The sequence below is a fragment of the Astatotilapia calliptera genome, chromosome 7 (genome assembly GCF_964374335.1).
Source record: "Astatotilapia calliptera chromosome 7, fAstCal68.1, whole genome shotgun sequence".
Classification (NCBI taxonomy): Eukaryota; Metazoa; Chordata; class Actinopteri; order Cichliformes; family Cichlidae; genus Astatotilapia; species Astatotilapia calliptera.
In genome coordinates this window covers 25,840,036-26,079,020 of record NC_137428.1, presented here as the reverse complement: position 1 = coordinate 26,079,020, position 238,985 = coordinate 25,840,036, and the positions used below count along the sequence as shown (strand labels likewise).

Here is a 238,985-nt window from a genome sequence, read left to right as displayed (position 1 = left end):
CTGATTCCCTGTATGTAACCACTGCCTGTTTTTGATTAAACTTCTGGATTTTTGGACTCTTATTCTGTCTTAGAACAATAAGTGGGTGCTCTTGCTCCCGCAACGCTTACAGAATAACAGACCCTCTTATTTAAATACTAAGTAAATTCTACTAAAATGATAAATGCATGAAAATTATTTTTAAGATGAAGGTATTAATTTTTTGCATTTGCCTTCTAATTAAATACATACTCAGCAGCATTAGAACTGCCTTAATTCTTCACAGAATAGATTCAACACGTTGCTGGAAACATCCCACACAGATTTCGATCCATGTTGACATGTTGCTGCAGATTTGTTGCTCAGTTTTGATGCAGTTTTTATCTGAAGTCGCATCCAGTGTGGTCTTCTGCTGTCGTCCATCTGCTTCAAGGTTCAATATGCTGTACATCCAAAAGTGCTCTTGTGCATACCCTGACTGTAATAAGTGGTTACAAGTGTTTTCCTGTTAGTCTGAAGCAGTCTGGACATTCTCCTCTGACATTACAAAAGGCATTTTCATTCAGAGAATGGGTGTTTTCTGTTTTTCAGTCCTGTATACCCTGGAGATGGTTGTTTGACAAAATCCCACAACCCAAAAAAATAAATGCAAATGCAGTGTGGTCTACACCCCTAAATGGAATAGTTTGCTGAAATTTGATTGGTTAGATTATTGTCTGTTGAAAAGGTGAGTGTATGTTTAAAGCTAGTCCTTTGTTTGTATTATTAGTATTACTATAATATACCACCAAAGTGACATATTATACACAAATAGATGCACATATTTGCATATATGCAAAATATTTCATTAAACATTAATTAATTATTTTGATTTATAGCTTTATTTTTCATAAGCTTATTAATCACTTCAGATTTTGACTAAAAATGACCTGAAGCAGGTTTTTAGTGTAATTAAACTGACATTTTAAAAAATTCCAGTAAAATGTGTGCATCACAGAGCCAGTGAAATCACAACAAACATTTTTATTTTTGCTTGCATTTCTTGGAACCTTTATTTAACACGTCAAAATGGTAAAATATTCAACTATTATTGTACGGACGATAATTTAAATAAATACCATGATTAATTATCATTAACAAATGCAATAAGCGGTATCATCAAAGAAAGAAAGACCTAAGACTTTTTGTCTTTTTTTTCTGTAGTATTTCAGTGTTTTTTCTTCTTCTATAGATTATAGGGGAGGTTACATTTAAATAAATGCATTAATAAGTAAATAAGCAAACAGCAAAGTTGATTATTTTCATTTGGCATCATCGCAGTTATCTGTGAAAACTTTCAATTTGTACAATCATTTCTGCAAAGTGCGTTGTGACAGCCTCACAAAAAAGGGTTGCAATGGTTTAATTTGTCTTTAAATTTACTGCCTAAAAGTATTTCTTTCATCACAAGGAGAAGAAATTTAAAAAACAAACAAACCCATTATTAGATATCGTCATAAAAAAACAACAACAACAAAAAAAAAATCTCTATGGCACTACATCAGGATGCTTGATATGGTTTTTAGACGCTGCTGTAACATCTGAAACTTTACGTTGCACTGTATTAACTGTTTAAATACCATGTTGTAAGTAATGCAAAAACCAGTTTACACAGCACAGTGTAAATGAAATATTTAAATCAAACCCAACTGGTGCGATGAGTAGTGCTGAGCAATGTTTCACCTACAAAACCCAAATAGCAGAACAAGGACTGCGAGCCTCTGTATACTCAGACGTCTGCTGGGTGCAGTAGTAAGGCAGTCAGCACAGCCGATAACATTTAAAAACTGTCGTGGTGAAAAACACTGCTACAAGAATGACTTTTAAATCAATTGTCTTGAAGGTTTGTTTATCACAGTGCGAATTGTTCCAACTTCCAGTAACCTTCCGAACTGTAAAGTCTGTTTCCAGTCATATCCGGTAATTCAGAGGTTTCAAAGCAAGCCGTCTTGCTCAAAAACGGAGGGCAGCAGGGAGAAGTCGAAGGGCACAAACTTGACACCGGTCCCGTGGTAGAATTTGTTCTGAAACTCCACCCTGAGATCAAACAGAAAAGTGAGAGAGATCACTTTAACAAAGGTGGACTAATTAACGATGAAGGCACACTTGATTTTCAACTCAGTATTATCATAACTGATGCTTTTACTTTATAGCTAAATAACAGGCATGATTATATCATTCAACTTATCTGCTGCTTTAATAGTGAAGACACGTGAGCTTCCAGTTTAGCTACATGAAAATAAAAGAACTGAAGAAAATAATATTTGCATGTTTTCATGGGTAAACAGGTGAATACATTCACATGTTTTTCTAGCAGTCATAGCATTGATTACTGGTTTGATATTATTATATTTGTAGTCTTCCCACTGTCTCCCTGTCTTGTTTGTATGCTCTATGTTATTACGTTTAGGGCTAGTCTTGTCTCCAATGTTTTCTTTTGTTTATTTCCTGTCTGAAGCTTTCTTTCACCTCTTGCACTAGTTTAACTTCCTGCTTCATGATTATCTGCCCTAACTGTCTTCAGCTGTGTGTAATTGCTTTCATTTGTGTCTCATTTCTCTTGTTTACCATCCCAAATGAATCCTCTGTGTACACTCAGCCCTGTCTTCCTTATTATTTTCACTGGATTTTCCTCCTGTGAGCCTTTTGACTCCAGAACTATCTCGATTCACAGCTGATTTTTGGCTTTTTGCTGTTTAGTTTATGGCTTGTACTTATTTTAAATTGTGTTTTTAGTTTGTATTTGGGACCAAAAATGAAAGGATGACAGTTACAGTCTACAGCATCATAGTAAACTCAGTCTTACACTCAACATTAAGGAAACTGTAAGTTTGCCTCTTCTTTAAGGCTCAATGACTCAACAAAACAAAACAAAAAACAACAACAACAACAATTAAAAAAAGTCCCTGCATTAAGACTTCTTAGAGGTTATTTCATGCCGGAAAAAGTTTCCTGACATCTTCACGTGTAAGTTAATGTTTCAGCTCTTGTTCAAAACCAAAAGCTACATCAACCAAGCCTCTTATAATGATTCACAAATGAAAAGGAGATTAAAAATGTTAGACAATCATTATTTCAAAAGATTGTTGATCATAAACTCATCACGAAGCTACAGTTACTGAGCTTTTGCCACAGAGGCCCACAGACTGGAACTTTCTCTAATCTGAAATCTGTGGACTCTGTACTTTCTTTAAAAATGCAGATAAAAATGCGTCTTTTAAAACTTGCCTGGTAACTTTTTATTTTTGTACGTTTTTGTTGTTCATCATTTTTTGCTGTGAAGCACTTTGTGATATTTGTCTTGATAGGTGCTACATAAATACAATTTTTTACTTCCTTACATAATCAGGCTTATATGAGTTTTTAGCTCAAGAACACAAACAAACAGTACCACTACCTCTGCGCTCTTATACGAGATATTTAAACTCATTTGGGAAAACAGCCTTTTCTGTTGATTTATGACTTTAAGCTTGTACTGTTTTTGCTAATTGTGTTAATATTTAAGTATTTTAAACGCCTAGGCTTTAGGGCAGGAGTGCCAATCTCATTTAACATTGCAGACCACATTGATCTTAAGTGGGTCAGACCAATGAAACTCCCCTTTCTGTCAGTGTGAGGAAGTTTAACTACATATTGGATTGCTCAGATATCTTGATATATGAAAAAGAAGTGCAATTTTTACAGTCTATCACTGTTTTTTCTACATGATAACAAATGTTCATGTAGTAAATGAAAGACATCTGTCAGCAGAACTCTTTGGGATATAAATTAGAAATAAATGTGTTAAGTTATAAAAAAAAGTTCTGGTAGCTTATTGGTAATTAAATTGTTTATCTATACTTCATTACTTTGGTGTAGCATAAATGGACATAGGGGAAGACTTTGTCAGGCTCACTGAGAGGTTTTGGAAAATGTGAAGGGTCAAAATTTTTAAAACATCGCTTTGAGTGAGGTTGGAGTCTTTCAGGCCAATTCTGGCCCCAGGGCCTTATGTTTGACACTGCAGCTCTAGGGACTGGCACTGAAATGTAGCTATATTATGTATAAATATCCCATCAATGCTTTGGTTTGTGGTGTTGCTCATGCTAGGTTCATCAACATAAGTAGGGGCCAACCTACACATTACACCTACAGGAGCTGCTCAGTTGCGCATGCCATGAAGCTCCCAGTGCACAGTTTTTGTGCTGATGTTAATATCAGACGAAGTTTGGAACTCTGCAGTTACTGAGTCAGAGAGTGTCGGTGGTTCCACCGTTCCACTGTGAAGTAACACATCTTTCAGTTGATCGTGAAATTCAGCGAGCTCTGTAGAACGACCCATTCTTTCACACGTTTGCAAAAACAGACTGCATGATCATGGGACATGAATTTATACACCTGTGGCAGTGCGACAAAAAACATCTAAATTCAAAGGTTAAGAAGTATGGTCCACTTTTGTTTATATAGTTTATCTGTCTGTATGAAGAAAACTCACATACAGATTAGCCAGTGCAATAAAGAGGAGCACACAGCCTCACCAGTGAAGTCGGAGAGCGTGGAGGAACGCTGATAAGCCTTCCATGACGAGCAGGATAGACACCGTAAGCGTGGCGAAGAGGCCGAACACAGGGACCAAAAGCACTACACCGACTTTTGTGGTGATCCTGAAACCCAGGCGCATTACCATGTCCCACAGCACCTCCGACAGCTCTGAAGCCGACAGAAACAGCGCACAACAAACGAGATTTACAAAAATGAAGGCGTACCAAATGTCGAGAATTGCATAGTAAGCAGAAAGAAAGAGGCACAGGCAGCTCGTGGGAAGACGGCTTGACCTGAATGCACTTACGGGCATGAGCCAGGCTGAGTGCCCAGAGACGCAGGTAGGACGCAGTGTTGGAAATGCAGCCCAGGCAGTACTCTATGGTGTGAATGACCTGGTGCAGCAGCACATCTGCAAAGTCAAACTGCAAAACAGTTCAGATTATGAATAAAATATTAAGCCTAATTCCTACTGTTAAAAAAGGTTAGGATTTATTAACGTATGCTGTAATGCTGGTACTGAATTAGCTCCACTGGTGGCCCTGTTCTGCTGCCCTACTTTGTCTTGTCTAATGCTGAATACCACAGGTACAATTAGCAAGGTGGATAGAAAAATGAAGACACACTGAATCACACTTAAACTGACAGATTCCTTAATGTAAGAGATCATTTTTCTCTGACCTCTTTGGGAAGAGCTTCTCTGTTGGTCACTTCATCAAGTCCCTCCTCTTCATCATCATCATCATCATAGGATGGTGCTGTGGAGCCGTCATCCTCGCTTACGCGCCTCACCCTCTCATAACCCTGAGGTGTGGTAACAAATACTATTTTTAGGTACTGAATAAAGATCCAAAATAACAGACTGCGGTATTTTGGACTAGACTCACTCTGCGTCTGCGCAGCCCTTTGCCTCCACGGTAGAGCCAATACAAGTAGAGAGGTTTTCCGAACAGCAGCACAGGAACTGACAGCATCGCTATGACAAGTAGAAAGATTTGCAGGCCAATCTGTGGAAGCAAGGCGGCATGCTTAAACTCATGCTATAATGAGTATCCACCCGAATAGAAGCCGATCGACAGATTATTATTACCAGGACACATACCTGCCCTGGGTATAGACGAGCGATATCCTTCCCCTGCATGACAAACATGTTGATGAAGTGGATGAGGATGCTGGGCGCCTGGCTGGAGTAACGTGCATCAAACATCAACCACTTGTATAAAATCATGAAAACCAAATAGCCAAAGAGACACAGCAGGAAGAGCAGCTCAGGAAGAAACAGCAGGTAGACGTTGAACTTCTGTCGGAAGTGCCTGAAGGGAGAAAAAGTGTACAGGGATAAAAGAAAAAGTGTTATGACTTAATGTAAACAAAAAAATAAAGTAGTTTGTGAGTAATAAGACCATAGCAGGAATGCTATGTGTGTGTCACTGCCTGCACACGTGTGCTGATGTAATGCAAAACGGCAATACTGCAGCTTTTTATTGTATTCTACAGCTTAGTAATATTCTTTGGTTTCTGAGTTGCCACCACTTTAAATCTCAAAGATCGTCACTGGAATTCTTTTCTTTCAGTGGAGGCACTGAAAGAAAAGAATTCCAGGTATGATTCCTAGCCATCATCTTCCAGCAGAACTGTGATCACCAAACTTCATTACTTCTTTGTCAACATAGCCTGGTAGCAGATGATGATGATGATGATGATGAGATAGCCTTTATTTTTCAGTTGCAGTTGCCCACAACCGAGATGACAGACCTTGCCAACCGTACATACAATACACAAACATCACATTGGGGAGACAGGTCAGGCTAGGGGGAAAAAAAACATTGAAATGTGTAACACAAAAGGATAATACAGGAATGCACAGATATCAACACACCATAGCACAATAAACACAGACAAGCAACATGGGAAAGTGTTCCAGTGTGTACAGCTGATCTGGGACCGCTGCAATCTTCGATTGCGCCTCCAGCTGATCCGGTGTCCACATTGGATGGGAGGTAAGCATGGGAGGAGGCGCTGGATTCGGGGTATGGAGGGTGATAGTGAGGGCGTATCAGTGTATGTGTTTCGTGCGTGTACATGTGTGTCTGTGTGTGTGTGTGTATCCTGTGTTCAGCTGAGAGAAAGTGTCACCACGCCCGGTTAAGCGTCAGTCAACAGTCTCCAGTGGACTCAGGTGGCCTTGAAGGAGGTACAAAGAGTTCTGACAACAATCCTGTTATCATGGGAAGAATTTGTTGTTCCAGTCAGCTTCAACCTTGGCAGGACTTCAGCTGGCACCAGGGGGGCCGCATGAGTGAAGATGGTGAATGTTTGGGTTTCGTGCGAACAACTGCATCCAATTTTTACAGTTGGTCTAGTGTCCATCACTGGTCACCAGTTCTCTCAATTCCCCTTGTTCTTCTCCAAGATCTTATCCATATTGCGTTCAAAACAGTCTGAGTACTCACAGCCCAATCGTCTATCATGTCGGCCAGCCTTATGGGATTTTGAACAGCTGTAGACGCTTCTTGTTCTTCGATAAGCCAGGTCCAAGCCAGCTCCAATTAGCCCGAACTCTGCAATCATGGTTCCAAATTGGTAGGTGTCGTTTATTGTCCTCCATCGAGAGTGTCACCAGACACACGACGCAACCGACCATCGAGTATCCGGCAGCAAACGTCTCCGCAGGACAATCGGGCTCTCCCAAGCCCAGCAGGGTGTCAATTCCATTACGGGACCAGTTGATCAAATCCATAATTCTTTAGGTTTTAGAGAACAAGACTGAGAAACTCTTTGAGGGTTAGAGTTAGACGAGACTAGACAAACACATAGAAGCAGCAGCAGGCAAGATAAGGGAGGGAGAGGGGAAAGATGCGAGAACCAAAGAGGGAGATATATGAAGTAAAAACAATTTTCTGAGTCACTTACAAATGGTTGAAGACACTCAGAACCACACCGAAGCTCATGTGAATGACTCCGATGACAACTGACATCTTCATCTTGTAAGAGTTGAGGAAGGACAGACGGTTCACTGCCAGGTTCCATATCTGATGGTGTATTAAAAAGCATTTCAGTGAAAATGACAGAAGGAGGTTGTATTTTGAGTATGATGCCTAAGTGCAGTTACTCACAGGATCGATGCCAAATGGGTACGGTCCATTAAAAACACCACTGACATTAGGGTCTAATGTGAGCAAAGCATTTGTTTGGAGCGTTTTGTTTCTACAGAGTAAAAAGACGAAAATAAATTAGAAACAAGTAAAAGGACTTCGTGCACTGATATGTTTAAGTGTGCGTTTGCACTGATAACTCACGTCCACTGACTATGAGTGAACATAGCCTTGACGCTCCAGCCAGAGCCAAATATATTAAGAGACTTGGAGAAACAGTCGTTGTAAATGAGGCCGGTGTAGATGGAAAAAAGCCCCATCATCAGGATGATGTAGCGACCGCTGAAAAACGTAGCCCATATCTGAGAGCAATGAAAATGATAAGCCTAAGCTGATTTACGATACTCCAGCTCTGCATTATAGATGATCATAACAGGTCATTCCCACCTCATTACTGGAGCGTTTCTTCTTCTGCTTTTTTTCCATCAGCACCATCCACAAGGCGAAGAGGCTCATCACCATCCCGTGGCCGAGGTCACCAAACATCACAGCAAACAGAAACGGGAATGTGATGATGGTGTAGGGAGCTGTTGATGATGGAAACATGATCAGCTTATTTATTCTGAGCTCCTTTCGAAAGAAAACAAAGAGATGCTTTTGCTGCTATTCACAAAAACACAGTATGACTACTTCTTCTTACCTGGGCTTACCTCGCGATAGTCCCCCACCCCATAGGCCTCCACAATGCTCTGAAAACCAGCAGTAAACTTGTTGGATCTTAAGAGGGTGGGCGGAGTGTCAGTGCTCGGGATGCGATTTACAAAAGACGGTACGGTGGCGTCACCTTTTCTCTGATGATAAAAGACGTACAACATCAACAGGGGCATTTTATAGACCTGTGATATTCTAAACCTTTCTGGCCCTTAACTTCATTATTATAGTCAGGTAATCACAGGAACATTTGTTCTTTTCTAGGTGAGAGATTTTATATTAAAGCAACCAAATAAGCTGAATAAAGCAGGAGGAATGGTACAAGAAGAGAAAAAAGTGCCTACTGAAGCAAAAACCTGGAAAAACAAATGCTGCAGATAATAATGCCAAGAGAAAAAAACAAGAAACATTTTGTTTTACAGTACAGTACGCAGAGTCCTCGGGGAAAACATTAGTGTGATTCAAACTATTCTAACTTATTAATTTAAATGCCAGACTAAGGATAAAATTGTAAAATCTTACAATTTGGGGAGCATTAAAATTATTTTGCTTGAATAATAGCAATAAATATTCAGCGTTTAAACTCAGAACGTTGTACTCACTGAGCCTTCTTCTAGCGCCCCCCTCAGGTTTGCGAGGTCACTGACGGGACACCACACCTCGGCAATCAGACACTTGTTGGTGACATCGAAGCTGCAGAGGTTGAGGATGTGATAGATGGCTTTCATCTTTTTCACCTGCACCACCCAGGTATAGACAGATTCTGAGGCCTTCTGCAGAACCTGCCTCAAGTAGTCTTCAGTGCGATGAAGCACCTGCAGGAAACAGCAGTTAACTACAAGCCAGCTCTGAACTTGCGATGATTAAAAAGGGCTTCAGTCCTACATTGTTAAGGTCTTGGATGCGCGTCCTTAAGCTGTCCAACACATCGGCTCGCTCCTCATCATTCTCAGGGTGTGGATAAAGGTGGCAGTGGTAACTGAGGGAAACAAAGGCAGATGTCCAGGCTGATAATGATGGAGAATATAGTGACTATTAAAGGGTAAAGCTGGCTAATTCTTACCAATCGCAGATTTTTTGCACTTTCTGTCCAATTTGGTCTCCCCAGAACGAGATGAGAAACACCACACTTTTGCTTATCTCACCCTGAAACAGCACAGTTCAGACCCGTTGACACTAAAGTGCTGAGCTCACGCTAACAGAACACGTCAGCTAATTCTTACCTGCAGTGTAATTATTAGATTTCCTCACAACATTAAGACGACATTCAAACGACTTACAGTGTCAAGATCGGCCAGGTTTTCGTCCACTTCTGCATAGCTGAGGATGGTGTAACCCTTACACACTCTCCACAACATCCGCTCAAAGGCCTCCACCTTCACCCGCTGGATCAGACCCGAAACAAACCTACACCCAGGACAGATCAGGTAAGGTTTTGCTTTTGTTTTTCTTTTTAAAAATGTCCGTGGAGGAACTTTACGACATCTGGTCGAGTGGCTGTGAATACATAAATAATACGGAGCTCACCCGAGCTTGGCGCCGAGCCTCTGCATGCCAGTGGATCCTGTGACCGAGTCTGTCTCCATGGTGGGGAACTCTTCATACTGGTTACCAAGAGCCTCGTGCTAATTATAAAAAGGAACATGTTTCATTTATGACGGCTTCCATCGAGTGCTCCTCGCACACTTCTAGCACACAAAGCTGATGTAATGTTCACACGCTGGACTGTAATGTTTACTCTCACAGCTGACTGTCTCACAGCCCGGGTGAGTCAGGTGGCGCTGGTAACAGCTGCACTGTGACCGTGTTATTAATTAAAGTCAGCATTAGTTCCAGCTCTGTCACTGAGGGAAATAAAACATGTCAGCGACAAGAAAACAAGATGCTGCCGGGGAGGCGAGGGTAGGCGCCTCGCCGAAGGAGCAAGGAGCAAGAAACTGATGCGAGAAAAGATCAAAGAGACGGAAACGCACTCACTCTGGAGCGGCTGTGGATGAAGGTCCGCGTGATCTTCAGCATGTGCGTGTATTCGGTGAGCTCGAGGAGGTTCCTCTGAAGCTTCTCTTTGTTCTTCGCCACCTCGCTCAGCTCCATCTCCAGCCTTTGAAGCTGCTCCTGAACATGACAAGGAACACGCCAAAAATCAATAAAAAATAAACGAATAAATCTACTCACAGTATTTTATTTCATTCAGGCAACCACGCCAGTGTGCAGGAAGCATGCGTGCAGCAGCGATGAGAGGCTTGTGCTTGTGACGCCGTGAAAGAGTGACCCATATTTGACTGTCTGTCATTTTAGACAATCAGATATGGGTCAGCTGTGATTCGCTCCCAACTGCAACAATCAACAGCAGGCTCGGTCTGCTGCTGAGGCAGGAGGATTCGATTAAAGGCTGCAAGCCTTGACAGCATTTTAGTAGCAAAAGAAGCAGTTCTCACATGAAACTGCTCACAACCCTTGTGGATTTCCAAGTAACCGGGTCATGATTTGTGAAATGGCACATTGCTGCTTTTTAAAAAATATTATGATCAATTTTGTCACGTTGTGCACCACAAAGCCAATGCTACCTAGTTTCTAGTTTATCTATGTGGAGAATATTTGCTTTTTGGGTGAGTGAACCTTTAGGTCTCAGTTCATCAGCTGAAAAACCTGTTCAGTTAAGTTGGTGAACCAGCAGATTCAAGTCAAAGTTTATTTCTAAGACTGCATTTGCATAATAAAAGAAAGGGTACTCTGCTCGACTGGACCCGAAAGGAAAATGAGAAAAGTAGGTTTTCAAAAGCGTTTTAAAATGACTGAGAAACTGGGCAGCTCACTGCAAAAAGGCAGGTTGTGCCAACACTGAAAAGACTCGATCGCCTCTGCTTTCAAAGCCTGGCTCTAAGAGGAGCTGGCTCGTACACCTCTGTGCTCTGGCAGGATTGTAGGGTTTCAAAAGTTTAAACCACTGAGACTATTAAAAACAAGAAATAAATTTTTAACTGGTTTTGGTAAATGGAGAGCCTAAACTGGAATATTGGGACCAATTTTCTACCATTTCGCCGCCGTGTATGCAGACGCAACCTTCACTTGAGTTATGTATAACACAAAACCCAACAACAAACGATGTCATAATGGGCTACAGGCTGAAAATAAATGAAAACACGTTTGTCATCAGCTGCAGTTAAGTTCAAGAAGTGAATTCTATTCACTTCTATTGGTGGGATCGCTGAGACAAACTCGTGCGGTGCAGACAAACTTTATAGACTAGCTTAAATATGTCTGAAATATATCTACATCATGATGAGATGAACAAATCGTTTATCCAGCAATTGATAAGCGACGAGAAAAAACAAATTGCTTTACTACAGTAGGATCTTTTAAACAGAGATATGAATGTTTTATTTCTTTAACCCTCTCATGAGGCTAAAATGGGCCAATGGGGTCATTTGTGATAATCCTATGAGTAGTTCATGCCAGGCCTGAAGCTCTGGATCACATACAAAAAAAACCCCATAGGCATGTGTGTTAATTTTATCTTCATCATATCAATGCATACAGTAAGATAGAAAAAAATGAACAATAAGTACATGTATTAATTATTTTTCTTTTTTTACAAGCTCAGTTTTCATCGTATGAGAGAAAGTAATTACTTCCAGATACTTTTAGTGTCACACATTGCAATCACTAAACTAAAAATTGTTTAGAAAAATGTATTTACAAACAACACCGTACAGGTAACATCACTGTTTGTTTTATCATTTATAATTTGTTCTAAATGCTATTTAGAGCTTGATAATCCCGTTACTCTAGCTAGTTTATATAGCAAGTCTCATCCAGGTTGATTAGGGCATCTACGAGGAGTTAGAGAATAGATATTATAGTAAGAAGATACAGGAATACTGTTTGTCCATGACTCTATATGTGCTTGTCATACCTATACAGTTTCCTTTATATACAACAGGTATTCCAGTGTAATTAATTAATAATAGTTTTCAATCAAAAAACAAGAGGAATTCTGGCTCCTCACCGTCACCTGAGCTATTTTCATCATCACCTCAAGTTTTATGCAGCTCTGTTAGCCACTGTTCACAACAAAACATCACAATGTAGCGTTTAGAGGCAGAAAGTTACAACCCAATCAAAGCCTCTGATTAAAAAAACAAATGTCTAAATGCACTAGAGGGTCAAGTTCTGGAAAATCACTGAGTAGGGTATTAAAATGAATGTAAATCCTGCATTACCCCCACTTCCCAATATATTGGCATATACTCACCATGATCTCCAGGACCTGTCTTGGGGGTGGAGCAAGTGGACTCTCATCCTCCTGTGGAATGGCTATTTTAGCCTTCTGGATCTCCCTCAGGAGGTAGCCTGTGCACACAGATTTGCTGATTGTTTGTTTTTCATATTAATTACTACTTAGCCATCAGAGGAAGCGGTGAAGCCTAAATCTCTGAGGGCAAACTTTTTACAAAGCACAGTCAACCACGACTTTCTTGCTAAATTAACTGTACAGGTGCGTGCTCAGGGTTTGGAGCACGCATCCCAGGTGCTCTCCGTTCTTACCCAGAATCCTCTCCATCTCCTCGCATCTCTTGATTTCGCTGACGAAGCGCCGCTGGAATGAGCTGACACTCGGGTTGAGCTGAAACAAGAGGAGCATCACAAGTCAGACGGATGCAGATTACTGCATGATGCATAATAACATCATGGTGAGGTTCAGCAAAGTGATGTGGTTTTTTTATATTATTAAAACTCTATCCTCCTCTTGCTGGCCAGGTATAGACACTGTATATCATCTAGATAGATGCCCCGTCTTGCTCCCCTCCCTTAAATATGCATGCATAATCAATTAAATCGGTTGACAAAATGCAAATACTCTTTAAACTGGTGACACACATCTTCCATTCACGCAGTGAAGTGTTTTGTCTACTTACATCTCGGAACTCGACCAGCCCCAGCTCTCCGAGCTCACTAATGCAGTCATATTCAGAGCCGGACTGCAGAAACAATTGCGCCAAGCACATCTCCTCACTCCTGAACACCATCTTTATCTGCCACACAGACAGATCCTCCTCCGCTGCCTCGTAATCTCCCCCCTGCCCCCCACGGTAGCCTACTGAACGCGGACGACGAGCCGTTCACTACAAGCGAAAACACGACATCGCAACAAATCAGCGAAATGAGCCCCTCAGCCAATTACCTCGCCCCCGGGATTAATTAATGCATCCATATTAATAATTACGAATAATTACGACAAGAGGGGGGGTGGGACTGTCCTCATACTGCGCCGGTTTGTTTTTCAGCGGGAGGGTCGCCGGGTATCTACTGAATAAAGAGCAGCAAAACAAAGGAAGAAAGCTCCCCGATGCACCTTTTACGCGGAGCGATCGCGGAGAAAGGCGTCATCCTGAGGAATCTTTACCTCTGACACCTGTCATCATCACAGCGCAAAAACACAGAAAGACAAAGAAAAAACCCGAAAAACGACACAACACAAATGGAAACGAGCAACAGGCAAGCTAGAGGATAAATTATCAACCCGTCACGCAGACAAACGGGGCTAAAGGCGGCCTCGCCGGTTAAAAATAAGCCACAGTCAGAAATAGGCTACGGCCTTTATTCGCGCTACGTCGCCCGGCAATTGACACAGATTGCGTCCCCCGGGTTGCCAGGTACGGTCGCATCCTCTGAAATAACCCGTCTTTCTCAGTTTATCTTTAAAAAAAAAGCTACCTCGGAGCTCAGTAGCAGCCGGGTGACCTCACTACATACCCACTGCAGTAGTTTACCAGGCACAGGTATGATTTAAAAAAAAACCTAATATCAAAAATACATAATCATGAAAATAAGCTTTAAATTAAAAAAAAAAGTCTCCTCCTCTTCTCTTTTGCTTAAACCAGGAAGGAGTGACACAGCATACACGTAGCAGAAGGAAACAGAAAAATAATTACTATATATAATATTTATTGATCGTTTTGAATATATGTAATGTCCTGATGTATTAAAACGAATAAGCAAATTAATTAAGCTAATTATTTGCTGTATAGTGACTGTAAACTAACAGTGGGGAAATCATGCTCTGTGTCTGATTTGAATGAATGTGAAATATGAAGGAATATTACTCGATCATTTTATCTGTGGTGATTGTGAACACCCCCATCACAATTAACGATTATATATATATATATATATATATATATATATATATATATATATATATATATATATATATAAACAAACCCCTTAATTCTTTCTTTTGTCTCTTGAATGGCAACTGTTTTTTTTTTTTTTTAAAGGGGGTTAGCTCACAAACCTGGCAACCAGCGCATCTTCTTATTCGGTTCCACCGCTGAAAACCGACCGACCATATGCTTTTCTTTGTATGTGAAAGTCTTTCTTTGGGCTGTTTTCGGGCGGTGATTTGAACGTTTTTAAAAATAGAGTTTTAGTTTTGATAACTTTTTCCAGAGGATTTGAATGCAGCCAATCACCTGCTGCAGCACATAATCGATGAGACACGCACAACGTGACTCAACACTAATGTCACCTGTGTGATGTTTTATAAGAAGTAAGAAATCATGGAGTTATCATCTTGCAAGCAGGGACTCACATATTACATTTACATGTCTTTGTTTTTGCACATTCTCATACAACCACTTTATAAACCAGAGGTCAGAGATTCATCCATTAGAACTTTCAGCATCGCACTCAAAATCTCAGAAATCCTCATAGATGGCGAGACAAGCCGTTTCCAGTAATTTGACAGATAGCTGTCAGATAGTGAGAAGAAAGGTGGTTTTGGCTGCTCCCTTAAACCCAAAAGATCACCATAGCGGATGGATCCGGGCGCTAAGCTTGTAACTGGGAGCAGCTAAGGTTGGATTTGTGTCTCCTGTTAGTGACAAACCAGGGACGTTCACAAATAACCACTATAATACAGATATAATACAATACAAAAGCTGTCATAACACAGTTCATCTGGTTGAGCGGAGCCACTGCTTACAAAACAGAGAACGCAGTGGTGTCGTAACAAGGTGTGGAGTGTTTTGTAAAGTAGATTGTGTCGGTCCATCCTCTGCAGCTATAACAGCTTCAGCTCTCTTGGAAGGCTTTCAACAAGGTTTAGGAGTGTGTTTATAGGAACTTTTGACCATTCTTCCAGAAGAGTATTTGTGAAATCAGACCCTAGGTCAGATTTATGGAAAAGAAAAGACAAGCTGCTTGGCTCTGATGACCCATATGACATGTTCTCATCAGTGGGGGAGGCAGAAAGACAAACAAGATCCAGGAAAACGTGCTAAACATTACGTGGCCGAGTGTGTCCATGTGTGTCTACTAAGGCACTCTATTGTACAGTAAAACAATATATTAAGTTTATTCTTTGATCAAATGGGCAGAAAAACAAACCAACCAACATGTCATGACTGTGCATCTTTTGATCTCCTCAGAGTCTTATGGACAGGTGTCTCCTGAGTCCTGGAGTTATGTTGTATGGAAAACTGAAAACTGGTAACTTAGTCTTTAGATACACATACAATTTACAATTACTGTATTTTTTTAGAGCTCCATTTTCCATATAGGATTGTTGCATCAGTCAATATGAATAAATGGCTCTTCTGAATGTTTGTAAATGCAGATATGAGCTCACAGCAGTTTTGCTTGTTTTCAGCAGAGCTCATTCACCTGCAAGATAAAAGCTGGTGCTTGCGTCCTCTGTTTGGTAGTGTTAGTACTACACAAATAGGTGACAGTGGTTCTTTTCACACATACAGGATTTCAAGAAGAGCACATATAACGTTCATGGTGTGATTTTCAAGTCTTCAAACTCTGAGCCAGTCTGTTGAGCTCCTGTGACAGAGCGGTGACTGTATCCAGGATCTTCTGTTTGTCCTTCTCCTCCAATCGAGCTTCACATCGCTGCGCGAATTTATCGGGGTGCCACAGCGCTTGCTGCTTTCGAAGCGCTTTGCGAAACGCCGGTACGTCCTTTCGGTCCACACCATGCAGCATGACCTCGATCATCTCCTGGACCGTACCTCTCGGAGCCGGCCAGGGGATGTCACCGAAGCTCAGCTTCGTGCTGCCTGCCGAGGCGCCACCCTGAAAGGTCGCCGCGCACCTCTCATCGTACTGCCGCTTCTTGCCACGCTGAGTCTCCTCCTCTTTGCGAGCTGCACGAGCCAGATATTCTTCGTGCTCCTTCTGCAGCCTTTTGTGCAGCTCCTTGCGGCTTCGCTCTTCTTCCTCCATCTCTCGTTTACTCTTGCTTCTTTTCCACCCAGAAGATGAGGCCGCGAGTCTCTGGGCCTGGGTGTGTTTTTTATCATAGTATTCCTTCCGGATGCGATCAGCCCAGTCCCCAAAGTCTTCCTCGTCATCATCAACGGGAAGAAAGTCATCAGCTGTGAAACAAATACAGCAGTGTTATCAAGCAGAGAGAGAGAGTTAAACTCAGATTCATCTGTGATGTTTAGGATTTACCATCATATACTCCAAAGGTTTCATAAAATTCATCCTCGCATTCGTCAAACAGCTTCTCCAGGAATTCCTTCTCAGGGTCTGCTTCACGTGGATGGCTCATGTTTTCTTCAGCCTGCGATAAATGTCAGGGGAAAAGTGTAAATATTACTGAAGACGCAGGAAATCAATGTGACATGGGTAATCCAACACAGCAGAGCTGAGCTCAGTTTATTCCAACTCATCACCAATTCATCAGTAATGAGGTCTGGCTGTGCTGAGCCAGAAACCCTCACACACTCACCCTGCATTTCCTCAAATCTAATCTTAGGGTAATGTTATGAACCATGTAGCTTTGAGCTATTTATAATCCCATGACTCAAACAAATTCCATGACAACACCTCCTCTGTGATCTTCTTTTCCTCCTGCATGGCAGCTCCATACTCAACATCTTTAGTCCAGTGTATCCACCATCTCTCCTCTGAACATGTCCAAAACAGCCATGCTTCTCTAACTTTGTCTCCAAATAGCTCAACCTGAGCTGTCCCTATGATGTTTCATGTCGACACTGGTTACTCTCAGTAAAAGCCTTCACATCCTCCACTCTGTCAGGCTTTGGATGTTTAAACACAGATATTTAAACTCATCCACTTTCACCACCTGTCCTCCTTGCATGTTACATGCTTCATATCTTTGCTGTCCCACCTCTGTGTCCCATGTTTAGTTTGATGGGATTTGGTTATTCCGGTTTCAGTTAATAGATTCAAAGACGCAGTGATAGACAAGTTTCAGTCATAGTTTCAGCTCACTTTTACCTCTGGATGTTTCATCCAGTTCAGCAGGTCTTGCGGTGTGACTCCGGCTCTGTTTTGGACGTTTAGGGCTTCAGGGCAGCGCTTTCTCAGAGGCACCACCAGGTCATCAAACGCTGAAAGAGCCCCCCAAAAAACACAAAGTTAACAATTAGCAGCGGATAAAGCTATTTATTTAATTATTAATGTTAATTCTCCAGGTCCTCCTCACCCGTTTTTCCGTGTTTAAGAGCTCTATTGGCCGCGACGTGTAGTGCCGTGTCCCCTTTGCGGTCCCTCTGGAGAACATCGGCTCCGTGTTTCAGCAGAAGCCGCAGAACAGCATCGTCCCCCTGACAGCAGGCCAGGTGCAGCGGGCTCCTCTGCCTCTTACCCTGGGAAAAGTTCACGTCCAGATCCGTGTGTTTCCGTAGGTATGATTTCAGTTTCATCAAACTGCCGTCGTTCACGTACTTCCACACCCGCGTCTGTTTGCGGGACACCATTACTACACACAAACAAAGGCGAAGCTAATGCTTAGCTTTCGCTAACAGGATTCGGTCCGTCTTTTTAATAGGTCCGTAGTTAGCAAGAGCACAGACACAGGTTCCGGGGACAGATAATGTCCTGTGTTACCACAAGATGGCAGCATTAACTATGAAAGTGAATGCCTGCCATTTAATGGGATTATTTTTAAATTATATTTATTATAACTTGCATTGCTGCTAAGAAGGTCGGATCGAGAATATGTTTGTCTGGGATTAAGGTAACGTAGTGTAACATGCAGATAAAAATAAATAAACTAAGCAGGTTACAGGTCTGCCCCTCATCATGTGAAGACAGATATATTGTATTGTATTTCAGTGCAATGTTTCCAGCTTCTTCACAGGGCAAATAATGAGCATTGTCATGCATTGGCCTTCATACATTTCTCTCCTTTTCCATTATCTGCTAGTCTGTCTGCCACAATCCTCTTTGCACTTGTGTTGAATAGGAACCAGACAGTCTCACGTGACACATAAGGAGGTCACCCCAATTACTGCCTTTTAAAAATGCGAAAAACAAATCTCAGGAGTCACTTTCAGGAACCACGTTGCAGGTTATATCAAGATGAACTAAGGCGCCACTCAGTATTCATCCCCCTTCTCTTTGGGTTTCTGTGCCTCAGCCTGCTTTCATCATGGCACCTGTCCGGAGGTACAGTGCTCAAACTCCACTGTGCCCTGATAAAAGCTTTGCCACATGACTTTGCACGTTGTTTTGAAGTTTGATTTTATGTCCATAACTATGACTAAACCTTGAACAGAGAAACAACTGTTCCAGCTGCCTGAAAGCTGCCCGACTGTATCTCGCTGTAGAGCAGGGCCTGAAGCATGAATGAAGATTCTTTATTCAGAAGCACCACTTCAGTTTGTCAGCTGCAGACAGGATCACAGGGAAGTCATTTTACTGAGAGACTACACTGTAAAAAGAAATCACTCACAGTTTGGCTGACGTCAATAATCTTTTCTAGTTTGCCTTAAGTACACAGATTTCAAAGTGAATTGAGCTAAGCAGAAGAAATCTTCCTCAAAATGTACAGTTGTAAGTTTGCACAACTCATGAAATGAAGTTCATAAGAAACAAAACTGTCAACCTATAGCACTAACATTCCTTCCTTTTCCAAAAATGAAAGAATTATAAGTCACTAATAGCAGCCTCACAGGCCAACTTCATATCTGCTCTTGCATAAAATGACCTCACAGGCAGCGAACTGAAGAACCAATGCAAAAAAACCCCCCAAATATATGTGGAACAATCGTCTTTATCACCCTTATTTCATTCAGTGTAACATCTTAAGTTGTTTTTATCAAATCTTAGTTGCAATCTTTCCAAAAGAAAGCATCTGCAACTGGCAGACAATGGGAAATGCCTGTGGGCACTTATTTTTGTAGTTATTTTGATGTTATACCCCCCACCCCCCAAATTATACTTTCTGCAGCAGATTTAAACTCAGGGCCATATCTTCATTTTCCTCTCTCATAACGTCTCTGATTCAGGTTATCTCAGCCAAATTTATGAAGACACAAATCAAAATTGACTTTTTGCTAATGAAGCCGCCATCACACTAACAATTTAAATTAAAACAGAAGTAGCAGCAGATCAATTAAACACTAAGAACATCAGGGGTTGATGCAATTTGATGCTTGTCCACAGACTAGATGCAGAGGCCCTTTATGCTCATATCAATCGCTTATCACAGAATCACAGCTTGACTCATAGAGTGTGATGAAATGAGGGAAACTTGTAACACAGGAAATGATCATTTATTTACAAAACATAATTAAATAAAGAGAACATGTTTGTCAGTAGGTCATTAGAGTAAAGCACGCATGGAAGTGTGGGAGTGTGCAGAGAGCAAAGGATATCCGAGAAATCACGTTGTAGCCAAGCTGGTCCGAGCCAAAATCTGGTGTGGGCTCCTCAGTGAGCCCCTGCAGAACAACAACCCAGAGACACCCAGTGCCTAAGGGGTCATCACACTTTGAAACGTATTACTAAGTTGCTGCATAGTTAAGTCAGAAGTGCCTTTTTAAAGACAGAACAGAGACTTCTGGCAAACTTCACCTACTATCGCCTCTGTCAGTGCGCCCCAGGGTGGCTGTGGCTACAATGTAGCTTGCCATCACCAGTGTGTGAATGTGTGCGTGAATGGGTGGATGACTGGATATGTAAAGCGCTTTGGGGTCCTTAGGGACTAGTAAAGCGCTATATAAATACAGGCCATTTACCATTTACCATATCCAAACTGCATGGAGACAAACAAGGTCTGAAGAGGTTGAAGCTCCAGTAACACTTGTAGTATAAAGAGTATAAAGAAGTAACAAAACTGTTCTTTATACTATAAGTGTCGCTGGAGCTTTGACCTTTGACCTCAGATGTTTAAGCCTTGCCGGGCAAAATGATGCATGTGCAGAATTTAACCCAGCAATTCATCTGAAAGGAGAAAGTTTCACTGTGCTCACCTTAAATTTAAGCTCAACAACTGGATATGAAAGAAGGTGGTTCAATGTAAAAGTGCTGTGTGGAATCTTCTGTTAAAAACACACAAAAATCACAATGTTCACTCAATATTACTCAAAGTAGAGTATTTATTTTAGCCTTAAGACATGTCTGCACCCCAGAATCAGCCCTTAACTTATTTTAAGCCTTAGCTTAACCTTAAACCAAGTCTTCAACCTAAAATCGAATGATTTACAATAATCGACTGGCTTTTTTTGTCTCCAAAAGGAAGCAGGGTCGCGTCAGTGTGACTGCGTAAACAAAAACCTGTTTGTATAAACAGATTTATGTCCACACAACATGTAAAATGAGTCAGAACACACAGAAGCACAAACATACTGTGTGTGGTAGTGGATTGTTGGGAAAGAGTCGCTCCAGTGTGTGGCTACAACAACATGCGACAGCTGGAAACTCTGATTTTGTTTTCGCTCTACAAATGAATTTGTTGGGAGTATTAAAGGTTTGTGATCTTCACCTCATTAATGAAACAAATTAAAGCTGCAGCACATAGCCTCTCTGGATGTTGCTCTGATGTAAGTTCTTTTTCGATTTGATGCTCATCAACCGTTACCTGTAGCGCTTGTAATGCTCAAGTCAGTGCAGCTGAGCCTCTGAACTGGCTCAGTGCTGCACTGTGGGCGACAGTGCCTCCATTTAGGCCCGAGAGAGGGAAGGATGCACAATGGAGAGGATAGAGGAGAGAATGAAGGGACACTTTGTGCTCGTTGAAGAGGATGATCTCCTCTGAGACTCACATAACCCAAGATCCGGAGTCTCCCAAAGCTTGGGCACTTCCGCTCTTTCGGAAAAGACGTGTCTCCACTAGCGATAGCTGTCTTGTGTGAATGCTTTTGAAATGCCATCTCAGGAGAGACAGAGAAGAGGGACACGTCAGATTTGCCACTTCAAGTCTCACATCTGCAGCTTACTCTATTGTAAACTATGTTGCCTTCAATGTAGTACTGCTTTATTGTCACACATGCTATCAGAGAAAGTAACTTTTCACATTATGTGTCTGCTTCCTTAAAAATAAACTGCAGGAGAGTGTGTAAAGCAGGCAGGCCTCAGGTGGAGCTTTCAGGTCTTGCACAGGGCACTGAATGCAGAGAGATGCTTCTGAATGACAGGATATCCCAGTGCAGGAACTCCTACCTTGCCTACCCTCCCTTTACTCTTCCTGCTAGGCCTGCTGACTCCTATCCTGTCCATGGGGTCTGTTAATCTCTCGGGACAGTACAGGGAGGAGATCTGGAATACCGGGTGGCAGGAAGCTGAGGGTCTTCCAAGACTCTCCAGGGGTCAGCATCTCATCCTACCACACTATGGCAAGACCAGGCTCAAGGTCCGGTTTAGTGGCTGGGCTGCTAAGATGCTATTGTTAGGCTCAAGGAGAAATGTGTGCACACTTCCTTTGACTATTTTCTGCTTGACCTGAATTATTGGGTTCTGATTTATGACACTTGGACACGTGTTTGTAGCACACAGACTGTCTGATTTTTAAAGCAACACAATAGCTGTTTGTCACCCATTTATATGACAATGAATCGGTTGAAAATCTTCTTACTTTTCCATTAAGGAAGCAATTTGCATTTACTTGATAAAGAGCTGACCCAGTGTGCTGATGGACCGGGGTTGGATATTTTCACAGGGTTGTGTTTTCTCTGCATTTAGAGGTCGCCTCTAAGGTCAATGATGGTAAGGAAGAAAGAAAAAACCGTGAAGTGAATATTTGAACTATTGTGAAAAAAAAGTGTTTATAATAATTATAAATTGTACACGCGGACACTATATAAGATACACCTTGCTAATAACAGCTTGGAGCCCTTTTTAGTAACAAAACTGATTTAATTCTTCATGGCACAGATTCAACAAGGTGATGGAAACATACCCTGATAGATTTTGGTCAACACTGACATGACAGGATCGCACAGTTCCTGCAAATTTGTCCGCTGCAGATCCATGATGGGAATCTCCAGTTCAATATCATTCCAAAGGTTCTCATTTGGATTGAGATCCGGTGACTGTGGAGGCCATTTGAGTAGAGTAAAATCATCGTCATGTTCAAGAAGCTAATTTGAGATTATTAGAACTTTGTAACATGGAATGTTACCCAGCTGGAAGCAGACATCCCAAGATGGGTGCAAGACACGATGGATCCATGCTTTAATTTTATTTATGCAAAATTTTGCTTATCATTCGAATATTGTAGCACAAATTGAGGTTCATGAGGCCAGGCAACATTTTTCTAACCTTTTGTTGTCCACTTTTGGTGACACACTGCAAACTGTAACCTCACTTTCCTGTTCTTAGGTGACAGGAGTGACACCCGGTGTGGTCTTGTACTTCATAGTTTGAGATGCTGTGTGTTTAGAGATGCTCTTCTGCATACCTTGGTTATAATGTACAGTTATTTGAGTTACTGTTGACTTCCTATCCGCATTGTAGCTCTCCTCTGATGTCTGACCTCACCCAAGTATTTTCAATCAGAGAATTGCCGTTTACTGGATAATTTCTCTTTTTTTTTGGACCATTTTCAGTAAACCCTAGAAATAGCTGTGTGGGGAAATTCCCAGTACATCAGCAGTTTCTGAAATACTCAGACCAGCCTATCTGACACCAAGAACTATGCCTCATTCAAAGTACTGAAATCATCTTTAGTCCCCATTTTGATGCTTGGTTGTCTTGACCAAGTACCAAAAGTACCGCCTACCTCTTATTCCTAACCTCATTTCCTTAACCTCAATGAAAATGCCATTGTAAAGAAAAGGAAAAGTGAGTAGGAGAATTGCTAAGGACTTAGGAAAAGAGAAGAGCCGTGTGCTAAGAATTGGAACAGCCATACTCTAGTCTCTCCTTAACAACATGAAGCCGGATGCTTTCCATGTTGAAACTAAAATATGCAGAACATGGACTACAAAACCTGCCAAAACGTGTTGACAGTATAGTTGTATGGAGGTCTTATAAACAAAAGCAGCCTTTAAAAAATATAATCATAACAAAGGCTGGCATTTTAAAGGAGGAGGGACATTTAGGACCAGATCTACTAACGTCAGCAGCTGCAAGCCTTCTTTCAACAAAAACGCTACTTAAGTTGATAAAGAGGAACAGCGTCTGTTTTGTGACTGACAGTTTTTAACAGTTTTTAACAGTCTTTAACTTCCACTTTCAGGGGAAGAATATTTAAAGATGCACACAAAATCCTGTGTTCATGCCTAATGTGGTTGTGATAGCTGCTGCTAGGAGAGTGTATTTTTAGAAGTGGGGAGATGATATCAGAACGAGTGTGTAATCAGCACTTTGCATGGGTGGCTCAAAGCTGTTGCGCAGTGCTAAAACTTTGGCTCTGTCATAAAACGCTTGACTGAGTCTTTACGTGGAGTGTTTAGAGCGAACCCCACTTATTGTTCCTCAATAACACTGTTTTCATAAAACAGCAGAAATGAATAAAATGAGCTTCTTTTTCTCAGCAGTGCATACGATGAGCAACTTCTTTCTGCTGAAGTTGTAACAAGTAAAAGTGTTACTGTGTTAGACTGATGCCTGAGTGTTGCAGTGTGCTATTAAAACTAAGTGATGCACACACTCATCCACAAGGAGCAGTAACATAGTAACTGGGACGGTAAATAATGTTTTGTCTTCTTCTGCACACCGTACAGATCAGCTGTTCCACACAGATTTCAGGTTTATAGGGTCGAACAATTTGTACTGATGCAGTACTGATTCCCTCCATCCACTGATCCCAACTGAAGTAAGGTACTGTGGGTGGAAATCAGAGTTCACCTGAATGACAGATTAGACTGGAGGACCAGCAGTGATGCTGTGCACAAGCTCTAAAGTAAGCAGGAGCAGCATCAGTGCCAGGGATGCCAAAAAGAAGAACAAATTAATCTGCAAGGTTAGAAGAAGCACTGGTGAGAATTTGGAGGCGTCTGAGTGAGTGAGGGTCAGAGGTCACTGAACAAACTGCTCTCCATCATGGACAACCCGTCACACCTGCTCCAATCCACCTTTGTGAAGCAGCAGAGCTCCTTCTCCCTCTAACTGATTCAACCACGAAGAACACTTAGAGAAACCTTTCTATGGTTCTCTCTGTAAAAGTGTATAATAACTTCATTATGTGACAGGATCAGTACAGTATCTGTCTATCTCTCTATGTATAATTTTCTGTGAAACCTTACAGTTCAGAGAGCTGTGAGCCGGAAGAGGAAGAGTGAGGGTGATCTAGAGTAAGAATCCAGTGAAATATTTGTGTCGCCTCTAACAGTTTCCTGTAATAACATTTTAAAAATGCACAATATCAGAAATGCAGTACTGCAATTTTCTTTTAGTTGGGGATAAGGTCAGGTTGAATAGAAATGTACAGGATAGTGTGAAGACAATGCTTCAGAAATATATTGTCAACTCTTACAGAATTTGTAATTTTTATTTTTATTTTCAATGTGTAGTGAAAGAATTCTAAATGTATGAATTGCTAATATTTCGTACCGTAATATCCGTTAAAAAAACGTGCAACAACATGATTGTCACTGCATGACCCCAGTTATGACAAGATCGTTGTGGTTAAAACCAAACTGTGTGTTTGCAATATGGCTTTCCCCCGATCTCGACGCTGAAACTCTGCGCTCCTATCTGACTGAGAAGCTAGGTAAGTCCGTGACATGTCGGAAAATTGACACAACCCACAAATGATTAGCATCATTTCATGTTACTGCTGAATGTGATGACGTAAAGGATATGTATTTATGTCCGCCGCTATTTTGAGGCTCGTAGGCCTAAGAAGAGCAGAGGCCGCGGAGTCACTGCCACAGGGAGGATTGGGGTGCAGCGGCAGCGCACTGAGTCAAACACTGATTCTGAAGCAGCACAGGGCGGCAGCTTTCAGTGGGGTGCACATGACACGGTGAGATAAATGAGTATTAATATTGTCTCTTTTAATGGATAAACTCTTAGCGTCCTGTAATAGATTGTGTGCCCAGGAAACGTTTCTATCTAAGCAAGATCTGGAAAAAACGAATTGTTTGCACAAAGACTTTCATGGCGTTGGTGAATCTACCGCTGATCTGAGCTCCAGGGTGGTTCGTGGGGGTATCTCTATGCCATACAAGATGTATGATCAGCTGGTGAAATTTGATTGGGCTATAGGAATTGAGATTATTGGCCGAGATAGAAAGTTTACTATTCTTAATGTATATGTGCCCTATGAGTGTCCCCAGAATGAGGTTAGGTGTCCTAATAGACTGTCCTATGTCCTGAATGTCTTTCATTCAGGACATTGACTCCACTTGTGTATCCATTGAATGCAGATGTCTGATGATAGATCTTAATTTGCAAATCATTTACTGCAGTGCTGCTTGGATACTGGCTTGATTCTCTCTAGGAAAGTATTTTTGCCTGATAATAGCTACACATACAGTGGCTTGCAAAAGTATTCGGCCTCCTTGAACTTTTCCACATTTTGTCACATTACAGCCACAAACGTGAATCAATTTTATTGGAATTCCACGTGAAAGACCAACACAAAGTGGTGTACACGTGAGAAGTGGAACGAAAATCATACATGATTCCAAACATTTTTACAAATAATAACTGCAAAGCGGGGTGTGCGTAATAAAGTCATGGAAAGCAATTTTATAAGTTATACAACAGAGGGGTTCCTAAATCTTTGGTAAGAATTCTGTCCTTCTGGTATGCCCATCAGTCCATGCACATAAAATGGGGTTACTGTGTGTCTGCCCCCTTTTATGTGAGGAACGGGCTTAGACAGGGGAGTATTCTGCCTACTCTCTTGTTTAATGTTTATATGGGTGATTTGTGAAAGCTGTTAGATGACTGTGTAACAGGTTGTGTAGTTGGTAATACCGTATAGTGCTGGCCTTCAACAATTATTGAGGGCATGCTATGAATGTGGTCTAGAGTTTGATATTCATTATAATGGCAAGAAGAGGAATATTTTTATTGACAAAAGTAAGGAGGACCAGAATTGAGCCATTCCTGAATTCTCTCTTAAAGTGTGTACTCCAATTAAATATTTAGGTCATTACATGTCTGATGATTTGTCTGATGATATAGTCTGAAGTGAAACTAAACTAAATTCAGACTGCTTTCAGGACTTAAGGGCAAAGAAATTCTTCTCATTAAAACCGCTGAATGACTCATTGGCTGGTTTTCATCTTCTTGGTAGCACATAGGCATGTATGGTTATGGACATACATAATTAGTGGTAATTTATTTTATACACCACAGCTTTGATTGTTTTTTTCCCAGATAGGACAGCTACTGTCCATCTTTGCGCAGGCTTGACTGCACCTTTCAGCTGCAGAAGTTACCAACAGAAAGCCGTGCTAATTGTCAGGTTTTCTCTTTAAAACCCCCCAAATAACTCCATGTTTGTGTTTATCCTAGAACATACTGTCCTAGTTGTATATGATTCATTTGAGTGGGAACTGAAGGCTGTTTCTGCTCTCGGGATTCCCTGCGGCAAGCCTGCTTCCAGTCTAGACATGCTTAACTCACACTCATTGTAATTACAGGAGAATGAAAACATTGGTGTAAGTCCTGAATAGTCATGTCAGTCACCCAATCAAAGGGAGTAATTCTCTTTTCTCTGGTGTAGTTTAGCAAATCTGTAACATGAACATGTGAGCTTCATAAATCCTGGAAACCCATGAAAATAATCTGAGCAGATTATGTTTCACTTTGATGCTGTGGAGGATAATGTGACTGGCCATCTTGTTAAAAAAAAAAAAAAGAAATAGCCATTGCATGGGATTTTGAAATTGTACGCCGTTTCACTTAGAAACATTTAGCTGCACTGGCTCGAGTACATAGTTTGTCCTTATTTAATTTGCACCTGAATGTTTGTCCCAGTTTGAAAATGTGAAAACTGAAAATTGACAAAAAGTTCAAGATGTTTATGTCCTCTAGACTAAATTCGGATAAAGATTTTTCTTGCATGTCTGTGTGTGTGTGTGTGTGTGTGTGTGTGTGTGTGTGTGTGTGTGTGTGTGTGTGTGTGTGTGTGTGTCGTGGCTCAGAAGAGATTAAAGAGAACTGAGACTGTGACTGAGAAGGCAGAGCGAGTGTGGCTGCAGCTGTTTAAGTTCCTTCTTTTTCATAACAAAGACTTTTTCGACTTTCCCAAACTGAATTCAAAGCTGAAGTTTTCCTCCTACAAGAAATTCAATTTGGTCACATTTAGCCAAAAAAAGAAAACAGTCACATGTTTGTGACCTGAGAATTTTTACAGTGTAATATGGTATTTTACTTGTGATGAGTGCCAAAACTCATGGGAATGTAAATGTTTAAGTTAAAATCATTAATTTAGTGGTTTTGTAGCTGTATTTTATTATTTAATGTTTAGATATTGACTGGTGTGAATGCATCTGCAACTAATATAGCAATTAAGATCTGTCTCAGTTCCTCTCCAAAGGTTTTGCTGCAACAAAGCTGCTATATTACCATAGTAAAGATTTTTAAAAAGGCAAGAAACTGAGTTTGGGGTTCATGCAGTTATATATGAGAGAAATATCACTACAAAGGTTGTACTGTGCTGTACTGTATGGGTTTCTGTGCTATATAGAAGAGTATAGTAGGTATATTTTGAAGTAAGAGCTCAAGGCTATAGGAAATCCTGCTCCCAGTTTTTACTATAATTTCCAACAGTGTCACCTTTAAATGTGGTGTTCAGTCTTAACTGATTTAGACAAAGCTCTGCTTCATCTAAGGTTTTACAAAGAGACGGCAAGTCCACTGCAAATTAGTAACCCAGGATTAATCCAATCCCCAAGTCTCCCCGCTGTCACTGAATTTATCCTGTAAAAAGCTCATTAGAGTCCGAATTGGTTATCTGAATTAAAGCTCAGTGTGCTATCACATTAATATTGATATCTACCAAAATAATTCAGATGCATTTGGGATACACAGCAGCGCGGATTACAAGTGAAGTTTTGGTAATTAACACTTACGACTCTGTCTGGGACAAAGCCGAATTCTGTGTGGTTGATCCCGTTTGTGCTCACTGATTAATTTGGGGGGAACTGTAAGAGAAGAAACAAACACGCCTGAAGAGGGAAACAGAAGTCCAACGTGCATTTCCTCCAGACATACTGTACGCTTTGATTTCGGCCCCCCGAAACACAATAGGAGGGAAGGCTGCCTCCTCTGAGCAACTCACCAAACAGGAAGACGCGTATTCACTGGATTGGAGAAAATACATTCCACAAGATATCACAGCAGGGTATAACAAAGTGAGAGAGATCGAGAGAGACTGGGTTTTTTTCCTCTTCAAAACACCGGCTTTTAATTACAAATCATAGACATGAATTCAAAAAATAGTGTATATTCAGAAAAATGGGTTTCATGTTGTTACCAGGGAACAAATTCATTCATATTCAAAGGCAGAAACATCAGAGGCTGTCGATACAGTCACCTTTTAATTGGGGCTTTCCGCAGCTAGAAAACATTTGTCAGCTGCCATCTGTCTGTCTGGTCTGTCCACCCCCCCAACCCACACACACACACACACACACACACACACACACACACACACACACACACACACACACCTCTTACGCTACTCTTATCAGACTCAAACACCTCTTACTGACTAACTTACACCCTTCTCACACACACACAGACGTAGTCCTGCTGGCTGTGGTGCAGATACTGATCAGTCAAGACAGATCTCAAGAGCACAGTTTCTAATATGTCACACCTCCACCTCAAGAGTTTATTAATAAAAAACAGTAATGAGAGAGGGAAATTGCATGATCATAATCAACCTAATAGTTTCCCATGACTTGAGGACATGATTTCAGACTTTATAGCTCAGTACTTTTGCAGAAAGTCCACAGGAGAAGACGAACTGATGAGTATATCAGTCTTAATAAAAGTACATTCCCCTTATTTTTAAATGAGTCTCTCTTATGTTTCCTTATGTAGCTCAGTTTCAGTGCCTGCTGAAAAAAAAAAAAGTCTGGGGTTTTGGTGCTGTCAGACACCAAAACCATAAGTCTTCAGTCAATAGTCCAGAGTGAAAAGCAAAGGTTACACCCCGAAACTGGCTGCTGCTGAACCATAAACAAGCACTCAGTACTGGAAACTTTTGATTCACCTACATTGTTCTGCAGTGTTCATTTTGACCCCAGTGTGCCTCTGGGTGTTAATCCATAGTCACACCTTTGTGGGTAGAGACTGAATCTCTGTCTTCTGCAAGGACAGGGAGCTGGCCGGGCTCGCATGCAGGAACTTCTTCAGATTAAGTAGGCACAAGCACTGGGATCTGAAGCGCAGGTCAAAGAAGGCGTAAAGGAAGGGGTTGAGGCAGCTGTTGACATAAGCGAGGCAGGTGGCGTAGGGATGAGCCAGCAGGAGGAAACGCAGGAAATCACAAGTGGCGGGAAACAAGTCCAGGTAGGAGAGTGCGTCAGCGCTCTTCAGGATGTGGAAGGGCATCCAGCAGGCAGCAAACACCACTACCAGTGTGGTGATGATCTTCAGCAGGCGTCTCTTGCGCTGGTCTTCTTTGCGCAGGGTGTTGAAGTGGCGGTTGATCGTGCAGCCGATGAAGCCGTAGCACACCATCATTGCCATGAAAGGTAGAAGAAAGCCCAGAGCGGAGGAGGAGATGCTGAGGCCGGCAATCCACAGGTTCTCCTGTTTCTGTGTCACCAAACTGAAGTCCATGGCACAGGATGTGCGGTTGGTTTCTGCATCGTACTTGGTGGTGCGGAAGACGAGAGTCGGAGCGGCCAGTATAACAGACAACAGCCAGATGGCTATCAGGGAGCCTTGCATCTGAGCCCGGCTGCGCAGCTGGTTGCTGGATAAGGAGTGGACGATGGCTAGGTAGCGATCAAAGCTCATGCAGGTGAGGCAGAAGACGCTGGCGTACATGTTGAGCAGCACCACGTAGCTGCTTATCTTGCACAGAGCCACTCCGAAGGGCCAGTGGTAACCCATGGCTGTGTAAACAGCCCAGAGAGGTAGCGAGACTACAAAGGTGAGGTCGGCCAGGGCCAGATTTCCGATGTAGACGTCGGCAGCTCGCCGTTTGCCTTGTGATCTCCACACGGTGAAGATGACCACTCCATTTCCAGAGAGGCCGAGGATGAAAATGAGCATGTAGAGTACTGGGATGACAGAGTACGATGGCGTCCACTCTGAGTAGTCACACATTGAGGAGTTGTCTGGCTCCTCGTAGTCCTCGTAGTACTCGTAGCCCACAGTTGTCTCCATATTCACCCTTTCCTCTTTTCTTATCCTTATGTTAAAAAAAATTTGAGAGCGGGGTGAAAAAAAAAAGGACTTGGTTCACAGCAGCTGACAGCACTCTCAAGTCTGTTGCTGTATGTGAATTCTGCTTCCATTTATATACCCCCACCCAACTCGCACCCTCCCACTGCCCTCCTCCTCTGCATACACCCCCTTCTTTCCACTGACTGCCACACTAGATAATGCACTGTGAAGTAACTTCATTAAAGCCTGTCAAAGTTTTAATATATTTACAAGCAATTTCTGACTTTTATGCACAAAATATTTGCAACATGAACAAAATTCTGGAGGCAAACGTAAACTGTACAGACTCTCAGAGAAGCTGCAAACAAAACCACCAGAAAACTACAAATTTGACTCCCCCTGTAGTTTAAAAGTGCAAAAAATGTCTTAGAAAATTCTATACAGGAATTAAAAATGAAGTAACTATGAGCAACGAAAAACAAAGACAAACAAAAAAACTTGTAACATTAGCTGTTTGTGTTTTTTGTGCGTCTTTTTTTTCTAAAAAAAAAAAAACATTTAATTTCCCATATTTAGTTTGTAAAAACTAAAAAAATAATCCTAAAATCTAACTTACAAATATAACAGATACAGATTATTGATGAAAGTTCATTAAAGAAACAGACATGTTTGGACAGCAGCTCAGAGTTACGCCTGGGCACAGCAAGTTCCTTAAAGTGGCCAATTTTCATATCAATAGAGTCGTTCTGGTAGTGGACGATCCTGATTACCCGAAACCCGAATAAGAAAATGAAGGTTTTTTTACCTGGATTTTTTTGTTTTGTTTTGTTTTTATCTTGCCAGTACATGTTCAGACATGTGGAGCCACAAATTGGTTTTGGTCTGTTGAATTAAAGGACACAAAAACCATTAAAACAGGCAAAGATTTCCATTACAAATATTAGCTTTGAAGACAAACTAAAGATACATTCTGCAATTTGTTTGAGATGAATTTTTATTTTGTTGGAGATCTATATTTATATATGAAAAACATAAACACAATGGCAATAATAATCATCTATTTTAAAAATAAATGCTAAAAAGTGCCTCTGTAAGCAGCAAAACTTACAACCAGTGTGACACAAAAGACACAGTAGCCACCGTAGGTGTTACAGGTGCTGCTAATGACATTAATCAAAGTCCTGTTAGGTGCAGAGCTTTAATCAACACCATTAGTAACACCTGGGTTTACCTACAGTTTCATGTCTGAACGTCTTTCAATCCTAAATTTTAGAAACTTGGATATATATTTTTATAGGGTGACCACATCCCAATGTGGGACAAACAGTGTTTGTGTGGGACAAAGTGGGACACGTTTATATGGGGAAGCAGTCAAATGACATTTTTAAATGAAACTTTTTGCCAACTTTACATTAAGAACGATAAAAAAGCTCTCATTTGAAAGTCTTTATATATATTCACAGTATTCTCTGTGATTTCATGGTTACTTCAGCTGCTGCTCTGTCTTTGGGTTTCAGTAGAAATGCAGCCAGAAAATTGCTGCATATGTGAGTGCCTATGTTGCAGATTTATGCAAGAAAACAAACTTCCAAAGAGCTTTGCGCGAACAGAGAGATGTAACAAGCTGACACAGAAGCTTGCTGCTGTCTTAAAGTGCAAAATCACACATTTCTAACCACTGAAAGGGAAACAAAGGGGGGGGGCTCTAAAAGCAAATTAAAGCCTTCATCTCTTCTTTGCTGTTTTGTTGGTCCAGGTGGAACATCTCAGTCTTCAGCCGGCTCCGTCTCTCAGCACAGTGGCAGCAGTGGCGCCAGGGCACAGACCTTTAGACACAACTACTGTATCACTCAACAATCTTCCTCCACTGATCCCTTCCTCCACCACTCCACCATGTTTCTCCTGTCCCCTCCTTAGTCATCCCCCTCTCCCTCTGATTATGAAGATGAGGATATATTCCCATCTCCTGTCCTTTCACCAACATCATTTACTGTCACAGAGCTGCTTGTTGTTGCCAATTATTGTGATGTGTTGTTAGCCTGCGGTACTCGGTAATCACATTGATGTGACTGCATTTGTGTTGCCTCCACATTGTGAGCCTTGATTGTCCATCCAGCTCTGAGTTCATTGGGCAGAACAGGAAAACAGCAAAGCAAAGTGAATCAAAGCAAGCTTCCTTCTCGTACTCTGGTGGGACTGAAGTCTGTTTTTAGCTGTGTGTTGACAGAAATGTGAACATATAGTTGAATAAAACACCAGACCTTGATAATCAGCCTGCCACCCACTCACTTTTCCCAAAAATAAAACCCTTGTTATGTTTTGTAGAGGAGTTTTGGGAAGAAGAAAATTAACAAAAAGTCTCCTTTAAAACAAATCAAGACAGAATCTGTGAATCTTGTGTGATGCATTTCTTGAGACCACAAAATAAGTATTTTTTCCTTCTATTTTTATTCTTGAAGGCTGGAAACTGAGCTGGTAACTCCTTGCAGACCATCGACTGCTTCACTTAATCAGACCAGAGCCTGTTTCCACAATGTTCAGCTCTTGTTTTTCCTCTTTAATTGGCCACCTGTGTGTGTCATACTGTTTGTTGTTGTAGTCCACTCTCATGTGTGGCCTAGTGCTGTAAACCACATGCCATGAATGCACAAAGATGCTCCTTGTGTTTTGCCTTTTCTTCAAGCACTTTAAGGCATTTCACTCTTAATCCCAGCCCTTCGCTCAGCTGTCATCCGTCACAAAGACATAAACACACGCTACAGTGGAAGTGTGTCTGCAGGGCTGCAGAACGCCTCTCTGATCTTTTATCGCAGCCTCGTGTGTTTGCGTGTTTATGGACCTCTTTCAGTGATACTTATAGCGCTAGAGGAGCATGAGGTGTGTGTTCTCTCTGTTTAGGTGTGTGTGAGAGCTGGTGGGGGTCTGACAGTTGTTTGATGTGTGTTAAGTTGTCAGACCACATGCACACCAGCACCCCCGCCCTCCCCCACTTTACCAAGGCAACTGTTTCCGCAAAGGTTTTATTTGTGTTCTGACGAACTCTGAGTCAGACTCGTGTGGAAAAGTTATGATGTTGCCGATGGTAAAATAACCCTCGAGGAGATACTGATCAGCACAGGTGATATTAGCAATTCAATTACAGCCTGATATCCACTTTTAATTATGAGAAACTCATTAAAGCTAACACTTGAGTTGCTCCTGGAGAGCGAGACCATTTGGGTGTCATTCTGGTCTTTTAAGCAGAGACGCTGGGGTGATTGACACCAAGTTGTTACCAACAGGGTGGAAGTTTATGCATAAATATTTCCGCAGAGACTACTGAGCTTTACAGCTTTACATTTGTTTGGCTGAACCAGCGTTGAGCTCATCTTTTAAGAAGTGATTACCTTGCATAGACTTGTGGCAGCTGGTGCCCAGTTGCCCTGCCAGACTGTGGGTGGGGAAAAAAGTTTTCATCTGTAGCTTTTCTCTTGCAGATGATACAGAGTAAAACGATCATACTCTTTTATTTGGGATGTTTCACTTGAGTTTTGGATAGCTCTACTTTAAGTTATTGTTATATTTTTGTTTTTTGTTTTTTTGTTTTTAAAAAGAGCAGCAGTTAACAGTTAACAGCAGGATGGCACAAAAGCTATGAGTACTGAATACATAGATTTCCTTATTTTCTCTTTGTCCTCCTCACATTTAGCACTGTTTCAGTTGTGTTTCACTTTCACAGCCATAATAAATAAATGACGTATAGTACTTCGAGAACAATTATATTAAATAAAAGGTCACAAAGGATCAGGAAATAGCCATGCCGCAGCAACCGAGCAGTGTAAATACTAATACTGCACTTTCTTGTTTCCTTGCAGCATACGTGCAAGAGGTCAGATAATTTTTTTCTTTGTGCACTTTTGACCTGATGACCCCACTGCACTGCGTGTCATTCAGATATCAAGAAGAACAGCAGCTAAGCTCAACAACAGGTCAACCCACTGCAGACTTGTTAGTGTTTTCTGTTTGTAGGTCATCTGGCCAGGACAGTCTGTTGATAGAAATCTTCCTGCTTTCCAAAGTGTTGCTGTCTTCTGAGCCAAGACAGAAATATTTATCAAATACAAATCCGAGGACAAGACAGGAAAATCCTGAATATTTTTTGTTTTTATAAATAACTCAGGCTTGGACTCCGGATCATTCGTGAAAATAGAATATTTACAGAGAGCGACTCCTCGTCTCTTAAGCTGAGTTGAGTTTTGATAATAAACAAAATGTGATGAGCTAATTCATGATTTATAGAAGCACTGTTGCATGGCAACAGCGGCTTGTTTACAGCCACAGAGCGCTGTATCAGTATGTTTTCATTTCCTGTCTGCTGCAGGATAATGACCTATAAGGAGGTTTGTTTGTTTGGTGATGGTAGGAAACAGATACAGCATATAATAGTGAGAGATGTACAGTAACTCGTACCGCCCTTGTTTACAAAGTCACAGCAGTATGAGATGCGACTGTGTCGTCTTCAGGTCACAGCCTTGGAGAGCAAACCTGCTTTGCTCAGACTATTTATTTATTTATTTATTTATTTAATAGAGTTGACTCTGTTTAGAAGATGTGAACGTGACGTATGTTTATTACTCAGTATTGGTTTGAGTGTTGCAGCCATTTGAAGCTGCAGACTGGAGCTGTATTATGCACGCTGCGGGATTTAGCCTGCTCAGGGGTTTGTTACTAATATGGGGGGGATGGGTGAGGACATGGGGGACTGGACTCCTTCTGAAAGTTTTTAAGGGATCACGTAGATAGGAATTACAGATTACAACTGCAGTTATTGAATATGCAGTGCTCAAATAGTAACAATACAGGAGTGATGAAAGATGAAGTAACTGATATTAGTTAGCGGCAGGTGCAAGCTGTATGTATACAACAAGTGTACATACAGCTATACTTGTTGTATACAAGGCTGTAGTTCATCTAGGAGGTGCAATGTACAGAAGTTTTCATGCAATCATCATTGGCACGAATGTCAATGGAAATTGTGAATGGTAATTTTACAGTTTATTAATTTCTTGTAATGTTCCTTTTTCCAGGGTAGAATGATTGTATAGCACACATCTGTTCTTAAGTTTGAAAGCCTCACCTTTACTCCTGTAAAGATACCTCTTGTCACTGTGAACAAAAAGTCTTTGTCTCACCAATCTTAAAAATACTTAAAAATTCTCAAAGTTGTTTCTTATCAACATCACCCAAGATTATTCATTTTGGCGCTACCATTGTGGTCTCAGTGAATAAAAAAATAGCTAATGGGCTTGCCTTCTGGACATAGGCAATGTTAGACATGTCAGATAATTTAAAGAACCCGTCTTCCACTTGTGTTGGGCGTGCAGAAAAAGAAAAACATAGTGGATTTACTGATAGCAGACTTAGTGGCAACTGAATCTGTAGCTGTGTCATTAACTGGCAGTTATGCGTGTGAATGTTATGTGTTGAGGGAGAGGATGCATGCCGATTTGACGATCCAAACCGTTTGGGAACAATAGAGATAGGACCAGTGGTTCCCTGCAGTAAAACCCACAGTAACACATCCTTCTTCCTGCAGGGATCATCCAGCAGGCAGGAAAACTTTATCGTCTGCATTCCTTTGCCTTCTTTTTCTTCTTCTTCGTCTTCTCGTTGGAAGACCAATGTTGTCTGCAAAAGCACTAGGTAGCCTAACAACTGTGTGAACTATTCCAAATGCACCTCAAGGGTTTAGTAAGTGTTTGAGTCTTTTATCCCTCACATGTAACATGAACATTTTTATAGATTTTTATGGCTGTCCAAACTTCACAGAGTTTTTGAAACACAAGCCTCTGGTTTAGTTTCAAGGTTGAGAAATGGACACACACACACACACACACACACACACACACACACACACACACACACACACACACAAAATCCTGCATGTTCATAAAATAACACCCATGACTGCACTGGATGCAATACAATAAGCTATTGTAACCTCAAACCAGAGGTCTTGATGGACATGTGCTTTTGCCATTAGTTCAAAATTATAAAATGAGGTCACTTGCTGCTGTGTGTTAACACGTACATCCCTTGCTCTCTCTCTCTCTCTCTCTCTCTCTTGAGTGGACACACGTATACACACACAAAGCAAATATTAAGAAAAGAATATAGTCTCTCCTGTTATTAGTTTATTTTTGACTTTTATTGAGAATTTCAGTATTTGAAGGTCGCTCCCATTAGTTCCCCACCACTGTATCCTATGTGCACAATGCACTTACTTGTGTAGCATGAATTTCTACAGATTACTGTGGCCCCAAAACATTGTGAGAGAAATGATAACCACAGCATTTAGCTGTCTGACACTTTTATACACATAAAATGAAAATGTAAAATCAATGCTCCTTAGCTAACTACTGGTTGATGATGTATCCTCTTCTTACGCTGTGGTCAAATTGTCCACTTGTTCGCTCACTCATCCACTAGTGTTTGCTACATAGTGGGGAACATGTGCAGACAGCTGTTTGTAGATTTCAGACCCTACTTGGACGTACTACAGTTGCATAATTATCCACCTGATATTTCTAATTATTTCTGTTTCTGAAACACTGACAGACGATCTGCACCACATTTGAAGCTACAGAAGCCTGAAGATTATTTTTGAAACTATACATATTGTAAGTGACTTAAATCTCTCCACATTTATATAAAAATAATAACATATATATATGTGCACAGACATTTGTTACACTATATTGAAAATAAAGATGGTAACTGCTTGGGGTTGCTACTTTTTTAGGCGATGTCTTACATATTACTTGTCATTTTAGAAAAGTGTGTTACATAAAGCATTACATTACTTATTAGCTTCCTTTTGTACAGTACTGTGCAAAACTCTTGATGATGTGCTTTTGTGACAGCCTGCGAGTGCAGAAAGTAGTGAACTTAAATTGAAAAAGAAACAAGAAATCCTCTGAAACTGGTTAAGTACAAGGACTGGACTGAAAATGGGTGAAAATGCAACCATTGTCCAACAGAAAACACATCACATAATTAAGAGTATAAATGTTGGGCTACAGTCGCTCATACTGGCCACAATCTCTGCGCCAATGAGGACACATAGAACACCTATTATTTGGTTTCTAAGCATTAACTCAAAGCTGCTTTAAAGTTTTAAAACAACACAAAGAACACTTCACGGAAAATCCTGTAGCCACTGTAGCTACTGTACTACTACAAAAGAAGGTACAAATAGAAATGGAGGGTACAATCCCACAAGTGTGACTGCTGGGTTCTTAGCTTTGTATTAGCATGCTGTTTTTGTAGAAGCTTGTACTGCTGTGTTACTTTCTGGGAGGGTGCTAATTGCATATAAAAACTGTGTACAAGTACAGCTACAACAAGTATACTGCACTGAAGCTGAGCCAGAATACTGCTTTGTGTCTGAAAATAAGATCCATCTATTCATGCAGTCATTTAAAAATATTATAACTGCTTATCCAGTTTAGGGTCACAAACCCAGCTGTAACCCAGGAAACCCAGTAAAACAAGATCCACTATAATAAATCGAATGATATACATTTCTGATAGGAACTTTGATTCTCTGTATCTCTGAGTTATTCTGAAGGCAGGCCTAACTCACTAACCTCAATATTTTTTACACTTCTGCATGTCTTTGTTGATGTAAGGATCCGGCTGATGTTTCTGTTGGTGTTATCAAATGCTGGCAAGTGCTTCTGCTCACCAGTGGCTACGTTATCAGGGTCAGAGCAGACTCTGTCCCTCACACACAGACACATGCACGCCACAACTAACATATCCCAAGGTTTGACCTTCATATAATTAACACAGCTTCATCTTAATTTTTTGAATCACAGCCCTTGGAATTTTTTCTTATTGTTCTTTTTGTCCCCCTCACGTGCCTGTAAACAGATTAATGGCCCTAAAACATCAGTAATGCTTAAACACTCGCCTACGGCACTACCCCCCCCATCCCCTTCTTTGTGTATCCTCTTCAAGCCCCCGGTTTCCTTGCCGGGGGAAAAGAGGACTAGATGGACAGGAAGAGAGGAGACAGTGGGGATGTGAAAAAACAATGGCAGGAAGTGGCTTTAGATCAATACAGATTAGTGGAAAACATCATCAACGCAGCAGAGCGGAGTCAACAAACATCCCCCGGTGAAGAGATAAACACGCCACACGAACAGTGCCAAAAACTCTTCACATGGGATGGGTCTTGTTATAGGATATTTTACACCATAAATCAGCAGAACATCTCCTACATAATACAAAATTAGCTGCTGAAACTTCACTCATGAGCTACGACATTTTCATTGTCACTGGCTTTTGATTTACAAAAAACAAAACAAAAAAAAAAGAGTAGTTGTTGCATGTTAGCACCCGTTATAGATTACAAGCAGCGCTGGATGACTTTAGCTAATTATAATAATCATATGTTAAAATTGGAATGGTTTAACCACAGTGAATTAGAGCTGTAGGCATTTTTAAGTTATGATGCATTCCTCTATGTTTTAAATATGCAAATAGATAAAGTATAATCATCCTCTGACAGCTTCAGTTGCAATGAATGTAATAAACATGCTGAGCAGTCCAGCCTGCAGGCTTCCATCAGCTTAAATGTACAGTGGGGCAAAAAAGTATTTAGTCAGCCACCGATTGTGCAAGTTCCCCCACCTAAAATGATGACAGAGGTCAGTAATTTGCACCAGAGGTACACTTCAACTGTGAGAGACAGAATGTGAAAAAAAAAATCCATGAATCCACATGGTAGGATTTGTAAAGAATTTATTCGTAAATCAGGGTGGAAAATAAGTATTTGGTCAATAACAAAAATACAACTCAATACTTTGTAACATAACCTTTGTTGGCAATAACAGAGGTCAAACGTTTACTATAGGTCTTTACCAGGTTTGCACACACAGTAGCTGGTATTTTGGCCCATTCCTCCATGCAGATCTTCTCGAGAGCAGTGATGTTTTGGGGCTGTCGCCGAGCAACACGGACTTTCAACTCCCGCCACAGATTTTCTATGGGGTTGAGGTCTGGAGACTGGCTAGGCCACTCCAGGACTTTCAAATGCTTCTTACGGAGCCACTCCTTTGTTGCCCGGGCGGTGTGTTTTGGATCACTGTCATGTTGGAAGACCCAGCCTCGTTTCATCTTCAAAGTTCTCACTGATAGAAGGAGGTTTTGGCTCAAAATCTCACGATACATGGCCCCATTCATTCTGTCCTTAACACGGATCAGTCGTCCTGTCCCCTTGGCAGAAAAACAGCCCCATAGCATGATGTTTCCACCCCCATGCTTCACAGTAGGTATGGTGTTCTTGGGATGCAACTCAGTATTCTTCTTCCTCCAAACACGACGAGTTGAGTTTATACCAAAAGGTTCTACTTTGGTTTCATCTGACCACATGACATTCTCCCAATCCTCTGCTGTATCATCCATGTGCTCTCTGGCAAACTTCAGACGGGCCTGGACATGCACTGGCTTCAGCAGCGGAACACGTCTGGCACTGCGGGATTTGATTCCCTGCCGTTGTAGTGTGTTACTGATGGTGACCTTTGTTACTTTGGTCCCAGCTCTCTGCAGGTCATTCACCAGGTCCCCCCGTGTGGTTCTGGGATCTTTGCTCACCGTTCTCATGATCATTTTGACCCCACGGGATGAGATCTTGCGTGGAGCCCCAGATCGAGGGAGATTATCAGTGGTCTTGTATGTCTTCCATTTTCTGATGATTGCTCCCACAGTTGATTTTTTCACACCAAGCTGCTTGCCTATTGTAGATTCACTCTTCCCAGTCTGGTGCAGGTCTACAATACTTTTCCTGGTGTCCTTCGAAAGCTCTTTGGTCTTGGCCATGGCGGAGTTTGGAGTCTGACTGTTTGAGGCTGTGGACAGGTGTCTTTATACAGATGATGAGTTCAAACAGGTGCCATTCATACAGGTAACGAGTGGGGGACGGAAAAGCTTCTTACAGAAGACGTTACAGGTCTGTGAGAGCCAGAGATTTTCCTTGTTTGAGGTGACCAAATACTTATTTTCCACCCCAATTTACGAATAAATTCTTTACAAATCCTACCATGTGGATTCATGGATTTTTTTTTCACATTCTGTCTCTCACAGTTGAAGTGTACCTCTGGTGCAAATTACTGACCTCTGTCATCATTTTAAGTGGGGGAACTTGCACAATCGGTGGCTGACTAAATACTTTTTTGCCCCACTGTATATTGTCATACAGTGTTTGATATAGGTAGGTGGGTAGAGCCAAATATCTATGATATCGATACCAACCTTGGTATTGGAAAGACACTAGTGTGGTGAGATAGATATTGATTATTGCAGAAAGTTTACATCACAGTGATTTAGTCGTCATTAAAATGTGTCCAGAATTTGCAAGTTGATGATGATTCATGTCATAAATCATGGCACACTGCTCTCTCCTGCATAAGCTGCCTAAAAGTGTCAGTATAGGTATTGGCAATACTGGCCTTGTATTCACTTGGTATCAGATTGATACAAGTACTGCACGGCGCTAGTGTTTGAGTGACATCCCAAAAAGAAAACGTGCAAATTGAAACACAAAGGCTAATCAGGAGATTGTGACTGCGATGAAACGAAAACAACTTGAAACAGAGTGGGAGGTTCAGCAGGTCAGAGGTCACATGGAGGTTACTAAAACAGAAAACCTGATAGGAGTAGAGGCTGTTTATTGTGTAACCAAGAGCCTAGCCAACTTCAAACATACTGAAATCTGGTGGAAAATTGGCAAATTAACTGTCAATGCTGGTGCACAGAGCTGCAGTAACCAAAGAATATTATCATTTCACTGTATGACGTCTTTTTTTCTGTTAATGTATAAAACTTGACATGACCCAATACATTTTAATTATATTTAGTCTATAAAGGGCAGCGATTTCTTTGCATCTTCTTGGATCTTTTGTATGAAGAGAATCTGTGGTCCTAGAACCTCAAGGCTTTGCTATCCTGCACTTCATGCTCTGCAGTACAGGCTACAAAGAGAGGAAATCATTCTTTCGGTGATTGCTTGCTTAGTTGTAACTTTTCTATAAAAGAGACTGGGGGGAACCCCGGGCTTAAACCAAACAGGTGTGTGCTATCATTTCCTATTACAAATCACAGAGTGTCAGAAAAAGCTGATGGAGCTGAGATCATCAGAGTTACATTCCCAACTACTGTTATCCTGAGGGAGAGTGATAAAGGGAACACACACACTTCCTGTTCACTGTCCATTCAATGAGCATCTGTCTGCCCCCCTGACACCTTCCACTCCTCTTCCTGTCCCACACGTGCTGCTCTGCTACTTGAAACTTCTCATCAAAGCCCCCCAAATACAGAGGGGTTACCAACTGGAATGTCCACAAGGTCTCAGACAACTAAGATGGATAATTTCCTAAATGCATGTTTCTCCCATAAAAAGTCAGCCTTCCTAAAGGAGTACTGGGTTGGATTAGTTTTACAAGAGCAGCTGTTTTGTCTGGCACTGTCCAGCAATAATTTGGTTTTGCACGCAAATGCAGACTTCAGAAAAATCATATCAGCAAATCATAATGGACCCACAAGAGCAGTGGAAGGCTCTTAATGAGATTGACGCAAGCGTGTGTGAGGAGATGACGTACGGCGAGGTGAAAGCCCCAGAAGAGTTTGCCCTGAGAGATGAAGATAAATAATAATACCACTACCCTGCTGAGGAATTCTACCAGGACCTTGTGGAGTGGGTGGTGCCAGTCATCATGGAGCTGGAGAGGCGAGAGAACATCGAGCGGCAGATAACCAGTATCTGCCTGGATAAGAGTCCAGATGAGATGACCTACCTGCTAAAATGCCCACTATGCACAGTTCTCAGAGATACACTCTTGTTGTATCTTGTCCTCACATGTTCCCTTCAGGGATTTTTATCAACCAGCTGGGCTGTGTTTATTGTCATTGCTATGCTGATGATACTCAGTTGTGTGTGTGTGTGTGTGTGTGTGTGTGTGTGTGTGTGTGTGTGTGTGTGTGTGTGTGTGTGTGTGTGTGCGCGCGCGCGCAACTTTGCAAACTGTTGCAGGGATCTCACATATTTCAGTGTAGTGATATCATAACCTCATCCCAAATGTAATCAGGAATAATTAAACAAATAATAATTCGTCTGACTTCAAGAGCACACGAGTCCATTGACTTATGAATCATCGACTTGCAGAAACTACATATTTCCCCCCACATCCTGGTATTTTCACTTTGGTAAACCATCCTTCCAACAGCTTGAACACATCACACTCTGTTTTATCTCATTGGGTATTGACAGCTGTAACACACTTAACTTTTTTTCTTTTTTTTAAGCCAAGATGCGATGTCGTTTCTACAGTTAGTCCAAAGAGTGACTTTCTGTTATCACTTTGGTGCTGGCTTTGGGACACTCGCCTTCTGTGAAATTTAAGATGGGTTCCTGCACATATCAGTAAGCTACTGATCCCCTTATAAGTACAGCAGGCCTCTCAGAATCTCCTGTTGGTGCTCAAAGTTCAAGACTTGACGGTAACAGTTGTGCTTTGAAGGCCACACCAGCAGACTCTGCTGAGTGTTTTAAATCCTGCAAGCTTTCTCTGTTGCAGGAATTTCATTTAAGCAATTGCTCTATCATAGTTAGCCACTGTAAAGCAGGTTTTTTTCAGAACGTTCCACAAATGTTCAGTTTACTTAAGGCTGCATTTCATTTTTGTTTGTTTTTTTAAAGTCACCCCTTCTAATTTGCCCATTGGGCAGGGATGGGGGGTGGCAGGTGGGGATAAAGCTTCAGACCCTCAGTCCTTGTTACCAAAAAGCTTTACAAGAGCTTTAGAGCTCACGAAGGCAGACTATAATCTCCCAGACGCTTCACACATATGGCATCGTGAGATCATCCACCTCACTCTGCTCACCCCCCCATAAACAGCTACAGTGTATAAACAGACATCACATGAGAGATATCTGCTTACATACACATATTGTATGTGCATGCTGTTGATGTGAATCTGCTGAAAGGAAAATGGTTAAATGACTGTGAGTAAATATTGTGGATTTCATCCTTATCCACCTCTGGGATGCTCCCTTTTGAAGAAATGTTGTTATACTGGTTTTTGTACATATTTTAACATATAAAATGAGCCACATAACATAAAAGTGCATAAGAAAGCGCTGGCCCTGTATTTATAAAGTTGCAAATGTTAGCGAGATTAAGTTTCAAAATATCAGAACAATTTCTGGTGTCCAGCTCATCAGCATCTATGCTCTCTGTATTGGGTTGGGTATCTTCATGGGTTGACTTAAATTAAATGTTGTGATAGAAATTAAATTGAACACGTCTGAATTATGGGCACTATTTAAACCAGGACATTGTGCTTCATATACACTGGGGACCTTTAGCAGGGGCATGGTGCAAAATGCAGTAGCCAAGAAAACTGTGCAAGAACACTGTGGATAGAAGGTGATTGTTGTTGCTTCCAGTGTAACAAAATACATGATTGTTTCACTTTCCCGGATCATCTTTTCTTCTCAGTGTGCGCACACACACCGCTATTAGCCTGCAAAAAGCTTCACCACTGGGAGAAATAGCATTTCCAATTTAGAGCACTTATTTTCTGAAGATGATTTCACTGTTATTAAAAGACTTGTTCAGGTCACTCTACTTTTAAAGCACTCAGGAGTAGGGGTGAAACATTTTAAAAGCTAAACAAAGTATAGTGATGTCCTTGCATGCAACTGAGGCCCAGCAACAGGCGATTACACTGCTAAAGCTCAAAATTCTCATCTGCACTTTACAGAGCGTGGTTATGGGATCACGTCTGGGTCACATCTCCTCCTCTGCAGATTAGCCATAAACACAAAGTCTCCCATTACACCCTCTCTGGTCTACGATCAGGTCTAACCAGTGTCACTGAGCACTAGCAGAGGGAGAAGGTCCACAGGTGGACGGCTGGGGGGCAGGGTGGGGTTAGATTGAGGTGAAGGGTGTCGCTGGATTGGAAATAGGCAGTTCAGCCTGCATTGTTACAGCTAGCAGAGACATACACAAAAATGCTCTAATGACAGGCATCCCCTTGACAAAAACACGCACAAAATCCTTCACATAAATAAAAGAAGCCACTGTGAAGGCTTCCTGTGCAGAATGTGACATGAGGAAGCTGGGCGTGCCAAATTAAATCCTAGTATCTCCTCTAATTCAAGAAGTGTACTATCAAATGACAGAAAATAAGAAAAACTGAGACCATACAACCATCTTTTACTTTTTAATGCAGTTTTGGCTTCTCACCAGTTTAGTAAATTAAAATGTAGCAGGAGAGATTCTTGGCTGTCATGTTCTTGGACTGCAGCTGAATCTTACTGAGGGAATGAGAAGAAGAAAAAGAAGGCCTGTGTGCACGCAGAAGACTCCATTCAGAGACCAAAGGCAAATGGCTGTGTGAGGCACTTTGGATGGTGGTGTGGGAATTCGCCCTATTTGACATGCAAATTCCTCCAAGAGCTGAAAGAGCCGGAGAAACAGGTGTCCAAGGAAGTGTGCTGCTGCGTGGGTGAGGGCGGGCGGGCGGACGGGTGGGTGTGAGGGCGTTGAACGATAACACAGGAGGCATTCAAATACTGCTCGTAACTTTGGTCCCGTCTGTGTGGCACTTTATCCCCTTGTGTTTGACAGTAAATGCAGACGTAAGAGAAAGTTATCATAAAACAAAAAACCCAGGAAATACCTGTTCAAGTTTTATTGATTTAAATGGAATTTGGTGGAAAAAAAATACACATTTTAAATCAAATGAGGCAAAATATCAGAAATCTACATGCCCCTATCAAAATAAATGCTCTGTTGTTTCAAAATATAACTGTTGCAACGATTAATAATAAGCAGCATCTTATCAACTTAGTGGAGTGTGCATTTTCCAGTGGATGGAAAGCAAACTAAACGTTCTTACTCTTTAAAACGACCGGTTAACTTATTCAAATTCCTTCCCTGGACCAAAATTAACTCTTCAGGACAGCTTTTTGCAGAAACCGTTGAAGTATTGGTTAAAAAACAAAACAAAAACAAAAAACCCCACAAAAATCAAAGTTTTAAAATCTCCAATGTGACTTTAAAAAGCTCCACAGGGCATCACAAGTAAACAGTGCCTCAGAACAAATTTTTTAAAATGAACCCGTAGCATATGCTTTACAACATTTGAGTGTTTAAAAGTCAACACATACCCACAACCATTTTCCATTATAGAAATCATCGACTGAAAATAATCTCCAAAGGTATGGTGGTAACTCCAAATAAAGCCACATCTTTTGCTGGTAATGTTAAACGTTGCCTGTTTTTCCAGTTCATTTCGAATTTTTCTTCACTTGCAGCATCTCGGTTTTATACAAGTATTTACACGTCACCGTCAAAGGTTTACAGCTCCATCGGCTTTAGCCGCAGAGAACAACCCTCTAGTGCGCTCCTTTTCTTTTATTGTAATAATTATACAAATTTAAAGCAGATGAAACCTTTAAAATGTAATTGTACAAAAACAGCTTATACTGTTTCATTTACAACATAAATAAAAACTCCACGCACTCCCAAACTGACAATACTGTCAGACACAACTGAATTACTTCCACGAATACATCTTAAAAAATAAACTTTACAAATCTTTGGCTTAGTGGCACAAAATGTCCCTGAACTATCGTCCTTCATTTGAGTGTCAAACAGCTTGCGTCGGTTTTTTCCTCTCCTTTTTCCCCTGTAAGACAAAGGCTGCTGCTCACTGACGGAGGCTGAGAGATAATCTCAGGACGCCCTCTAGTGTTCAGTGACAGCAGAGACTGACTCACTGAGGCAGCACCACAGACTCTGCAGAGTGCACGCGTAAAAACTGTGCGTCTGCGATTTAGTGCGAATAACTGAGACTAACGATACAAATCTATCCGATGGCAACGTAGTGACTGTAGGCAAAAAGGAAGTCTGGGGAAAAAAGCAAAGAGCTCCTGGCAAAAAACTCAATAATTAAGACTCAATGTTTTAAAAGATGGGAGATAATCAGAGTGCTGCTTTTAAGAGGTAACTAGCAGGAGGTGTTAACAGTTAGCTACAAGCTTTTTTTCTCCAAAGGGAGAGATCAGCAGCCTTTACCATCAAGAGAGCTGCTCTGAAGCAATTCTGTATGCAAATGTATGGAGCAACAAAACCTATTTGAGCTTTATAATTTTCTACTTATGGAACTTCCCAACTCTGTGATAAATAAGAGAACATATACTTTATATATAAAGAATACGTTCTTCTCTTTTCAAGAAGGTGCACAGCGTAATAAGCATTAGTGACCCTGTCAACATTACCGACGGGTGTCATTAAAATCTTTTGCCACATGTGACTATTCTCCAGTGGGCTATTTCTAATTATTTAGTACTTTAACATTGCATTGTGATTACACTCACAGAACTCCAGTAGTGGCTCAAGCATACTGGTGGCATTAGAGGTGAAAGCAGGCGAATTTGATCATGCACTCACTAATTCTTTTTTCTTCTTCATTGTTTATCTTTTAGAGTTTGAATTAAACTTGGGGGAATCAGGACTAGACATTTATGTGTTTACATGAGTGATTATGAGGTTCATCTTTTTTTGTTGTTAAAGCCCAATGGAGATGGGCAAAATAGCCCCAAGTTCAAACGCCTGCCTGCAGGAATAAAACCTAATTTATCGGCGTCACACATTGTCGTCATCTGCTGCTGGTCCCTGGAAATGACACCTCTGAGTTCCACTTTACAAATGTGGCTATAGGATGTAGTTAAAAAGCATAGCAACCTGTGTGAGTGAAATGACTTCAGCAGCTGCTTAGCCTAGCTGCTTAGCTGGCGTTCAGTTTTACAAACTTATGTAAAAATTCACAAACATCTCAGTTTTATTTTTGCCCCAGACACACTGAAAGGTGTCGTCATGTCACTGCTTGGTTAGGCCTGTATGGACTTACTGCTGCTTGTAAACTGTGATAAATCTTCTCCTGCTACAGGTAGGTGTCTTGCTCTACACTGCTCAGACTCTCTTTGGACCCTTTTAGGGTTATATGTTCGAAGAGAGGTGAGGGGTCAGAGGAAGGAGCGTAAGGATTAATCAGCTCCTGTGAAGGGAATGCTGTCTTCATCTCATCTTCATCCTTAGTCTTTCTACTTCTTGTGGCTGCATTTTCTTCATTCACATCCGTCTTGGGTGCCAAGGGAGACTCCACGGTGATGGCAGGTCTTTGTTTCAGGTGTTGTTTGCTGTGTGGCTCAGAGGTCATGATGGCTTTAGCCCCGTGCATCCTGGGAGGGGATTTACAGTGCAGATCTCCGTGACTCTCCTTCCAGCGCCGGAGCTGAGCATTGTGCTCCTTCTCAATCTTTGTCTCGGATATCGTTAACTCGATAATCTGAAACACACATAAATACAGGAGTGTGAGCCACACGTGATTTAATGTCTGAGCTTTTAGTTAAAGCATTTCCATTATTGGTGTTTTCACAATCTCAGCAGTTAAAGTCTCAGAAGGGTTTGCAGGGTCAAAATAAGAAAATGGATTGCAAAGACTTAATGGTCTGTGTAGGTGTACCTCATGCACCAGGAAACTTTCTTGCATGTACTCTGGATTTATTGCTCGGAGCAGCTCCATTGTCTCATAGAGACTTTGGCAGTCCTTCAGTTTCTGCTGGGATCCCAACGTGCATTTGAGGAGGACCAGGCCCACTTTGAAGAGGATCTTCACTCCTGAGAACATACACGTCACACAAGACAACATGAGGCCAGATCAACTAACTTTCACATTTTATATTAGTAATTCATTTCTCCATAATAACCATGAGAAGTACTTTGAGTTGGGTTGGGTGACACAATGATTCAGTGCGGTGACACATTTGTATTATTTCAAAATAAAACAACAGGGAGGCTTCATGTTTTTAGTCTGTGGGTTGTTACTTGGATATTCTGATCACAGCTCACTGATCACTCTTTATCTCCGTTTTACCCCGATTAGTACCAGAGAAACCCTCCATCAGCGCATATACACTTGCCAGCCACTTCATTAGACACATCTGTTAAACTGTTCATTAACACAAACACATAAACAACCAATTACACGGCACATAAATGCAATTAGGCCTGTAGACATGGCTAAGATGACATGCTTTAAGTTAAACTCAGAAGAAAAGGTGACTTCAGTGACTTTGAATGTGGCAGATGGGCTGATGTGAGTATTTCACAAATGGGTGCGATTTTTCTGAACAATCATCTCAAAGGTTGACAGAAAATGGTCAGGTATGCAAGGTATGCAGAAAAGCATCTCTTAATGCACAACACAATAAACCTTAAAGCAGAGTGGCAGAAAACCACAGCAGGAGCCGCTCCTGTCAGCTAAGAACAGGAAACTGAGGCTACAATTTATAAGGCTTCACAACAAGTAGACATCTAAAGATTTGAAAAATGTTGCTTAATCTGGTTAGTCTTGACTTCTGCTGCAGATTCTCACTCTCTTGCTCTCCCTCACACACAGCAAAAAAATTTTTTTGTGTACCTCCCTTTGTTTTGTCTTTCAGGTGATAATAATATAAATAAGATAAACAACAAAATAAAAAGATTAACAAGAGGAGCCTACAGAGTCCATAGTGCTCCTCTTGGAAAACAAGTTGTGTTTGGCACAACAAAGCAGAGTGCCCCTTTGTGCCAACTGACCATCATTTAAATACCACTCTCTACCTGAGTATTATTACTGACCAACCCTTTATAACCACAACGTCACAAAGCTAGAATCATCTCAATCATGAGATGACATGACAATGAGTTCACTGTGCTCAAAACACAGTCACCAGAGCTCAAGAGCACCTTAGGTATGTTGTAGAACGGGAGGTTGCCATCATGGATGTGCATGAGTCTGTGATGCTATCATGTTATCAGCACCCTGTTGACTTTGTGCAACAACAATTTAAGACAGCCAGTCATTAAAAAAAGAGTTCCTAGCAAAGTGTCCTGTGCATGTAAATGGTAAATGTATTTATATAGTGCTTTTCTAGTTTTATCAACCCACTTAGATTCACGCACAAAAATAAAGGAAGGTTTGGGGGTTCAGCATCTTGCCCAAGAGCACTGATGTGCAGACTGGAAGAAGCCTGAATCGAACCACCGACCTTTCAATGGCTGAAAAACCGCCTCCCTCTCTGGAACCATCAGACCCAGCTCTTCAGGTTTTGTACTTTCTACTTGGTTTTGTTACAGTTATCTACCTTAAACTGTTACTGATTCCTGACATTAAAGTAAAATCAAAGAGGAGGATGATGGTCATATGATGGGTATTGGCGGACCGTTAAATGCTACCATTTTGTATTCATTTAATTGCTGTCTAGAGACTGATAACTTAAGCAACGGAGGGATACGTTTAAATGAAAAACCAAAAAGCACACAACTTTCAGCCAGGCCACTAATACTTCATCCTGTCTATCTCAACACTTCTCTTATTTGTCTGCACCAACTAACTCAATGCAAAGACAGGAAGTTCTTCTTAGGTGTGCCCCCAAACTCAAGTGTGGCATTTTCCACTACTGCACTGTGAACTCTCCACTCAGTCAAACAAAAATCAACCACAAGCCACATCAAACAAATCTTCCATCTGTGAGCTTAAAGTAAAACACTTCTGTTTAATAGCATTTGAATACACTATCGTATCTATCCCATCATCTCTGTAAGAGTAGCAATTCAATGCAATGCAATTATAAAAAAGAAGAAAATCTATCAGTGTGGGGCACTTCACCTTCACACAGGAACATGTCCCAGACGCGCAGCACCGAGGCCCACGGCAGAGTCCGAGAGAAGATGCACATGAACCACTCGGTCATGCACAGGGTGGGCTCCAGCTTCTGCTTCTTTAAGTGACGGTAGGCCACAGAGGAAACCTGCTGCAGCAGAGCGTACAGAATCTCCCCGTCGAGCTGGATCGCCTCCTGTGGAGACAACATGCAAAAACAGTCAGCAGAGAAAGAACAGACTGCTTTGTCTTTGCTTAATCTGATTGTCTGATTATCTTATCCTTCTAGCCTGGTCACCACCTCAGGTAATTAGGCTGTTAGCATATCAGCATGAGTGACAGAGACAACGGCCTAAAGAGCTGTAACACTAGAGCAGCCACACGTACCATCGAGCTGAAAAAGCGAAGTTCTGGCTTTAGAAAATTAGGCCAACAGACAAGCTGTAAATATCAAACTAAACTTTGAATGACTTCAAACCTTGAAGCTGAATTTGTTTTTCTACAGGTAAAAGTCACCTTAATTCCTGGGAAAAATATCCATAAATATCAAAACTGTAAAACAAAATGATTTTTGCCCATTATGGGGTGTGTTTGGAGTCCTTAAATGACTCATTTATTTACTTGTTGGTACAAAACACATGTTCATTTTGTGTACATAGATATATACTCACCAACCACTTTATTTAGTATTAACTTGTTACAACTTTCACTGACACCTTGTTATTACCAGGTTAGCCCCCTTTCGTCTCAGCCCATATTAAATCTTTTCATCACAAAATCAAAAAGGTGGTGGAAACATTCTTCAGAGATTTTGGTGTATATTAAAATGACACCACTGCACAGTTTCTACAGGTTTGTCGGCTTCACATCCATGATGTGAACCTCCGGTACAGCCACATTCCAAGGGTGCTTATTAGATTGTGATCTGCTGAGTGTGGAAGCTATTTGAGTACAGTGAACTCAAATAACACAAAAACCCCAGTGTAAGATGACATGGGCTTTATGACATGGCACTTTCTTCTGCTGGAAGCGGCCACCAAACATGGGTACACAGACACAGCAACAATGTTCTGACATGCTGTGGCATTTAAACATGCCCAGTTTGTCTAAGGGACAAATTATGCCAAGAAAATATCCACCTAAGAAATTTCCTGTTCTTAGGTGACAGGAACAGCGTGTGATTAGATATTTAGTGGCTGGTGAGTGTACAGATTACAGGTAGATGAATAACAGGCGGAACAATGACACTGACAGCAACATACCAGCCCTGCACTGTAGTATCCAGGAAGGTATTTTTCACAAATCTGAACAAGAACCCAGAAAGCATCCTAGGACCAAAGAAAGAGGGAGAGAGAATTAGAGGAATCACAAATTAAAGTAATAAAAAAAGTACTTTTTACATAAAGTAAAACGATGATGCCGTTGATAGAAAAATATACATTTGAAAAACAAACTTAGAAATTAACATTTTCGATTAGAACAGATGGCATCCAGTATTTTAGATTAGAAAAAGTATTAAATATTCACCTCAGCTGGCATATGCATCAGAAGTACAGCAGCGACGGGAGCCTGAGCCTGGCAGTAACCCTCATCAGGCCGATACAGAGTGTAAGCCTTCAGCACACGAAACAGGTCCTGCTGCCTATACATCAAAACAGCTGGTTTAGAAACAACGTTTGGCCTCATTAGGCGAAAAGTGGGACACATAAAAGGATTCTGGAAGCGAGGAATGGAAACGCATACCCGTGACCTCCTCTCGCTGCAAACATTTCATGGAAAGGGAACTGTCGATGAAGGTCACGCTCAATGATATCAACCCATTTGGGATCTCCTTGCTCCTCGTCCAGTTTCTAAATAACACAATTTGGTTGGCATTTTTAACATTATGTTGTTTTGTAAAACATTCTAAGTATAGCTACAAGCCTTCTATTCCAAATAGCAACATCTGTTTGCAATTTAGTCTTTGCTAAACTATAGCAGTGTAGTTTTGGTTGCTGATCTTAACAATGCTTTTCGATGCAAAGTGCAACAGCACAGATAAAAATATTGTAACTAAAACTTTAAGTGTGTACCGTGTTTGGATGTTTACTGGCGTGCTATTGTTAAAACTGAAACAATAGACAATATCCTGGCATGCTGTCAGTGATGTGTACATATCAAGACTCTTCCTGCACAGTTCCACCCAAAGATATTTTAGCCAGAGCTAAAACTAAAACTCTTCCTTTAACTGCATTCTTGCTTTAAGGATTTATTTAGTCGATCATTAACGACAGTTTCACATCTAAAATTGTCACAAATATGGTAAAAAATGTACAGCTGAAACTTTTTCTGTCAAATACAGGAAGACAGACTCCCTAACTTATTTTACAAATGATTTTGCATCATATATCTTGTCCCAGGCCTGAAAAGAGTGCACTTTTTTCCCCAAATAGATAACTATATAATTACTCTAGGAAAACAATTCAGGGTGAATTTAAAGAAAAATTGATCCAAAGTGGAAAAACCCATCTCCATTCTTATGTTACAGAGCTTATGTTCTTCTCATCATACCTAGCATATACTCTGAACACATGCTAAGACTGCCTACCATGATTGGTACGTGCGACACATCTCATCACCTTCTTTTTGTAATATTTCTGTTTGTCTCTTCCTATGTTTAATGTGTAATTGTCTTTTTGTAATACGTCATCTAATATTGTCATATTATGTTTTATTTATTTGAGAATTTAAAAAAAAAAAGTCCACTTTTTAAACAACTTCCTATGACTGACCTGGAACTTGCCCTGGTTTAGCTCCCTTTTCACTTTGCCTCCAGAAAGGTAGAGCCAAGCTCGGCCTCTCAGGGATGGAGGGATCCCCTTCTGACAGCGCTCTTTCACCTGTTATACAACACATGGACAGTTCAAGAAGAAGCTGTATATAACAACTGGACATAATTAATACATCTGATGTCATTTACAGCTTATAAAGCGGACCTTCTTGTGTCTTTTGGCCATCCACTTGTCCCAGCTGTTGAGCATCTCCAACCATTTTGCCTCCCGCTGTCTCAACACCTCAGTTGGGACCTCTTCAGCACTGTGGAGGAGGAAACAATTAAACTGATAGAGGCAAACAAATTATTCTCAGCCCTGACTGACAATGGTTTCACTCTTCTGTGCCATGTCCAGTAATCCTGTCATCATAGAGGGCAGGAATCTCTTCCTTGTACGTGTAGGAAACCTAACCTCAGGCTAAGCAGTTAAACACTGGCAATCAGCAAAGAAGTGGATGGAAAACAGGAAGCTGTGGGAGAACTTTCCCTTTGTTCAGCTTACTACACCCTCCTACTCAAAACATTTACTAATCTCTCACCTCACTGCAGAGCTGCTGAAGACCTGAGCTGTCACATTTGACACACACAAAAACAACCAAAGAAACCTGGTCTATTTATTTATATGATTAACTTTACAACTTACTGCAGTGCCGTTATTAAAGCAAGCTCAAACAATGCCACTTACACCAATGTTATCTAATAACCCCAAAGAACAAGATAAGGACAGACTGCATTGTGTCTTCAAAACAGTAAAAAACACTAAAGATTTTGTTGTTGACAGGTCAGCCTGCTTGGCTGAATCTGTTTTTCTTCATTTATTTGAAAAATGAGTCATATTACTTGGTTTATAAGGAAAATTAAATTAAATGAATTAATTAAAGCAAACAAACAAACTTTCTGCCAAACTTTGCCTATGTTCAAGGCAAAGTCCAAGACTAGCTTTAAGAGCAAGGAAGATAGACAAACCAGGATGGTGTGCAGACCCAGAAGTGAAAGCTAGCTTTTGAGGAGGGCTTTATTAAAGGGGGCTTACAGCATTATACACAAACATGTACAGTAACAAAGGTAGATATTTGTATGTCAGCTAACAAGGTCAGCATATGTGCAAGCAATCCTTGTGATCCAAAATGTCAGGATTTATATTGCACCAAACACACTTTTTCAGACCCTTTTTTTACTCTTAGGTCTGTATGATGACCACACAAAGGTGAGTGTGACAAAGGGAAAAAAACAAAAAAGCTACCTCCTATTCCTACCTTCTGTTTACAAGGGTCAACCAATCAGAAGAAACTTGTCTTAAAAGAACTGTGTGTCCTTAAAAAGAGAGGAGCTACCATGACTTCTTTTGAGGTTGAATTGAGGGGCTGCACCAAGTCCCAGTATAAGAGAAATATAATGATTTTGAACTGTGGATGATGGAAATGTGGCTCCTTTGGCTCCACAGGGATGGATGGTGAAGGTATAGAGAGCAAATTTAGCAGTGGAAGAAACTTTTCTCCCACTCCCACTTGTTATTACCAAACAATTCACAATTGAAATTCCTGTCTGATGTCATTTCTTTTGGAATATCTCAAATATTGTTCACTAGAATACATTTGTTTCCCCATTTTCAAGCCTTAATATTTTTAATACCATTCATGTCATTTGGGTAAATTGATGGTATAGAGCACACCTCATATATGGGAATCTGTGTAACAAATTTCAACCCCCTCTTTAAAACTGTTCTGTCTACAGGGTTTCTAAAACACTAGTGCAGGCTGTACTATCAGATTTTCAAGCAAATGCAAGAATTTGATGTTGAACTTCAGCTACATTTTTGAAATTCCACATTCATTAAATCATAGTAGCAGATATTTGGCCTAAAAAATGTGATTGACATAATTTAAGCAGCTCCCTAGGTATACCCGTTTAAAAATGGCTCCACAGAAACCCATCTTCATCACAATATGTTAGTTTACTTATTGAAAAACAACAGTAATCTGGGAGTTCTTCTACTAAGAAGTATAGATATCATTACCCAAGATCCCGCTGCTCCCCCATGGAAAGGTGGTTAGGCTGAAGGAACTTGGTCCGTTCACATGAAATGACCCTTATCTAATTCAGGGTCATTTCCCAGAGCCATAATGGGATGAAATGTGTGATACACCTATGGCCAATTAACCTAACAGGCATGTCTTGACTCTGGGAGGAAGCCAGAGTAGAGTGAACCCACCCAGCTGCAGACAGAACATGGAAACTTTGAACCAAGAAATGTCTTCCTGTGAAGTGACAGTGCCAAGTTACTGAATATTAATGCCAGTGAGAAAAATACAACAAAGAAGGAATCCGGTCTCTCTCATTTTGGTGCCAGAGAGCTGTTGAGCAAGAAAAGTAGGAACACAGAATACAGACTAACACAAATAGCTTGGGATGAATGGAGAGTAGGGCTGCCACGATTTGTCGACTAGTCACGATTACGTCGACTATCAAAATCGTCGACGACTGATTTAATAGTCGACGCGTCGTTTGAAGCTTTGTAAGATCACAAAAGACGCAGGAATAAGTAGTAGGATTTAAGAGTGTAATAACGGACTGAAACAGAAGATGGCAGCATTGCATGTACAAGGATGTCAGCTACCGTTAAACCCCGAAGAAGAAGCAGCTCTGTCCCAGAATTCATAGCGCGGCCCAGCGCAGTTTCCAACAATGGCGGCAGCTAGTTAGTTTTAATGTTACTCTTATTATTCTTTCTGGGTCACAAAATAAACGTTTAACATATTTTCAGGCGAGAATGTAGCTGTGTAAACCTCAAATATCTGCTCAGTTTATCAGGACACCACATATTTTCAAAAGCGCTCCGACGTTTTCGGAGACGTCTGTTACCCACTAGCTCGTTAGCGAGCCGGGGGCTAGGCTCACTAGCGCCGTGAGAACACCGGACTCCCCGCAAATCGTTTTCAAACCCACCGCCGTCTTTCGCTACTCAGGTTAAATATATATGAGTCACTTGGATAACTTAAAATGTTATTGTTTGGCTTTTTTAGTATTTTTACTCAGTTGTATATAGTATTTGTATTTGTATTCTATTTTTATCTTATTGTATATTTATTTTATTTTATTCTACTGTATATAGTATTTTATTTTATTCTATTCTGTACAGTTGTGTACTGTATTTATTCTTATTGTATTCTAATTTTTGCCTCATAACTTTTGCACTGTCCACTTCCTGCTGTGACAAAACAAATTTCCCACGTGTGGGACTAATAAAGGTTATCTTATCTTTTATTTGTTCCTGAGTAAATCAGTTTGTCTGAGATTAAAGTTATAGTTTTTACACAGCTGAATAAACGTCAAGCAGACAGCTGATTATCAGAAGTGTGAGATGCTCCAGAATATACTCCAGTGTCCTGTTATATTTTAGATAGCAAGGAGTTTATTAAACTTCACCGAAACAATCTGCAAATTTCATTAAAATTTAATAAACTATCATCTTGTCTTTATTTTTAGTTAGCACAGACCTTAAACACTTAAAGCTGTAAGCTAATGATAGTTATATAAGAGCAGATGCTGCTGGTGCAATAAGCTGTAGTTTTACGTCCAATGGATGATGATCTGATTAGTCGACTAATCGCAAAAATAATCGGTGACTAGTCGACTATCAAAATAATCGTTTGTGGCAGCCCTAATGGAGAGCAGAGGCCCCAGTCCGCGAGATCTTCAACGCACACCTCCGGCAGAGCTTCAACAGCATTCCGAGGGAGACTGGGGACATTGAGTCTGAATGGACCATGTTCAGCGTCTCCATTGCCGAAGCTGCTGCATTGAGCTGCGGCCGCAAGGTGGTTGGTGCCTGCCGTGGTGGTAATCCCCGAACCAAATGGTGGACACCAGAGGTGAAGGGAGCCACTAGGCTGAAGAAGGAGTCCTATCGGGCTTGGTTAGCCTGTGGGACTCCGGAGGCAGCCGACAGGTATCGACAGGCCAAGCGGAATGCGGCTCGGGCAGTGGCTGAAGCAAAAACTCGGGTGTGGGATGAGTTCGGAGAGGCCATGGAAAAAGACTTTCGGACTGCCTCGAAGAGATTCTGGCAAACCGTCAGACGTCTCAGGAGGGGAAAGCGGTGCTCTACCTGCACTGTGTATAGTGCTGGTGGAGCGCTGCTGACGTCGACTGAGAAAATTGTCAGGCGGTGGAAGGAATACTTCGAGGACCTCCTTAATCCCACTGACACGTCTTCCGAGGAGGAAGCAGAGTCTGGGGATGAGGGGAATGACCCGCCAATTTCCGGGGGCAAGGTCACTGAGGCAGTTAAACAACTCCTTGGTGGCAGAGCCCCTGGTGTTGATGAGGTCCGCCCCGAGTTCCTGAAGGCTCTGGACGTTGTAGGGCTGTCCTGGTTGACACGCCTCTGCAATGTTGCGTGGAGATCAGGGGCAGTACCTGTGGACTGGCAGACCGGGGTGGTGGTCCCCATCTTTAAGAAAGGGGACCGGAGGGTGTGTTCCAACTACAGGGGGATCACACTCCTCAGCCTCCCTGGGAAAGTCTATGCCAGGGTGCTGGAAAGGAGAGTTCGTCCGTTAGTCGAACCTCGGATACAGGAGGAACAATGCGGTTTTCATCCTGGTCGCGGAACACTGGACCAGCTCTTTATCCTCTCCAGGATACTTGAGGGTGCATGGGAGTTTGCCCAACCAGTCTACATGTGTTTTGTGGACTTGGAGAAGGCATTCGACCGTGTCCCTCGGGGTGTCCTGTGGGAGGTGTTGCGGGAATATGGGGTGTCTGGCCCATTGCTACGGGCCATTCGATCCCTATACAACCGTTGCAAGAGCTTGGTTCGCATTGCCGGCAATAAGTCGGACTCGTTCCCGGTGGGTGATGGGCTCCGCCAGGGCTGCCCTTTGTCTCCGGTTCTGTTCATAATTTTTATGGACAGGATTTCTAGGCGCAGCCAAGTGGCGGAGGGCTTTCGCTTTGGTGGCCTCAGAATCTCATCTCTGATTTTTGCAGATGATGTGGTTCTGTTGGCTTCATCGGGTGAGGGCCTCCAGCTCGCACTGGAACGGTTCGCAGCCGAGTGTGAAGCAGCGGGAATGAGGATCAGCACCTCCAAATCTGAGGCCATGGTTCTCAGCCGGAAAAGGGTGGAGTGCCCACTCCGGGTCGGGGATGAGTTCCTGCCCCAAGTGGAGGAGTTCAAGTATCTCGGGGTCTTGTTCGCGAGTGATGGGAGAAGGGAGCTGGAGATCGACAGACGGATTGGGGCTGCAGCTGCAGTAATGCGGATGCTGCACCGGTCCGTCGTGGTGAAGAGGGAGCTGAGTGTAAAAGCGAAGCTCTCAATTTACCGGTCGATCTACGTCCCTACCCTCACCTATGGCCACGAGCTGTGGGTAGTGACCGAAAGAACGAGATCGCGGATACAAGCGGCAGAAATGAGCTTCCTCCGAAGGGTGGCTGGCCTCTCCCTTAGAGATAGGGTGAGAAGTTCGGCCATCCGGGAGGGGCTCAGAGTAGAGCAGCTGCTGCTCCACATCGAAAGGAGCCAGCTGAGGTGGTTCGGGCATCTGACAAGGATGCCCCCTGGGCGCCTCCTGGGTGAGGTGTTCCAGGCATGTCCCACCGGGAGGAGGCCCCGGGGCAGACCCAGGACACGCTGGAGAGATTATATCTCTCGGCTGGCCTGGGAACGCCTTGGTATTCCCCCGGATAAGCTGGAGGAGGTGGCTGGGGAGAGGGAGGTCTGGGCCTCTTTGCTTAGGCTGCTGCCCCCGCGACCCGGCCCCGGACAAAGCGGATGAAGATGGATGGATGGATGGGATGGATGAATGGAGAGCCAGTTCCATCAGAAACAAACTGACCAATCCACTGAATCGTAACCCTCCTTTTTAACAATGCGGCCATTTTTTTCCTGACAGTGATGCATTACAAAACAGTGACGTCAAACTCAGGGCAGTGTACACTATTGCACATACGGGCTTTATTTCTGCTGTTTCTACGCCGTGGTGTGAAATAGAGATGATACAGCAGCTGTGCTGATGCTGAAGAGCATGTAACAATGCACTGAAACCAAATCCAGTCTTATCACGGTGCATCTCAAAAGATTACAATGGTATAATATCCTTTTGCAACGAATAATTAAATACACTTTTTTTACTAAAAAACTTTCACCCTGATGCACAAGTCATAAGGTCAAGGGATCATCAGCGCACTCTGGTTCACTTTGAGGCAAACAACAGTAACAATAAAAAGCAGTGAACCATTAAACCAGGTGGGGTTGGGTTAAACTGTAAAGCAATGTGTTTACCGTGTACAGTTTGAAGCCATCCAACCTTAACTTTTCTTCTTTTGACTATAAACAAACTCATTATTGATAAATATTACAGCGTCAGTGGGGGAAAGAAGCCATCTGAGCCGCAGAGAAGACTGAGTTTTATTCGCGTTTATCCATCTCAGTCAAAGAAGAAAAGGGACAAGGAAACCTTTATGAATTACTCCATTGATTTCGAGGGCTAAATAAAATATCAGTTATGTTAAACGACACTTACGAGTCTCCAGCGTATTGCTGGGCTCCTCCTGTGAATCCGTACTTGTCCACCTGGGTCTCTCCGGGGACGACATTGCCGTTTACCTCTGGGTTTAATCCGTGCGAGGAGCCCGTTCCATTTTCTGTCAGCTTCTCTGGGTTGTCTCGCAAATTAAGTCCATTGCTCAGCTCCGTTCTGGCCATTGAGCCAACATTTATCTTAGCGTAAGCCGCCTACAGGGTCTTCAGAAGAAAAGCTGCCACTTTAATGCCGTCCATGGGAGCCGCCTGCTAGCTACGGTTGCTACTGAGATAGCTGCTAGCTCGCTAACGCTACAACAGCCACTTGAGGTTTTTTTTTTATGTACATCCCCCTCTCTTCCACATAATTAACGCTCCACTCACACTCTAAATCGCACCTCGATGACCGCTTAATTAGCAGCAAAGTATCTGTTTGCTAATCGCCCAAAGTTACTGTGCTAGCATCACACAACTGTCAGCTGACACACACCTAGTTTCTGTGCTGTCAGCAGGAATGTGAGTTAGCTGCTGGCTACAAGGAAGAGAAAAGCTGTCTTGCCCCGAAGAGCGTAGTAAACAAAACATCCATGGAATCTTGTGACTCCCTGTTGCCACCTAATGCTGGAAATCACACATGCAGGTACGGTTAGCAATTTCACTTCACTGACAATTACCACAGGAAGTTATTTTTCTGCAACCAGCATAAGAGTGCTCCATTAAATCGTTATATCTGATCTTAATTACAAGTGAGGTGACATTGTCTTTCAAATAGTTCAGACAGAACTTGTATTGTAATAACTGCATTGCACTGAAGCAGCAAAATCTTAGTTGATGCAGAATACGGAGTAAAATAGCCGACATGCAAAAACGCCCTGCATTCACATCTTTAATCATTCACTTCTGCAAAAGTCATGAGTCATCCCTCATTTCTTCATATTTTGCTTTCAAGGAGTCAGACTTGAGCAATAGTTCTCTGGGCTTTCTGAAAGTCTTCCAAAGATAGCGGCTCCTTTTTGATTCAATTCCAGAGTGAAAACGTTTGTTTGTTTGTCAAACCACTTTACTGTAACCTATGAATATTTCAAGAATAAAAGAGTTAGGTGTGTATTTTATGTTTGCACATAGAAAGGAATTTAACTCAAGGGATGAACAGGATAAGACAATATAAATTTTTTTTTAAATTGTATACTTATCTACTTTGTTATTAGGAAAATGTAATTTGTTCCAATTTCTAGAGATGAATTTATGAAAAATGAAAGAAATAACACAGTGTGACAGGCATAAAACAGTATTTTGGGATCGACAAGGTGATTCCTGAAGCGATATTAGTTGAAAACATGGCATGGTGCTTAAAGTGTTCTTAAACAATAGGGGCAAAAACAAAGATGCGTCAGGCCTAAAAACTATCTACAGCAGATGAATAGTAAAAGATGAAGATGAAAGATGAAATTAATATCCTTAAAAAACAGGAAAGAAATCCAGCAAAGACCTGACATAGGACCTGAGAAATGCATCTGAGCCCTTAGTTGAGCCATCTGCTGTTCACTGAAGCCTCTTCGGAAATGGTCTCAGTGGAAGGATGACTGTCAAGAAGCCAATTCTTAAGAAGAGAAACAGAGAAAGGGGAAGGTATGCCATATTACACAAGAACTGGACTGAATCTGTAGCAACAGGTCACTGTCAGTGTGTATGTGGGAGGTGACTGTCTATAGGTTTGGGACTGAATTTCAGTCAGTCAGAATCGATGGAATTAATAACCATCAGATTTTTATCCACCAGGCTGTACCATAGTGGATCAATCACACCACCAATGCAGTAAAATCATACCTGGCTAGAAAAACACACAAAGGACACCTATAAGTCACAAACAGATAAGCTGTGGCATTCAAATGACGCTCAGTTGGTACTAAGGAGCCCAAAGTGTGTCACTAAAATACCCCCCTGCACAATGTGTTATACATTCATATGTGTTCTCATACATAATACACTTGTTGACATGCAGTATCTTTTTTTTTTGCAGAACTGTATTTTATGTGTATTTATGCTACATTTAAAGTAAATCAAATCTCCTTCCCATTCTGGTGCTCAGTATGAACGTCTTGACCATGTCTACTTCCATTAACTTGCTGCCACGTGACTGGCCGATCAGGTATTTGGGTTTCAGGTTAAGTTATATTAGATTAGATGAAACTTTATTTATCCCTCAGGTGGGTTCCTCTGGGAAATTCTGTTTTTGTCCCTCTTGGGGACATAGGTAGGTTATTGTAATTGACTTATCCTGTTCATCCCTTGAGTTAAGTTACTACTTCAAACATGATATGCATAAAGAAGACACCTAAACAAGTTTAGTATAAATACTAGGTTCTTTATTTAAATATTGTACATATTTTAAAACATATTTACATAAATTAGACCTGCATTGTTTCACTGTAGACATAAGTTTATCTTTCATACGCTTGCTGGGAACAGGACAATCATACCATACAGACTGCAGAAGCACCTTTGAGAACGGCTTTATAAGAGAAAAAGACATGTCCACATTTCATTTACATCAAACACCGGGCAACACGGCAGGGACGACATAAGCTTGCAATGACAGGAAAGGCCTCTTGATTACAGGTCAAGCTATTGGTTAAGGCTGAAACTGTGCTCACCCTCATACTGCAAGTTCACACCCCCTCCTGCATAAGGTTTACGTCTCTCTGTCAAATATAGGTCTATATTTGAGAAACAGACATTTCCCCCCCCCTTTTTTTTTCTTACACAAACCCCTCAAAGACAAGAAGAGCCTAAAACAGTGAGAAATTACATTTTTTTTTGGGGGGGGGGGGGGGGGTAACTAAAATAGAAACTACATAAAAAACAAAAACAACGATGACAGCAGGACAGATATGCAAATCATTACCCCCATTATGTTTATGAGGAAGAAAAACCTGCCCAATTTGATGTGAAATGCAATCATTGTAGCACAAACTGCTGCTAAATTGCACATATGAACTGCTCTCTAGTAATAAAATGCATGGTGGATCAGTGGATTCAAGTATGGCAGCAACAGTACAACTTCTACCGTGATTGTTAGATAAGCACCACAGTGACTGTTACCATTACAGTGGTGCTTCCAGAGCAGTGCCCTAATTGTGAACTATGGCTTCCCTTCTTTGGTTTTTCTTTTAAAAACCTGTCTTTATAGTTACTTACAGATAACCAGTTACATATAACTTAAAACCAGGAATATGATACAACTTTAGGAATAGAAAATACACTTTAATGTAATTCTGAACATTTCCACACAGACCTCTGGCCATCACACACACATAGAACAAGAAAATTAGAGTATTGCTGTATGATGTTTGTGTCGAAAAAAAAAAAAGAGCATAATGAGATACACAAAGAAAATGTGTCTTTGGTGCACATGCTTTTAAATTGTAAAGAGTTTATCCACAACACTTAGGTGAAGTGTTAGACCCTCATAAGCAGAACGGTATCATCAGTGTCTTTGATTCGTGTAGTTTGGTGAAATCCAGAGCGCACGTTTACGCACTCGTCGCAATCACGGTCACAGCGTTTATGCAAATCAAGTCATACGTGACTAACAAAAGCAGCAGCAAACAAATGAAACAGGAAAATGAGGGACAGAGAAACAAAACATTTGAAGCAGACTCACACAATGCACATTTCTTCTTCTTTTTTTTAAGATACCTGGATCTTTTAGTCATCCACGGGACGTTTGTCACATCTGCATATGCTTCAGTCTGTAGCTTTTAAAACAAAATAAGGTTTAAAAAATACATCTTTCTCCTTTGAATTTGTTCCTGACCTATCACTGCAATTGTAAGCATTCCCAGATGCTAACTTGAGCTTTATAACAAATATAAACATTACATACAACAGCTTCTCAAATATGCCACACAAACCAGTCATATGTTTTAGCGGCCTTTCGGCAACACGACTGCTTCAGAGATCAATCTCAGGAAGCGACTTTCAACTTTCAAACGGAAGTGTGGTATTGATGAAAATCACCTGGAGATTAGTATCTGTACAAGAAAGTATACGAGAGCATGTGTAGATCTTCCATAAAGTAACGAAACAGCTCTTCGCTTTAACAACCAATTCAAAGACAACAGAAAGGCCAGAACAAGTTTCTCAAAAAACAAAAATATTTACAACTCATCAGGAGATGCGGTTCCCTCGGCCAAGCGACAAAACCTGATTAACCTTCATGTGAAAGCTTTAATAAGTGTTACAGTTTCTCATTACAGAGTTTTGATCTGAGGAAAGACACTTAATCCCAACTCGTACATTTCATACTCAAACAACATCCCAGCAGCAGCTTCCTCAGTCTAGTCTACATGCTTTGTTCAAACACATTTACCACATGGAACAGATTAACAACAGAGACCAATAGCCAGGTTTCGCCTGCTAAATCTGTTACTACGCTCTAAAGAATCCAAACCCATGGCTTACTCCTTAATCACATTTTTATTTTAGATTTTAAAGCCTACAGGCCGTCCATCTGTCCTGGGCTGTCACATCATTGAAAAAGATTTTGATGCTACAGGATGAGACGTTGAAGAATGAAAGGCATCTTCCCGCCCGTCTCTCTCTCTCTCTGCTCCTCCTGCATCACGATCAACATGAAAGAAAAAAACAAAATGTTCTAGCTGCCTGCCTTCCCTCAGCCGCTCAAGCACCAAAACAAAACCAGCGGAAGAAAACTAAATGTTAACACGGGCCGTGCTGTAAGGAGTGTGTGCCGTGGTGTTGGCGGGCCTCCCCTGTCAGCTCCACAGGATGCAGTGCATTTCGGGAGGGCCGCAGGTGGAAGACTCAGGCAGGCGGCGAAGAAGGAACACCCCCAGACGCGCACTCAAACACACGCACGCACACACACATTTTAGTCTGTGTATTCAGCCACGATAGAGAGCAGCACCGTGATGTCATCTGGCTTCCCTCCTGCAGGACAAGAAAACAAAGATAAAGTGAGGAAATGTAAGAACTAGTTCATGCAAAGTACTTTTTAATTATAAGACCTCCTGAATATATAGGAGAAGACTTTTCTATTTCATAATAGTGTTAAAGCCGCATATAACAATAATTGTAGTGATTTGTTTCGTATTAGCTGTAAAGCGGTGGTCAGCCATCATCAAGGTTAAACTTGCAAAAACTAAATGCTTGGGATTCCTACAGAGAAGAAAAACTGGTTGTGCCAGCAGGAGTTTCGTCTCATGTGTGTTATCATGACCACGCCAAGGACACAGCGGAGGAACTGCAGACGTCAGAGCCTCAATAGGTCTAGATAAACTGATTGAAAAAATGCTTTAACCAAGCTTATTACAAACGTGTCATGTAATGTGGCTTCAAATATAAAGTATAACTGCTGAAATCTTATTGTGTAAAGCAACTTTTAGTCAACACAAGGAGAATCACATTTAAAAGTCTGAGTGGTTTAAGGCCTGATTTGGACTTCTGTGAGCAATCTTTGTGGAGCCTATGACATACATCCCTTCAGATAGTTTCAGCAATCTCCCTCCAAAGATTTGCTGACATTTGTGAGAATTTCAATTCATGTTATGATTGTTATTTCTTAGATTGAGGTGATGAGTGTTATTCTCTCACTGACAAATTCAAAAACGCAGCTGGAAATGCACAGGAGGTATCGACTGTAGTGAACCGGCAACAGTTTTGTGCCGTGTGTAGTTAGGTTTCTATGGAGATTCACATCAGGTTGCGATGTAGAGTTTCAGATGGGTTTGCGGTTACGACATAGTTACAGTGTAGATTTACTGCTGAAGTATAAAGCCCCAGCGAGACATCCTTAACTTGTGTCTTTTGTGGCCAACTACTAATATTAACAGTGTACAGTTTTATTAAGGACATCAAAAGTACTTTGGAGTATGTATGTTTGTATGCTCCTCATTATGCATCTAATAACACACAAATTATGTTTATTTCAATGTTTATTAATTAATTATTCAAAACATGATAAATAATAGTGCCATCTCCAAAATTTGTACAACCAAAACTTATTATTAATATTAATCAGGAAAAGGGGCGTGCTGTAAAAACATTATACTGCAGTTATGTGTATGGTGCTTTTAAAGGGAGCTAACAGTAACCTTACCTCTTACATTCAGGCCATTGTCACAGGCAAACTGTGCAAAAGGGGACATATAATTAGGGTCGTAGGCAAGATCATGAGCTTGCTTTGCAATGCTCTGTGCAGTCTGCAGGATGCTGTCATAGTTGGTAGTCTGAAACGAGATGCAATAATAAAAAAAGCATTAAAATTTGAATTTGTTTCCAACACATATAAGCATAAGCTGACATGTTGAAGTGATACCTTGAGTTTTTTGAGCTCCTGAAGAATCATGTAGTCTGGCATGTTGTCAAAGAGACCGTCTGTTGCGGTTAAGATGATGTCACCAAGCTGCACGTCGAAAGAGGAGCTGTCAGCCGCTTCGGGACTACAGGAAACAAGGAAGCACGGGAAGATCATGAAGTGAAACTAGAGCGCGAAGCACCTGAGCTGCTGGCAACAGTTTTAAGTGTGGAATTAAGCAGGTCAGAAGCCACTCTGCTAAATTTTGAAGATGGAGTGTGAGCGTTTAATGTGACAGCTGACGTAAAACCTGACTTCTCCGTTTACTTCTCCGTCCGTGCCGAATGCCGGCATGGCCTGTCACTTCCTACCACCATACACAAGTCTCAGACTGAGGTTTTATCACCTGGGAGCCTTATATTTCTGCTTGGTCTTAATTTATGATGACATTTAAACAGGTCTATAAATGTACTTTAATGGGAACGTTAACCCATTAAACCTGCCAAACCAGTGAGAAAAGTCAAACAAAACATCTAGACTGCTCCAAATGGATTACAGAGTTTCCCTCTTGTTTATCAGTTGCCATTGCCATGGCTTGCTAGTACTGAAAGCCTGTGTCCATGGAGGAACGGGCAATTTGAAAGTAACATTCCTGATGTCTGCAGAGAGCTGAAAGCACTAAGGAAAACTTCTAAAGAAGGACACTTTTTGTTGTTGCTACCAACTCTAGCCAAATCCAGGTAATCACTGACATCATCTGGCAATTCAGACATAAAAACAGATCATGTTACAAAAGCTTTATTAGTTGATGCCAGTCATAACAGATGTAAATTGGTTTGGCCAGCAAACCTGTGAAGGCCTGCACACACTTTAGTGTGTGAGGTGAAAAGCAGGTTCTGTTTACATGGCAAACAACAACATAAAGGCCTTTATGCTATGATATTTGCTTCCCACATGAGAGATGAGTCATGTTTTTGATAAGTTGGGCTAATTAAGCTGTCCACAAATTAGCTTGGCAGTCAAAATGACAGAGATCATGACCTGCACTTCTATTTTAAATCCTGCTTTGCATTACAAAGTGGCACGCAAACCCAATGACTGCAAGTAGGGATGCTCAGAATGGAATGATATGCCTTTACCATTTTATCCAAGCCTGCTGTAAGCAGGACATGTACAGTGCTGTACAACTACCAGCCCAGCATCTATCTAATATAGAGTTTTATTTATTTACAAAGATATATCTAACACTGAGCAACTGACCTGTCACTGAGCACAACTCCCTCGGCTCCCGGAGGAGCGATGGACAGCTGGAAGGGTGTATTGAAATAGTGCTGTTGCTCGTCCGAGCGATGAACCACCTCTCCACCACGTACCACTAAAAAGCCAGAGTCGCCAAGGTTACACGTATGTAGCCTGTGACTCTGCCGATCCAGAACTACGATGCAGGCCGTGCTGCTTCCTGAAAATAAAGCGGAGTAAAACAACACTAAGGTTATGTATACAAACAGATAATTTGATCAGGGCAAAAGAAAAGAGTTATGTTGCCCAACCAGTACAAAGTAGTCTTTGTGAGTGTCCTCATTGTGAATCTAATATATCCATGGAGAGTGGAAGAAATATAATACAGACGAAAAAAAAAACAACCAAAAAGATTGCATTCCCAGTGACAGCTACTAGCAACAATTCAGGTAACCTTGAGCAGAGAAGGTCAAGAGCTGACCTTGCCATGACTTTCCAAAATAAAAGTATGCCAACTAAATTTAACGACAGCTAACCTGCGTCTGCACTAACTCTTGGCCAGGGACACTGAGCCAAGATATGAAACCTTGATCACGTGCTTGGTGTTAACCTACTTTTAAAATCTCACTGACCCTCCTGTAGTATCAGTTACAGACAGACTCATGACCTTTTGAAGCTCTGGCAGGGGGCAAAGTGTTTGGCCTGCGTAATAGGGTAAATTGTGGGGAGTCACAAGATCACTGAATTTCAACTGCCAAGTGTTAGCATAAGAAATCACTGCCCGATCAAAGATAGTTACCTCTCTGGTTTTAAATCACTCGGTGGGACAAAGGTTTGTGTCAAACAAAAGTCACATAATATATATACCTCGCCAACTAACACAATCGTTGAAGCAAAATTTGGTTCCCTCTTGATGAACTGATCACACACTTAAAGGCTGTATATTAGTAATTGCCAAGGTAGAAGAAGAGATTCCATATTAAACAGATAGTATAACTCAGGACAGAGCTTGTGTTCTGTGCTCGGTGAGCAGGGCCAATACTCACAGTGTGACTCATACTGCAGCTATGTTATTTATTTCTCTCAGCACGGCTGAGCTCGCTCCACCACTTGCTGTGTTTGTAACCAGGTGGATCATCTCTATGTACTCACCTAGCAAGGGAACTTTGTTCTGCAAGAGCTCGTAGTAGCCAGACGTCAGGATGCCCACTGGATTACTGGGTGTGAAGCGACCCTCCTTCACCAGTCGCTCACAGGTCTTCATTAAGGTTGCAGAGAACTGAGATGGGTCGACACCATAGTCCCGCCAACCACCTACGCCATCTGCTACGCCTGATGGGGAAAAAAAGGAATTAAAAACATTTGTTTTACTACTGAACCACTACCATACAATACCTTATTAACACCAGATTCGTGACAGAGGATTGATCAGGCATTTCAAAAGTGTAAATACCAAACATCTGCTGGTAGCAGTTTGGCTGATTTTAGTTGTTGAATTTTTATTAAGTTATCTTTATTTTTTACAGCAGACATGACTTTCTTTTCCTTCCAAGGTCAATGCATCATGTCTATATTTGCACAGCCACACTGCTCTTCTGATCTTTCTTTTCTAGGTGCTGATGCTTTATTGATTACTGAACTGCTTTTCTCTCTGGTGTCTGTATCCCTGCTAAACAGGAACACATTGGTTTATTATCTTTCCATTGTAACTTCTCATGTACTGCTTCATGTGTGCCTAATTTATCTAGTTTACCTGAAGTGTAAGAATTTTACCCCGGAAAATGTGTTACTTGCAGCTATGGAACAGAAATAATTGTATACTCTTTTAACATCTTGTGTGTAATTCATATTTATACACTGATACCTCATAATCTACTAGCTTCCTGTTTTATTTTACTTTTGATTCATTCTAGCTGCACACCATGAGTCAGAACAGCAAAGATACAAACTGACTTTAAAACCTCATCAGCAACCAAAGTCTCTTTAGCTCTAGACACCTTCAGCTTATACACACAAACAAACGTAATCTAATATCCTGTAATTTAGGTGCTACATGAATCATTCAAGTTTGTACTTGTAAGCACGCGGTTCCAAAATGCATATAATTTTTGTGGTATACCGGTAAGGTTACTTGCGTCCAAATGACTTCTAAATTCAGTTTAAATATATTTACACATTGTGGCTTCACATCAATCACCTCATAAATGCCTTCATTTGCACATTCATTTGAAAGCTGATGCAAAGCAATTTTTTTTCAAGACCAGATGATTTTACTTAAGTTCTGTTTAGTTCAATGGCCAAAGAGGACGGCAAGGGAATATCTGCACCAGTATTTTTTTTTGTCAGAAGACAGTTGTAAAAGAAATATGTACATAACAATGAGAATAATCTAATAATGATGTATAACTTTTCTCCCCACCCCATGCTCATAGTATTTGACTTCCAGAGAATCTATGGGTTTCCTCTTAGTTTTTTGAAAGTATTTCTTTCTACAGCACACAGACTACTGGGAATATTGCTTCCATAGTTTATAAGGCTGTGACTTTGGAATTATTTTCCCTTTCTCACAGAGGTGAAAGTAACCTTTAAAAAGAAAGTGAAAATATTATACATGCTGGAAAACCCCACGCATTTTCTTCTGCACTGCTTGATCATCACTGTCAGCTACGCCCTTCACTACGATTTCCATCAGCCTGAATTAAAGCAAGGGACGTTTTCAACACTCTGACTTGAAGTCTCACAGATTCCACTTCTCCTTGCCGTGTATACACGTGTTGCCATGTGTTCCTCGGAGATGTCAATTTTATTTCTCTAACCAACCTAAACGTTTAACACTAAACAGACCTTGTAAACTATGAAATACACCTTGTGTGTGTGTGTGTCTAACCAACCACGTGGTAGTTTAAGTCTTTGGCAGTAGCAAGGTGGCGAGGACAAAGCAAGCTTAGCCTGCTAGCTAAGCTAATAGGCTAATGATGCTATTAGCAACATGGCTGCCTCCATGCTCAACCATTCTGACCTTTGCAAGACATTGTAGTGTTAAGTCTGATACGTTTTAATGAGCTCTATTTTTTGCCACGTCCGAATTAAATAAGGCCGATTTACGTCTTCTAATGTTGTGATTGCAACAGCTTACGTCATCGCAGTGTATCCCACAGTGGGGACACATGTAGGTGAAAGGTCATTTAGCGTTTCACCTCAAAACTACCCCCTAACAGTAAAATAAATGTCATTTATTAAAGTAATGACGTGAGTGCAGGTGCTATGTGCGTACAGATATGCTTTAAGCGTCTATCCGGGTTGGAGTCTTGTTTTATCCGGGTTAAAGTGCTGTCTTTTTTTTTATGTGTGAGCGGGGAGGGGGGCTGGTGTGTTTTGATCCGACGGGTCGGCACACGTGCTGGCTAAACTCACTGAAGGTCACCCGAGCACAGAGGGCGTCTAACTTTCATGCAAGCCATTTGCAGAGCCCTGAATCCTTACCCAAGACATCAGCCGTCTTGTGCCGTGCAATGAAGCAAGCATCATCACCGTAGCACATCCCTTTCTTCAGGATCCCCTTGCGAAAGTCTTTACCGAAACCATAACTGGCGGTGATCAGACTGTAGTCCCGACCGTCCGTCTGAGAGAGTCCGCCCAGGACAGCCCTGGCTACCAGTCTGCCATAAGACAGTACGGATAACATCCCCTAGCAAGGAGAAACCCCGTTCTGATCCGAGACCGTACACGCTGCCCCCCCTCTCTCGCTCTTTCTCTCTAACCGGCTCGACCACCTGCCTGCGAGGCTAAGTCTTCAGATCAAGCCCCGGCTGTCTGTCTTTAGTCGTTCATCCGATCCCGACCGGCTCGCTTCTGTGACAGCGGAAGGCTGCAGTTGCTCCAAACTCGAACAAACACGCCGCCGTTTCCTTTCTGACTCTGTCGCTTTCGCTTTATGTCTCAGGTGAGCATTTGATAGACGAAGCAGTTCCTCCACTGGGCTCTCTCCTCCCCGACATGTTTCCACGGGACACAAAGATGTGAGTACATACGGGTGTTTACAACTGTGACGTCGCGTGCCGTAACGTGGCCCCGCCCACCAGGTTCACCGTGGGGGTGTCCAAATTCATCTTTTGTTGTTTTTAGCTAACTTATGTAATAAATATGGGCTTAACGTAGGTTGCACCCAATAATGCAGCCCTAGAACATTTAACATGTTCTAATTTTCTTTAAAATTTGGGGTCTATACATGATAACCTAAAACTAAAAGGGGAAATTTGGAGGTTTTATAGGGATTTAGAAGTATTATAAAGTGTAGGATAAATATTTTTAAGAAATGAGTACCTTCAAGTATTTTAAAATGAAACGGCCAACAAATATACTGTAAATAATTTTTAAGTAATTGAATTTTTTTTTTAGTATTTTAGATAAAGGAAATGCAAATTATACTTTTAATGCATGTGAAATTTCACTATAAGCTACTGCAGTGTTACAAAGTGCTAATGTAAAGACAAGAAAATTAAAAGAAGGGTTTGGTAAGCTCTCTAATATGTATCCCTCTTGTTTATAACGTAATTGAGTACTTGGACAATTGCCTCTGAAGTTTCTCCAACATGTGTGGGCTATTTCATTGTTTTTGTTTTTGTTAGCTAATTAACCGAATAAATGCCTGGAGTTAATTCTAAATGTGGCATTTACATCCCCAGGCTGCAAAATTCAAAACAAAATTACCAGAAAGAATGCAGAAATATGACTGGTCAAAATAACCTTCTGGTATATTCTGCAGGAAGGGGGTGCACTGGAAACCTGAGCAGCATGAAAAGACTTGAGTTGTACAAGAAACAACAGTGGGGGAGGGGGGGGGGGAGATAATTGCAGGACCCTTTCTATGGTAATGAAAATCCCCTTGACAATACTGAGCCAAGTGAAGAGTGCATTGTGTATGATAGACTTGAAAGCATTTTTCAAGTCAACCATAATAAGGTCATGTTATAAGAGTGAATACAGAGGGTTTACCACAAGGTGTTAACCATTTAAAATCTCAATAATTAAAAGGTTGCCTTAAATATGGCCAAAAATAAATAAACAAACAAATAGCATTCTGCAGATGGATAAAAATAAGCAAAACATGGGTATAAGCATTTGATGCTTTCATGCTTTCATGCATGGACGGATATGCAACATATATATATACACTGAACAAAAATATAAACGCAACACTTTTGTTTTTGCTCCCATTCCCCATGGGATGGACGTAGAGACCTAAAATTCATTCCAGATACACAATATAACCATCCCTCCCAAACAGTGGTCACAAATCAGTCCAAATGTGTGGTAGTGGGCACATCTGCTATATTGAGATAATCCATCCCACCTCACAGGTGTGCCACATCAGGATGCTGATCTGACATCATGAGTAGTGCACAGGTGTACCTCAGACTGCCCACAACAAAAGGCCACCCTGGAATGTGCAGTTTTTTGCGCTATTGGGGGTCTGGGGACCCAGAACCGGTCAGTATCTGGTGTGACCACCATTTGCCTCATGCAGTGCAACACATCGTCGCATGGAGTCTATCAGATTGTCAATTGTGGCCTGTGGAATGTTGGTCCACTCCACTTCAATGGCTGTGCGAGGTTGTTGGATATTCGTGGGAACTGGTACACGCTGTCGTATACGCCGGTCAAGCACATCCCGAACATGCTCAATGGGTGACATGTCCGGTGAGTATGCTGGCCATGCAAGAACTGGGACATTCTCAGCTGCCATCTGCCCTGAACAATGTGAACCATGATTCATCCGTGAAGCGCACACCTCTCCAACGTGCCAGACGCCATTGAATGTGAGCATTTGCCCACACAAGTCTGTTACGGCGACGAGCTGAAGTCAGGTCAAGACCCCGATGAGGACGACGGGCATGCAGTTGAGCATCCCTGAGACGGTTTCTGACAGTTTGTGCAGAAATTGTTTGGTTGTGCAAACCAATTGTTCCAGCAGCTGTCTGGGTGGCTGGTCTCAGACGATCTTGGAGGTGAACCTGCTGGATGTGGAGGTCCTGGGCTGGTGTGGTTACACGAGGTCTGCGGTTGTGAGGCCGGTTGGATGTGCTGCCATATTCTCTGAAACGCCTGTGGAGACGGCTTATGGTTGAGAAATGAACATTCAATGCACGGGCGACAGATCTGGTTGACATTCCTGCTGTCAGCATGCCAATTGCACGCTCCCTCATTGCTTGTGGCATCTGTGGCATTTTGCTGTGAGACAAAACTGCACATTCCAGGGTGGCCTTTTGTTGTGGGCAGTCTGAGGTACACCTGTGCACTACTCATGATGTCAGATCAGCATCCTGATGTGGCACACCTGTGAGGTGGGATGGATTATCTCAATATAGCAGATGTGCCCACTACCACACATTTGGACTGATTTGTGACCACTGTTTGGGAGGGATGGTTATATTGTGTATCTGGAATGAATTTTAGGTCTCTACGTCCATCCCATGGGGAATGGGAGCAAAAACAAAAGTGTTGCGTTTATATTTTTGTTCAGTGTATATATATATATATATATATATATATATATATATATATATATATATATATATATATATATAGATCCTGTGGGACTTCCAGATACAGACGGACAAAATGGTGGTGGCTAACCATTCCGAATGACAGCAATATCAGGAAGAAGGAACACGAGAAGCTGGAGAAATACCAAGGGCTCAGAGAAGAGCTCGAGAGGATGTGGAGGGTGAAGGTAACGGTGGTCCCCGTGGTAATCGGAGCACTAGGTGCGGTGACTCCCAAGCTAGGCGAGTGGCTCCAGCAGATCCCGGGAATAACATCGGAGATCTCTGTCCAGAAGAGCGCAGTCCTCGGAACAGCTAAGATACTGTGCAGGACCCTCAAGCTCCCAGGCCTCTGGTAGAGGACCCGAGCTTGAAGGATAAACCGCCCGCAGGGGCGTGCTGGGTGAGTATATATATATATATATATATATATATATACAACTTGCATAGTTCCCATTTCTGTATAGCTGTATATCTCAGATTTCTGTAAAGTTATTTATTTCATATTCTGTATAGTTTTTCAAATTTATATCCTGTTCATATCCTGTACATAGCTTGTACTCACTACAGCCTGTACATACTTATAGTTATAGAATATTCACAACATACTTCATACCGTGTACGTTATAACATGCCATAATAGACCCATTTCTGTAATATACTCACATATCTATATTATTGCTAATATATATTGTAATATATCTATATCACTAAAGCACTTCTGGATGGATGCAAACTGCATTTCGTTGCCCTGTACCTGTGCATGTGCAATGACAATAAAGTTGAATTCTATTCTATTCTATGCTATATGATGTCGCAAAACAAATGTATATTTATATGTGTGTATAAGCTGAAGTTGGCTCAAGCTAAAGGGACTTGGGTTGCTGATGAGTTTTCAAATTTGTTCTATGTCTCTTCTTGAAAACAGCCGAAATTCCCTGTAGTATGTTATCCCAATTTAAATAATGGTACTGTTTAATCCTGTATGACCAAAGCATAATTTGGATATGGTAATTTAATCCTTTTGTCCCGTTTTCCTCATTATGTCAATTTTCTTTGAATTTTATAGACCCACCTGCCAGTTCTTTCTTCTTACCACTGCTTCTTTCTGCCATCTTCCCTTGAGCTTTTATTTAATTACTGTTCCCTTTCAGTCGATCCACTCGGTACAACACATAAGTATGGGATATCATGCCCTCAAAGTTATCTATTTCAGCTGTTACTCATCATGTCAACCTCTATCATCAAAACTCCCAAAGCAAATGCATCCCTTTTAAAATTTAAAAGGGATTAATGGTTCACTGAAGCTGTAAATATTTTTGCATTTGCAGTGTTCCTTTTTTGTCATTTCAGATAAATACGCCTAAAAAATCCACTTAAATTGATAGTATCATTTATTTATTTTATTATTTAATTGCATTGAACTGTGGTTGGAGGAGGTCTTGTCATTTTTGTTCGGTTTCACCAAAAAACCCTAGGCTCGCCACTGAAACTGTTATCAGGCTGTTGGTAAAGAGGCCTGACCGGAAATACATTCTATGTAGGGTACATATGTGCGCTTGTCGTGAATAACGGGACGTAGCTGACAGTCGTAACGGACGGTGCGGATATATAATTAATACTGTTTAGCCTCCCTTATAGGACACTTTCTGATATGGTCGCCATTAGTTTTACACTAAAAACTGGTATTCTAAGTAAGAATACCAGTTTTGCAGTTAAAAATAGTTTTAGTATACATGCTGTTGTTTCGCATCGTTGGAACATTTAATCCGGTGCTTCGTATGATAAAAACGAGCGCACCGCATTTGGAAGAAACCACCCTGGTCCCTTTAGGGAGCGGAGAGAAGACGGAGAGAGAACAACAAACGCACTCGAATTATCGACGCTTACACACAAAACACCAATTCCTGGTAAGATATTAGCCTTCATCACATTTCATTTAATTGTGATGCTATTATAAAACGCTTTGCTGATTGGTTCGGCGAGATAAAAAGACGACACACACATCCGTTATAATATGGCTCCGTTATGTTTTTCTAATGGAAGGGGAAGGATGATGCAGTGATAACAGCCTCACGTTTATGAACCCTAAATTTGTTCATTAATTATTATTATCATTATCATTATTATTGTTATCATCAAATGATAAGATAATAATGCGATTGACACCATTTCTAAATTTTAAATAGGACAAGGATTCAATGAGGGTGTTCTAGCTATACGCGTTATATAAATATATAAATAGATGTAGCCAGAATGATACATTGTTTCTTATTGATCGTTATCGAAAAAAAGTGCAGCTGACTCTTTTTAATCTTATGCCTATACAACACACTTAAAATGAAGAGATGTTTGTTTATTATATATATATATATATATATATATGTATATATATACGGGTGTTTACAACCATGACTTTTCCTTTTAGGGCCATGATGGGGAGGTTGTGTGAGATGGTTCTTGTGTCTCTTCTTATCATGTCGCTTTTGACCACTGAGCTGGCATGTGCTAAAAGAGGTGGCACCAGCAGCAGCAGGGGAAAATCTTCATCCAGCAGCAACAAGGGTTGGACCAATTCAAAGACATCCAACTCTCAACCAGGAAACTACCCACGTCAGCCACAGAGTCCTAATCGAAACACCAATCCTTATCCTCCTGGTGGAAGTTACCCTTATCCCAAACAGAACCAGCCAAGTTATCCAGGTGCCGGTAGCAACCCAAATCAGTACCCTGGCAGAGGCAATCCTGGAGGTTATCCGAACCAGAACCCTGCAGGTGGATACCCAGCAGGAGGGTATCCTAATCAAAACCCAGCTCGAGGAAATTATCCAAATCAAAATCCAGCTGCCGGAGGCTACCCCAACCAATATCCAGGCAGAGCTGGTAGCAACCCCGGAGGTTATCCTAATCAGTACCCTGCTGGAGGTTATCCAAACCAGAATTATCCTAATCAGCATCCAGGTGGGGGTTTCCCAGCAGCGGGTGGTTATCCACAAAACCCAGGAAGGTATCCTTACCAGTATCCAGGTGGTTACCCCGTCCAAACTGGAAACACACGACCAGGTTGGAATGTGCCTGGTTCAAATCCAGGAGGTTATCCAGGAGGTTACCCTGGTGGAGCAGTTGGTGGCTACTCCAACTGGAACCCAAATAATAAGATTCTGAGTCCCCGCTTTGGTGGAGGAGGCTATGGCTATGGGATGGCAGGGTCACCTTTTTCTCGTTCTGTGCAGAACATGGGGTATGCGCCCAAGTCACCAAGTTTTGCCAAAAAAGCCATGGTGGCTGCAGGCGTCGGTGCTTTGGCTGGAATGGCAGTTGGATATGGATTAGGACGCTTCCCCCGACCACATTTCACTTTCCGTAACCCTGAAGAAGAGTACTACTACAATAATTACATGCAGCGTCGTTATGGCACCCAGTCAACAGATCAAAAAGACTATGGTCGTGATTACGTCTACAGCCCTCCTCCACGTGCTGAGACCTACGAAAGCTTCATGAGTCGCTGCATGAATTCGACTGATATGTTTAAGGATCAAGGCTCTTCCACATCCAAGAGTGCAGCTGAGGACGCAGATGACGACACCGTCAGCATTGAGGAGATTGGATACCCAGCCCTGATTGAGCAAGTGAAGTCGCGGCAGTGTGTAGAGAAGTACATGAAGTACTCTGAGCAATTTCTGAAGGAACGTAAAACTGAACAACAATATCAGCTAAGTCGCTCTAGCCCTCTGAGCCAAGGGCTCATTCATCTTCTCACTTCCTCCGTGATGCTATTGTCCAGCATGCTCCTGCTCCAGTGAGAAAACACCTTCCACTTCACTTCAAATGGCTTTCTACTGCCTCCATCATATGCACACATTCATTTCCTGCTTATATTATAGTAGCTCCACATTGCAAACCACAGCTGCATACTTCCAGAGAGTACAGTCTTTTAATATCTATTATATAAAAATATTGACATGTACATACTGACTAAAAATGTCTATTTCAAGTGTGGCACTCAGTTTCAAGTGTTACAGTTAGATCTGTCTTAGATGTTCACTATACTTTATATTAATTTATTTTGGATCCATATTTTGCACTTTTTATCTCCAGATTGTTGGACACTGAATGCAGAGATTCATGATTAAAGAAAGAAAACAGGACAGGACAATTACTTCAGCAGTTTTTTCTTAGGAAGACTATCAGGGCAGTTTCTTTCATAGTTTGGATAAGAATGAAAAAATAATGAAAGCTCATAGTCCACATTATGGCTTATGGGGTACAAGTGGGATTTGGCAAGTGGGGTAACTCAGAGATTTGTTTGTATTGGTGCAGCATGGGGACAAGAATTACGTAGAAATAAGTCACATGATGACTTGCAGGCCAGATTTGTGCATACAGGCTGTGATCAGCTGAGCTGTGCTGCTTCTCCTGTATTCAGTATTCACTGCTTTTTTGTGGATTTAACCACGCTGAATTCAACAAGTTATAAGCAGGTCTATCCAAAGCTGCATGGCTGATGCATTGTATAAAAGATAGAATTAGCTTAGTGAATGTAATAATATTTGCTACTCTTGATCTAATCTAACATTGACCATGAACAGCCTGCTCCATACCCCTCCAGCAGAGTGAATCACTGTGAACTTCACCACAGTACTGCAAACATAACCAGTGCAGCCTGCACTAACTTGCCTGGTATTTTCATGCAACCTTTGAAGAATGCAAAATTAATATGCTTCCATTTATTTTGGGATAATTTGGCAACACATCACGTGTAGATCCATTTAAGAGCTCTAAAACGAACGAGGATATTGGAAGTTTTACATTTTCAGCTTATCAAACCTTGCGTGTTGCCATCCTTACCCTTGAAAATAATCTTCTTCTTTGGTTTCCTGTCTTTCATACATCTTTTTCTACATCTCTGATAGTGTTGCACGTCAATGCTTCTTTTCCCCTCTCCCTTCGGCTGGCAGACACATTTGTCAGATGTTTTCTGTTGATTGACAGACTGCACAGACACAGTTTGTGTATTTGGTGATATTTTAATGTCCTCGAGAAGTTGCATTTGAAATTACCGCCACTTAGAAAAAAACTTTGCTGCCTTGATGCTCACTCTTCCTCTGTTATGTTCTAGATGCTGAAGTACAGTAACCAGGATTATTTACCTTTACACCATGAACACATCACAGGGATGAGAAGGAAAAAGTTCACTTCAGGTTATAAGTGGGCTGTGGGATGTCATTTTTTTTTTGGCTTATTACCGGGCAAATATTTGCATGTAATAACTGGCAGCAGGATTGTGGCACATGAAAAATAAAGGCATTCAGCGATAATACTGATCAGTAATAATAAATCCAGCTCACTTTAACCCCTGTTTATTATCCGGGGTAATGTTAGGAGAAATCTCTTTGGAGGATTTAAGTTTTATGTGTGTGTTTTGGATTCCACTCAGTCTCACTCCACAGAGCACATGCACAGACTGAAGCAAACCCTGGTCACTAATAGTTTTTACAGATTGCTTGATGGTGATAAAGGATTCCTTGTAAATAATTCAGCCAAACTTCCCACATGAACTTTAAGCCATCGAGGTTTGCTGAACAGCAGAGACAGAAATAAAAATAAAAGTAGAAAGAATCGCCCTGGTTCATATTTAATAATTGCTACTTATGTTATTGCATGTAATAGCTTTTCACAGAGAGTAGACAGTAATCATGATGGGTTCATAAATGAGCAGTGAAGTTGCACAAATAGCACTTGTTGCTTTAATCTGTGCAGTCTGTTGAACGGATGCGGTCTTTTATCTGTATTTCCTTGTAGTATGTAAACTGTCCTTAGTTAAAATGGGTGTGGTAGCACTCAAACTGCATTCCTTTATCCCGTTGAACTCTGCCATTATGTGTGTGAGTCATTAGAACATTTATTCCCATAAAAGCCTTGGTTTTACATCCATATCCCCAGGCACATTTTAACTTTCCATAGCCACTTATTTTCCAGTCGTCTGCCCTGAAGTTGGTCATCGTTTCCGTGCGTCTTCCTCTAATCTCCTACATGTTATTGTAGCGTGGGGAAACAGTCTCATAGGACAGTTTTTCTCAGATATGTAAATACTACTGTTTATTTTCTTGCGCCGGTTGTCATGGTACAGTCTCTGCGATTATGACTACTAAAATCTGTTCTCCTTTTTTTTCTTCAAGAGTAGGTGTTGTTATTATTTTTATTTTTGTGGGTGTTTCATGTGATCATTTCACTTTTCTTTTTACCGTACTTTTTATGATCCTGTTTTATTTTTTCTCCATGCCTGAGTTTTGTAAAGGATTCTGGAAAAATGCTGTGTAAGTTAGGTGTGAAAATCTCAAAGTGATGGAATTCTCCTTCCCATACTGATGTTGTTCTTTGTGACCAGGCTTTCAAATTTCTTTTATTCTCTCCTGTTAATAAGCTTTTATATTCGACTGTTCCTGTTTTGCTTTTTTGGTTGATTCTGGCAAAACGACTTAATTTGATGGGAAATTCCACCTAAATCAAGGATGTGGAATATCTGTAAAGTGCACTTATTTCTCCTCAGTTGTGGATATTCTGTAACTTTGTAATTGAGGTCATGTTACCATTAGAGACATCGCTTGTTTTTGACTCAGAATTGCAAACATTTCGTGATACTCCTCAGATGTTATGACTAACACGGTGTAATATAGTTTGTCTTGGATGTTCATGTGTTAAATAAAATAAATCATGAAATCTTTTCTGTGGCCTGTGACATCTTCACGTCTAAAATGTTGCTGTATCTCTTCAAGGGATATCAAGAGAGGGGTTATTAGAAAAATGCACAAGTGCACAACTTGTGTATTTTTTTAACCAAACTCTCAGAAAAATCCTCCATGAGGATGACATGATGACATTTAATTCCAATAAAATGACACAGTAGAGATCATTTGTTCAAGAAAGCTTTAATTTACTTTGATAAATGACAGCTTTTTCATTAATTAGATGGTGGATCACACGTCTCTTATCCAAGCTGCTGTAAGAAAAGGCACCACATGTCCCAGCCTGAGAAAGAGGTGAGTCGCAGGAGCAGGGGCAGCGCCTTTAACGAAGGCTCTCCAGAGAGACTGGTTGCAGCATCTTTGGTCTTGCTGGTAGTAAAGCTGTCGATCTTGCTCAGAGGCGACTGCTTTGTGGCCATAGTTATTTCCGGACCCATGCTTTGGCTTTCCAAGGAACCCCAGCCCGTACCCGGTGCCTGTGCCTCCCAGCATCCCCGCTGCTGCTGCACCTGCCCACTTTACACCCTGCTTGGAGAGGCCTCGATTCTGAGAGGGAGGCGCTTTGTTACCAGTACCGCGACCTCTGAAGCTGCCTGCTCGCTTGCTGTATGCATACTGTGCACCTGGGCACAAAGCTGCAATAAGCAGCATCCAAACCCACAGTGAGGGAAGCTTTTGCTGGCCCGCCATCAGAGCAGAGCTGCAAAAACAGATTAGGTTGAGTTGAACTTTAGAAAGAAAAAAATGTTATTAAAATGATACTGCGCTTCATTAATTGTCATTTAGGACACGTGCAGAGGAGTTTTTTGAAAGTCTGTCAGCAGTCAGTTCAGCTGGCGATAAAGCTTTTGATTTCCTGCGGCTCAGTAACAAAAGCTACATGCTCCCTAACCCTGACACAACAGACATCTAGAATGACCGATATGCTCTGTAAACACGAGGATTAGCTGGGCATTATGTGGCACATTTGTTCTTCCATTCACTAGGCATTTGCTTCTTTTATCTCTCATAAACAGTGCATATCATATCAATTGTTAAAAAACATATCAGTGATGTATTTGGAACAGTAACCACATGTACATTATTGCAAAATATTTGGTAAGGGGCCTTTTAAAAAAAAAGTTAGAAAGTTATTACATAAAACTGATTAAATGTGTACATTATCTATAAAAAATAAATTTTTTAAGGAAACAAAATGGAATTTATTTACCTTTCTTAGGAGTTACTTAAAGAGGCTGTGATCCTGGAGCGGTTGTTTATCAAACCACAACACAGCAGGGCTGCGAGGTGGTTTTCATCTTCATTTACAGACTATCAACCCAACCAACACAGTCAGCACCAAGACCCCTCCCCCCCCACCCCAACACACATGCCCACCCACCCACAAAAAAAAAAAAAAAAAAAAAAATCCTGCTTTGCTATTGGTTCTACATCAATAATACAGAACAGGTTCAATGTTTTTGCTGACAGTGGATTTTCACACATGCAGTGTGAGTTTCTCTCATTACTCAGCAAATGGACATGAGTGCAAACAAATCAAAACATTACTGTCTCAACTAACATTTCATTTAGTATTTATTTATGTTTATGTCTACATAAAGTGTCTGACCACTAAAAAATGTTCTGGGCTTATAACATTTTTCAGAATCCTGAGAAAAAAAATGTTCAGAAATAAAATTGTAGTCAAATTCTAGGAAAAAGTTTGTAATTAATATTGTAATTAAAATCAGAAAAAAACAAACAAACAAATAAAAAAAACACCAACAAAAACAAAAAGTAAGAAAAGAGTCAGATTTCAATTTAAGAAGTCATACCTTCTGAGTTGAAAAGTCAGAATTTGGAAATGAGAATTTTGAGAATAAAATCTGAATGTTTGTATGTGGAATAAGAAATCTAAATTAAATTCAGACTTCTGCCCCAAAAAAGTAAAATTTAAAAAGTCAGAATTCATTAAGTAATATAAGAACTGTGCAAAATACTTTTTTCAGTAACTCCAATCGTCTTTCATGGCGATTCTAATGTTCAGCCAATGTTTGTGCACAGACATGGCGCATGCGCACAACACCAATGCTAAATTAACTTCTTTTTCTCTCACCCATCCGGAATATTTCTTAAGGTTATGGTTATGGTTAGGTTTAGTCGCAAGTCACCGTCAAATTATAATACGGGTAGGACGTTTTGTCAGAGTAGGATGGTTTCTCAGAACACCGGCCCTTTGGATGGAAGCATGGCCTGCAGAATAAGGGGGCAGTCGAGCCAGTGACTGATTGTGTATGCATTTTTCTTTTTTAGTATTATTTTTTTAAGATTATAATTTAATGTCAGAACTCGAAAATGAAATTTCATTGTCAGACTTAGAGAATAAAACTATTTTTGCATGGAACAAAGAACAAACCAGTAATGGAGAGGATAAAGAGAACTCTGAGGATGAGCATGAGAGATGACTGTCTGCCAAAGGCTAAAAGATCAGGAATAATCCCTCTTGGGACCATGACCATGAAGCACTGGTTTGGATCAGGAATTTAAAGAAGCCCCCCGAGGCTTCATCTTGCACAACTGCAGTATTGTTTGTCTGACCTTATACAGTGACTTAAGACTGTGAATGACTTGTTTTATAGCATTTTAAGAGCTTTACTATTACAAAATGCCAGATTCAGTGCAACAAATTTGATACAATCACTTACTCTATACTCTATTTTCTATAAGGACTGTTAAACATATGGAAACTGATAAAATGCACATGTGGAATTTCTTTTGCCTGTTGCATTTTTTTTTTTTTTTATAAAAAGAAGGGATTCAGCAGGAGTATCAGTATGTGAGAGCAAATATTTATTTCAACTGGATTCTGGTAAGCACAACAATGTCTGGGTTTCATTTCTGCACAGTTGAATATAGTAACAGAGAATTCTCATTTGCACGTTTGTGGCAAAAAAATACAATAAAATGAATCATTTGTGTTTGAGGTGGTTTGCAGTACATGCTCTCTAATGTCAGGCGAACACTCATGCTCATCTGGTAATCACAGCACGTTGTTTCATGTGCAGAAATGAAAGTTGAAATATCATGCAAAGAAACATTGTTTTCTCAGGTGATTTTGGTGAATCCTGTACATTTCTCTGCATGAAACAGCTTGACTGGAAACTCAATAGTGTCCATCAGTTAGCAGTAGAAAGTGTCAAAACACCCAGTTTTTCCTTTTTAGGATAAATGAAATTGTTCAGGGACAGACGTTTGTAGTGGGAAGCTCTATACAGCATTATTGGTCCACCTTTCTCTGCAGAAACTAGATGACGTTCTCAAACAGCTGCATAGAAGCCATTATATTTTCATCCTGTTATGGAAACAATAGTTATACAAGTAATATAGTGTATAAATTTGGCCAATCATCATGTGGCAAAATCTTTAGATTTACATAAGGATTTACCTTTTGGCAGGTTTCTATGAATTCATCTATTGTCACCACTCCATCTCTGTTACGGTCCATTTTCTGATCCATATTAAAGAAACAAAGTGGATAACATGAGGTAAAATAACAGGTTCTTTCTTTCTTTCAGTTTATTTATCATTCATTTCTTTCATGAATGAGTAACTGAAAAAAAGTGTACACCCCTGTAGCCTGTCACAGTAACAAATAAAATGTGGCACTGGGTAGTAATTGGTAAATGGACTGGTTCTTATAGTACTTTTCTACTCTACTTGAGCACTCAGTGCTTCAATACAATATCTGGATGTACTAATGTACATTCACCGCATACTTTATTAGGTCCTCTGTTAAACTGCACACTAACACAAGGATCTGATCAGCCAGTTAAATGTCACAAACTCAATATAATTCAGTGACTTTGAGCATGGCAACTTTGTCGGTGCCAAATTTTAAAAACGGCTGATCAAACTGGGATTTTGCCCACACACTGATTTTTAGGGTTTACAGATAATGGTTGAAAAAAGTGAAACTATCCAGTGAGCAGCAGTTCTCTGGGAAAAAAGGACTTGTTGCTTTCAGAGGTCAGAAGAGAGTGGTTAGATACAAGGAAACAGCAACTGAAATAACTACTTATTACAACCAAGGTATGCAGAACAGCATCTCTGAATGGGCTGATGAGGCCTGATTTCTTCTCTAGGGTGAAAATTGACTGAAGTAAACAACATGAGAGCATGGATCCCCCATCCTCCTGTGAGCAGTGGCGGTGGGAGTGTGGGGGTTTCTGGATTAAGTACCTGGAAGAACTTCTCCACATGTTCACCTGGGGAATCGTCTCGTACGCTGGGTAAAGTATACCTGCCCATCATGTCATAAATGGAGGTCATGATAGCCATCATTTCCTGCAGGAAAAAAGACAGACATCATAAAAGTGCAACAGATTTGGATTTTATTTATTTATTTTTTATCATTGTACCTCTTTTGTAATGTAGCCATCCTTGTTGATGTCATATAGATTAAATGCCCAGCGAAGTTTCTCCGTAACTGAGCCTCGAAGTAACACAGACAGACCTAGAACAAAGTCCTGTAAATGCAATCCATTGTTTAATTTCTTTTAAGCTTTTTATAAATGAAAACCTTTAAAATTGCAGCCCCTGCTGTACTCACCTCAAACCGGATGGAGCCATTTCTGTCCATGTCAAAAGCATTAAACAAGAAATGTGCATATGTAGTTGCATCTGAGAGAAAATAATGAAAAGCAAGAAATGACCATTGTTAATTGCAATGCATGTTTAGCACGGAATATTAACTGTAATCAACTGTGGTCTTTTTAAAAAAATGAATCTAGAGGGAGTGAGAAAAATTTACTTAATTACTTAATGTTGCTATGGCAACTTTACAAAGAAACAGCATCTAGCAAATATAAACTGCACCTTTAAAATATCCAGTATCAAGTATCATGCTTATTATAATTTTTATTATCAAGTTGCATAATGTACCTCCTTGAGGGAAGAACTGTGAGTAAATGCTCTTGAATGTTTCTTCATCCACTAGCCCACTGGGACACTCCTATTGAAAGGTAAACAATAGAAAAACAAGTCAGTGAAAGAAAAGAGTGTTTAACTCTGCTAATGAACAGTTAGGAGTCATTAACACATATGGACTTAGTGTATACCAGTTAAGAAGTACAGAATATTAACAATATTAAAGGTGAGACACTAAAAGTGAATCAGGAAATTGCTGGGACATCCAATCCTGGAAAGATTGGGACTTGTCTTGAATACTTCCCACTTATAGAAAATAGTTCTTACAGCTGAATAATCGACTTCAAATTGACTGTAATTAGTGATACAAGCCTTCACAGATTGATGGGCAGCAACACGGTTGTTGTAGAGACCCACCCTTTGGCACATCCCAGCACACCCACTCACTTCACCAGATGCACCTTGTTTAGTTCTCTCACCTTTGATTGGGTGTGGTGCTTGTCCTCGATTGCAATCACCTGTCACACATTATATGTCACACATTATATAAGGACTGCATTCACTTTTGGCTCACTCTTTCTTCACTTCCACACGGGGCGGCAGCTGAGGTGAGGTTCTAGTTGGGTTTTATTTTTATGTATTGTTTAAGGGAATGAGTAACTTAAATCTGTTTCCCTGTTTTCTTTCAGCTGTGGCAGTCCATGTGTGTCTTTGTTTCCTTCCTTCTTTGCCTTATTTATTTGAGAATAAAAGGAGAACCCTGAGAATAATTCTGAATTAGATGGCTGCTTTTTCTTATTCTAACCGGATGAGCCCATGATGCTGATTGCTTCAGCCCTGAACCTTCCTTCCTTCAAAACAACGGTCCTTGGTCTAAGGAGCTTGGAAAGAACTGAAGAAACTTCTTCACTTCTAGAACTGAAGAAGTTTCTTGGTGAAACTTCTTTAAGCAACTTAAAGAAGTCCAGATGCTTTTTTTCCAAGCTCCTTAGACTATGATGACCTGGATAACAGAAAAACCTTCACAGACAACATGGCCCTTGCTTCTCTAAGATGATGATGTCATTCCTCATCGGCTTTGTGTCCCCTGTTGCATTGTCTTAAGGAAAAAACTTAAGGAAATCTTATTTGAGACCTTATAAGATCATCGTTTACTCAAAGAATTGATTTGTCATAAAACAACGCAACAATTGTAGTAACACTGATACATGTGTGGAGAATACCTTGCTTGTGCTGGGAAAAGAGAGTGCAATAAACTACACAGGAATGAAGCAAAAACTTTGATTTCATTTGGCAAAAAAAGTGTGGAAACCGGTTTTAGTGCGAAATGTAATAAAGCTGCAAAAACAACTAAAAAACTCAGATCGAACGATTAACTTTGGTGATTGCTCTGCTCGTTTAGTGTTACCTGGAATTCCAAAGCAAAGTGGAATACAGCACCGGGTATCAACTAATACTCTTGTACTTAATACTACTGTACTTATCCTGCTATGACAAGTCAGAACGTCTGCTGTGAAAACAAATCTGCTTGGTTAGTTAAAATCATCTTCTTGATATCATCATTAAAGATTTGTTTATGCTGGACATTTCTCTGCGCAACTCTTTATGTATCATTAATGCCTCTTTTTTTTTCTAAGTTTAAAGCTTCTTTGTTTACATCAGCTTGTGGTCTTCTCCTTCCCCTCTTTAATGGAGCTTTGCTTCCTATTACAACCACTTACTGTCGATATCTATTACCCCGTCCTGCAGTGGGTAAAAATGTGTTAAGTCACTCCCAAGTTTATGCGTGCATGCCGTGGTTGACCAATACGATTTGAGCAATACATGCAGCGGCTCATAAAAAAGAAATTTGCCATCAAAATAAAGATTTCTGCCCTTAGGCACTTGCATGCACACTTATTGTTTACACACACACACACACACACACACACTCATTTTCAATAATCTTCTTGTTCAATTGTACATTTGGAGAGAAACTATTTTACATGATTACACATTTTTTTTGTTTGAAAAAAGGGGAAAAATGGTAGTATCTGACTAGGATGCTTCCTGCATTCCTCATAGGTGAGTTGCTTTATAGCTGTCCTGCAGAGAGGAAACCCTACGCACACCCAGGAATCACTGGAGAGATTATGTTACTGGGCTGGGTTTCCCCCGTGAAGAGCCTGGGCGAGGGAGGTCTGAGCTTCTCTGCTTAGACAACCCAATAAGATGCAACAAATAGAATTAGGGCTGCCACGATTTGTCGACTAGTCACGATTACGTCGACTATCAAAATCGTCGACGACTGATTTAATAGTCGACGCGTCGTTTGAAGCTTTGTAAGATCACAAAAGACGCAGGAATAAGTGGCAGGATTTAAGAGTGTAATAACGGACTGAAACAGAAGATGGCAGCATTGCATGTACAAGGATGTCAGCTACCGCTAAACCCCGAAGAAGAAGAAGAAGCAGCTGTGTCCCAGAATTCATAGCGCGGGCCAGCGCAGTTGTCAACAATGGCGGCAGCTAGTTAGTTTTAATGTTACTCTTATTATTCTTTCTGGGTCACAAAATAAACGTTTAACATATTTTCAGGCGAGAATGTAGCTGTGTAAACCTCAAATATCGGCTCAGTTTATCAGGACACCACATATTTTCAAAAGCGCTCCGACGTTTTCGGAGACATCTGTTACCCACTAGCTCGTTAGCGAGCCGGGGGCAAGGTCACTAGCGCCGTGAGAACACCGGACTCCCCGCAAATCGTTTTCAAACCCACCGCCGTCTTTCGCTACTCAGGTTAAATATATATGAGTCACTTAGATAACTTAAAATGTTATTGTTTGGCTTTTTTTTTTAGTATTTTATTTGTTCCTGAGTAAATCAGTTTGTCTGAGATTAAAGTTATAGTTTTTACACAGCTGAATAAACGTCAAGCAGACAACTGATTATCAGAAGTGTGAGATGGTCCAGAATATACTCCAGTGTCCTGTTATATTTTAGATAGCAAGGAGTTTATTAAACTTCACCGAAACAATCTGCAAATTTCATTAAAATTTAATAAACTATCATCTTGTCTTTATTTTTAGTTAGCACAGACCTTAAACACTTAAAGCTGTAAGCTAATGATAGTTATATAAGAGCAGATGCTGCTGGTGCAATAAGCTGTAGTTTTACGTCCAATGGATGATGATCTGATTAGTCGACTAATCGCAAAAATAATCGGTGACTAGTCGACTATCAAAATAATCGTTTGTGGCAGCCCTAGATAGAATATAAAAGTAATTTCCTGTAAGCCTGGGATTTTTAAAGTACCAAATGCGGACATAAAACACTATAATTCCAATCATATGTTTACAGTAGGCTACCTGAAAAGTGGCCTCAGCAACACAGGAGAACTTCTTAAATCACAACTTCTTAAAATGACGCAGTAGTCCCATAATGTGTTAAAAATAGATTCAGTATTCAGTCAGTCTGTGAAGTTTTATGGTTTTATTTGGTTTATTAGTGATTGTCATATCTCTGTTTAAAAGATGCCGGTTTATATTGTAACGGTCATTTTTGTGCCAGTTTCGAGTGCTCTTGTGGTCCAATCCTTGAAGCCAGGATTCAAAACTTTCTGGAAGTCCATGTTGTTGACATTTGATGATTAATAATTACACACAGTTTAGACATAAAAACCTGGTTGTCTATATATGTTTACATGAACTTTTCTTGTACTTTTCATTGTATTGAATATTTTTTTGTAGCATTTATATTCATTTTAATAGAAGGAATGGTTAGAGAGTGCTCCACAGGAAATTAAGTTAAATGGTGTCACTGATGCTTCTTTTTATACAAAGTACATTGAGTTTATGTGTAATGAAGTGTGCTTATATTTTATAATTAAGTAATTACTCTATAATTAATCAATCAAACTGCAACTCGCAATGTCACAAATACATAAAGGATAATAGCAAAACACGTGGTTAGGGAAAGATGCTCCTTTGTGCTAAAATACTGCCAAATAATAAAGAGTAAAACTGATGAATTGCTTCTAAGTATGCTGAGTGTTTTCTTACATTCTTAAAGCCTCTGTAAAGCGACTGCAGCTCCTTCCTGGTGAACTGCGTCTGGGCTTGGAGCTGTTCGAGACCCTCAGGTTGGTGACGCACCATGGAGAGTTCAAGGTCACTGTCACTGCTGTCTGTCACACGAAAAGAGACAAAAAGGGGAAACGAGAGGGTGGAAGGAAAGGGGGAAGAAACAGCAGTAAGACTAGAAAGACAGAAAAAGGAAATCATAGAGGCAAAACATTTACATTTACATCCTATAACTCAAAATGCTCACCATCTTCACAGAAACAGCACAAACATGGAGAGGTTTAAGAGGGAGAGGGACGACAAATAAATGGGTGGAAGCAACGGCGTAAGAAGAATGTTCAACATCGTACAAGTAAAAAAATAAGAAGATGAAACAGAAAGAAAGACGTGGGAGTTGTTTTGAGAGAAAGAGAGAAACTTGTAGCATTGAAGTATTATGCTAAAGTAACACAGCGAGCTCTTCCAGTTCTAGTTGAGCTATTTGGTGCAGTGCTACATTTTTATGAACATTGCATGAAGAAATATTTTTTGCTAAAGGCGTAACAGAAATAATCTTGATAGAAAAAGCTTTTTCTTCTTCATAATTTTGTTTATGAAGAATAACCAGGCAGAAAGTACATGCTGCCATGCTTTTTTTTGGGGCATTTTCAAGGTCGCTGTTGGCATCCTGACGCTTAAATGAAAAGATATTAGACAAGGGTGATTTAAAGCACATTTTTAGGGTTGCAAAAGCAAAAGGAGTTGCACATTTTTAGACAGCCACTGGCATTTAATGCAGTTACACCTGTGTTTGACAAGCTTAAATGCCAACTGTGAGAAAAAAAGCTTGCTTCGTCAGCCTTAAGGACCAAAAAATGTACATACTGCGATTACCAAAAACCAAGAATTTCCAAGAACAGCTGGAATGCAATTACAGTCACATGTAATAATGTGCAGAGGAATACCATTGTAGGTACTCACCATCTTCATGAGAATGCCACAGATATAGCAAGTTGAAGAGGTTGAGAAACAGGGAAGGAGAAATTGATATGACTGTTAAAAAATATTTAGATAGACCAAAATTTTTACCGATACAGAAAATTAAAAGGTAGGTTCAGGGTCGCTGTAAAAACAACACTGTAAGAATTTGTTCATGAAGAGGCCTCATGGTGTCTTTCAAAGTTACTCTTTTTTCATGGATGGACTTCGAGTTTTGTTCAAAAGTCCATGAATTTGTCCCAATAAACACAACAAGTTTTGTCATGAAAAGAGTTACAAGGGGATTAATTAACTGTCAGTACAGGAAAATTCAACTTACTGCATGTGCATGACTATTGTTAACTTTTCCATTTCTATTACGTATATAAAGAAAACCCTGTGAGATATTAAAGGCTATCCTACAAAGATCAATGTTTAATTTCTCTCTTTCTCTGTCTTACCTTCCAGTGACAAAGGGTCGCAAATCCCAAACTGTTTGAGGACAACAATACATAGTCCAATAACAACAATGATAGCAATTATTTCCATGCCCTCCAAAGCCATCGTTGCAATTCATTAGATATAGCTTCTGCAAAAGCCCTTTAAAAAAAAACCCTTTAAAATAACAACTGACATATAACACTTGCTATGGTGCAAGCTCCGCTAGTTGTTAGTTTTCATATGCAAATGGCCAGTGAATGGGGGAAAGAAATAAAAGTGACTGCAGAGCCTTCTTCATTAAAGAAACGGGTTCAAAGTCCATTTTTGCTCCTGCAGGTAGATAAAAAATTCACTGAATCTGAGTTCCCCCAAATTATCCAAAGTTATCCCCAGTTGCAGATGATTCAGTTCTGCTGCGGCTCAGCAGCGTTTCGCATCCTGCTGGATCTTTCCAACTGTCCCATCAACTCAGGGCTCCACCTCCACTTACACTGTCTTGAGCTGTGTGTTTGAGGTTGTGGGCGGATGGGTGGATCACTGTTACTGAAGGGATTCCTCTGCTAATAGTTTCTGATTGGCAATCTGCAATGTCTAAATATGCCCGGTCATGATAAAGATGCAAAATGATATACCAAGCATTGATTCACATCTTCTGATGTTTGGGATATTAACAGCACTCATAAAGAAAACTATTGTGTCCTGTGTGGTGCTGCCTGTGTCTACAGGACTGCTCAGCGATGCACGCACTCAATAATACAGATGAATTCACTCTGATCTCAAAAGCAGTTAGACCACTGTGATTGTAAAAACCGTCTTTTATGACATTGCAAAAAACAAAACAAAAGCTGAAATGAACTATTGCTATCCTGCAAAGCTAAACTGACAACACAGATATATATATTTTATAAATAATGTATGTAACAGTATTTATATATACTTTTTGAGTTTTTTATGATTATGCTCTATTGTAAAGATCATTGGGATAGTTCACAACTGATGAGTCTGCACAACATAATGGACTCAATGTAAGTAGGAAAGAGGGGTGGAAAGCAAATCAATTGTGCAGAGGAACAATATTGGTCTGTGAGCAGGCAGAGGATGTATGCCAGATATGCATTTCGATGGTCAGGGAGGGTTTATGTAAGTTAGAGAGTTTAAATGGACCTAATGAACGGGGATAGTTCCCTGCCAAAAATACAAGAAATATCAATAGTAGAGCTGCCGAGCTCCTCAAATGTACATTTGGAGGATGTAATTTAGACTGAGACCTGATGTCGTTGTGCATTATGAAAATGTATGGGTTTTTTGTAAAAAGGTGTCTATCAGCTCATTTTCTGAAAAAAAGTCTTCTGTTTATTTGATTAGGACATTATATATGGCATAATCAAATACATTGTATTCATTTATTTTAGTAAATTTAGACCTACTTCATAATATGTGTCTACACTGAAACAAATTGCTGTAAAAATACAATATATTTTGTACAGCAATACACCACTTTTTGTAAATACAGCCATATACTGCAAATGCTGATGTAGAAAATATTAACAGCAGTCATTTCTATTATTGTAGCAGCTCAAGAAGATAGTCTATGAAGGCAAACTTTTATGAGTTCAAACTCTGATTCCAAATTGAGTTCACACATGATGATTCCTATATTGGTCACCAGCATGACCTGTATTTTTTCCATAATTTTTTGGCTTTTTGCAGTGAAGAGTAACTAGGAAAGTGGGTAAACATGCCCATCAAAGGGCCTCAGGTCAGAGTCAAACCTGCGCTGTTGCATTTAGCTTTGAAGCATATGGTTGCCTGCTTAAACTATTAGCTAGGTTTTGCATCTTTTTTTGTTTACATTATTATCATCAAAAATAATATCTATGTTTAGCACAACAGCTCATTAAAACTTTAATTCTGATTGCCAATTGGGGTCTGTGTGATCCTTGCTGTTATTATTTTTTATTTCATAATAAAAGTCTCATGGTTGTGACACCCTGACATTTGAGAAGATACAAATTTCTGGACATTGACAAAAAAATAGTACTTTAAAATACTCTGCAGTATACTAAAAAGTGTATATTTTATACATTATAGCACTGTTATAGTTACTGTTACTGTTTTTCACAGTAAGAAACTGTTATTGTAGAGTACAGATGTAAAATGACCGTTTAATCCTGTAAAATCTCAGTGATTGTAGTTTCCTGTCATTTAACAATGAAATTTACTACATTGTGAGCTCAACTTGGGCTTTTAGTCAGCACTGTAAACTGTAACGTAGAGCAGATGTACTGCCCAGCTAACAAAATGCAGGAACTTGTTATTTCTTTTATGTGGATTTTTTGCAACCTGTCTTTTTTGTGAGATGGACTCAGCCATTATATAAAACATGCAAGATGCATGAGCTCATGAGGGAACCTTCCATAAAAATAATGCATCATTACATTGTTTAATGCACCTTAAGTGCTGATGTATTCCTGTTCTTCTATTAAATACAGACAAGAGTGAGGTGGCTTAAGCTCGCAGAGATGCCGACAGTGCAGCCATCAGTCCCATCATCAGGCTTTAATGACTACACTGAAAGCTACATTACAGCCTGGAGTCTAAGCCATCAATCAAAACTTCTTGTCAAACAATTAAATTAGCTAGCTAGGACATTTTTCCTTGATGCAGGCATGGAGGTCTGGTTTAAGGCACAGGTCTTAATATCTACGCATTCAAATGGTACATTTGGGCTTTCCATTCAGGTTACAGTTGTGTTGCTTTTGAAACTTGAGAGGTCACTTCTATGAATCAGCGGTTCCCAACCCCCGGGCCATGGGCCGGTACCGGTCCGTGAGTCGTTTGGTACTGGGCCGTGAGAGTTGGGGCTTGGGTGTGAAATGTATGGTTTTCAGGGTTTTAATCGGTTGTTAACGTTAATTTTTTTTAATCGTTTTTAGCGTTAACTCGGTTTCCCTGGGTCTTTTCTAGCGTGTTATGAATGAATCTTCTTTTTCTACCGGTACTGGTTTTATTTTGTTGTATTTATCCATGACACCTTAAAGGCCAGTCTGTGAAAATATTGTGGGACATAAACCGGTCTGTGGTGCAAAAAAGGTTGGTGCTATGAATCACCAAAGAAAACATGAACTATAAAGCTATCATTGTTAGTTCTGTATTTCCATAGTAGGGTATTTTAAGATGTCCTTACCTCATCCTTTTAGAGATGCTATGATTTGGAAAAAGAATAAATGCGTTCACTATTTATCGAGTTATAATGAAATTTGCTAGTTGCCCAATTTAGTTATTAAGCAGAAACAGGGCCAGCAACAGCAACAACGTGAACTATTTTAACTGTATTTTAAGAGTTTCTTCAGATCTTGTGTTTTCATTTTCTTTATTAACATCAAATACAGCAACAAGGAAAGAAAACTCTATACAGATACAGAATATCTGTATTATAAAGTAATGATTTCCAAGATATAATTGAGGGCATTTTTTATTTTAGACTAACAGATTTGTCCCCTCTGGATGGGTGTGATGTACAAGCTGGCCAAGAGCAGGAACAGTGAGCTTGCTGTAGAGTCTTTTCTAAAGGAACTTTCAGCTACTCCCTTATTCTGCAAGTGGATCTACGTGTTTGATTTGGCACAGATCCGCTTCCTGACACAATCCTCCCATTTATCAGGGATTTACACCACTACTAGGCGTACACTAGCTTGGCTGTCGTTTGTATTTCCTCCCAGAATTGAACTGAGGATCTTTCACATGTTGGGGCAGGTGTGTAAAGCTTTATACCATGGAGCCACTAAACTGAGCCTTGTCTAAATGTGACAAGTTATGATTTCATATAGATTTTACCCTGAGCATCATCAAAGTGGAAGACCTTCCAAGTCAGTGTTGCATTTGAAGTGCTCCCACTATAGCACAACAACAACAACAAGACAAACAAAGTCACAATCTCCAGGTTTTTAGTTGCTTTAGAGTTTTTTTGAATTCTTATTTTGAGTTTTCTTTTCATTTCCAATGTTATCCTAACACATTGAACCCTTAAGTGTATCATTTTTGATTTATTTTGACATTTTTTCTGGCTGTTATTTCATCGTTTAGGCTTTAAAGAGTTAAGTCTTTAATTACTGTTGAGATTTTGAGTCCTGTTTAGAGTTGATTATCATATATAGTAATTACTGGTTTTTATATACCTTCAGTTTCTATTGTGAGTTTCTTTCTAATGTGTTTAGTTCCCAAAGGCTTTCCTAGTTGTTCCTTTGTCTGTCTCGCCTTCTGTGTTTTCCCTTGAGTAAGCTAATTTGTGTTTCATTGTTTTCAGTACATTCCCTGTTTTATTCCTATAGTTAGCTTCGTGAGGTGGGTTTTACTTCCTGAATGTCTGCACTGATGTCTCATTCCAACTTTTGTCTAATCAGCCCTTTAATATGTGCAAAAACAGTCCAGTCTTCCCTGTGTCCTTTGTTAAGAGGTCTGCTATCCTCTGTACTTGTCCTCTTTCCTTGTATCCATTTAGATTTTGTTTTTGTTTTTTTCCTTCTGTTGATGTTTCACTATTTGTTTTATCATCAACCTAAAGAAAGTGTCTCCCCTTTTGTAAGTCAGCTTGCCTCCCGTGTTTGGGTCCTAACTTTACACAATATGACAAACAGACAAATTATAGATAATGCAAACATTAATTAAACATTAATTTAATGAAATACTTAATGACAGAATGATATCGATAAGTCTGTTAACTCACAGTTTGCATTTTTTCCAGCTTTCTTTCCGGTCTTCAAATAGGCTCAGTTTCATTAATATAGCAGCTCTGTTCCAGTCTTACAGGAAAATGTTTAAAGTGGACACATTTTATACTAAAAGTGTTGTTGAAGTGTGCACACTGCTTTTCCTCTCACACATGCTGCTTTGTCAGCAGTAGCTGTATTGCTTTCAGTCTGTATAATGTTTTCAACCGCTTCATATTTTCCCGGTGCTCAGTTCTATTATCTTTTGTGAAATCAACCACACTGCTGCCAGTTCACTTATCCTTAATTGTGATTCATTGGATGCTGCCAGGGACACTCCTTTCATGTAAGCATGCAGGGAAAACCCTGGAATAGGCTGATAACCAGTGTCCTGTTACTGCTTATCCTGATCGTCAGTCTTAAGGTAAGTGAGTCCAGATTACAGAAAGATTCCCTGGGTGGTGAATTGGCTGTGTAGTACAGACCTACATCGCATCTGTTTTTTAGTTCATTTTAATGCATTTCATTTGATGCAGATGAATCTCCTCTTTCATAGACTCTTCCATTCACTGTACAACTGCACAGTATGAATGTCAGTGCAGCCCATCAGCTACTGTAGACAGAGAGTGGTGTGTGTGAAATTCAGGTGCTGTAATCTCCACACGCCAGTAGATGGTGATAGTGTTGTAATAAAGTGCAGAGATTGTGGAGGAGCTTTAACAAACCTTTAAATTTCTCTGTATAACCGTTCAAAAAGCTAAAAATAATCTAATTCTAATTTTTGCTGTTCTCTGCTTTAGGTGCAAAATAGTGCTACCAGAAATATACTGGATGAGTTAAGATTAGCACACACATTCCCTTTCTGGTGTTAAACATGAGATGGAATGCATTATTATAGATAAAAACAATATTTACACAATAATGGTACTCTTATAAGTGCAAAATATTGTGTTTGCCAAAAAGTATTTGCCCTCTTGTCTTCCTGTCCAAGACATATTGCCATCTGTCTGCTGGCAGAGAGACAAGTCAGCAGAAAATGAGTCTGGATGACAGGCGCGGGTCGTTTCTAGAAACCGCAGAGGACAATTTCCATTAACCTCATTCTATATTTCTTCCGCTAAAACAAGTGAAATGTGAGAAATGGAAAGAAAATCAAGACAGAATGTGAAATTGTTCGGATGGATTGGGAAAAAAAATGTCTGCACTGAAGGTATATGTCAATAATTTACATAAACCAAGAAAAGAGGGCAGATGCTGGAAGACTCTGTGGCATTCATTTTTAAAAACGTGCCACTTTTCACTTCTCAGGGAGTCAGACAAAGAATGGCAACAGTCTGTCTGTGTGTGTTTGAGAGAGAACGAATGACAAAGGAGGGTAAAAATATAAAAACTCAAGAGTGAAAGCCTCCACAATGCACTCATTGACTGGTTTTTAGCTGAAAAAAGGTTTACATAATAAAGAATGTAATACTTATAAGGTAAATCTATACTGCACATATGAATATGTTTAAAATCAATGTATTGTGTAATACATGACAGCGGACATGCACTCTTCCTATATTAATCCTGCGTTTCTCTTCCTCCACCCTGCTGTCACAGACAATCAACAATTTCCACTGAGGGTATTAGCGTGGTGCTGCAGCCTTCTTTGTGCTTCTACCTGGGCCCTGCTGTGTGGTGCTGGCAATTATCCACTTCACAAGGCAGCACTTCATCAGAGATTTACGCGAGAGCCGTGGTCTCTGCCACTTTGAGCCCTCCGTCTGACCGCCCGGGTTTGGCTCTTTCCCATTGGCATCCGGCAGCAGACCGCCATCGACCGCCTTCTCATCTGCCTGAAGACAGAAAGAAACTGTCCTCTGAGAGAGAAAAGAGAAGCAGACACACCTGATTTTAAAGAACTAGCCACGCTTTAAATCAGGGGAATAAAACAAAAGCCCCTCTCTGTAAGTGGATGTAAATATACCAGGTGTAATTATTTCAGGCTGTAAAACAGAGTCACTGCTAACTGTGGCGTGTCTCTTTACACTGAATTAATTCTTTAATATTTTGGTATTTTAGTCACAAATTAGATTTTAGAGAAGGTATTTCTCATTGTTAATAAAATTACAGTTCTGCAGATCTTTTTTTTTTTTTGATGTTGCATGGTTTAGCTCAGTAAGGCTGATTTAGTTCTCTTCAATGCCATTAACAGCTGAAAATGACTAAATCCATACAAACACAGTCAGCAATTAGCCAGTGAGAAATAGCTGAACATTTACCAGCTAACAAACCAGATTTTCCCCGTGGAGATGAACACCAAAGATTTTAAACAAAAATCAATATCTGACCCACATTTATCAAGTGGACACAAATGAATGTTAATGTGTTGCTTAAAGCAGGTTTAATGATTTTATCCACTTCACCAGAGCCTAAAAAACCTCACCAATATACTCAGAGCTCTTCTCTTTTGGAGTGTATTGTCTCGATGTCTAGGATGTTGTCTACAATGGTTAATATAGAAGCTGTAACCTAGAGAAATAACAAGCTGGGACTGGCACGTGGCTGAACAGACTTTGGCACACATAAGCAAAGAACTGCGCTGCAGAGAGTGAACAGTGTTAACGAGGAGTAGAACTGATGTGGATGTTTAATAGAATAATGGTGTAGAAATCACAAGCTGCATCCATATTTATATTGTGAAATGAGTCAAAGCAACATTTAGACATTGATTTAATTTGTAATTGATGATCATTTAGTCATTTTAGTCATCAATTAAAAAGACTATTAAAAAGTATTTCTTTATTTATCTGTCCTGTTGTGTGACCCATTTTCGGCCAAGCTTTAGCTATCAGACAGATTACCTCATTTGACTCTACAATGCTTTGGTATACAAAGGAGTTAATGGTCCACTCAATGTCTGCAAGGCGCCGAAATTCTTGTGGGTGCAAAGCAAGCCTGAATCATCATCCCTCCACCATCGTGCTTATAGCTGGTACGAGGTGTTTGTGCTGATGTGCATTATGGCCAAACATCGCCACTTGTTTCAGAAGTCTGGGGATTTGTTTTCAACTTCTCCTGGGAACCCTCTCAAACAAGCAAGACTTGTTCAGTCTTTTCCAAACTGTCAAGGTTAATATAGTAAGCAAAACTAAAACTAAATGTGAAAAAAAAAACTTTTGGTTAACTAAAATAAAAACTAGACTGTGAAAAAAAAAACTATTTTGTGAACTTGGAAAACCAACTAAAATAAAAATAGAGTGGAAATGCCCTCACTTTTAGTACCTGCTAATTTGACCAAAATGTTATTATAACTTGCCTGATGAGGCTTTAATGGACGTGGTTATTGAGATTTTGGTTATTGAGATGTCTTTAAAAGTGTTTTTATTCTAATACCTGCACTGATTTTTCCTAAATCTGACCTCTGACATGTGCCCGCCATACAATAATAATTAAAATGTAACACAGAAACCAATAAAAACTGAACTGAACTGAAAACAAAAAGTCAAAAAGAAATAAAAAAAGAACAATTATATAGAAATTATAACATTATAATAACTCTGTTATCTGCACTCTCATGAACTTTTCACATGCTAAGTCCTGTAGAATCTGGGCGTCATGTCCAGATTTGATTCTTTTTTGCAGTTTCTTTGAGCATTGCACAGTCTGACCTGTCATCTTGAATGTTTTTCACTTGTGAATAATCTTTTTCACTGTATAAAGTTGGAATTCTGTGTTAATGGCCCCATAAGTCTTCCCAGATTGATGAGCAGTGACAGTTGCTTCTCCAAGGTCATAGCTGATGCACTGACATTAACACACCTGAATGCTTCAGGCCAGCAAACTGCAGACAATTTCTATGTTTTTAGAAGTGACCTTAACTTTTTTTCACATGATGGATTTAGAAATGTGCTTTCTGAAAGAAATGAAAAAGGTCTCCGGTGACAGGAGCGCTTCTGGGAACAATAGCACAAAAGCTCTCATGTTACCACCACATTATATCATCACGACTCACATATTCAGTGTTTCTGTATCAGCAATGTAATTCACATCTCTGATTTTAAGCAGCACAAATGATGTACTGTGAAACAATATAAGAGTAGTGCTTTTTTTTGGCTTTGTCTCTTTTGTTGCTTTTTATTCTGAATGAGGTCTTTGGGCACAATCTCCCAACCTATCAGTGCTACTGTACCACGTGATGTTTAGAAGTTTCTTCTCCTTTCCTTTTAACTCTCTGCACACTGCATGAATAATGCAGCCATTAGATCTTATTGTTTAGAGGATATTTAGATGAAAGTATTAAGAGTGTTGTAGGAAACAACTGTCTGGGGAGTTCCTCTGTCCCCTATTTGAATATGGAAGGATGCTAAATCATCTTAGCATCAATGCTGTTGCTCAATAATTCACACTGCTTAAAACTTCATCAATAAAAGATCAGAGTGGACAGCCGTGGTGAGGTGAAGGATGACTAAGAATATAAGGAGTGATAGTAGAATACACACATAGCCTACATACACACAGGCATGTTGTATGCATCTGTGCCAGTCACACGCTCACATTTAAAAATGCATGACTACACATTTAGCAGTCTCATACATAAATGCAGCGTATAGCCTTCAGGCGCGTCTAAAACGGTCTCCTCTGACCTGAAATCTGATTTTACTTCACCCGAATCAAAATAAATTCAACAATCAAATACATGTCATTGGAATTTATACATTTATTTACCTTTAAAGGGTAAATAAAACAAAATTAGACAAAATGATGTGTAAAGAACTCACATGCTGCTCTAGCAGATCCAAAAGGAGGTTATTTTGGGTCTTCACATGCGGGGAGCTGCATTATTAAAAGAGAGATGCTCCGTGCGATCTACCTCGTCGTGAACTCTCTGGGCACCCGACCCCCACTGAGCGTCACATATGTTACCTTTTTGCATGCACACACACCTGCATGCAGGCATGAGCTCACACATAGTGTTGTGTCGTGTTTTTGGTATCTTCAAGACTGCCTTGCAGTTCTGCTGCATGCATATGTTTTTGCCCTGTGTTTGAGCTCAGTCATGAACAACAAAGGAGTATTCCTGTTAGCATTCTCCTTGAGGGCAGGATAGTAAGCTTCTAAGTTTTAAATAGCCAGTTGGTGGAAGGAAACAAATCTCATTTAGAATGTACTTAAATAATGAAAGGTACTCTTTTCTAGTAAATTTACAATTCTAGGTGAACTACTTCGGGTTTTGCTCCACCAGAGTACTCCAAATCTCTAGATATAAAAATGATTAATAAATAAACAATAAGGAGCAAAAAAATAACATATAATCAGCTGCAACATGTTTGAGGAAACATAAAACATCTATAACTGAAGAAAAAATTTACATCTGCATAGTCTTATAATGCAGATGTGTTATAAGTTATGGTCGGTTACAGTTTCAAAGGGCTTATTTCACCTTTAATACTTCATGTGTGGTTTTCAGATAATACCAAGGTATTAGTTACTCCATAAGTTGGAATATTGATTTTGGAGTACTGTAAAAGGAGCATTGATGGATCTCTGTATCGTTAAAATATCACAAAATCATATGGTCCAGTCCTCTTTCTTTCAAATGTTCAGTTGTGAGACTTTTTAGCGCTGATAAATAACCAGAAGGTCAGAGCATGTGCGCTAGGGCAGGTAAGACACTGCAGGAGCGTTATTGTGATTAATCGTCTGTATTCTGGGTAAATCGTATTCAGCAATGACAGAAAGTAACAGTCAAAGTGATAAATGCTCATCCTACCTGCATTGCGTCTGGATTTCACTTGCTGTTTTGAGGAAAAAAAATCGCTGCAACCTTCGTCTGCGCTCCTCAGATGAGACCCAGGGCGAGCTGCAGCCGCTTGCAGACACAGAGAGACATCAGCTATTTAGAGGAGGAGGAGCAGAGCTGCTCAGAGTCCTGCGCTCACAAGCTGAGCCGAACATAAACACTATACAGTTGTGATCATCACATCCAGCGTCGCAGGACAACACCTCTGAAGAAAAATGACAGAGTCATTGATCTAAGGGAAGAGTCGTGATCTTCAGCAGATACTGAAAAGTGCCAGTGCTCGTCTCAACAAGTGAACAATTTATAGAGCTGCAGAGGCAGGGAGGTGTGGATGAGCTGTTTACATTGTGACAAATGTTATTAGAAGTACCAGACACATTATAACCTGCAGCACTGGCGTGCGAGTCCCGGCCCAGTCTGCGTGCCTCTCTGAGGAAATTAAAAAAATATTGCTGTGTTGTCTGTAAGCTCCTGCTCAGATATCATAATGAAAAGATTATTATATACAGACATTCATCTATAAGGGCTTCTAAGGATTTCTCACTTGTAATTAGAGTTTGGTTTTGGGGGAAATGTCTGCTGTATGAGGAAAAATATTTCACATTCAGTTTCAGAGGATGAAAGGAATCATAATGCACTATGTAGAAAAGAGCATCTACATCTGACATTGAATAATTATAATTTTAGTTACTTGGAGGGATCATTTTGATCATTCTAGACCTGTAAATAGAAATATTATGATATTTGAGTGCTCATTGATTACATTTCTTCTTGTCAAATGATGTCAGGTCATAGAAAAAAAGGCTGCAGACATTAATGCTCAGTGTGCAGGTTTCTAGCTGAAAACACATTATGGTAAAACATTCCTTAATTTTGACATTGAAATGTAAAATGATAGCTCCGTTCCCTGCACGAGTTTCTATCTATGGCATGGTATGAACTTGAAAGGTAAATGAATACAAGTACAGGAAGCTTCCTAAAATATACTCTGATACCGCATCTGTTAAAGTACTTCATCTGAAATTCTCTGAAAGTCAGACTGATGAACACACACACACACACACACATACACACACACATGCACGCACGCACACACACACACACACACGCACGCACACATCTGCTGTTGTTTTTGGGGATTGCCTTATGCGCACCACCTTAAATTTTAAACTGAACAATTATTATGTGATTTAACTATGCGTGGAAATATATCATTGTCAAGGTCTACTATCAAGAAATGCCTTACATTTGCACAATGACGGGAACTAGCCCACTGAATCAATGAGCTTTGATTAGTGATTGTTGATCAGTGGTCATGACAATTTGCATGTTAATGATCAAGGAACTGACCTCCCAGCCCATTGTTCACTGGGCTTCATTGGACACATATGGCTGCCAGTGGAACTCGGTCACTAGTGTTTATTGATGACACAATTGCTGATAGAAGTAACAGGATGAAGTCTGAAGTGTACTCTGCTATAAGCGGCTCAGATTCAACCAAATGTTGCAACAGCGACCCAAAGCAACCCAAGAGTTTCTCAAGGCAATGATCAGGTGGCAACCACCTGATCTCAACATGGTTTAACCTACCTTTTAGTTACTGAAGACAAAACTGAGGGCAGCAAGACCCGCAAAGAAGCAGCGACTGAAAGTGGCCTGGCAGAAGGTGACAAGGCCAGAAACATGGCAGTTGGTGATGTCCATGAGTTCTGGGTAGAATTCTGGTATTCCCTACACCCTGGAGATAAAGGAAGGGAAAGGCGGAGAGAGCAAGAGCAAAAAAGAGAAGACAATGACAGATTAGCCGGTTAGCTTTACAAATAACTGTTCATTCAGAACTGGAAGGTATGTTGATTTTAATGACACATGTCTTTGTTGTTGCAATTGAAGATAGAGCTGGTCAGTAATATTACAAACTGGAAACCACTAGCATTTAGTGGCGAGTGGGCAGGCGGGTGAGGGAAGGGCCTTTTGTCTTACAGGAAAACATCCCAGCCTGCATCCACACAGTTCATCACTCTGCAGGTAAGGAAAAGGGGAGAGACAGTGAGAGTGGAGAGAGACAGAAAGACAAGGCTAAAAGACAAGGCGTCTGGCAGCACCATAACATTTTTATACAGAGAATTAATGTTTTTAGAAGTCGGAGATTGTTCTCATGGTATCCAAAAACAATAAAAAAGTAAGTATACACCATGCGTCAAAGAAACACAGTTTATCAACGCACAGTGGGAAAACTATCTCATAAATCGTTTTGAACGCAGTGATTCTGTGGCTGCTGTTTCACGTTTTACATGCACACGTAGTGATACGTCCAGTGAAGTAAACCCTGCAAAGAAAAACCCAGGTCGCATATGCTGCATGTGCTGCATTAGTTATGATGTTCAATGGCTGGAAAGAGAAGAAAGCCAGTATGATATGAAACTTTTATCTGCTCTATTCCACATTCATGATGAGGCTTTGGTGGAAAAAATAATAAAATGATGGCACTGAGTGTAATTAACCTTCAGGAGTCACTAATAAAAAAAATGTCCATGACAACATCTTTCAAGCTGCTCGGGGATGCCGGCACATAATTAACACAGGGGAGGGGTTAAGGGTTGTTGAGTTAATTAAGATGTTGAAATGCCTCAACGTTACGGTTCCTGGAAGACTCGTGGGTCAAAAAATTTGAGTGGGGTGAATGAAGAAGTTCTATACGGTGGCCCCTAGAGACAAAGCACGTACAAACTCCAAAACACTTGCAAACTTCAAAACACATGCAAATTCCAAAACACATGCAAACTCCAAAACACTTGCAAACTAAAAAACACATGCAAATTCCAAAACACGTACAAACTGCAAAACACGTACAAAACCCAAAACACTTGCAAACTAAAAAACACATGCAAATTCCAAAACACGTACAAACTGCAAAACACGTACAAAACCCAAAACACATGCAAACTAAAAAACACATGCAAATTCCAAGACACGTACAAATTCCAAAACACTTGCAAATTCCAAAACACAACGGACGCTAGGGGCAGTGTTGAGCTCGATTTGCAAAATAAACGGCAAGTTTGTCTGTATGGGACGGTCTAGTCTCCGTCGCCCTTCCCAGGTTGCCTAGCAACCATGATACTAACCGCTGGAAACGTGTCATACAACTTGGTTTGACAGAAATGAGGGAGAACATATTTTGTTCATTTGTTTGTTTGTTTCTACAAGAGCTTTGTGTGATTTGATAAGTATCTGAGGCTGAGACCACAGGACAGTAAAACATGATTTTTGGGCTTCATTTCTGTACTGAACAGTCATTTAAGATTAGTTAGTAAATAAGAATTAGCTGATGTTGTTCATGAGACTAAAGTCATATCACTTTGGTAATGTAAATATAATATGGCCAATATTATAGTTATTATATTAATCATTATTAGCTATTACAGCAGTGAACATGAACTCTGTGTCAAATACTGAGCTTCAGTACAGATTCAAGTTGCAGTTATTTATATGTCTTATCACCTTAAATCTTCACTCAAAGACAAGTATCTTTGACAGTGCATATATAGGTGTATCATATATAAGAGACAAATGTTGTTCCTTCAGTATGTTGGCATTACTAAATTTGGCTCATTGCTTACATATATTTATAAAAAGAAAATGTACAAGCTGTGATAACTGTTTCTGATAAAATGAAGAGTAGACTGATATATGAAATATTCCTTTATTGGGTGAGAAAATCAGACCATGTCATAACTGCTTTCAGTCATACAGAATAGATATCAGAGCCTTAAACAGGCTGGCTTCTACTAAATGGGTCAAACTGGGCAGAAAGTCTACAAACACGTAACATCCTTATAGAATATGATGTAACACTATAGATCAACTTACCTCAGAATATATAAAGCATATAAACAATTACAGCAATATGATGCAACAAACACAGCAGTGCTACTGATCCAAAATACTCAAAGCTTCATAGAACTGGAAAAAACATTTATTTTTAGGTCCATTCTGCTGCTGATACATACATTAGGTTTCTGAACATTAAACTTGTTGCTGCCTTTCATAGTGTGTAACTTGAAGGCCCTGAGTACTTTCTCCCACACTGAAAACACTGGAATGATAAAATTATTTGAACATTACCTAATAAGACTGATTCAGGACAGATAATTAGTTATTTTAAACTTTTCTAGCAGTCCTTCACAAACAGGGAACGGTCTGTCTATTCTCTCCATCTGTCAGCTGCTGCTGGCTCTTCCTCCTCCTCTTCCTCACACACTGCTGAGTTTGTCCTGGTGGATCATCAGATGATGTGCAGCAGTGGGTCCCTCAGTCTGTCCTCACTCTGGACACTTGCAGTTGTCACACATGGAAATCAAATGTGTGATAAGCTGCAGGATTCAAACACAAGTGTGACTTATAAACACATGTTCATACTTTTATTCCACAATCAGAGAGAAAGAAACAGAGAGCGAGTGCAGGACAGACAGACAGGTGAAAGTCTCAGGTGTATACACTGCTACACAACAGCACAAAAGAAGGAGGATTTAGTGTTTGTGTTATTACGAAACAAGAGGAGTTCCCAGATGGTACAGTGGACACATGTGTGACTCCTGCGATTAAAGCATCTTTCTTTCAGCTTCACGAGTGAACCGTCAGCTGTTCAAACACACGTTAAAGTCCGTTTGGCTCGACACCACCGAACAGAGGCAGCAATATAACATAGCTAACATTAACAGTGCAGTGAATCCTGCTTGTGCTGTGATATTCAGGACTGCAAACCGAGCAGCATCACTGACTTTCAGCTTGTTGTGTTTGTGGATATATGACTGACTTTAATTATCCATAAAATCATCACATTCTCTGTAAGATTAAGGTCGACTATATATATATTGTAACGACCGTGGGTTAGTGGAGCTAAACTGGCTAAACTGCTCACTAGCTAAAACGGCTAGCGGGGCGCTAGCGGCTATCGCTACACTTCACAGCGAGTGGAGAGCGCTCGTGCCTCATACACCGCACGACCCCGAGCGTCTCAGCAGCAGACTGATAATCCCCAAATGATCCAGCAGGAGGCAGTAGTGGTTCACACCAGTCATTTATTTGCCGTATTTTTTCACACCACGTAACACTGCTGACACCGAACCCCTATCACGCTCCCACCACATAGAGTCGCGGTGTCAGCCAACTATGCCAATTCACCCCCCTCCACAGAACACACATCAACTTCACTGTGGCTTACATTAACATAACACTAACACAACATGCAAATCAACACATATGAACTAGCAGAACGATAGAAAACACAGAGACAACACAATACCCAGAATGCACCTGGCTAACAACCCCAGCCAGGTCATTACACAGCCCCCTCCCAAAAAGGTTTAGTGTCCCCACAACCTTAACTGTCCACAATGTAGTCCAGCAAATGTCCGGGCCGGCGTCGAGTACGCTTCGGCCTCGACTGGGAATCCATGGCGCCCCCCTCCGGGCCGGGCGTAGGGGGCGAGGAGTCCCCAGGCTGCACACCAGCCTGCGGGTTGGGGGCAAGCGGATGGTATGGCGCCAGCCGGTCCTTGTGTAGCACCACCCGCCTTCCCCGCCCCGGCATCCGGACTCTGAAGACCACCTCCGACAGCTGCTCCAGGATTTCGCCCGGGCCTTGCCAGTGGCTCATGAGCTTGGGGGTCAGCCCCCGCTTCCTCTGGGGGCAGAACACCCAGACCCGATCTCCGGCCCCCAGCATAGGACCGTGCGCACGGGTATCATACGCCCGTTTCTGGCGGGCCCCGGCTCCCTCCAATGTCCGTCTTGCCAGTTGATGCACCGTGTGCAACCGCTCCCTGAGCCGCCGGAAGTAGTCCATCTCTGGTCCACCAGCAATCTCCGGCTCAGGGGGCGCTCCGAACACCAAGTCCACCGGGGTCCGGAGCTCCCTTCCGAACATCAACGCCGCAGGAGTACACTGACTTGACTCCTGCACTGCTGTTCGATATGCCCACAAAACAAGGGGCAGGTGTTGGTCCCAGTCCCTCTGATGTTGGCTGGTCAGGATGGCCAGCTGGGTGGCCAACGTGCGGTTGAACCGCTCAACCAGACCATCGCTCTGAGGATGGAGGGGGGTGGTCCTCGTTTTTCTCACCCCCAGCCTCCGACACACTTCTCCCAGCACCTGGCTCTCAAAGTTCCTCCCTTGGTCGCTATGGAGCTCCTCCGGTACACCAAACCGCGTGAACATCTCATCCACCAGAGTCCGCGCCGTCGTCACCGCACTCTGGTCCGGCACCGCGTACGCCTCTGGCCACTTTGAGAAATAATCCATCGCGACCAGGACATACCGGTTGCCGGCATCAGTCACAGGGAATGGACCCAGGATATCCACTCCAATCCGCTCCATTGGCGCCCCAACTAGGTATTGCTGCAATGGGGCATGGGAGCGCTGGCTGGGACCTTTCTGCGCCGTGCAGTCGTCACAGCAGTGGACGTGGATCTCCACGTCCTGACGACACCCCGGCCAGTAGAACCGCCGTCTCAGCCGTCGCAACGTCTTGCCATTCCCAAAATGGCCAGTACCTGCAGCCCCATGGACCCAGCGGAGGACCTCAGGCCGCAAGGCCCGGGGAACCAGGAGCTGGAGTATGTCGCCTCCCCCGTCTGGCGCTCGCCACCGCCGGTAGATTACACCGCCATGGAGCTCCAGGCTGTTCCACTGGGAGTACAGCGACTTTGTCTCGGGCCCTTGGGAAGACATGGCGGACCAGTCTGGCCGTGTCCCTGCCTCCATCCAGTCCCTCACCATCTCCAGCGCTGGATCGCTCACCTGGTGCTGCTGTAGCTCCGCCGCGGTGAAAGGTTCCTGCCCTTCACCCACACCCTCAGGTTCTGCTGCTGCCGATGTCGGACCCCGGTCCAGCTCCTCCATGCGCCTGCAGTACCGGCACTCATCCGCAGAACAGGGGCGCCTGGACAGGGCGTCAGCGTTGGCGTGTTGCCGCCCTGGTCGGTGCTGGGCCTCAAAGTCGTACTCTTGTAGTATTTCCAGCCACCGGGCCACCTGACCCTCTGGCTGGCGAAAGTTCAGCATCCAGGTTAGGCTGGCGTGGTCTGTCCTGAGCAGGAACTTAGTGCCCAGGAGGTAAGGTCGGAAGTGACGAACTGCCAGGACCACAGCCAACAGCTCACGCCGGGTAACACAGTAATTCCTCTCGGCCCGGCTGAGGCTGCAGCTGTAGTATGCCACCACTCGCTCCTCAGCCTCTCCCCTCTGGGAGAGCACCGCTCCGACCCCCACGTTGCTGGCGTCGGTGTCCAAAATGAAAGGCTGGCTGGGGTCAGGATACGCCAAGACCAGGGCACTCACAAGGGCAGTTTTCAGCTGCTCGAAAGCCGTTGCACAGCCCTCCGTCCAACCAAACCGCTGACCCTTGTTTGTCAACTGATGCAAGGGGCTAGCGACGGTGGCAAAGTCTTTTACAAACCTCCTGTAATAGGAGGCCAGCCCCAGGAAGCTTCGTAGCTCAGCGACGTTCGATGGGGTAGGCCAGTCCCCCACAGCAACCACCTTCTCGGGGTCAGTAGCCACCCCCTGTTCGCTCACCACATGTCCCAGGAACTTCACCTGGCGAGCAAGAAGGTTGCACTTGGCCGGGTTCAGCTTTAGTCCGGCCCCGCGGATGGCAGTCAGAACCTCTCGTAGGTTGGCCACGGCCTGTTCAAAGTCCTTAGCATGAGTCAGCAAGTCATCCAAATAGACCACGCAGCGGGCACGGGGAATGTCTTTGAGGACCCTTTCCATTAACCTTTCGAACGTGGCTGGTGCATTGCATAGTCCAAAAGGCATCACCTTAAACTGCCACAGTCCTTGCCCTATGGTGAATGCAGTCTTGGGCCGCGCCTTGGCAGCGAGCTCCACCTGCCAGTACCCACTGCGGAGGTCTAGCGAGCTGAACCAACTGGACCCAGCGATGTAATCCAGTGCGTCATCGATGCGAGGTAACGGGTAAGAGTCCTTGCGGGTGACCGCGTTCAGACGCCTGTAGTCCACACAAGGGCGCCAGCCCCCTGTTTTCTTCCGCACCATAACCATAGGTGCGGCCCATGGACTATCCAAGGGTTCAATGACGCCATTAGCTGCCATCTCTTTTATCAGTCCCTCGGCAGCTTGGCGTTTGGCGAGGGGCAGGCGGTGGGGCCGCAGCCGGATTGGAGCAGCTGCTCCAGTGTCTATAGTGTGTTGCACCAGGCCCGTCCTTGTGCAGTCCTCTTCCCTGGCGGCGAAAGTGTCCATAAACTCTGCCAAGAGGCTCTGCAACTGCTGCTGCTGTGTCGCACTGAGGTGCACCCCACTTCGCCGCCCAAGCTCCTCTACTGCCGCGACAGTCTCAGGTGACGGGGAGACTGCCGAGCTAGGCGGCGACTCTGGCTGCGGGATGTTGGCCCTGCTTACGTCCACCCCCTGGGTCCTCTTCCGCACCCTTGCCGCCCTCGGCCCCTGGCTGTGGCATGGAGCTGCGGGGCGTAAGGGCTTTGAGGGTGCTGGTGGGGTGGGGGTCTGTCCCTGGCTACCGCGGCCCACTTGAAGCTGCACGGTCTCAGCACCAAGGTGGATGGCAACTCCCGGTACATCGACCCGTGCCCCCCAGTGGGCCAGCAAGTCCAGTCCAACAATGCACTCGTCTGTTATGTCGGCAAGCCAGAACTCATGGTTCACACTGTTCGTTCCCACCACCACCTGCAGAGTCTTTTTCCCCGGCATCACGGTCTTTTCTTCTGTGACAGTGTACAACGCTGTGTGAGTAGGGGTCCAGTCTTTTGGCAATGAGCCACCCGTCTCCGGGAGCACCCCCCTTCGCAGCAAACAGATGGTGGACCCCGTGTCTACCAGGGCCCGGCAAGACCGTCCGTCAACTATACAGTCCAGGTACAGTCCACGGGTGGACCCACAGCGGCCCACTACGGGATGAGTGTCATGGAGAGGGTTTAACGATTGGGGTGGGGGTTCCCTCACTGTCCCACCCCGTGGCCGTTTCCCGTCGGTGATGTCACTCGGCTCCGAGGACTAGGTGCGGGACAGTTCCGGGCGAGGTGACCAGGTTCCCCGCACCGATAACAGCAGTCCGTCCGGCGCCTCCGACGTGGAACTGCCTCTGATTGGGCTCGTCTGGCCTCCTCCTCCTCATCCGACTGGGACGCGTTCATCTCTCGCTCGACCATCCTGGCCGATCGTCGGGTCCCTGGCTCGCCCCGCAGCACCTCCTCAGCCCGCTCAGCCTCCCTCAGCGCCTCCTCCAGGTCTCGGGGGGATGACAGCCGGACATGCTGTCGCAGCCTCTCCGGTGTGAGGCCCCTCAGGAAGGCGTGGAGACCCAGCTCCTCTCGTGCCGCTCCTGGGAATGTCGGGTAGCCCCGTCGGGCATAGAGGCGGACATCCGCAGCAAAGGACCCCAGGCTCTCTCCTTCGCGTCGGCGTCGGCAAGCCAGCTCCTCCCTGCTCTGTTCGGCTGGTGGTCTCTGTCCAAACCGTCTGCCGAGCGCCGTGGTCAAGGCCCGGAGGTCGCGCTGCTCCTCTGGGGGCAGGTCCAGCAGAACCTGGAGCGCTGGGCCCTCCAGTGCAAGCGCCAGGTGGGTGGCAGTCTCTTCTTGACCCCACCCGTTGTGAGTGGCAGCCAGCGTGACTTGGGCCAGATACGGCTCCAGCTGCGTCGCCCCAGTGTAGTGCTGTAGCTTAGCAGCCGTCCTGCCAGGAAGCTGTGGTGCGGCCCCAGGAATCCCCTCCCGTCGCAGGGAGAGCAGGGGGTGGCTGTTCCGGGGCGCGCTGTGGCCCTCTGGCCGCCCCAGCTCGGGTCTTCTCCGCTGGGTCTCGGCAGCCATGCTTTCCAGAAGCGAGCTGTTGTCTCGGATTACGCGCTCTAATTCGCCTATGGTCGGCTCCATAGTGTCTGCTAGACACTCATGAATCCCACTTCTGACACCAATTGTAACGACCGTGGGTTAGTGGAGCTAAACTGGCTAAACTGCTCACTAGCTAAAACGGCTAGCGGGGCGCTAGCGGCTATCGCTACACTTCACAGCGAGTGGAGAGCGCTCGTGCCTCATACACCGCACGACCCCGAGCGTCTCAGCAGCAGACTGATAATCCCCAAATGATCCAGCAGGAGGCAGTAGTGGTTCACACCAGTCATTTATTTGCCGTATTTTTTCACACCACGTAACACTGCTGACACCGAACCCCTATCACGCTCCCACCACATAGAGTCGCGGTGTCAGCCAACTATGCCAATTCACCCCCCTCCACAGAACACACATCAACTTCACTGTGGCTTACATTAACATAACACTAACACAACATGCAAATCAACACATATGAACTAGCAGAACGATAGAAAACACAGAGACAACACAATACCCAGAATGCACCTGGCTAACAACCCCAGCCAGGTCATTACAATATTTTTTAAAGTAAAGGCTTTAAAACCAAGTTAATTCTGAAAGTACAGACATCACTAATGTCACATAACTTTCCCGACATGTGGCCAACAATAATGGTTTAATTCATTAAAAAAATATTTGCGCATAAATAAGTGACATAATATTCAGTACTTACTTCTGAAAGTTTACTCTTCCTCCGCTCCGCTTCCACCGTTTTTATTCGGCAAAATTATCCACACCACCACCGCACTATGAAGGCTGGGATATGTTGGGCCATGAAGGCTACACCGACCCATCCTTAAAATTCAGGGAAATTATGGACGCATTTGAGGGCCGCATTTCGAGCAGCCTTTGAATTGGGAAAGCCTTCTCTTGTCGCTGTGACGTAATCGGCCTTAAAATGCGGCCTTTAAGGCTGCAGACCCCAAATCCGGTCATTGGTACTTCCTGGCTTGTGTAGTTACTAGGTAACAAAAGCTCAACACTGCCCCTAGCGTCCTGGAGCACTTCCGTTGTGTTTTGGAATTTGCATGTGTTTTTGAGTTTGCAAGTGTTTTGGATTTTGCAAGTGTTTTGGAGTTTGTACGTGTTTTGGAGTTTGTACGTGTTTTGGAGTTTGTACGTGTTTTGGATTTTGCAAGTGTTTTGGAGTTTGTACGTGTTTTGGATTTTGCAAGTGTTTTGGAGTTTGTACGTGTTTTGGAGTTTGTACGTGTTTTGGAGTTTTTACGTGTTTTGGAGTTTGCATGTGTTTTTTAGTTTGCAAGTGTTTTGGATTTTGCATGTGTTTTGGAGTTTGCATGTGTTCTTTAGTTTGCAAGTGTTTTGGAGTTTGCATGTGTTTTGGAATTTGCATGTGTTTTGGAGTTTGCAAGTGTTTTGGAGATTGTACGTGCTTTGTCTCTAGGGGCCACCGTAGTTCTAGTCTGACACGTCGCACTTGTTAAAAGCCATACAGCCATGCTGCAAAACTCCAGCGGCAATTTTGGTATTTCACTTAATAAAAGACAAATCAACAGAGAGGCTGTGGAAGTAAAAGGCAGAGGGGAAGAGGACAAAGACATCGTGGTGGAAGAAATCTTTGTATTCCTGGAAATGTTCCTCCTGCTGCTTAAAAAAAAACAAAAAAACACAGTGCAGCGTCCAACATGGCCAAGATCCTGTGTCTAAACAGACACTGAAGAAAAACATGCCTGCAGCTTTTTAATAATAATGATAATAATAGCTTTTACAGGTTGTTTTGAACAGAATACTTGTTATTTATAAGTTGTTTATTATATGTATTAGCGCAAAAGACAGTACAAAGCAAGTCTTCAAAGGACAAGTATAATTTTTCTTTCAAAGGCTGTGATGATTTTAATATTGGTTCCTCTGTATTTTCATCCTGTTGAACCTTTGGGGAGAGTGTTTGAATGTGCTCATTCTTATGAGGCTGTAAACCTTATGCGCATCATGTGCACGTGTTTATCCTTTGATAGTCCATCTAAAGCTTTGGATATATGGTGTTGGCCAGAGGGGCCGATGGCAGCCTCACTTCTGTCAGTCTGCCCCAGGGCAGCTGTGGCTACAACTGCAGTTTGCCTCCACCAGTGTGTGAATGTGAGAGTGAATGAATAGTGGAATTGTAAAGCGCTATAAGGGTCTCGAAAAGCGCTATATAAATGCAATCCATTATTATTATATATTTTAATAATATTGCAGAAACAGGTAGGCTTGCCTCTTATGATATTTACAGACGAGTATCAGCAGATATTTGTGGCAGAGCTTGAGAACAAAAGGGCGGATATGTGCATAAATGCGTGCAGCCATGCATGTGAGTGTTTGTGGCAAATTTAGAGGGGACAAAAAATGCAACATTCATGAGGCGAGATAGAAAATAAAAGAAACTCCCACACGCACACATGAAGCACGTCCGCACTGAGCACACACCCTCAATTAAACTCGGAGCTCATGTGTAAGGCACCAGGGAAACTGGAGGCTCTCTGGAACTTGTGCTGCTAAAAATAACTTAAGTGTCTGCAGCAGTGAGGCAAACCTGTAGGAAGATAAGAGGCGCAAGGACAGCCGGTGTAAAAATACAGAGGAGAAGAAAGATGTGATATCATTTTACTTTAATTGGGATTCCTGACAATTACCTGACAACATTCATAAGGAAATGAAATATAACAAATTCATAAATAAATATTCGTAGCCTAGTATGACCTTGCTCGTACTAGGCTGGACTCTTTTTGGCTTCAGAGCTGCCTTAATTCTTTATGGTAAAGACGAAGTCTCTCTGGTTCCACCAGTAGTCATAAAGGGATGGACATGGTCAGCAACAACACCAACAATACTCAGGTAGATTGTAGCTTTTAACTTCTGTTCAGATGCTACTAATGGGCCCAGTGTGCCAAGAAAATATCCTGCACACCATCACTTCACCCCCATCTTCTGCTGCTTTAGCACATTTGCTTGAAAATCTAGTGTGTTCACAGATGCTCTTCTGCACACCTTGGTTGTAATTAGTGGTTATTTGTGTCACTGTTCCTATCAACTCGAAGCAGCCTGGCCATTCTCAACAAGGCGTTTTCACCAGAGAACTGAAGCTCACTGGGTATTTTCTCTTTTTTGGATGATTCTCTGGAAACCCTACAGATGGCTTTGTGGGAAAATCCCAGAATATCACTTAAGTCACCCTTTTCCATTCTGATGGTCAGTTTGAAGTCCAGCGGGTTTTCTTGATGTCTACATGATTAAGTGCATGTGATGCTGATACGAGCAGTGAAATAGATGTACTTAATAAGTTTCCATGAGTGTATTGCGATGCCTTTAATTTGCAGCACACTGATTTTACACTGTAATATTCCTACTTTGCAAGCACTTTGTTCACCTGTAAAACTCTGATTCAATGCAAAACAATTTTCTGAAATCCTTTAGGTGTTGGTTCCTGCTTTCCACCCTCAACTGGTACTACATTAAAAAAATGGGTTTACTTAATCATAGCTGTTGTTTACCCAGTTATATTATCAATTTGATGTTCATCATATTGATCTGTAATAAGTTTAGTTCTAGTTAAAGTTTCACTTTGGACACCAGATGTCCCTATTGCTCATAACACAGAGTACAGGCAGAGAAAAGGCAGAGAAACTGACTGAAAGGTTTTCTAAAAGAAAACAAGAACGTCTTCAGGTATATTCATGTCATTCATCATAGGAAAACACGGTTCTAAGTGTTATTTACAGAGAGTGCAGCAATCAGAATATTGGCACACACAAGACAGGCTGATTAAAACAAACAAACAGGCAAACAAATAAAACCTCTCACTCAGTATAAACATTTATGCAGTACTGCTGTGCTTTTACTCACCCGACCTGTGATTATGCACTAAATAATCACAGCATGCCTACATTTACAGTGTCATCAGCCTGATGTAACATCCTGTAATATTTAGTCGGCCCATGTGGTGCTGCTGATAGTCTTGGCAAGCGAAACACAAATTTCTCACTCAGCTTGGATTTTTAAATAAGCTTTACTGGACGTTATGTCTGGATAAAGAGTACTCTGTCTGTTGTGGAGCTTTCTATGCATACAGTTTTGAATGATACCCTTCTACCTTTTACTTACTTGGCAGAGATCGTGGCCATAATTAGAATGATGAAATCGCTATCTACTACTCACAGATGTTTTCCTGCTTTCTCCCTCTAACACACACTCACGGCAAGAGCTCACACAGTCACATCCACTGGATTTACATTTTTCTTTAATTATTCTTAGAGCAGATTAAGAGTTTAGTGAAGTCGGACTTTACTTGCGCAGACTTTACTAAACAAACATGCAAAGGAAAGAATATCCATGGTCCGCCTCAATTTCCTGACTGACGTCAGTCTAAGGGGGAAAGGGGGGCCTCTGAGATCCCCTCACTATCTGATCTGCATGTGAGAGGCTCATGCTGCCTCTGCACCACCCCCTTGTTTTCCCCACAGCAACAGGAAAGCTGGAGGCCAAAGAGAGCGGCCACACTCTGTAGGAGAGGAAGGACTCAGAAGTCCAGCAGTACAGTAAGAACAAAGAAGGACACTAAAGGCAAAGGAATGAGCAAGAATCAGAAAGAAGTGAAGAAAATCCAGTCAGTCTATCTGCAGAACCTGGAGAAAGTGAACCAGGGGATAAAGCCGGACAAAAAAAGTTGGAAACCTAAAGAAGGAGACTTTGCTGTGCAAACAGCAATGGAAAAGCCGCGGCAGCCTCCCATAGCTGGAAAAGTGGCTAAAAGCTCGGCTCACCGAATCAGCAGAGACCTGACTTGCTCCATCTGTTTGGATCTTTTCAAGCAGCCGGTATCCTTGCCCTGTGATCACACCTTTTGCCAGGGTTGCATTGAGGGTTACTGGGCAGGGCCACGGGGCACCGGGCAAGGTGGAGCCGGCTCCTGCCCTCAGTGCAGGAAGGTGTATCCCGGACCGAGCTACAGACCCAACCGTATAGTGGCCAACATAGTGGAGAGTTACTGTCAGGGTCTGGAGGAGAGCGGGACTGGACCCTGCCTGCCAGATGCCGGGGTGCCAGAGAGGGCTCCTGCACCGGTTGCACGCTGTAGCCGACACAGGGAGGAGCTGAAACTGTACTGTGAGGAGGACCAGGAGCTGGTGTGTCTGGTGTGTGGCATCTCCCAGGAGCACAGAAGTCACACCATGGTGTGTGTCCAGGAGGCAGAACAGAAGTATAGGGTGAGTTAAGCTTTAATGAAGTGCCTGTCAGCAGTTAAACGTTCAGCAGGGAAGTCAATATCACTGTTAATGGGGTTTAAACTGTTTTTGCTTTTATAGTTTTAGACTTGGCTGCATATTTTCCAAAAACAACTTCTTCTGGTATTGCAAACATGGATCCTCTTGTGTTGTTCATCAGTGTGGAGTCTCCCAGGTTAGGCTTAAAGCAAAAGTAAGCTCAAATTTATCACGCTTCCCATTGTGTTTTCAACAAATCACCCTGGACAAGACATTGACTTTGAGGGAGTCAGTATGTTTTGACGGGCTGCACAGTGGTGAGGCGGTTAGCACTGGTGCCTCAGAGTGAGAAGGTCTGGGGTTTGAATCCACCATCGTTTGCACGTTCTCCCTTTGAATGCGTGAATTCTCTCAAAGTACTGCCTTCCTGCCACAGTCCAAAGACATAGACAGGTGTGAATGTGAGTGTGAATGGTTGTCTCTGTGTTAGCTCTGCAGCAGATTGGCCATCTGTCCAGGGTGTACCCCGCCTCTCGCAGCTGGGATAGGCTAAAGCCCCCTGTGACCCTGAATTGGCTAAGCAGAAGAGAATGGATGGTTAAACAAAATGCTTTGATTTTGTGTTTCTGCCCTGACAGGCATCTCTGCACAGCTCAATGGACTCTTTAAAAGCTGAGCTCAACATAGCGCTGCAGTGTGACAGAGAAGCTGAAGACGAGGTCAAGAAGCTGAAGGTGAGAGGAAACACATCGGAATCAAAACCTCGCCACTGCGCATGCTACAATCACTATAAATATCCAGACTGACCCACTCGACCCACAGTTTCCTGTCTCATTCCCCTCATGGATTTCTACTGCTTTTGTGTATGTGCGCACAGACTGTTGTGCTTTTTGAAATAGACCGTCGCTCCCAGTAACAATGTGCATCTCCCACTCAGGAGCACACCGCTGATCTGAAGCAGCGCATCGAAGCCCAGTTCAGCGACCTGCACCAGTTCCTCTACCAGGAGGAGAAACTGCTGCAGGTGAAGCTGAAGACGGAGGAGCGAAGAGAGCTGATTCGCCTGGACGAGCACAAGGCCCTGCTGTGCGTGGAGATCTCGCGTCTGCAGAGGGCCGTCCATGAGATAGAGGACAAACTAAAAGAGCAGGACCCATTCACTCTGCTCCGGGTACGCTTAGCCTGTTTGTACATACAGCACAGTTCATCTGGAAGTTATTACCAGGATGATGAGTCAGCTCTGGGGATGATTAAGCCAAAAAATGCTGAACTCTTGATTTTAAATATGTTTTCAAAACATTTGTATCACTGTTTTAAAAGAAATGGAATCAGAAGCACAATATTTGGGAAGAAAATGAGGTGTTTTTCAATCTATTATGTAGCAGACATACATTTTTGTGCCAACAGGTTAAACAGGGTCCAACGTCAACATTCAAGATATAACTGAGCTGGGTGTGACCGCCTCGGCTTTCCTGTTAAGTCTGCAGAGTGGTCTTAGCAAGACGGTCGATTTGATTACATCATTATGAAAAAACTTCAAGGGTAAAGCGTGATAAATAACAACAACACTGTTGTAGTTTTTTGCCCAAACAAATATTTATGAGCTTAGACAGGATTCATGCCAACGACCTCAGTCGCTGAGCTCTAGAAAAATGAGTTCAGTTCAGGCACCGGGCCATACTCAGGCCAAGGCAGTGGGAATTTCCCCCGGCCACAGGGAGATCCCGCAGGGTGGGATAATGTGAGGTCAGACACTGATGTAATGTGGAAAAAGCTCTCTCTTCTTTCAAATACAGCAAAACTAATTACAGTCTTTTTGTCTCTTTTCCTGTGTTTATTCCCATGTCTCATTTCAGAGCATCAAAGCACTTCTCCAGAGGTGAGCGTGGGAAAGAGGCCGAATATTTTGTCCTTGAAAGGCTCTGTTTTTGTTCTTTGGTTTCATTGTTTGACTTTGCTTTCGTTGACAGGCCTCCACTTAAGTTTGAGAAACCCGTGTTTACACCGCCCAGTCTGTGTGAGGGCCGGTTTGCAGGGCCCCTACAGTACAGAGTGTGGAAATCTATGAAAGGAAGCATCTATCCAGGTACTTAAAAGTGACACTCAGACTCCTGAATCACTGCACTGCTCAGAAACCATCATCAAAATATCCAGCAAAGAAACATCTTTAGCCTTAAACTTCCTCTCTTGCCTTTGCTTTCTCCTCTTTTTAGTTCCAGCTTCCATTACATTTAACTCCAGCACGGCCAACCCCTGGCTCAGTCTGACTTCCTCCCTCACCTGCGTTCGATACCAGAACTTTAACCACACTGTGGAGGACAATCCCAACAGGTTTAATGCCGCCCTGTCACTGCTGGGTAGCCAGGGCTTCACCCATGGGCGTCACTACTGGGAGATTGAGGTCTACAGCAGCACAGTCTGGACTGTGGGGGTAGCCCGGGAGTCGGTACCCAGAAAGGGAGTCATCAAAGCCCTTCCAGCTAACGGCTTCTGGACTATCTCTCTCTCTTATGGGATTCAGTACATGGCAGGTACGTCCCCTCCAACTGTCCTGTCACTGGAGGAGCCACTGGCCAGGATCGGTGTGTACGTGGACTACAAGAGGGGCCTGGTGTCCTTCTACAATGCAGAGAGCATGACACACCTGTACACCTTCAGGGAGACCTTCACTGAAACACTGTATCCTTATTTCAACTTGGGCTTCCTGGACAAAGTGCATGAAAATGAGCCTCTCAAAGTTTTCTTGCCAAAGATTTAACTGCTGTGAAAAAAAAAGAAGACAAAGGGTCAAACAGTTACCGAAAATGACTAGATATGCAAAAAAAACACATGTGAATAAAAAAGGTTCCTACTGTACAGATTTGAAACTGTGCAAATGCACTGTGCAGTTTATCTCATCAGAAATCAGAAACACGTGCATCTAAGCTTTGCTGAGTTTGCAGACTATGAATCTACTGTCAACCATTTCATTTCAGAGAAGCTGTGCTTCGGTGAAGAATGTGAAACTGTCTGGTTATCTGACTGTAGTGACATTATTGTAATGTGCTGTTATGTAATCTTCTTTATGCATGATTCATTAATTCATTCAGTACTTTGTTTTTTACTCTGTAAATAACTGACATCCTGAATTATACTGGAGTCACAAGACTTGATGATGTGATGCATTCAAGGACCATGGAGAAACTTTTTATTTCATCATAGCAAACATTAGGTTTGCACATACTTAAATAAAAATCAATTTAAATCGCCTTTTTGTATGTGTGCACATTTTTGTAACTGAGAAATCTTTGCACATATTGATCAAAAGCCTGCTACACTAAATGTGTGGTACCAAAGACGTAAAAAGATGTCCGTAATTATATGCACAAGTGTGTTATTTCCAGTATTAAAATGAACAGAACACCTCCATGATCAAACTCCTTAATTCTGCTTTCTATGACTACCTTATGGTACCCTTAAGAGTTCATTAATTAATTTATTCAACCACTTGCAGCGCTATGAATAAATGTTTTACACTAGGGGGTCACAAGCAAAGAACTGAAATGAACACGTTTGCAGCCTGGAACAAAAAACTGTCCCTTTAATGATGATTGATTGTGCAGGGGGGACAAAATGAAAATAAATAAATAAATAAATAAACAAATAACTAAAACATGGCCATTGTCACTGCCAGGTCACTGCCATTTGCTTTAGGCTTCATTTTGAAACCATAATGTTAGCATTATGTTAATGGCCATGTTGCTGTTTTGGAGCAAGAATGTCATATTTGGATTAGTAGGTGGATGCTTGGTTAACAAACTGGATTCATAGATTGTACATGTGCAATCCACACATATATTTCCAAATAAGTTCTAAGTAACTTCAGCACCAATTTGGCCTCTGTGCTGTAAACATGATTCTTGCTTTTGGATGCAGCTTCAAGTGGCTGGTCGAAGAACTGCAGTGTCTTGCTCTTTCAAGTAGGTTTAATTTTATGTGACTGTGTGTCTCCGCAATACACTCAGTTCACCCAATTAGCGAGATTAGATCTGGCTCAGAAAACAAAAGGGGGGCATTAAGTCCCAAATAATCAGAGCAAAGCAGAGAAAGATTGTAGCCAAGAGAAAAATATGTGAAATCGATTTTGATTTAAAAGATGTCAGGCATGGCACAGGTGTGCAGAGGGTTTTTCGTACTAAACTACAAACAAAGCTGGATGCTACTTGTGAAAACATCTTTGCAGTCATAGATGGGAAACCATGAAAAGGCTCATCAAGGTGCAGACGTACACACATCTCTCAGTAATTTGAAATTGGGAAAGAAAGTTAGTTGGTTGATTCACCATCAGCTTTCATAAACGGAACTTTGTTCACAACAAAAATCAAACATTTGTCCAAGACATTAGCGTCGTCTCCGCACGCTCAGCATCAGTGATAATGCAGCTGTAACCACACGCAGCAGCTGATAATTTGCATGCATTTATGCCAAGTTCAGCAAAGGAAAAACTTCCCGATTAACAAGTAGTCCAGGAGTTTAAGGAATCGTTTTTGATCGGGTGAAAAAAACCTTAACTGCTGTGAAGCAACAACAAGAAGCTGTAGAGGATGGCTGACATACAAACTCAAAAACTAAACTAATTTAAAGCAAAGCCAGATAAGAATATAATCTTAAATAAGAGATTAGGTATGAGTCAAGAATACAGTTTTGCTGATTTCCATACATATTAAGTTAATTTATCAAGTAATATAATACACGAAACTGCACTACATCCAACAGAAGTGATGAAGGTTTCAACCTCAGAGAGAAAAAAGTGACACAGTGGAAATTATGATTAAAATAAAAAGGCAAACTATTATCACAATATATACATTTTACATTTTAAAACAGCGCTCCAATCAGCTCATTACAAGTGGTGCGATTGTATATTTATATATGAAATCATTCAAACTGTTACGGTACAGGGCTATATGATGATGAAGAGTGAAGATGTAATGTCTCTGCATGGCTTCAGTCTGTCTAACAGAAGTCAATGTAAAGCGTTTGGGCTGTTGTTTGTGGTATCAACCCGTGCATTCACTCCTCGCCAGGAAATGGGTGTGACCAACCAAATGCTAGGGGTGAAGTCTCCATTTAGGTTTGGGGAAGGTTTGGAAAGTCACTTGCTTACGTGTAATGTGTCCTGGAACTTTGTGCTTATGTAGCGTACATGAAAGCCTTTTTTATTGATGCTGTCATCCGAGTGAAATTTTAGAACAATGGAGTCTCCAGCTGAGTACACGTCCTCTGGGGCCTGAGGAAAAGCAACCGATACAGACAAGTAAATAAACAAATAAATAAAAAATAGAAATTAGTGAGCGAGACTGATTTTATTCAGCCCTACCCCAGATCCGCAGTATCGTCCCAGCCTGGGAGACTTGGTGTCAGCGCCGTCATATAGCTCCACATAATCGTACCCGCAGTCAGCCTCCTCTTCAATTTCAAACACTTGGAAGATGATCTCGACACCGTAACCCTTCTCAGCAGTTACCACCCACAAACAGTCAGAGCCTCCAGGGTAGTTGTTATCTCCAAACTGGGCATGGGAGTACAGATCTTTTGTCTTGACCTCTGCTTTAAAGCTTCCTCCACATTCTGAGAATCCACAACCACAAAATTAGAGGGTCAAAAAGAGGAACTCATAAAAGTTAGGAAGGAATGCAGCTGAATTGTGACATTTTTGAGCTTTTATTCTGTCTTCAAAACACCATTTTACTCTATTTTTGCTTGGGGTTTTTTCTTCTTTTTCAGCAGAGCAGTATTTTATAGTCTGTTTACTACAGTGGCCCTGAGATGCAAAACAACTTAAGAAAACACAGACAAACAGAAAACACTGTAAAAGCAATCAAAACACAAAATAAGTTGAAGAAAATCTTACAAAACATAAGGTGAATTGAATAAAATACAAAGGAAACTGAACAAAGCAAAATAGAAGCTGAATAAAACACAATAGAAGTTGACTAGAACACAAAGACAACTGAAAAAAACAAAATCTCTCAAAACACAATGGAAGTTGGAAATGGAAACTGAATCCAACACAAAGGATTCAAAGATTCAAGTGTTTTTGAGGAGACATTAACAGCTGTGGAGCTGATGGAGACCAAAACATGGGAAGGCTTTCACTGAGACGTGTTCAAAGGATTCATGGAGTGTTATGATTCATATAACACCGTACACACATGTTTGCTGTTAGCAAAGCAACTGTTAGCTTGTCACTTCTGCAGCTGTTCACTCACATTGGTGTTTTTCCAAAAACGCGTTTGTGTTTGTTATCGTGTTTTTTCTGTTGTCCTTTATTTAACCTTTGTTGTGTTTTCAGTGCTTTTGTAGCATTTTTCTATTTGCGTTTTGTGCCACTGTAGTTTGCTCACCTGCTCTGTACGAAGCCTCAAACCCTCTCTTCTGCACAGAGTTGTCGGAGAAGAAACGCAGGAACATTTTGTTGGCGCTGGAGATGACCGGAGAAGGTTTTTTGCTGCCACAAAAGCGTCCCAGAGTCGCGGCGCGATTGTCTCTTCCGTCATAAATCTCCAGATGATCATAAGCGCACTCCAGATGAGCCTCCATGTCGACCTCATTAAAAATCTGGAAATTGTTTCGAGTTAAACTTAAAACGATATAAATGGTTTTGAACAGTTTTAATTTTGGCATCGTGACATACGAGTTTGATTCGATGGCCCGGGGTTGTAGAAAGAGACCAGGTGCAAGCCTTCTTGCTGGGATATTTGTCAGGCCAGTTGGGGCTGGCGATGGTGCCGGACACACTGTTTATCACATGATCACATCCCGCTGTAAAAAAAATAAACAAAAACAAAGCAGGATGCAAAACAATGACAGCTGCACATCATTTCCTTTTCTCCAGCACAAGCATCCTCTGAGGTCATGCTGTGGAAAACAGGCCGAACATATTAACTGTCAAAATGAAAGCAAAACTAAAGCTGCCCTTAAGCAATCCTACTTTCCCACTCAGGCTATTAATAAATAGTCCTAAGGTCAAACTTTTGTCTGTAAATATGCAGCAGCTGGTAAAGGGTGTGTTCCCTCTAGGAGACTACTTCATCTTTAGATAGTAAGTGAATCACAAACGATAGCTTCATGTGTCCACTAGAGAAAAGTAAGGATATATAAGGCCATACATCACACTGATGAGTGAAGAGTGGACATACTGCACCTTCCTTGCAGTCATGCCTGTTGTCGTGCAGCATGAAGCCCCTGCGGCACTGACAGCTGTAGCTCCCGAAGGTGTTTACACATTCATGCTGGCAGCCTCCATTACCTTTGGAGCACTCATCTATATCTGCGGACATAGAATAGAGTAGAATAGAATACAATAGAAACTTTATTGTCACTAGCAACAAATTCCAGTGACAAACAGTAACATTGAGATATTGTAGAAGTAATTTGTAATTTTGCTTTTTATTTTGACACTACTACACATAGTATATATCATTTATAAGGATTTGACTGATGTAAAAATAATTCCCAAAAGTTATATAGAGCTTGCTGATCCTGGTACTCTAGGCAGTTTACATAATACATTTCAGAATAATCTGAAATAATCAGAATAGAATTTTTCCCACACTCTAATGTGTGAAAGCAGGCATCAGAACTTATTGGGTCAGACTGAGATTAAGCCTTTCCTCAAGAAGGAAATGTCTGCTACATTAGGCACAGGATTTTAGGATTACATGGCTGCTAGAAATCATACATTGTCGTACTGTACAGAGTTTTAACGTGCTTTTTAGTGTTGCTGAGGAAAAGTAAATAACTTCAGGTAGCTGTTTATCTGATGATATTGCATAAAAACATGTAATCTGATCATTAGCCAGACTTTAAAAGGGGAACTATTATGATCATTTTCAGTTCCATATTCTGGAAAATCTTTAGATTTTGATTGTATTATGATTTAAGCCGTACAGTCCAATGGTGAGTAAATGCACCAAATGTTTTTTTCTAATGTGCACAAACTTGTCTGTGTTCTGAATCACAATAAAGTAGCTATTCTATTCTGTTCTATTGAAATTTTGTGCTTTGATTTTATTGTTATATTATTTGACTAGCTTGATTAAAGGGGCAAAAATAAAGAACTGTAAAAGAAGAGAAAATCCTCAGATTTTGATGTGAATAATAAAAATACACAAGAGGAAGAATGTGTTTACACACGAAGACTAAGCATTCTGGGTAAGGTTGTGTAAGATTATATCTCTGTGATAATTTATATCTCATTGTGAAGTCAGCGGACTGCATCTTTCTGGTTTTGCCGTTTTCCCTGCACCATACTGTTATTGTCACGGTCCAGCAGATCCGCCTGAGAAATTCTGTGTTGTTTTCTCTTTTTTCTCTCTCCCTCTGTCGCCTGGGCGGAGTTCATTGTGGGCTCCCGCCTTTGGCCTACATACCTGTGAGATGAACACCTGCGTCTCATTAACTGGCCTCTACTAAAGGGAAGAAGCAAGACTGCTCTTCGCTGGCTCGATGCTTGACCTGTGTTAGTGAAATCCTGGCTAGGACACTGCAGTCTAGTTCCTGTGGTTTTGCTTCTTGCATTAACGCATTGTTTCCTGTGTACAGACACCGTGGACCTGCCCTTGTTGCCTACAGAGATTCTGGTGCGAGAGAGGAGTGAGAGACTGGTGAGACACCAAGAGAGACTGAAGAGGAGTGAGAGTGTTCCCCTGCTTTTCCCTGTGGATTCCCTGGAGCCCTGATCCCCGCACCCTTGTATATAGCACTTTGTCACTGTTGCACATTTCACCTGGTGTTTGTGAATAAACCCTCTGTTCTTCCTTTGAGCCAAGGAGTCCTGTGTTTGAGTCCCTCCAGTTACCATAACAGATACATTTACTCTGCAGTTCCTTCTATGCTTCCTAAATCATCAGTCAACTCACCAGAGAAGAAATGAGCCTTGAAGCCTCTCTTGGAGACGGTGTTATCAGACTTAAACTCAATTCTCATGTTGTTCTGCTGGGAGGTGATGACCTCTGGTTTCTCTGCTCCACAGAATTTGCCGTGAAGCTTTGAGTCTGAGCTCAACCCACTGCGCACTTCCACAAAGTCATATTTACACACCTGATGGGAAACACACAGAAATGATCCCTGTTAATAAATGTAATGATGTACATCATTCACTTGATGTATTTTTTACAGATATATTTTAGCACGAGAGATTTTTATCAGGTATTTATTCCTGCTGAATGCTCTTTAACCATGTGTACAAGCACTTTCCTAGCAAATCACAAAAACCCCCACTAACATCATTTCCTTCGGTTTCAAACACATCAAACACCAGGGTGATGCGATACTGAATGGGTGCCACTAGCTGCCAGACACAGTTCTTGTTGGGTGGGTACTCTTTGGGCCAGCCGGGGGTGATGATGGAGCCATTCAGCATGGTGATGAATCCACCACAGGCAGCTGCTGGTGGGGCAAAAACACAGATTTAAGTGGTAAAAGTAAAAAAAACAAAAAACAAAACAAAACCCCAAATTCCCAGAAACAACAAAAGAAAACAAAAACAAAATTTGAAACTGAATGTTATTTTAAAAATAATCTAAATAATTAAACTGATGGATTTGAAATTGTGGTACTGGAAATAGAAAAAGACATCCTTAAATTTAACACCATTAGTTAGATTATTTGTTATTTTTTTTAAAATGAGAGTAAACGTCAGCTCCTACTGCTATTTGTGTCTGCAAACACTTTTAAAACGATGAATCAAGATCTAAGTTCTTTGTGAAGATACAACAGGGGAGCGCTGCCCTCATGTGGTAGAAACAGGAAGCTTCCTTGGAATCAAGACTCAACAAGGTAAAAATCTCATTCTAGTAACACCTGCGAGTCCCAAATACTCAGGATTATTATCAGAAATCATATATATCTGGCCTATATAACTTTAGGTTTCCATCTATCTATTTATAGCACAGGGAAAAAGCTGTGGGATTTAACTGTAGGCATAATAGAGCTGACAGCTTAGGCGCACTACTGTAAAATTAAGCATGACATGGCAGAAATTCTAAACTACAGAATTTACAAACAGATTTGTCAGCTGCACAATAACAATGTGAATCTGCCGTTTCACCACATCTGAAAGGTGGTGTATTGGACCGGTCACTGTGAAGGCCATTTGACTACAGTGAAGTCACTGTCCTGGCCAAGAAGCCGTTCTGAGATCATCTGAGCTTTGTGACATTATACTGTTGGAAGCAGTCATCACACACTGGACTCATTTGTTAACCAGAGACTGTTTTACGAGGTGGTTTAAATATCTTTTATTTTGAAAATCTGAACCCTTACCTAAACTCAACTTTATTATGTGTCTTGATTCTCCCTCTAAAGTCAGTACCTGCAGGGATTATGGAATTATTATTGTGCACATGTGTGTTTCCCATAGTGAGTGGGGCCTCTCTAAACATCAGTATCCAAGAAAATATGACATGAGGTAGCTTCATAAATAATGAATTTCTCATATAAACTATTAGAATTATTATTATTATGCTGTGGGGCTTTAGGTTTTACAAAATACAAAAAGGTCTCAGCCGCTGAGCTCTTTAAAGGGCCACTTTATCCAAAAGACCAGAGCTACATATACAAGAGATGCTGTCAGGCTTCAAATTTATGCATCATTCCCCTCCAAAGCTAACGACCCAGTGTTTTAACCCCTAAGACACCTCATCAACCTCATCAGTGCAGGTTGGAATTTCCATCTTTCTTTTCTGAATCATCAGTCACCATTTGTATTAATTTTTCACAGCAGTGAACTAGGGAAGCTATAGCCTAGTATATTTATATACATATTAATATACTACACTATAATAATAAATAAAGTATAGAATAGTGTAGTGTAAAATAAATAAATAGTGTTTAGTTTACAACATGAAACTTGCATGAAGTGTTTCCATGGTGACCTGCAGAGACATACAGCAACAACACTTCAGCAGAGTCACTGATGGAGGCAGAGGAATCTGCAAAGTTTTTGTTTTTTCTATAGTTTAAGGATTTAAAGAAGTTGGTGTATTTTAAAAGCTTAGAAACTGAGAGTCAAGTTAGTCAAGAGTAAATTCTTATTTCTTCGACAAGTGTCGGGCAACTACACGGCCATGCACATCTGCTACCATCTTCAAGGCTACAAGACTCAGATAAGACCCACTATTCATCCAAGCCAAAGCTAACATTAAATATCTGGTAAATTCTGATAAACCGAGAGTGGTCATGCTTAAATGTTAAATGCTTGCTGCTTGCTGGTTATTTTTACTTATTTGGACCATTCTCTGTAAATACTAAAGATGGATGTGTGGGAAAATCACAGAAAATCACTAGGAACAGTCCGTCTGATAAGTTCAGCGTCACATTTCTTCCCAATTCTGATGCTCAAGTTTGAACTTCAGCAGATCATTTGACCATTTCTTCATGCCTAAATATACTGTCTTGCTGACATGTTTCGATGATTTGATATTTGGTTAATGAGCAGTTAAAGGTGTACATAGTGAGTATATATCATGTAGAGGGAATATACTCGTCAGAGTGTACTTCATATCGTGAAGCAGTGGCATTCTGAAGTTGACAGTAATTTAATATGAGCAGTCAGGCTGTAAACTCACTCTCACAGGTGTGTTTGTCAGCTGCCAGCTCATACCCCGGGTCACAAGCACATCTGTAGCTACCCAGTGTGTTCAGACAGCGCTGCTTGCAATTACCATTGTCAGGTCTGGAGCACTCATCCATCTCTAACAAAAGGAAATGGCAATTACTAGTTTTCTGTGCCAGACAAATGCATCAAACAGGTCTCACTGCCGCCAGATTGTTTGCTGCTAAAATGACCTTCTGACCTTTAAAAAAGTTGGCCGCAAACCCAGCTTTGTTAACCGATCCGTCAGATGCAAACTTGAGCCAGAGCTGGTTGGAGGTGCTTTTGATGTCGTCTGGTTTGTCGTACCCGCAGAAACGTCCGAGCAGCGGGCTGCTCTCTGAAGCGCCGTCTCTCACTTCCACGTAGTCGTAGGTACAACTGTCGTGTTTCTCAATCTGCACAGCGCGGACACAAAAGTCTGCTAATAGACATTACAGCAGAGGATTGTGAAGTCTGTCCAAAGCGTCATCCTCGCCATCCACAAACAATAAAAGTGAGATGTTTTTTTTCTGCTGACACTCTGTAGACTTTTCAAAGTTTAAAAAAGTTGCTATAGTACTATAGTATAGTAGGTAATTATTTAACAAGTTTAATAAAACAAGTTCCAACATAGCAGCACATTAAAATCTTTGCAAATTAGCTAAGACTGTTTTAAATCTTTCCAGGTTGGCCATTCCTCTCTATATGCCAACTGCACCATTCACTGCAGGGACCACCTTTTAATTTTATTTGCTAGCACGTTGCCAGAATGCAGGAATAACAACAAAAGAGGTAATTTTACCTCAAATGACTGAAAGGAGAGGCCAACATTAAACCCCTCTGCCACTGTGATTTTCCACACACACTCTTTGTTGGACTGGTATTCATCAGGATAATTAGGCGACTGGATCTGGCCGCTCTCCCGCTTCACCTCTCCTCCACAGATGGCTGCACAGGAGGTGAGAAGTGACATAAGCACCAGTTGATTACAGTCACAGACTTGCTTTCATATGGCCAAATTCACATCTGTACCAAAAGGAGATGCATGGGAAAACTGAGCATTGTACCTTCATAAACAGCTGAAAATCCTTTGCCCACCCAGCTGCTGCTGCTCCTGAATTCAATCCACAGTCGGCTGTCGGTCGAGATAATCTGAGCTGGAAGTGTGTCTCCACAAAAGCGCCCTGCAAAAGTGCAAAAAAACCCCAAACTGTCATTTCTTCTCGGTAAGAACTTCACATTAGAGACGCAAGTAAAACAGACCTTTTAGAGGAGCCTTCCTCCAGAAGCCGTCCCGGACTTCGACATGGTCGTACCAGCACAAGTGACTCCTGAAGAGGTCCATGGACGTAAAATTGAGAACAATCTAAGATGCAGAGGAGACAGAAGGACACCAGGGTGTTAGCAAATGATCTGGCATCAAGATTCGACATCTGTGTCGTCCCAAAAGAGGTAAAAAAGGTGGAAGGTGATACAAATTCATTTGGGTTGTGCTAGAAAAAATCTGCCAAATCAAAATGTGTAATCCGATTACTTTTTTCAGGTAACAAGTAAAGTAAAGGATTACTATTGCAAAAAGGTCATTAGATTACTGTTACTAAAGCACGCTGCATTACTGTGTTACTAAAACTGTGATTTTTTTGCGAGAGTGTCTCATGACAATGATGTAAGTGAGTGCAGATCAACAATGGATAATATATCGAGTGCGGGAGAGAGTATGAGCGTGTAGGGTTTAAAGCGTGGAAGTACTGACCTTACTTTGAGTTTGATTCCGTAAAAAGTGACAAAAACATTAGCGTCTGCTGCACACTACATGGGAAGAAAACTTATTTTTAGAGCAAAAAAACCCCTAAACTTCAGAGTAAGCACCGAGTGCGCTACGACGGGAATGTGAAACTCCCAGATCCTTCCACTGACCGCTACGACACACCTGCACCAGGGCAAACCTCCGCCTGCCCCACTCCTGCTTTACGGTGAAAATAGAGCAACAGGACCGCTGAGTCTTTGATTTTATTTATTTTCTGCTGTCTTATACGTGCATCTATTTGAAAGACTGAGTGTAAACACAACAAACTTTTAATTTATGTGCTGGAATGTGCAGAAAATAGGTTTAAATGTTAAACAATTTTCTTCCAGTCAGAGAATGTTGCATATAATTTAATTTTTGCTTCATGCGTAAAGTTAAAATATTAAAACTAAAAAAACTACTTTCAAAATGAGACTTTTTCATTTGATTACATTTTATATGATGGATTATGCAGAAACAATAGAACTGGGCTGAAAGATCTCTCGCTTTATCACCTATTCAGGTTGTAAATCATCTTTTAAAAAAGTAACTAAGTTACTAATTACTTTTGAAAATAAGTAACCAGTAAAGTAAACTAGCAAGATTACTTTTGGGGGGAAGTAATCAGTAACTAATTACTGATTACTTTTTTCAAGTAACTTGACTAACACTGGTGTTGGCCCTGAGAGGCCAAACGGACTGCAGCTTAAGGAAACACCAGCAATAAGAAAAACGCTGCAAAAGTACACAAAACACAACGTATATATGAAAAATGACAACAGAAATAGGAAAAAACAAAACAGAAATGGAGAAAAACAGATTTCCAAAAGCACAAGGGAAGTGTTTCTGGGGAGACAATAACCCGACGGACCAGTTGCAGGAGCCCAAAACATGGTAGGCATATTTTATCATGATTCATTTAATACTGATGACGGATTTTCAGGCTAATAGTTAGGCTAACACACTTAACTCTCATCTTTTCCTTTCTCACAAAACCGATAGATCCTCCACTTCTTTTAAGTGTCTCCCAGCAAAATTCTTAGCATATTTTGGTTGCAACTGGTCCGTCGGGTTATTGTCCCCCCAGAAACACTTCCCTTGTGCTTTTGGAAATCTGTCTCTTCCTGTTTCTGTTTTTGTTTTTCCTATTTCTGTTTCGTTTTTTCCTATTTCCGTTGTTGTTTTTCCTATTTCCGTTGTGTTTCGTGTGCTTTTGCAGCATTTTTCTTATTGCTGGTGTTTTCTTAAGTTGCAGTACGTTTGGCCTCTCAGGGCCACCGTAGTACGACTCATTGTGGTGACGCCTTGTGAATAAGAGCAACCAAAAGTAGCTATTATATGAATGAAATAACTAGACTGACTTAGCCATATTCACCTCCGCATCCATGTGGCTAAATTAGAAACACCAATCAGCCCAAACAAATGAGAAAAAAACAAAAACATATGTCTTGGTCACTAATTTATTTGAGAAAATTCTTTCAATATTATACATCTGCGATTGGGAAACTTGTTAACTTAGCAGAAGAAGTAAAGATGATGGTTGCAGTCCATGTGCTGTGAATGCTTGCTAACTAATATGGAGCATTAATACAACACTTAATGGACCTCATTTGAACTTTACTCAAGTCCTCCTTGCAGAACAGCTTCGACTGTAATGCGTGCGTTATAGTTTCTGCATCTGCTGAAGTTCAAGTGGCATGAATTTCTTCTTCAGATGGCGAGGCTCCGCGCAGATGTCTGCATGCCTGCCAAGTTTTCCCACGCTAAGTTTTTCCTTATGACTTGAGGAGTCACTTGAAGAAACTACATAACAATCCACTAACTACTCATGGGCTCTTATGCATAAATAAGCATAAATAAGAATGACTGCTCGTTTGTGGTATCTGCAGCTATCTGTGTCTGTATTCCCTGGAAAGATGTTAGTGGATTTCCTCACATTAACTGCTAACATCAGGGCTTTGAATTGGCAGTTTGAAAAATAAATTATGATTCTATGATGTGTTTAAGATCATTATCTTGTTGCACTACCACTTTATCTTTTGATTTAGCTCATGATCACTATGGATAAAGACTTTATAAATTCATTAGGTGAGTAACCATGCTGATCATGCCCTTATGGAGCTAATGCATCCACATATTGAGTACCTTTTCTCCAGGAGTGACAGAAATCCTCCAGACACAGTGGGTGTATGCCGAGTATCCGTTAGGGAAACCAGGGGAAGAGAAGTTTCCACAACTGTCCTGCAGACTTTCCCCACATTCTGTCACAATAGGAGATTATTTAAAATATATTTAACTAAGAACTGAAAACAGAAAGATGTGAGGAAAGAAACATTGCAAAGCCTTGACTGATCATCTGATTGGTGTTCAGGTAAAAAAAAAACAGTTCACAAAGGACTTCATTTTAGGGAGAAATAATATCATTTTTTAATCAATTTATTTAAACCAGTGATGATTAACTCTCAGTCATGAGTGCCTCACAAGCACAGAATTAGTAGAAATGATAAGTGAGTTCCATGTCTTGCTTCAAATAGGGTGTACAATGGGGATAAAAACATATAGTCTCCTCTGATTTTTAACACATCTTGAATCTATGCAAGACGATTAGGGCCACTGATGAAAAAAGTGGACACACCTTTTTTTTTCTTTTCCAGAATTCTGAGAAAAAAAGTCAGAATTCTGACTGTAACTGCAATCGAGAAATGGAAAGCTGCTCACTCTTCAGGGGAAAAAAGTCGGAATTCTGACTTTTTTTCCTGAGATTAAAGTCTGAATTCTGGAAAAGAAAAAAAAAAGATGTGCCCACTTTTTGTTCCAGTGACTCTAATCATCTTCTGTATGAAACAGTCCATGGTGCATATAATAATAAAAGCACTTTTACTTTTAACCTGTGACAGTAGAGATGAGACTTTTCATTATGCTGCCATCAGGTTGAAACTGCTGTTTCAACTTGAAAACTACCACTAACTAAATAAAACAGAAATGAAAAGGATCCAGGAGTGTTAGAGTTTTTAGGAGTCTTAAACCACATGCCTTACCTATATCAGAATTGCCTAAAGAGTGAGCAGCTTTTCATTTCTCGATTGCAGTTACAGTACGCAACACAGTTGCTGTCTGCACTGTCCTGCAGTTAGAAACCATCAGTGTGAAGAGCGTCTCTAAACAAAACATAAAAGCTACTCTCCAGACTATCCAGCTACGTGGATAGTCTGTTGGCTTTGCAAGTAGCAGCTGCTATAATTGGTTCGATAGAGACGAGGAGCGACACTCCTGTGTGTCTAAAGATCAACCTTAACCTGACCATCGTTCACTGCGTCATTCTCGGCTAGAACATGAGGCCCATGAGTCTGTGAAACATATTAGTGAGCCGAGTAATTTTCACATATTCATTGACGCAGGAACTCCAAAGGTCTGCTGTTGATCTCAGTAAATGGATCAACGGCAGACGTCTGCCTGGAAATGTGGGTAAATGAGTGTGACGCACTCCAGAAGACACTCTGCAAGAAAGCAGATAAAATACGGCATCAAGACTGTTTTCTTAGAAATGTACTGCAGTGAAATATTTATTTATTCTTTCTTTAAACTGACAGCATTTGGTGTTGCTGTATTTTGACAAGATTTCATATTAGATATTGAAGTCGGCACAGCTGTCCAAATAGCATGAAGCGAACGGGGGATTTAATTTTGGCATCTTAAACCGTTTGTGTTGTTGTGTTTGATCGTAGAAGAATTTTATCAAAGAGTAAAATTTTATTATTTCTCCTGAATATGGAGGTTTTTGTTCCATGGTTTTCTGCTCTATTTAATATCAAGCAAGAATTCCTGAACCTTTTTTGTTAACCCTTTGTTTTGTTTGACAAGGGTAGAGGAGTTTTATCTTCAGTTAGACCAGTTACTTTTAAATTAATGAATAATAAAAGTATAAAGGCCACATGGGATTTCATTATATAGTTTGGTGAGTAGCCTCTCTACATCAAATGTAGCTTACTTGCACATTTGTAGAGTTTGCAGGCCTGTGCAATGTCTCCTTTACTGAGCTTGGTCCTCTGCCCAATAGACGGCCTGACTCCATTGACATCATAACGGGGCAAGATTGTGTCTAAGAAGATGCCTCTGTTTCAAAAAAACCACAGCAAAGAATCCAGTGACAACACTTAAAGCCTGAAGAGAAAAAAAAACATCTTCTAACTTCTAACTTTTACTGATGTGCAAGAAGATCTGAGTTTCAGAGGTTTTAAACTGAAGGATCGATGAAATCTACATGATTTTTCTGATGTACCTCCTGTTCAGGACCTTGATTTATTGATTGTGATAATCTTTCACTGAGTTCGGAGCTCCCACCCTGCAGTTCCCATGGTGATGCACCCATGAATGACAAGCATGTGCAAACAGAGCGCTCTGAATGGGGCCTTTCGCCGGTGCCAGCCGGCTCAGTGGAGCCCGCTCCTGAATGCCAGAGTAAAAGGCCACTCCACCCCAAATTGTTTGACAAAGACTGAACTGCCGGGCCTTTTTTTAGCTTGGCATGCCTCCATGACCCAGACCTGCAATGTGGTTATGGGGGTAAAAAACCAAAACACCGAGAAACTGAAAGGGGCAACGACATGCATGGGAGAGAAACAAAAAAGGAGACTAGTGTGGAATCGCTTCTGTAACAATACAGGACAAATCCCCCAGAGGTTTCCTGTGAGGCATGCTAAGCAGAGCTGACTCAAGGGACAAACACCAGGTCAGGGTATAGCCCTGTTAGATAATCAGAAACAAGCTTGGTAACGATGACACGTGGGGCTAGTCAGGCTAGTGTGTTCGCAGTTTGGAGGTAGGCAGAGAAAATCATGAATTTAAGAGATATTTAACTGCCGTAAGAAAGGTTTTTAATTGCCTGTTAATGTAAATATGGTAAAGCTAAAAGTGTAAATGTTCAGAAAAAAACACAAAAACAAAAGAAAAAAACCTTACATTTCTGTTGAGAATATACTAACATGAAGCAAAAAAAGATGCCAACCTGGAAAATGTATTCCTTGCATAATGCATGATGCTGCCAAAGTCGTATACCTCTCCCAGTGAGTCGACCTCCCCTGGTTCCATCTTCAGGAAGTTATACTCCTGCCCTTTTGATGGACAAACAGACAAAGAACTAAATGCAGAGACAAACATCTGCAGCATCAGTATCCATTCCCACATATTTATTTCATCCTCAACGCACGCATGCAGTAAGAGTACCTTGTTGAATGTTGTCTCTGATGATGCTTACATGCTCATCACGGTCCGGACGTGTGTGTTCATGCCAGAAGCCAATCACGTGGCCGAGTTCATGCACAACGATGCCAAACTTATCACAGTTTTTTCCTATAGAGATGGCCTGAGGGCCGCCACCTCTCCTCCCCACATAGGAGCAACACCTGCCGGTCAGCGACACTATTCAGGTCCACATCCTGCTTTTATTCCCCCCCCCCCCCATGTTTTTAACAGGTTAACTATAAAGAGAGGTATATGCCCACTTTTAAAGAAAATATTCAGTCTGAGCTTTCCATCTTTTATATACAGTCTATGGTTTCTGAATAGAAAACAGTGGAAACAATAAATCTGGTCAAATAAATAAATAAATGAATGAATAAGAGCTCCAATAATTTTAGTTTAGATCATTGTGCGGTTTTTTTTCTAAGCCAATAAGCTGAGACAAACACTTCTGTTAAAAAACCGATGACATCATAAAAATGTTGACATGCTCCCAACTTACCCACAAGGTCTGTAAGTGAAAACAATGTAGCTTTCTTCAGTCGCCCTCTCTGTGAACGTTACACAAATGTGTTTCTCCCAGTGACGCATCGCCTGACGGAAAATGGCTCGCTGACTGCCTGAAAGGAAACTCTGAATTAGACGTTGACAGTTTCAGGATGTCCAAGCTGCACATGGCAACAAAGACTCCTTAAAGCAGTGGTTTTTAAATGTTTTTGTGCCCAATGCACACTACAGGGCAAGCCGAAGAGTTCGAGGCCCAGCAAGTCTGCAGAAAATAACCTCTATGCCGTCTGGTATGTTGTCAGTTCTTTTTGGTTGAATTGTCAGGTGGATGCACTGTTAAGCATTACACCTAAAATTCATTTGCTTTTTGATATCCTGCAACCATCCTATCATGGTGAAATCAGATGTAAGACTTATTGTTGTCCACCAAAGCTCACCACTGAAATTTCCGCTGATCACGTAGGGGATGATACCATCAGGCCATACTCGCTCAGGTCTGGCGGTGGCTGCTCTCCTCTGTCGACGGAGGCTGTGTCTGTCAGCAGCCCTCTCACTCCTTCTGTTTTCACTGGAAGTGGAACTGTTAGCTGTAAAAGATAGATAGGACGTTCAGGGGAGTTTGTTTTGATTATGATCCCCTTATTTGCACATTCAGTTTGAATTCCTAACATATTAGTTGGGTTTTCTCTGTTTTGACACCTGAGTTTGTGTGGTTGCTCTGGACAGCGTGCTGTGCATCATCAGCTCCTTTGAATAAGCGGAGGTCGTCTTCATCCAGTGCGATGTCTCCCAAAAAGGCAGCTATGAGGATAAAAGTTCTCCGATAAATTGAAGATATATAACTTTGTGTTAAAGTGACAGGGAGGAGAATTTTAGAAAGCACCTCTTAAAGAGCAGTCGCACAACAACATGAGCATAAAGTCGCTGATATCAAAAGTCTCTGTGTTTTTGTCCTCATTCGATTACATGTTTTTTTAGAGCTGCTATTTCTTCTTGTGGTTTGCTCATGTTCACCTCTTCCTGCTGCCTTATTTTGTCTTTTATGTTTTGACTCTTCTTATTAGTTTGTCCTTCAGTGGGACTTTTATTGGATTGTCTCATCTACTTTAACAAGCTTATTAAAGTCATCTCTTTTTGCAACCTGCCCTTGGCTCACAAACTAAAACATATCTGAGGACTGTTTGTGTCCTTTTAAAGGAAGGAAGGAAGATGTGAACTGAATACATTACAGGACTGTGACCGTGCTGATGCACCATGTCTAACTAAACTAAGTAAACTGCACAAGTGGAAGAAAAACAAAGAGTGGAAGGCCAAAAACCTATCTACAACAGATGAACAGCAACTGAAAGTCATGTCCTTAAGAAATAGGAAAAAACGTCTAGAAAGGCCCTGACAGAGGATCTGAGAGACGCATCTGGCTCATCTACTGTTCACTGAAGCTTCATCAGAAATGGTCTCAGTGGAAGGACGGCTGTCAATAAGCCATTATTAGGAAAGAGAAACAGAAAGGAAAAACTGAGGTATACCAAATTACACAAGAACTAGACTGATGGAGTGATGAATCCAAATTGTTGATTTAAATCATTATCAAGATATATGGAGGAGGTCAGAAGGCGAGGGAACGGTGTGTCCACAGCTGTCTGTAAAACACAGTGGACGCTCTGTCATGGTTTGGAGTTGCATTTTAGTCAGTGGTGATGGAGATCTTGTCAAAATTTGTGGAATTATGAACATAGAAAAATACCACTAGATTCTGATCCGCTATGCAGTATCACCTGTAAAGTGTTTGATAAATTTTTATTAAGGAGACCAATCCACGAGTCTCATGGATTGGTCTCCCCAAAGCCTGGACCTCAACATTACTGATGCAGTGTGGGATCATATTTGATAGAACAGAACAAAGAGCAGCCAAAGAAGAGCTTTGAATGTCCTTCAAGAAGCCTCTAGAACTATTCCTGAAGACTACATAAAGACATTACAAAAAACCTGACTCAAACTCAGACTGTGTTAAAGAATAAAGATGGTCAGAGCAAATATTGAAATTCAAACTTATTAAAATTGCACTCATTTTTTTTTTACCTTATATACTGGCTCTCCATGTATTCTTGCTTCAATAAACCACTACACATATTTTCTATACCACAACATAAAGAAATGAGCATTGGCTCTTTCATCCAGGTCTGTATATAAAATGCTAACAGCAGATAAAATGGACTGAATTTGCACTTTGACACAGAAAACGAGTAAACTCCACAAATTCACAGAGGTAAATGCCCCAGAGGTAGATTTGTAAAGGTCTCATCAACTTTTCTGCAATACCTTAAAAAAAAAACAAAAAAGAAAAAAACAAGTTGCGTCACTACAGGATTTCTTACAAAGTCAGCAGTGCAGCAAACACAGTAGAAGACAAAAGTGGTGAAACAGCTTCAAGATATGGCATAGCTCAGTGTCAGCTGCAGAGAACTGTTAAAGAAGAGTCTGACAGAAAACTGGGCTCTAATAGGCCGTGGGGAAGTGAACAAAGAAACCATAAACTTCTATGCTGAACTACAAGATTAGCTACACAACATCTTCCAGTGGCCAACAAAGGTGAGAGTGAGGAACACAATTAAGGGTTGTAGATAACTTTCAAAACTCAAGGATGACATGAAACGCTCTTTGAAAAATAATATCCGTCATATTGGCCAAGCAGAGCTGCTCACTTGAGTCTTTCCCTCTAAATACCTCATTTAACAGTGTGTGTAACAACCGTTGAAAGTACAAACGAAAAGAGGTAGTGGGCCCTGTGTCAGCCTTTGAAGTAAACTCACTCAAGCAAAGGGTGACTGTAAATGACTGTCACCCCTGCAGTGCGCACCCCATGCTCTGGAGCTTGAGGGATTTCACCACAGTCCAGCTGAGGGTTGTGCTGGCACGGCCTCAGTGACCTCAAGTCTCCAGGCAACTCCCTCAGAGTGGAAGAGTGGTCTGTTTTGAAAGCTTCAGAAGTCACAAGTGAAAAAGGAACCCCAACCTGCTGGAGGCCCAGGATAACCGCAGTGAACTGTTTGTTTTATATATATATATATATATATATATATATATATATATATATATATATATATATATACACTGCCTGGATGTCGGCTTCTGTGGTAAATCCTGATTGATGACCAACCATTCCTGGCTTGTCAGTGCACCAAGTTGATCACAACGATGATCATAATCACATTCATGCATGATGGAGCGCCATGTCACAAGCCAAAAGCGAGTCGAAAGTGCCTCGATAATCATCAAATTAACATTTTCGATCCAATACCAGGAAACTCTCCAGACCAAGAGTTTATGCCTTAGCGAGACCTTAAAAAAGTGGATGGACAAGCAGAAGCTCATATACTGGGGACATCGTGGAGTTTGGATCACCATCAAACAGGATTTTGAGGCTGATATCCAACACGTCGTGGAGAATTGCAGAAGTTATGAAGAAGGGTCAGCATTGTAAATACAGACTCTTTGTAAAAATGTATTTTGTTTAACAATAAAAGTCTTTGAAATTCATAAAATGCTTATGATTGTTCTTCATCATCAAAAGAAGTAAAAATGTAACAAAAAAAACTGAAACGCAAAATCTGTGCCATTGCCTAAACTTTTAGTTATGACAGTACAACCTATTTATATTAAAAACACAGACATGTACCATGTACCACTGCACTTATGTTAATTGAAAGTTATGGTATTGTCTTGACTGCAGGTATTTAAAGTTACTCTTCATTGCATTTAAAAAACAACTACTGTACTTTAACACATTAATTTCAACAGATGCAGTTTCTTGCATCTTGCTCACAATACTCTGTCATTATATTAAGGAAATATGACATTACTTTATTTTGGAGCATGTATTTATTTTAACTCTACCAGAGTGCTAATGTTAATATTACTGTTATTTTACATGACAGACCTTTGAAGTGTAACAAAATTTACACTGTTAAACACTAAAATTGAAAAAATTGAAAATACAGTAATAGTTTTTTTTTAAAGTATAACATGATTAAAAGAACAATTATTTCACTAAATAAATTAATTTGGGGTACATACTGTGCTGTGTCTATAGCATCACTGTCACCTCTACATCTCTTTCTTACAACTGAGTAAAGATAAAAACATGCTTGCTTTACTTTGAAAAAACCCCCACATATTAATAAGTGTAAACAAAAAAATAATTGGTTGAACTTTTTCAGTACAGAAAGTCTACATTTGACTTTAAAAGTAGTCCTTTTTGTAAATACCACTGCAGTTTGCAATGGCACAATCGTTTTGTTTGTCTTTTAAAACTGCATTTACACCATTTTCATGTCGTTTAACAGTTTTTTTTCTTCTTATTAAACTTGATTTAATAGCTTTAGGTTAAAAAAAATCACTTTTAGTTCCAGAGGATGTGAAACATTTACACTTTTTGTATTTAAACATATTGTGTAACATCCTCACAATCGATTAGCTGCTATTCTACATATTTTCAAACAACAATAAAATGTAAAAAATAAAAATATGTAAATATTATTTTTGGACTGAAAATATTTTCCCTGGTTTAAAGTTTATTTACATCCAGTCTTCACACCTATTAAGCTGAGAGCATCATTTTTTCTTCTTTTAAAGGGTTATCCTTTAATAAACATCTAGCTCTTCTCACAGGGATTGGAGCCTTCAAGACTTCGAGCTGTTAGCCAAAAATACACCAATAACACACAACAAGAGAAGGAGGTATCATGTACAGTAATATGGACAGTACCTGCTTTACATGGATCCTTGTAGTCGATTTCGTCCCCGAGGTCAGTAAAAGTTGCGTCCACAGTCTCCCAATCAGCCGCCAGAGGAACGCAAAGACAAACAAACAAAAATCTAGGGACGACTTCCATTGCTTTTGATCAAATATGCAGAGGAGGTAAAGTTTGTAATTGTGCTGCAGTAAGAGAAAAAGGCGCTGAAAAGACTCTCCTGCCCAGCGGCGCTGTTTCCTCACGTCTCCATGCTGCTGCAGTGATTTCGCTGGCATCCAGCCCCGAGCGCACAGCAACGCACACACCCATGCCTCTGAAGCCAGAGAGGTGCTTCACCTGCTGTCAGGTGACTTAGGGGGCTTTACATCGGACGTAAGCGCGGGTAAAATCCGTGTCATTTCTTTCTGTGTTAATAAACATGTTAGAAAGATTTAAAATTAAAGGGCAAAAACACCTATAGCAGGAACACAAAGCTGACATGTAGCCCATCCTGTATTTGTGCACTACAACTGTTTCTCGACAACCTACATCTGTTAAATAAGAGAGACTGGGTCTTGTTTGTGTAACAGAATCCCGATACTGTTTATGCCTCAGAGACTATCACAGGGTGCTGATTCCTGACCCGCTACACCACCTGCAGGCTACAAGGTCCACTCACACGTTAGCTCTGAAATGCGGGAATACTGACTCAGCAGTTAAGAGAGGAGCTGACTCATAACTGAAGCTAAGGGAAATAAAAAAAAAAAGAAAGAAAGAAAGAAAAAAGAAAAAGAAAAAAACGTTTATTTAATTATTTTTTGCCAAAAGACTTACTATCCGTCTTATCTAATTTCCAAAAACAAACGAAAGAACTGTTTATTTATCTATATTTATTTACATAACGTACAGTAAGATTTCCCATCAAAAGAAATTATGAAAGTAATGTGTGATGAGGTTTTGAAACTTTCTGAAAGGTTTACTGTAGTGATACTGATAGAAGGGGACTTCTATCGTGAGTGATTTAACATAAAATAATAATAATAATAATAATAATAATAGTAATAATAATAATAATCTGGCACATTAATCCTGTAAGACACTTAGGAGCAGCTGGAAAAGGCATCCACCTGCTCCAAAAGACTGAGGGATGAGACTGGAAATCAGACCAAGGGCACCTGGTGGAAAGGTGGGAGATGAAATACACTCAAGAAAGCATGTGAAATGATATAAACCAGAGCTTACTAAATATAATAAAATCCAGCAATCATGTTTTTGAAATTCCTACATAACAGAAATATAAAATTCGTTTTTTATTGTTAATGACTGCTAATTGTTGAGTGTGGAGCATTAAATTGATTTGGCTTCTGAAGTGGAACATACAGTATCAGACAGCATGTGACTCATCCTGTGTTATTCTTTAACCATTTGGTTTACTGATTGTTAATCAGCTAAAAGAGTTCATTTCAGTTCAGTTCCACTGAGGTTTATTTATATAGACCAAATCAAAGCAACACTATACAAGCGGCACTTAGTGAGCAAGCAGTTTGTGACAGTGGGAAGGAAAAACTCCCTTTTACCAGGAAGAAGCCTCGAGCAAGGAAATGAGTAATGAAAAGAGGTGAGTGGAGGAGTGCTCAGTGCATCACAGTGTATTGCAGGGTTCCCTGCAGCAGTCTCAGCCTATAGCAGCATAACCAAGAAATGGTTCAGCCTCAAAGAGAAAATCCTTCATGTGGACACTTTATATTAACCCTGTATAGTATTTATCTTGTGAATCATCTGGCATTCAGTTCCACTAAAATATTAAAAGCAGTGTGGAAAAAAAGTGTTTAATGTTTATTTGCAGTAACAGCTTTGCACAGTGCATATGTTTACCACTGAGTGGCACTGATGGGTAAGTTGTAGATTCAAGTGAACTACCAAAAGAAGTCAAGGAAAAAAAAGAAGAAAAAACAAAACAAGGAAAAGTATGAGTGAAAACAAATACCTGGACAAAGCTGTGGAGTCATTCAGAGAAACACTCTGAGAAGAGAGGAAGCACCTATGCGTGAGAGTTTTGTTTTGTTGTGCAAACTCTTAGCAAAGTTTTCTACAAGTGTGATGTGAGTGGGAGTCAAAGACTCAGTCCCACAAGCCTCACTCCTCCTCTGCCACCACACATCTGCTCCTGAGGAGATGGGACCCTGATCAGGAGGAGAGCTCTCTTCATCCCTCAGTCTGTATGGCTGAAACCTCCAGAGCACTGTAAGGAGAGGAGCCACCAGGAAAAGAAAAATCCTTCATCCTGAGACAATATTTATGTTTACCATCTCCCAGGCTGATTGCTCTCCTAAATTTGGAGTGATGCCCCAGTGCTGGTGCAGGCGGGTCGTGCTTTGTGTGGAACTGGGTGTACTGGTGGCAGTCCTGGCGGCTGGCAGCACAGCTCAGCTATTTGAGAGGAGACAAGCCGGGTCATCGTGCTATGGAGGATTTGACCTCTACTTTGTTTTGGACAAGTGAGTGCTTTTATTTTTACTTGATCACAGAAGAGATCTGTGTGACTCATCGGTGCTTTTTGAAGGCACAGGTGCACGCATCATTCAAGCTGTCATCCAGTGGCAATGATGGGCTGCTAATTGCCTGACAAAAATATGCTAATATGATGTAACTAGCATGTTTTAGCCTACTGAAATATTAAGGCCTTTATAAAGCTGAAGGTAGGGTCTGGATTCCAAATAGAAACTGAATCGAATGTGACCGTAAGTGACATGCATATAATGCATTTTTAATTTTGAAATGTCACCAGCTTGAGAATTTCTGATCACACCAGTAGAAGCCTGATTTAAAAAGAACAGACTCAGTCATCAGATTTGCTAATTTCCTAACGATGTACCTGCCACAACAGTTCAAAACTCCAAGTCATGATATTGCATTTGCATTGTGAGATACAAACTCATTGCTGCTGTGACCTACACCATCAACTTAAAACTGAATGAGTTATCAACTGATTTTCTAGGTGATCAGTAGCTTTGAATCACTGTGCAAACAGCTTAGGAGGTAAAGTGGCCCCTGTTGCCACAATCTGTGTCAGTATGTTTGACGTATGCATTGAAGAAAAAGCACTATATGAATATCTGTGAATGAATGAGTGTGGGTTGCAGGGTAAAGAGCATTCAGTGGTTAATAAGATTAGAAATGCTGTATATAAAGGCCAACATGGTGAAAAACACCAATTGGAGTTTTGGAGTCTAAAATAAAGCCTTTAAATGTGTTATTTTGTACAATGTGAAACCCCAAAATATTTCTATTCATATAAAAAATGTTGTTTTTTGTCTTAAATGGCTTAAGTGATATTATAGTACTTATCTTAGAATACTTATTGTTCTCAGCTGCTATTGCGGTATCGTCCCATTTTATTCAAGGAAACAGTCGCGGGTTATAAGAGACTCAAATGCCAAGAGCTCACATAAGGGTTCAATTAAATGTCATGAGGCTAACATGACACTGTTGAACAGGTCAAGTCACATCAGTGTGCTGTTTCATAAATTCTCTCTTAAAAGAGCCGTGCATAAATCAAAAACACGCATATCGTTTTCTTTTTGCAAATCACCTCAAAGTTGTAAGAACTGACATGAAGTATGTTTACACGGTGACATCTTCATGCATTCATCAGCGGATGATAAACTGCCCTGCAGGGATTCCTGTTTTCCAAAAGCGGCCGCTCTTCGCTGACAGGCGCTGCCCACATCCAGACCCAATTTCATCTCTCTGCGCTTCGGTCTGCAGAACCCTTTCTCCATTAGAGCCAGATGTTCCAAAGATCCCGAGTGTTTGGCTGTCTCTGCACTGCGACTCACATCACAGGATAAATGAAAACATAAGGGAGGAGGTGAAGGGAGAGTGCAGAGAGAGAAAGGGGCCACAAGAAGTTGTGCATATTTGCTCCACGAGTCTCTTTAATTACAGCCTTCCACTTAGAGAAATCAGCTGGTTGTTTGTGTTGGTCTGCACCTGTTGCAAAACCTGGACCCAGGAGGAAGCCATGTAAGGATCAAGTGGAACTATAACTTTGGCTTGGAGTAAAAGTGGGCAATAAAGTCACATAAAAAAGTGAGATTTTTTTTATGAATAATATACCAAGAATAGCATACCAGTCCCATCCAACCTTATTTAGCATAACAACATAGCTGAACAAAGTGCTTTCTAGTTAAAAAAAAAAAAAAAGAGCAATAAAAAACTAAAACAAACATATACTAAAAGGAAAATAAATAACAGCAAGACATACAAAATGGATGAAAAGTTAAAAACATCTTCACGAGCCAAAAAGAAGTCCAGTCACCTTCTTTTAAAGCACTCAACACCAGTAATTTCCTCTGTTTTCTAAAATATTTTTACACAAAAAGATTCAGGTGATAGCCGATAATCACAATAAGAATACTCTTTAACTAAAACTCCTTTAATAAGTGTCCACAGTGTTCTCCATCACTGCTGCTCACTGTCAGTGAGAATAGACTCCAGTCCTTCTTTCTGCCATTATATTGTATGCAGTGCAAAAACAATCTTTAATTACATCACATTACAGGGTTATAAGGAGATCTAGACTTTAAAGGCAGTTTCCACAATTTCACAGATATTCAGTGTTTCTGTCTTTCAGCTTTTAATGTCACGCTTTTCTTGTCTGTTTTGATGACTCCCTTTTTATTCTTCCTAATTCTGGAAGCGAAGAAGCTAAACAACAGTATAACAGCATTAAGTTGTTCACTATTAGAGTATTTCTAAGTTCTTTCTTAGTCAATTGTGTTGCATGTCTTTTTCAGTCAATTGTGAATTGACTTTTTTGTGCCAAAGCTCCTGTGTGTCACTGAAACCGCTGAATCTTTGTTTCAGGTCTGGCAGTGTGCAGCATTACTGGAATGAGATCTATTACTTTGTCGATCATCTGGCTCACAAGTTTATCAGGTACAGTTACGCACAAGCCGTGGCACTATAAGAGTAAAGGGGGGGAAGAGAACATAAAAACATGTAACAATCATCTCCGGTGTTTTTGTTTTCCCAGTCCTCAGCTGCGGATGTCTTTTATTGTATTTTCAACAGAAGGAAGGATTCTCATGCCTCTAACAGAAGACAGGTGGCACATATACTAACACACCTAAATTTAATAATTCTTTTTATTTTTGTTGTATCATCCCCTTCTGATCAGTAGTTTTTGTCCTTTTTCACGTGTCAATAATAAGAGATCAGATTCGGGCGGGACTGGAGGAGTTACGTATGGTGCAGCCAGGCGGAGACACCTTCATGCACAGAGGATTTCAAAGGGTAAGTCATCTGTAAAGTCAATGAAAAACTGACCCTACCCAACAGTATGGCATCTGAGCCTTTAAATGAGGCCTTTTTAAAGTTTATAGCCACTGACGCCTCAAAACTTCCCTCTCAGGCCAGCGAGCAAATATACTACGGGACTGGAGATGGTAAGTAGATTTTTTCTTTCTTTTCTTTTTTTTAACACTTAATCATAGTAAAGTCTTTGACCCAAACATTAAAATGAATTTCACTCCTAATTCAGAAACGTTAGAATCACTCTATAAGGAAACAATAGAAACACAGCTGCTCTTCACATCACAAATATGTTCAAAATACTTAGAGATTGTGCTCTCAAAGATTTTTTTTTCTTTTTAGCGTTTTAACAGCGCTTCCTTCTGTGCTGTAGGTTACCGGACAGCCAGTGTCATCATTGCCCTGACGGACGGTGAACTGAGAGAAAATCAGTTTGACCTGGCTCAAAGAGAGGTAGAAGAATCCGTGTGAAAAGAAACTTACTAACACTTAATTAAGAAGTTTATGAACAACTATTAACTTAAATAGAAATTTAAAGCCTGTTTTAGTACAAAGCATAAGATAATGTAAATACAGCGTACTGCGTATTTTCTTCTCACTATATTGCTCAAAACACTATTAGAACATTAGAGAACCTAAAGTGTGAATGCATGCTGAACTACTGTACAGGGAGTGCAGAATTATTAGGCAAGTTGTATTTTTGAGGAATAATTTTATTATTGAACAACAACCATGTTCTCAATGAACCCAAAAAACTCATTAATATCAAAGCTGAATGTTTTTGGAAGTAGTTTTTAGTTTGAGCTATTTTAGGGGGATATCTGTGTGTGCAGGTGACTATTACTGTGCATAATTATTAGGCAACTTAACAAAAAACAAATATATACCCATTTCAATTATTTATTTTTACCAGTGACACCAATATAACATCTCCACATTCACAAATACACATTTCTGACATTCAAAAACAAAACAAAAACAAATCAGCGACCAATATAGCCACCTTTCTTTGCAAGGACACTCAAAAGCCTGCCATCCATGGATTCTGTCAGTGTTTTGATCTGTTCACCATCAACATTGCGTGCAGCAGCAACCACAGCCTCCCAGACACTGTTCAGAGAGGTGTACTGTTTTCCCTCCTTGTAAATCTCACATTTGATGATGGACCACAGGTTCTCAATGGGGTTCAGATCAGGTGAACAAGGAGGCCATGTCATTAGTTTTTCTTCTTTTATACCCTTTCTTGCCAGCCACGCTGTGGAGTACTTGGACGCGTGTGATGGAGCATTGTCCTGCATGGAAATCATGTTTTTCTTGAAGGATGCAGACTTCTTCCTGTACCACTGCTTGAAGAAGGTGTCTTCCAGAAACTGGCAGTAGGACTGGGAGTTGAGCTTGACTCCATCCTCAACCCGAAAAGGCCCCACAAGCTCATCTTTGATGATACCAGCCCAAACCAGTACTCCACCTCCACCTTGCTGGCGTCTGAGTCGGACTGGAGCTCTCTGCCCTTTACCAATCCAGCCACGGGCCCATCCATCTGGCCCATCAAGACTCACTCTCATTTCATCAGTCCATAAAACCTTAGAAAAACCAGTCTTGAGATATTTCTTGGCCCAGTCTTGACGTTTCAGCTTGTGTGTCTTGTTCAGTGGTGGTCGTCTTTCAGCTTTTCTTATCTTGGCCATGTCTCTGAGTATTGCACACCTTGTGCTTTTGGGCACTCCAGTGATGTTGCAGCTCTGAAATATGGCCAAACTGGTGGCAAGTGGCATCTTGGCAGCTGCACGCTTGACTTTTCTCAGTTCATGGGCAGTTATTTTGCGCCTTGGTTTTTCCACACGCTTCTTGCGACCCTGTTGACCATTTTGAATGAAACGCTTGATTGTTCGATGATCACGCTTCAGAAGCTTTGCAATTTTGAGACTGCTGCATCCCTCTGCAAGATATCTCACTATTTTTGACTTTTCTGAGCCTGTCAAGTCCTTCTTTTGACCCATTTTGCCAAAGGAAAGGACGTTGCCTAATAATTATGCACACCTGATATAGGGTGTTGATGTCATTAGACCACACCCCTTCTCATTACAGAGATGCACATCACCTAATATGCTTAATTGTTAGTAGGCTTTTGAGCCTATACAGCTTGGAGTAAGACAACATGCATGAAGAGGATGATGTGGACAAAATACTCATTTGCCTAATAATTCTGCACTCCCTGCAGCAATAGCCACGGGTGATGTCACAGTGGCTATGTACATCTTTCATATACTGTCGATAACAGAAACCTCTTGTGCATTACTTCCAGATGTTCCCAGCAGTTGTCAGTGACATGAGAATAACTACAATATAGCTGATGGAGCTTTTAAGTTTCAGCCCAACCAAATTCTAATGTGATTCAGTGAGCGTTCACCATTTCACTGTAGCTTGTTTATTCTGTTTAATGTCTCACTTTCTCTCAGGCTGGCAGAGCACGGCAACTGGGTGCCACTGTGTACTGTGTGGGAGTAAAAGACTTTAATGAAACCCAGGTAAATCTAACAGTTAACCCTTTAAAGCCGGTCGGAGCGGGCGCGCTCTGTTTTGCTTAACTATTTTTAAATCCCAGTAGCACTGCAACCACGTGAGCTAGCGCAATAATTTTTTTTGCATATGAAACCGGAGGAGTTGTACTTACATCTTATGCCATCAGCTTGTCCTAGGTCACAGTTTCCTTCCACATATAGCTTTGCAAAAACTTCATAAAAAGCACTTGCAGGAACAAAAACACAATATTCCAGAAACACGCTTTGCTGATCCAATCAGCTGTTTGTAACACTTCCTACGTCCATCAGCACGAACTATCGCATGTCCACCATGACCTGCCCGAAGCTGGAAGTGACGCCATTTTGCGGAAATGTAGTTTTTTACCATCAGGGCCTAGCGAGCCTGTACTGGTGTTTTTAAAAGTTATGTTTGACTTTATGACTTTCTGTGTCATTTCTGGGATGCTTAGGACTCATATTGCACTGCTGGAAATAGTTTACTTTGATGCATGTGCTGTTTTTTTGCAAATTTGCAGTATAATATTTATTTTAGTTTTTCCTGCATTATATAAAAATTGGTGTATTTCAAAAATAAAACTATGAAGACACTCAAAATAAATTTCCTGTGGTGAGAAACTATTTTGTGCAACTTTTTTGTATTTACAGTTTTGAGGGATAAGCCTCTTAAATTTCTCTAACTAGAAATATATGTTAAAAAAAACAAAAACGATCTTCAATTGTTTTGTAGTTTATTGCACTTTTTTGCAATTTATGTAATTACTATAAATGTACTGCATACATATTATTAAAATTTGGGCTATAATGGTTGTATTGATGTATATCAACTATGATATGATATAAGCACTGGCGGACTTGGTTCTATGGTAGGTCTTAAAGGGTTAACAGTTAGAAGATCAATTAATCAGTCAGCTAAAGAACAATTTAACCATGTAGACATTTTTCTCCACAGCTTTCAACGATAGCTGACAGCAAGGATCACGTCTTCCCTGTGAATGATGGATTTCAAGCACTGCAAGGCGTCATAGACTCGGTACTAAAACACAATAAGATCGCATTATATCAGTGGAAGGTCCTGCACTAAGTTAAGCTTCTGATATTATTTTCTCTTTCAGATCCTAAAGAGATCATGTATTGAAATCCTAGCTGTCGAGCCCTCCAGCATCTGTGAAGGAGGTGAAGAAACTTGAACTCAAAATACTGTCTCAAAATGCAAAAGCTTGATGTATACATACACCTTTCTACTTACACTTGATCGTTACTTTTGATATATACTCCAAATTATACACAGACAATTACTAAAATCACAGTTTAGCAACCAAACTTGGCACACAGGTACATCTTAGGCCCATAAAAGTTTTCATCATCTATATCAGATATTATGACATTATACTATGACATAACAGTACTGTAGCATCGGTATGGACCAGTAGTCCTACTGAGAGCACTTCCCTCCCTAAAACTCACTCTATAGTATTCCAAATTTACCACAAAGACAAAAGTTGATTAAATGATCAATTTAATCCCACTTCAGAATCCTTCCAGGTGGTGGTGAGTGGAAATGGTTTCCTTCATGCCCGAGATGTACAGAAAGTTCTCTGCAGCTTCTGGATCAACGACACTGTTACTTTGAGTAAGTAGCACTTGCAAAGTTTTTCATTTTAATTCATTCTTAGCTGTAATTTCACCTCTCCCATGCAGACTTTATTTATTTAAACCATCACACCATTATGTTACCCAGCTCTCCAGCCCTCTCATTTTTCATAGAGCTTCATTGCAGCTTTCTCTCTCATTGATTTGTTTTGACTAATTACTAATGTTACTGAGGCAGTGATACATGCTGAGGGCTAAACAGCAGACTGGCAAGACTGGCAACCAGTTGGTGAATGTGATGAGGCTACAGAGCCAAATACTTCTATGAGTAGTTGCTAAAGACCAAAACACAAAGCAAAACTAGAGTGAATATAGGCTTACTGATCTTACTTTGTGCCTGTAACTATTTGCTAAAACTTTTGCGAAATCATATTTTGAAGTGTATAATATCTTACACGTGTGAGCTAATTATGGAGCTCTGCCCCAACAAGACTAAAACTCTTCTGTTTATATTCAGTCATTGCTTTGGACAATGAAATCCACCTCCACCCAGTCAGTGTGCACAAACTCAAACAGATGCCTTCTATAACTTCTTTATTAATGCTGTAAAAACACAAGTGATGAGGGTTATAACTATATCTTGATGCTTGCATCTGGATGTAGCAATGCTATGTTTTCAGAAATCCACTTTTTTGGGTTATAACTATACCTAAATGAATAGTTTCTCACTTTGAAATATTCTTTCAAAGACACACTTTGTTGCAGAAAGTCAGACACTCTGATGTATTTAACAATTTCAATCAGGAGAGATCATTTGGCAGTATTAAGCATGCTTATTGAAGTCAATAAACAGAATCCATTGCAATTAGAACAGGATTTCCTGAAGTTGAGATGCTGGTGTGATGAAGACAGAGGCTTGGGTGGAGGTCTGAGTGACCAGGCTGAAGTGGTTATGGAGAGAAGGCAGATGCACAAATGAGATCCAAAAGGCAGAAGGACAGAAGAGCACCGAGATATAAAGAAAATTATTGGACTACAGCAATGATGTCAGCATGGAGTTTGACAGTGTGAGAAAGTGGAATTGACGTAAAGAATAGCCGAGCAGTCAAGCACCCAGGAAAGCAGCTAGATGAGGGATTAGAGATTCTCCTTATTGAACTAAAACATAAGCTTCTTAACGTAGAGTGGAGTTAGCTTTGCTCTTTATATAGATTGGAAACAGAGGAAGAAAATGAGTTTGTTTAAAGTTTGCAGGTAAAATACTTTTATTGCAGGATAGCATGTTTCTGCTTTTTGCCCCTCAGCACTCAGGGACCCTGCTCTGTAATTTTACACCACCACTTACAGCTGAATAGTCAGGGGGAAGAAATTGGAAACTGGAACCATTTTTTATCTTAATTTTTTATTTAGCATGTTTTGAAACTAGTGATTGATGATTGAGGAGATAAAATTATTAGGAAAATGTTTACTGGGGCAAATGAGCAATACAATCATTTACCTGTCGAGAGTTGTCAGAGTGGTCTCTGATACCCAGAGGGGTCTGGTTATTAGGATTAATACAGAGTCAAGGACCTTCTGCAAATACTTCACTTTCCAGAGCTGGGAGTAACAGCCATCTTTTATATACAGTTTGTGGTTGGTGTTTGCAGAAAGAAAAATGTGTGAATCGGTTCAGCCAACAATTATCCTTTAAATGATCAGCAGAATGTATTATTTAGGGATTGCCCTCAGCATTTTCTTCATTGTGCTAAATTTACTTTGGCCAGCGTGGGAGTACGATGGGTGGGGGACAGCAGCTCTTTGTTGGCGATGTAAATCCTCGCCCTCATGAAAAGCCATCAGCGCACTCTTCCTCTCCTTTTAATCAGCTGGTATAGCGCTTTACGCATCTCAGATGTCTAAAGGGGAATGTGGATCTCATCAGAGACGAGCACTGTCTTTGCACACTCCAGACACTCGCTCAGCCAGGGTAAATAAACCACAGCCCTCCCTCATTTGCTTCATTTTCCATAAGAGCAGGAAGTCCAGGAATTCAAAAAAAAAGAAGATATTTTGAGGTTTGAATCTCCTAAAGTTACAGGACTGCAAGAGGAAAGTGAAGTAAATTTTTCCTTTGCATCACTCACAGCTTTCTCTTTCATCATGGATACTCACGTAATGTGTAGTTTACTTTGCTGTGTGCAGTGCTAAATATAAATTTTCACATTATTTCATTTTGCACAGTGAAAAGACCTTTGGTGGTGAGAGATACCTACCTTTTGTGCCCAGCTCCTGTTCTGGAAAAACAGGGAACGTAAGTAATTGCTGCTGCAGGAAACTTTAATGAGCTTCATTACTTCTTATCAAAGTGTAAGCAGTATACACAGCTTGACAGCATGAAAGTGTTTTCATCTGTATCGCTATTTATAATTGCAGTAAACATCTATGAGCACTAAGTATGCAAACCGAGTCCTAGTTACGCTCTTACCTTTTCTACAGGTCTGCCACTCTCCACGTCAGCATGAATAATGGCCTGAGCTTCATATCAAGCTCTGTCACAATCACTGCAGTAGCTTGTGTAAGTATAATGGAAACCAGGAGGGGACAAAAACAATCCCCACACATTACCTCATGGCTAAAAGTATGTGAGGAACTTTATTGACTTAGAAGGAGAATTTGCACATAATGACATAACGTCACAGAAATTTGTCATCTCGCACGCACATTATGCAGGTTAAACCGCTCGACCCACTGCCACAGTGTTCTGCAGTTCATTAGTGGATGAATATAAATAGTGTATCTATGAGCAACATATCCTCAATATGTCCTTTTGTTTGTAGTCTAACGGGACCTTTGTGGCCATCGCGCTTCTGATCCTGCTGCTCCTGTTGACCATCGCTCTGCTGTGGTGGTTTTGGCCTCTCTGCTGCACCGTGGTATGATCATGAAAAACTTACATCCCAACTAAATTAGCGATGCTTATTTTCACAATTACATGATTCCAGTTGTTGCTCTTTGGTGCGATAACAAAAATCAGGCACTGTCTTTTTGGTTTGCAGGTCATCCATGAGGCACCTCCACCAGTAATAGAGGACATTTCTGTAAGTGGAGTGTTTCTTTTTTCTATTCTTTTTTTTTAAAGTTCCTTCCTAAATTTCCCTTTCTTAGAAATAACGTATGCTTATTTTTTTCTTTAGGATGATGAAGATGGTTTTCCAAAGAAGAGGTGGCCCACGGTAGATGCGTCATACTACGGAGGCCGTGGAGTCGGGGGTATCAAGAGAATGGAGGTAATCCAGAAAGCAAACTGTAAATAGATCAGTACTGCATATGTATAATAACTATCGTGCATATTTCCCATTAACAACAAGTATCGACCAGTTGCTCATGCTGGCTAATAGAAATCAAATTCTTGGCTGTACAGTTTAAATTAATCAACCAGCCAAAAAATGTGATTTTCTTTGTTTTCTTTTATTTAACTGAATTATCTCCAGGATTAAACTCTATTTATTTAATGCAATTAAACTCTATCATGGAGCTATGTCCTAATGGGGATTGTTGAGAGGAGATTTAGGATCCAAAAGTGTGGGAAGCAGAAGAACGAATGTTTAACGAGGGGTGATCCGTTTCATTGTAGCTTATTCCAGAATCCAAAATAAACAGTCCAAAAGGAGGATACAAAGAGGAATATGAGGAATACTAAAGAATCTAAGGAGTGCAGCCAGAGGTCTGTACTGCGGAGCAGGATCTGGGCTTATCTCTGTAATTGTTAACCCTGGGTTTTCTGGACTACAAATACAGATCACTTCTTTATTGGGTTGTATCACCATGGTAACTTCTACTGTAGAAGCACCATGAAGTCACGACCTACTGACCAATCGGTTCTCTGGAAAATAGCATCAGTATTCCTGGAAGAGCCCTCACACCCTCTGTTTTTCAGTAGCATTTAAAGTTTCAAATCTGACTCATTGACTTTCCTTGTTGGTTGCAAAGAATTGTTTCTGTTTATAAGCATTATTATATAATACAGGACATCTGTTTGCATTTGTGGATTTTAAGTCAAACTGTCATCATTTAGCATAAACGGGGCTGCAGCTGAAAGAATTGAAACTTGAACTGTCTGTATTGTATGTTTAACATCGTCATATTTTTCTAATATTATAGTTTCATTTTCACTGGTAAAATCAGCTGCTTGTCACGCTGTACACTACACTGTTTGTGATTAGTCAGATGCTCCTTTAATGTGTACCATTTGGTTAAATTAACAAGCTGATAATCAGCTTCCTGTGACCGCTCATCCTGAGTTATTGCTTACATTAGGGTAAGCAAACAGAAGATGATGGAAAGATATTGTTTCTTCACAGTATGAGGGCAATATGTAGATGCACACATAAACGAAGGGCTGACTGGGGTTTAGACGCAGGAGGAGAATGAGGTGGAAACAAAGAGGGAAACAGGAAGTCATACAGGAAGCAAAATTAACACAGAAAACAAAAAAAACTCACGTTGAAAGTAAAAAAGGACCAAAAAAAACCCAGACAAGAATACTAAGACTTAACAAGGCAACATAGAGGGGCATGAGAACATGAAAATATGAAAGCACTCGGGCGACTATTACAACTAATACTACTATGTCGGTCAAAAACCCTGTGACTATATACTTATATAGTTACCAGTCTGCTTGTGTGCTAGATTGCATGCTATTTGAGTTTTTAAGTTGCTTGGCAACCTAAAAACATCGGGCTCTTGTTGAATCTTACACAAGTGAAAATGAAATTAAAATGTTCTAATGTGATTGTACATTTTATTTGGTGCTGCTGACTAGGGCTGGGCCATATCATACCGTTCACGGTAATACCGGTGTAATGTTGGGCAACGATAAGAAAATGAAATATCGCGATAGAATATGGGTAAAACGCACATGCGCAGTGCCTTTGTTTACATACGCACATGGCGGCGACGCAGAATGAGAAGAGCGAAAGTGGATCGTTGAATGAAACCAATGAACCAGAATTGGTTTGTAAAAATGCTGCAACTTCAGTGGTGTGGAACTGGTTTAGCTTTCGTCCGTCAGATACACAACAAAGCACTATTTTTGGTAGCGCATGCTAGTGGGCCGTCGTTATTACCGTGTTTTTTGGAAAATACGGCACACTTAAAATCAATCCTTTGATTTTTCTGAAAATCGACAGTGCCCCTTATAATCCTGTGTGCCTTATGTTTGAATTCTGGTTGTGTTTACTGACCTCGAAACGATTTTATGTCGTACACGGCGCTCGAAAATTTGTCAAATGTTTTAGTACGACTTTGCTAAGCTACGAAGCCGCACCGCTTGATGGATTGTCGGAGCATCGTAGGCAGGAGCCTCACGGAGTGATACATACTGTGCTTCAACATAATGTTACCGTATTGTGTGTGTATAACCTCTTTTTAAGTTTTGTGGATATTATACATGGTTATGCTGAGGATATGTCGGCCACTTTCCACTGGAAATGCCTTTTGGTTTAACTGTCAGCAAGGAATTTGCATTTGCACTGTAAAATTTTTATATAACTTTAATGCACACAAAAAACAGCTGCTTGTTTAAGTGAAAATACATTGATGTTTGTTTGTTTTTTGCACGTTGGGGAGTTGTAAAGTATTTTGTCTACTTTCAATTATATCGTCAGTTATATCGTTATTGCAAATTTTCAAATGTATATCGTGATAAATATTTTTGGTCATATCGCCCTGCTCTACTGCTGACTGGTTTCAGCCTCACTGATATACACGTGGCAAGCTTCACTCTGGCATTCAGCTGAAAGTAAATGCTCAAAGACGGGAATGAGATCAAACAGTAGTACAGCAAGCATACACAAGAAAACAGGAAGCAAGTCAGCCTTTGAAAGAGATGAGTATGCGACTCTGTGCTGGACGGCACTGAGTCACTTTGTTGTCGTAATTAGCTCTGAGAAACAGAAAGAGTTAAGATGAGGCCCTGTGCACAATAAACTGCGAAGTCGGCATAAGTGCTCCAAAGAGTGGAGCAGTTTGGTTCATGGTGTTGAGATAAGAGCAAGCAAGCTGTTCCCAGTGTACGCTGAAATGCGAGAGGAGGAGGAGGAAGGCAACAGAATCTTCAGACCAGAGAGGACCAGATGTGTGCGTGGTTTGGGAGGATAAGGTCAAGGAGACAGTTGTCACCCAGTCAGTGTGACGTTTTGGGTTTTTTTTTTAACAGACTGGTTGTGAAGTCTGAAGAGTCTTTGCTGTGAACACTTCCAAAACCAGCTACGGAAAGTATGCACAGCTTCATTTATGTGCCTTTTCTGCCAAGTTAAAGCCTTGGTGGCTTGTCTGGTGCAGCTGAAAGGGAGTGAATTTGAGTAATGAACTTTCAAGGCTGCTTTGACAGAAATGCTTTCACTCTTACTGTGCCGGGTTCCTTTTTTAGCTTTATTGGTGACTCTGAGAATCGAGATATTTGCGTTAGAGAAAAACCCAGTCGGGCTCTTGTTGAATCTTAAGATTTCTTAGTGAATATGGTTTGAGACTTAATGCTCTATATCCTCTTGAAGGTTTAGAAATAAAACCTAAATGTAAAACGCAAATTGAAACAATTCAAGTCAGAGCCAAAGGAGCTACTTTTGTGTGTGTGTGTTTTGAGATCTTGTGGACTTCAGTGGACTGGCTTTAATTAAAACCCACACAGGAATGCTTCAAAACATGTTAACGTACAAGGAAAGAGATTTTTTTGTTTCTTTGAGTAAAAGGAAATGCGGCACATTGTGTCAAACACAAACCTCATTTACAGCAGTCACATTCAGGCACCCTGACACACGTGCAGAGGCAGTGGTAAAACTAGAACCCACTGGATGTGATTTTATTGGCTCAGATCTTGTCAGTTCTCCAGAATCACAACTTTGGTCCAACTTTTCACTTTTTTCTGGCTTCATATTTTTCCTCTTGGACTCTACTAGAGAAGCTTTGCATGACTGATGACAAAATCCTTATTTATCTTCTATCACCCCTTCATCCATTCTCTGTCTGAGTTGTGGAGCTTTTTTACCACCGTTGGAGACCACTGGAGGCTCCATACTAACGTGGCTGTCTGAAACACAAAGCTTTTCTTTCTTTTCAGGTTCGATGGGGAGATAAAGGATCGACTGAAGAAGGAGCCAAACTGGAAAAGGCTAAAAACGCTCGCGTTGTGATGCCCGCGCAGGAGTACGATCCTGCTCCACTGCGGCATTACTACAACTCACACAAATCTTCCCAACCCCACAAGTGGTACTCGCCCATCAAGGTGCTCCAGTATTTCACTTTTCATGTCCATCTGTTTGGCAGTTTGTTCATGGCCCTTCTGTGCACTGTGTTCTACAGTAGACTTGCTTGCCATAAATAAAACGTGCTATTTTGGTCTAATACACTCTCCCGACAGAGATTCTTAATATCAAGAGTTACACTTTCTGGTTAAATAAGGGTTAAATAAATCCAAAGTATTACTGTAGCTTTCCTGTTTTGAAAAAAAATTTCATCTCAGCTCTACTTGCTGGCTTTTCCTAGAGTTTTAAATCTCATGGCCATGACACAGAAATGTATTACTGCCATAAAATGTATTCTAAGGCATGGATCACATATGTAATATATAGATAATAGTGTTTCCAGATGCTCTTCTTTGACATGTAGGACCCTTCCTTACATATGTCTTCCAACACAGAAAAAAAAGACTTTATGTATGACCAGGAAACAGTTAATACAATTGGTTTCCTCACATATTAGTCAGCTGGATGGATGGTAATAGGAACCAGACATGCACTGAGCTAACCCCTGAATATGGAATTTGTTGCGCGGGTGTTATTTCAAACAAAATACATTCTTTGTTTATCTGTCTCTTTGTCATATTAAAGCCTCCTGAGATACATCTGGAGCAAAAGTGCTCCAGAGCCAGGCTGGCAATTAACTGTGGATAAGGGATTGTTGGTATTTTTATTTATTTATGCTGTTTTGTTTTTTTTATTCGTCCTCCTTTAGGGCAAACTGGATGCTCTGTGTGTATTTCTGAGAAAAGGCTACGACAGAGTGTCTGTAATGCGACCTTATCCCGGAGACAAGGTGAGGCATGAGAAAATAAAAGGTAACATTTTAACCTCCTCTGCAAGGTAACACAACTGGATATTTCACGCTTGTAAGATGAGCACACGTTGAAATAATAAAAGGATTGCGAACCAGCTATTTCAGCTTGTGGCAGGAAGACATTTAAGAGTCTGAATTTATTATCTTTGGAAAATAGGAATGTTTGAAGTTCAGGATCAAACAAGGAAAAAAAGAAAAGTGGAGTGGATGGAAAATAACCTTGAATCTTATCTGCATGACATTAACTTCACTTATCCAATAAACTAAACATTTTTAAGTCAAAGCCGCTTCAAATCCCAGGAGTATTTACTTCAAGGAAACCCTCAAGTGGCACAGCGAGTAGACAAAAGTGAAAACAACTGCAGCATTGTCTGGAGCATTGCTTTCATCATCTGCAGAAATCATTAAGAGTAGATGTTGCCTGCCTTCCTAAACTCCCAGCATCAGCACGGCTGGCCTGTCAGGAATGCTGTTTTCTTCCACAGCACAAAGTAATGGTGGAATTTTCTCTTTCCATCTGAGAGCTGTATCTCTCCAAACCTGCTAACTGCTGTGCCACAGGAGATGTTGGACTTTTCTTGTCTTAATTGCCCTTTTTCTTCATGTCTCTCACTGTACAGTTGAAGTACTTAACAAAAGCAAACTTCTGTATTGAGCCGTGAACACTTCCTGTGCTCTAATTACAGGGCAGGTGCATAAACTTCACCCGGAGTAAATCCTATCCTGCTCCTCGCTACCCCATCTACAAACACCCCGCCACACCTGTCTACACTTTGCCCCACAGCTACCAGCGCCGTCTGTCGGAGGGCAACGAGCTCTCCCACTTGCCCCCCTCTCCAACTTCAACCCTTCCTCCTCTGCCATCCACTCCTCCGCCATCCTCCTCCAGCTCGCCCATGTACACGCCACCTCCAAACAGAGCCCTGCCCTCAACCAGCAACAGCTCTCTCTCTGCTCCTCCGTCTCCTACCGGCTCTCTGCCGCCTCCACCTCAGGGTCCACCTCCGTGTAGAGCACCACCTCCATCGCGGCCCCCTCCACGCCCCAATCATGACAACCACTGATAACTAAAAACTGAAATACTGGAGGATCCCAGCTCCAAACGGGAACCTAAAAAAGGGCTTTTCACTGTGTCTTTTCACCTGGTGATCACCCACTCGTGGCCCACACCTGCCATGATATGAACTGTGACTTTGTTTTTTTAAGTTTAAAAAGTGAAATTTTTTGGTGTAAATGAGCACAGCTTTGGCTAATGGAGTTAGCATTCATTTCTTTTTTTTAAAGAAGTTTTGCTCTTCAAATCAGATAATTTGGTCAAACATTTCAAATTACCAATGAAAATTGTAACCTTTGTCTTTAAACTGTCACGAGTTTGAACAGCAGAAAACCCAGTGCTTCATCAAAGGTATCATGTGTTTTATACATGAGAGTTGGTCCAGGAAGCAATATTTTGTGAATGAATGTTCTTTGAATCACAAAAACATACATGTACACACATTGTATTTAATGGAAGTTGATTGTTTTTAATACTATGAGTATTTTTGAGGTTTTTTGGGTTAATTTTTTTTAAAGTAAGCAGAGCTGGGCAAGCTGTTTTGCTACAAGTGTTTATGCTAAGCTAAGCTAACTGCACCCTAGCTTCACATTCATCGTACAGGCACGAGAGTGGCTTTGATATCCTCACCTAGCTTTTGGCAAGAAAACAAATAAGCATATTTACCACAGTTAAGATTTACACATTGCTGACACAAACATTGTTTGCTGCAGAGAAACTGGTCCACTCGCCTCATCAGTGTGGAAATAAATTCTTTCGCAGACCGGAGATGTTCGAGTATTCAGACACTGAGTTTGGCAGCGTGTGACGCTGTTTAAGTTCTGTCACAAATGTGACCTCTGGAAAGTCACTGTGCGACTGATTCAGCTGGCAGAACGGCAGACTCAGATTTATGTTACGTCTGATTTGTTCACACCACTATGATGTGCAATAAATCATTTTAAAGATAACTTTCCTTTCCTTCTTTTGCCCCGTGTCAGAGATTTTTATCAGAAATTTGTACACTACAGGCACCTCTGCAAATGTTTCCGTTCATTTTGAATGAATAAACTCCTCTCAAGTGTGTAGTAGATGTGTGTAATGTTCAGTATCACCACGTAACCCGATAAATGTGTGCACTTGTTAAGCCTAAACAGATTTTGGCTTGTCACAGTGGAGAGAAGACAGCTACTAGTATCATAGCATATATATATTAAAAGAAAGTCATCTTATGAATCGCTTGTTATGACTCAGCGAGATCCCCAAATCCACACCTGAAATATGTGCCTTCAAAACTACCTGTATATTACATGCAATTTTATTAGGGACACTCGAATAAAAAACAAAAATGAATTAAAAATATCAATTATCTTTTATCTACTGTCACTTCAGAGGACAAAACTATACTCATTTGCTCAGGACTGCAAGACTGAAAAAGTGGAAAAGATCAAAATAAGGTTTCTTTTCTGAGTGGCTCCATGAGCTTTGAAGCGGAGGAAGTGAGCTGCCTGAAGTGATTCTTAATCCTTGTAAAAAAAAAGAAAAAAGAAATAAAGAAAGAAAAAAAAAGAAAATGCCCAATTTTTCCATGTATGGAAGTCAGTGGGAATGGGGAAGTAAAAGAGGCAGATGGACTTTACTGCTGTGCTTCAGTGGGAAAACACCTACAGCTGAAATGTGGACATATACATACATGCATATATAAGTTACTGAAAGGATTTATAATAAACTACAAAACCAGAACATATAATCACAACCACTTTATTAGGGTACAGCTTGCTAGTACTGGGTTGGACCCCCATTAATTCTTTCTGGCATAGATTCACAAGCTGCTGGAAACACTCCTCATGATTTTGGTCCATACTGACACGATAGCATCACACGGCTTGTTGACTGCACATCCACCCTATTGGAAGAAGCCATCAGAAGATGGATATACTGTGATCATAAAGGGATGGAGTCAGCAGCATTACTCAAAAAGGCTGTGGTGTTTTTTAAATATGCCTGATTTTTACTACGGTGCCCAACGTGGTCCAAGAAAATATTACCAACACCATCACATCACCACCACCAGCTTGAATTAATGATACAGGCAGGATGCACGGATGCATTGATGCACGCGTTCATGTTATTTACATAAACCTCTAACCCTACCATATGAATGTTGCAGAAGAAATGAAGACTCGTCAGGGTGGCAACATTTTGCTGTCCAATTTTGGTGAATTTTTGTGGTTAGTGTGAACTGTATAGCCTCAGTTTCCTGTTCTTAGTTGACAGGAGTGGCACGCAGTGTGTTCAGAGGTGCTCTTCTGCATACCTTGATTCTAAAGTGATTATTTGAGTTATAGTGGCGGGGAACTGCTAGATATTTAGTCTTTTTTGGACTGTTCTCTGTAAACCCTAGAGATGGTTGTGTGGGAAAATCCCAGCAGATCAGCACTTTCTGAAATACTCAGACCAGCCTGTCTGGAACCAACAACCATGCCACGTTCAAAGTCACTTACATCACTCTGCTCTGCTCACTTTGAACATCAGCAGATCATCTTAATCATGTCTACGTGCCTAAATGCGTTGGGCTGCTGCCACGTGATTGGCTGACTTTTGTGCTAACAAGCCGTTTATTCAGTGTGCCTAATAAAATGGCAAGTTCGTGTATATCGTTGCGATAGGTTAAACCATATTACAACACATTTTCAGCGATATGCTTTTCGGGTGAGATGTGGCTCTCTATAACAAAAGACAGGGGAAAATGCATTATGTAACAATCCAGAGCAGCCGGTCAGCTGATTTTCATTAAACTCAGATCTCCTAAAATAAATCCTAATGTAACTTTTCCATGTGTTTTTGTTCAGTTTTTTTCACCAGTAGGAAATGCTTTCGCAGACACGCGCAGGCGGACTTGCAGTCCTGTGAGCGGTGAGCTCATGGAGGCGTGTCAAAGAAAACTTCCAGAAGCAGAGGCAGCAGTGGGATTAAAGGCAGCAAACTGCCGAAGTGAAAGCAAAATATAACCATTATGACCTGGAGATGTGGAAGAAGGTGTTTATGTATCCTAATGCTGGCAAAGAATTCACATGAAAGCAAGAAAAAGATTCATTCAGTTTGCAGCTATACAGGGGAGAGTGTTTGTCTTCTTTTATTAACCTACGCCATCAATGCGAGAAGGAGCAGCAGTGTTTGTGCAGCTCTTTCTCCCCCATACCTTTAAAAACAGTCAAAATAAATGGAGTACTATGCTTTTGCTGAGGTTTGCTAGTGCTACTGTTTACCTTGGCTGCACAAACAATGGCAGTGAGTGTCTTCAGGCAGCTTAATCACCCCCAGTCATGCAGATTTATGAGCCACGGTGCAGCTTACACACAGCCTTGAGCTAATTTATAATAAATCTCTCGTGCTTATCTATTTCCCTTCAGCTATATAAATCTTTAGAGGTTAATCTTCAAAATCTGGACAATCCAAACAGAGTCAGACAAAAAACTTAATAGTTTCAGCTTATGTCTCTTACAACACATTCAGAACAGAAATGTGACCATTGTTTGTCAAAGCAGTGAATAAAAAGATCTCCATTGTGTTCATAATTCATTTATTTTCACTGGTGATATTTCCTAAAGTCCAGTATTAATAATCAGATAGTATAGATTCAAAAAAATACTACGCATGAACAAAATACTTTTCCAGCAAAGGCAGTATGGTTTATAAAAAAGTCCACATCTTTGCCAAAGTGTGAAGCAAAACTGGAAACAAATTCTTGTAAACCATAAAAAAAAACTCACTGAAGTAGCAGTTTATTGGAAATGAACTTGGTTTTTCTAAGAGTTTCTACAAACACATAAAACGCCAATGATTTAAACTAACAGATATGATATATAACTTCTTTAAAGATCATTATAAGGAGCTTGTAAAATTGGCTGTGCTATAATGACAGCAGTTAGTGGGAACTAACTGGGAACAACAGGGGTAGCTTGTGAGTAATCAATTCATTCTTTGGGAACTTTATTCTGAATAACGTACAGCTGCAGGTTTAGTAAATCTACAATGCTTTAACTCGGTTCATTTGAAAGCAGCAAATATGAAGAAACATTTAGTTTTGTAGAATTTCTTTGGTTTATAGCAAAAGATTTGGTGTCAGTGGGAACACTGAGTCAGTTTGTCGACCAGCTTTGAGTCATTTTGGAAAACAAAGGCACAATCTGTATTCTAAATGTGAACTAAGGAGGAAACCGCAACAACATTATAAACACAACTACTCACAATTACAGCACCTGCTGTATTAGATCGAAGTTGTTTGTGTTTTCTATAATGCTAGAATGCTCATGATTTTCTTTCCTTTCAAAATGTGACACATGGAGGGATTTCCTTAAAAAACTTAAATTAACTTTTGTCAGTGACAGATCCATGAACGATGACCATTTTAGCCAAAGCTCAAACTATTTGTAAAGTGCTGATGTGATGCACTGCGGTTCTCAGACTGAAGACGGATCTCATGGCTGAGGTAGAACATCAAGTTTTAACATGAACTGGTTTAAGGATTACTTCAGTTATTTTAAATAGCCAACAATAATCTCAAAAGTAAAATTACACCAGAGATTTAAGTAATACTGCCACTGAACTATATGTTGGCTTCTTCATTACTTGCAAAAAAAAAAAAAAAAAAAAGCTCCTAATTGTTTTTTTTGTTTTTTTTAAAGATGATTATATAATCAGGGTTTCTCCTGAGAACATCTTGGTTGAAATGGTGCAGCGGTAAACGGGTCATCGAGAGCTCTACCCCCTATGGTCCAGGAATGTAACGGCCCCACAGCTACTGAGCCTACGGCGGCTTGCTGACCGATCCTGGAGACGACCCGGTGCACGGCCACCGGCTGCTGAAGCAAAGGCGTCTCTGGAGCCGCTCGTCTACTCTGAAAAACGTGAGAAAATGGCGTTCTAGCTGAATGACGCGGTTTGCTGGCTTGGATTTGCTGTGCACCAGACTTAAATACACAAGTGTTGATAGGAACTTCTTTGGTGGTTTCCTGCCTCTTTCCAAACGGGGCCTGGAGGAAAACATCAGACACCTCAACAGGTTTATGAGACGCCACCTTAGTTTCTTTTGCTGGAGTCTTAAAAGGGGCCAGCTGGAAGACATCAGAGGTAAACTGGCTGTCTGGAGGCTGGAATTGGGATTCTTGGTCTAATAGTGTGAAATGAAGACTGGTGCGAGGAGTTTGTCTGGTATGGTGTTGACTGTACCATTCATCTGTCAGCAACATGTGTTTATCATAGACACATGATGCAGTCCTCTGCTGGACTCTCAGCTTTTGTTTTTCCTCTGCGAGCTGCACAGAAGCTGCTGTCCAGGCGGCTCGCAGCTCATTGCTGTTCGGCTCCCTCTGCAGGTCTGTATGAGGAAGAGACACGAGAAAGGTCACCTAGGGAGAATGATGCACGAGAGCTTTTCAACACAGTGACATTTCTTTTCTTATTATTTTTATATTGAAAAGAAATTTATGCTTAATTTAAAAAGAATCAAGTAAACTGCTCCTTGTGACAAAAATCATAGTATTGTCAAAATGGTGCAACATACACTGAGAAAAAAAAAAAAAAAAAAATCAAGGAAACGGTTGATCATTAGTTTAACACAAACTTTAGTTAAACTTCAAGGATATCTTTTCACCTGCTTTGGTGCAAATCACAGTGGCCAGGCATTCATAAAATGAATTCTAATTCAAAGTTTTTTTTATTAAATGAATGTACACTGAGTTATCTGATGCATGTTAAAAGTCAAAAACTTGTTAGGAAAATGTGCTGGGGCACAAAAATGTTCAGCTATGCCAGCGTGATCTGTCAGACCTGTATCACGAATAACTGGAATTATGTAATACAGTGTATGAAGGAGTAACTGTTGCTGTTTAATTGCTCCTTTAAAATTCATTATTGATTAAAGATGGATGATTACATTAATAATTATGTAATTGAAAACCTCCATGATGATGTTAGACTAAAAAAAAAAATAAAAAAAAGTTTCCTTTAAAAGCATGCATATAAAAATATTAACTGAAAAAACAAATAATGGAGCTATTAAACTGCCTCAATACCAACACAGAAAACGTGGCGTAAGAAAAAAAAATTCAAAAAAATAGACAAATTAAATTAAATTAGAATTAAATCGAGCATGAAGCTGCTGTTTCGTCTTACCTGAGTAGAGGTAAGGTGTTTCCCAGGGAGATTCTTATTAATGCTTTAAACCTATCCTCCTACATAATAACATCACATTTAATAGATTATTTACATACAAAATCCTATTCGAAGCCTTTACTTCAGGTAGATATCATTATAGCAAACAAAAAAAAGTTGAGCAAAAATAGAAATATCAGGATAAATAAACAATGTAGTCTTTATAAACCACTTACACAATTAGCATAGAATCAATACTCGACAAGCTGACATTCACATTTGTACTTTATTTGCCATCCCTTTATAATTCTTTAGTTATCTCACAAAAATAGAAGGAGCACACAATATCACAGCTCTGACGCGGGATTGGGCCCTAATGACAGGAGGCGTCTCAAAACACTCAGTAATATCAGGTAATGGGCAGTGGCCACTTTTGGCAAAAACAAGAGAGGAGAAAACAAACAAATGACCAAAAAAAGAAGAACAAAATAAAAGAGAGGCTTCTGTTTCACATCAAGGAATCGTCTCGATTGGCTTTTTTTTGTGTCTTCCCACTGATTTCAACGGCACACTGGCAGCTACAGGGAGAAAGCTCGGGAGTTGCATAGGTTCAAACAGTGACTGCAAAAGACTGAGCTGTTCAGTGGAAGGATCGTAAAGAGGATGCTCAAAAACACAAGCTGACCTGCAGTCATTACGCCTGCTTTTAAAACAGCTTCCTCCACCTCTTTTTTCCTGCAGATTTATGAGGACCAAAAATTTGATGTACTCAAAACACTTCCAATTTTGGGGGCAGAGACAGATAAACTGAAATAACACAGGAGCCGATATAGTGTACGTAATTAAACCTGCTAGCATGAAACTTCTGGTCTTCTTATTAGATCTTGCACAAACATATCAGGACATTTAGAGTGTCCTTTACAAAATAACTTTTTAACGAGTAAAAGGTACACGGAAGCAAGTATCTTCATCGGATCCTACGGACACATCAATATTGCTGACTACAGAGCTGATCCTTTCTAACTCATGACAGCGATGCTGTCTGATAATTGAACCACAGCTACAGCAGGAGTGCAGTATGTTCACTGAAAGACTGGCAGACTAGACCTCTCCACACTTCACAGAGCCCCTCACACGTTTCACATCTGTAATTCAATAACTGCAATACGGAGAGCAGACCTCGAGAGGACAACGAGACAGGGAGCAGTAAGCCAATACTGTACATTTCCAGCTCTCGGAGAGAGCAATGTAGCTCTGACTACCTGAGAGAATTTAGAATGGGAGGAGGGTCGGGGCCTGTGCTTTCAGAGGAGACGTGACCGTCGTCATATTTGCAGCAAACATCAACACAAACAGGCTACTGGAAAAAACACAGCCAACAATTTGGACTCCACGCACACACACACGTCATAACACTGTATACCAACACACATGAACGTAACATTCAACAACACTGCCATGCTTTTTGATATGAATCCTGTGACCACTAAAACCGGCTAAGCAACAAAAACAAAAAGAAAAAAAGAAAAGAAAAAGAAACGACTTTAAAAGCACAATTTCAAATGAAGCGCATCAACTCCCGCTCTGAAGAAGACTGTTCTGAATAAAAATATAATCCTTCATCAGTTCATGTAAACAAACAGAACACAGGCTCACTTTCATTTCACGAAGATAGAATAAGACATAGGATTCAGTCTGGCCTTTCAGACTGAACAGACTAGGGTTATCATCTATACATTTTCAATGTACTGACAATTATTGAGTAGATAGAACCAAGAAAGAAAGAAAAAAACTTCCTTAACACATAATTCCACAAAGAGGAATGAGATATTTATATATATTCTTCAATATTATTGAATGATTATGGTGTTAAGAATCATAGATATATTTTGTATTATAGACTAATATTTATTTCTTACATTCATTCTCTAACACGCTATAATATTAACATGTATTAACAGGGAGAGAGAGATTTCACAAGTAAAGCAATATGTTTTCCACAAGTAAAGCTTTATGACAATGACTTCATATAATATACGGTCTGGATAGGAGCCTGCAGGGAGTTGCAGATATCTATTTACACAAATTAGGAGTAAACAAACATAAGGAATGCAGAAGGAATTGCACAATGTGGAATGAATATGCTAATGTGAAAATAATTTGTGAAATGATGCGTTAGTGCCAAGAAATGATATGAATAGTCATGTATGCTCTGCCTATATATAACTGCTACTTTATATCCTATTACTGCTGATTTTTCAAATTATTGTCATGCATTACTATCGATATGGCACGCTGCTATTAACACAGATAAATGACCCAGTTTCATCATTTTTAATTCCAACCCTATCTATTGCCTGCCTTGAGGACGAAAGTAAAAAAAAAAAAGAAATACGAAGAAGCTCAAAATAAGAGCATAAAAGAAAGCGTGCTGGCTCTCACTGCGTGGTTGGACATACTGTATTTTGCTAGTAGTTCAGTTTTGTGGTGACGTTGTCATTTTGCTTTCAGAAATCCAGCAGTTTGCTTCTTTTATTATTATTATTATTATTATTATTATTTTATGGCACTTCACTGAGGTTATGGCTGTCTGGTTTCCAGATTGTAACACCGTTTAATGTTTCTCAGCCTAATCTATAGCAGCTTTAAATTTTTAAGCTATTCCTTCCTACAGCTCTGACAGAGGTAACGTTTCTGCAACTGTGCAAATCAGGCTACATGACTAAGTTTCAAAGAAGTTTGGCTTTTACAGGAATAAACCTCATTTGAATAAATGGTCACTCAATTTTTTTTCTGCATGTTTTTTTTCATTAAAATGTGCAAATAAATCTGGGGAGGAGAATTTAAAAAGGCAAACGACGACAAATTCACTTGCGCACGATTATAACTACAACCACTTAGAACTATGCTTATTATACATTACAACAATGATCTTCTATAGTTTGCTATAAGGAATAATGCAGTGTTTTTCAGACAAACTGGACAGCTGTATTATATCCTGATTGACAGAAATGGTGTAATGGTTCATCTTTAGAAAGTATGATGATGATACGTTTGCGTATTGGCCACTCTTCCAGAATGCACAATACATGATGCAAGGAGATAAAACATGACGGTGAAGGTGAGAGATGAGAAGTCAAGATAGGCCAGATGATTGGATCGATATGGTGGAAAGGACAGGAATGGAAAAAAGCACTGAAAGGTGATTTCTACTGCAGCAACTACAATGCTGATGACAGCCAAGGGGTGCAGGAAGCTAGCTATGACAACAGTGTTGATCGCTGTTATGCTATGCCAGTCTATAATCCAGTGTTACAGCTTCTATGGGGGGGGAGAGTGCCTACAAGTCGATGAGCTGGTCCACCAGCAGCAGGGAGCGGGCCAAGCTGGGAAGGCTGGACTCAGAGCCGCCACTGTTACTGCGCGAGTGGCCTCCTGAAACTGGCCGAGAGACAAAAAAGGAGGGGAGGGAGGCAAAGGGGTCGAGACGGATACAAGCAAACAGAGGTGAGGAGGGGCGCAGGAGCGGGAGTCACATAAAGCAATCAAAGCAAGGGGGAGAGAGGTCAAGAAAGAGAAAAGAGAAAGAGAGGGCTGAATTTACCCATTTCCTTCTACAGGTTTTCAAACATTACTTTGACTGAGCATGTAGAATAATACAGCTAGCTGGTCTGCGTCTCAGTAAATATCACTGCGATTCATTTTTTTCTGGAACCATCTTTCCCATCCAGTGCTTCCTAGAGGAGAGTGTAAAGACATACCTTGGGAATTCTTTCGGCCTGTGACGGGAATAGGGTCAAACTCATCCTCTGTACCAGCCTCTGCGCTGGGTTGCTGGGACTCAAAGTCTGAGATCAGGAGAGACGAGTCTGCACAAAATAAAAGCCAAATAATCCCAAAAAAGAAAACCTTTGAAGTGAAACTAGAGGTAGCTCTAAGGAAAACAATTTTATAAGGGCTTTATAGTGTAGCTGCTTCTTCCACATATAATTTAAGACATTAGTGATAATACGAGCCATTATTGTTCCTCATTACAATAAAAATGTTCTAAAAAAGACAAAAAAACCCAGCCATTACTCCAAAAACGTATCTGCTGCACAAAGCCTGTTTGATAAGATGCTATGAGGAGAGGCCTGTAGTTATTGTTTTCATGCAGCTGGTGCACAGTCAGGCTGTGATTTGAAGCTGGCACTGTCAACGACAGTCAAAGGCTTTTGTTCACCAGCCGAGAAGCGAAAAACTAAACCACAGCTGTACAGCTCTCACTTTGTGACATAGAGAACACTTCCACAGATTAATTACTTTGCCTTCATTTTTAACTTTTAAAGATTAAGTGAAACACAAGACACACAAACAGGAAAAAAACTAAACAAAACAAAAAACACATGAGGCCAGTCGAGAACATTTTGAATGAAAATGGTTTTGTTAAGCCGTGCTTCTGATGCCACTCAGTGGTGAAAATGTCTTTTTTCTGAATGGTGAATCAGAAAACCAACTCCACTTGGTGAGGATTTCTTTGATCATTTGGTTTCAATGCCTCCCCTTTTTCCACACAGAGGCACAGCAGAAGGCTACATGGAGCCAGACAACAGCCTGCTGCAACATCCACATTAGCTTTTCTGCTAAAGTGTCATTCTTAATTAGCCAACAAAAATAAGACCAAACATGCACCTTTGTGGTAATTCCAAAGCTTGCAGGATAATTAACTGAAGAGGCTGCAGCACTGAACTACAACTGCACATCTCACTTTCACTGGTTAGGTGCTGATATTGTCTTCAGTCTTCAAAACTGTAGCTGACAACAGATGTCGGTTTCTGCTCCCCAGCTAGTGTTCGACAGCAGAGCTCAGTCTGCTGCATGACTGAGATGGTAAAGAACATCGTTGGTGCTATGTCTCTAAGGAAAACACCGCTACCCACAATACAGGAAAGTTTCTGTCAAAGATCACGGTAGGCAGGTCATAGGTAATGCTGCTTGCAGTTCAGCCCTGGCAGAGTTCCTTACCTGCTTTAGGCTGTGTGGAGTCTCCAGACAACAGGCTGAAATCATCCAAAGCAGAGGCAGCAGAAGTGGGAGCAGAAGACACAGAGGAAGTTGCACTGCTTGCTGCCAGGGGGGCAGATGGACCAGAGATCAGAGAGCAGCCCAGGAGAGAGTCGTCTGCCGTGAGAGGATCTGAGACAAGTCAGGACAGGTGGACAAAGGAAGAGGTCTTCTTATGGTTGAATTTTCACTGACAACAAGTAAAACAGATGAATGCACAGCCTGTCAGTGAGGTTTCTTCTACTACTTTCAAACATTAAAAGAGCCAAGTGTGAAGTTATACACAAAGGTAAATATAAATAAACTTCTCTCTTCTTATTTATAGGGTTTTTTAAATAATGGAAAGGAAAACTATAAATAGCGTTACACTATAATATCTGAAACGCCTTAATTGCTTTTTTTTTTTTTAAACCTTTCCATGTATTTGATGCATTTTTAAACACAGAAACTTGAATACACACACACACACACACACACACACACACACACACCTTTTGCAGACTCTTCCACATTCCCACCAAAAGGATCGGATAATGACAGGAGGTCAGGAAGCATGAGTGAAGATGTGTCTGGAGATTTGAGTCCTTCAATCAGTTTCTCTAAAACCCAGTGGAAAGATAAGAGGGAGACAAATGAGACATATTTAAGCACAACTGTGTCAAAAATGTAAAGATGTTAAGTCACAGGCATTCACACAAAGCTCAAAACATTGCCCGGAGTTCAATGTTGTCTAAACTGAAGAATTTACTGATAAAAGAAGCTTGCATACCTTCACCAAGTAGCCTGCTCGAACTTAAAACTTTCAAGGATTCCATTCAGTTCCAGTTTGTAATTTCTGTCTGGGGGTATAGCTCTGTTCTGCAACCTTCTTACCCTGTCCTTACATTCAAAAGCAGTAGGTTGGGCTAACAACAGTCGGAGTCCAGTACAGGGCTAAGCAGGCAGGCTAGAAATCGCTGCCCTAAGTAAATAACTGTAATTTGGCATCTTAATCAAAAAATAATAATGGACTATTTTTTTCTCTTTTTGTGTAAAACAATAAATTTGTAAATTCATACTAACATCAATAAATACATTTAGGCATATATTAGTGAGCTTGTATATATACTGGTGTAACTATTACAGAAACATAAAAGATGATTTGGTAATTACCAATACTGCTAATTTAGGGCAGCTGGGGCATAAACCTTTCCTGTGGTGGTGGTCTAATAATTTTAAACAATATATTTGGATAATATAATGCTAAAGTGTTTTGTTGTGCAAAAATTAAAAACCATTTCCTGTTACTGGGTTCAGGAGAAGGGCATAGATGGACACACAACCTGAGAACATCATGCCTAGCAAGAACTATTGCTGGAACGTACGCTACCAGGTAAGCCTGATGCTGATCTGATTTTCTTTAATATTGCAAAAGGCATCGGCATGTGTGGCGAAGAATGGGCTCGCTACTTAAAACAAATCAGGAAATTTAGAAATAACAGTTCACACATATGCAAGCAGTACACTAATCCACAAAGACAGGCATTTACCTGGTGCATCTGACAGCTCAAGGGTATGGAAAGGATCAGGGACAGCCAGCAGCGAGGCTCCTGATTCCACATCAAGAATGGATGTTGGTCTTTCAACTAGAAAGCAGAGGAGGTGTAGAGAGGTGTCATAAAGGAAAGATTTATAATCCATGACATAAGGTTGGAAAATTACACTAAAAATACAAAAGGAAAACAGCCTGATTATGCTCCAGTGCAAATTTGATTCAAAAGCAGATCCAACAACCATGCTTTAAAACTGAGGCTAATGAACTTACCTAACCTCACTAAGTGCAATACCTGTTTATTCGTTTCACAATTAAAAAACAATTGACTTGTCTCATGAAGTAAAAGTGTCCTTTAGATGATCAGCGGTGCTTTAGAAAACTATTTCATAATAAAATAAATATTTGTTTCAGGTCAGGTCTGAACATCTCATCGATGAATGAGTCGTCTTTACATCGTTTTGATTCTGTTATTTTGTTGTTTATCCCATAATGAAGGACATGTGGAAATCATGACAGTTGTTGGTGATATTAATTCACAGCTATTTCTCTTTCATAAATACCACCTGACTAATCAGTTATCTAATCTGTGATGTTTATTTTCAAACATAGTTTGCAACAGACTTTCAGACAAAATACAACAACACTTATACATTTTCCACATCATCAGCTGAACGCTTTCCCGTAGCGAAGTGACAGTTACACAGTTCGTGTAACTGTAACGGCCAAGGTATTTATATACAACATATTCTATCAGCTGGAAATCTATATAAAAGAAAAAAAAGAATATCACCAGGGACGATTTAGTGAAGACGTTGAAATAAAATGAGCACAGCTGATTTTAAAACCAAAACTCTGCACTGGAGCTGGTCAGGTTTGCAGGATAGTTAACTACAGTGATTGAGCCAAGTTAAAAGAGAGCCAGCATAGCTTAGTTAACAGTTTAACACACACTACAGTGCAGCCCTGTTGTTTTCCAAAGCTCATTAAAGCTATCAGATTATAGGATTAGGCGCATTAAGAGGTTTACTTTTAAAGTTTCTCCTCCAGATTTTATAGTGCAGAGCTTCATGTGGAACAAAAGGAGGGAAAAAAACATAGTATAGATAACAGTAAATATCATCTACAGCGGTCTTAATAAACTCATGCTAGTGTTAGATGATATGATGACAATCATAAGATTAATTATCAAGATTCATTTATTCACACTAGCTCTTCTCCACAGTGTGTCTTCTGTCCTGTCTCCCTCCCCTCACCCCTTACTGAGTGGCAGTAGATGGCTGCCTCTCCCTGAGGCTGGCTCTGCTGGAGGTTTCTTCCTGTTAAAAGGAAGTTTTTCCTTCCCACTGTCTCTAAGTTAAGGCTTATATGGGGTTTTCTCTGTATTATTGTAGAGTCTCTTGTTCCTAAACTTCCTGATACTGTTATATTTATTAAGGATAGCATTAAAGTACAATGAGATCATTTTAGTTTGACAAGATCACCTTCATATTTTGTATCTACTTGTTTCATTAGTTTATTACATGCTTATATTTTTTGCATTTTTATAATCACAGTTTCGATTATAATAGTAAATGTAATCAATCAAGGATCACTTAGACCAGCGGTCCCCAACCCCCGGGGTCACGGACCAGTACCGGCTGCGAGAGTTGAGGCTCGGGTATGAAATTCATGGTTTTCAGGCGTTAATTTTTTTTTATTGTTTTTATCGTTAACTTGGTGTCCCTGGGTCTTTTCCCGTGTGTTATGAATAAATCTTTTTTTTTTGGTACCGGCATTGGTTTTATTTTGTTGCATCTATCCGCGACACCTTAAAGACCAGTCCATGAAAATATTGTCGGACATAAACCAGTCAGTGGCGCAAAAAAGGTTGGGGACCGTTGACTTAGACCACACAGAAGAAAAACTATGTGAATTATCCTATCCTATGTGTAAAAACTCACATACCAGTTTCCTGTGGGGTGGTATCAACAGCTGAGGCCTGAAGGCCTGGTATCAACTCTTCTGAAGCAGTTGTTTCAGTATCTGGGGTTAGGTCTGATAAAAGGAGAGTCTCTGTCATTCACTGTTTATCCTATTTTAAAAATACTGCACATGAACATTAGCATGCAGATGTTACCATTAGCCTTTTTGGCATCACTTGTAAACTCCTCAGCAGTGAGATTGGAGAAGTTGTCATCATCAAAGGGGTTCCACGCTGGCTGTGTAGGGGTGTTTGTGGTGGCACCAGAAGCAGGAACATTTTTACTTTGGTCCTGTACTGCATCACTAAGATTTGGCTGAGACGGAAGTGATCTGAAAGTAAACATCAACAACAGCAGCAAAACCTCATAAATAAACCAAATAGGAGAAGCTGTAGTTGAATATTATTGAAGAAAATGTGACACTTACTGATTGAGAGCCGCTTCTTCATTAGCTCCCTGTGGCTGCTGTGAGGAGTCGCTCTCTGGAATTGCAGAAACAGCAGGAGCTGTGGCGTCACTCGGTGTGCGTTGGTGGTTTAGTTCTTCAGTTGTCTTTGGAGTAGCAGGTGGGGTCTGATCAAAAGAGGCAAAGGAAGCCAAAATATCAAAAATCAACAACTATTTAATTTAGAAAGACAGCTAATTGTGTTCACAAGAGGAAGAATATAAAAAAACAACACATTTGTTCACATTTTGAACTGACTCTGGTTGATGAGACAGAGAAACACTTTAGATCAGGACATGCCACACGTAGATTAAGGGGAAAAGGATGACGTTGACAGCTCTGCAGTGCTGGTATTTAGGCATTGTTTGAAGCTAGATGTTTGCCAGCAAGCCACTTACTGTCTCAGCTGGTTTTTGGCTGCTCTCAGTAGCGCCAGGCTGAGCCTGGGTAGCTGACGGTTGAGTTATCTGCTGCTGAGATACTGCAGGCTTGCTGGGGGAAGGCTGCGCCTCTGGCTGTTGAGCCAGGCTGGCCTGCTTACGACGAGCTGGGCGCTGAGGCGGGGCTGGGCTGGATGGGGTCTGTGCTCCTTGTTGGGAGGCTGAGCTCACAACAGAGGTGGGTGTAGTCTGTTGCTGTACTGTTGGCTGTGCTTGTGGTTGGATGTCAGCTTTGGTCACCGGTGATGCCACTGCTGCTGGTGCTGCTGTCTCTGCAGCTGGAGCTGGCTGCACAGCCTAACATGCAAAGATTTTAACATTTGAAAGGAACTGTCACTCAAAAACAGTAGATCTGCAAATAAAAGCAACTTATAATCTGTTTTGTTAAAGAAGACACAATGGTCAGTGAACCTGCTTCTGTAGAGCTGCAGTCTGATTTGAATTATTTTGTGACTGAATGAGAGGCAGAGCTGAAGCCTGAGCCTTCTGTGACTGAAGAGCTGCAGCTGGCTGAGAGAGATCTAAACTGACTCCTGCAGACAAAAACACAAAAGAGCGCATTACTCTACAGTCAGTGGAGACAATTTGATCTGAATACTTGCACAGATGCTCAAAAGACCTAATGTGAAGCAACACAAACAAGTTTATTTGAATTTAAAAACAACAACAACAAAAAAACGATATAACGCTCATCAAAATGCATTAAAGTGAATTAAACAGTCTATTAAACGCAAACACATCAAAGTGATTCATCACACAAAAAAGAACCTACAGTACCTGAAGCATTGTTATAAGTGAAAGCAGAGAAATTCATTTCATAATCACTTTGGGGTTTTGGTTAGATAACTTTAATTTGCATGAGTCTTCACCTGTTTATTTGAGCTGTTCTTGTTGAGAATTGAGGTATTCAACGTGCACACAAAGGATTAGAGACATCCCTGTATTTATTCTCATCCTTATTCAAAAGACTGGTTTTCTTTTCCTGTGACAGACAGGAAAATAAGGACAGAGTGCTGTACGTACCCACAGGCTGTGCTGCACCAACAGGGAGATTAGCCCGCTTGCGAGGGGTCAGAGCAGCAGGCTGGATGGGTAAGATGCCAGCAGCAGGCTGGGTGTGGACTGCTTTGGGCCTCTGGCGAGGGGTGATGGAGGTTTCAGTGGTGGGAATTGGATCTGTCAGTCTGGCAACAAAGGGAGGATGTTGGCCTTCTTGTTAATCATGGCAAACAGTGTTAACATAATTATTTAATGAGTATCAGAATACAGATGATACCTAATTACTTCTACGTTACTACAGCTTTAATGGTAACACAGTGAAAGCAGGTCATGCTTGCCTGGGCTTAGCCTGGCTCTTCTTTGCTGCCGCAGCCTCGCTAGCTTTGACTGGCTCAGGAAGTTTGGAAGGAATCGGAGAATTCTTGTTTATGAAAAAAAAGGAAAGGCTTTACAATGAAGTCTGCACAGATTTTACAAAGAGATCTGCAATGAGAAAATCAATGTTTCACACACAAAAAAGTTTTTTTTAACTAAAATATCATCAGGACTAACAAGTATTTTACACTCTATGAAAATAAAGAATCCAAGCTTATCTTCCTCCCACAGCGTGACAACTGGCCTGTATCCATATGTAGGTCAGGCAGAGAACCCATAGCAGAGTCTCGATGAGACAAAGTCAAGCAAATCCAAATATTTTGACTACTTCTGGTGCCAAGAGGCACTGACCTTCACATTTTGAACAGGGCACGTCCGCTGAGCTAGTTTGAAAGCAAAATAGGACACCTGGTAGATATCTGGTCTCTTGTCTGGATCTGGCTCCAGCGTGTACCCTGAAACATACCGTGTACATAAAAATGAAAGTCTCAACAAGGTAGACACCAGTCTGTTAGTAGATATGAAATTTATGCTTCTGAAATGTAAGCGGTACTAACGAATGAGGCAGTGAAGATCATAAGAGTAACGGGAATTATCTGGAATAGTGAAACTGCCATCACAGATGGCCACCTGGCTTTCACCAAAGGGCAAAGTGAAGAAGCACAGCTTGTACAGCAAACAGCCCAGTGCCTGGAGAAGACAACCACATGCATGCCCGAGAAGAGAGGAGGATAATTCATCAAATATGGTGATAAGAAAGTATTTCCCATCCAAACACCAGTTGAGATAGCACTATAAATTTGTGTATTAACATCATAGCTATTTCACAAACCTAGAGATTTTATATTTTTGTTTTTAAGACGTGTTTAATCTTTGGCTATAATGTCAAACTTGCAGTACTGTGCAAAGGTCTTGAGCACCCCTTTATTTCTTTAAAATTTTGCTAGGAAAATGAGAAATATGTGCGATGCTTTATTGAAACTGCAAACATACACAGAAATATAGTATATAAGGAAAAAACACAAGCCTCAAACCAAAGGTGGTCATATTTGGTATGACCAGCTTTACACTTGAACACAGTCTGAAGTCAAGTTCTTTAAGTAATCTTCAGGAACAGTTCTCCAGGCTTCTTGAAGGACATTCAAAGCTCTTCTTTGGATGCTGGCTGCCTTTTTTTTGTTCTCTGTCAGATAGATCTCACATTGCTTCAATTATGTTGAGGTCTGTGATCTGGGGAGGCCAATCCATGACTGATAGTGTTGCATTGTGTTTTTAACCAGATATGCTTTTACTACGTTGGCAGTGAGGTTGGAATCACTGTCATGCTGAGAAACTTAAGCAGTTGAAATTGGACTAAACTCAGATGGTATTGAAAATATGATGGTATTTTTCTGCATTTTACAATTCCATCAATTTTGACAAGATCTCCATCACCACTGGCAGAAATTCAACCCCAAACACATTCTCCACTGTGCTTTACGGATGGCTGTAGACATTCACTGTTGTACCTCTCTCTTGACCTCTTCCATACTTTTTGTAAATAATTTCAACTAAAACTTTTTTCCCTATTTCTTAAGAACACGTCTTTCAGATACTGTTCCTCTTCTCTAGTTAGTTTTTTTAGACCTGCAGGAATCATAAACTACTCTTTTATGCCTGTGAAACTGCGTTATTTTCGGTAGTTTTGCAAACAAACGTGTTTTCTGTGACAGGCTGCTAGTAAAAAAACGATTAAATGATTCACACACAAAGAAAAAAGTCTGGCTCCTTGGAAGCAAAATAGAAATAAATGAGAGGTTGGCTCAAGAGTTTTGCACAATATTGTAGTTTAAGCCAAACATTACATTTAAGTTGAGATTTATACCAGGTACCAGTATATGCTGCATGTATTAACTCATCACGACTACCATGCATCATGAATATCACAGCAGTCTGCAATCTTCACTCACCCAGATGTCTGCCTTCGTGGTGATGATCTTATTGTTGTAGAGGTTCACCATTTCTGGAGCACGATATGATAAGGTGGTATACCTGCAATAAGGGACAGCTACAGATTTTTAGTGAGGTATTGAAAAAAGATAACTTGCTTAGCACAATGTGCTTATAAATGCAAACAAATGAGTTTTGCTTTCAGATATCACAAATTAAACCTAAAAACAGAACCTTTCAATTCCACACAACGGTGAAATATTGAGAAAGTTCAAAAACATAATAAAATAAAGAAAAAAACAAAACAATGAAGCTGCTTAGGAATTTAAAAATGCAGTCAGTTTCTGTGCCACATTACCTAGAAAATGTGCAAATGAATGAAAGTTGAGGATGAAAAGAGGCACAAACTTTTTGATCTCTTCCTCCACAGCAGCCACTCCTTCAGTCTGAGGGCTCTGGAACTTGTCAGTGGCGCTACCAAAGTCGCACAGCACATAATGACCCTTATCGTGCAGGAGGATGTTCTCCACCTGCAGACATACAAGACGTAACTCACACAGTGACGTGCAGGGCTGCTTGCCTTGAGGACAATACAGGGTTTTTATCGTGAAAGGAATAATTTTGGCAGTAAGCGATGAGCCACACTGCCAAGTCAAATAACGGCCTTTGTTTCTTGCAAGATCTGAGATTGAAATAATAATAAAGGTGCACTACATCTATAATCTACACCTTCACATTATGACTTTCAGATTGTAGCCACATTCAAAACTTGCACGTTCCTCTCGATATGCTCTAAAGACTCTGTCACACATTATTTTTGAGGTTTTATCACTAAAAAACAACAACAACAACAACAAAAAAAATAAATCAAAAGCAAATCTGTAATACACTGAAGTCCATATAATTCTATATAATTACTGAGTGACAGTAACCAGAGACTAATGAGACAGCTGCTGACTGAGTGGAAGTTATTTGAAGTATTTTTAAAACTACCTTTTTCTTCTCTTTATCAATCAACTCACAGCATAGTGCTTAAAAACGGAGTAAAATATTAATAGCTCTATATATTTGTGCATGTTCTCTTGTGTACCAATGATTGAATCAATCAATATTTGTATTAAAACAAACAGCCACTTTGAAATCTTTTATACTTTGTTCTAGGCCATTTTCTCACATTAATGCCAAATTCTTTTGAGTCAGGGAACATTTTCCACATTTTCCTCTGACATGTCGCACACTCCACAAAATAATCTGCCTGCACTAGTGTGGTTTATATAAGGACGGTGCCAGGATGGGAGTATCTTGACAGTAGGTGTTGGCCAACTGTTCTTTCTTAAAGCAGAGGGTACATAGCAGTGAATTACTGGCTGTTCACATATGACTTCAAAAAGCTGGGACAGAGCCTAAACTGACTTTGCTTCTGTGCACCCAACCCTGAGCTTTAAAGGTTCAAAAACTTAAAGGTTAAAAAAACTGCATAAAACTTTATGCAAAAGCCAATAGCAGTTATCCTGACTCCAGTTGAGACTGGAAGTTGTTAATTTGTGGAAAAAAAATATCAAACAAACCAGAGAAAAAGATAACTGCTGCAGTTTTAGAGTGAGTGTCAGTGGCAAAATGTGTCACCTTAAGGTCTCTGTGGATGATAGGTGTCTTGCGTTGGTGCAAACGAGAAACAGCGTCACAGGTGTCACAGAAGATCTGCAGCACCTCAGCTTCAGTGAAACCAGTCTGCAGCCTCTGATTCATCAAATTGACCACCTGACCTCCTGCAAAATACCATCCAATTAGGCAGCACATTGAAAAACAGAGGAAATTAACTAAAGAAGTATTTGATTTTACCTTAACTTCTGCATGTTCTATCACAATTTTTTTCAGACTTATCGTGTAATCGTGTTTTGATTCATTTAATAGCACAACTGCACTTTAACAAATCCATCCTGAAATTGAAAGGCCAACAGAAATTTAAATTCTTTCAATAATCAAGGCATGAGGTTTCACTTCGCTTTCAGCACTCACCCTTGCAGTAATCCATTAGTATAAGCACCTCCCATACGTCCCTCGATCCCATAGCTGTGATACTGGAGTCCAGATAACCAACAATATTCTTGTGACCAACTAGATCTTTCTGCAAGAACACAAACACAAAATGTTTCCATTTCTTTCTATAAAAGAAAGTAACCCATTCATTCGATAAGGTCAGCGTTTTGAGATGTAGTATGAGACGTTCATCTGCAGGGGCAGTGTCAATGGAGAGCTGAAATCTAAACTCTATTATGTAATAAAAAAAAAAGTCAAGTAGTACAGCCCAGGTGAAGCACCATCTGCTTGTGTATGAGTGTGTTTGTGTGTCTCAATGAGAGTGTGCGAGACACAAAGCGAGAAAGACTGAGATGTGACGAAATCCCTGAATGCTGGGGAAGCCCCATCTTCACAGCGAATACTGGAGTCAGTTAATTGATTAATTGATTGATCGATCATACTTTAATCATCCCGAAGGAAATTGGATTAAGGCTGCCAGCCGTGCCAGCGCCGTCTTACCCTTCCGACCATACATGCATTACACAAACATCACATGGGGAAGACAGGTCAGTTGGCTTCAGAAGCAAAATAAAGCCAACGATGAAAATAATTCTATGAAGTGTTTGTTTAATTATACAATCTGCCATGTTTTAATAATTTGAACACCTGTTGCCATATATTTCTTCCTTGGTTCTTTCTGGAGTGCTGCCTTGAACGGAAAACTATACAGACTCTAACATCAAAGACAAATACAGGATAGCCATCAAAAATGCTGTCAAACTTTCCAAGACCCATAATAGACTATTCATATTTTGTGGTAGGCTACCATGGCATTAATATCTGTTTATATACTAAATATATATATTCCCTAGAAATCTTTACTTTAGAGTAATGTAAACATCTTTATGTATAACATATTTATAGCAGATATATGCAGATCAATGTTATTTCATGTGATCAGAGATGTGTCAATCACCCATCCTTTTTTTAATATACCTTACCAATAATAAATGCTTAGAAAATAACAATTCATTAAGGAATAAACAGCCCATTAATCTGGTTATTTATATCAAACCATGAAAGGCAAATGAAAAACAGCACACTAAGTACTAGGATGGCAAATGTGGTAGAACAATCCAAACAAGCCTGCTGCAGGGTGTGCATTGCTCTTACTTATTCTGGACAGAATGAGGCATCTGTGGATTTCTTCTGAAGGACTTTTTTGTGCTTGCCTTACGTGATTTTACCCAGCATGCCAAACCATGACAGCTTAAAGGGAAAGTCTGTGGAGAAATGTTTAGTCTCAGTCACTCACCATTATTTGAATCTCACGCTTGCAGACCTGGAGATCGTGTTCGTTGTTGACGTACATCCTCTTCAGAGCACAACGAACCCCTTGGTTTGTCTTCACGAGGAACACGATTGCAAAGCCACCTGCATGATGCAGAGAAACGACACATTTAAAATGTGCATTCAAAATAAAATCAAAACATCAATCTTATGAACCTTATCAGGATACCATGATTTTGAACATTTAGCAGACGTGCTCATTTTTAAGCCTCAATTCTTCAGCAACTGTCGAGCTTTCTATCCATGTATATTCTCACATCAAAAAGCACAATCAGCACCAAATGGCACCGCCTTATAGCATTATATCTATTAGTCATGTCATTGCTGCGGGGTTTACGTAGAGGCCTACATTGAGGCCTAACCATCTGGTATAGCTCAGACCACAAATTTGCTGTGCAGAGTTTAGCTGTGGAGTCATCAATTTCAGGCAGACATCACAGCTTACATTGCATCCTTCGCTCATCATGTGTAATGGCAGTATGGTACTATACATCTGCAAGAGCATCAGTCTAGTTTGAGGGTTTAGAGCCACGTCTGGAGCGTCTATGTGACTACAGTAAAAGCTGACATCGCGATGAGCTGTCCTGCACTGTTTTCTTGTATTATATGCAGACTGGGCACTCGCCGTGTAGCTGGCAGCCTAACAGAACTGATTAAAAGCATAGATACTGTGCAGTCTTTGGTTCAGAGAGCTCCTGGTAGAATAAAGGGGTGTCTAAGTTAGACAAGAGACTTTAAGAATAGATTAATGCAAGCATTACAACAGAATATACACAGCTAATGTTCACACAAGCCTATTCACTTGCTACTGGACATTAGAAATGCACACTCAGACTAAATGTATTGGTTTAACATAACTGTTAAAACTACTTTTTAGTGGTCAGGTTTCAGGCTTCTTATACAGCACCCATTATATTATCCTGATGTTCCACGTTTTCCTGCCAATGGCTGTTCTTACAAAAACCTTGAATACAGAATCTCTTTGACAGTAAACCTTTCATTTCAAAGAAATCACACATATGCCTGACATCAGGTACATCTCCACCTGCTTGAATCACTCATCTGATTCACAAGAGCTAAAAGAAAATTGTATGCATGTGTGTTAGTCAGAGTACAGTTTGGATGAAGTAGCTTGCCTATGTTTAGCATTTATGTACCTGAAATACATAGATTCACAGCTCCATTATCCCTGTGGGAATGATACAAGGTTGCATCTCTGTTATGCGACCCATGCACTGGGCATGCAGGACACATATCATATATCAGGAGACAAGAGAACGGGCAAAAACAAACAAACAAATGGCATCATCTGGTCTTTGCAACTCTTTCTTACCTTCAGCAATTATCTCTTCAACAGTGACTTGGTGTCGCCCGACAGTAAAGGCTCGTCCAATGAAATTGCCGCCTGCGTGGCTGGACCCCGAGCTGCTCCCTCCTCCTCCAGAACCAGGCCCGGAGCTGACTAACTCCCGACGGGAATCAAAGAACTTCCTCATAGTGTCAAAATGACAGGGGTATTTGCGGCTTCAGATGAGCTGTAGGTCCTTGTATGCACAATTATTGCAGTGATATAGATAATAAAGCAGCTCAGACTGTAACCCTAACGAGTCTATGTGGAGCCTGTAGTGATGCCTTTATGATATATAATATTGTGAGAACTCAGGTTTCTGGTGGCAAATTTCCCATTTGCTTGCCAGATCAAGACAGTTGGTGATAGCTAGAGCCGTTGCGACTAACTGTTATGTAAGTGAATTACACCACCCAGGAGGCTAAAGCATCTCCGGAGAAAGTATTTCTTTAGCTATCAATCCAGCTGTTCACGGTCGGCTGCTGCTGACGGCGATAACATTCGGTCCATCTCCATCTCGTCCAGCCATTTTTAGGCTAGCTCAATGCTAGCTACTTACGCGCTATGACATTTCGTGTACGTTAAGGTTATCCAGGTTATCCTCTGAAGATAATGTCTTCGGGTGCGATGTAACCGACGTGTAACTTGTCTGACAGCGTTGCCAGCAAAAATATTTCCATCCTCAGCCAAGTGGAGCGACCGTTTGTTGCCACATAGCTAGCTGACCGTGTCGCTATTTAATTGCTTCCATTTACAATAAATAAATAAATAAAAACTATGATTTTAGTTGGCTAACGCATTAGCGCGATGAAGCCTCTCATCAACACAAACAAGCGTCGAATCGACAGTAGACTGAAGACTCCGCCTGTCGCAGTTATAGCTGCGAATATGTAATCACAGACTCTGACATCTACCAAAACAGTAGACAGAGGTTTCAGCCCAGCGGTATAATCTCTGCAACCACAGCAATCTTTGGCTTCCACCGTTATCGCAACATCCTAGCTGTTGCTGTTGACGAGCGGACGGAATTATGGGTATTGTAGTTCAGAGCGCAGCTGCAGCCTCCCCCTAGCTTATGTGATCATGTGACGCGATTACGTCACGTCGCTCGCACGCGTGCATCCAAATGATAAAATAAAATTCAATTATATAAAGACATATTCTGCATTTATGTTTTACTTTCGATTTTATAGGTTTAATTAAAAAACAATGGAGACAAAAATAATGTCATTTTATGTTACAATTTACGTTGTGTATGTTCAATTTCATGGAATAAAGTGATTGAAAATAAAAAAAAACATTAGAATATATTTATAATTTACAATAGATTTTACAAGACATAAAATGTACCTGCATATCTCAAAATTTTGACTCTGAGTTATAAGGTAATTTTTTTTTTCTGCAGTGGAACAAAGCAATGCCTTGGCCGACATTCCGCGAACGCACCTCAAAACGCGAACGACCCTGCAAAAAACTGACGTCCGTGGGAGGCGCAAGAAAAACAGCTGGTAGTTATAAGCTGTAGAGTTCGCTGTACTGTGACGATCTACCTTCGTGTCTGACTTCAGGCTCAGTAGTTTTGTCTCCGGGACAGGTAAGCTATACTTTAGCACCGGTCAGTCATTTATTTACGCTGTTTTGCGGTGTGACTTTGTCAGCGTGGAGATTAGGCGGGAGCTCCTCTGTCTATCTGTCTGTAGGGTGTGCCCACTGAGTTTAAGACAAGTTAACTGTAAAGTCTTCTGTTTCCTGACTTTTTAATCGACGCGATGTACTCTTTATATTTCGTATCTAACCACGTCTGAACCATAGATCTATAAGGCATCGATCAATAAGTTTCAGTTTCAAGAATGTCTTTGGCACTATGAGTCGATTTCGTTTTTGAGCTTCAGCTTTTAGTTTATCCTTGTATGTGAATTCACTGACAATTCGCTTGCTCGCTTTCGGAGAATCAGAATGAGCGTGAGCAGCCCAAACAGGTTTACTAACAGGAAAACTATAATCCAGCAGTTGTTAGAACTTTTCCCCTCCATGCACGATCAAGTGCAAGAGTTTACCCTGACAAGCAAGGCATTGGTTTGTTCACGCAAATGAGGATTTCTACATTAGGTTGCACTATTGCGCTTTGGCAACAGCAAGAATCGCATGCCTCATATTTACATTACACACCGCTAAGGTGTGGCCCTAACCCTAAGTGCAGAGTTTAGGCTCCCGTGTTTGAATATCAAATATCTCCACAGACAAATACTGGGAGATTAGTCATGTTATGTATAATTTATGGTAAAAACATTTAATGTGCCGGATCATAAGTGGATGGAAGTGAACAGGGTAAGTTGATCTCCACAGGGATAAAACCAGGTGGGAGTGTACTAGGTTTCCTCTCAGTGAAGTAATTACAGGTGTATCCAAACAAACACGTTTAATGAGATAAGCTCCCGGGAAACCACCACAGATGTAGGACACATGAGAACCTGTGACGAAACGTCGTGTGGTGGAAACCCTCTGTGAGATGATGACCTGTATACAATATTGATCAAAGGTTAACGAAGGCCACATTCAAACCTGTAACATCTTCCTGCCCCTGCAACGTAATAAAGTACTCATTGTGCATTTTTTAAATCTGTTCTTTTGTAGCTTTCAGGACTTCCAGTTTGAAAATCTACACTCTTCCTACAATGGCAGCAGTAAGTCTCTCTCAGCTGCACGTTCATGTGTGAATTTGCATCACCGGTAGGGAGTCACTGCACTTTCGACACAGCATTCAAATTAAAGACAAGTTAAAGGTTCAGCAACCCGTGATAAAGGTAGTTTATTAAATAGTTTTGTTTTGCTTAATTTTTTTGTTTTTATGTTCAATGCAAGTCCCCTAAACAAGATTATAGAGCCCTTACAATTCAATCCTGCTTTTTAAAACTGTAAAATAATCTAACACTCATGAATAGAAGAATAATTATGCATTGTAGCACATATGCCTTTGACTTTAGCATAAATGATCAATAATCAGACATACTTTATTACACATATATTTTTAATTAATTCTGTAAAATGTTTACAAATGCTCATCTGCATATCTTTATTTTTCTACTTATTGAAAAAGATAAAATTTGCGATAGGCAGATAAGCTTCTGAGAAATGGATACTGGCTTTAAAATTGGCTCTTACACAGATGTGTTAAACTAGTTCAAACAAATTGATGTCAAACCCTTCACGTGTACATAGTGAGATTATTTAAAAATGGCATGAATGGGAAAAATGATTGAGTTGTACTTTAAGCTTTGTGTTTACTTATTTAATTTCTGTTTAATAGATTAATAATTGTATTTTTGTCATTTGTAATCAGATCGGAAACCGTGGAACCGTGACTGAAGCTGCTAATTTTAATCCCGACGCAGATGCCCAGAAGCTTAGAGAATCCATGAAAGGAGCTGGTGAGTGATCCAACACCATTGTCACCCACTGACCATCAGCTAAAGATATCCTTAGCCCTCTATGGAGAAAATAAATTCTCCTTGGTCTCGCCCTTCTTCTGAAGGAAAGTTTGAAAACGAATTTCAACATTGCGCAGTGCTCACGCAGTCATGGGGTATCATAGTGTTTCCTTTATAGTCCATTTGATTGGTAATCTTTTACTCTGACAGTGACTAATCTTTAACCTTTGTGTTTTGCAACATTTTCACTCCTGATAAGGAAGGAAATGAGTCTTGCTTATCATGCAGGTTGTAGTAGTAGACTAGCTTTGTCATGGATTATGCTGTTTTAAAGCCAAGCAGGGAGATCCTGTGTAGGTGCTATGTAGATCCCCTCTAACATTCAGCATTTGGTAGTGTTAACAAATTCAGCAAATTCATGGAGAGGAATGTTCAAGCTGTTCGGGTTTGATACTCTAATAATCTTCTCCTGACTCTTGTTTGAGCTCCATTGGAAACAGATGGTTTCTATGGCCATGGGAACAAACAACCTTGTGTTAGGATAATCTCCAGGCCTGCAGCAGTGTCGCCCGACTCTACGGCCTACATAAAATGACCAAACCTATGCTTTTAAATGCATTTCCAGCAAAAGAAATAAATATGGTCCTTTTATTTCAAGATTGACAGCATTTAAGATTACATAACCTGAGTCTATGAAATTTCTTTCAGGCACTAATGAGGCAGCTATCACTGAGATCCTGGCCCACCGTACTATTGCCCAGAGGCAGCGCATCAAAATTGCCTACAAACAAACAGTGGGGAAGGTGAGATGCAGCAAAAGTAGTCCATTCATAACTGAAGATGTGCCTTTGCATCTTAAATACAGTAATAATATATAAATGAGTTTGATGAATGCTGTTGGCAATAACAGCAGATGTGTTGCCTCTTACTCCGCTGTGTACTCTCACTGTCCTTATTTTAGGTGGGGTAAAGTGATAAGGTGCAAGTTAACCTTTAACTGCAAAGCAGAAATGAATAACACTTGCAAATAAAGGCTAATACGGAGAGGGGCTTGTGAGTTTTCTAGAAGAGGAAGGTCTGAGTCAATAAAAAACACAGACTGAACCCACATAGGTGTGTTACCCACTGTCACTTCGGTTGTTTCCTGATTATGGGGCTCAATATATTAACAAAACGGGAAGCTTGAGATCTTTATTGTATTGACATATTAAGATAATATTTATCTCCCTGCACACTGTACACACTGCACATCTGGTACAAAGTCATTAAAAGCAACTGAAAGTTCACTGAGGGGAGCTATGGGAACAGCAGAGTGAGCAGAGTTGTTGCAGTCAGGAAAAGTGAGTCATGTTGCACACGCGGACACCCACACGGGGAGGGGGTGGGGCTGAGTGGAACAAGCTCCTCTTTTCACCAAAACTCTTTCCAAGAACCACACCCTCTAGCGGAGACCCAAATGCTGTTGGAATGAGTGAAGTCATGGTCAACATAAATCCATTTCACTCAAGTGAATGTTGTAGAGAGTCTGTGTTTGTTACACTGACACAGCCTAATAAATTCACTTAAATGGCCTGCATTTGTATAGCGCTTTTCTAGTCCATACACTACATTTACACATTCACCCATTCACACACTGGCGATAGCAAGCTACATTGTAGCCACAGCTGCCCTGCCCTCTGCGCTGACAGAGGTGAGGCTGCCGGATACAGGCGCCACCGGGCCCTCTGACCACCACCAGTATGCAAACATAGGCTTAGTATCTTGCCCAAGGATATTTGGCATGCAGCCAGGATGCAGCCTGGGATCGAACCACCGACCTTCTGATTAGTGGCTGACCTGCTCTGCCACCCGAGCTACAGCCACCCCAAATATTCAACTTGAGTTTTTTTATATCACGACAAATCACAACAACAGTCATCTCAAGGTGATTTATATTCTACTTCCATAGTCAAAGCCCCTATAATAATATGGAGAAAACCTGAGCAATTAGGCGACCCCCTATGAGCAACCACTTGGCAACAGTGGGAAGGGAAAACTCCCTTTTAACAGGAAGAAACCTCGGGCAGAACCAGGTTTAGGGAGGGGCAGCCATCTGCCATGACCGGTTTGGGGTGAGGGGAGGGACAAAAAGACAAAAACACACTGTGGAGGGCAAGAGATTAATAATACCTAATGATTAAACAGAGAGTGAAAAGAGGTGTGTAAAGCTGTCCAGCAGCCTAGTCCTATTGCAGGATAACTAAGGAAGGATTAGATTCACCTGTTCCAACATAACTACATGCTTTATCAAAAAGGAGGTTTTTAACCTAATCTTAAAAGTAGAGACGCTGTAGAGACCTGCATCCAAACTGGAAGCTGGTTCCACAGAAGCAAGACCTGAAAGCTTAAAGCTCTGCCTCCCGGTTTACTTTAAATATCCTGAGAGTGAAGTGCTCTATCGGGATGATACAGTACATAAGCTAGACTCTAATTATTCAACACATTGTATGTGAGGAGAAGGATTTTAAAGTTGATTCTGGATTTAACAGGGAGCCAATGACAAGGAGCCAATATGGGAGAAATGTGCTCTCTTTGTAGACTGTCAGTATTCTTGCTGCAGCATTTTCAATCATTTGAAGGCTTTTCAGAGGGTTTTTAGGACATCATGACAATACTGAATTACAGTAGTCCAGGCTAGAAGTAATAAATGCAGGACTAACTTTAAAACAATAAGAACATTCATCTGTTTCCATCCCCCTTCAGGACCTGGCTGATGATCTGTCCTCAGAGCTGAGTGGGAACTTCAGGAGTGTTGTCCTGGGTCTGCTGATGCTGGCGCCTGTATACGATGCCTACGAGCTGAGAAATGCAATGAAGGTGATTGAAGAGGTTTTTGATAGAGCTGCTAGTCTTTTAGTAATGCGCCTGTATATTTTCCTATTGTCCCCAAGGTCAACATGTATTATCTGTGTATGCCAAGTCTGTTATTTTTATGTCACACAAATTATCATTTATGTTCACAGTCTTTGAATGACACACCTCGGTTGCTGTTATTTACATACTGTAGTTTATTTTGAGCTAATCCTGCACACAGTATCAGCCCTCTGCTGTTTTACAAATATGTATTAATCCGTAGCTCAACTTATATACATGTATACTTAAACAGTTGCACTGTTTATAACAGTGTGAAGTGATTTGGGGAAAATATTGAAGAAATTTGCTTGGGACTGGCAACCTCAGGAAGTGGTATTATGTGACAATAACAAATATATTGAATACCGCCAGCCTTTTCCTTTAATTCCCAATGTGCAGCTTACGGAATACTGATTTATTACAGGGGGCTGGAACCGAAGAGGCTTGTCTCATCGATATCCTCGCCTCAAGGTCAAACGAGGAAGTAAAAGTCATCAACGACGTCTACAAGAAAGGTAACAGTGTCACCTCGTCAGGTCTCCCTACCAGCTGGTACCAATGATATATGATATTATGTAGCACCAACAAAACTCTGTGTTTTGTTAGGAGTTGCAATGACCTCCTTTATTAGAAAACACTGGATGCTGTAAATTATTCATAAAAGCCACTGCTGCTCTCTGTGTGGCGGTTTATTGTTGCTGAATTGTTCCTCTGTGGGTGAAATGAGAGTAGCTGGAAAGTATTTATAAAGTGGTTTTCAGTAACCTTGCCTTGAGTGATTTGTCTGCTTTGTTGTGTTTTTCTATAGAGCATAACAGTTGGAAATTTTAGATTAAAAAGAATGAATATTAACTGAACGTGAATGTCAATATTTGGCTTCCGAATCTGTTTTTTTAGTTTTGTTTTGTTTGAATCTCATAGAAATCTGGATTATGGCTCCCTTTTAAGCCTGCAGTAAATATTATTCTTCCCACGAGCTGTTGTTCATAATGTAGAAATCTGAGAATCTACTATATTACTTATGTCTAACACGCCTCCTGCGGTATAAGCTATCGACAAGAATCCTCCAGAGTGCTCAGTCTTGATCTACTGTATGGCTAATATTTACATGAGAAGCTGTTATTAGTGCTGACGGTAGTTTGACACATTTAATGACTGACTGAACTAGTTGAGCAAGTAGCAACTTAACAGCATCTTTCCTACGAGTACTAACAACCAACAGAGCCTAATGTACATTTAGTGAACTGCATGTTTAGTGGTAAGTGTAATTTTAAAATAAAAACTAAAAGAGTACAATGTCACATGATTTTATGTCTTTTTTTTATTAATGGCAGAATATGAGAAGAAACTGGAAGATGCTGTAACTGGGGATACATCTGGAATGTTTCAAAGGGTTTTGGTCTCTTTACTCACGGTGAGCAAACTTTGACCCACAACCTTTTTTATAGTGTTATTCAGTGTGCGAAACACTGGCCAGAGACGCAAAAGTAGACAAGCAATTATACCGTCCAGACCAACTGAAGTTTCTAATATTTCTAATGCTTATCTGAACTTCACTGTATCTCCAAACCGTGTTACAAAAAAACAAAACAAAAAAAAAGTCATTTGTTGAACATTTTCTGATGTAAGTGCCCTAAATCCTCATCCAGCAAACCGCTGTTCTATTCCAGTTTGTTTACAAAGCTTTAATCAGACGTCTGATCATTTACAAAGCTGACATAAGTGAATATTTATCTATTTTGCATTTTTATTAAACTGTGTTAATCCAAAGAACGGACACTGTTTGACAGCTTTAAGTTAAAATTCATAGAAAATAAACAACAGAAAAATAAATTCGGCTTGTTTTAAAATTTAGAACCTTTAGCATCTTAGCAATCAAAAAAGTAAGGAAACCCAAACATTTTGGACTTTAGTGTGATATTTGCATGCAGCATCGCAAATACTACCATTGTCAAATGGAACAAAGTCAAGCTGTGTAGATTATAAGTATGAAGTATTAACCTCCTGGTATTTACTAGCAGGTTCAGCCGTACTTGTAAAATGTCAGTTGGACCTTTATCGAATATCTATTCTTCAGGGAAGAGGAAGAATGAGCCACTTCTGCATAATAAAATAACCAGTTAATATTACTTTTTTCTGTTGCTTAATCTTGTACGCACGTTCTCTTGAGCTGACGCATCTCCTGTTTTGCAGGCTGGACGGGATGAAAGCACCAATGTGGACGAGGCCCAGGCTATTCAAGATGCCAAGGTAAAGGTTCAGGTCATAAGGGAAAAGTGGTGTATTTAACTCGCCTGTTACACAGGCGTAGAGACTGGTTGATAAACAATTTTATGTCTGTGATTATAGGAAATCTATGAGGCTGGTGAGGCTCGATGGGGCACAGATGAGGTTAAATTCCTCACAGTGCTTTGTGTGAGGAACCGAAACCATCTGCTGCGAGGTACTATAAGTGCTTGGTGTCATGTGAAAATACTTTGCATTGCCTTACTTCCTTAAATTGGCCACCAAAGGAATTTCAGTTAATGATTATATCAAATTTATGACCAAAATCACTTGTTAAATCACATAATCTTTTAATTAGTGAGTCATCAGGTCACTATTGGCAACTTCCTTATGAATCACGTTATGTCCCACTCCAGTGTTTCAGGAGTATCAGAAGATTTCTGGGAGAGACATTGAGGAGAGCATCAAGAGGGAGATGTCTGGCTGCCTGGAAGACGTCTTTCTGGCTATAGGTGTGTCTTTTCAGTTACGTGATCCTTCAGATGAAGTCTAAGATACACGTGGGTTCAAATTAGCACAGAAAATAAATAAATAAGCAAGCTTACAATATTTGCTGCTGATTTACCAGGTGGTCTGTATAAAGTTTATTGCAGAAACACAAAAATACACTGATCAGTTGACACTAAATATTTAAAAATGCACAAAATGAGGAATTGCAGGTCGACTTAAGGCCTACTCTTCAGTCACAAGAGATCAAATAAATGCTGCTGTTCACAATATTTTTTTAATATATTAACCAAGTAGAATAAATTGTTTTTCTGCATCATACACTACGATTTGCATCTCATGTGCAGTGATTTGTTTTCTACTTTGCAGTGAAATGCATCAGGAACAAGCCGGCTTTTTTTGCTGAGCGATTATACAAATCAATGAAGGTAAATATTTCATGCAGTAATACATAGCTACTTTTCTTTCTTCCACTTCCAGTTCTATCATAAAACAACCACAAATATAAAGAATTACTTCCATTAAGTGCTACTGTATGCAAAAGCCTCCTGTCACCCCTCATTTCTGTATATTTTGCTAGGAAAATGGGAAATGGATTCAGAGATTTATTCAAATGTGTTCAAACATACATGGAAATACAGCATATAAGGCAAAAACAGAGCTTGTGCAATTATAATGAGCCTGCAAATTCAATATTTGGTATGACAACCTTTATGCTTCAACACAGCCTGAACTCTCTCAGACAGTTTTTTTTGTAATTTCTTTAAAAAGTCTGCAAGTATAGTTCAACTCTGGATGTTGTCTGTCTTTTTTCCTGTTCTCTGCTTCATTAATGTTGAAGTTGGACCTCACCATTAATGGCTTCTTGACAGCTATTGAGCTCATTTCTGATGAGGGTATGGCAGACAATAGATTGATCAGCTGAAGGGCGGGATGTATCTTTCAGGTCCTGTGGCACATGGCCCACTATGGTATATAAAACACTTTTGTTTACCTATGTACCTATGTTTTTCCTTCTTCAAACAGCACTTGTCTAACATTCACACACTCTAAAGAATGCATCAGGGGAAACTTGGAGTTCAATATCTTTCCCAAAAATATTTAGCCATACAGACATGCATCAAACCACCGACCACTCAGTTGGTAGACGACACCCTCTACTTCCTGAGATGCAGCCAGCCTTGCATCAGGTCTTTGTTGGATTTTTTTTTTTTAATTTCTTAAGGACATGACTTTCAGATACTGTTGATCTGATGTAGATGGTTTCTTAAGCCTGCCACTTTTTCTTTTGTTCTCACAGTTTCTTCCAAATTTTTAAGGACACGCTGCACGGCATGCTGAGATTTGCCCAGGTTTCAGCTAATAGCACCTTGTTGGTACAAAAATACAATTTCACGCCTGTCAAATGTTGTTATTTTTGACATTACTATTATTATTATGTTTTTGTAGGTTCAAATAAAAGAAAAGGAGCAAATTGTGTTTTTTGGAACAAACACATTTTTTGTGACAGGCTGTTACTGTAGCCTGTCACAAAATGCCTAAAGACAACAATTTAAACTTGGTTCTTTGCTAAGCTTCCCTTAGATTTTTTTTATGCTTCTATAATTCATAATTTAGTGTTAAATGGTTTGAACAAACAAGCAAACAAAAAACATCCCTGTGAAAGTGGAAATGAGTGGAAAAATCAACCATTGTCCAAAGGAAAAAATCTGAAAGACCTTCAGAGAGCCTGAATAATGATTGCTCAAAACTACTTTGTACAAGGAAGTCAGGCTTCTTGTAGGTAGATATAAAAATAAAAGTGGCTCAAGATTTTTGCACAGCACTGTATGCCATAATATATTATGAATTAGGCCAAAAAGAAATCAGTCCGAGGCTGTTATAGTCTGCGGCAGAGTCCAGTGCAGTACAAATACAGTTTTTGTTTCTCTCTTTCCAGGGCCTGGGCACTACAGACAGTGTCCTTATCCGGATAATGGTAGCCAGGGCTGAGATTGACATGTTGGACATTAAAGCACAGTTCCTGAAGATGTATGGAAAAACTCTACACTCCTTCATCAAGGTGAGGCACCGAAGAAAGGAGACGGTAACGCCCTTTCGTCAGCAAAAGCTTTGCAATACATCAGCTGGGGTGTAATATATGCACTTCTGACTTTATGTAATGTCCTTATGTTGTTTTGAAATGTTGCAAGACAATATTTAAGATAATTTTGGGGGGGTTCAGAAGCCTTGAAGTTGTAAAAATATGTTCTAATTTTTCCTTTTTACCCCCCACCCCCCCCGTAGGGAGACACATCTGGTGACTACCGCAAAATCCTGCTCGAGCTCTGTGGAGGCGAGTAAAGAAAATCTCACTCCAACATTCAGCCATGCGTTTACTCTGGAATCTACAATATTGGCTTTTTTTTATTACAGTTTGTTCATCTGTGCTTTTTACATTTCACTGTGCCTTATTTGACGCTTTCTAAAAACAATTAAACCAAAGATCAGTGACCTGTGCAGAGATTTCTGTTTTTTCTTTTCCTTGTTGTTGATGCTGTGTTAAGGATTTATTAATTGCATTATAGAGGGTGAAATTTATATGCTTTCCACATAAAAGCAACACAAAGATGGATGTTGTTGGCATCTAGCTGTTTTTACAGTGCAGCATTTTCATTACCATCTAGTCAATGAAGTCCATTTGTTTAATTGGTAGCAGTTCCTCATTTGCTAAGTCAGCCCTTTATCATTTGATTCAATTACTTAACAAGATGCTATCTTGATTTGGGAGGCAGTACATGCTCTAATCAGGTTATCGGGAATGTCACATAAAGTATAAACTTACAGCTCAGTGTCTGAACAATAGGCCCAGGTAATGCTGTAGTGTGCAGTGGTCAAGGTGAACACTAGGTGGAACCAAAACAACTCCAAATAGGAGCTGTGGGCCCATAAAAGTCAAGCCAATGAAGAGGCCTCTTTAAACTTCCATTCTCAGCTGCAAAAAGAAAAATGCCTGAAAAATGCCCCATTGCTTACTTCATTTATGACCTCATGGTCTCAGTCACTAGTTTCAGTTCTTCTTCAGTGAAGCAAGACGTTCATTTTCTTACATTTTGGTCACTTCTAATGCAAAATGGATGAAAAAGCAGAGTATGCTTTATGGCGGTCCTAGTGAGTGATCAGTGTACAAAACGAGAATGCACTGGTCTCCAGATCCATGACATCCTGACATCCATATTTTCTGTAATGTTTGTTTGCTCCCTGGACAATCTGGTGGCATGTTCAACCGTATAAGTGGGCTCCTTGCTATTTTATCTGGCCTGTTTTTATAGCTTGAAACCATTTAAGAAGGAATAAACAAGGCGTTTTCAAGGCTGTCTTGAAGTTTTAGAGGCCCCAAAAGGCTGCTGTGTTGTTTAGCCCTGCATAGGTATCGTGCAGTTATCGAGTTTGTGCCCCTTTATTGATCTCGGTCTTATTACAGGTGTGTAAATTCTTTAAAACATTTTAAATTTGTAATGTCATTTTCTGCCTTATCGCATTGTTATATATATATTGTGATGCAAAAGCTTTCAAAGAAATCATTTTGTTTTATTGCGTTCAGTTTAATCCTTTTTACAAGCACCTTTGGTAAATTCTATTCACAAGACAGAAAGAGGATTTGGTATTTCACTGTGTACTGTAATATATGAGCTAATCAAGGTAAACATTATAAAAGACCTCTTAGAAAGAATGACTCGACAGGACATATGTTACTACAGCAAAAAACAACTAGACAAGGTGACAATAAGTCGATACAGCAAACACAAGCGACGACATTTTATATCTCGAGGAATGCACCGATAGCAAGGTCACACACGGAGGTCATTTCTTTATATTTACTTCAACACATTAAGAATTATCCTTAAATAGTCCTGTGTAAGGTGAATGAACACAGCACTGCAGATGTACCAGACAGCACAAGAGAAATAGCAGCAAAGCAAGAAAACCTCCAGCAAACCGTATGTAATGCATACTGTGCACTCAGCCCTCTGCTGACATAAGTGGGCGGTAAGCTGAGACAGAAGATCATTATCAACAATATGGATTTGCCAACAAGTAAAAAGGTATGGTGCTTTGGCTTCAGGACCAATGTGGCTGTCATGTTACCGTAAAAGGTGGAAATATAGAAAAGTGTTTCAAGTTCACAGTAACTTATGCAAGACTGGGAAAATGAATGTATATGTGTGTTTCTTAAGGTGAATTGGCATCACAAACCACAACTTTTTTTTTCTTTTTTTCTTTACATTCAGTTTTAGATTTGCTTTGTTTGTGATTCAAGCCTCATTCAGTACACATGCAGGAAGTAAAAGACAGCACTGGTTTAAAGAGGACTTGACTTACATGTACATGAGCTTAAACTACCAACATGCCACTGCAGTCAACAACATGCTGAATGAAAGAAGTGGATGAGTAAACAAATATGCATAATGTTCTCCTTGATTCCTGCTGTGGCATGACAGTTCAGTGGCACGGTGGTTAGCCCTGTTACCTCACAGCAAGAAGGTCCTGATTTCAAATCTACTAACTGCCTGGGGCCTTTTCTGTGTTGTTCTCTCTGGGTCCTCAGCCTTCCTCCCACAATCCAATTAACTGATGATTAACTGAGGCAACAAGTCAGGTTTTTGCAGTGTACTTGTTTCATTGTTTCCTGAAAAAACCTGACTAGTTGCTCGGAAAATGCACAGAAGTACAGGGTACTTACAGTGTAATTGTTTCATTGTTTTGAGGGTCTTGCATGTGACTCTATAATATGGCTCGCATTCCAGAAAACCTGATCTGTGGCCTGCAAAATGCACATAAGTACAGGGTACTTGCGCCTTATTTGCTAGTCGTGTTATAATGTTTTACCAAACAAAATATAATAAATGACTTTATATTAGCATTAAATACTTTGTTATACTAACGTAATTTGCGTGGGTTGGATTAACTCAATTAAATCAAGTTGATTAGTCATTAATTACGTTGGTCCAACTCAAATAAGTGAAGTTGAAATAACAGAATTGCCTAATGCTAAAATAAAGCAATTTAATAACATGGAAATCCTTTCCATGATTTTTTTCATGGCCTTTCAAAATAGCCAAGCAAAAATGTACTGACCCTCACCAAGTGCTTACAGCATCATTGTTGTACAAAGATAAAACAGAAGTGACTGCAGAAACTCACATCAGCCACAGGTGGGCTGCAGAGTGGGCTGCAGAGTGAGGGTCAAACACCTGAGCCGCCCAATGGTGGGTGTATACAATAGAGAGAGTGTTGTTAATATATTTTTTACATATATAATCTATTTCTGTTTAACTTTTAATTTGGCTTAGTTTCCCGAAGGCCACATTACCCACCTTCTTCTGCTTCTAACAAAATTGTACTTCAAAAATGGCAGGGCAAAATTATGCAGGAAATATGTTATATGTTGCTTGGTGCTGATGTGCAGCTGCATTTTTTTTACAAGATTTTCACACATGGCCACCTGCTGGGACAAAGAAATGACACTAAATACCTCTTTCCAGCAGTGTGCCAGTGCAAAGCCAGTTCTGTGTTTCTGTTTGAGCACCAGCCCAGATATCAGTGGATCTGAGAACTCCTTATTATTATGTATAGTATTATAATTTCCCTCGGGATGAATAAAGTATTCTGATTCTGATTCTGATTACCAGCAGAAGCTGGGGTCAGCTGAATTTTTTTGACTTTCAAAGTTAAGGTTCACAGCTGAAATCTGAAGCTATTTGTTTAGGTTTTTATTTATTATTTATAAAGCTAAACAGATATTCATCCCTCATTTTTGCTTTACTTCAAAGGGACACCTTAATTACCTTTAAAGAAATACAGATTTAAATATTTTCAGTGACATGAAAGCTGAGCAAATGGGCCCATTAATGAATTTCACAGAAATTCATTAAGCAAAAATAGAGGGTATTATGTGATCTGAAATTTGCTCCATAACATGATCATTATTCATTGCTTTCCTGCTCAGTATTGATCCATTACTTCATTCTCATCTAGTGGGATTAAAGTAATTTATTACCATCGAAAGGAGCCAGCTGAGGTAGTTCGGGCATCTGACAAGGATGCCCCCTGGGCGCCTCCTGGGTGAGGTGTTCCAGGCATGTCCCACCGGGAGGAGGCCCCGGGGCAGACCCAGGACACGCTGGAGAGATTATATCTCTCGGCTGGCCTGGGAACGCCTTGGTTAATCCCTGTTCGGATGTTTCAATGGGTGCCTCCCCGGCCCTCTGCGAAAAATTTCTAAATTATTTTATAGATAAAATCTCATTGTTAAGGGCCACACATTCTTTGGTAGTAAATCAAGCCCCAGCTTCTGAATGTTCAACGGTTTTCCAACAGTTCGAACCTGTGTCATTTTTGACTTTAAAGGAAATAATTAATAATCTGAGAAGCTCAAATTCTTTGCACGACATTATTCCCTCTCGTATCATTAAGGATGCATTGAATACAATCGGGTCTTGTATTTTATTTCTAATGAACTTCTCACTGTCATCTGGCTATGTTCCGACTGTCTTTAAACATGCAGTCGTGCAACCTGTCATCAAGAAAAGTTCCCTTGATCGTAACATTCTAGCTAATTACAGGCCGATTTCTAAACTTCCTTTTATGTCAAAAGTCTTAGAGAAAATAGTGCTTCGGCAACTACAGACTTATTTAGAGAGCAACGGTATAAGTGATAAATTTCAGTCTGGATTTAGACCGCGTCACAGCACCGAAACTGCCCTACTAAGAGTCTTTAATGACCTTCTCTTAATTGCTGACTCTGGGCGCTCTGCGGTCTTAGTACTATTGGATTTGACCTCAGCCTTTGATACGGTTGATCATGATATCCTCTTGGCAAGACTGGAACATGTAGTAGGCCTCAAAGGAAATGTTTTATCTTGGTTTAAATCATATTTTTCTGAGAGGTCGTTCTCCGTCTCGATGGGAAAATATTCCTCTTCTTCTGCCCGTTTCCGCTGTGGTGTGCCCCAGGGCTCGGTACTGGGTCCTGTGTTGTTTTCTCTGTATATGTTGCCCTTGAGCTCCATTTTTGAAAAACACAATGTCTCTTTTCACTGTTACGCTGATGATATTCAAATCTACCTTCACCTGACTGGGGATGCTTTATCCTCACCACATCCTCTGTTTGATTGTCTGAGTGATGTCAAGGACTGGTTATCACGTAACTTTCTTACTTTAAATGGAAAGAAGACAGAAATTATTGTTTTTGACCAAAATATGCCTCTGGGACAATTGACTGACACATTTGGACCTGTTGCTAACCACCTTACTGATACTGCCAGGAATCTTGGAGTTTTCATGGATAGCTCCTTCAAACTTGACAAACAGGTCTCTACTGTGGTAAAAACTAGCTTCCATCAACTACGCCTAATCTCTAAGGCTAAACCCTACATACCACACAAAGATATGGAGAAACTCATTCATGCTTTCATTATGTCAAGACTGGACTATTGTAATTCTCTCTACTTGGGTCTACAATCTTCCCTTCTGCAGCGTCTGCAGCTGGTCCAGAATGCCGCAGCACGTCTCTTGACCGGCACTAGAAAGTTTGACTCTATCACCCCTGTTCTGAAAAATTTACACTGGCTTCCTATCAGATATCGAATTGATTTTAAAATTCTATTGTTTACTTATAAAATTCTGAACAATATGGCACCTGACTACTTAGCTGATCTCCTCTGTCTGTACAGCCCTCAGAGAGCACTAAGATCATCGGGCCAACTGCTCTTGGTGCAACCTAGGTCTCGGCTGAAGACCAGAGGAGACCGTGCCTTTGCCGTTGCTGCACCCAGGCTATGGAATACTCTCCCTCTTCATATTCGCGCGTCAGATTCCATTCAGTCTTTTAAATCACGTTTAAAAACGTATTTGTTTGATCTAGCATTTAAGGCAAATTAGGGTATTTTACATCTGGCTCTGTATTTAGATTATGTAATTATCTTATATTTTATATATTTGTAATTTATATTTTATTGTGATTTTATTTGTACTGCGATTTTAATGGAAAGCACTTTGGTGTACTTCGGTCTTAAAAATGTGCTATATAAATAAATTTTGATTGATTTGATTGATTGATTGATTGGTATTCCCCCGGATAAGCTGGAGGAGGTGGCTGGGGAGAGGGAGGTCTGGGCCTCTTTGCTTAGGCTGCTGCCCCCGCGACCCGGCCCCGGACAAAGCGGATGAAGATGGATGGATGGATATTACCATTCCTCGGTGAAAATCCTGAGCACATATACTTAGTCTGACCAACTTTGTGCTCTTTTACTTGAAACATTTGCTTGCTTCATGAGGGAAAAACACTTTACGCAAATGTGTTCGCATACACAAACATGTTGTGTAAATTAAAGCAAATGCCGGAGGAGCAGGCGAGATGCAAATGCTTGCAGCGTAATTTAGCTCCCAATTTACACAAGCAAACAAACAAAATGCTCACCGTGTTCAATCGCTGAGAGATTAGGAAGAAATTTGCATAACACAAATCAGTGACAGGAAGTGGCAGGCAGGTGGGGGGTGGGGGTTCTCTGTGCAAAGAAAACTGAGATGACACATGGGATTTTAAAAACAGATACTGACTCACTCACTGTTCAATCGCTGTTCAAACTGTCTTGTTGAAAGTTTTCTTTGACGTTTTCTCTCTTTCTATGTAAATAAGTTCATGTCTGTGGATCAAATCTGATCCTCATTTGCAAAATAATGGACATTTCACATCATCTTCAGCCTGATTGTCGATACTGAGTGCATAAAAAATGCAAATTGCTAAAAATATTTATTCACATTTACTTCTTATAAGTCAGATGATAATTTAGTGCACAGTCATTTTCTAGGTGGTCCATTGTGAAGGCTGTGAGTGCAGTAGATGGGCAATGCAGAAAATCTTAATTAATTAAGGTCATTTCCTTCAGGGAATAAAACGAAAACTGATGTACAGCTGCTCTGCTCGTGACTGACTGAGGACCACCAAAGTTCTGATAATACACACACACACACACACACACACACACACACACACACACACACACACACACACACACACACAGTCACAAACACAGTCACACAAGCATTAATATGGACTAAATTCTGGCAAAGTCACAGGGGAAGACTTAAGCTGTTGTTGTGGTTGAATGCATTGAAAACAAATGTGTTATTTGCACACGTAGCTGCAGGTGCAATGAACTGGAATTTAACACATCAAATATTAGGTTTTTCCAGACAACCAGAATATGAAGGAGATTTGTTCAAAATCCGACAAATCCACACAGATCTTTTTAGAGACTGCACCAAATCTAAGGCACATGAAAGCCATTATACATTTGCATACACGTTCTTTTGTCCTACACTGATTTTTGTGTTTTGTTGTTCGTTGTTTTTACTGAAAGCTTCAGATACCCGTCACAATGATCTCTCTGTGTTATCCAGAAAGTCAAACGCACAGACAGCCAAGTAGCTACAATTTTCTCCTTATTTTTCTTTTAAGCCTCGGATCCTTGGATTGTAGACTTGTGCTGTATAACACCACTTAAAAAAACCAACTATGTGTGTTCCCTGTTAATTAAATAGTAAATATATAAAGATAAAGATAAAAGATTCAATCTGCTTGTTAAAAAAATTCCCAGGGTATTATTTGGATTGACGTCTTGGATTCCTACTTTGATTTCATTATTATTCCAGTCATGTTACGCTTCAGTTCTTTGGTTCAGTTCTCATTCGTATTTTGATTTACTTGCCACTGTAGTGCTAGTTTTATTTTTTGTGATTCTGAGTCTTTGTTCTTGTGAAATTGATTTCTGGTTTCTATTCATTTTGTTATTCCAGCCTCGTTGGGGCCTCGCTGTCTGCGCTCTTAACACACTCAGGCCCAAATTAAGTTTTTTGTTGCTAATGCACAACCAAGTCCTGCAGTGGTACTTCTGAGTAAAAAAAAACAACTCATAAAATATGTATGTGGGGTAATCATGTTGTTAGTTCTTAACTGTTGCAAATCTGCAACGTCTGCCTGGAGAGGGTTAATGTCACGTTCATGTACTTGTGCCCTTTGTGCTTCACTGTCTTTTGTTTGTTTACTGATGACTAATGACCCACACCCTTTTTCACACCTTGGCTCATGTGATAAGGCACATGATCAATGGTGGGTCAACAACCCTCTTAACTCCCACTTAAATACACCTGACTCTCCACCATTGGTCTTAGAACTGAAGAAGCGTCTCAGATGAGAGGTGAAACATCCTCAAGAAACTTAAATCCAGTCATCCAGTTTCTTTCCAAGCTCCTTAGATTACCATGACCTGGATGACTGAGAACCTACACAGACATATTCCTGCTCTGCTTTGTTGCGTATGTCATATCCTTTTGTTCTATACTTTCTGTCGTGCTGCTTATGGTCTTGGCCTTAAATTGGATTTCAGGCTCATGGGTTTGATTTTGCACTGCAATAGACTGGTGACCTGTCCATAATGTAACCCTCCTTTCATCCTATGACAGTGGGGATAGGCTTGAACTCTATATTGGATCTATTTTGTATCAGGCAATAATCTGATATTTGTACAACTACATGCTAACATTCTGACTAAATATGGAGGTCTCTCACATTCAGCATTTTTGATTTATGGCCCAAACTGTCTTAAAAATGTATCTTTACATCCATGATACAAACAGTGGCGTGGAAATCCCAGTACATCAGCAATCCATCTGACAAAAACAACTTATCACCTTTCCCATTCTGATGCTCAGTTTGAACTTTAGCAGGTGGTCTTGATGACGTCTACATGCCTAAATGCACTGAGCTGCTGAAATGTGATGGGATGACTTCAACACGTGTACCTAATAACCAACTGGCTACTTATCTTCTGCATATTTGGACACAAAATCTTTAATATGAGCCTTTTTAATCAGAAGCAGGAACATTTGTTGGGATTTTTTAATGAGTGCTAAAAATCATCGCCAAAAAACTTTTCTTTCTTTTTTTTTTTTTTAAATTATAGCATAATTAAAGGCTTTAATTTAGCTTCTCTCAATGTTATAAATCTGTGTTCACTTTAATTTTCATTAACTTTGTGTTCCCATGTCTATCCAGAATTCAAAATGGTTTAATGTTGCCTAATTGCAAATACTGCTCTAACAATGAGAACAATAATGTTCAACTCTGGTCCTGGAAGGAACTAAAATATCATCAACACAGCACCCATGTCTCTGCGGGACCAGCTGAAACTTAGAGCGACTTGTGGTCCTTTATTTGGACAAGTTAAAGCACAGATTAATGTTTTACTCTGCATCATTATTTATTATACAAGTCCTAGAACTGCAGCCATGAGTAGGTTTTGCATCATTAGCCTCCCTAAAAACTGTGTTTTGATAGTAAGTTGTATATTAATTATGATCTTTACATGTTTCACTTAGTATGATACTTTCTGGCATTAATTGAGTTGAAAACCAGATGTTTATTAGGCATTTCACATTTATTATACTTGCTAATTAGTTGAACACATCTGTTGCTGGGAGGCACAATAACTAAATCATACAGTACTGTATGGTATTTTACAGTCCTATTAATCAGTATGTTCATAAAAATTAATGGTTTCAGAGAAAATTCAAAGATAATGCTGCCTATTTTGAAAGGGCAGAGAGAAGACTGAAGTACTGTAGCAGTCTAAGGGTCCATACAAAAAGCTTTCCATGCCACAGATGGTAAAAATTAATATAATTTAGATATAGTCTACAAAATTAAGCAGCAACAACTATGGTAAGAAGTGGCATCAACCCCTGGCGGTGCCAAACAGCTACATTAGGTTGAGGCGTCACTCCAAAACAGCAGCACTCGCCTCTGTAATGCTCTGGCTTCTGGAGGGAGCCAGTGGTGCCGCAGCTAGCTGCTGCTGCTGTGATTTAAGCCCCTGCTATGATTATTCTACATTCACCAGCTGTCGTTTATCTGTCATTTGGTGATGGGCAAGAAACGGCTTTTTAAACCCTTTTCTCTCCCCCCCTTTTTAAAACCTCAAACAGCTGCCTCCTATTGCCAAAAAGGCATAAGTTTGATGAGAGGGATGAAAAATCACTTTGAGTGAACCCTTTCTCATCCAAGTAGGCATGTGCTCCATTGTCAGAATGAAATTATTGATCACCGTTGCTTTAAGTCACCAGCTGAAGCTGAGCTACCCTGAAGAGATCATTATGGTTATTTTGTCGAAGCTATGAGAGCTCCTTCAAGAGCCACAGTACGATCATGTCTTAAAAAAGTGCATCGCCCCTTTAACATTGAGCAGATTCCATGGAAGGCAAAGAAAGAAAATGTGGTGATAAAATCCTTCAAATAAAAGAAATAAACCTCTCATTTAATATTTTCTTCTTTACTACACCAGTATTCTTCCACATGTCCCTCACAAACTGTGCGGGTTGTTTACATCAGGGTGTGATGCAGCATTTGAAGTGATTTTTATCCTGATGAAGTGAACACAGAGTCTGTGCGTCTTATGAGTCAGATAAAGGTGTTTTGAGACCCCATCAACTGAGAACATAACAAGTCACGAGTGCTGTGATACTTCACCTTCTGTAAGATCAATGATGATGACCTCAGCAATCATATGAGTCACTTCACATCAGAACCGACGTGAGCTGGGTGTCAGCAAAGCCCTTAGTTTTCCTCCTGTGAGTTTCACACTTGTTCTCAGTTCTTCTGAAGTACATATGTCCCCTTGTACTTATATTTTAAATTCCTTTTAAAATGTTTCTATAGGTCTCTTTTTCTCATTTTGCAGTCACACATTGTAGAGAGATACTTTAGAAAATATATAGATTATGATTCTTTAAGGGCTGTTTCTTTTTCATTTGTATAAAATAAAATAAAACACACATTTTAAATGTCTCTATATAAACCTCATCACACATGCAGGTATGTTCAAAATCCAACAATCTGGAAACTCACCAGCCACTCTATTAGGGACTCTTTAGCACTGGGTTTGACAGTGCTAAAGAGTCCCTAATAGAGTGGCTGGTGAGTTTCCAGATTCTTCCTGTTTTCCTTCCCACTTTCACCAAGGGATTGGTCATATGGGGTTGTCTGATTGTTGGGGTTAGTGTCCATATTATTGTAGAGTGTTACATTGCAATTAGAGCAGGGCGATATGGCCAAAAATATTTATCATGATATATATTTGAAAATTTGCGATAACGATATAACTGACGATATAATTGATGCGAGACAAAATACAACTCCACAACATTACTAGCGCAAAAAGACAACCTATCATTTATTTTCACTTAAACAAGAAGCTGGTTTTTATGTACATTAAAGCTTTATAAAAATGTAACAGTGCAAATGCAAATTCCTTGCTGAAAGTTTAACCAAAAGGCATTTCCAGTAGAAATGGGCTGACATATCCTGAGCATAACCATGTATAATATCCACTGAAGTTAAAAAGAGGTGCTTTGCAACATTAAACTGCAGTGTGCAGTACGCATTTTTCGGACCATAAAATGCACGGGATTATAAGGCACATTAAGCGAAACAAAGCAGTCAGATAAATCAAACTTTATTAAACTCATTCTTCTTGCTTCCTCCACTTCTGTACCATTGATTCATTAATGTTGAATTCTCTGGCAGCTGCTCTATTCCCATGTTGTTGCAGTATAGTAATGACTAACCTTGTATTGTGGATGGATTATCTCAGTTGTTCTCCTGACTGAAGTTTGGTCCGTTTACAGCATCCTGCCATGCGATTGCATTTGTCTCTAACCATGAGGAACCTTCACGTTAACTTTTATAAGTGGAAAAGTGTTAGTGTTCGTCCTCCAGCTTCACTGTGTATGTTATGCTAACATAGCTGTGCCGCTAGCAATCACGTAGCACATCATTATATACCAGCTAGCCCAACTTCAGTAACCCTGCAAACGTCAATGCTGTTTAGTTTCCTGTCTTCATTTATGTTGGAAGTGATAGCAGAGCTGTACGTTTGATTTTTTTCAGAACTCTCTCAGTCAGAACATGCAATATCATGCTTGGGTAACTAGCGAAACTAGCGAGCTAACTTCCGCTAGCTTCCTGCTAACTTCTAACTCCGTTAAATGTAATACATTTTATTTTCATGGATGCCTGGAAGTTAAACTTCATAGTTACACCTGGTAAAGCAGCAATGCTGATCGTTTTATTAAAGATGAAAGAATTTAGACAGTTTTTAAGTCTCAGTGATGCTGCAGTGTTCGTTTGACCTGAAGCTTACGGAGTTTAGGACCCAGATTACTCCCAGATTTAAGAGCATCTTAGTCCGACAAATATGACAATAACAACGGCCGCTTGCATGTTCTGCAAAAAAATGTGCTTTGTTGTGTATCTGACGGACAAACACCAAACCAGTTTCACATCACGGAAGTTGCACCATTTTTACAAACCAATTCTGGTTCATCTGTTTCACTCAACAATCGGCCATGTGCGTACGAAAACAAAGGCACTGCGCATGCGCGTTTTACTCATCCCGATATTTCATTTTCCTATCGTTGCCTAACATTATACCGGTATTACCGTGAACGTTATAATATGGCTCAGCCCTAATTGCAATATAAAGAACCTTGAGATGACTGCTATTGTAATTTGGGGATCATTAAATAAATCTGACTTGAATTGATTTGGTCACTCTAATCTGACATTTGGCATCAACAAGGTATCTTCTCCCAGAGTTTCTGAAATGCTGTGAAATACTGAACGTAAACCTGTGTGGTACCAACAGCATTCAAAGTCACTTAAATTGTTTTTCCTTCCCCATTTTGATGCTCAGTTTGAACTTCATCAGGTGGGCTTGACAATGTCTACGTTGGCAGACAGCCACTGTGGCGCCATGACCAGGTTCTTATGGCAGTGGCTAGACTTATCTATTAATAGCAGCAAACAGCATCATGATTCAAAGAAGACAATATCAACTGTCAAAGCCTCAGAGAAACCAACAAACAAATATAGGCCATTTCACACAGCCTTGGACTGGCAGTTGGAAGTATATCGTGAAAAGCAGTTCCCAGAGCTCACTGTTAAAACTTCAGTCAGACCATACTTGATAATTACCTCTGAAGTTTCAAAACATTTGATCACAATGGAACTCACGGTGCCTTGGAAAGAGTATTTCAAACAAGACCTTGAGAAGAAAACGCACAAGGTACCAAGACCTGCAGGAAAAGTGTAGGAACAGTTGCAAAGCCTGTAAACATTAAGAACACAACACAACACAAAGGGGCGCTGCTCTTGTGGCGACCTGCAGCAGGTGTTTACTGGTGTTCTTTTTGTTTTTAACTTTGTTTTAACTCTGTTCTTAACTGTGGTTTTAACTTTTTATGAAGTTTTTTTTTTTGCCGAGATGGATCTTCTACACCTTAGTTTTATTGTTGGCGATATTCACCTGGAGTAATTCACTCTCACTGACAATCACTTATACATGCAAGGAACTACTTGGATTACAGTGGTCCTGTTTGTCTATGTACGACTCTTCTAATGCTCGGACAGATGTGATTCTTGGTGAGGATTTATTTGCCCGGTCAAAGACTAATTTTGGAAAGCCCCGCCGCTTGAGAAAACGCAGAAAGAAAGGCGGCGTGGGTCAGCATGTAAGAAAACTTCGGAGGAAGAATCGTGTTCCTCTGCCTTCTATGATTCTGGCCAATGTCCAATCTCTTAGGAACAAAACGGATGAATTACAAGGAAATGTGCTTCATCTACGGGAATACAGGGAGGATTGTCTGATGGCACTTACCGAGATGTGGCTAACTTGTCCTACAAGGCATAACAAAACGCTGGATTTGTGTTATGGACCAATTAAGGGGGCATATAAGTCTGTGGCCGGACCTGCGCTAGGTTCTTCGGATCACAATGTTATTCTTCTCCTCCCTGCTTACAGATCTGTGATTAGGAGGGAGAAGGCCTGTGTGAAGCGGACTAATGTCTGGACAAAAGACAGTTGTGTTGCCCTTCTGGGGTGTTTTGATTGCACTGATTGGTCCTTGTTTCAAAAGAGCACTTCTGATTTGGATGAACTCACTGATGTGGTGTGTAGCAAAGACTCTGTGATTCCAGTCAGAGAATTTAAGACTTTCCCTAATAACAAACCGTGGCTCTCTAAAGATATTAAGGATCTGATTCTTAAAAGGAAAATTGCTTTTAACGAGGGAGACGTTCCCACTATGAGAATATTGAGGAAGGAGGTGAGGGCTGCAATAAAGATTGCCAAGATGAGGTATAGAAGTAAGATTGAGACAGAACTCAGCAGTAAAAACCTCAAAAGAGCTTGGCTTGGTATGAAAACAATGGCAGGGCTACAGACGAAAGGTAAAAGTAATATTACCTTAGAGGGGTTTACCTCTGACAAACATCTGGCAGACAGTCTTAACAGTTTTTACCTTCGTTTTGAGAACTTTGACTGTTCTAGGCAGACCAGCACACTGAGGGAAAAGACTATCACTCCCCCATCAATTTGTATTGATGAGAGGGGGCTAGCTAATCTTTTTAGACACACTAAAAGCAAGAGTCTGGACCTGACAACATCTGTGGACAGGTACTGATCAGCTGAGTGGGATTTTTCACCATATCTTCTCACTTTCTTTAGAGCTACAGACAGTACCTAAGATTTGGAAACATGCTGTCATTGTTCCTGTTGCTAAGGGCAGTTCTCCTAAGGTGCTGAATGATTATAGGCCTGTGGCTCTAACTTCTTTAGTGATGAAGTCATTTGAGAAGATAATTAAGAAGGAGATTTTAATGCATGTTGAACACCATCTTGACCCCTTGCAGTTCGCCTATAGAGCAGGGAGAGGTGTGGAGGACGCTGTTGTCACACTCCTGCATCTCTTGTATAAGCATCTTGAGGCCCCCCACACCCATGCAAGATTATTATTTGCTGACTTTCATTCAATACAATTCAACCCTTCTTACTTGCTGACAGGCTTTACAATCATTTCAAGCTTGACACTAGTCTGGTTGGCTGGGTGACAGACTTTCTGACTAATAGGTCACAATGCGTGAGGGTGAATCATGTATTTTCTGATGTGCTCACCTCCTCTATGGATCACCCCAGGGTTGCTGCCTCTCTCCCCTTCTGTCCATTCTGTACACGAATGAGTGTCGCAGCAATTTCACGAACAGACACATCCTGAAGTTTGCTGACGACACAGTGATCGTCAGTCTTCTAGTGGGGGACGAGTCAGGCCATGGACAGGTTGTAGATGATTTTGTGAATTAGTGTGATGAGTCCTTCCTTTCACTTAATGCAGGGGTGTCAAACTCAAATACACAGTGGGCCAAAATTCAAAACTGGAACAAAGTCGCGGGCTAACGTTAATATTTATTGAAAAAAAATCTTGCTCCAGATTTAAGAATGAATCTTTTCTTATGGACTCAAATAACTTTTGCTGGAAAACTGAATATGAAACAAGCAATGCTTAATACTAAACAATATATATATTAGCTGTATAATACCAGTAGGCCAGCTCTAATAGTAATTTGGTATGGCTTCGCGGGCCAAATGTAATTAGGCTGCGGGCCAAATTTGGCCCGCGGGCCAGAGTTTGACACCTATGACTTAATGTGTCAAAAACTAAAGACATGATTACTGATTTTAGGAAGTCCTCTTATAGCTCATCACCCACTATCATTAAAACTGCTGATATTGGGATCGTTGAGAGTTATAAATATCTAGGTGTGGTACTTGACCATAAACTGTGTTTTGAATCTCATGCTGAAGCCACTACTAAAAAAGTTCAACAAAGACTGTTCTTTTTAAGGAAAATGAGATCTTTTAATGTCTCATCTGAGATGTTGTCTTTGTTTTATAGACGTTTTATCGAATCTGTGATGTCCTTTTGTATCGCTGCCTGGTTTGGTAACCTGACGGTGAAGAATAAGAATTGGTTGGACTTCTGGTAAAAACTGCTAGCAAAATTTCAGGGCGCTGGCAAGATGGACTTTTGGCCATTTACAATAGAAATGTGCTTAGAAAGGCTCATTCTATTATTAATTGTTTGAACCATTCACTTCACAGTGAGTTTGAGTTGTTGCCTTCCGGCCGCCGTTTTAGCGTACCTGTGAGGAAGACTAAAAGACTCCAGGTCTGTCCTTGGACTTTCTATCACTATTATTGTCATTATTATTTTATAGTATTGTTCTGTTTATTTATATCCTGCTGCTAAACTAATTTCCCCTTGTGGGACAATAAAGAAATTGAATTGAATTGAATTGAACTTTGGATGGGGCCTTCAGCTGTAAAGCCACATATTCAAAAGACTGAAAACTTCCAGGAGATAGCTGCTTACATTGAAATGATTCATTAAATAAGACAGCAACCCCTCCTCCTCTCCTGCTCACCCTGGCCTCACTGATAAAACTGTAGTTAGGAAGGGTCGTCTCAATGAGAACAGCTCCACTATTACTTTGGTCCAACCAAGTTTCTGTTAAAAACATAAAATCAGTGATTAAATCATTAATTAAAAATGTTTTCCCAGCTAAAGATCTAATGTTTAATAAAGCCAACTTAAGTGTTTTAGAGGTATTATTTGCCCCCTCGTGTTTGGGAGCAGTCTGTGGCACACAAGGTATGTTTACTATATTTAAAGATCATTTAAAGTGCAGCTCTCTGTGTTTTGACCAGGCCACATGTCTCCTTCTGTCACCCAAAAGTACAGAAATTTTAAAACCTTCTAGTAAACAGGGTCCCAGCTGTAAACAGGGTCCCAGCTGTAAACAGGGTCCCAGCTGTCACAAAACTGAAATGACAGCCTTGTTTTCCTCTAAAAAGTCAAAAAATTTATAGCAGAAGAATTGCTGAGGCATAACTGCTGCTGGATTTACATCATTCATCTGTGCAGGCTCTGGGAGCTGTGTTCTGTAAGCAAGCACTTGTACAGGCTTTAGCGGGACAATGCTCTAAATGGAAACATTTGAAAAGCAATTCTTCTTTAAAAACAGGAAGCTTTGTTGACCATCTCATCGCCCTAAGTCAGTTTCCGTCATGATGAATCCCTCAGTGAGAGAAGTGCAGTTAATTCAATTTCCTTTTTGCCTGGCATCGGCGTTCATTCATTTTCAGTGGATCCATTCATTACATCTGAGCAATCCACAGTTTTTCTTTTGGCTATATTAATGTAGTGTATGGGATTCCTTAGTGGGTGTGCTAGTGGGAGGTGCTTGGGCAACAAGCGACCATGCATCAGGTGTAACAGTCACTTTTTTTGTTGCCCAAACAAAAACTCAACACGGCCCTCCAAGATTGATGTGTTTCCCCAAGAAAGACTCATTTTAAAGACGTTCCAAAACATGTAGGTGCCTGGACTATGCGGACTTGTCATTAATTGTTATCCAGTTGCGTTTTAATTATCCTGTAATTTTAATACATAGATTGTTTTATGTCTTTTGGCATTGAAAGATACTGTGCTGGTGATTGTACCACACTCTTCTTCGGTGTGCACACTTGGGGCGGTGTAGTTTAAGTTTGCATCTGGATTTGTAGTGGAACTGTGGTGTGATCGCTTAGTTAGCGTGAGTGGTAAATTAAATTGAGCCCCACACCGTGCTGCAGCCTCTGGCTGTTCTCGCTTTTCCTAACTTGACCTTTTGCGGGTCCATTGGGTATGTTTTTATTAACATATTTGCATTTTCCAGCCATCCACCCATCTATTTCCTTCTGCTTATTCAATGCAGGGTAGCAGTTGAATGGGATCCTCTCTCAGCTGTCACAGGAGGAGGGGGGGTTACTCCCTGGACAGGTTGCCAGTCTACTGCAGTGCTAACCATTCACACTAGCATTCACAACCAATTTAGAATCACCAGTTAACCCACATGCATTTTTTTGATAGGACGCACCCACACACACACACACACACTGAAAGAACATGTAAACTCCACACAGAAAGCCCATGGCCAGCTTTTGGATTTTAATCCCAGACCTTTTTGCCAAGAGGTAATGGTAGTAGCCACTATTAACCATCTGCATTTTTACATATATAATTATGATATATCTCTAATTTATATATATATATATATATATATATATATATATATATATATATATATATATATATATATATATATATATATATATATATACTGTGTATATATACTGTGTATATATACTGTGTATATATACTGTGTATATATATATATATATATATATATATATATATATATATATATATATATACATATACTGTGTATATATACTGTGTATATATACTGTGTATATATATATATAAACTGCAACAGCACTTGTGCAGTGTTTACTTAATTTCAGTACAGTGGTAACCCTTCTCGTGAGCCACATTAATATGAGTGTAAGTCACGATCTTCATTCCTCTATTTCACCCTTAACTGTTCATTCATATATTTCATGGTAATTAATAACTCATTTTTACATGAGATACTTCATATACTGCTGACATGCAGACCTGCATGTGTAGCAGCCAACATGCGTTGCTGTTGTCTTACGTGGGCTTTTGTAGACCCCTTTCCAGCAGGATTGGAAGGAATCCAGCTTCAGCTTCCATTTTTCTGATCTTTTTGACAATCAGCACTTTGATTGTGTGTTAAGTCAGAAGGTTACTGGCAACGCAACCGTGTAAACAAACAGTTCAGCAAGCAATTAATTAAACTACTGTCATAGCGAGTCCTGCACATGCCTGTGAACACAGCTCTAATTATCTTAACTGTCACCATTCCCAGATCTCTCAGTCAGACCGCTAACTAACGTGTTGAAGATCAAAAGTCTGTGGCAAGTCCAACCTAGACTTGGAACTAAACTATCTTATTGGCATTTCTCTCACCCACTCTCTCTCCCCCCGTTTTCTCCTCCTCTCTCGCGCACTCTCTCTTCCTGTCTTTATAAAACTGCATTCAGCCCGAGCTCACTCACCGTGGAGAAGCACACAAGGAAGGTCTGCTCTTCACACTCCTCACACACTCAACTCGTCATTGCACTGAGAAACAGCAGCACAGGTAGGTTATCAGCTGATTGTTTTTTAAGGAATTTTCATGTTATTGTATTCTTTTTTATTTTATTTTATTTTCAGCTGCACCTTAAGCAGTAGTAGTAACATTTTTCTTTTTCCAAGTGCATAAAAATATGTAATTAGAACAGAAACGAGTGTTTCCTGTTTTTCAAGCTTTTCCAGTCACATGTAACACAAGCCTCACAGGTAGGGGCTTATGTTAGGTAATTTCAGAATATTATATATATATATGGCAATTGCATGCTTATCCACATTTTTTTTCAATTAATGCATATAAAGGTATACATTGTTGTGAGCTAATAGCTTTGCATGCCAGACCTCTTTTATGATGCTTCTTGGCATTTTCATCCAAGGGCCTACAGCTGGATTTCTAACATAAAATCAGATTGCAAATAAGTGCTGGCATGGACATGTGAAGCTTTGTATTGTTGAAGGGTGAGTGTGTGAACACAAAGGAACCAAAAAGACCTGTGTATGTCATCTAACGCTAAAAAAAAGTATATTGGAACAGTGATATGAAATATCTATTAGTCTGTCAAAAAGTTTAGATTTGTAATCATGTAAATTGCAAATATCTGAATGAGAAGAAATTGGCATCTTTTTAGATAGAAAGTGAGATAGTTAGATAAATAGAAATCATATATATATATATATATATATATATATATTTTTTTTTTTTTTTTTTTTTTTTTTTAAATTGTCATTTTTTTAAATTAATTTTTTTTAAATAAATAACAAAACACTAGTAAATGAGAAGTGCTGGAAGGGTGTACAAACCTGTATCTGGGATGGACATATGAGAAAGATGAGGCTGCTGGAGAGCTGGCGGGTTATCTGAAATCTTACACAATGAAAAACATCAGCATAGCAACAGGACACAAGGTGGTGGTCACCCTGCATTAGCGAAGACTCTCACGGGCAGAAATTCTGCAGCAGGCAGATGTTTCTAGATATCAGAATCAGAATCAGAAAGGGTTTTATTGCCAAATGTTGAGTGGGTTTACAACATTAGGAAATTGCTGCGGTGCTTCAGTGCAAACATACTGTTATAAATTAATCTTAAATAGACATGAAAATAAAAATGAGAATAAGAATTAAAAGTGCTAAGTAGACAGATAGATATATACATGATATATACACGAGTGCAGGTGGTGATCAGTGCCAAACATGGAATGATGCAGTGAACACAGCGTAGGGTCATGTGTTAGTGGTGGGAACAGTCATACGGTTATTGTTATATTGTTATATCCGGGCTCTTCTGCAGATGTACAACATAATGAGCTTTGGACACGAAACAAAAATAGGTAGCAGATGAAAGAGACATAAAGCCTTATTTTGAGAAGTATTTGGAAGAACTCCAACAGCATCATCAGCTGAGAATCACCAAAAACCTGTGAAACCCTGATACCCCTATGTACAGTACAATACACAGAATTCTGTCAGAAGTGATCTTTCTGAAAGATGAGAGCTTATTTGCCCGTCTGTAAAGCAAGACAAGCTCCTCACCTGAGATCAGAGCTTTGTAGGAACCCTGCAGCAGGTTCTGGGTTCCTACAAAGCTCTGATGTAAAATAAACCCAAACAAATCAATGCATTAATATTGGGTTAGATATAGAGACAATAACATTAAACCTTCATCCACATAAGAGCTGTTGAAAGTTCTCTAAAATGCTTTTATTAAACATAAAAAAATGCATATAATAGCAGTTTAATTTGTTGTTGTTTACCTTTTTTCACTTATACAACTGGATAGAAGAAACATTTATTGAAATAGCTCGCAAAAAAGTTTTCATTTGTGGAGACTTCAATATTGATTTGCTAAACCCAAATAAACATAAAACCACTGAGGAATTTATAAACACAATGCACTGTATGAATCTATTCCCTAAAATTACTAGACCTACCAGGATTACATCACATTGTGCAACTCTCATAGACAACATTTTTGCAAATGACATTGAAAATAAGACTGTAAGTGGACTCCTGATTAACGACATAAGTGACCATCTTCCAATTTTTACAATCTATGATAGGAATTACAAGATCAATAAAATGGACATTAAAAAAGAGTACAGACGAGTAAGAACAGAAGAAAGAATGAATGCATTTAAAAAAGATTTATTGAAGGAAAACTGGGGTGAAGTATATCAGGAACAGGACGTTAATAGTGCTTATAATAAATTCCTTAGAATATTTACATTACTGTACAATACCAACTGTCCAATAAAGCAATATAGTAGGAAACAGAAATATATGGACTGTCCATGGATAACAAAAGGTCTGCAAAATGCATGTATAAAGAAAAATGCTCTATACAGAGAGTTCTTAAGAACGAGAACTAAAGATGCTGAAATCAGATACAAAAGATATAAAAATAGGTTAACTAATATACTTAGATTTAGTAAAAAGGAATACTATAAGAAGCAATTAGATATAAATAGAAATAATAATAAAAGATTATGGGAAATCCTGAACAGTGTTATAAAATGTGGGACTGGACAAAAGAACTATCCCAAGTATTTCATTTGTAACGACCATGAAGAATACAATATGGATGTTGTGGCAAATAGTCTCAATGAATTCTTTGTAACTGCTGGACCAAATTTAGCAAGAACAATCACTCATCCTGGGAAAGCACAGGAAAAACCCGATACACTGATTGACAGAAATCCATATTCTATGTTTCTCACAGCCGTTGATGAAAATGAAGTTCTTGAAATTGTCAAAAAATGTAAAAATCACAAATCTTTGGATTGTAATGATATTGATATGATAGTGGTTAAAAGAGTCATTGAGGCTATTATAAAACCATTTACATACATCTGTAATTTATCATTTCAAACTGGTCGATTTCCAGACAGAATGAAAATAGCAAAAGTTATACCTCTATACAAATCTGGAAACAAACACCATTTCACAAACTACAGGCCTGTCTCTTTACTACCTCAATTCTCAAAAGTTCTTGAAAAACTGTTTAAAAACAGACTGGAAAAATTTATAGATAAACATAAACTACTCACTGAGAGTCAGTACGGATTCAGATCAAGCAGATCAACATCATCGGCACTATTAGATTCAATAGAATACATCACAAATTCCATAGACAAAAAGCAATATGTGGCTGGGTTATTCATAGACTTGACAAAGGCATTTGACACTATAGATCATGATATATTAATAAGAAAACTGGAACGTTATGGTGTCAGAGGGGTAGTTTTAGATTGGGTCCGGAGTTATTTAAGTGACAGAAAGCAGTTTGTGAAAATAAATGGTGGTTGCTCCTTATGTATGGACATTGCTTGTGGTGTACCCCAAGGGTCAGTTTTGGGTCCAAAATTCTTCAACTTGTACATTAACGACATCTGTAAAGTGTCCAAAGTATTAAAAATGGTTCTCTTTGCTGACGATACAAACATTTTTTGCTCTGGTGATGATCTGCAGAATTTATTGGAGGATATGACTAATGAAATAAGTAAAGTGAAGTTCTGGCTTGATAAAAACAAATTATCATTAAATTTGAATAAATCTAAACTTATGTTATTTGGAAATAGTAGTTTAAATACAAATGCAAAGATTCAAATAAATGGTGTTGATATTGAAAGAGTCAGTGAAAATAAATTTCTGGGGGTAATAATAGATGAAAAACTTAACTGGAGAGCTCACGTAAGATATATTCATTCCAAAGTATCACGAAGCATTGCAGTACTAAACAAGGCAAAACAGGTATTCGACAGAACATCACTTCATATTCTCTACTGTTCACTGGTTTCACCATACTGAAGCTATTGTGCAGAGGTCTGGGGCAATAACTATAAAACCACATTACATTCACTTTTTACTCTTCAAAAGAAAGCAATTCGAATCATCCACAATGCAGGTTATAGGGAACATACAAACTCACTATTTTTGCAGTCTGAAATATTGAAAATTGACGATATAGTGAAATTCCAAACAGCACAAATTCTATTCAAAGCAAAAAATAAAGAACTGCCAGGTAATATTCAGAGTATGTTTTTTTTTGAAAGAAGGAAGTTATAATTTAAGGGGTTTTTGTAACTTCAAAACAATGAAGGTACGTACTACAAGAAAAGGCTTTTGTGTTTCTGTTCAAGGAGTGAAACTATGGAACAAACTGAATATGGAATTAAAGCAATGTCCAAACATAAAACTGTTCAAAAAGAGTTATAAAAATATGATCTTCTTGATCTATAAAGAAAAGGAAAATATTTAAATTAAGTGAATGTCTCTATTTAAAAACAAACAAACAAAAAATTCATGATGTGATATTATAGTATATAGTATATCAGAAATCTGTTCACTATTTTTATTACAAATTATATCAGTAAGGAAGCTGACTAAATATTCACTGATAATTTATGGGATAGGGGTGGGATTAAATAAGTGTATACTTCTTCCCACTCCCTTTCAACATGTAAATTAATCAGAATGTTTTTTTGTATGTAATTTGTATAGTATATTTTTTTTCTCTCATTTCTTTTCTAAATGTACTTGTATATTGTTCACATGTTGAAATAAATTACCAATCAATCAATCAATCAATCAATCAATTGATAGCACTTTATATTTTGTCCCTTTGGAGCTCTTTTGGTGCACAAGACTCCATCATTTTTTCTCCTTATTCACATTCAGGTTACTATGTCATTTGGTTTGAGCCTCATTTGTGTGGAAAGTAATTTGGGGGAGCAAAGTACTTTTTATTTGTGCAGATCTGGGCCCGTATCCCTAAAGAATCTTTGTGCAAAAAGTGGCTCCTAGCGGCCAAATTCTAAGAAAATTCTCAGAGTCATGACGTTTTCTTAGAATTTCCCCTAAAAGTGACACGACAATCCCAGTTAATATAAAAGCTATTCCTCAAGATTACTAGCGCTTAAAAGGGCTCCTAAGGCGAGATCTGCTAAGAGCAGGGAAGAGGACTTTTAGTGGCTTAGGAGTTCCCCTAAGCAGCTGCACAAAATGGCCAACAGAAGAGGCAGGAGAGATGTCCTGCAAACACTGGATGACAGGGAATTATTGAGATGCTACAGATTGGATCGTGCAGGAATCATGTTTGTGGTGGATCTCCTTAGAGATGCAATTACTTCACCAACTCGACGCCACAACGCTATTACACCGGAGACGAAAGTAATCACAACCCCGAGGTATTTGGCAACCGGGAAAATGCAACAATGCAGCAGTGATGACTTGGGTCTGCAATCACAGACATTGCTAAAAGCTGAGCCATGTTACCCTCGTTAAGACCACACTGGACTTGTAACGTTGTGATTTCTACTTCATTAAGGACAGCCTCTTGAGATAGGCCATCTCGTTTTCAACGGGGTCCATATGGGAGTGAAAGTACAAAATATGCCAGCTAGGATATTAATATGAGCAAATAAGACACGAATCATTATTTGAACAGGGTGTAATGAGTTTAAGTTTTCACATATTTTAGATTCTAATGGCTATAACCCCTACAGCTTACTATTCATTTTCCAGATATTTTCTTGAATGTGAAATATTATTTACAATTACAGTCAGCATAAGATTAGAGTGTATAATATGTTTATTGATTTGAGGGTACATCCTTTGCTCATTATCACCAAAAGCTCATTTCCATCAAACTTGTAGGATCAACCAATCACGGCTTTTGAAATGATGACTCATACCTAGCAACGGGGTCAACCACACCTCCTCACTAAGATAGGATTTTCCATCCATTCCTTGCTCAGAGTTCACTGAAAATGTTCTGGAATCACTTCTAAGCTAAAACTCCTGGCAAGGAATTTTTAGGTTAAGTTAGGAGCTCTCTGAGAGGATTCTCAGAATCTTTAGGGATACGGGCCCTGATCTTTTTAACCACATTTAAAGCACCAGGGTCAGTCTTTTAGACCTGTCAACATCCATTTGGCAAATCGTCACTGAAAGAAAATGCACTCTACAAGCATGAAAAAGCCCTGTGATACATACAAATTATGGAGTGCATAATTTCTTCACTGCCGAAATCTGTAAGAGGTTCAAAGGAGAGACTTGTATTCAATTGTACCTGAAAAGAACAAAATCCTGAACAAGTACCAGCAAACTATGGAGGAAATCTGATCAAATTTTACAATCTTTTCATTTGTTCACACTCTTGGTGAACATTAGGATAAGCTGTCAGAATCAGTCCTTTGCATCAATGGCAGAATTGAATGAAAAAAAAAGGCCTTGACAAGGTACAGTTCAGTCCTTAGTTATTCGGTGTACTGCTACACTAAAGAGCAGTATAAGTGTCAAGTGTAAAAAGAACAGAATGAGTACAGAAAGTCACAGTCTGTGCTGCAGCTGCAAATGATGCAATCTGGTGAGGTAAAAAGGACAGAAATATTTTCATGAAATTATGTGCAAAAACAAAACAACCACAATAATAAACCTCATCGATTCTGACTGCGCTCCTTTTAGACTTCATTTCAAAACACTACTGCTTTGCAGAGGGGCTTCTGTTTCATCATCTATTTGCAAATTACTACATTTAGATAATTACACGACACATTGCATCAGCAAGCTGGCTTCAAAATCAGGCTGTGAAGTTATTTTGCACAGGAGATTTAATATGTAGAAATTCAGAAATTTTCATCCATATAATGGCAGCCCATTGCAATTTTGAGGAGGTTACCAGCCTTGTAAACTCAACATGATGCGTAGAAGAGCTAGTTTGATTGATAAATTAGTGTACATTTGTTTTCCTTCGTTTCTTTTTCATTCCATCTGGTGGTGTTCCAGTTGTCAGCTTCAAGGACAGGTTTAACATCGATGATGATAAATCAGCGAGTTTTGGCTCGCTGATTTAAAACAGTTTTTTACTAGTTAAATATCTGTAGTTCTTTTAAGTCTTCCACAAGTCTTCGAACCACGGAGCAAAGAGGTGTTCGGTCCCACCTTACACATGTGAAGCTGTTCCTGGTTCCACTTTTCAGGCACACAAAAACAAGGAAGTCGTTAATTTAATTTTACGCTTAAATGTTTCCTCCCGTTAATTAATTAACTTGCAATTCCTTCTCTGCTAGATGGCATGTGACAATAACCGGAAAGGGAAGCAACATTTTAATCAATTAATATAATGCATAAAAATGGAGCTTGGATTGACTGGATAAAATTGAGATTTTACCTTTGGAAAAGTTAGAATGTCGTGTCGTTTCACTGCTTTTTGTTTTTTGTTTTTATAGTGCAGTTACTGGCAGACTGATTCTGCTCCCATGGAGGGTAATCACAGTGGTTTGACTGGAAGCACACAACCATCTTTGCTAGAAAGACAGACTGATGGGCACATTTATGAAGTTGCAGTACAAACCAACTCCACCAACCGCAGCTCCCAGTTTGCAGACGTGGCCTTGCTGCAAACTTTCAAACCTCTCATCATCCCCTTTTACGTTCTAGTCGTGGTGGTGGGTGTCTTTGGGAATTACCTGCTTCTTTATGTCATCTGCCGAACCCGAAAGATGCACAACGTCACCAACTTTTTCATTGGAAATCTGGCCTTCTCTGACATGCTCATGTGTGTCACCTGCGTCCCCTTTACTCTCGCCTACGCCTTCAACCCTCATGGTTGGGTTTTCGGGCGCACCATGTGCTATCTGGTGTTTCTCGTCCAACCTGTCACAGTGTATGTTTCAGTCTTCACACTCACTGCTATTGCTGTGGACAGGTGAGTGCTCCTTGTGGCATATGAGATCTTCTTTAGATCAAAATTGAAGATTTGAATTATTTGAATTGTTTTAAATGTTTTTCCCTTTGTCTTTCCCTCTTTCTCTCTCTTGCTCTGTACATATATATGTATATATCTCACAGACAATTAGAAAGGCTTGAAAACGCATCACATCTCAATGGCAAAAAAAACCCTCTTAGATATCTACACTGATATGGACTGGGTAATGTGTTTGATACAAAAGGCTGCCGCATCATTTGATGGAAATAAAAATGATCAGACCCTGAAAACACCCCAAATATCAAAATGAGAAATTGATGCAGCAGGTCAGATCATTTTGTCGAAATTTCATTGCAGCAACTTAAAATAGTGTTCAGCAGTTTGTACCGATCCCACGCTTGTATGCATGTCTGAAAATGTCGAGGGATCCTCCGAATGAGAAGATGGCTGAAGTCCTGATTTCCTCCTAGATCCTGGACAGTTTGAGGTGTAGCCTGGCAGAATCAGATGGACTGAAACATAATGTCCCAGAGGTGTTCTATTGAATTTAAGTTAGTCAAGCCTGGGGGACAGTCAGTGGTATCAATTGCTTCATCCTTCAGGAGCTGCCTACATACTGTCATCACATGACGTGGATTGTCATTGTCATGCACCACGAGGAACCCAGGACCCACTGCACCAATGTAGGGTCTGACAATGGGTCCAAGGATTTCATCCTGATACCTAATAGCACACAAGTTGCTCTTGGCCAGCCTACAGAGGTCTGTGCATCCCTCCCCAGACCATCACTGACTCACCATCAAACAGGCCATGTTAAACGAGGTTATAGGCCACATAACCTTCTCCACAGCTTCTCCAGACACCTTTCACGTCTGTCACATGTACTCAGGGTGAACCCGCTCTCATCTGTTGTAAGCACGGGATGCGAGTGGTGGATCTGCCAGTTCAGATATTCTATGGCAAATGTAAATTGGGCTCCACGGTGCCAGGCAGTGAATACTGTGGAGGATGCCGGATCCTAAGGGCATCTCTGTGAAGTCTGTTTCTGATTGTTGGAACATTCACACTGGTGTTCTGCTGGAGTTCATTTTGTAGGGCTTTGGCTCTGGCAGTGCTCATCCTGTTCCTCCTTGCACAAAGGACCAGATATTGGTCCTGCTGATGGTTTAAGCGCTTTCTACAGCCCCATCCAGCTCTACTAGAGTATGTGCCTGACTCCTGAAGTCTCCTCCATGATTTTCAGACTGCTGGAAGACACAGTAAAGCTTCTGGCATGGCACAAATTGATGAGTCATCCTGGAGGAGCTGGACTACCTGTGCTACCTCTGTTGGGTCCAGGTATCGCCTTGGGCTACCAGCAGTGAAACTGATCCTAAATGTGAGAAAAGATGTAAAACCAGTCCTGTTTTGGGGATTGTCTCACTTTTGCTCTTCTAGTGTGACAATTGTTAATTTCATTAACAGCAAAAGCGCTGAAACTCATGAAGAACTGCATTTTTTTGTTGTTGTTTCATGATCTGAAACATGGACAAAGTGTGACAAATATGTAAAAAAAAAAGTAAAAAAAGAATAGAAAGACATCAGGAAAGGAACAAATACTTCACAGTATATATGAGAGAACTGTAAATTTGATTATAAATTGCAATTATAACTCATTATGATTACTTGGAAATGAGACATTAGTTTAGAAATTAGGCAGATATGAAGGGAGACTGATTACTGAGTGTTTCCTTTTCATTGAGGTGACACTTAAACAATAAAGATTTTCCACTGAATGCATTAATTCATTTACATGAGCTCCAGACCCAGACATAACATAATTATTCAGCTGTATAGAGTGTTCATCATTAAACCCCTGAGACATGCAACAGACCTCAGGTTTGAACAGGTCTGCTCACTGGACCCATGAAAAATTCATTGATCTTTAGTTAAGTTTTCAATTGTACTTTGCATTCTGCAATGTCTCCTCCTTCTAAGGGGAAGACATTAACATGAAATGAAAAGTCCCTTTACTTTTACAGAGAATATAATGCTGCTGTCATTTTGTGATGCACAACTGGGTTCAGTTTTAAAGTGTAAAATATAAATAATTCACTCTTTTTCCTCGTGGACTGTGCAGGTCACGGAGTCCACTCTGTCTTTTCTAACAAATTTGATTGTCCTTCAGTGAAGCACGTCGAATGCAAAGTAACTGGTTATGAGAAAATGATTCAACTTAACATTTATAGCCAATATTAAGTAACGCCACTGCCAATGAGCTTGAGTATTATAATTGTAGGAGTTCACGACTGCATTAATAGCCATTCATTAATTAAGCATGAGCACCTTCCCTTTCTTTTTTATAAAGTACTATTCCTTATTCATTGCAGATATTATGCAACAGTTCACCCCCTGAAGAAGCGGACCTCTGTGGCGACCTGTGCCTCTGTCCTTACTGGGATCTGGCTTCTGTCTTGTGGCCTGGTAGCTCCAGCAGTGACCCACACCTATCATGTTGAATTCAAAGAGGAAGGCTTCACTATCTGTGAGGAGTTCTGGTTGGGTCAGGAAAAAGAAAGACGTGCTTATGCGTACAGCACCCTGCTGGTTACTTACGTCCTCCCGCTTTCGGCTGTTTTTGTCTCTTATCTCTGCATCACTGTCAAACTGAGGAACTGCGTTGCTCCAGGCCACAGGACGCAGGACCAGGCAGGCGCTCAGCAGGCTCGCAAAAGAAAGATCTTTCGCCTGGTCGCTCTCCTGGTGTCTGCCTTTGCGGTGTGCTGGCTTCCTATTCACGTGTTCAACGTGCTGAGAGACATTGACATTCACCTCATTAACAAGCGTTACTTTTTGCTCATCCAATTGCTGTGCCACCTGTGCGCCATGAGCTCCTCCTGCTGTAACCCCTTCCTGTACGCCTGGCTTCACGACCGCTTCCGCACCGAGCTGCGGAAGATGTTCAAGTGCCATCATCGCATTGGAGTGCCTGCCAATCACTGTGCCGCCAGCGTGGTATTGTAATTGACTAGTGAAGAGCATCCTCTGTCGTTAATTTAGTGTCACTTACTGACTCATCCTGAGCGCAAGTGGAAACACAGGTCTCACCAGCAAACCATTCCACCTAAACATTCGTGGTAATGCAGTCATTGGTTATAAAACGGGATGGGGGTGAATCTCAGGTGATTTATTTCCTGGGTAGCATGAAAATGTGCATTCATTTTCTTAGGAATCACATCTGTTAAATGGCACGATCAGTCGTGTTTAGGTGGGAGTAGCACCTGTTTATTTGTGTAAAAGGCTGATCATTTAAGCTAAGAGCGGCGAAAACTCAGAGGACCCAAACCAGGCTAAGGCAAGCATGAGTGCATGCAGCTACTTTTGTGGCTACTTAGATCCGCACATTTCCTTTCTATGGGTTGCCATGTGCCACGAGCTGAAAGATAAGAATCTCTGCTAACACGGGGGGAGGGGGCATATCAGCAGCAGATTTCATAAATATCAGACGGTTAGACTACTCTGTCATGGACCACAGTGCTGTTTGAAAAGAAATGTTAATATTAAAAAAAAATGTTTGTAATTATTTGTTTAATAGTAATATTTCCAGTGAATTACAGGAGATAAGATCAGAAGGGTTTCAGCTTTTAATCAAAAATGACAGAGAACATGTCAGACGGGTGCAGCTTTACTGGATATGAATAGCACATTAAACCATGAGTTCAAATTGCATTTGGAAACCACAAAGGTGGTTGTTTGCACCAGGGGGGCTGGTGTCAGAGCTAATCTTTGTGTAGTGCAAAATTAAATTCATCAGCTTGGTCCCTAAGGCCCACATTTCCTGTATTTGATAAATATGCGGCTTAAGTCATCAAATTATTTTTGATAGCATAATATAATTGCTGCAGAAAAATAATCATACTGTGGCAGTTGGCTCGATGTTGCTTTTTCTGTGCTGTGGTTTCTCTTGCTTCCACTGGCTTTTGGAAATTTGCACATAATGGGAAAGACTGGTTATCCAGGCAGAAAATGTGAAAAAAAAAAAAGAAAGAAAGAAAGAAAGAAAGAAAGAAAGAAAGAAAGAAAGAAAGAAAGAAAGAAGTCATGTTAATGCAGCTTTCTAATAAAATTGTCTACTGCATTTACCAACATGTTACACTGAACTGATAACAGATGAGCTGCCTGTTGTTTACACCGTCTTTAATCCAGTTTTATTTAGTTTGCACAGCAGATGTTATGCTTCTTGCTTTGTGTTCTCTGTGTGCACATCTGTGCCTCTGCAGCAGAGTCAACACATTTCAAATGTTACAGCGTGCTCTCTCTTTTTTTTGTTGCTTTTTTCCCTATCATATTCTTATATTAAAGGACACAGTATAAATACTTTGCAAAAAAAAGTGTTATAATGACCACACAATGTTTAAAATGATATAAATAATGTGGTGTGGCATGTAACAACAGTATACTGTAATGTGTAGCATGGAAAATCTGAGATTAAATCCAGAGATGAAATGACCTTGCTGTTTCTGACCGGCCTGTGTGATGGCAGTAACGGGAAGCAAATTATATCCAACTTGGTCAGAGTGCAGCTGCACAGCTGAATTTACTAATTAAATGGAAGAGGAGGATGAAAAGTGTTGTCTGCATATCAATTAGGCCTGTTAGGACACTGAAAAATGTGATAATTTATTGATCTCCCCAATCACGTCAGAGAACTTGCTACTTGCCAACAAAGATGTTCGCTTCCTGCAGTGGTTGTTTTTCAGCAGGACAACACCCAGTTAAGTAGGTGAAAATTTTATCATCAACTCATTCAGTCATGTATGATTTTGTTTATTTAATTTTTGTGTTTTACTTTTAACCTGCAAGCTGATGAATTTTTTTTTTCAATATTATCTGTGTTTTTTCTTGTTTGTTTTGTTTTTAACAGAGAAGGGAAATCATCATTTTGGGCTGTCTTTTTAAGTGGATTATTAGAAAATGTTGGCAAGTGTGATTATCAAAATGGATTTATAAACCACACAGGATCAACACACAGCACATGTCTGATGTTAAAAACATTAAGCTGCAAAAGTCTTCATTTTTTTTATTTTCCAGCCAGACTTTCTTTTCATTTTGTGAGGTGGTCTTGAGCACTAAGACTTTTTTGTTTGGACATTTGTTGCTATTTTGCTCATTTTCAGTCCAGTCCTTACCTTTATAGGAATGTCGCATTTGCTAATACACTTAAAAGGCACCTAACTCGAGGGATGAATCAGTAATGTGTCTGTACATAGCAGATAACTTAACGAAGAATTCACTTAATAAGTGTATGTTGTAGTTCTTTGTCACTAGCAGCATGTTGCAAAGCTCATAGTCATTTCTTTAAATTTCTTCCCTTCAGTCTTTGAAAAATGCCAAAGATAGCACAGTTTTACGGGCATAAAATAATATTTTTACACCAACATTGTGATTCCCAAAGAGCTAACACCTGAAAACCTGCTAAATCTCCACATGGTGTGCAATGTGTCCTTAAAATATGAAGTAATTAGACTAGTGGAAGATAAAAGAAAATAGTTAGGCCAAGAAACCCCCCTCAGGTGAACAGTATCTGAAAGTCATGTCCTTAAGAAAAAAGACAAGGGAAAATCCAGCAAAGACCGGATACAAGACCCGAGAGATGCATCTGGCCCTTTATTTGGCTGCCACAAAGCCATTCTTAAGGACAGCAAACACAGGGTGAAAAGGCTGAGATATGCCAAATTACACAAGAGCTGGATTGAAAATCAGTGACAACAGGTTTTATGAACTGATGAATACGAATTTGACATTTTTAGTTCAAAATAAGCATTAGTAAGTACAAAGGTCAGGAGAGAAGTACAACAGTGAGTGTCTACAGCCATCTGTAAAACACACTAGAAGCTGTGTCATGGTTTCGACTGCATTTCATCCAGTGGTGGAAAGCATCTATCTGAAAAGTATCTGATTGGCAACAGCTTCATTTTTCAGCATGACAGTGATCCTAAATACACTGCCAATGCGGTAAAACCATACCTGGATAGAAACATACGCAATGGTACTAATTATCAGTCATGGATTGGCCTCCCCAAAGTTCAAACCTAAACATAACTGAAGCAGTGTGGGATCATATTTGACAGTAAACAGAACAAAAGACAGCCAACATCCGAAGAAGAGCTTTAAATATCCATGAAGAACTACTCCTAAAGACTACTTAAAGAAATTACAAGAAATCTTCAGGCGGTGTTGAAGAACAAAGGTGGTACCTAATATGCTGTATTTCCATGTATGTTTATGTTTCAATAAATCACTGCACATATATCCATTTTCCTAACAAAACATAAGGAAATGAGAGGTAGCTCCAGAATTTTGCAAAGTGCTCTAACAAATAAACACTAAAGTATACACTTTAACTTCATTTACCAAAACTTTAAAACAAAGGCTTTGAAGTGCAACAGCAGGACATGTAATTTGTCAGATAATTAAAATGCTGCAAAAGGCAACAAAGGTGCAAACACACCAGAGAGGTTGAGTTCAATGACTCCAGTTAAGAGGAAAATTATCCACAGAGACCAAAAACTTGCACCAGTAAACATGCTTTTTGATCAAGGGTTTAAACGGGATGTGATAGGTGGGGTTAGGCTAAGATCCTGTGTAGCATGATGATTTGGATTGTGAGCCCCAGTAGAGTTTTCTTTGTGTGCACGCTGTGATCAGCTGACCTGTTTTTTTGGGGGGGGTTTTTGGATTTAGACAATTTATTCAACAACATTTAAGAATATTACACGAGCTATCATGGCAGCATTCTCACCAAGTACAAAATTAATACAAAAGATAGCATTTTACGAGTGAAAATAAAAAGCATGACCAGCATAAATTTAAATTGATAACCGCTACGGTTGCTGAAATTGATCAATCATTAATAATAAAAAATAATCTATAATGAATTTCACTTAAAGGTGCCTGTCATCAACAGACAACAGCAAACTCTTCTTTGATTGTTTTCCTTTAAAGAAAAGCCACATTTATGCTTGTTGTTGTGGGAGTTTTCCATTTAAATAAAGCCTGCAGACGAGCAGTGAGCGGTAGCTAACATTCTTTAATCCAAACACACAAAGAACAGAAAACCAAGCTTGTGGAGAGCATGACCGCGGGGCAGACGGTCAGCAGAGTCTCCCTGAGCCTAGCATGGCTCTCAGTTAAATACCTTCTCCAGGAACAAAAGGCAGTACGCAGCTATTTCACACCTTAAGGTTCACACTCCCTTGCTACCTCCCAGAGTCCTCAAAGAGACAAAAGACTCTTCCCGTGGAGTGGTCTTCTTCCCCCCAACTTCCTTACTACACCCCCACCATTTGTCTTACAGTATGGGTGTCAGACATGTTAAAATCCAGTGGCACCAAGGCATCATACAATAAAATAATGTGATTAATACATAAGTAAAAGAAAATCTATACATGCTCTTTTACCTTTTTTACTTGGTTGTCTGCACCCTACCACTAGCTCTACCAATCCATCTCAGTGCTCACTGCCAAGTAAGCTGTTTAGCATTCACTAAACAGCTTAAAATTTTCATACTTGGAATAACACAAGTTGATTATAATTCAATTTGTTTTTCCAAGTGTTTTCACAACATAAATTAACTCTCATCTTCCTCTCCTGTCCTCTAACATCAGTTCTTTATATTATCACACATTAGGCTTTCTCTCAATGGAAAATACACATTTCTTTTATCGCGCTCCCATTTTTCAGGACTTGTTAGATGGCTATAATACAGAATTTCCACAACATCAGCTGTGACATCTGTGTGCATGAAAGCATGAAGGGGATAAGAAGGAAAACAGGATGCGCAGAGGGTGCAAGCAGGACCGTGGGATGCCACTTTTTAATTTGAGCAAGTACCTCAGTGCGATCAGCTGAAAAGACTGCCAGGCTGCAGCACAGGAAAAATAATGGTGCTTTGTATTATTATGTATTTAACCACACAATCAGATTTAAGTCATAATTAGCAGAAAATGCCAGAACGTCATTCCAGATCACTCTGTCCCACTTCAACACCAGTTTTTTAAGCTGTAAAGCTGGATTATTTCTTTATACATCTATGAGGACTGACTGAGTTTTGAAGTCACACTACAAGAGGAACCCCAGTTTTGGGCACTTATTTTGTGGGTTTGATTTTTAAGTTCTCAGGTTTGCCACTTATGTGAATCTTTTATTATGTATTGTGGGAATTTTGAGTTTTAAGACGCATTGTGTTCAATAACAATAATTTTCAAACAGATATTTCCTGTTTCAACAAACTTTTTCACTGAAGTGAAACGAAAATTGGACGTTTACTCAACACAATGTAGCCTCAGGACAACAGGCTTTTTCCACAGCAGATTCCTCATAGTTGGAAATGCTCATATTAGTGGTAACCTTAAAGCGTCCCTTTATTGTATTAAGGAAATCCTTGTAGTTCATACAACAAAGAGACAGGACACACACAACCTGAATGTACTTCAATATGTCAACATGACTTCAGCAAAAAGGGCTTATTATACTTCACAGGTCTCATATCTCAGGTAGAATTTGTGATGTTGTCACAAAAATGGTCTGTCAGGGGAAAAAAAATTAATTGAAATTTATGGTTTTGATGTTCGGGCGAGTTTCTTTCCATGTCCATCTGATATATGAGGCATTTCATACATAATATGCAGAAGAAAGCTCTTTCAAATGGTGTCCATTAGTGTGAGAAATTTGATCTTATTAAACTGGATCACATGTTAGGAACTACCAGAGTCATACTCAAACCTTAAACCCAATGCCTGTTCAGCTGCTCTTTAAACTTTAAACTGGGCATTGGAATGAAGAAGTGAGGTGACTTAAGTGACTTTAAATGTAGCATTAATACTAGTGCTGCTATTTCAGAGTATATCAGAAACTACTGACCTACTGGGATTTTCACACACTGCCATCTCTGGGGTTTAGAGACTATTGGTCGGAAAAAGAGAAAATACCCAGTGAGTGGCAGTTCTCTCGGTTGACACCAGAAGTCAGAGGTGGACAGTTAAACCAATTCAACTTAATAAACATGAATGGAAAGTTTATAGGAAGAACTTGTTACAACCAACATATGCAGAAGAGCATCTTGAAACAGATGTACTACAACAGCAGAAGACCACACGGTGCCACTCCTGACAGCTAAGGTCAGAAAACCGAGGCTACAATTCAAACAGGACATGACAAGACTGGAAAAATGTGCTACCTCATCTGATCTCTCATCATAATAAACATGCCTCTACCATGCCTTGTACCAGTGCTTCAACCTTTTGGTGGTGCTGTAATGGTGTGGGGATCCCTTAATATCAATTGAGCATCATTTAAACTCCACAACCCACCTCAGTGTTGTTGCTGACCATGTCTAGCCCTTTAGGACCACAGTCTTCTTGAACATGACGATAAGCTTTTAAATAGCCTCCAAAATTTGAGAAATGTTTCCAGCATCTTGTTGAATCTATATGTTTGTTTGCTGTGGACTCAGCAGTAATTGCTCTATTTATAGCCATGTGTTATTTCACTGATAAGAGCTCTAATATAAAAGAACAAACAGAAAAGCCATCCAAAAATCATAAAATGTACACGGTGAAGTTGGTGCATCCTTTTAATCAGGCCTTTGCTTTAATCACATTTCTATTAAAACAAAATATTTACACACATTAACTTCCTCATGCTACACTTTCAAGTGCTGAGTGAAGCTTTTTAAAGTACAAACACAAAAGACATAGCCCCTTATGTAGACTGTACAAAATTAGATGAATAGGTTATATAATCAAGCCAACGAAAATGTCTGCATCCTGAGTTCAACAGTCATAAAAAAAAGAAAGAAAGTGCACATAAACTTAAATATGCCAGCCATCTCTGAAGAACCAGTCACTGGGCTCGGTTATGATTTAGCACTGTCAGACAAAGACAGCATGTGCTGCATTAAAGCGAAGTCTCGAGCCTCCTGAGGTGTGCGAATGTATGAGTCAATTTCACTGTCAGAGATTTCCTCATCACCAGTCACATCCGTGTGTTCAGGCTGCACCGCTCTCCTTTTCTTAGCATTAATGACACATGGGGGAGCAAACAGAACTCTTTTACCCCAGTTTGGAGGTGGATTTTGACTCTCCTGAGTGTCGCTGTGCTCTGGCAGTACACGTGGATTATAGTCTACATCTCCTGGCTTCTCTTTCCCGTCAGAATTCGACCCATTTTGTTTCACAAAAGACGTAATTGGAGTCTGATCTGCACACTCAGAGATTTGGGAGGAAGCAGTCCCCTCAGGCGGAGCCTCAGCACAGCTGGCTTGACTCTCCTCCAGCAGAGCGTCCTCGTGGGTTCTCATAGCCCTTCTTAGCAGGGCGTACCTGTTCTGCAGAATGCATTCAACCAGCTGAATAACATTATCCGGTGTCACTGTTTCCCTGACCCAGGGTATTTCCTTGCCTAGCTTACACAACACCTCTTTGATTTCAGCTACTCTCTTCATAGCAGACTTGAGCTTTTTCACTTTGGCAACCTGACAGAACTTGTCCAGGGAGAATTTCAGGCGATGCTTGTTGGGTTTTAAGGATTGCCAGGCCAAATACGTCGCTGCCATCATTATGGGGATGGGCTTACGGCCAGTCACAATCCAGGAATCTGCTGCCAGCTCTACCAGGGCCACAGCTCGTTTGGTCAGGTCCCTCGAATTCTCAGCCAATTCTTCAGGAACATCAAGTGAGCTAATTTTGTATCTGTCAAAGAGAAATGCTCCCAGTAAATCTGAGATAAAGACTGAGCTGGTAAATCATCTAGAGCACTGACAGTTTTATATTTTAACAATCAGCTTTTCAGATAAACCTCAGTTAACCTCAAGTAACTCCAATGAAATGGGTTTTAAAATTTAATCGAGGTTTAACGCTGAAACAAGAAACTCCTTTAAAACCAGGGCAGGCCAAGAGAGAAATGAATGTTAAACAAGTGGAAAAACAAAATCAGCTTTTTAAGTTAACTAAAGTAGTAAAAAACTATGTAAGCCAAAAATGTTTTTAAAATAAAAGCAAATAACTACATATTCTATAACTAAGGATAACTTACCACTAAATTATCGGTATGACTGAACAAAAAACGACTCAACATGCCGTATTTGGAACAGAAATGCTGAGTATGACCCAAAGAACACCATCCCCACAGTCAAGCACGGAGGTGGAAACATTAAGCTTTGGGTCAGTTTTTCCTGCTAAGGGTTACAGGACGACACAACGAGGGGCCAATGGACAGGGCCATGCACCACGAAATTTCAGAATCTCCTTCCCTTGGCCAAAACTTTAAATATGGCAACTTATTGCCAAGGCAACGAAGAAGTGGCTAAAGGTAAAGCACACTAAAGTCATGGAGTGGCCTTGCCAGTCTCCAGACCTCAGTCCTACAGATAAATCTGTGGAGGGAGCTGAGGCTTCGAGCTAACAGGCAGCAGCCAAGAAACTTAAAAGTTTCTGTAAAGAGGAGTGAACTAAAATACTAACTACAAGAAATGTCTTCCTGCTGTTCTTGTCAACAAAGCTATGAAGTCCTGTTTTGCTCTGGGATCAAATGCTTATTTCACTCAATGACCTGCAAATCATTTTCTACCTTTTATGTAATGTGTTTTTCAGGATTTTTGGTTCATATTCTGTCTCCTTTAAAAAAGTAAAGATGGTTAATTTCTTTGGAAGTGAGCAAACTAACAAATTCATCAGGGAATCAAATAATTACATCACCACTGTAGGTCTCAGTTAGAAGACCTACAACTGCAATAAATTAGTTGTTTTGAAATACCTACTTAGCATTTTAGGACTGAAAGCTGCAGTAAGTTCTTCACTTACTCATGACAGTGAGCTTCTATTACATCAGTGACGTTGATGATCGGGGCCTCGATGCTGAGGTTCTTGACCATTTCTTGATAAATCGCTCCCACCGCCATCGAGTCGGCATCCAGCAGGCAGCTGATGGTTCCCACAGTAATGGGCCAATTGAGCTGCCTGCAGCTTAGAAGCACACAGCAACCAGTAAGAATCTCTTTCTTCTGAAGGCTCACTTTGAGGAAAGCTTTATGCTCATAGGCCATCTTGTAATACGTCTGTGAGAGATCCTCAATCTCCCTGTTGACCATGAGAATCCGACATATGGCTTTCACACGCTGCTGACCTGTAGGTGTAAAACAAATCCATTTGAGGAAATGCACAAGCAACAGGACTGAATTACACTGAAGTAACAAGGAAAAGCTTCTTTTGGAGGGCAAGAGCTCACCTTTTATCAGGTTTGTGCACGGCCTTTTGGCAACAGCAGTGGTTCGACTGAAGCTGACATCTGCAAGAGGGGAAAATAATCAAGGCAAAGTCCAAAAGTGATTAAATGTAAAGAGAGAGATCTACCATTCCTTCAGCAGTAGAGGGTCATAAATTTCATTCATATGGACTTACTTTACATGCTTTACAATCTTCAAGTGCCCTTCTAGTCATTGCCCTGTACTGAAGTTAGTAGTCAATGTCAGCAGCAAAAAAAAAAAATCTACATTTATTGACATTACATAACCTTTTACATAACCTCCCCAGTAGAACAAATTTATTAAACCGGCCTGACTAATGCTAAGAAATTTCAAATTATGTATCTACACTTACCTGACACTTTTTTTAGCCATACATGTCCAACTGCTCATAAACATCATTATCAATTCAACCAATCACATGGTAGCCCCTCAATGCATTTAGGCATGCAGACATGGTCAAATGACCTGCTGAAGTCATGAGAATGAGTAAGAAATGTGATTTAAAGGATTTCAGAAATGTCTGATCTCCTGGGATTTTCCCACACAACCATGTCTAGGGTTTTACAGAAAATTTTCTGAAAGACAGAAAATACCAGTGAACAACAGAGCAGCAGCGGTCGAAAATGCCCTGTTTGACCCCAGTGGTCACAGGAGAAAGACCAGGCTGCTTCAAACTGATAGGAAGGAAACAGAACCTCAACTTCAAGATATGCAGATGAGCATCTTTGGAAACTCTGGAACAGGTAAGTGAGGCTAAAATTCACTGTGATGGTGGTGTGGGGGCATGTTTTCTTTGCACACTAGTACAAGCTTAGCATCATTTAAACACCACAGTCTACCTGAGTATTGTTGCTGACCATGTCCCGTCCCTTTATAACCACAGTGTAACACTGGTTTGAAAATGAGTTCACTGTACTCACAGATCTCAGTCCGGTAGAGCACCTTCGAACATTTGAGATGATCATTATGAAGTACAGATGATAAATCTGCAGCAACTGTATGATGCTTTCACATCAATATAGACCAAAAATCTATGATGAATGTTTCCAGAACCTTATTGAATCTATATCTAAGAAATCTCTAACTGTGAGGAAATTAAGCCTCGTCATTACATAATTTCTCCACTAGGGAGCACATACAGGTCCCGCTTACTATCAGTACTTTGTCTCGGTGAGCTCAGCAAACAAAATTATGAAAAGAAACAAAAAAAAAAAAACTACTCATATTTAACACGGTCTTTTAACGGGACAGACTTGACTTCAGTCTCATTTTCGTACCTGAACCTCCCACTGGATCATTAGCCAGGACTCCCTCGGACACCACAGAGCCGCAGTCCACACACACCAGCTGAGCCTGAGAGTACAGGTCATCGTCTACAATGTTTGTGGAACCGCAGGCCGGACAGCGCATACCAGCAGCAGACATTATCCTTAGTGAAGCTGCTGCCGCCGCCTGAGGGACAGCTAAAGGTATGAAACGGGTACTAAACTGATAGGAACACCTGCAACACACACACACACAACATCCTGTTACTAACCTGGAACTGTCAACAACCAATGAACGTCGCTTAAGCGACCGGTCGCGAGAAAGGAGCCCAATAATATGTGTCCGGATAGAAACAAGGTTCGGATTCTACAAGGTTCCGCTCGGCCAATTCGTCATTTTTGTAAGCGATTAAAAAAATCACAAGGCCGACCCTCCGGGGTGAGTTATTCATAACAGAAACACTGTTGAAACCAATGATGGTTGAAACACAAACAACGGGTTTTACGACCCCGGAAATTTTGGATAAGTGCTCATTAAAACGCATCGCCACACAGCCTAGTACGAAAATATAACATCACGTTTACAACGTACCTATATACAGTCTTTAAAAAGAAAAAAATTAAATTAAATTAAATTAAATGCTGTTACTAACAGACCATCCTACGGGTGCATCGTGGCCTCTGTCTATAAACCACTCAAGCAGTGGGTGTAAGTCACTGTAGCCAAACAGACATAAACTTTCAGTTAAGCTTAACTGCAGGGATTTCTTCAGCTATTTCAGTATCCCCGAATCAGCTTGATAACATTCTTATATGTAGGTAACGTTTTCTTTGTATGATTTAATCTTTTTTGTCGATATTTGAAATTAAATTTGACTGAATGTCAGCTCCTAAGACATTTAAAATAATTAAATGGCGTCATGAGGGGCACGAATTTCTGTGGAACGGGAATTGTGACTACCTGTTTTTCGGTATGCATTCATATATGTTTCAGGATTGTTTGTGTTGAATTTCAAACTGTAGCTTCATACATTTGCTCATCTTTTGTATTGCAAAATTTGTTTACCAGAATTTTTTTTTTTATCTTGATAAGAGCCTAGCTTCCCCTGCCATCTAAGGTCTGATGTAAGATGTAGACGTTTGGTAGAGACAAAGAACAAGGCACATGTCCAAAGGGTGGCCAGCTGAATGAAAGCTTTGATCAGAATAACAAAGAGTGTTAAGAGTACAAACAGAGATTATCATCAGGAATCTGAATTTTGAAAATAACCCTTTTTAATCAAGGTCATGATAATAATAATAATAATAATAATAATAATAATAATAATAATGACAGTAATAGATTTAATTTAAGTACACATGTACTTTTACATGTACATCTGATAGTATCATCAGATGCAATTCTATCAGTGCAAAGGCAAAAAAGGCTTAGAATGTGTCCATAAATATATGTATAAAAAGTTTATAAATGAGCAACCTCTATACTTGCTAACTCTCTACTCAACTTAAAAGGAAGATAAAACACGCATCATACTTCACACATCACACAAGACATTTTGCATTCTCCAGGCATTCAGCTTGCATAGCTCTCTGTCTTCACAAAATTGCAAAGTTCCAGCAGCATTTTTTGCTGTTAAAGCTTTTGCATAAAAGCTATTTTTAAATCTTTTTGTCCTTGTTTTTAATGTCCTGAAACATCTGCTCGAGGGCAGCAGTTCAAACAGAAAGTGTCCGAGGTGGGATGGATGTTTCAGGATGCTCTTTCCTTCTATGAGGTACCGGGAACTGTAAAGCTCTTCCAGGGAGGAGAGAGGTGATCTTCTGTGATCACCCTCTGAAAGCGCTTTTCTCTCTTCTACTGTGCAGCTGGGAAACCACTCTCTACTTCTCTGAGCAGTGATAGAAGGACATAAGCAGATTTTTGAGTGAGGCAAAGTCTCTGCTTTGCCTTCTTCCAGGTCAGCTCCTCTTCTGCTTGGATGCCCAGGAATCAGTCCAATAATTTATCCACACATGAAATGAAAATGGTCTGAATATCCATTTTCTACCTCTTGTAGTCAATAATCAACACCTTGGTCTTGGTGGTGTTAATGATCAGGTTGTTATCACTACGACAACCAGATAAATACTCCACCTCCACCTAATAAGCAGACTCATCACTCCCTTAGATGAGTCCCATTAAAGTGGTGTCATCTGGAAATTTAATGAGGTTGTTGCTGGAATGGGTGGGGGTGCAGTTGTGAGTATAGAGGATGAAGAGTAGGGACTCAGCACACATCCCTGTGAAGAGCCGGTGCTGAGACTGAGGGCTGAGAACTTGTAGCAGCCTACTCTCACCTTTTGGGAGTCAAAGAGACAGAAAGTCAGACCAGAAGTGACTGGACACTCTGTCAGTTTTGTCACCAGTTTGTGAGGGAGGTTGAAATCTACAAAGAGCAGCCTCGTGTAGCTCAGGACAACAGTAAGGAGTGTTGTGGTTATGGTGTCCTCTGTAGGCCTGGTAGCTCTGTAAACCTCATTCCTCAGCATGGACCAGAAATTCAAAATGGTGTGAGAGAGTTGAGTAATAAATGAAAAGGAAAGTCATGAAATGAGTAAGGGATTCTGATGATGTTGCAAGACTAAAAAGACTGAGGAAGAAAGAAATGTTAGAGAGGGCATTTAGGCTACTCATCACAGCAGGATAAACTACTTACCCAAGAACGACTCACAGCATGAAATCGGAATGACTTGAGGGCAACATGGAGAATGGAGCAGTAATAAATAACAGAAAATGTCAGTGCAGAGAGAAGTTCCAGTGAAAGAACAGGCATCAAAGAACAAAAAGAATGATGGAGAAGAAAAGCAACCCCAAAAAGCCATGAAAAAGTGGACTTCAAGTAGTGTGAGTATTCACGAAGAAGACTCACAAAAGAATCAGGAGGCCAAATGCGTCATCACAGACGTCATCACAATCAAAATGAAGACTCACACAAGATGAACAACAGAGGATGCCATTACAGGCTGGAATGAACACAAAAAGACAGGAACAAAAAAACAATACCAAAAATTACCAGTGGTTATAAAAGTAGTTCAAAAGAAAAATCCCTGTTTCACTCTTTTCTTCAAGAGCCAACATATCATAATATCTCAGTTAGATCCATCCATGCAGTGCAAAATATGTGCATTTGAAAGGCAAATAGGGCCAGCGAAAGACACTGAGGTCAATACATTTGTGCTACAATAAAGAAAAAATTAAGACCAGACTAGAACTCTACATAAAGTAGGGAGGTAACCTTTCTATAGTAAACCTAAAGAGACCAGCCCTCCTTGAAATTATTTCAGGAATCAGTCCAACTCTAATCTGAATAAAAAAGTGATGCAACTAAGCTTGTTGACCCATACTGGGAAAACAATAAGCATAGTTGTGCAACACATGAGAAAGAAGACCAAAAAAAACCCAAAAACATATCTACAGCAGATAATGCACATAATGTTTCCTCTGAGAGTGTAAAAGCTCATTTGACAAATGCATCTGTTTAAAATGTGCGGTCTTCCCAGTCTGTAAAATGCTAACAAATGCAAAGTGCCACACTACACAAATCTACACTAGGATAACAGCTGGTCACCACTATATAATGCAAATAAGAGAAATCACTGTCAGCTACTTAGAAAGGGAAGGTAGAAAAGGATATCACAATGCGTTACACGCACACAAAAACTCAAAGACACTGCCGATTGCTGAATTTCCTGAATGAGAGAACAAGTGAAGCAGTATCAGAAGCATGCAGGAGTCCTAAACAATCAAGCACACTGTAGGGGCTGTAAAGACTGGGGGCAGGTATAATGGAGTCATGCAGGTGTCCAGAGCAGGGAAATGGACTAAAACAGGCTTGGTACTCTAAGACTGGAACCAGAGCCAGCAAGGCTGCAGGGCAATGAGGTAAGCAAATAATTCCCAGAAATAATCTTACAGGTTGCAAAACTCAGTGACTCCTTCACCTAAAATTGTCTACTCACTCGGACACTGTGTTAATATGGAAACCCAACACCAACAATGTCCTGGTTTAACTCAAGGCAGTATAGAAGAAAAACAATCTAAGATTCCCAACATGAAAGAGACAGAAAAAGGTAGATACTGAAGAAAGAAGAAATACTGACACAAATGTTGGCTGGACTCCTTTCACATTTATGTAATTATGGAAGGTTTTGAGAGAGTTACAGGGATAGTTGGGAGAGAATAATATAGACACTTGCGCACAGACTACTGATCAGGAGTTTTGATAACCTTTTGCTATTAGGAGTCATTTTTCCCATTCTGAGGGAATTTGGTAAGATATATGACTGATGGTCCATGTAAGCCGTGGGAGGGACGCCATTTTCTGTGTAGATTGAAACTGTGGACCCACTCACTCATTTACTAACCCACCCACCCATTCATTCACCCATCTATCCATCCATCGTAGGAGCAGCAGCCTAAACAGAGAGACCCAGACCTCTCCCTCCCCAGCTATATTCTCCAAATTATCTGGTGGAACACTGAGGCGTTCCCAGGCCAGCCAAGAGATATAATCTCTCCAGCACGTCCCGAGTCTACCCTGGGGTCTCTTCTCACCCTGGAACACCCAGGAGGCACCTTTGTAAGATGCTCGAACCACCCCCCTTTGACATGGATTAGTAGCTCTAACATTTTAACCCATCTTTGAGAAGTTACTGTTGAATTATTAAACTATAAATTCTGAGAAGGTAGACGCAACGGAGGTCAGGGACCTTTTTTAGGACAACGTTTGTCTCTCTGCATCATGAAGGCTGGGCAAACACTGTCAGTAACAAATTTTGCACTTACAAAACCCGAACATTCATTCATGATTAATGCTAATTAAAATGAAGTCTT

General features: G+C 40.5%; 14 protein-coding genes and 5 long non-coding RNA genes across 24 annotated transcripts; 8 read left to right on the top strand and 11 right to left on the bottom strand.

The window, feature by feature from the left end:
- Nucleotides 1–999: 999 nt before the first annotated feature.
- Nucleotides 1,000–14,484, bottom strand: atp6v0a2a (ATPase H+ transporting V0 subunit a2a). The gene is made up of 20 exons (XM_026173964.2): nt 13,265–14,484; nt 12,894–12,972; nt 12,601–12,698; nt 10,323–10,460; nt 9,873–9,970; nt 9,626–9,752; nt 9,409–9,491; nt 9,231–9,324; nt 8,948–9,160; nt 8,335–8,485; nt 8,082–8,221; nt 7,839–7,996; nt 7,656–7,746; nt 7,453–7,571; nt 5,642–5,852; nt 5,427–5,546; nt 5,221–5,343; nt 4,847–4,964; nt 4,536–4,707; nt 1,000–2,055 (listed from the first exon to the last, which is right to left on the bottom strand). The coding sequence occupies exons 1-20, from the start codon at nt 13,373–13,375 to the stop codon at nt 1,953–1,955; spliced, it is 2,547 nt and encodes an 848-aa protein (XP_026029749.2). The 5' UTR covers nt 13,376–14,484; the 3' UTR covers nt 1,000–1,952.
- Nucleotides 14,485–15,681: 1,197 nt separating this feature from the next.
- On the bottom strand, nt 15,682–18,156 carry nfkbil1 (nuclear factor of kappa light polypeptide gene enhancer in B-cells inhibitor-like 1). Its single transcript, XM_026176929.2, has 4 exons — nt 17,812–18,156; nt 17,604–17,716; nt 16,812–16,923; nt 15,682–16,732 (listed from the first exon to the last, which is right to left on the bottom strand). The coding sequence occupies exons 1-4, from the start codon at nt 18,083–18,085 to the stop codon at nt 16,143–16,145; spliced, it is 1,089 nt and encodes a 362-aa protein (XP_026032714.1). The 5' UTR covers nt 18,086–18,156; the 3' UTR covers nt 15,682–16,142.
- Nucleotides 18,157–28,892: 10,736 nt separating this feature from the next.
- LOC113025798 (apelin receptor B-like) lies at nt 28,893–32,006 on the bottom strand. The gene is made up of 3 exons (XM_026173963.2): nt 31,966–32,006; nt 31,663–31,739; nt 28,893–30,882 (listed from the first exon to the last, which is right to left on the bottom strand). The coding sequence occupies exon 3, from the start codon at nt 30,855–30,857 to the stop codon at nt 29,793–29,795; it is 1,065 nt and encodes a 354-aa protein (XP_026029748.1). The 5' UTR covers nt 30,858–30,882; nt 31,663–31,739; nt 31,966–32,006; the 3' UTR covers nt 28,893–29,792.
- A 15,717-nt stretch (nt 32,007–47,723) lies between these two features.
- On the bottom strand, nt 47,724–60,496 carry LOC113025797 (TBC1 domain family member 10A-like). Its single transcript, XM_026173962.2, has 9 exons — nt 59,960–60,496; nt 53,593–53,692; nt 53,389–53,496; nt 52,361–52,467; nt 52,145–52,259; nt 51,880–51,945; nt 50,624–50,813; nt 48,437–48,591; nt 47,724–48,259 (listed from the first exon to the last, which is right to left on the bottom strand). The coding sequence occupies exons 1-9, from the start codon at nt 60,139–60,141 to the stop codon at nt 47,855–47,857; spliced, it is 1,428 nt and encodes a 475-aa protein (XP_026029747.1). The 5' UTR covers nt 60,142–60,496; the 3' UTR covers nt 47,724–47,854.
- Nucleotides 60,495–69,387, top strand: LOC145430037 (uncharacterized). Its single transcript, XR_013910413.1, has 2 exons — nt 60,495–60,598; nt 68,646–69,387. It is a non-coding gene; the product is annotated as an uncharacterized LOC145430037 (long non-coding RNA).
- On the bottom strand, nt 64,473–71,537 carry LOC113025795 (protein phosphatase PTC7 homolog). Its single transcript, XM_026173957.2, has 6 exons — nt 71,000–71,537; nt 68,669–68,848; nt 67,538–67,736; nt 66,299–66,422; nt 66,080–66,209; nt 64,473–64,911 (listed from the first exon to the last, which is right to left on the bottom strand). The coding sequence occupies exons 1-6, from the start codon at nt 71,199–71,201 to the stop codon at nt 64,853–64,855; spliced, it is 894 nt and encodes a 297-aa protein (XP_026029742.1). The 5' UTR covers nt 71,202–71,537; the 3' UTR covers nt 64,473–64,852.
- A 4,137-nt stretch (nt 71,538–75,674) lies between these two features.
- Nucleotides 75,675–78,017, top strand: LOC113025794 (uncharacterized). The gene is made up of 2 exons (XM_026173956.2): nt 75,675–75,971; nt 76,490–78,017. Exon 2 carries the CDS (start codon nt 76,494–76,496, stop codon nt 77,862–77,864), a length of 1,371 nt encoding a protein of 456 aa, XP_026029741.2. The 5' UTR covers nt 75,675–75,971; nt 76,490–76,493; the 3' UTR covers nt 77,865–78,017.
- Nucleotides 78,018–80,971: 2,954 nt separating this feature from the next.
- LOC145430034 (uncharacterized) lies at nt 80,972–82,176 on the bottom strand. Its single transcript, XR_013910411.1, has 2 exons — nt 82,018–82,176; nt 80,972–81,507 (listed from the first exon to the last, which is right to left on the bottom strand). It is a non-coding gene; the product is annotated as an uncharacterized LOC145430034 (long non-coding RNA).
- Nucleotides 82,177–83,615: 1,439 nt separating this feature from the next.
- Nucleotides 83,616–101,936, bottom strand: LOC113025796 (calsenilin-like). 2 transcript variants are annotated; one of them, XM_026173959.2, is made up of 9 exons: nt 101,632–101,936; nt 97,540–97,738; nt 89,752–89,876; nt 85,728–85,797; nt 85,396–85,466; nt 85,205–85,312; nt 85,026–85,130; nt 84,232–84,294; nt 83,616–84,138 (listed from the first exon to the last, which is right to left on the bottom strand). In XM_026173959.2, exons 1-9 carry the CDS (start codon nt 101,635–101,637, stop codon nt 84,091–84,093), a joined length of 795 nt encoding a protein of 264 aa, XP_026029744.1. In that variant the 5' UTR covers nt 101,638–101,936; the 3' UTR covers nt 83,616–84,090. The 2 variants fall into 2 exon arrangements, with proteins under 2 accessions (XP_026029744.1, XP_080160436.1); XM_080304310.1 differs by having other exon boundaries at nt 97,540–97,714.
- On the top strand, nt 86,211–86,483 carry LOC145430035 (uncharacterized). Its single transcript, XR_013910412.1, has 2 exons — nt 86,211–86,320; nt 86,402–86,483. It is a non-coding gene; the product is annotated as an uncharacterized LOC145430035 (long non-coding RNA).
- Nucleotides 101,937–115,980: 14,044 nt separating the features above from the next.
- trim69 (tripartite motif containing 69) lies at nt 115,981–120,022 on the top strand. The gene is made up of 6 exons (XM_026173954.2): nt 115,981–116,777; nt 117,413–117,508; nt 117,712–117,945; nt 118,631–118,653; nt 118,745–118,860; nt 118,988–120,022. Exons 1-6 carry the CDS (start codon nt 116,142–116,144, stop codon nt 119,530–119,532), a joined length of 1,650 nt encoding a protein of 549 aa, XP_026029739.1. The 5' UTR covers nt 115,981–116,141; the 3' UTR covers nt 119,533–120,022.
- LOC113025792 (bone morphogenetic protein 1-like) lies at nt 119,589–141,912 on the bottom strand. 2 transcript variants are annotated; one of them, XM_026173953.2, is made up of 20 exons: nt 140,691–141,912; nt 136,625–136,726; nt 136,363–136,512; nt 135,921–136,038; nt 135,404–135,582; nt 135,186–135,291; nt 134,169–134,293; nt 132,326–132,441; nt 129,658–129,760; nt 129,462–129,578; nt 129,197–129,342; nt 128,615–128,810; nt 128,387–128,512; nt 126,043–126,203; nt 125,678–125,858; nt 123,961–124,086; nt 123,451–123,578; nt 123,161–123,374; nt 122,134–122,384; nt 119,589–122,043 (listed from the first exon to the last, which is right to left on the bottom strand). In XM_026173953.2, exons 1-20 carry the CDS (start codon nt 140,815–140,817, stop codon nt 121,909–121,911), a joined length of 2,907 nt encoding a protein of 968 aa, XP_026029738.2. In that variant the 5' UTR covers nt 140,818–141,912; the 3' UTR covers nt 119,589–121,908. The 2 variants fall into 2 exon arrangements, with proteins under 2 accessions (XP_026029738.2, XP_026029737.2); XM_026173952.2 differs by having other exon boundaries at nt 126,043–126,206; nt 140,691–141,911.
- LOC145430033 (uncharacterized) lies at nt 124,812–125,519 on the bottom strand. The gene is made up of 2 exons (XR_013910410.1): nt 125,274–125,519; nt 124,812–125,188 (listed from the first exon to the last, which is right to left on the bottom strand). It is a non-coding gene; the product is annotated as an uncharacterized LOC145430033 (long non-coding RNA).
- Nucleotides 125,136–125,581, top strand: LOC145430032 (uncharacterized). Its single transcript, XR_013910409.1, has 2 exons — nt 125,136–125,277; nt 125,361–125,581. It is a non-coding gene; the product is annotated as an uncharacterized LOC145430032 (long non-coding RNA).
- A 581-nt stretch (nt 141,913–142,493) lies between the features above and the next one.
- Nucleotides 142,494–160,325, top strand: antxr1b (ANTXR cell adhesion molecule 1b). Its single transcript, XM_080304308.1, has 18 exons — nt 142,494–143,156; nt 145,528–145,599; nt 145,697–145,768; nt 145,875–145,956; nt 146,075–146,108; nt 146,348–146,427; nt 148,434–148,502; nt 149,467–149,547; nt 149,630–149,690; nt 150,049–150,147; nt 152,331–152,400; nt 152,586–152,664; nt 152,927–153,022; nt 153,146–153,187; nt 153,284–153,376; nt 157,207–157,371; nt 158,100–158,180; nt 158,888–160,325. The coding sequence occupies exons 1-18, from the start codon at nt 142,957–142,959 to the stop codon at nt 159,263–159,265; spliced, it is 1,854 nt and encodes a 617-aa protein (XP_080160434.1). The 5' UTR covers nt 142,494–142,956; the 3' UTR covers nt 159,266–160,325.
- A 2,475-nt stretch (nt 160,326–162,800) lies between these two features.
- On the bottom strand, nt 162,801–182,984 carry LOC113025787 (AP2-associated protein kinase 1-like). Of its 2 annotated transcripts, none has more exons than XM_026173947.2 (20): nt 182,822–182,984; nt 181,454–181,572; nt 180,136–180,244; nt 179,743–179,885; nt 178,525–178,646; nt 178,137–178,218; nt 176,745–176,877; nt 176,539–176,642; nt 176,151–176,233; nt 175,837–175,997; nt 175,225–175,346; nt 174,772–175,110; nt 174,356–174,501; nt 174,084–174,259; nt 173,912–174,001; nt 171,963–172,058; nt 170,925–171,032; nt 170,395–170,565; nt 169,152–169,259; nt 162,801–164,614 (listed from the first exon to the last, which is right to left on the bottom strand). In XM_026173947.2, exons 1-20 carry the CDS (start codon nt 182,982–182,984, stop codon nt 163,935–163,937), a joined length of 3,255 nt encoding a protein of 1,084 aa, XP_026029732.1. In that variant the 3' UTR covers nt 162,801–163,934. The 2 variants fall into 2 exon arrangements, with proteins under 2 accessions (XP_026029732.1, XP_026029733.1); XM_026173948.2 differs by lacking the exon at nt 162,801–164,614 and adding an exon at nt 165,658–168,831.
- Nucleotides 182,985–184,242: 1,258 nt separating this feature from the next.
- On the top strand, nt 184,243–194,388 carry anxa4 (annexin A4). 2 transcript variants are annotated; one of them, XM_026173946.2, is made up of 13 exons: nt 184,243–184,430; nt 185,471–185,520; nt 186,177–186,264; nt 186,973–187,067; nt 189,007–189,120; nt 189,581–189,671; nt 190,491–190,570; nt 191,350–191,406; nt 191,506–191,599; nt 191,799–191,894; nt 192,259–192,317; nt 193,829–193,951; nt 194,176–194,388. In XM_026173946.2, the coding sequence occupies exons 2-13, from the start codon at nt 185,512–185,514 to the stop codon at nt 194,230–194,232; spliced, it is 963 nt and encodes a 320-aa protein (XP_026029731.1). In that variant the 5' UTR covers nt 184,243–184,430; nt 185,471–185,511; the 3' UTR covers nt 194,233–194,388. The 2 variants fall into 2 exon arrangements, with proteins under 2 accessions (XP_026029731.1, XP_080160433.1); XM_080304307.1 differs by having other exon boundaries at nt 184,286–184,430; nt 185,471–185,640.
- Nucleotides 194,389–212,353: 17,965 nt separating this feature from the next.
- prlhr2b (prolactin releasing hormone receptor 2b) lies at nt 212,354–224,641 on the top strand. Its single transcript, XM_026173941.2, has 3 exons — nt 212,354–212,869; nt 220,086–220,564; nt 222,934–224,641. The coding sequence occupies exons 2-3, from the start codon at nt 220,116–220,118 to the stop codon at nt 223,565–223,567; spliced, it is 1,083 nt and encodes a 360-aa protein (XP_026029726.1). The 5' UTR covers nt 212,354–212,869; nt 220,086–220,115; the 3' UTR covers nt 223,568–224,641.
- Nucleotides 224,642–230,164: 5,523 nt separating this feature from the next.
- brf2 (BRF2 general transcription factor IIIB subunit) lies at nt 230,165–234,729 on the bottom strand. 2 transcript variants are annotated; one of them, XM_080304306.1, is made up of 5 exons: nt 234,705–234,729; nt 234,125–234,348; nt 232,829–232,888; nt 232,405–232,726; nt 230,165–231,294 (listed from the first exon to the last, which is right to left on the bottom strand). In XM_080304306.1, the coding sequence occupies exons 2-5, from the start codon at nt 234,270–234,272 to the stop codon at nt 230,460–230,462; spliced, it is 1,365 nt and encodes a 454-aa protein (XP_080160432.1). In that variant the 5' UTR covers nt 234,273–234,348; nt 234,705–234,729; the 3' UTR covers nt 230,165–230,459. The 2 variants fall into 2 exon arrangements, with proteins under 2 accessions (XP_080160432.1, XP_026029725.1); XM_026173940.2 differs by lacking the exon at nt 234,705–234,729 and adding an exon at nt 234,385–234,483 and having other exon boundaries at nt 234,125–234,299.
- Nucleotides 234,730–238,985: the final 4,256 nt, after the last annotated feature.

What these genes read in the sequence shown, in the direction of transcription:
- atp6v0a2a (XM_026173964.2), bottom strand. Translation starts at nt 13,375, where the DNA reads ATGGTGTTCAGGAGTGAGGAGATGTGCTTGGCGCAATTGTTTCTGCAG. An exon ending in ACCCATTTGGCATCGATCCT is followed by an intron (nt 7,572 to 7,655) that starts GTGAGTAACTGC and finishes ATACACCATCAG; the next exon opens with ATATGGAACCTGGCAGTGAA. An exon ending in CTCGTCTATACCCAGGGCAG is followed by an intron (nt 5,547 to 5,641) that starts GTATGTGTCCTG and finishes TTGCTTCCACAG; the next exon opens with ATTGGCCTGCAAATCTTTCT.
- nfkbil1 (XM_026176929.2), bottom strand. Translation starts at nt 18,085, where the DNA reads ATGGTGTCCCGCAAACAGACGCGGGTGTGGAAGTACGTGAACGACGGC. An exon ending in TCTTAAACACGGAAAAACGG is followed by an intron (nt 17,717 to 17,811) that starts GTGAGGAGGACC and finishes GGGCTCTTTCAG; the next exon opens with CGTTTGATGACCTGGTGGTG. An exon ending in AACCTTTGGAGTATATGATG is followed by an intron (nt 16,733 to 16,811) that starts GTAAATCCTAAA and finishes TTTGTTTCACAG; the next exon opens with CTGATGACTTTCTTCCCGTT.
- LOC113025798 (XM_026173963.2), bottom strand. Translation starts at nt 30,857, where the DNA reads ATGGAGACAACTGTGGGCTACGAGTACTACGAGGACTACGAGGAGCCA.
- LOC113025797 (XM_026173962.2), bottom strand. Translation starts at nt 60,141, where the DNA reads ATGGCCAGAACGGAGCTGAGCAATGGACTTAATTTGCGAGACAACCCA. An exon ending in CAGCAATACGCTGGAGACTC is followed by an intron (nt 53,693 to 59,959) that starts GTAAGTGTCGTT and finishes CCTCCTCCACAG; the next exon opens with TGCTGAAGAGGTCCCAACTG. An exon ending in GATACTACAGTGCAGGGCTG is followed by an intron (nt 50,814 to 51,879) that starts GTATGTTGCTGT and finishes TTGTCTCCACAG; the next exon opens with GAGGCGATCCAGCTCGACGG.
- LOC113025795 (XM_026173957.2), bottom strand. Translation starts at nt 71,201, where the DNA reads ATGTTATCCGTACTGTCTTATGGCAGACTGGTAGCCAGGGCTGTCCTG. An exon ending in GAACAAAGTTCCCTTGCTAG is followed by an intron (nt 67,737 to 68,668) that starts GTGAGTACATAG and finishes CTTTATTTTCAG; the next exon opens with GAAGCAGCACGGCCTGCATC. An exon ending in GGAGTTGTGCTCAGTGACAG is followed by an intron (nt 66,423 to 67,537) that starts GTCAGTTGCTCA and finishes TGTTTCCTGTAG; the next exon opens with TCCCGAAGCGGCTGACAGCT.
- LOC113025794 (XM_026173956.2), top strand. Translation starts at nt 76,494, where the DNA reads ATGATGGGGAGGTTGTGTGAGATGGTTCTTGTGTCTCTTCTTATCATG.
- LOC113025796 (XM_026173959.2), bottom strand. An exon ending in ATGGCTCCATCCGGTTTGAG is followed by an intron (nt 85,313 to 85,395) that starts GTGAGTACAGCA and finishes TTGCATTTACAG; the next exon opens with GACTTTGTTCTAGGTCTGTC. An exon ending in TCATAGAAACCTGCCAAAAG is followed by an intron (nt 84,139 to 84,231) that starts GTAAATCCTTAT and finishes TTTCCATAACAG; the next exon opens with GATGAAAATATAATGGCTTC.
- trim69 (XM_026173954.2), top strand. Translation starts at nt 116,142, where the DNA reads ATGAGCAAGAATCAGAAAGAAGTGAAGAAAATCCAGTCAGTCTATCTG. An exon ending in ATCAAAGCACTTCTCCAGAG is followed by an intron (nt 118,654 to 118,744) that starts GTGAGCGTGGGA and finishes TTTCGTTGACAG; the next exon opens with GCCTCCACTTAAGTTTGAGA. An exon ending in GAAAGGAAGCATCTATCCAG is followed by an intron (nt 118,861 to 118,987) that starts GTACTTAAAAGT and finishes TCCTCTTTTTAG; the next exon opens with TTCCAGCTTCCATTACATTT.
- LOC113025792 (XM_026173952.2), bottom strand. Translation starts at nt 140,817, where the DNA reads ATGGAAGTCGTCCCTAGATTTTTGTTTGTTTGTCTTTGCGTTCCTCTG. An exon ending in CAAGGATCCATGTAAAGCAG is followed by an intron (nt 136,727 to 140,690) that starts GTACTGTCCATA and finishes TTATCCTCATAG; the next exon opens with CTGCCTTTTTGGGAGACATC. An exon ending in GATCAGCGGAAATTTCAGTG is followed by an intron (nt 136,039 to 136,362) that starts GTGAGCTTTGGT and finishes GTTTCCTTTCAG; the next exon opens with GCAGTCAGCGAGCCATTTTC.
- antxr1b (XM_080304308.1), top strand. Translation starts at nt 142,957, where the DNA reads ATGTTTACCATCTCCCAGGCTGATTGCTCTCCTAAATTTGGAGTGATG. An exon ending in CTCTACTTTGTTTTGGACAA is followed by an intron (nt 143,157 to 145,527) that starts GTGAGTGCTTTT and finishes TCTTTGTTTCAG; the next exon opens with GTCTGGCAGTGTGCAGCATT. An exon ending in CAATCACTGCAGTAGCTTGT is followed by an intron (nt 152,665 to 152,926) that starts GTAAGTATAATG and finishes TTTTGTTTGTAG; the next exon opens with TCTAACGGGACCTTTGTGGC.
- LOC113025787 (XM_026173947.2), bottom strand. Translation starts at nt 182,984, where the DNA reads ATGAGGAAGTTCTTTGATTCCCGTCGGGAGTTAGTCAGCTCCGGGCCT. An exon ending in AGCGTGAGATTCAAATAATG is followed by an intron (nt 180,245 to 181,453) that starts GTGAGTGACTGA and finishes GTGTTCTTGCAG; the next exon opens with AAAGATCTAGTTGGTCACAA. An exon ending in AGGCCGAAAGAATTCCCAAG is followed by an intron (nt 164,615 to 169,151) that starts GTATGTCTTTAC and finishes TTCCTCATACAG; the next exon opens with ACCTGCAGAGGGAGCCGAAC.
- anxa4 (XM_026173946.2), top strand. An exon ending in CAACGACGTCTACAAGAAAG is followed by an intron (nt 189,672 to 190,490) that starts GTAACAGTGTCA and finishes TATTAATGGCAG; the next exon opens with AATATGAGAAGAAACTGGAA. An exon ending in GATTATACAAATCAATGAAG is followed by an intron (nt 192,318 to 193,828) that starts GTAAATATTTCA and finishes CTCTCTTTCCAG; the next exon opens with GGCCTGGGCACTACAGACAG.
- prlhr2b (XM_026173941.2), top strand. Translation starts at nt 220,116, where the DNA reads ATGGAGGGTAATCACAGTGGTTTGACTGGAAGCACACAACCATCTTTG. An exon ending in ACTGCTATTGCTGTGGACAG is followed by an intron (nt 220,565 to 222,933) that starts GTGAGTGCTCCT and finishes TATTCATTGCAG; the next exon opens with ATATTATGCAACAGTTCACC.
- brf2 (XM_080304306.1), bottom strand. Translation starts at nt 234,272, where the DNA reads ATGTCTGCTGCTGGTATGCGCTGTCCGGCCTGCGGTTCCACAAACATT. An exon ending in TGATCCAGTGGGAGGTTCAG is followed by an intron (nt 232,889 to 234,124) that starts GTACGAAAATGA and finishes CCCCTCTTGCAG; the next exon opens with ATGTCAGCTTCAGTCGAACC. An exon ending in GTGCACAAACCTGATAAAAG is followed by an intron (nt 232,727 to 232,828) that starts GTGAGCTCTTGC and finishes TTACACCTACAG; the next exon opens with GTCAGCAGCGTGTGAAAGCC.